This window comes from Anolis carolinensis, chromosome 4 (genome assembly GCF_035594765.1).
Source record: "Anolis carolinensis isolate JA03-04 chromosome 4, rAnoCar3.1.pri, whole genome shotgun sequence".
NCBI classification, from domain to species: Eukaryota; Metazoa; Chordata; class Lepidosauria; order Squamata; family Dactyloidae; genus Anolis; species Anolis carolinensis.
Window position 1 is genome coordinate 194,550,127 of NC_085844.1, and position 261,213 is coordinate 194,811,339.

The 261,213-nt window shown below is 40.7% G+C and overlaps 2 protein-coding genes and 1 long non-coding RNA gene across 7 annotated transcripts; all 3 read left to right on the forward strand.

Annotated features, from left to right (window-relative positions):
• Positions 1 to 18,629: 18,629 nt before the first annotated feature.
• Positions 18,630 to 172,240, forward strand: scube3 (signal peptide, CUB domain and EGF like domain containing 3). 4 transcript variants are annotated; one of them, XM_008109716.3, is made up of 23 exons: positions 18,630 to 19,338; positions 63,730 to 63,852; positions 65,372 to 65,497; positions 84,795 to 84,929; positions 103,232 to 103,354; positions 103,525 to 103,641; positions 117,560 to 117,607; positions 123,481 to 123,597; positions 132,146 to 132,268; positions 140,119 to 140,235; positions 150,835 to 150,957; positions 151,571 to 151,687; positions 154,671 to 154,763; positions 154,848 to 154,964; positions 156,038 to 156,199; positions 156,853 to 157,056; positions 157,317 to 157,478; positions 158,503 to 158,670; positions 161,427 to 161,588; positions 161,985 to 162,182; positions 167,965 to 168,117; positions 168,392 to 168,471; positions 169,532 to 172,240. In XM_008109716.3, exons 1-23 carry the CDS (start codon positions 19,257 to 19,259, stop codon positions 169,679 to 169,681), a joined length of 3,000 nt encoding a protein of 999 aa, XP_008107923.1. In that variant the 5' UTR covers positions 18,630 to 19,256; the 3' UTR covers positions 169,682 to 172,240. The 4 variants fall into 4 exon arrangements, with proteins under 4 accessions (XP_008107923.1, XP_008107922.1, XP_008107925.1 ...); XM_008109715.3 differs by having other exon boundaries at positions 18,631 to 19,338; positions 103,229 to 103,354; XM_008109718.3 differs by lacking the exon at positions 117,560 to 117,607 and having other exon boundaries at positions 18,631 to 19,338.
• Positions 33,998 to 39,185, forward strand: LOC134298410 (uncharacterized). Its single transcript, XR_010005473.1, has 2 exons — positions 33,998 to 34,465; positions 35,423 to 39,185. It is a non-coding gene; the product is annotated as an uncharacterized LOC134298410 (long non-coding RNA).
• Positions 172,241 to 182,876: 10,636 nt separating the features above from the next.
• Positions 182,877 to 257,019, forward strand: def6 (DEF6 guanine nucleotide exchange factor). 2 transcript variants are annotated; one of them, XR_506279.3, is made up of 12 exons: positions 182,877 to 183,065; positions 221,493 to 221,633; positions 229,266 to 229,451; positions 239,866 to 240,093; positions 241,388 to 241,534; positions 246,902 to 247,010; positions 247,414 to 247,712; positions 250,036 to 250,202; positions 252,465 to 252,663; positions 254,655 to 254,745; positions 255,233 to 255,847; positions 256,437 to 257,019. XR_506279.3 is itself a non-coding variant. In XM_003220383.4 (11 exons), the coding sequence occupies exons 1-11, from the start codon at positions 182,970 to 182,972 to the stop codon at positions 255,436 to 255,438; spliced, it is 1,869 nt and encodes a 622-aa protein (XP_003220431.1). In that variant the 5' UTR covers positions 182,877 to 182,969; the 3' UTR covers positions 255,439 to 257,019. The 2 variants fall into 2 exon arrangements, 1 of the variants encoding a protein (XP_003220431.1); XM_003220383.4 differs by having other exon boundaries at positions 255,233 to 257,019.
• Positions 257,020 to 261,213: the final 4,194 nt, after the last annotated feature.

A 261,213-nucleotide genomic window follows, 5' to 3' on the forward strand; every position in this document is an offset into this window, starting at 1 on the left:
ACTGGACCAAGCCAAGGAGGACTATAAACACCACGCTGACAAACACCGCCAGCCGGGCCCCGAAATCAAGGTAGGAGATCGGGTTTTTCTGTCCACTCGCTTTCTGCCCTCCCACCGCCCTTGCCGGAAGTTAGATGCCCATTTCATTGGCCCCTATCCAGTGGTGGCGCAATTAAACCCCGTGACTTTCAAACTCCAACTTCCGCGTTCAATGCGCATTCACCCAGTGTTTCACCGTTCCCTGCTCCTTCCGGCGGATGGTGTGCGTCCTGATACAGACCAACCGGCCCCCCCTCCTGTTTTGATGAATGGGGAGGAGGAGTTCGAGGTTGAGGACATTTTGGATTCTCGCTTTCACCGCCGCCGCCTACAATATCTCATTGACTGGGTGGGTTTTGGCCCTGAGGAACGCTCTTGGGAAGACGCCTCCACAGTCCATGCTCCTGAGCTAACCCGTCGCTTTCATCAGACCTATCCCGCCAAGCCGCGACCTCGCGCCTCGGGGAGAGGGCCCCAGTTTGGGAGGGGCCTTGAGGAGGGGGATAGTGTGATGACCCATGGGCCTTGTAGTCCTGCTCAGGACATTGTAATTCCTGATGAAGATGAAAACTTGGGTTTTTTACCTTCCCAGTCTGAACTGGATTCCTCTCAGCCAGATCTTTCCCAGGCAGATCTGGGAACCTTGCACCTGCAAGAAAGTTGTCTCCCAGAAGTATGTCAAACAAGCCCAGAGCCTACTTCTCCCGTGTTCTTGCGCCGGGAGTTTTGTAAACAACAGAGAAGTTTGGAATCAGCTTCGCGCAGGAGTGCGAGGATTGCAGCTAAGAATGTAGCCAATTAAGACTGCTTCTCGTGAGAATCTTTAAGGAGTTTAACATCTGGTCTCAGAGTTTAGCTTTCGTTTCTGATTCCCAGAGAACTGCTTCGGAGGGAAAGTTAAACTCTATATAGGCGTTTTACCCGCGTAGTAACTTCGCGGAGTCAATTCGTCAGCCTACGGAGCGAGTTGTGTCTGGACAGCGCGCTCCGATTCAAGCCTCGCTCCTGCTCAAGCCTTGCCTTGCTATCCAGCCTTCGCCTTGCTTCCCAGCCTTTGTTTATCTACGGACTTTGCCTTGTTTCCCAGGACCAATCCTTGCCTTGTTCCACGGATTTTACCAAGTTATTCCACGGACCTTGTTCTTGTTCCTATTTACCTTGTTCCACGTTTTAAGCCTTGTTTCAAGTATCAAGTTATTTCCTAGCCTTGCTCAAGTTTATGGACTAAAGGACCTTGTCATCTCCCCTCACTTTGCCTGGCAAAGTGAGTGTTTCGGTTATTGGATTACAACTTTGGACCTTAATATTTCATATTGGACATTGTTTCTTTGGACTAATTTTGACCTTTCCTGAAAGGTCTAATTCTGGACTATTTTCTACACTTGTTTTTATTAACTTTATATACTCCTTCAATAAAGATATTAGATAGATTCTGGCCTCTGTGTATGGTTATTGGTGCTCTGCAGCCTGGGTCTTGACACAGGGTGATCTTGATTCTGATGAGGAATTTGGGACACCTGATCCTAGGGCGTTGGCTGTTTGGAGTTCGGATTCTGATGAGGAACTTGGGACATCGGACCCTAGGGCATTGGAAGTTGGACGCCCAAGGGAACCTAAATAAATTGGGGATTTTTAGGCATTATTCTTTGCGCATGGCAAGGTGTTGCTGGGCACCATTGGGTTTCCTGTACATGATTCTGAAGACTGGCTTGGGACTTTGCAACCGATGTAAGTTTGATCCGGGTTATTCTACAACGGAGGGCTGGGACTGTGTGGGTTTTCTTGGACTGCCTTGTTATTACTATTTTGCATTAGCTTCTGTTCGCCTCCTTTGTCTTGGCTCTTTGTGCCATCCTGTGACGTGGACCTTGTTGTGACGACTTCACCCCTTGGACCTTGGACTGGAATTTGACTTGGCATATCTCTTCACTCCCAAACTCGGCTTGGTATCGTTCTCATCTCTGTGGCTGTCTACTGTTGCTGACTGCTGGCTTCGTCCCCGACTCTGCCGCTGTTTCCTTATCCTGACTTCGGACCAGCTTGACTTCGTTACAACGCTACGCTCCTTTAATTCCTGGCTTGGCTTTCGACTCCGCAGCAGCTTGCCGCTATCTCTTCAGCGTCTTCCTGCTTTGCTTGCTTGTGCCGTTTTCGGTGAAGAGCTTTAGCCCGGTTTGGGTTTTTGCTTTAGTTTTGGGATTTCTACTGTACTACTGGGTTTTGGGGAAGTTTTGGGTCTTTGGGACAATTTACCTTTGTGTGTTTTGCTGTTTTGAGCCTGTTTTGTGATTTTGAGCTGAGTTCAAGCGTTTTAGTTTTAATCCGGATTTTATCTCTGGATAATCCGGATTATACGCCAGTTTGTACTTTTGGCGTTTTCTCAGTTTGACTGCTTGATAACTCTGAAAATTAAGTGTTTAAAGCTTCTGGACAATTTACTGAACCGTTTTTGAGTTGTTAATTAAATAAACTATATTTTGCTCTCAGTTGGCGTCTGACCTTTGACAGATCCTTTTAAATTGTATGTCTTTGGCCAGTAGAAGGCATTTGATTGACAACTGGACTATTCCAGGTACTGTAACATCAGAAGAAAAATCTTTGTGTAAATTCAAACGTGTCAAATTTTTAAAGGACTCAAACTCAATTTATATATTTGGCAAGATTGAGTTTTGAATTAAAATGGTCAAAGAAATTAATTTAGATAATTATTAGAAATGTTGAAGGTACAACTCTAGAAAAGCTAAATCTATTAACTGATTAGGATTTGTATAAAGTATGAAATATATTGCTATCTGGTCATTCTCATACACCGGAAATAAAGTATTTACCAATTTTTACCAGCAGTTATGTTAAGATGGCCTGACACAAGACACCATGACCAATTATACTTTCATAATCATACACCAAAAACTATCTATTTCGTTAATATTTTGTCATAATTGTCTAAAAAGTGATAACTTTACCATTTCCAAAGATTTGGACCTTGAAGGGCACCTAAGCAGTCTTGTTCCACTTTGGAAAAAATATTTCAGAGGTCCTATTTCCTTTTAGTATTTATTGGATGGGATATAAATGCTTTACTAAATAATAAATAAATAAATATTATTTTTAAGGGAGCATCTACACTAGTAATTCAGCAGCTGTGAATTCAGTAACAGACTCTCCATAGCAGGATTCTTGGGAAGGGGACTGAAGGCAATTAAAGTGATATAAGCCCATTGTATGTCAATTCATCCACAAATACTGGCCTTTTTCTGAGTGCTTCTAAGAAATAAAGGTAGAGACGACTGAACAATTTGGATCTGATTTTTGCATTAAGAATGCCTTTTGATTTACACCCTGTGCAGTTCAGTTTTGTGGTAGAGCAACTCAGATCTAATATTTATTTCTTGAATCTTAAAATCCTCAGCAATAGATTTCATTGATTTTACTTGGTCTTATTATCAACTCATCGTATTTAGGATTACAGCCTTGGATAGGTCTCTCTGGTTCATAATTCAACTGTGAAATTGGGGAAATGACCTCTTCTTAACTCATTTCTTTTCCCCTGGCATGCGTGTTATTCGCTTTAATAACTGGCTCTGTGATCTGATTCATTCAAACATTTAGCAAGCTCAGTGCATCTGAGCTCAGCTGGATTCATGGGGTGACGCCATTGTGTGACTGCTTCATCTTGTACCAAGACTGCAATTCAACCTACATTTAAAACATTATTGCCAAACTACTTCTAGAGAGAGGCCTTTTGCCGTATCTGTACACTGTGTTTATACACATTAAGACAAGTGCAAATAAGATTAATATTGTGGAAGATACAAAGTGATATTTAAAAAGCCATTTATGTCATCTAGTTTAAAGAGTCATTACTATCCCCTCCACCTCATTGGGTGTTTCATATTATGTGAGATGATTCTTCAGGAGCTTACTTGTTTGCACAAAGAATCTCAAATTATCCTTTTTGGTAAAATTTTCAATTTAAGCTGCGATTCTGATACAGTGGGCTGATTTCTGAGTAAAGTTGGGTTACAGAACATGCCTCTGATCTTCCCTCTTAATTTTTCCCCAGAAAGCAAAAAATAAACCAGTATAATAAAAGACAAAGCGTACTTATTAGATCAGTCAGTGTTTCCTGTTGCATTCACACATGTTTTAAAACTAGTCTGATCTTTAGTAATTGATAGAGACCTGATATAAATGGTAAAAGAGACAACAGCTCTTAGAGAAAGTCAGCCGTTGTAGTGGTAACCAATGTAAAACTTTTTGATTGGGAGTGGAAGAGCAGACATTTCTCTCCCAATGTTGTTAAAATTAGAAATGCAATCGTATCAGCTGGAAGTAATGGTATTGGAGGACAATAACAGATTCCCCACCCCTGTTTTAGATAATGACATCATTAATGTTTATGGGGATTCTACACCTCTTTAAGATCCTATTATACATGGTAGCAGTTTGTTCTACAATTAAAATATGCACTGCATTAAAAGGTACATCTGACAATTATTTAGTGGTTGTATTGCTTATACAATTGCTTATACATTGCTTATATTAGTCAAGATCAAGGTCATCACTTCCCAAACCATTAGGTATCAATCTTCAGGTCTCAAAATGCTTTGGACCTCCACTATATAATCTGGCTAGTGTTCAGGGATGCTGGAAGTTAACTGGAAAATGTTTGGAGACTAAAAGTTGAGAAGTACTGACCTTGATCTTGACTAAATGTTATATAATCTTCCTAAACTGAAGATCCTTTAGCTTTTCCTTTCTTTGTGTGGAAGCCATTTCATATCTCAGATCATTTCAATAGCTTTCTCAATATTTTTTCAATTTTCCTGTATAGAATTTGACATCAGGTGATCAGAATTGAAAACAGGATGAAAATAAAGGGATCTTATTTTGTCAAATGTTACTGAATTGCCTACAGTGAATTGACAATGTTATAAATATGTTTTATAACATATAATATAATATAATACAAATATATTTTATTAAATTTTCAGATCACTAGTTCGTGTACATTTCCACTGACTATTCCGAGTGGTAGCAGTTCTACTATGTTTCAGATTGACTCCTACCCCCCACACCCTGACCCTGCTATCTGAGATTTGGATTGTCATCTGAAGCTCTTTTCATTGTTTCTTCATTGTCTTTTAGCTATAATATGATAATAAAAAGAAAATTATCTCAAATAGCCATAGATCCCAAATGATGGCACTTAAAAATATAGAAAGGAATATATACCTGGCTTTTTTTTTAAAGTCTGTATTCATTTTACATTATTTAAATATATCGATATAAATTTGAAGTCCACAATACAATGTTCAGTCCTTTGGTAGCAGACTTTCCTAATTAACCAGTGCATGGTCACTCCAGTTTGTGGGCAGAGGAGTACTTTGAAGGATAGAGTCATAGGGCTGCCTTCTTTCCCCAGCTGTAGTGGTGTAGAGTCATCATTGAAGTACAGACACTTCAATTCCAACACTTCAAACAGACAGGGGAGGATAATCATGTGTCCAGTTCTGAAAGCCATGTAATTTTGCTTGAGAATCAGAGAGCATGCTGACTTGCGATCTGTTGCTAGTTGCTTAAATGGTAAGAAAGTGATACCCTAAATGGCATCATTCTTGTTGGTAGAAGTACTGAAATATTCACAGCTGATAATGAAACTTTCTTTGAGTAGTAAAAGATAAACAGGTACATGCCACTCAACTGCACCATTATTTATTCAGCTAAATGTGCCCCTGTAAAGATCTATGAACAACTGAGGCTCTTTCAGGCAGGGGGGAATCTTTTGAAATCCCACCTCTGACACCAATTTGTAAAGATGTCAGGCACCGCCGCTGACACCGATTGCGGAGATGTGGAGATGGAGGTTGTTTTTAATTAATTTATTATATATTTTATTATTATTGTTATATCCACTGCCACCAGTTATTAAAGATGTTTTTATTTAAAAGCTGCCACCAAATTATAGAGGTTTTATAATGCTGCCCCCAAATTACAAAGGGGATCATCAATTCTTGCCACCACTATAGGAATATATAGCCACTAGCTACTTAGAGAGGAGACTTTTATTTTTCTTCTTTCTCCTTGTTTATTCTTGATGTGTGTGTGTATGACAGAGACTGAGATGTCTGAAGGAATAATAACACATTTATTTAGGCACAAGCTTGATGGTTACAATAACTTTTCTTCTTGTTTGAGGCACATTACTGAACAGTTGCAAAGTTATATTGAGGTGTTTCAAACTTTAAAATTCCACTTCAATCACAGAATATCTGTTCCTAGTCAGGAGACAGACTAACTTAAAATAAGTCACCAAACTTATTTTAGACTTGACTCAAAATCCAACCTTTGAGCCACCCTGATTCTCCAACTGAGAATCAGTTCTAACTGCAATTCCTTTAATTACAGACTACCTTAAAATAAGTCACCAAACTTATTTTATCCCTGATCCCCTAACTTAGGATCAGCCTTCCCTGAGCTTCAACAGAGCCCACACTGAGTTTCCCTCCAAATTCTGCTCTCTCTTCAGCTAACCCAGTTGGCTCCGCCCCCTTCTCCATGGCAACTAGCCTCTGAGTGCTGAGTAACTGAAATAGTAACCCTTTTTAAAACACAGTTAAACATGGCATCTGTAAATAAAAAATCACACTTCGTTACAGCCCCCAATATAGACAGCTGAGATCAGCTCCATTGCTTTGAGTATTTATCAAAAACAGCTGCGTTCTGATGAGGATGGGTTCAGAATGACTATCCCATTTAGAATCAATATTTAGAATCCTATTGATTTCATGGGAAGGGGAGCAGCTGGCTCTGCCAATACAGCTATTGATTATGAATTTGATTAGGGAACTCATTGCTAATACTTTGTGTTTCCTTGTTTCATATTATCTATGTAGCTGTTAAGTGCTTGGACATTTGTATGCACAGATTATGCTGTAGGTATAAGCCTGGTTTATGAGTGTTTACAGTTGTGTGTAAATGTGTAATTTATAACACACACACACACACACACACACACATCAAGATCATTACTCCCCCCCCCCTTGTACCTTGAAGTCTGTTTCCAGATTTAGAAGAAACCTTTTTCAAGAATGTTTAATCTCTCTCTATTTACAATTCATAAACCCTGTTTTTCTCACTGGAAAGGTACAATGAAGGTGTCATGGGTACCTAAAACTATCTGTATTAACCTTCTTATGTAGAGGTATCATCAGAAGAGAAAATTTCATAAGGAGGATCATCAGAAGGTGGTTCTGCGTTGTAGAGCCACGTTGATATCAATGGTTCCATGTAGATGTTGGAAGTGGAAGTTGTTAGAGATATGCTGGTGATATTGGATTGTTGGATCTCGATGTCAGGAGCAGATAATGCTGGATGTCAGGGACTCTGTTGGCAAATCTATTATGGGAAGTTGCCTCTTTCTTTTTAGAACATCAGTGTTATTGCAGTGGTTGTAATTCTAAGGTGATCATATGGATGACTTTATTGCTATGTTCCATCCAAGGATCATATTCCAAAATTTTGTTTTTCAATGTCTATGTAATTTGAAACACTATGGCAAACTTCTCTAATGCCTACATGACCGGTTCTGCTTCCATTTCTTCTTTGTCTTCTTCCTCTGAAAATGTCTCAACGACTTCCTCCAATCAATATATTCACCCACTTCCTCATCTAGCATGTCAGCAAACACTTTTTCACCAAGTTGTCTTTCTGCATCAATACCCCTAACTTCTCCATTGATTCCTGGGTCTGGGGGAGACAGGACATACAATTCCACATGACTTCATAAATTCTTCCAGCATGCATTGAGAGTTTTGAGTTTTAACTTGTCTGTATCAGCTTTGATTGATGTTATTACATCTGCAGTTGTGAAGGATTTCAAGCACTGCATTATGACCATATTAGGATCTACATCAATTGCTGCTATAATATGCCTAAATACCAGACAGATGTGCATGGCCTTGACAAAACGAATTACAACCCCAGTCAAAGAGATGAATCAGTACAATTGTATTAGGGGGTAATTTCTTATTTTTAAGCTGTGGTCATGAACATCCTTGCTGATTCTGGTGTTTTTGTTTGAGTTTGGTATGGTATTTGTAATAAAAGTTTTGGAATTATGATGATGTCACAAACACTAAAATATGGGGAAATCAAAACAAAGCTGACTTTTTCAGTATTTCTTTGCATGGGAGACTCTAAGTCAGGGGTCCCCAAACTAAGGCCCGGGGGCCGGATGCGGCCCTCCAAGGTCATTTACCTGGCCCCCGCCCTCAGTTTTATAATATAATATTTTTATATCAGTTTTAATAATATAATATATTGTATATACATATAATATTAATTATATTATGTTATACAATATAATACTAATAGTAATACCATATAATAATATTAATTATATGTTATATATTACATATTATATAATAGTATAGTGGTATAGTTCAATATAGTAATATATAATGCTAATATTGTGTTATGCTAATAATATAATATATTGTATGTACATACAGCTGCTCTGAGTCCCCTTCGGGATGAGAAGGGTGGGATATAAATGTAGTAAATAAATGCAGTAAATAAATAATTAATTTTAGACTTAGGCTCGGCCAAAGTCTGAAATGACTTTAAGGCACACAACAACAACAATCCTAATTAACTTGACTATCTCATTGGCCAGTAGCAGGCCCACACTTTCCATTGAAATCCTGATAGGTTGATGTTGGTTAAAATTGTTTTCATTTTTAAATATTGTATTGTTTTTTTTTGTTGTTGTTGTTGCACTACAAATAAGACATGTGCAGTATGCATAGGAATTTGTTTTGGTTTTTTTCAAATGATAATTCGGCCCCTCAACAGTCTGAAGGATTGTGGACCAGCCCTCTGCTTCAAAAGTTTGGGGACCCCTGATCTAGATGGTCTTTGAGGGTCCCTTTCCTTACCTATGGTCTTAGAAGATTGTCTAGATCAGGGGTCCCTAAACTAAGGCCCATGGGCCGGATGTGGCCCTCCAAGGTAACTGACCTGGCCTCTGTCCTAAACTTTAGACTTCAGGTTGACCTAAGTCTGAAATGACCTGAAGGCACACAACAACAACAATCTTAATTTTGGACTATTTCATCCTAGTCCGGCCCCCTAACAGTCTGAGGGACTGTGAATTGGCCCTCCACTTAAAAAGTTTGAGGACCCCTGCTCTAAGTAATTGAAAGGAAAAAGCTGTTTAAATAACCACACAAAACTGCTGAGTGGGATTGAGAAGATTTGAAGAGGGGTATCATGAGATGATATCTGAGTCTATCTCTCTTTTACATGTGATTCACGTGGCCGTGTCAGAATTAGAAACAGACTGCATGAGGGCCAGTAAATATAAGCTGAAACCTGACAATGTGATGGAACTAATGCTGGGGGCTTGCTTATTCAGGAAGATGACATTTTTCTTTTTCTTCAGATTCTTAAGTTCCCCAAAGGAATAATCTGGCATGCTCATAGGTCCAACTGCCTCACTGGAAGACCAAGTGACCATTGTGGCTTGCAGCACAATGGTAGCTTCAGTCCCATGTCAGAGGGGTAGCGGCATCACACCTTTTAGTTTGAATTTTAAGGAGCTATCCAAGGTGCTGAATCAAAACAGGTCTTAGCACCTTCCACATCTCCTTAAAGTCTGGACTTAAGCTCAGACCTGACAAGCCACCATCTGCCACTGATGGAACACTGCTCATCTTTTGAGAGCACTGTATGAAATACATTCTCTCCTGAGCAGAGTTAAACTAGGCATTATTACCTAAACTCTGATACCCACCTGAGTCATATAACATCTGTACATGGAGTTGCCTTTGAAGACTGCTTGGAAACTGCAGCTAGTCTAAAATGCAGCTGCTAGGGTAGTCTTATCACTAACAAAATATCTCAGCTGTGCTTAACAAGCTACATTGATTCCTAGATCGTTCTGAGTGCATTTGCTATGGAATCATGGAAGTTGTAGTTTAGTAAAGAATTGGCACTATTTGACAGCAAAGGGTAAAGATGTTGTAAAACTATAGCCCCAATGATTTCATAGCATTGAGCCATAGCTGTTAGAGTGCGGTCAAATTGCCTTGATTCTACACTGTAGATACACTCTAAATCTGGAATTTAACTCAATAAAAAAGATGTATACAAAATAAGAAATGCATGGGAAATTATAATGAACCAAATATGAAATTAAAACAAGTTGCTTCAGAGCAGGTGATAATCAGTGAATGATGAGAACTACTGAGTTTTGCTATAATTGACCAAAGTAGCATACCTTACTATAACAGATCCTACTTCTTTATTTTTGCATGAATCATGTATCAAATTAACTGTCACAAACAAGATATTGGTGCGTTCACTGGAACAGATCACTGTAGAGTTGCTTCTTTAGAGGTTACCACATACTTCCATCCACGATTATATCAAAATTGATGGGATTGTTCTGTGTGCTTTTCATCTATGAAAATTGGTATCAGTGAGGATGGCAAGAATATAGCCCTGCAGATGTTCCATAAAGGATCAGAATAAAGAATCTGGTCAAGATACTAGGAGCGACTGACTTTTTCAGCCAATTCAGTTGTTTCTCAACTGTTGCTGGAATCTCAACATTTTCTCAGCAGCCCATCTGCTGTGAGAAATGTTGCTTAATTTTTCCCAGCACCTAAACCACAGTAAATTGTTCCCAATTGTTTTGGCTGATTTAATTAAGTGGCAAAGTAGATGTTGCAAACAAAGAGCAGGTTGGACAAAGGCTTTAAAAATATTTTATATTGAGAAAAAACATGTTGCAGATGTCTTGTGGTGTTGTATGTTCTACTTTTTTACTTTAATGGGACACATCTACAGAAGATGTACTTAGCTGACAGTATTCATGTATGCAGAAACTTGAAGCAGTGCTAAGGCCTCAAAGCAGAACTTGAAAACCCTCCTTTCTCCAAAATAGCAAACAGGTAATGCCTCCCTATTTTATCAACAAGAAGTTTCTCTCCGCATACTCCAGCAAGGCCTTTTTCAACCATTGTGTTAGGATAAGGTCTTGCCCTGCTAATGTCAGGTGGAAATGTTACGTATTTATCATGTCAGAAGCAAATTGAGAATACAGCTATAATGTATAAAAACCACAAAGTTAAAAACTTGGCATTATGCTAAATTTCCTTTGATCAGGAACTGACATTTCAAGTGCCTTTGATGTCGCTGTAAGAAGGTCCTCCATTGTGCATGTGACAGGGCTGAGGTTGCATTGTAGTAAGCGGTCTGTAGTTTGCTCTTCTCCACACTCACATGTCATGGATTCCACTTCGTAGCCCCATTTCTTAAGATTGGCTCTGCATCTTGTAGTCCAGAGCGCAGTCTGTCCAGCACCTTCCAAGTTGCCCAGCCTTCTGTCTGCCCAGGAGTGAGTTTCTCATCTGGTATCAGCCACTGATTGAGATTCCAGGTTTTTACCTGCCACTTTTGGACTCTCGCTTGCTGAGGTGTTCCTGCAAGTATTTCTGTAGATCTTAGGAAGCTGTTTCTTGATTTAAGTCATTGGCATGCTGGCTGATATCCAAACAGGGGATGGGCTGGAGATGTCACTGCCATGGTCTTTTCATTACAGGGTGCTTCTTCCCGATGGACATCAGGTGGTGGAATACCTGCTAAACAGTATAATTTCTCCAACGGTGTTGATCATAGACATCCTGTGATAATGTGGAATGTCTCATTAAGAGCCACATCCACTGTTTTAACATGGTGAGATGTATTCCATACTGGGCATACATACTCAACAGCAGAGTAGCAAAGCACAAGGGCAGATGTCTTCACTGTATCTGGTTATGATCCCCAGATTGTGCCAGTCAGCTTTCGCATGATATTATTTCTAGCACCCACTTTTTGCTTGATAGTCAAGCAGTGCTTCTTGTAAGTCAGAGCACAGTCCAGAGTGACTCCCAGGTATTGTGGTGTGCTGCAGTGCTCCAATGGGATTCCTTCCCAGGTGATGCTCAGAGCTCGAGATGCTTGTCTGTTCTTAAGATGAAATTTTATTAAGATTGCTTTAAACAAATAACCTTGTTCTCTGGAAAGGTTCCATGTTGCCTATGCAAAAAATTATTTAATTCTTAGGCTTGTTTGGCTTTGATTCAAATACATGAATGCCTAGTCTCTGCAAGCCCAAATGCTGGCACTAAGAATCATCTGCAATTGATGTGATCCACCAATCTGGGCTAAATCCAATTGTTAGTTCCAACTCACTAGGAAAAGTGCTCAACAAATTGACACTAATAAGTTCTATTGACTGAATAAGTCCATTCTAGTTTGTACTGGCAATTGGTGTTAGCTCATCGATTTCTGCAGTTTGTTGCCTAATACAATTTTTAAAAAGTCTGTCTTTCCTGTACAGAGGTTGATTGCAGGGGCAGTTGAATCTTATTTAAGCACTGACAATGTGACATGATCTTCTACTGCATCTGTGTACAGCAGATGAGACAGGTTGCTTCCATATGTGATACAGGTATGTATAAAGAACTAAAGTTGGTTTGGAGCTAATGGCTGTTTCCTAGGTTATTCCTGCATCTACTTTATTAAATGTAGTCTTCTTTACTGTATCCTTGTGTCACCTAATTGCATCTCAAGATGACAAAAGTTCTGACTAAAGCTTTGTCAGTGGCCATTCAACTCAGTTTATAAGTGGCTGCCCACTAATGAGATTTTGTTTTCACATTGTGGAGATTATGGGTTAGGTGAGAACTTTACACAAAATGGAAATCAAGGAAAGCCATTTTAAAATAATGGAGGGGCATTAATATGGCACTAATTTAGGGGAAGAGAGCTCTTGTTTCTGCACATGTGTTCCCTCTGTTATATGGTGCATTAGTGTCCAGCCTTGTTGGATCATACATTGTACAGAGATTACTACAAGTTGTGAAGTCTGTACAACTGGCCAAGCTCTTGGTGTCTCTAGGGCAGTGAACCACTTCACACTTCAGGTGGAGGCTTAACATGGCAGAATAATCTTCCATGACAGGAAAAAATGAAAACCTTTGACAAAGCAAACTAAATGTCAGGTGAGACTAGATGTCTAGGCTTGGTTGAGAACCTACAATGGGATTACGTAGCATAATTCTCATATACAGAAGCACGCATTGCTTGTGCTAACAACCCTTGTGTTGAACAGCAACTTTATGCAATTGAATCAAGAGGGCAATATATTTATTAATTTATTTGTTTGACTTGCATCTCACTTTTCTCCAATATGGAGTCCAAAAGTACAAGCTTTGTGGAATGAAATACATCTGTAAATCCATGTACAATGACACCACATGGTTAATTCCACCTTCACAACCTTAAACTGAGTACAGAAGTTCTGCAATGGACAAAAATGATCAACTACTTCTGTAAGGGAATAGATTAATATATTAAATATCAACAGGATTTGACCCCCGATCTTTTCCCTGAGACAGTCATTTTCTACATGCAGAAGTATTGTTTTGTTTGGAGCTTTCAGTTCTGTGATCTTTTATCAACTTGCTCAAATAAGGAGCCATGGTGGCACAATGTGTTAGAATCTTGTATCGGCTGGACTGCTGACCTGAAGGTTGAGTTGCTAACCTGAAGGTTGCCAGTTGGAATCTGGGAGATGGGGTGAGCTCCCATCTGTCAGCCCTAGCTTGCGGGGACATGAGAGGCCAATTCTCTCACACCAGAAGTGACTTGCTGTATGTTATCAAGTCGCTTTTGACATGATAAAAAACTTGCTCAAATTATACAGCCCAAGTAGACTTTAGCAGCTAAGTGGGAAATGTACCATTTTTTCCTATGTGATTTCTTACGTATGATGTATGATTCTTGACATATATTGTTTTGCTGCTAGACAAAGTGATCTGAAAGCATGGTAGTGTACTGGGCAAGTACAAACAGGGTTGGCCCAAGATCTTATGCTGCCTGAGGTGGAACAGTGATGGCAGCCTTCCCTCCCTCCAATAATAAGGTTTAGCCAAATTATTTTGACACCTGGGGCAAGCCATTCCACACATTTCTCTCCTGGGAAGTAAAACTGCTGTAACATGTTTACTGACCTTTCAGGACACTCTTGATCAACTGCCTGGTGGAGCCATCTCACTCTGCCTTAACAATATGGTTGGCTCTGATAAAATACTTGGGTCATTCTGCTGCTAAACTCCTATACAGTCCTGTCCACAACACTTCTGATCTCATTCTTTGTGAATTCTCTAAATTCCATTTAGCATAGATACTGTCATATCTTTTGCATTTGTCATAGCAAAGGTGTCAAATTCAAATGTGTTAGAAAAATATATGCTGGTTCCCTTTGATTCTAGCACTAATTACCAATTCAGTAAAAAAAAGTTTATTCTTTTCCCCTCCCCATGCAGCTCTTAAATAAAATTGCCCAAATAATTGTTACAACATACATAAAAACTCTTTTTATGCCTACATAGCCTTTGTTGTGTTTTGGGAACTACAGGAACAACCTTTCCCAAACCTACAATTCCAGTATAGAAATGGGGATGCAAACACCTCCACTCCTTTTCCAAGAATCAGCATATTGCTGTTTTAGCTCTGAAAGAGTGCGATCAATTGTGGGAAACAGGTTCTGCAGGGAAAAACTAAAGGGTATGGTGCCGTCTAGTTTAGTGCATCTCTGATTTTGAGCGAAAAAGGAGAGAGCACGTTTAGTGTTTAGTGTTATTCATGTTAACTTTCCCCTTCCCTGAACTGCACTGACCTATTGCAGCAAAAGCAGCTGAAAGGGAGTTCAACATGTTTGAAGATGGTCAGGAAATCGACTTCTACTTTCTATGAGTGATGACAATGTCTCAAACCCAAGGCAAAAAGATCCTCTCTCCAGGCTTGTATTTTAAAATGATTGGATTTTAGTAAAGGTAAAGGTTTTCCCCTGACATTAAGTCTAGGTGTGTCCAACTCCAACTCTGGAGGTTGGTGCTCATCTCCATTTCTAAGCTGAAGAGCCGGCATTGTCCGTAGATGCTTGCCAAGGTGTAGCATCCTCAAGAAATGTTTCTTAAAAGGCACCTAAAGCACTTTTTCCTTTTGAAGTTCTCAATCTGTGAAGAAAACAGGGTGCTTTTAGCCATCCCTGAGTGCTGAGGCTAAGCATTCTGCACATGCTTAGAAGTCTTTCCCTCTAGACACATTTCAAAGTGAAAACCAGTTCCAGCCAGGCTCCTGGAACACATGCATCCCCCTAATGAAGTGCATTTCCAAAATGTCATGGTTCATCTGGCAACGAAGTGAGATGAAAAGATAAATAAAACAATTGCAGGGTTGCTGTGAGTTTTCCGGGCTGTATGGCCATGTTCCAGAAGCATTCTCTGCTGAAGTTTTGCCCACATGTATGGCAGGCATCCTCAGAGGTTGTGAAGTATTTTGGAAACTAAGCAAGTGAGGTTTATGTATCTGTGGAATGTTCAGGGTGGGAGAAAGAACTCTTGTCTGTTTGAGGCAAGTGTGAATATTGCAGTTGGCCACCTTGATTAGCATTGGATAGCCTTGCAGCTTCAAAGTCTGGCTACTTCAGGGCCAGCTAACATCTCCTAACAAAGGATTCCCCTAGGCAGGAAGCAGAGAGGCTTTAAAGCCACAAGACTTTTCAATGCTAATTGAGGTGATTAATTACAGCATTCACACTTGCCTCCAACAGACAAGACTTCTTCCTCCCACCCTGGACCTTCCATAGATATATAAACCTCCCTTGCCTAGTTTCCAATAGACCTCGCAGCCTCTGAGGATGCCTGCTATAGATGTGTGTGGAACGTCAGGAGAAAATTCTCCTGGAACATGGCTTACAACCTGGAAAACTCACAGCAACCCAGTGATTCTGGCCATGAAAGCCTTCAACAACACAAAAACCATACTGCTTTTTTAATCAAACAAACATATTTCAGACATATTAATTGTCTCCTTTACTACTTCAGATTTTCAGATCACAAACCAAGTGAGACCAAGACTGGAGACTGATCAGGTGGTGGGCAGATAAGAATGCTTCCGGCTGTGAATGCCTTCGACAACACAACAAATGAAACAATTCCACTTGATCAGGGAGGACGAAATTACACTAAACCCAAATTGGGATGGATGATGTGGTCTTTTCTTGAAAAGAGGTTGGTTTAGGCCTGACAAAGGGTGCAGATAATTGGCAAAGTATGTTTCTTCTTCTTGCCCTCTCCCTTGGCCCCTTCTGTGTCTGCCTCCCAGCCCCCTTGGCCTGAAGGAGAAGTGCTTTGATGTGGGTCTTCCATTGAGCCAGAGAGAGAGAGAGAGAGAGAGAGAGGGGGGGGAGAGGGAGAGGCAGGAAGTTGGTCAAAGAAAGTGGAGAGTGGGAAGGTAGGAGAGAGGGGGGCATTTTCCCTTCTCCTCCTTCAGGGCTGTAGCCAGAAATTTTGGGGGGAGGGTTGAAAATTTGGGGGGGGGGTTGAACCCCTCCCCCCCCCTACAGGCCTGTTAATATTTGCTTGTGATAGTGCTTGTAGTTCTGGAGGAACTCTTAATTTTTTTGCGTCTCATAAACTTAGCATGGGGAGTTTGTTATCCAGTTAAAATTCATGAGTAAACCAGGTTTTTTTTAACCTGAAAATTTTCGGGGGGGGGGGGTTGAACCCCTAAACCCTGCCCCCTGGCTACAGCCCTGTCCTCCTTAATGCTCTCCCCCCCCCCCTTCCAGTTTGAATTTAGGCTGGAGGAGTCAAGGCCTTGAGTTCTTTTTTACCTGGGGTCAAAAGGCTGAATGGATAGGATAGGAGATGGTCCAGGGCCTTTTCCCAAGTCTGCTCCCTGGTGCCCCTTTCTTTTACTCAAAGATTTGCATGTTGAAACATGTTTCTGTGCAAGTGTGACTTGCTGGATCAAGACTTGAAGATAAACCAGACATCAATTCAGTCCTTATTATTCTGCCTGAATTTTTAAATGAATGGGTCTCATGCAGTACCCTTACTTAATTTCTGTGCACCCAAATGAATTTATGGCCCTTTATGTAGGAATGTAGCATTATGCCTAGCTTTCATCCCTTCCTTTATCCTTATATCCTATATAAGTATTTATATGTTTTTAAGCTTTGTATAATGTTTTATTAAGTATTTAATTGAGTTAATTGTGTTGTCTGTTTTTATTGAATTCTGTTTTGGGCATTGAATTTTGCCAATTTTTGTAAGCTGCCTTGAGTCCCCTCGGGTGAGAAAGGCGGGGTAGAAATGTTGTAAATAAATAAATAAAATAACATCTAAACCTTCCTGTGAATTGGACTGAACTGTATGATCATGACTGACCCAGTGAGAAGTGCTTTGATGTGGGTCTTCCATTGAGCCCCAGAGAGAGCGCCTTCCTTCAGGAGCAGAAGTTGGTCAAAGAAAGTGGAGAGTGGGGAAGGTGGGAGCAGGGCTGGAGCCAAGCTGGGGGGGGGGGTTAGGGGTCCAACCCCCCTCAAACTTGTTCAGGTTTTTTTAAAACCTGCATTTTTTATTAATATTTATTTACATACATTTGAGAGTGTTTGTTGCATACAGTGCAATACTTTCCAGCTATTAGTCTTTCATAATCGTATCTTAGATACAGTAGAGTCTCACTTATCCAAGCTAAACGAGCCGGCAGAAGCTTGGATAAGCAAATATCTTGGATAATAAGGAGGGATTAAGGAAAAACCTATTAAACATCAAATTAGGTTATGATTTTACAAATTAAGCACCAAAACTTCATGTTATACAACAAATTTGACAGAAAAAGTAGTTAAATACGCAGTAATGTTATGTTGTAATGACTGTATTTACGAATTTAGCACCAAAATATCACGATATATTGAAAACATTGACTACAAAAATGGCTTGGATTATCCAGAGACTTGGATAAGCGAGGCTTGGATAAGTGAGACTCTACTGTAATATGGTTTCCATAAGGGGTCTTCTATTTGAATAGTACATCTAAGAGTATTACAGTAGAGTCTCACTTATCCAACACTTGCTTATCCAACATTCTGGATTATCCAACGCATTTTTGTAGTCAATGTTTCCAATATATCATGATATTTTGGTGCTAAATTCGTAAATGCAGTAATTACTACATAGCATTACTGCATATTGAACTACTTTTTCTGTCAAATTTGTTGTATAACATGATGTTTTGGTGCTTAATTTGTAAAATCATAACCTATTTTGATGTTTAATAGGCTTTTTCTTAATCCCTCCTTATTATCCAACATATTCCCTTATCCAACATTCTGCCGGCCCGTTTATGTTGGATAAGTGAGACTCTACTGTATATTGAAAAAACCTGAATTTTAAATGGTTAACCAAATCCCCATGAGTGTCCACTGAAGTTTACCTGTCTTGAGTGTCCACTGAAGTTTATCGACGGAACCTGATTTCTAAATTAGTTTGCGTTATGGAACTACTCTTCATGATTCGCTAAAAAGAAAAGTTTCAACCCCCCCCCCCTAGGTGGGAGGGAGGGTTTTTTCCCCCTTCTCCTCCTTAATGCCCCCCCACCCCAGTCTCCTGAGCCCGTTCCCCTTTCTCATGCCCCTCCCTGCTGCTTCTCCCGGGAAAGCCGGGCCCCCGGGCGGCGAGGGCGGCGAGGGTCTGCTCCTGGCTCTGGCTCTGGCTGCGCCTCTCTCTGCGGCGGGGCCCTGGCAGCATTGATCCATTGATTTGCCCGCGGGTCTCTGGCTCGCCTGACCTCCTGGCTCCCGGGGAAGCCGTCTCCATGGCGACTAGCCCGGCTCCCCCGGCGGCAGACTGTAAATTCCTGCAGCCAGAGCCGAGCGGCAGAGTCCGGGCGAGGGCGGTGGGAGGGAGGGGAGAAGAAGGAGGAGAAGGAGGCAACTAGGAGGAAGGAAAGAAAGAAAGGAAGAAAGGAAGAGAGGGAGGGAGAGAAAGGGCGTTGCTTGGGTGGACCCTTCCCAGGTCCCCAGCACGAGACCAAACTGGGACGGGCTGGGGTTGCTGCTTGGCCAAAGGGAGCCGCGGGAGGGAGGGAGGGAGGGAAGGATCAAGGCCACTCGGAGGAGCCCAGGGTCTCCCTCTTGCGTCTTGAGGAGCAGCCGAACAAAAGCCGCACCAACAAACCCGAACCTGAATCCTCTCCTCCAGGAGCGCACGCGGAGCGGACCTCTCTCTCTGTCTCTCTGTCTCTTGTGCGCCTTCGGAAGAGTTTGCTCCCCTGAGCCTCCGAGGAGACAGACCTTCCGCTCGAGCCTGGGAATGGGGACCTTGGAGGTGGCGGGGTGGTGCCTGCTCTCCTTTCTCTTCTGCTCCGGAGGCACCATGGCGAAAGCCAGTCAAGGTAAGAGCCTCAGAGGCAACCTCTCTCTTGCTTCCCCCTACTCGCAATCTCTCTCTCTCTCTCTCTCTCTCTCTCTCTCTCTCTCTCTCTCTCTCTCTCTCTCTCTCTCTCTCTCTCTCTCTCTCTCTCTCTGTGTGTGTGTGTGTGTGTCTGTATGTCTTTGGGACCATTCCTCTCGCCTTTCACCCTTAGGACAGGCTGTGAGATTCGCATCCCTCGGCCAGATCTCTAAGCCAAGTGCGGAATGCCTTACCTTCACCGTTTTTCCTCCTCGAGTCTGTTCGGAGCGCTTTGAGAATTGCTTTTCAGCCACCGGTGAATGGAGAAGTTAAGAGGGATGGAAAGTTTTTTTTTGTTTTGTTTCTTCTTCTCTCTTCCTAATTCGGTACAGCCCCCCCCCCCCCCGCCCATGATTCATCAATTGTGATATTAAATATAATGCTTTTTTTCCGTGTCAGAAGCGACTTGAGAAACTGCAAGTTGTTTCTGGTGTCAGAGAATTGGCCGTTACCCCAGGGGACGCCCGGGCGTTTGATGTTTTACTATCCTGATAGAGGGAGCTCATCCGCGCTCTCCCCTCGAAACCAACCCGGGGAAAGCGCGGATGAGTTCCCTCTATCAGCTCCAGCTCCAAGAGAAGCCTCCCACAAAGATGGCAAAAACATCAAAACATCCGGGCGTCCCCTGGGCAAGGTTCTTGCACACGGCCAATTCTCTCACACCAGAAGCGACTTGCAGTTTCTCAAGTCGCTCCTGACACGGGGAAAAAAAAAAAACATCTTGTGGGATGCTTCTCTTATTTCCCGGCACGAGAAGCTGTAGCTGACAGACTGGAGTTCACCCCGCTCCCCGGATTCGAACCGGCGTAGCCCTGCCGGCACAAAGGTTTAATCCACTGCGCCACCGGGGGCTCCTAATAGAATCCTCAAGGCGCGTGTGACAACCTTTAGGCAGCGCGGCGAAACTCAAGGGGAGAGGTGCGTTTGGATGCCCAAATATCTGGTTCCCTTGCTGTGCCTTCCCACTTCGCAACAACACCAGCCTGTACGCCCACACGCCGTCTCTTACTAGGTTGTCAGTCAAGAGGAAATGCAAGGAACCGCATGTGTTAGAAAGAGTAGCGAACAAGAGAGAGTTGCTGTGAGTTTTCCCAGCTGTATGGCCATGTTCCAGAAGCATTTTCTCCTGACGTTTCACCTGCATCCTCAGAGGTTGTGAGGTCTGTTGGAAACTAGGCAAGTGGGGTTTATATATCTGGAATGTCCAGGGTGGGAGAAAGAACTCTCTCTGTTGGAGGCAAGTGGGAATGTTGCATCCAAACACGAATCAAGGAACACCATAGACACTGTAAACTCACTCAGCCAGAGAAGTCAGCCATAGCAGAGCACCTGAGGAACCAACCTGGACACAGCATATGATTTGAGAACACAGAAATGCTCGACCACTCTCACAACCACCATGTTGGACTACACAGAGAAGCCACTGAAATCCACAAGCATGTGGACAATTTCAACAGAAAGGAGGAAAGCATAAAAATGAACAAAATCTGGCTACCAGTATTGAAAAAAAACCCTCTAAAATAAGGACAGTAAATAAATATCAACACTCAGAAAACAGAGGAATTCCAGACATGAATCAATCAGGGCCAGCTAACATCTCCCAAGAAAGGATTTCCCCAGGCAGTAAATAGCCAGATCTTGAAGCTGAAAAGCTATTCAATGCTAATCAAGGTGGCCAATTGCAACATTCACACCTGTCTCCAACAGACACGAGTTCTTTCTCCCACCCTGGACATTCCACAGATACGTAAACTCCACTTGCCTAGTTTCTAACAGACCTCACAACCGGTGAGGATGCCTGCCATAAATGCAGGCGAAATGTCAGAACAGAATGCTTCCGGAACATGGACATACAGCCTGGGAAACTCAGTAACCCAGTGATTCTGGCTATTCTGGCCTTTGACAACATATTGAACAAGAGAGGGTTTTAGTAAATCCATGCTTAAGGAACATTGGCAATATTTTCACCATGTGGATGTTACTTCCTCTTAGGCTTCTGTTTGAAGTTAGGGGAAGTTTCCAGGATATTATGTTCAGACTTTCAAAGTATGTTGTTCTTGCCTTTAGAGGATAGACTACTTGGAAACTAGGCTCAAAAACTACAAGGGTATTCTGGGGCTTTGTGTTGTTTCCCTTTGCAGGCTTTATAAAGAGAGGAGTTGTCTTCATGCAAAGTCTAGTGATTTTAGCTTGGAAGGGAATGCTTAGGGATTTCTCCCTCTTCCAATTATCTTCAGTGTGTGCATTGCTTTCATATTCTTATCATAATATTTATTTATTAAGGCCTTTGGGTTTCAAATTCCACCAAAGCCCTGGCCAGATTTATGCTAAAATAGCAAAGCAAAATTCCATCTTGTAGAGACTTGACGGGATACCTTCAGGGAAGGAAGGGGAGGGAGGAAGATGTGGATTTGGGCTAGTTCCTTAGTTGATGAGATTTAGCAGGTAAAAATGCCTTCCTCCTCTATGCTTGTTTCTTGTATGAGAAAAACCACACTGACATTTCAACAGGACCATTCTGATGCATGTCACTTGGACATCCTGATCTTGTATTCTTGTTTGAGCTCAGTGTCCATATATGTATCTTCAAACTGAGCAAGGAATACTTTTTAAATCGTGTCAGAAGCGACTTGAGAAGATACTGCAAGTCACTTCTGGTGTGAGAGAATTGGCCATCTACAGAAACGTTGCCCAGGGGATGCCCGGATGTGTTAGCAGGGAAGCAAGAGCTGACAGACGGGAGCTCAGCCCATCTCCAGGTTTCAAACCAGCAACCTTCAGGTCAGCAGTTCAGCTGACACAAGGGTTTAACCCAGTGGTTTTCAACCTGTGGTTCCCCAGGTGTTTTGGCCTACAACTCCTAGAAATTCCAGCCAGTTTACCAGCTGTTAGGATTTCTGGGAGTTGAAGGCCCAAAACATCTGGGGACCCACAGGTTGAGAACCACTGGTTTAACCAATTGTGCCACCGTGGCTCTGCAAGGAATACTCAACGATGGTTTGCCAGATCCTTCTTTTGAAATATAACCTACAGCACCTAATATTTGTTGGAAGTCCCCTCTCCAAGTACTAACCTGGTTATCTTCCAAGATCAGATGATGTCTGTCTGTTGACTTCAGAGTATTTTTGCCCTTGTAGTTAAATATATGGGAGCCATCATGGTCTAGTACTATGAGCATTCGACCGCAACTCTAGAGAACAAGGTTTGAATCCCTGCTTGACCGTGGACACCAACTGGGTAACCTTGGGCAAGTCACTTTCTGTCAGCCTCAGAAGAAGGTAAAATCCTCCCCCTCCCCATACAGATCTTGTCAAGGAACCCCCGTGATAGGGTTGCCTTAGGTTAAAAATAATTTAAAGACACATGACAGGAAAATGAAATACTGTGCCTGGAATATCAGTTTGTCATATAGATCACAGCAATAGTCCATCATGGAAATGATTTTTTTTTAAAAGTCACTGGATGGATGTGGAATGGAGCAGGGATGATACCCACACTCATAAAAGGTTTCGATTTGAGCTCTTTGCTCTTCTTGTTTTGTAAACTGCAGTGATGACCAAAAAAGCCTGACTGTAGAGCACAGCACACACTCATTTGTAGAACATGAAGTTTTCCAGAAACATAGCTGACCCTGGAAGAAATAAAGGGGGAGTTGAGTAAACTTCTCCAGGTCTGTGCCTTCCAAATGTGTCAGACAGTATCTCCCACCAAACCATACCCAGAATGGTCCAACACATCTGGAAGTTCCCAGGTTGAGGGGAGATTCATTAAAAATTCTTACTGAAATACAAAATTACAGGCAGTCCCTAAATTACAAACAATTCATAGTTAAGAACGGGACAGAGGGAAGTTCACTTCTGAAAGAGTTATCATGGGGAAAAGTTGTCTCCACTGAAGCTTCATCATCTGTCCCTGTTTCCATAACAAACCAAATGTTTCAAAATCCAATTATCACAAGGACAGAAAGTGAGGTGAAATTTTCAGGAAAAAAACTTATAAGAAAGCCTAGGATAGTGTTCCTGTAACTCAGTTGACTTGAAAGTCACATAACAACATTAGAGTAGGGACATCTATGTCATTTAGGGGTGTCATAGCCCAGCATTCCCTCACCTGGTATTCTCTAGACCAGGCATGGGCAAACATTTTTGCCCTGAGGCCGCATTATGGGCCTGGCTGGAAGAGCTGGGCCTGGAGGGAGAGGAACCATTCACACACTGGGTGGAATGGACCCGCGAGGGGCAGGGCCCAGGAGAGGGCAGGGCCAAGAGAGGACAGTGCAGGGCCTGGCTCATCCTCAGGTTGTCCTCCCACCATAAGGACAGGGCCGCTTGCCCCATCCTTATGCCAGGAGGAAGGTGGGATACTCAACAACTGCCTCGATCCTCTCCCCGGATCTTCCTCCCCCAATCCTCAGGCTGTCCTCTTAGCATTATGTCAGGAGGAGGGTGAGGCAGGCGATAGCTGAGAGTGCTGGAGAGGGCTCTCAGCTGCCATGTGCTTTCCTTGAGCTGTCCTCCCAGCATAAGTATGGAACTGCTTGCACTGTCCTTATGCTGGGCGGAGGGCAAGGCACGTGATGGCCGAGATCACCCCAGAGGGCTCTCGGCTGCTGCGTGCCTTCCTCCCTAGTCTTTTTGGCATAAGGACACAGCAAGCTGCCATGTCCTTATGCCAAGAGGACAGGAGGGCCTGATGTAAGCACCAAGGGGCCGCATCCAGCCCCCGGGCCTTAGTTTGCCCATGCCTGCTCTAGACATTTTGGGCCTTTGTCATCCCCTATTAGTATGACTGGGAATGTATTGTATCCCAACTTGTCTAAAGGATGCCAGGTGGAAGCGGGCTGGGGATACTGGATATGTTGTAGAAGACAAAATTGGACCATGCATAACATCAAGTTACGTTAATGCAAGCCAGAGCTTTTTGTAAGATGTACACAGAAATCCTGTCTGAGCTTTAAACAAACTCCCTTTCTCCCAAACTCTCAAATGTGGAAGGGATCAAGGGCAAACATGCTGTCCAAACACTGTCTCCATAGAGAACAGCAAGCAGATACTTGAGTTTGGCTGATAAAGTTAGAATTTAGGCTAGAGGAATCAAGGCCTTCAGTTCTCTTTTACCTGGGGTTAAAAGGCTGAATGGATAGGATAGGAGATGGCCCAGGGTCTTTCCCTGAATCTGCTCACTGGTGCCCCATTTGCATGTTGAGACATGTGTCTGTACAAGGGTGACTTGCTGGATCAAGAACTGAAGATAAACCAGACATCAATTCAGTCTTTATGTATTCTGCCTGAATTTTTTAATGAATGGGTTTCATGCAGTAAACTTAATTACTGTGCACCGAAATGAACTGCAGTCCTTTTTTTGTAGGAATGTAGCATTACTCCTAGCTTTCATCCCTTTCTTTATCCTTATAACATCTAGATCTTCCTGTGAATTTGACTGATCTGAGTGATCTTGACTGACCCAGTGAACTTCATGGCGAAGTTGGAATTTGAACTTAGATCTTCCCAATACAAGATCAGCACTATAAGCTCTACACCAGGCCCTTTCACCCTGCAGCCCTCCATGTGTCTGTTCCTCTAATTCCCAGAATCTCTAGCCAGCTTGTTCAGTGGTCAGGAATTTTGGGAGCCAAGTCCAAAATACCTGGAAGGACACAAGTTGGAGAGTCTTCTCTATACCATGCCTACTTGCCCAATTAGAACAGGGCTGAAGGTATTACAGGTACTCATGTTATCATGAATTATTTTTGTTAAATCAGAATGTCAGTCTTCTCCTTGATGACATTATTAATTATGAACCAAATCACCACTGGAAGCTCATTCTGAAATAACTAACTAACTAACTAACTAACTAAATAAATAATGATTGATTGAATGAATGTATTTCAATCATTCAACAGGCCTTAAAGATAATGTATTTATTTATTTACAGTATTTATATTCCACCCTTCTCATCCCAAAGGGGACTCAGAGTGGATCACAGAACACATATACGGCAAACATTCAATGCTGATTAGATGAAGACAGGACAGACAGACAGTTAGAGAAGCCAATAAATTCAAGAATGGTTGAACCATTGCTCAATTAGGTCAATTTTGGAATAGGAGGCAGAATTAATTAGATAAATCCATATAATATGGATATCATAAGGCAATAACAGAAGATTCTAACAAACAAAAAACCCTGCAAATGTTGAACTGCTGATATACTGTGTTTCTCCTTCATGAACTTGGGAGGTAAGCTGTTTGGAAGGTGGACTTTGCTTGATATTCAAAAGAAGAAGCCCTGGCAAAGATTAAGGAACGTCTTCTACCCACTGGCCAGAATAATCTGAATTGTGCCCTTAGCTTTCTGACATACTTTGGCCGCAGACCAAATTCCCCTCAGCATAGCATCAATATTCACACACATAGATATACTATGTGAGCACCATACAACCCCCATGTACCATAACAACATTGTGTAACACATGTCAATTATTATGAGCTCAATATGCAATGCAAAACTGTAATGCATAGTAGAACATGCTATCCGCACAATTCCTTTTCCACCTCTAAAAGTAGAATACATTGTGTAATGGTATCTTTTTGGCTCCACATGCATAGCATGATTTTGTTGTTGCTGTGTGCCTTCGCGTCATTTCTGACTTATGGCAGCCCTAAGATAACCCTATCTTTATTTTTGTTTTTTTGAGCAACATCTATTCAGAGTCCCCCTCTCCTCTATTTGCCTTCATCTGAGGCTTACAAAGTATGATTTGGCCAGGATAAGCCAATGGATTTCCATGGCTGAGTGGGGATTCAGACCCTAGCCTCCAAAGTCATAGTCCAATGCTCAAACCACCACACCACACTGATTCTCTATAGCAGGGGTCCCCAAACTAAGGCCCGGGGGCCGAATGCGGCCCTCTGAGGTCATTTACCTGGCCCCCGCCCTCAGTTTTATAATATAATATATTGTATATACATATAATATTGATAATAATATTATAATGTAATACAATATAACACTAATAATAATCTATATATATATAAAAGGGTAATGAAATTTCGGCCTAGGACAAAACAACAAAACTACACATCCCAGAAGCACTAAACTTGGCAACACAACCCCTCATCCATGCCTCTACGTTCATACAACAAAAAGAAAAATAAAGTCCTAATTAGAGGTAGAGGAATAATTGTTTTTATCCAATTGCTGCCAGTTAGAAGGCTAAACTCCGCCCACTTGGTCTCCTAGCAACCCACTCAGCCCAGGGGACAGGCAGAGTTAGGCCTCACTTAGGCCTCTTCCACAGATTATCTAATTTGCACTGGATTATATGGCAGTGTAGACTCAAGGCCCTTCCACACAGCTATATAACCCATTTATAATGGACTTAATGTTACCCTTTACCTTAACTACCCTAATGTTACCCTTTACCTTAATTACCCTTTACCTTAACTACCACCAATTCCTCAATACTTTATTTCCCATACCACCATACTTCGCCATAGCAATGCGTGGCCGGGCACAGCTAGTACCATATAATAATATTATATTCTGTATTACATATAATATTACTAATAATATTACAGTATAGTGGTATAGTTCAATATAGTAATATATAATGCTAATATTGTGCTATGCTAATAATATAATACATTGTATGTACATATAATTTGTAAGCCACTCTGAGTCCCCTTTGGGGTGAGAAGGGTGTGATACAAATGTAGTAAATAAATGCAGTAAATAAATAAATAATAAATAAATACATTTTAGACTTAGGCTTGCCCAAAGTCTGAAATGACTTGAAGGCACACAACAACAACAACAACAACAACAACCCTAATTAACTTGACTATCTCATTGGCCAGAAGCAGGACCACACTTCCCATTGAAATCCTGATAAATGTATGTTGGTTAAGATTGTTTTCATTTTTAAATATTGTATTGTTCTTTCATTGTTGTTGTTGTTGTTGTTTTTGCACTACAAATAAGACATATGCAGTGTGCATCAGAATTTGTTTGTATTTTTTTTTCAAATGATAATCTGGCCCCTCAACAGTCTGAAGGATTGTGGACCGGCCCTCGGCTTAAAAAGTTTGAGGACCCCTGCTCTATAGTGTGACTCATATACTTGTATTTTCCTGACTGGATGCCAGCCTTTGTGTATGTATTTTGGCAATTTAGTTGGATTGCATTTTTAAAGCAAAGCTACCCTGGTGTACTCATTGTAATGTTTGGGACTCCTCCAGGTAACAGACTTGAGGTAAATGACTTTGAGATTTTGGATTTGATCTGTCTGGATCTAAAGCCTTCTTTGGAAGATGGTGCTGTGACATTAAGTTCTTCAATAACATTGGAGCCAAGAGGCTTTGGCAAATACGGAGAGGGAAAATACATCACATCCAGGCTGTTCACTGTTGACCAATGAAACCTAGCAGAAGAGTGTTGGCTTTGTTTGGGTGCCTGTTCCTCTTTCGATCTAAAAGTGAAATTTCCTTAGCCACTTGTTCCTGCCACTTTGCTGGCAGATTTTTGATGCTCCAACAAGATTCCTGTTGTGTATTGACTAGTGTCAACTCACTTTCCAAGGATAATGAATTCTGATGCATAGAATCCTGTTTTTTCCTCTTGAATAAATTATTTTGTAAGCCATCTAGACATTTTCTGTTTATTGACTGGGTTTTGCCTAGATAAAAACAAGAGCTGGACTTGAGAGTCAAACCCCAGCAGGAAGGTTATTGCAAGTCCCTGCCTAAAGCAGTTGTGGTTGAGTTTATTCTTGTCTTGACCTGTTGTGTATCATGTGTATTTACTGGCAACAAAATGTTAAAGAGGCAAATGGGGGTGTATGATTCACTACCTAAAAATCTGGAGCCATCATTCATATCTGCCCACTACCTGATCAGTCTCCAGTCTTATTCTCACCTGGTTTGCGATCTCTAGATCTACAATGGTAAAGGAGATAATTAATATATCTGAAACATGTTTGTTTGATTAAATAAGCAGTTTCTTTGTTGTTTTGTCGAAGACTTTCATGGCCAGAATCACTGGGTTGCTGAGAGTTTTCTGGGCTGTATGGCCATGTTCCAGAAGCATTCTCTCCTGATATTTCACCCACATTTATGGCAGGCATTCTAAGAGGTTGTGAGGTCTGTTGGAAACTAGGCAAGTGGGGTTTATATATCTGTGGAATATCCAGAGGGGGGAGAAGGAACTCTTGTTTGCTTGAGGCAAGTGTGAATGTCGATTAGTATTGAATGGACTTGTAGCTTCAAAGCTTGATTGTTTCCTGCCTGGGGGAATCCTTTGCGTGATGTATTGCCCCAAACACTTGCCTCAAGCAAACAAGAGTTCCTTCTCCCACTCTGGATATTCCACAGGTATATAAACCCCACTTGCCTAGTTTCCAACAGACCTCACAACCTCTCAGAATGCCTGCCATAGATGAGGGTGAAACGTCAGGAGAGAATGCTTCTGGAACATGGCCATACAGCCCAGAAAATTCACAGCAATTCAGTTTCTTTTTTCCAGAGATCAAGAAACCCAGTCCCATGTGTTCAGAAACAGCTAACACTATGCTGTATTTATATGTTGATCCAGAATTCAGGGAGAAAATATTCTCCCAACTTTTTGTAAATCTGCCTCTTGCATATGTAAAGTCTATGCCAAATATGATGGGCTAAAATAAAGATTTAGAAGATCTAATGAATGTTATATGAGAATATGTAACTCAAACAACAGTTAAATTAAAAGTGTGAGCAATGCAATTCCATAAATGCCTATGCAGTGCAATTCTGTAAGTATCCACTTCTGAGTGGGAAAGTATTGCAGCCTAATCTGGCTGCGCTAAATTCTTAATACTTTGGAGGATCATATTTCAATGGAATCAAAAAGATTCAACCTCTCCCATTAAAATTTATGCATTCCCAGAGGCAATAGTGTAAAGCATGATTATGAGAAGGATGATGTAGATCACTGATGTGTTTGGGAGATAATGGGACGGTTCTTTTCAAGTAAGAATGCACCTGCAGGGTCCAACACCATAGGAATTTTGAACGAATATAATTCACTTGACTGCAGACGATACTCCCTTTCCTTCCATTATCTCCATCTTTTTCCCCACTCTTTCCTTTCTGCCTTTATCCCTTCCCTTTTTCTCACTTCCATTAAAAATTATAGAAGATGGTTGTTGCCCACACCTATGAGTATCAAACCACAAACATTTCAATGTGTAGTAGTTCAAAGGAGAATTGACTGAAGATAGCTAACATGCCTGTACTTATAAGTGTATTTTTCGGGTGCAGGAAAGAGAAAGAGTGAATTTTTTGTAATGGCAAAGCAAATTAAATGTTTTAGACACTTTGAATTATCCTCTCCTGGGGAGTTTTACTGTCTCTTGAGTGTAAGAGGTCATAGTGTTTTTACAAAAAGTCACACTGGTGTAATCTACATAGGAAAATATTCCAGAATAACTTTATCCCTCATTTTCAAGGTTATATGTCCCCAGAGAGTCTTAGGGGAAGCTTATGATGATGGTAAATAAAGTGTACTCTGTCTTTGCAATCTTAAACTAGCCTCAGTGTGCTGGCTGGTCTTCAGGTTACGCAGCCAGCATTATGGGTCCCATGCCACTCTTGCTTTCTTTAGCAGAATGTAAATGCTTTTAGGATAGTTTTAATTAGCCAAAAAACAACACCTAAAGAAATAAAGACTTCTGTTTTTACAAAGGAAAAGGAAGTTAGCCTGTTGCCCTTTACGAAGTGTGTGCTTTCCATTTATGTAGAAATTGGCTTATTGATGGAAGGTACTGCCTCAAACTGAACAAAGTCTTTGTACATTTTAGAAAATAGACAAACAAGGAGTATAATCAACATCTGTGCTAAAATTGGAGAACATACGAACAAAAACAAGCTCTCCTTCTTCTAGAGTAGACTGTATATAATAAAAAAACAGTTTGGAACATTACTTAAAACAACATTTAGCTCTTCTGTGGAGAACGACAAAAATCATGTTAAGAAATTTACAAATGAAGCATAATTTGCAGGGTAGCATTTGTCATTGCATAGCCCCCAAAGTGCGGTGTGACAGTCTGATTGTAAAAAAACAAAACAAACACACACACCCAATTAAATAACTGTTAAAACGCAGGGAGAAGACTGCATTCAACAGTTGTCAAATGCCTTATTTTCTTAATAAAGTATGTCGTTCTAGTGGACATCATAGTTTACACCAGTGCTACTCAAAGTGATGGTCCTTGGACCAGTGCTGGTTCGTAAGCCATTGGCTGCTAGTCTCAGGAAAATTTTCAGGAAAATAAGGAACAGTTTTAGCCTGTCATATATAATGGCCCAAATGGAGCCATGGTCCCTATTACATGGGGAGAAAACAACTGCTGATCCCCTACATGAGATAGCCTGAGAACAATGGTCTTGTGTGTTACTAGGGTGGTTGAACCAATTCTGTTTTATCAAATACAATAATTTCATTTGATAATTGGTTATATCAAGGTATAGAAACAAGAATGAAATTAATCCAATTAGTACTTTTAATGGGAGAAAAGCCTATACCACATTTTATGGGGTGGGGAAAGAACAACCTATGGGTAACCTATGGGTAACAATCCTTTTGGGGCAGCTACCAGATTTCCCCTTAATTTATTGATTTTTGAAGGAGACCAATGACCTCAGGTGCTGCCTAGAGCATTATGTGCCCTGAAATGACCACCACCTCACCCCTCAAAATGTGCACTAAACGAAGCCTACAGAAAATAGGCTGGAAAACTCCAAAATTACAAATGTGGGCTGACATCCAGTCATTTTCGAAAATGGGGTTTCAGCCAGAAATGCTTAACTGTGGCCTGCTACGGGGGGCAAATATTGCCTTTCCTTTGTTGTTCACCCATGTTTTACAGGACTTCAAAGACATGGCAACTATATAATGCTGTCTTATGATTGATGTCTCCAGTGTCTGCTATCTTGCTGTAATCACACAGGATAATTACTTTCTCTTACATATGTGCCTAACGAGGTACAAGGCATGTTCCAACAGAATTCTCTGAGAACAACCCTTTACTTAACAAAATCCTTCATGTGCAATTGAGGAATTCAGACCTTTCATGAGAAGCTGATGTTGGGGGATCATGTCATCCGTTTGGAATCTAAAATATTCTTGTATGAGCAATAGTCTTGTGTCTGTACCTTGATTTCAGTGCATGTAAAATGCAGTTGCCATCAATCCAGTGTGATGGACATGGAAAACGTGGTCTTAAGCACTCCCATCTCTCCTTCCTACCTACCTACCTACCTACCTACCTACCGGTTCCTAGTCTACTGAAGCCTTACTTTGCTTTTATAAAGTAGCAATCTATAGTTTGGTTCAGTTTTCCAAACCATGGATCTAGTCATAGTGGCAAAGTGTGGTTTGAATAGATCAGGATGTAATATATTGTGTGCATGCAAGGGGAGAAGAATAGCTTATTTGGATTCTGAATGGAGCTAATGTGCAAGCCTGTTTTGTGGATGATGTGGGTGGCCATGCTGACTTGCCACTGGGAACAGTCAGTAAATCTCAGTTGGATGACAGTCCATAAATCTCAGTTATCCAAATAAATCTGGATCCAACAAACAAGACAACATAGAAAGAACATATAACTGTCCATTGCTGTTGCCTGTCTGGTGGAAATGTGGTGCACTGAAGCTAGATCTGCTATATTTTACAAATTGATAGGGAATGGCAGGCAGAACCTGCCCACAGGTTGATAATCTCAAACAGGAATGTAGCACAAAAGGAAGGTACCTGGGAATTCGAAGGAGCAGGGATGCAAGTGATATGAGGAAGCCCTAACAAAATGCTTAAACCATTTTGGAAGTTATTGTTGAATGGTATAACTAAAATGCCCTCTTCCATCTCAAGCTAGTTATTTCCAACAACACTTTTTAAAGATCCAGCTGTAATCACAAACTGATTTTCACACTTACATGGATCTTCAGTGGCATCAAAATATCAGTTCATTATGTTTCTGATGAGTATCATGTCAGTAAGAATACATATCAGGGATATTTATGTGTTTAAGTCATCTTAAGCTCATTGATCTCTCTTCAGTCTTGTGCATAAAAGGGACATTTATTTTTGGCACTATATTTGTACCCGCTGCAATATTAGTTGGCTGGTGTCTTGTTTGTTTCCTTATGATGGCAAAGAAGAGGAAAGGTAGATTTAGTGTAGTGGGTAAACTTGCTGCTGGAGTATAGGCATACTGTTGTTTGCTTTGGGGGAAGGGGAATAATGAGGCTGGATTAAGTGCTTCAGTCCTGGCTTTGCATAGCAACAAGGGGTATACAGCCAGATGGCTATAATTAGTTTATGTTTAAAAATAATCAAATATTGGTTGCTGAAAGGGCTTGGGGATACTTTTCCCCAGGGCTGAATCTACAGCAGGGCTTTTGAGGGCTTTTCCAGCCTTCTCTTTTTCAGCTTTCATTGAAAATGAGAATACCTTTAACTTGTTTACTTTTGAAGACATTAACAGAAAGCATGTAGATTGCATTTTGTCTGTTGTACTTACTACAAAATATATGGTGAGAATCTCTTATGCAATCTGTTTGGGACCAGAAGTGTTTTGGATTTCAGATCCCCCCCCCCCAATTTTTGAAATATCTGTATTTGCATGTATGTACATGATGTAATATCTTGGAGATAGGGCCCAAGTCTAAATATGAAATCCAATTGTGCTTCTTATGCTTATAGCCTGAAGGTAATTTTATACAATATTCGCAGTAATGTTGTGCATAAAGCAAAGTTTGTGTATGTTGAACCATCAGAAAGCAAACGTTTCACTATCATAGCCAGCCATGTAGCTATGATCATGGTATCTTTGGATTTTGGAGTCCATGGAGTTTTAGAATTCCAGATAAGGATGCTCAACCTGTATTGTGAATGACCTGCATAAAATGTTATAGTGAAAAGTGATCCTGTTCAGTGTTCCAGTCAGCCTTTCGTCTAAAATATTCAATTTGCTGCTCTAGGTTTGTGCTATCTCAAGTATTGCTTGTCTTTATACCTATTTTCCTATACTTACAGTATTTACTATATAACAGACACCAGACTCCATCTAATCTTGGAAACTAAGCAAGGTCAGCCATGGTTAGTACTCGGATGGGGTGCCACCAATGAATACCAGGTGCTGTGACCTATATTTCAGAGGAGGGAACTGACAAAACCACTGAGTATTCCTTGCCTAAGAAAACCCTATGAAATTTACAGGGTTATTGTATTTTGAGAGGCAACTTGAAGCAACACACACAGGCACGTAAAGTTTAATGATCAGAGATAGAAAGGCTGGAGAGGAACAGCTCCTCCTTCCATTCTCCTCAATTGTCTTATAGCTTATTGGTTTACTTTGCCTTTTACAATTCAATAGGATCCACAGAATGCCAAAGCAGCTTCTGTTTCTATAGCTCTGACCTTGATGCTCTCTTCTGATAAGTTTAATATAACACTATGGCTGGATCTACACTGCCATATAATCCAATACTTGATCCCAGATTATCTGCTTTGAACTGGATTATATGAGCCTATACTGCCATATAATCCAGTTCAAAGCAAATAATTTGGGATCAAGTATTGGATTATATTATATGAGTCTGCCATATAATCCAGTTCAAAGCAAATATGGCAGTGTAGATGGGGCCTTTTATCAGGAAGGGACCTCATGGGCCATCAGTTACAGTTCCCCTGCTCAGTGCAAGGTTTTCAGCTAAAGCAGTGGTTCTCAACTTGTGGGTCCCCAGGTGTTTTGGCCTACAACTTGCAGAAATCCCAACTGTTAGAATTTCTGGGAGTTGAAGGTCAAAACATCTGAGACCCACAGGTTGAGAACCACTGAGTTAAAGCATTTTTAGCTGTCTAGCCCACCATCACTTTAAGTAACTGGTTCCATTGCGAAGCAACTCTCATTGTTAAGAAATTCCTACTAATGTTGAATCAAAATTTACTTTCCTGTAATTTAAAATCATTAAACCTAGATTCCCCCAGAGGTAGCAGAGATGAAGCCTTTACCACGTTGTGGTAGTTCTAGAGGTTGTTGTATGTCTTTCGGGCTGTGTGTCCATGTTCCAGAAGCATTCTCTCCTGACGTTTCGCCCACATCTATGGCAGGCATCCTCAGAGGTTATGAGGTATGGATAAACTAAGTAAGGAAAGGAAAGAATATATATCTGTGTCCAAGGTGTGGCAAGAGTCCTTTGTCACTGGGAGCCAGCATTAATGTTTCTGTTAATCACCCTAATTAGCATTGGAGATGTTTTGTCCCTTGCCTGGGGGCATCCTTTGTTCAGTCAAGCCTTCATTGTGTTGGTTCCCATCTACTGTTTTGATTTTGGAGTTTTGTAATACTGGTAGCCAGATTTTGTTCATTTTCATGGTTTCTTCCTTTCTGTTAAAGTTGTCCACATGCTTGTGGATTTCAATGGCTTCTCTGTGTAGTCTGACATGATAGTTGTTGGAATGGTCCAGCATTTTTGTGTTCTCAAATAGTATCCTGTGTCCAGGCTGGTTCATCAAATGCTCTGCTATGGCTGATTTCTCTGGTTGAATTAGTCTGCAGTGCCTTTCATGTTCTTTGACTCTTGTTTGGGCGCTGCGTTTGGTGGTCCCTATGTAGACTTGTCCACAGCTGCATGGTATCCGGTAGACTCCTGCAGAAGAGAGAGGATCCCTCTTGTCCTTCGCTTGACTGAACAAAGGATGCCCCCAGGCAAGGGACAAAACATCTCCAATGCTAATTAGGGTGATTAACAGAAACATTAATGCTGGCTCCCAGTGACAAAGGACTCTTGCCACACCTTGGACACAGATATATATTCTTTCCTTTCCTTACTTAGTTTATCCATACCTCATAACCTCTGAGGATGCCTGCCATAGATGTGGGCGAAACGTCAGGAGAGAATGCTTCTGGAACATGGACACACAGCCCGAAAGACATACAACAACCCTGTGATCCCGGCCATGAAAGCCTTCGACAACACAGTTCTAGAGGTGTTTAAAGAGTGTGATCATGTTACCCTTCAATCTTCTTTTCACCAAGCTGAACATGCCCAGATCCTTCAAACTTTCATCACATGTTTTGTTTTCCATATCTCTTATCATCTTCATTGCTCTTCTCTGAACGCAGTCCAACTTGTTCGTTCTTAGAATGAGGAACCCAGAACTGAACTTTGCTGCAGCATTGTACTGTTGGCTCATGTTCAATTTAGGATCAACATATCCAATTCAGAAATTATTTAAGGGGAAATACAAGACAGGTACAACTGAAAAACATATTGTCACCTGCCTAAAATTCTGACAACTAGGCAGAGCCAATGCACACTCAGTGACTTGTCCAGACACTCTAAGGGCACTTCTGCACAAGCATTTAATCAGAAGTATAAAGAGAGTTGGCAAATAGAGGGAGAAAACGTGGAGGCAGTGACAGACTTTATATTTCTAGGCGCGAAGATCACTGCAGATGCAGACTGCAGCCAGGAAATCAGAAGACATTTACTTCTTGGGAGGAGAGCAATGGCCAACCGTAGCAAAATAGTGAAGAGCAGAACCATCACACTGGCAACGAAGGTCCGCATAATCAAAGCAATGGTATTCCCCATAGTAACCTATGGATGCGAGAACTGGACCTTAAGGAAGGCTGAGCGAAGGAAGATAGACGCTTTTGAACTCTGGTGCTGGAGGAAAATCCTGAGAGTGCCTTGGACCGCAAGAAGATCCAACCAGTCCATCCTCCAGGAAATAATGCCGGCTGCTCACTGGAGGGAAGGATATTAGAGGCAAAGTTGAAGTATTTTGGCCACATCATGAGAAGGCAGGAAAGCTTGGAAAAGATCACGATGCTGGGGAAAATGGAAGGAAAAAGGAAGAGAGGCCGACCAAGGGCAAGATGGATGGACGGTATCTTTGAAGTGACTGGGTTTTACCTTGAAGGAACTGGGGGCGGTGACGGCCGACAGGGAGCTCTGGCGTGGACTGGTCCATGAGGTCACGAAGAGTCGGAGACAACTAAACGACTGAGCAGCAGCAGCATAAAGAGAGTTTTAAAAATCTGTTACCTTCCAGAGAGTTGTGCCTGGGATATAATGGGATTTGTTGTAGCACATTTTTCAGACTTTCTCTGGACTTTTTAAAGCATGGGTTTTCTCTGTTTAATGCATTTCTGCCGGATTATGTGTGTGCGTCGTTTGCCCCCTCCCGAATCCACTTCAATGTGGATTATAAGGTCTGTGTAGACCGAAGAAGCCCTTCAAACTGCAGAATTATAGTAGTTTGATATCAGTTTTAACCGCCATGGCTTCATCCTCTGGGATCTTGTAATTGATGTTTTTTTGTGTAATGGAAATCCGCTGATAGAGAGAGGTAAATATCTCACAAAACTACTGAGCTATAACAGTTAATGGTCACACCAAAAGTCCACCACAACAAGTCATGTTCTTAGGGGATGCTCCAAGAATGCTCCCTAAGTCCTTTATAAACCATGTCTCTTAAGTGGCAAAGAAAAGAAAAGGCAAATATCTCAGGATTTCTGCCCCCATGTTTCATCATCTTTCAGACAAAGCAACATGTTGTTTTGGAATCACACTCCCTAAGTGTAATACAAATTGCCTTAGCAAGCGCCTTCCTCTTCTCCCTTGCTGTGCTGTGAGCCAAACTGTACCGCAGTGTCTGAGGTGGTTATTAGTTCACTGGTTCAAAAAAGGGAGGGGGGCTACTGAAGTTATAAAGCTTTAATTTGGCATTAACTCAAGTGGAAACTCTGCAAGACTGCCAACATCTACACATACAGGCATTCACCCATATTTTTTTAAAACTGTTAATGGGTGTTATATTAAATTAAAAATAAAACCAACTTTTAAAAACTCATGAAACTCTTTGGGACTGAAGAAAATTATGGGTTGTTTTTGTTTAGTATTATATTTTTACTAGCTGCCCAGTTCCCATTTCCCCCACTCCACCTCTTTACAATAATTGAGTGGAGCTTTAAACTTGAAAACACAGGAATGTAATAGCCAGAGGGAAAGTCGCCCCTGCCCCTGCCTATGCAAATCTGGATGTGAGAATCCTAATTTAAAAAAGAGGCAAGATGCATTTTCCCACTGTATGTTATGACTGGGTTCTACAAGTAAAATACATATCCAAATGCAATTTGGGGTTTATAGATAGTTATGGAGGACATGACTTGAGAGTTTTCAGATCTACCCCAGGTAATGTATTTTGATATGTTTGCCGCTTGTTCTCTGGAAAGACTGCTTTTAAAGTGCATAAATTTACTCATTTGTGCTTGATTGGTCCCCATGTATTTTAATTCTGTTCTCGTTCTGTGATCCAGCGTAATGTAGTGGTTTCAGTGCTAAACTTGGGCCCCTTCTACACTGCCATATAAAATCCAGGATATCTGCTTTGAACTGGATTATATGGCAGTGTAGACTGAGATAATCCAGTTCAAAGCAGTTAATGTGGATTATCTGCTGACCTGAAGGTTGCCGGTTTGAATCCAACCCTGGGAGAGCGCGGATGAGCTTCCTCTATCAGCTCCAGCTCCATGTGGGGACATGAGAGAAGCCTCCCATAAGGATGGTAAAAACATCAAAATATCCGGGTGTCCCCTGGGCAACCTCCTTGCAGATGGCCAATTCTCTCACACCAGAAATGACTTGCAGTTTCTCAAGTTGCTTTTGACAAGAAAAAAAATCTGCTTTCATAATCTGGATTATATAGCAGTGTAAGGTAAAGGTAAAGGTTTTTCCCTGACATTAAGTCTAGTCATGTGTGACTCTGGGGGTTGGTGCTCATCTCCATTTCTAAGCTGAAAAGCAAGCATTGTCCATAGACACCTCCTAGGTCATGTGGCCAGCATGACTGCATAGAGTGCCGTTAGATGGGTCCTAAATTGCTGCTCAGCTATGGAAACCCACCGGGTAACTTATACTCTCTCAGCAATACGTTGCCTTGAATAAATCTTTATTTATTATTTATTTACGTCATTTCTATCCCACCTTTCTCACCCGAAGGGACTCAAGGCAGCTTACAGACCTGGCAAAAATTCAATGCCAATAAATCTTGCTAAGAAAATTCTGTGGTGGGATCATCAAAATGGATTAGAAGGCGTACAGCAGCAATGACAATTTTTTCCTGTGTGAGGTTGTAGGTAGCCAACACTTGAACTGAAAAGGCCAGAATCTGAGACCTTTAGTGGGGACCTAAACTGACAGAGGCTTCAGAGGCACTTATCTTTGTAGTAAGTTGAACTCACTGTTAATGTATGAGGATTTGTTTAATATAAAGATTTAATATATGAGAACAGTTGACATGCATTCAGGGATTTAGTTATATTGAGTGAGCAGCAAGGGAAATACCCCTCTTCCATTGTCTCTCTGTTACCACTCATAAAATAGAGTTTATATGGGATCAAATTTGCTTAGGCCCATCTCAGACACTAAACTCCAAAGTACAGACTTGTTCAGACAAATATAAAATGTCCTATATTTAGTGTTTCCTATCCCCCCCCCTTTTTAAAAAAAGCAAATGTCAGTCTTATAGGTATATAGGCCAAGTTACTGCTCTACTGTAAATTTATTTACTGTACTTGGTCTTAACATTTGTTTTCCTAGTTTTTAAATTCCCAGTTCTGTTCAAATTGGGATGTTTAAGGTACACAGAGTTCTAGAGAGCCTCTAGAGTTTGATTTTCCAAAGGCAGCCAAGGTAGGCTCAAGCATTTCTTTCACTTAGCTCACTTGCTCCACAAATGATCATCACATTGATATATGGTAAAAGTGGTCCTAGGTATGCATTATCTTCAATATCTTTATCCTATTTGAATTAAAAGTATATATTTCAGTTGGATAAACATTGCTACACCTAATGCGCCTCATATTAAGTGCTAGCACCCCAAAGGTCTGGCAAGGCTCACCAATGCCACAGCCTGCTTTATGCTCTTCCTTACCATGTCATTTGGGCTTATAAGGTGCCATTCTGATTTCTCATAATGCCTGGAGTAACTCTGTAGTTGTATTTGGGTATTTTTACCATGTTCATGAACATGTGAGTAGGGTCAAGGTCAAAACATGGAACATAGTTGCTGAGTTTTTGCATTATGTAAGCCTCCCATAGTGCTTATGTGCATAATATGAGCCTTTGTAGATGGGAGGCCTACATGCATATAGCTGTAGACCTTTAGTTGTCTATGTGATGGACATCTCTTCCTATTTAATTGTCCATGTGTAGCGGAACCTTTGTGCTACGGTCCTTGTTGAGCGCAGTGGAGGGATTGGAGACGGACAACTGGAGTCATTCCAAGAAAGCAGTTTTATTTGGCGAGTGGCCACTAGGGTTCCCCCTTGCACAAAATAAGTGCTTTCCCCGGAGGAACCCCCAGCGGCGGGCTGAGTAAATATTTATACACACTACAGGGTTCGGGTTATGCCCGCCCACAAGCAAATTTATTGGCTTAGAGTTGTGACGCTGCTTGACTTGGACCCAATCAGCGCTGACCAGCGGTCCGGCCGCACTCTTTCTGTGCCGTGTTCACAATCATTCAGAGCGCCTGCGTGCGCATGCGCTGTTTGTTTATCTTTAGCTTTCATTTCTTCAGAAACACATGATTTCCCAGAAATCACATGTTTCTGTGAGTTTATGCACCTGGGTCGCTAGCCGTCGCCATCTCTGCCCATATATGGTATTTCCTGGGGTTCTTTAACCTCCCGCCTCACTCCCCCATTTTCTTTTTGCGAAGCGCATGTACAAAAGCTGAAGCAAAGCATTATGGTTCCATCCAATCCCGCTTGGCTTGGAGTATGGCTATCTTTTCTCCAGGTAAAGATTGTGTGACACACCTAGTACACATTTGCATCATTATTGGAGTGCAGCACATAACTATGAGAACAATGAACAATCCTAAAATCCCTACCAACAATATGTCCTTCAACCATTCTACTGAGGGTAACCAGCTAGTCACCCAGGAGAAGGGAGACCAACCTTCTACCTCCTGGACATTATTGTAAATTAGCTTTTGCAATGACTCGATGTCATCTTCAATAGTACTATTCAAGTTATGAAATTTCACTACACAACGCCCTCTAACCATGGCGCATAACCCCCCCCCGGCCGCCAGTAGGTAGTCAAGAGCCAACTTATGCTGTAGGGCCATCTGGCTGATTTCTTCTACTTCAGACTGGATTTCCCGGAAAATTTTACCAGTGGCATTTATGGACTTTTCAAGGCGGCAAGTCAGGCCTAGAACACTTCTACGATTTGCTTGAGCTACAATCCCTGGGTAAGCACCCAGGGTCAACAAGCCTGTGATCAGGCCTCCTCCTACACGGGAGGCTACTGAACCTGACAGGGCCTTGTTAATAATGACCTCATCCGAGCATTCTGGTCCTAGAGGGCCTGTTTGCACAATGTCCCGTTTCAGGCGCTGATGCCTTTTGTGTAAGACCTGAACTGGGAATGTCAAATACCCCACACCGACACACTGGTAGTTGCTGGGGTGATAATTTGTGGCCCATTTATCAAAGAAAAACCATAGATTTGGATCCCTAATTTGCCATAACGGACAGAGGCTTTTACCTAGGCTCAGTTGGGTTAATTGTTGCAGTATGTTCATATAAGATTTTAGGCCCTCAATAGAATCATTCACACTAAATGTAGGATAATCTGGATACATGCTAGCCCACTCGGTTGCGGTTAGATTTAATCGTGAGACATAAGATGTATTAAATCGTCCATGTAGATAGAACCGGTCTCGACAATGGGAGTAATTGCCTAATCGGGAAAAGAACGCCTGCCTAGTTCCCCAGTGTCTCCACTCAGAATTCCATATTCCCGATCCTCCACAACAGAAGCACAAACCCCTGGTGGAGGTATGGTATCTAAACCGTCGAAACCGAGTTTGATTTATTTTTTGCGGTATGCTAGAAAACACGGTAGGTGGACCCTCCTGAGCCTTGGACAATCCCTCCAACACAATCTGTGGTTCATCAATTAAATCGGGAAGAAATGAAAAATCTCCTATGGTGAGGGGGTGTTCATATATTAATGCTACCTCTTTCCCGTGCTGCTCAAACATATAATTGGCATGTTCTTTTATCCAATTCCCATGTGCTCTTTTTCCAAAAGAGAGAATAAAACTCAGCACAAATAATATACCAAACACAGTGCGCTTTCCTCCCCTCCTCATAACTTGTCTCCCACTTTTTCCTCTCAAAATGTCTAGCCACCATCTCCCGGAGAGCGCCTTTGTTGGGCCATGCTGTGACATACTTGACCACCGACGCTCCGTTGCACCCGAAGGGATCAGCTTCATGGCCTTGTTGACCCCTTAGGGAGTTGCCGGATGATCCTGAGTCTCAGGTCCTCACCAGGAACTCGCTCCGTCCGCCACTCCTCAGGTGCTAGTTTTACACGGGTGTAATGTATCCACGGCTTAATCTCCTTCACCTTCACTGCAGTGGGGGTAGACAGGAGCACAACATAGGGTCCTCGCCACTTGGGTCCCAATGGCTCAATCTTCCAATCCTTGACCAGAACCTCGTCACCTGGTGAAAAACAATGTAGAGGTGTGGTAGGGAATGGTGGGTTCAATTCAGAAATGTATTTTTCTAACTGCTGCATTTGTCTGCCCAAAGCCTGAACCTGGGCCAATGTCTGTTTCTCTCCTATGAGGTGTTGCTCAGCTCCTGTCTCTAAGGCTCCCTTCAAGTTCAAAGGGGGTCGTCCATAGAGTCTTTCAAAAGGGGGGAGTCCTGTCCGTTTGTGTGGTGTACATCTGATTCCTAATAATGCCATGGGCAAAACCACCGTCCACGGCAATCCTGTCTCTTGGCAAAGTTTCCCAAGCTGAGCCTTTAATGTCCTATTCATTCTTTCCACTTTTCCAGAAGATTGGGGTCTATATGCACAATGTAACTTCCATTTTATGCCCAAAATTCTACATAATCCTTGCACGGCCTGTTGAATATATGCGGGGCCATTATCTGATCCAATTTCTAAGGGTATGCCAAATCTGGGAATAACATCTTTCATTAGAGCTCTTGAAACCTCCACAGCCTTCTCAGTCCTTGTAGGGTAAGCCTCCACCCATCCTGTGTATGTGTCCACGAACACCAGTAAATATTTGTATCCTTTGTATGGGGGCATTTCTGTAAAGTCAGTGACTAAAGCTTCAAAGGGTACCCCACCCACATGTTGGACTCCTGGTGGCTTGAGGGGTCCTTCTCTGGGGTTATTTTTGATACATGTCCAGCATCTTCGGGCTGCTGCTGCCGTTAGGCTATGTAATCCATCGATATACAACTGTCGTCCTAGCAGATTTGCCAATGCCATTTTTCCTAAATGTGTGTTTTGGTGCATGTGTTGGACTAAGTGCCATGCCAAGTCCTTAGGGACGTAGACACGGGCGTCTGGCATCACTATGAGTTCTCCTGACCACTGACCCTTCTCCTTTAAGGCCCATTCTTCTTCCTCTGGTGTATATGTAATGTTATGTTCAGTTAATTCTACCTGTAGGGCCATTACCTGATGTTCAATATAGGGCAGCCTAGCTGCCTCTTTGGCTGCCAGATCAGCCTGCCTATTTCCTTGCACTACGGGATCGTCTCCATGTTGGTGCCCTTTACAATGCATCACAGCCACCTGCCTTGGCTTCCAAACCGCCTCCAGGAGATCCACAATCTCTCCGGCATGTTTCACGCACTTTCCTCCAGACGTGAGGAGCCCGCGCTCCTTGTACAGTGCTCCGTGTGCGTGGAGGGTAGTGAAGGCATATTTTGAGTCTGTGTAGATGTTAACCCGCTTTCCGCTTGACAATTCCAACGCTCGGGTCAGGGCAATCAATTCGGCCTTCTGGGCAGAAGTCCCCGGGGGCAGTGACCCTGCTTCCAGCGTCTCTCCCCCCCACCGGACAACCGCATAACCTGAGTGTCTTTGATTATTTTCCATAAAGGAGCTTCCATCTGTGAACAGAGTGTCGTCCACCTTAGTCAGTGGCACATCCTTCAAATCCGGTCGACTGGAGAATACCTCATCCATCACCTGGGCACACTGATGGATTGTGGTGTCTCCTGGAGTCGGGAGCAGGGTGGCCGGATTCAGAGTGGAGCAAGTCTCCAGGGTCACCAGTGGGTTGTCACACAACAATCCCTCGTATTTCATTAACCTCTCACTTGTGAGCCAGCGCGGTCCCTTAGTGTCTAACAGTGCCTTAACGCTATGGGGCACCTTAACTGTCAGTGGCTGTCCTAGGGTCAATTTATTCGCTTCTTTGATTAAATCTACTGATGCTGCCACAGCCCTCAGGCAAGGTGGCAATCCATGAGCCACTGTGTCCAATTGCTTTGACAAGTAGGCAATCGGCCTTTGCCATGAACCTAGTGGTTGGGTCAATACTCCAACTGCTGTTCCTTCCCGCTCTGCAGCGAACAGAGTGAATGGTTTTTCCAAATCGGGCAGTCCTAATGCTGGAGATGACATCAATGCTTCTTTTAATGCCTTAAACGCCTGTTGACATTCTTCTGTCCACTCAAACGGATCTTCTCTTCCACCTCTCGTAGCCTGGTACAGTGGCTTAGCCAACACGGCGTAGTTGGGGATCCACTGTCTGCAATATCCTGCTGATCCCAAAAATTCCCGCACCTGTCGCCGGGTACTGGGAGTGGGGATGGCGCAAACAACTTCCTTTCTTTCAGCTCCTAACATCTTCTTTCCTTCGGTCAGATGGAACCCCAAATATTTCACCGTGGGACAGCACAACTGGGCCTTTTTCCTTGATACTTTGTAACCCTTCATTTCTAATTCCTTGAGTAGCCTCAAAGTATGCTCTCTACTGCCCTCTAGTTTCCGGCAAGCGACAAGCAGGTCATCTACATACTGAAGCCAAATTCCCTCTTCCTTAGGTATTACAAAATCCTGTAAGTCTTTGGCCAGGGCTTGACCAAAAATGGTCGGGCTGTCCCGGAACCCCTGAGGAAGGCGTGTCCAAACATACTGGGTCCTTTGCCCTGACTGCTGAGATTCCCATTGGAAAGCAAAGATCGGTTGGGATACAGGGGCCAATCGAATGCAAAAGAATGCATCCTTTAAATCCAATACAGTAAACCATTTGGCAAATGCTGGTACTAGACTCATCATGATGTATGGATTAGGCACTACTGGGGTTAGGGGAACGGTGACTTGATTTACAGCCCGCAAATCTTGAACTGGGCGATATTCTCCTTGTCCTCCAGGTTTCTTGACTGGGAGCAGGGGCGTGTTCCACGGGGAACTGCATGGTACCAATATCCCATGCTGCAGAAGTCGCTCTAGATGCTTTCTGATCCCCTGCACCGCCTCTCGACTGACGGGATACTGTGGCTTACATATGGGTCCCATTCCTCTTTTCACTTCCACCACCACCGGTGGAACATATTTAGCTAATCCTGGAGGATTATCTTCTGCCCACACTAAAGGAGTCTCATGCCATGGCCATTGTATTTCTTCAGTAAAAATCCTAACTTGAAACAGTCTCCATTCCTCTTCCATGGGAAATGATAGTTCCATTTGTCCATTCTTCATGAACTGGAGTTGTGCTTGTAATTTTGATAAAATGTCCCTTCCCAACAAAGGGACTGGGCAGTCTGGAAGATATAACATCTTATGCTTGACCTGATGTCCGGCCAGATTGCAGGTGCGTTCCTTGAGGAAGGGGCACTTCTGGGTCTTCCCAGACACCCCTATTACTTTCGTAGTTTCCCGAGTTGGTGGACTAATTTTTGTATTTACTACTGATTTTTCGGCACCTGTGTCCACTAAAAAGTCCAATTGTTGGTCCCCGATTTCAAGTGTGACCATCGGCTCCCCGGGGTCCAACAAAACAAGAGCCGGGCTTCCTCATTCCTCTCCTCCATCCATATCTTCCCATTCTTCTTCCATCACAGCTGCTGCAGCTATCACCTCTCTCGCAGGAAAAGGTACGTAGTTTCCACGTCCTCTTCCCCTTCCTGGGTTTCTTCCTCTCTCAGGCCTTCCTCTTTCTCTCAGTCCTTCCTGACTTCCTTCTCTTCCTTCTGGGCACTCACCTTTCCAGTGTCCAAACTTCTTACATTTAGCACATTGGTCTCGACCTAACCTCCGAGGGGGCCCTCTTCTTCCTCCTTGTCCCCCTCTGGCATATCCTCCTCTTCCTCTCTGTCCACTTGCACTCTGTTCCATCATGGTGACTAATGCTTGGTATTCCTGCTTCTTCTTCCTGTCCTTCTTCTCTTCTTCTACCTGGTCCCTTGCCATATAAACTTGATCTGCGAGTGCCAACAATTCATTCATAGTCTTTCCTAGAAATCCTGGTTGCTTTTGAATCTTTCTCCGGATGTCAGGAGCCGCTTGACTGATAAAAGACTGTTGAATCGCCCTCCTACCGTTTTCATCCTCCAAATTATACGGGCTATACTTTCTATATGCTGCCTCCAGCCTTTCCAAAAAGGCTGTTGGTGTCTCAGATTTTTCCTGTACCACTCCCTGAATTTTTATAATGTTGACGGGTCGCGGCGGGCCCCTCTTTACCGCTTCTACCAATATACGCTGGAATCCTTTCAGTCTCTGCAAATGTCCTTCTTCTGCGGTGTCCCATTGGGGATCTATTTCCACAGGAAACCTCTGTGCTCCCCACTCGGCTGCATCACCATCTTGTGGGGCCCCAACCTGGGCTATGGCTACCCCATTATTCAACACTGCTCTTCTCTCTTCTGATGTGAACAACATATTCAACAATTGTCTGCAATCTTGCCAGGTGGGATTATGGGTTGTCATAATCCCTTCCAATAGCCTAGCCATAGCTTGGGGTTCTTCACTATAAGGTGGAGTATTATTTTTCCAATTCAAAATGTCACTACTACTGAAAGGCACTACCTGGTATGCTTGAACTATCTCATTCCTGTTGTTTATCACAGGCACCGTTCTCAAGGGCATTTGGAGGGCCGGTCCGGTCGGTGAATCACCAGGCCACACCGGAGCTCCATGTCTCCGAGTTTGTGCCGGAGAAGCATCACTGGGCATCCGTTGTGACCTCTTCTTTTCCTTTGTTTCCTCCTGATATTTTTCTAGGCTAGGATAGTGTTTCTTGGCTGCTTCGGTTGACTCTGGAGAGTAGGGTGGGGGTCTCGTTCCTAGTGTAGGTGCACCGGGGGCTGTTCCCTGGGGTGGGGGCGGTGGCAAGGGTGGCGGCAATAATTCCTGTTGTCTAGCCTGTACACTCAACTGTAAATCTGGGTAGTCCTCCTCGTTGGATTGGAAAACTTCCTTCTTTTTCCCTTCCTTCTTCACCACCATACATTTGCCATTCCTGCACTGTCGAACCCAACCTGGATCTTCTCTAACTACCCGTTCCCAAGTAGCAATATAGACCCACTGGTTCGGATGATTCACAGCACAATATTCTTCCACTGTTTGGATCAGTTTCAGATCCCACGTCCCTTCTACTTGCCAACCTAACCCAAACTCTGGCCATTCTCCCTGACACAAATTCCTCAGTCTATAATCTCTCAGGTCCCTTGGATTGCCTGCTACGGCTCTGATAGCAAAAGAGCCAAAATTATCTAAGATGCATTGTAAGGGAGTGGAGCTCTTTGAATTTTTCCCTCCCATCCTGCCTAATAGAGGGGACTGCCTTGGCCTGGGCACCCGGACGCTCAACGGTATGCGTCAGGAAACACAAGACAGAGCCCCTTTCTACCTCCCTGGGAACTTTTTTGTGTCCCTCCCGGCGCCGGTGTTCCCTTAATGTCTCATGCAACCACTATACTTGCCAGATTTCTGTAGACGTCGGACCAACCTTCGCCCCTGGGCTTTTCCCTGGATCCTTTTCCCTCCTGGCTGGTTTCTATGGAACCTCGCTGGTGTTGCAGCTCCCACCGTCAGTCGGCGTTGGCATCAGAGGCAAGCACCGCAGCCGGTCTTGCAATATTCAGGGGCCCCTTCTCGTCTCACGGTAGTTGCCTCCGGCCCCCACCGCTGAGTTGGGGCCGTCCCGCCAACGGGATCCGTCTCCAACCTCCTGGCCTGTCTTATAGGAAATCACGTCGGGGTCACCAGAAAATGTAGCGGAACCTTTGTGCTACGGTCCTTGTTGAGCGCAGTGGAGGGATTGGAGACGGACAACTGGAGTCATTCCAAGAAAGCAGTTTTATTTGGCGAGTGGCCACTAGGGTTCCCCCTTGCACAAAATAAGTGCTTTCCCCGGAGGAACCCCCAGCGGCGGGCTGAGTAAATATTTATACACACTACAGGGTTCGGGTTATGCCCGCCCACAAGCAAATTCATTGGCTTAGAGTTGTGACGCTGCTTGACTTGGACCCAATCAGCGCTGACCAGCGGTCCGGCCGCACTCTTTCTGTGCCGTGTTCACAATCATTCAGAGCGCCTGTGTGCGCATGCGCTGTTTGTTTATCTTTAGCTTTCATTTCTTCAGAAACACATGATTTCCCAGAAATCACATGTTTCTGTGAGTTTATGCACCCGGGTCGCTAGCCGTCGCCATCTCTGCCCATATATGGTATTTCCTGGGGTTCTTTAACCTCCCGCCTCACATGAGCATGGTAAGAATAATATCAATATAGGGTTTATGTCTGGTACCTGAAACAATGTAAACTTTGGGAAATACTACGTATACTCAGTAAACTTTAAAAACTTTACACAGTTAGCTTAGGGAAAGATTGTGATTGTGATCCCATGGTCAGGAGAACCAAAGGACAAGCGTGTTCATGATGAATGAGAGTTTCTTAAAACATTGGAGGCACAAATTCAGACAGTTCCAATGAGGAGGAAAATTGGGAAGTGTGTAAAAATACCAGAATGGATATCTACAGAACTTTATATTGAGCTAGAATTTAAAAGGCACATGTGCAATAAATGGGGAAAGGGAGAAATCATCAAAGAAGAATTCAAATAGCCTGTGTATGTAGGGTGAAAGTCTATGAAGTCTTCCAACAAAGTTGTTGGAAGGCTATCTGTGTTTGCATTGTATTACAGTGGTCCACAGGGATAATATTTGGAAAACCCTGAAGTATAAACTAAAACTGAGTGCCAGAAGGTCTGCTGTGGATTGTATGAACCTTCAGACTCTGAGGTTACAGTCAAAGAATTGGAACTTTTCTTAGCCAATGCACTTAAAGCCAAAATCCTCATCTTTGTGTTTTGTTTCATATTTTTTTACACTAAAGCACCATATCCCAATCCAGACCTGGTCCTACGTAGTATGATGGACAATGGGGCTTTGCCATGCTGTTTGCTACCATAATAATGATCTAGATATCACTTGCATACTATAATTTATACTTCCCAAAGCTGCCAACAGCAATACCTCATTAAGTCATCTCTAAAGCATAAGCTACATTAGGCAAACTTTCAAAGCACCACTGGCTTCTTCATCCTGTAAAGGTGTTAATAATAACATGAGAGTAAAGGTGACCATCTTAGAGTCACATGCCTACATTCTGCCTTCTTGTCCGCTAAGATGGTATTGAGATTTCACTGCAGGAAGAGGATAATCTCCTTCTTGGGCATGTGAGAACTAGGGACAAAGCACAAGAAAAGGCAGGTAATAAAATTCCAACTCCATTAACAACAGGAACGTAGCTTCCATTGAGATTCAGTTCTTCAAAAAGTGATAAAGCAAACGGTTCCCTTCTTGATAGCCATGAACAAAGGGTTAATGTAGGTTTAGGGCACCTTTGGCCCTCCAGCTGTTTTGAATATGAATTCCCACAGTCCCACATTCTTGACCTTGCTGTGCAAGTCTGATTGAAGCTTCTGGAGACACAAAATTTCCCTCCCCCATTGCTCACCCCTGCTATAGTTTTAATGTATAACATGCAATTTGACCCATAGAGAGATTAGAATGTCAGCCAATAGTGAGGCTTGCTGCCTTAATGGTCCTTTGAAAGAGACGGAAAGGGTTTTCTTAAGTTAATTATTACTTTGTAGATGGATGTGGTACCAAATTATTGAGGCCTGTCGATTCCAGAACTTTGCTGAATTGCCCTTTGAAGAAGCAGCCATTCTAACAGGGCTCACCCTTCCTTCTGTGGGCTTCCATCTCTTGGCAAGCCTCACACTTCCCTCAGCAATGATACCTGTAGCTAGGATGTACTTAGTGCCAGTGGTGATTTTCCAAGGGACAAGATGCTATTGTCCACATTAAGACCTTTCTCAAAGTCTCCAGAAGCCCCAAATCTGCCTTGGGCCAGAAAGTGGAGCCTGCGGCTTCAGGTGGGCAGATGTAAACCCTTTGAAGCGGAAGGAAAAGGTTAGGGGGTGCCGCATATCCTGCTGTGAGCATTTAGTATTTAACTTATGAACCCTCAACCACAGCCTCGTTCGTGGGTTATTGGCCTAATATCTCCAAGGGTCTGGAGCCGCTCCCATTTCGTGGCAGGCTCTCTCTGAACCCCTAGCCTTATTTAGAAAAATGTGGTCGCAGGGTTTTCTGTATGGTCTTGTTCAGAAAGCCCGGTTCTATTCCCAAAGGGAAGAAAATATGACTCAAAGTAGCATTTACTTTCTTGCGGGCTGTTGCGTTTTTTTCCTCCTCCTTCATCTGTTTTATTTACAGACATTATAAATCCGAAAAATTATGTCAAGTTTATATATACACGTGGATTTGTTTCAGTTATGTGTGAAAGGTTGCACAGACAGGCTACTTATATCCCTTCAAAAGAATGCTTGGCTTAGACAAAGGTATTATTCCTTTCTTTTACAAGGCTATAATTTAAGTTGTCAGTATCCAGGATCTTTACATCTAAGCAGCAGATTTGGAATTTCATGCAAATTAAGAGCTGCAGATTCCTAATAGCTGTAATTTTCAGCAAGAAATTACCCCTTCTTCCTTGTCTGTTTATCATGAATAGGGATAGAAGAGGTTTTTCATAGTTTTTATTTGTTTGTTTATTTATTTATTTATTTGCTTGCTTACTTCATTTATACCCCACCTTTCTTACCCCATGGGGGACTCAAAGTGGCTTACAACTCCAGCAAAATTCAGTGTCACTTAAAACATAGTAATAAAACACAGCTCATCAATTAAAACTGATTAAAACAGTTGGTTTTAATTGTCCAGATAAAACATATCCTTTCCAATATTGCAACTCTTGCATGCTGGAGAATGGAGTGTGCTATGATGCCCTTTTGTAAATGTGTTTCAGAAGTGACCAAGTCCACCAAACTCTTCTTCTGAGTTAATATCTCAGTAAAAGCTAGATGGACTGAAGGAAGGCTCTTCTCTGCCTCTCAAGTTCAAACTTAAGGCATTACCTATAGATTGATGTTGTGTAATTCCCTGCCCCCATACTTCAACTGGCAGTCCATTCAGAGAGGGATAATTACACTTGGGGCCATGACATGTGAGAAAAGGAATTGCACCCTTTCTTCTTGTGTGATAATTTTGACAAAAAATGATCTAGCTTATTTGCTATTTGCAATTGAAAGTATTCCTTCCCCTCTGAATATTCACCCCATCAAGCCTCCAAATGATTGCTTTCTGTTTTGCAGTAAGGACTCAGGATAACAGTATCATGATTTTCTGTGGATGAGCAGATGAAGACTGGTACATGGCATATGTTCTGCCTCTCAAAAACTATAGCTGATAGAGGGAACCTGGTGCCATTTTTGGAATCAGTAGGTCAAACATACCCAGAAACAGGTCTAACATTTGAGGCACCAAAATGTGTGTTGGCCAGTGTAACGCTACATTTTTCAACCCAGATCTCTGAGGGTGTTTGTGTGTTGCAGAATTGGAGATAGCTCTGTGAAAATACCCAGCATTAGCCAGCAGAAGGACTGTAGTTAGAGGTAATTATGGTTTATTTTGTGAAGACCTCTAAAGTGTCTTAGTTACCTTTTGAATAAATCTCAAGGTTTGCAATGATAGTTGGTCCTCCACATTTGTGGGTTTGACTTTGGGGATTTGATTATTTGTTGATTTGAACAAAATGACTCTATGGACAACATTTGCCAGATGTTGACCATAGAGTCATGCAGGAGGACCTAGAGATTCCTAGCCTAGAGATTTCTAGAAAGAACACCTCTTTAAAAATCTTTAGGTCTTCCAGTGGTATTCTACAACAGATTGACCATAGAGTCATGCTGGAGGACCTGGGTCCCAGGTGCTTTTGTTGTACAGAAAACAAGTTGTTTTTATTTGTGTTTTTTCAGCTTTTATGGGGGCCCTGTGCTTATAGCCTCAATGAATGTGGAGGACTAGCTGTATCTCAAAGCCTGCATTAAAAAACTGGGAATCTGTTTCAAGTTACATTGTATGATTGGTCCATCTATATCAGTACTGACAGATAGCAGCTATGCTAGGTTTCAAGGAGTCTTTCCCATTTGAAACTGGAGATTCCATGGTTGAACTTGGTGGTGTTTTTACAGGTGCTCTGACACTGAGCTTTCCCCTTCCTCTATTAATTTGATTTTCAATTCTGTGGGGAATATGTATGCACTGTCCCTTGTTACTGCATTTAATATTTTTTTATTTTAAAGTATATTCCTCTTAACATTCTTTCTTATCAACACATTTGTGCATATTTTAGATACAGAAGGGAGAAGAATGTTAAAAAGCGGAATTGTTTATGAAGAGTAAGTGTAATTGTTTTTCTTAAGTTCAAAAGCGTGTAAATTTGCAGTGCTAAATTTATAAGATACTTAGAATAAGGAAGTGAGGAAAAGATATATATGTAATTTCTGATGGCTATAGATGTCTTTATTAATATAAGATATAGTGGTGTGTATATAATATCTTAATTGCTGGTACATATGCTCATAACCAGAGGCTGGAAAAGTTATTTTTTTTCCTCGACAACTCAAAAATTCCCCAGCCAATATGTCACTGGTCATGATGGCTGAGACTTCAAGAACTTGTACTTCAAAAAGTAATTTTCCCAAGCTCTGTCCGTAATTACGACTCTTGTTGGGAATGCCTGCCTGCAATCACATCTAAATAAAAATGTAATAATAATACATTGCATGTTTGTTTACTTCTCTCAACCCTTTTGTGTGCTCTTGTGAAGAATCTTTGTTAGTCAAAGAGGTCTAGGAAATTAACAGTCATTTGCTTGGAAATAAATATTTACTTCTTTTCCAAGTAGATTTGGGATTGCGTGAGGGGGAGAGTTTACAAGAGCACTTAAATATGCTTTTAAATCTGGAATAGATCACTTTTTAGTGTTGATAATTGTATTTTTTAGCCAGTGTAGTTTTACAACCTAAGTTACAGATCCAGTAAATGCAAAAGCATATTTAAGTATCACTTTGAAAATAACTGTGGTTGATTTACAATTCATGATAGTTTCCTATCTTTGGTGCACTTTTAGTTGTGGAATTTAACACAGATGTTGATCTACACAACATGGTCTCTCCATATTTCAACCACTTACCATTTATTGCTTGCTTGTTTTCTGAACAACAAATGCACTTGGGACTCTGTATGTGTCTGCCCAAACTGTTGTTATTTTGTGCGTTCAAGTTGTTTTCAACTTTTGATGAAAACATGGGGTTATCTTGGCAAGATTTGTTCAGAGGAGCTTTGGCTTTGCCTTTTCTGAGGCTGAGAGTGAGAGATTTGCTCAAGGTTACCCAGTGGTTTCCATGGCTGAGTGAGGATTTGAACCCTGATTGCCAGTGACTTTGTTCGAAACCCAAATCACTACACTATATTGTCTCTCACGTTTGCATAGATAGACATGCATATAGATTCAAATAATTGGGAAGGGGTTCCATGTACAGTATTAGTTTTCCCTCTCTTTTTTCAAGTCACTCTCTCACTCTCAAAAGGTAAAGGCTTTGAACAAAACTTGCAAGGAAAACCCTGTCTTAGCATCATAATAGATTGGAAGCAAATTGAATTCACACAACAGCAAGTATGCAATTAGATTTCAGCCAAAGTGTTCAGTGGCATTTTTCAAAGAAAAAAATCTTCCACGGATGTAGTCCAACGCGGGCTTTTTTGTTACATGCGTTTGTTGTGGGACAATGTACTACCCCAAAATCCATTGAAATAAGATCGGAAAAAGTGTGCTAGAAGCATTTGTGTAATTTTTTCTTCAAAGTTTTGCTTCATGCTAAAGCTGTAGACATTTTTACCCAGCAATTCATTTTGGCTTTGAAATATACTTAGTGTGGTTCTGAATCTTGGCCAAGTATCACCTCATGTCAGTTTAACAATCAAGTTATTAGGCCAAATGACGGTTGCACAATGCTGTTTTACCACCAGATTAGGAAGTGATTCTTTCAACAAAAAAAATGGACTCTATTTTCCTCTCGTTGCCATAAATCTATTCATGTCTCCAGTGGTTTGGGTCAGATTCTAATTCTTGACTGTTGACCCGGGGATGTGGCGGTTACCCTGGGTTGTGGTTAATATAAAATAACAAATAGGAATCCATTGTGTAAATGTTTGTACAATACATATGCATGTACTGCTTTGTTGCTACAAATTAAAGCTTTGTGGTAAAAATTTCTTGAAATATGAGAATAATAATAGATGGACCGCTCTACAACGTTTACTTGTTATGTGACCTTTTTCATAGTAGTTACATTTATGGGACCAATTTTACTGTTCCTTATAGTTGAAAACTATCAAGTCTTTAATTGTCCTATGGAGCACTCGTTTTGGACAATAAAGTTGGTTTGCACAGGAAGAAGATACTAAATCTGCAAAGATTTCCAAGGCACATCATTTCAGCGATTCACCTGTCAAAATTTCTTTCTGGCATGCGGTTTTTAAAAGCGTAGGAACCATGCAAGGGAGGAAAAGGATGGCGGTGGCAACCCACTGAAGTAAAGTGAATATATTTAATGGCTGAGGGAAGAATTATAATTTGAGGATTGTGTTTCTGCATATAATATGCCATGAAACCAAACCCACACAATTAGTGGTTATTGAATAAACAGACAATGGGACTGAACATGTCCCTAAACACAGGATCTGTGGGTGTCAGCCTTCATTGTAAAAGCACTTCCCTATATAAGCAGTTAGGTTGATTTTGGCAATCTCAGCATTAGTTTTAAAACCTAAATGGTCTTTTCTTCTTTGAGTTTTCATTCTTGTCTGTGGCACTTTTTTGTTGCTGTTCCTTGAGGATTATGACAATCAGTCTTGCATGTTCTTCTCTGCTTTGAAGAAGAGACCACTGTCTTTAAGACCAATCCCTTCTTTTTACCAATCCACTTTGAAATCTGATCTTTCCTTTTTGCTTTTCTTCTGGTTAGTTTTGTCTTCCTTGAGGTTTCCCGGTGGCTATTAAAGCAACATTTCCAAGTGCTGAAGCCGAGAGGCAGAACAAACAAAAACCTTTACAAGTCAGTTTTCTTCCAAGCTCAATGAAATCAGCTCTGCAAAACCTGAGTTTATAGATCAAAGCAGAAGAAAACGTTGAGAAATTTCACTTCTATAGAGTTTGCTAAACTAAAATGGTTTGTTTGGTGAGATGTGTATGCATTATTTTCAGATCCAGGTAGAAGGCAATTGTTGAGGAAATCTGGCTGAAACTAGATGAGGAAGCATTTAAGTTCTCTTTGCATTTCTCCAAGGCTTGATGTCATCCAAAAATTCTTAGATATCTTAAAATATTTGAGTAGTAAAATATAGTTCTGAGGAGTTTTGATGCTATTATACATAAGTAACATCAAAAATATTAATGCTGGATCTACCGTCTCCACATAACTTTAGCACGGATCTAAATATTTTCCTATTTTTTAAAACAGCTGGAAGCTAGTATGTATTTTTTAAACCCCTACCTTGTACTTGGGTTTCATTTAACTCCAGCCTATATTTTTGGATATACAACTTTACAATTCCCAATGATGATTTCATTACTGAGTTGTAAGTGTGGCAGTAATCACAGAGATGGACAGCTTGGGGATATCAAGTGGTATGAAATATGAATGTTTGACATCACCCTCATTTACTTCAGTTGTTTTTAAGGTGATCAGAGCTTCCCTGAAGTTCCATTTACAAGAACCAGAACTGTTCAACTTTAGCTAATATAACATAAATATAAGCATTGTCTAGGCTTTAAAGCTTCTGCTTACTACACACACAATGTCTAGATCAGGGGTCCCCAAACTTTTAAATTATAGGGCTGGTCCACAATCCTTCGGACTGTTGAGGGGCCGAATTATCATTTGGGGAAAAAAACCAAACAAATTCCTATGCACACTGCACATATTTTATTTGTAGTGCAAAACAACAACAATAACAATGAAAGAACAATACAATATTTAAAAATGAAAATAATTTTAACTAACATAAACCTATCAGGATTTCAGTAGGAAGTGTAGGCCTGCTTCTGGCCAATGAGATAGTCAGGTTAATTAGGATTGTTGTTGTTGTTGTGTGTCTTCAAGTCATTTCAGACTTTGGGTGAGCCTAAGTCCAGAATTATTTATTTAAGTCCAAAATCATTTACTACATTTATTTACTACATTTATATCCCACCCTTCTCACCCCGAAGGGAACTCAGAGCAGTTGTATGTACATACAATATATTATATTATTAGCATAGCACAATATTAGCATTATACTATATTGAACTATACCACTATACTGTAATATTATATGTAATATATAACATATAATTAATATTATTATATGATATTATTGTTAGTATTGTATTGTATAAAATGATAATATTATTATCAATATTATATGTATATACAATATATTATATTATTAAAACTGATATAAAAATATTATATTATAAATGAGGGCGAGGGCCAGGTAAATTACCTTGGAGGGCCGCATCCGGCCCCCGGGCCTTAGTTTGGGGACCCCTGGTCTAGATTATACCCAGTAGGGGAGAAAAACAGTCTGCAAGACCATCATTTACAGGGCTATGCTAAAGATCCAGGCATAACCCATATCTGATCACTTACCAAGCCAACCACATCCTGAACACAGCCAGTTGTTATTAATCATGGTTGTTTCCTAAACAACTCAAGATTAGTCACTTTATTGTTGTGGCTTCAAAGTACCAGGTGACAATCTTACTAAATCTTTAGTTTTTTTTTTAAAAAAAGCTGTGTACATAGAAGCAAAGTGTTAGTTGTTAAAAAGAAACCACATTTATTTATGTGCTCCACCAACTCTTGTTTCCTGCTTGCTTTACGAAATCACAGGACTGTAGTTCTGAAGGGGACACAACGATCATCTAGTTCATCCCCTCTGCAGTGGAGGACAAATGTCTATGCCAAATTATTTTAAAGCAGTTGGTGTCTTCTATATAACAGCAATTATAATGGAAATTGCTATAAGTACAAAGCAAAGAGGGAGCCGTTGGTGGCTCAGCGGGTTAAACCACTGAGCTGCTGAACTTGCTGACTGAAAGGTTGTCCAGCAGTTCGAATCTGGGGAGTGGAGTGAGCTCCCGCTGTTAGCTCCAGCTTCTGCCAACCTAGCAGTTCAAAAACATGCAAATGTGAGTAGATCAATAGGTACCACCCCTATGGAAAGGTAACGGTGCTCTATGCAGTCATGCCGGTCACATTACCTTGGAGGTGTCAACAGACAACGCCAGCTCTTCGGCTTAGAAATGGAGATGAGCACCAGACACGACTTATGTCAGGGGAAAACCTTTACCTTTACCTCCCTACAGAGCAAAGAGGACTACAGGGAACTATGCTAGTGCAGTACAAGGAAATATCTTTAACAAGCCAAAAACTGCATTTCTATTCCAGAAAATCTTGACACTAATCATTTTTTAAAACGTTCTTTCATATTTGTATCATGCACACGTACATGCACACACGTACAGAGGGTCCAGTCCTAAATGCAAAATGAACTATGCATAAGCCCCCTATACTGAATTAATTTAGATGTCCTTAATTTAAGCTAGGATCATGGTGAAAAGACTATCTTTGGGGGAGGGGAAGAAGAATCCATCTCATATTGTTGTAAACAGTCTCCCATTATCAGTGCTGAGGTTTAAACAAACAATAGGAGGATAGGCCAAAGACCAGAGTCTGTTAATAGAGAAACCCAAATTCTTGCATCCCTGAAAGTCCAGCCGAAATAAAGGACCTTGCATGGCAGGAAGATTTTTAAGAGCAACACCTCAGCCACAACAAATGAAGGAAACAATTACCCATGACATTATTTTGATGTCATCCAAGGTTAATTGTTTTGTTTAGCTGTAATCATTGCTGTTGGACCCACAGTTTCAAAATGCAGCCTCTTTAATGTTCTGAGACACAAGCTTCTTGATTTTTGCCCTCTCTAATTTGAGCACATCCCTAAGAATTTTAACCACACACTCTTCGTTCTGTATGGTTTTGTTGATCTTGTCCTAGTTCATGCAGTGAGCTGTTTAATAATTACTTGATTCATAGTTTTCAATCTACCTTCATCCTAAACTGTGGAAAAGAACCAGGATATACTTTTATTCTAAGCATTAATTTGGGGAACCACTTCTCACTTTATCTTTTACTTTACCATGTAATTGTATGATCATGGTGCTGTTGCTGTGATAAACCTATTGTCGGGTTGCAATTCAGTAGTCAAAGCAAATCAGGAGTCAAAGCTCCATGTGTGGATAGATTATAACTTGCTTTATTTGTTTGGAAAAGCCTAAAGGCTACTGGGCAATTCAGTAGTACATTTTAACCACCAGTTGAAGACTAATGAACTGCTACAGTTTTACTCTCCAGAAAAATGGAACTACAACCCTCATATTGTTGGAAGACAGCAAGAATTGTAGCACACCACGTCTGGAGATCGGTGGGGAAGGCTGGTTTGGGAATTGTTCTTTGAAGATCAGGTTGACAGTTGTAGAACACCTTTAGATCAGTTTCAAAACAGTAATGATGGCAGAGCTGTTGGTAGTCTTCTCCTGGTAGCAAATGACAAACATAGAGGAATACACAAGTAATGAAAGTAGGGAAAGCAGCTATATGACCTTTCGCCTGTTTTGAGAAGCATGGAAGGCAAAGAAAAAGCGGAGAAATGAAAACTGGATGCCTTTTGCTTGGAGAAGTTCTGGGACAGTAACCTCTGGTTGATCAGTTCAAACATTGTTCAAATTTAGGCAGAAAGTCAGGGAGAGAGTTTGTCATTGCAAATGTCTCTATGGTCCCTTCCACACTCCCCTATATCCCAGAATCTGACCCCATATTATCTGCTTTAAACTGGATTATATGAGTCTCCACTGTCAGATAACCTGGAATAAACAGATAATCTGGGATCAGGTCCTGGGATACTGTATAGGGGAAGTGTGGAAGGGGCCCAAAAATCTGCATGTTCACACACACACAGAGAGAGAGAGAGAGAGAGAAAGGAAGAAAGATAGGAATATCTACTTTTCCTCACAGTCACTAGATAAATACATATTACTGTGATGGCGTGAGCCCTCAGTGGTGCAGCAGGTTAAACCACTGAGCTGCTGAACTTGCTGACCAAAAGGTCAGCGGTTCGAATCCGGGGTCCGGGGCGAGCTCCTGCTGTTAGCCTGTCTGCCAACCTAGCAGTTCAGAAATATGCAGATGTGAGTAGATTCCCCTGCAGTGGGAGGGTAACGGCACTCCATGCCGTCATTCCGGACACATGAACTAGGAGGTGTCTATGGACAACGCCGGCTCTTTGGCTTAGAAATGGAGATGAGCACCAACCCCCAGAGTTGGGCATGACTAGATTTAATATCTTTACCCTAATGTGATGGAGTAGGATTGGAAGGGAGTGTACTAGGGTCAGATGCACTATTCTATATTGATTTGATTTTGCCATTGGTAATTCTGTAAAATGTATATCTAGTAATCTTGTTTAGCCTTGCTCCTGCAGCTACAAGCCCTCTTAGCCCCATATCCTTTTTAAATAGTTTTTATTAGTATTTGCATATATTAATATGCAAATATTAATATGCAACCCCCCCTTAACCCCCATATCTTATGATAACTCAATGCAGAACAGTTTTTAAACTCTGGGGGCTGAAATCTGGCAGACTGATCATTATAAATTTTACGTACATTTTACATATAATTGAAAATAGAATACATTAGTTTTGTAGTTGTGTTTTTACAAAACAATGAAAATAAGATACATTGATGAAAACAGTAAAAACAACCTTGAACAATCCTATCATTTGCAGAATTGCAAACAAAATGTTCCCAGAAGAAACTGCAAAACTCATATCTATCAAGGTTGAAATGCTCTCTTGATGCAAGACGTAGAGTTGGGGGGTGATTAGTTTGTTGTTTTCATTAAATTATTAAGGCTGGTGAGGACAATAATGGAGAATAATGGGTTGCCAAAATCGCCAAAAGGATAATTTAAAATTGCAAATATAGATTTAGTGTAAACAAGTGTAAAGTTATGCATAGCTAGGCCAAAAAATCTTAATTTAACACACACACACATGTACATTTGGAATCTGAGTGATCTAGAAAAATATCTTTGTATCTTAGTAGGTAGCTTGTTGAAAATTGTACAATGTAGAGTACATAAAGAATCTAAACATATGTGGAAAATCCAGTCTACCAAAGCCAAACATATAAAGGAAGCAGTTCTTCACACACTACAAAGGTAAATTGTGCAATTCACTTGGTTTAAAACATGCTGAAGGCTGTCAATTTAGATAGCTTCTTAGGTTGGTTTCCCCTGACGTTAAGTCCAGTCATGTCTGACTCTGGGGGTTGGTGCTCATCTCCATTTCTAAGCTGAAGAGCCGGCGTTGTCCGTAGACACCTCCAAGGTAATGTGGCTGGCATGACTGCATGGAGCATCATTACCTTCCCACCGGAGCGGTACCTATTGATCTACTCACATTTGCATGTTTTCGAACTGCTAGGTTGGCAGAAGCAGATAGCTTCTAACAGAGATTTTATGAATTAATGGAAGAATAAACTACCATTGGCAACCTAAATGTCTATATGTCCTCAGTTACATAAGTTGTTGGGGAATGTAAGACGGTGCAGTTGCACTCATGCCCTGCGGATGTGTGTGTGTCTGTGCATCTCTTTGAGGAGAAAATCTCATTTATGGGTGCAACTTGGATAGCATAGCTGGTGAGAAAAGCCAATGCTACAGCCCTGCAGGAACCTTAGCCCTCCTATATTCGTAGGGAGCCCAAATAGAAAGGCAAGGTCCATGCATTGTATACACCCTTCAAGGCCGAAATTTAGGAAGGAGAAATGCCAAAGATAATCTGGAAGACTATTTGGATCTCAAACTGGTTCCAGGGTTTCCTGTGTAATCATCTGCACATGGAAACCACTTTCTTCAATTCTTCATACTGTTGTCTGTCTGTTCCCTCAAAGCCTCTTAGAGTTACTGTAAAAGAATTGCTGGGTTGGAACCTCTCTGAAATCCAGCTCCAAAAAGTAAGGCATCAGGGACCTCATAATACATTTCTGCATACTCGTGTGAAATAGGTGCATAGTCCTCTCTTGTTGACCCTTCCTGCTTTTCCTCTGCCATCTGCCATCTTTCCCAAGGAGCCTAAATGATATAGAATCATAGAATCATAGAGTTGGAAGAGACCTCATGGACCATCCAGTCCAACCCCCTGCCAAGAAGCAGGAAATCGCATTCAAAGCACCCCGACAGATGGCCAACCAACCTCTACTTAAAAGCCTCCAAAGAAGGAGCCTCCACCACAGTCCAGGGGAGAGAGTTCCACTGCCAAACAGCTCTCACAATGAGGAAATTCTTCCTGATGTTCAGGTGGAATCTCCTTTCCTGTAGTTTAAAGCCATTGTTTTGCGTCCTAGTCTCCAGGGCAGCAAAAAACAAGCTTGCTCCCTCCCCCCCCCTCCCCCGTGACTTCCCCTCACATATTTATACATAGCTGTCATGTCTCCTTTCAGCCTTCTCTTCTGCAGGCTAAACATGCCCAGCTCTTTAAGCTGCTCCTCATAGGGCTTGTTCTCCAGACCCTTGATCATTTTAGTCCTCCTGCTCTGGACACATTCCAGCTTGTCAGCATCTCCCTTCAACTGGGAAAGGCCTAGTCTGTTTATGCTTTGAAAAACATCATACTTATTGGTGATGTTATATAGTCAGCCCTTCATATTCGCTGGGGACTTCCTGCAAAAGTAGAAACACCCACCAGAATTTTACCATAGAATCACACTGGAGAACTTATGGTAAAAATGCCCAGAAAAGTGTTCTCTGGCATGACTCTATGGTCAGCTTCTGGCTGCCCTTGACCCTCTGGAGAACTTAGAGATTCCTAGAGATAACATTAATCAAATCTGTGAATAAAATCTGCTAAAATTAAACCTGTAAATGTGAGGGCTGGCTATATGTCAAAATTGGTTTTGCTCAAAGGCCAAAATACTCTCAACCAGTATATGTTTACAGTCTTCCAGAGTTGGCTCATTATAAAGAAATCCTTGATGGGGGCACATTAACACTCAAGGCAGCAAAGAACTTGCTGGACCCATTTAAGATGTTTTTGCAATTCTTGGCTTTGGCATGAATTTACTTTTCCCATTCCCCTCTGGAACTTTAACCAAGACAACAAGTTTTTCTGGTTATATTTTTTTCAGGCTATGTGGCTATATATTTTCATTTACCTAGTCACACAATGGCATAGACCTTACTATTGGTCCCAACAAGAGTAGATGTATTGAATGGATGGTATCTTGGTAAGTCAAAGCTTATTTCAGTTTGGCCAATTAAGTGGATCTGCCTTTGTTGGGACTAAAAATAGGACTTAGACCTAAGAGTTGTATAACTGATAGCAATGACTGGTGAGTATGAAGTAAGAGTATGTGATGTCTGGCTATAAGATGCCTGATGTGTTTTTCTCATTTGATTACCTCTTCCCTGGAGCTCTATTTCTGAGTTTATTTGCATTTGATATTGATTGAGATTTCCCAGCCTTTGTTTATGATGCATGAAGATAGAATAGTTTTGGAACAAGCACTAATCAACTCCCTTCTTGTCTTATGGATGTAGTATCCAGAAGTACTCAGTCTCACTATGTTAGAAGCCAGGGTAAAATCACTTAGGTATTTTATGTATTGCTCTTAAAAACATGGAGGCTAGTTACAGCTTGTTTTCCTTTTTAATCATAGATGATGATTGCATTCCAATGATATAAGCAGGACTCTCATTTCAGGTTTCAGTATGGCCTTTTTACATAGTTGTTTAGATTGTACAGCTACTTTCAGAGCTTTCATGCCCCCCTTACTTTGGCACTCAAACATCCGACTTTCAAATGACTCATAGTTACAAACCGGTGTGAGACAACAGGAAGTGAGATAAATCTACCCCTCTGAAGGGAAATTCACCCCTGAAAGAGTTATCCTGGGGAAAAAATAAGGAAGCAGTTTGTGGATGATTTTAGCGGATAAAGTTTTAATTTACTCAGTTTATGAGCCATACCCACAGATTTTATAAGCATCATATATGAAGCCGTGTAGATTGACTCTTTATTATGGACTTTCTGTTTTTAGTGTTGTGAATTTCTGATCTTAATGGTAACACATTAAAAAAGCGTTGTTTTTAATGTTTTAAAGTCTTAAAAGTTTCACATTTCTGGTCTGTGACCGTAATAATAAAATTTATTCATTCGTCATGGGGAAAAGGTGTCTCCACGGAAGCTTTATCACCAATCTTTGTTTCCACAACAAGTCATTTTTTCCCCAAAATCCAGTATTCACAGGGGCAGAAAGTGAGGTGAAATATTCTGAACAGGGGCACAGACAGAAAAATGAACATCACAGGCCTTCCTTTTGTTATTCAAAGCCCCCCTTCTCTCTCTCTCTCTCTCTCTCTCTCTCTCTCTCTCTCTCTCTCTCTCTCTCTCTCTCTCTCTCTCTCTCTAAATATATATATATATACAGGCTGGTGTTCACTTTAAAAATGTACCTGTTCCAAATTATAAACAAATTCTGCTTAAGAACAAACCTACAGAACCTATCTTGTTCATAGGTTGGGTACTGCCTGTACAGGATTTGGCTTTCAGCAGATTTTGCCAAGCACAGGAAATGTGTTTGCCAGTGAAAGTCCTCTTTTGCATGTGGCCATTGAGGCATACAACACCTTCACCACTGTCTAGGAGCCACTATGTAATAGGCTGTTTGACTTGCTGCTTTTTTTTTTTTTGTCTTCCTCAAATCATTATGCCAGATTTTTTGGCTATTGAGCAAAGGTTTTCAAAAATCTTTAAAACTGACTTAACACTCAGCACACTTTTTAGAACACAACACTGATCCAAGTGGAGATCCCTTTGATATTGTGTTAGCTGTGCTGTTCTAGGATAAAAGTTGAATGATGTGTTTAATAAAAGTGTAAGAGTCCAGGCATTTATGATATCACTTTCCTCCTTTCCTTTGCAGATATTGATGAATGTGTTGATGGGACTGACAACTGCCACATTGACGCCATCTGCCAGAATACTCCCAAATCATACAAATGCATCTGCAAATCTGGTTACACTGGGGATGGGAAGCACTGCAAAGGTAGGGAGAGCAGGCCAGCTGGTAGTAGCAATGGCTGGGAAGATATCTTCCCATGTTTATAATTAGGCACGGCACATTACATTTTAATTAGGTTTTTATTAACTGTGCATTGGTTGCAGTGAACTTTCTGAGAATGTGTAGACAGTTCTTTTGCAATCCTAGACAATATGGTTTCAATAAAAAGGTTTTGCAGATGAGTTTTCATTTTATTTCACGCAATAAATGGATTATTTACTTCACTTCTTCCCCTCTGTTCTTCTGGGAAGTCCATTTTATATGTGTTCCAAATCTCTATTCTAGCACTTACTTGACAGAGCTTTTGTTATACTTAGTTTACAACTTAATTATACTTTGCTTAGTTTTAAACTATGTGTCCGCAGGTAATTCTCTGGGCTGTAGAAAATTTAGTGAATACTGTTTCAACATTCTTTATCCAATACCTAGGCTCCAATATTCAGATGACTTTAGTTTTCAACACTTCATAGGGTTGAAAGAAATTTCATGACGTTATGGTGGGCATTACAACTATATTGCTTGCTGCCTATATACATTACAGGGGTCTGCTGAGGATGGTGGTGGTGGTGATGGGGTGTCTTCCTTTTTGCAAAACTGTTGTATTTATATACCAATTTTCTCACCCCTGGGGGACTCAAAGCAGTTCACAACATAATCCATGGCAAAAATCAATGTCTTGCACATATAAAACATTACATATCAATTTAACCACATATAACAATAAATTAATAGGTTAAACAGCTAAGCTGCTGAACTTGCTGACCGAAAGTTGGTGGTTTGAATCCGGGGAGTGGGGTGAGCTCTCACTGTTAGCCCCAATTTCTGCCAACCCAGCAGTTCAAAAACATGCAAATGTGAGTAGATCAATAGGTACAGCTCCAGCGGGAAGGTAAACAGCATTCCATGAGCACAAACCTCCAGAGTCAGACTCAACTAGACTTAATGTCAGGGGAAAACCTTAAACCTAATAATCGATTAAAACAATTAAAACAATTAAAACTATAAATAACAATCACAAACACAACATAAAATATTTAAGTCTTGCATTAATTCTGAAGTTATCTTAACTACTTCCATATTTCATTACTCCTGTTATATGCCAAAACATGTAACCACTAGTGGAAGGCTCTGCTATTGTAACATGCAGCCAAGAATATTAGATAGCTTCCCCCCCCCCCCCCCATTTAATCTGGCATTTCCTTCTGGCCTTTTGGTGCTAAACATGAATGATAGTTTATGATTAAGGTATGCTTGGATTGGTTCAGCTTAAACCACATGAAATGTGTTGGGGATTTGTTGTATTTTTTGAAGCAGGATTTAATTGGTTAAAGAATCATTTTTAAAATTTTATTTATCTACGAGTAAATAAAATAAATGTTAGGAATATTGTTGAGTAATACATTTGAAAATTGTACTTAAGTGGATTTTGAAGACAAAAGTAAAGTTGGTAATTACTGCTTCCAAAGTCCTCCTAGATCACTCATCCTTTCTCTTCTGTGTGCAGATGTTGATGAATGTGAGCGTGATGATAATGCTGGCTGTGTCCATGAATGTGTCAACATCCCAGGGAATTATCGATGTACCTGCTATGATGGCTTCCGCCTGGCACATGATGGCCACAACTGCCTTGGTAAGACCTTTGTGCATTGCAATGCCTTTACATTCAAAAGATATAACGTTGTGAATGGATAGGAGATAGAACGGCATACATTGTGCTATAGAGATTAATTTTGAAACAACCTGAAATGATAGTTTTGAAAGGATTCTAATGTTGAGTTAATCCAATGGATTGTTGAGCGTGTTCTTTCTGATTCAGTGGTGTTGACTTCAAAAAAGAAGAAGTCTTCCACGACGTTAATGCAGCCAGTCTTAGCATTGTCTTGTCCAAAGCAGACTCAGGCTGTGGTCTCTGATCTTCTGAAGCATGCCTACTTACAATCAGACATTAATTGTCTCTTTTCAGTATCCTTTTGCTCTGTCTTTTGCATATCCAGTGGGAAGATTAAAAGCGTCTTGAAGTACTGCTGTTCTTTTTAGAAAAAGAGAGACAGTTTTCTGTTTTTGCTGACTCTCTTCCCTCACATGCCATTGCATAAATACTCCAGCTGTGAAGTAGTAATGAAGTGTTTATTGATTCTCTGTCCCACAGAGAAATGCAAACTTCTCACAAGTGGTTACGGCTGTCATACTGTCATACACTAATCTCCACCCTTTCTTGGGGGACAAAGTTAGGGCAAATGAATTTATTTGTCAGTTAACTTATGAAACAAAAAAAGGGCAAATGAATCTCCAGTTGTTCATCCCTGGGTGGAACTGGTTATTCTTTGGAAGAAAGATATCTATTGATATCTATTGTGCAGGTGCTTTTAGAAAAAGAATATAATTACCTGTTACAACTGTTTTCGCCTTTTTCTAGAAATACATTTTTTTCCTGAGGATGCAGAATATAATAGGTTTGGTTGATTGTACAAGCTAAGCCAGTTTCCTACAACAAGCAGTGGATCCATTTTTTTGATCAAGTGAGACATTTCTGTAGGTGCTTGCATATCTGCTGTATCTTTTGGGCCACCTTATTCTAGTTTAGTATAGTCTATGCTGGCTAACAACTCTGTGTAGGGATGCCAAGAATTCAACTTGAGCCCCTTTGTATGTATATCGAAATTTCTACAACTAAGCTACAAATACATCTGTTTAGCCAGTACTCTTTTAACTAGGGTTGCGCTGAATGAAGATAGTTTCATAGACACTTTTGGAAATAATTAAAAGGACATCTTAACCTGTTGCTTGTTCTGATACTATGGGGAAAGAGGCTGAAAATGTTCCAATATCGGGATCAAAGGCAATAAGTAATCTCATTAAGGGAATTACCTGTGTGACCATCTTGAAACAGGCTGAAGAGTCAACATGGAATGTGCATGCTCCAGAGATATCTAGAGAGGGACACTGCATACGTGTTTCTGTGCTAATGCCAGAAGCTTCTGCTGAATGAAAAGCAGTCACCTCTTTTAGGCCACGATAGGTCTGTCTTTTGAAAAATGATCTGTCATGGCCTAAAAGAGGTGACACATTTTCATGTCGCAAATTGCATTATAACAGTTTAGAAAACTGGGGATGGGGTGGTTCACCAGGGTCATGGAGGAAAGGTTGAGAAAACCTCCATTCTCGACAGTTGCCTATCTCTACGAAATTGTATCATATTTGGTAGCAATTGTTTTTCCATCAAGAAGAGCATCATGTCAAATAGGATGAGTTCTTATGAGTTGACAATACCAGGTCTTACAAGTAATTTAGTACTAGGAGCACCTATTGACTCCTTTGTCAAAAGGCTTAGAGTGATAATGGACAACTTTAACTGTCCCCACGTTGACTGGATAAATGTGTGTTCTGATCATAAGAAAAAAAAAATCATATACAGTTTTTAGACATTCCAAATAACAAGATGCTCGAAGAGTTGATCATGGAACAAACCAGATGGGAGGCAATAATTACACTAATCCTTAACAGTGCTACCCAAGGCTTAGTGTGAGATGTGAGTGCAGCTCAACAAATTGATCACAGTGTGATGAAACTTAATGTCTAAATGCTGGAGACATAGACTAAATAGGCATGCTCACACTGATGTTTCTGAGAGAGGAGACAGTAAAATGTAGACAAATAGGTAGTAGGAAGTACTAAAACTTATTGACAAACGAATCACCCAACCCAGATGAGACAGGTTGAAGGAGTCTTGAGGAACTCAGATAGGAGATTTTTAACGTTTTCTTGAATTGGGGGGAAATGTGTCCATGAAAGGCTGAAATTCCCATATAAACATGAATGCCTACAAAGTGCAGGGAAGTCTCGTGTTCACTTTTGTTGCCCTTTCCTACACCTCTTTAGAAGCTGTAATGTTCTTTTTCTCATGCCAGCATTGTACACAATGTTCCAGGTGTGGCCACAACATAGATTTGTAAGGACAGTATGAAGTTGTGGTTTTATTTTTGTTTCTGGTGCCATCTTCTCCTATCTACAGAGAGGTGTCAACTGGGATGCTGGTAAAGTGGGAGATGCCAAGCTATGTTTTTCACAAGAGCTCTTGAACATTTGTGAACATTGTATGCCTAAGGAGCTTTCTGACCTTTCTGGATCAAGATGAGCACTCACACAGAATTTTACTCTTTTGGGGCAAACAGCGGGAGCTCATGCATCTCTAATAGACACTCCCTACTTTCGACTCATGTTCCAGCAGGTAGACGAGTAGTGCAATTTCGGCTATGAGTTTCCCAAAATGTCCAGAGACAGCATTCCTAGAAACTTTGCCTGTCAGCAGCAAGTTGTGGCGAGCCCCTGGACACAGCCAGCTGGCAAATGGATTACTTGCTTGGCTGGCAGGGTGACTCTGAGTCAGTTGCACAGGGTTGAACAAAACTATTGGACTTGCAGCCAGAAATGATGATAATTATGACTTAATTATGGGCCATGAAGAAGGTGTTCTTTCTCTCCCTTTTGATTTTTATATTTGTTGTTGGTATGCGCCACTTCAGTATTTAAGCTTATGAAATCAGAAATCTATTTTAAAAGACAAGGAGGAGAGGAGGGGAGGACATTTTTGAATATATTCAACTGCTGTATACTGAGAGTATATCTGTACCGTAGAATTAATGCATTTTGATACCACTCTAACTGGCAAGGCTTAGTGCTATGGAATCATGGGGTTCATAATTTACAAGGTCTTTAGCCTTCTCTGCTGATGTTCCATAGCACTGAGCCATGGCAGTTGAAGTGGCCTCATATAACACATTAATTCTACAATGTAGATGTACCCTGAATCTGATTAGCCCATCTAATCCAACTGGTGGTGTCTCTTCAGTGAATCTACGATTTCCCTATTTCTAGTAAAGGCGAAGACACATTATTTCAGTGGAAATTGTATGCCAGACATGTGTAGTCCTCAGAAAATACTACCTATGGCCCTCAGGGTTGAAAAGATGATGTTCCGCTGTAGGAACAACTATCCTTTTTTACGAGCATTTTTTAAAGACTGGAATTATCGGAAATGCTCCCATTACTAGTTTGATAAAAAAAATTGTCCACCACAGGAAAGTTGAAGGGAACATTAATTTGGAAGAAAACAAGGATTCCCATGTATAAGGAAGAAAACTGAAGGGTGCAAGGTGGTGCTGCCAACAAATACCAGGTGTGTAGGCTATGTTTCAAAGGAAGGCCAAACCCCCTCTGGATATTCCTTAACTTGAAAAACCCTATAAAATTCATGGGGACATTGAAGATGCATGCATACACATAGACGGGGATAAAATGACAACAACCTCCAACCACAAGAGTTTAGCAGACTTTTGGGTGTGCTTTTAGTAACTTATTTTACTGTGAGTCATTAATTCTTAACATCAGCCTGCCATATCGCATCAAAAATATGTTGTAGACTACAGCCTTAGAAACCCTAAGCCGGAATGGCCAGTGATTTATGGTTGCTGTGGAACTGTGGGAGTTGTAAGCCAAAAAAGTAACATTTCTGAGCTTTATCCTCATCCCTAGAACCACATTACCAGGAACTCTATTTCCTTTTCTCAGACCTCTCATCCTGTAACTGCCCATTTTCTGCAATTATGTTGGAGCATTAGCTTCCGAGCTTCTGCTCATATTCAAGCTCAATGATGAACCTCTTTTGCAAACCATTGTAGATATATGTCAAGCTACACATTGGAAAGCATTGTGGTATAACTATCTTTTGTTGTGTCTGAACATACAAGTTTAAGTGAAAACAGCAGCAACAGCTGGGAGTCCTCAGAGTTATTTAAACAGTGACATCTCAAAAGTAAAATGCTGCTCCTCCCACCCTCTCACTGCCCCAGGGTCTTGTGCTGAAAGATTTTGATTTCCCAAGTTATACATTTCAAACACATTTTTAGGGGAAATTGCTGGCTAGAGAAGCAACTGAGAGCTGATTCTGGAATTTTAGTCTAATGTAGTAGACATTCAAATGCAGAGCTGGTATGGTGCTCAAGTGCCCTCAGCAGCTGTGTCTGAGTAAGGGAAGCAGGAGAATCCAGTCTTTCCATTGGAAGTGGTTATGTGGTAGGCAGCACAGCAGTAAATCCATGCCTGACGATGTAATATTCAGCTACAGAAGTTCTTCTTTTTGTGTTGAGACCATAAGAGCTTTCATTAAAGGGTTCCCCTGAGATGGAAAGAAAAACAAGGAAGTATTTGTCAAGTTAACAGAGTGAAATACATAGCAGTGGTGGAAGCCATAGATCACCATTGCATGTCCATGACTTTGAAATAAAAGGGAAGTCCAGTCTCAAGACAGCATGCTTGCTACTGAATTCATTCTGTTCTATTGGAAGGTATCTAGTAGTCTACCCATATTAGGTGGGCTGGCAGTCTTTGTGTTGAACTGGCAGGATATAGCTAGCTTTATCCCTTGATGTATCTGTGTGAATGCTGCTGAATTCAGTGTTTGGCCAACAGGATATATTTTTATTTCGCAACACTTCTGTCACCAAGTCATTCTAGGCACTACTTCTCAGGATAGACTCAAATGCTTATGGTTTAACCCACCTTAAATTGTGGGTTGGGCTCCCCTACATATACTGTGACTTGTTGGAGTGATAGAGACAACATGATAGTTCTTTAGGATTATTCTTTCAATACAAACATTGTTTATTCGGCACCATTAGTTTAATTTTTGATCCTGGTACAAAAACACATCAGTAAGTATGAACTTGTTGAGATTGGCTATATATCGATAATAAGATCATCCTTTCTCTATCCCAGTTAGAACAGAGCACCGACCCAATGGTGCTTACATAAACGTTGACTTAGCAAGTTTCTATTGCTTCAATAGATCTACTGTAGTTGAAACTCACAATAGACTTAGGCTACAATATCTAGTAGGACTTGAAAGTACATCTGCATGAGATTGCATCCTTATTGAAATGCAAGACAGAATAGCTGAAAGACAAACCTTCTCCCCATTTGACTTTACACAAATAAAGAAAAAAGATTAGACCTAAGATAAGTGAATAGAAGGACATTCACAGATGGAAAATTTCTTGAGCTCTCTGTTGGAAGCAAAGAGGCATCAATGCTTGTATAAAGTGATTAGTGGAAGAGGGGAGGCAGATAATTACTGCAGTTTATCTCCCTCTGTATCTTTCTTTGGTCTATGTACTCAGATCTTTTGTATCCTTCTTAACTGTTGAGGTCACTTCCCACTTTTTCAAGAAATTAGTTTGCTTTGTCTGGGGAAAAGAACTACCAGGGGGCTCCCACTCCAATATCTGCAGCGAGTATATACTATTTTCTCCACACATGAGAGCCAACCTTTGGGGGGCCTTGTGGTCAAATCTAGGCCACCATATTTGTCAGTCTCTTTGCCTAACCCAAGATGGATTTCTTGTTATAATAAGCACATGTTCTTTATACATTGCAAGAACATCCTCAGTAATTACTCCAATTTCTTCCATAAGCGTATATTGTTCAAGCCCTGCTTCATTCTGCTTAATATACCGATACAGAAATCTTCATAGACCTCCCTGAAATGCCTCTCTGGGATGTGGCCTTTATGGAAGAAAAGATTTTAGACTTGAGGTATAGGTGGTTATACAATAGCGGAAGATATTATTGTGAACCTCCTTCCATTCAGTTATGTTATGATCCAGTCTGCATTTGTTATGTTCTTATCTTTTTTGCATCACCTTTGTTCCTGCAATAAAGACTTTGTTCCTCTGCCTGTGGTCCTTATTTTCATTTTTGATAGGGAGGTTGACCATTGCCACCTTACCTTATCATCAGGGAGTAACCTCAATTACCAATAATATGTAACTTTAGAGCTGATGAACCAAGATGAGGACATGTTTTATATTACTTCATCTTTTTTCTTGATAACAAAGGACGTGGCTGTGACATCAAATACACCAATTGCCAAGAAATATTGGTAGGAAAGTTGTGATGTCATATTGGTTAAGGTGGGGAAAACATATGAAGGAGCAGGAAGAGTGTGCAAAAAGAAATTTATGAGTGTGGCATACTTAAGATGGCCCTTTATGTTTTGCCTTGCTTTTAGAATATGATTTTAAGAACATGATTTTAGAATGTAAGCATTTGAATGTCTCACGATTCTCTATTGTCATATGACTATGTTGATATGCTTTAACTACCTGTGTTTCAGTTTGATATATTTTGCAAATTATGCTAGATCAAATAATTACTAGAATTTTTAAAATGTAGTTATTGTCTTCTCACCATCAAGTACAATGTAAACAGAAACTTTGGTCAAAAAATAAGGATTTTAAGAAAACACTGGTCTTGGTTTTGGGTGTGGCCATGTGCGGTTCCTATTTGAGATCTTTGACCTCATTTTGTGACACTTTACAGGGGAGTCAATACTGAAATTCCTAGAGGTTTAAAGACATTGTTATAATCTGTACTGAAAGCAACTTCCCACAAGGATCATTTAACATGTTCAATATAAATGTCTGACACAAATTGCCTCTTTGGCCTTGCCATGTGTGGGCGTTAGTCCCCCTGGACCTTCTGGCCTAGCAATATTAATGGGAAAAACATAAAAGAGAGGAGAGAACAGCCCTTTTTCCTGATGCAGAAGCCCCAGGTTCCTGCTGTGCATACACTGAGGTGAGCCCCACATCTGCCCAAACAAATGAGTTAATAGCAAATACAGTGAGAACCATAATACATGGGGAAAGTGTGAAAATAAATCCCAGGCCAAAGCAAACTTTCAACTTCTCTTTGGAGAGCCTTTATGTCCCTGCTGTCTGATTATATGTATGAGCTACCCCGTTGTCACTAATTTATAAAAACAGAGGTAGCCGTCTTTTGGCTTCCTTGTACTTCTCCCCTGCCCCCTAGTCACATTAGCTTTCTTCACTTCTGCCTAATCCAGATGCATGACCACAGAGACTCAGTTGTGAAGAATGTATTCACATTAGTGATGTATTTTCAAGCATGACTGCTTTGTGAAGAAAAGGGGTCAGCTGAATATATGGTACAAAGGACTGAGATTCAGAGTCATCCTTTGATTTATTCTAGCTGTGGAAGCAAGTTTGCCATATCAGTGCAACTGGTAAATGTACATTCTATGTTAAGAAATAGGGAAATCCTTCCATGGAGCTTATTAAAAGTGGTAGAATATGACATTTGTAGTTACTGTGTGTCTTCAAGTCATTTCCAACTATGGTGACCTAAGGTGACACTATCACAGGGATTTCTCAGCAAGATTTCAAAAAGGGTTCAGAAAAGGTTTGCCATTGCCTTTCTCTGAGAGAGCATGATTTGCCCAAGGGGCCTGCTCAGTTTCCATAGCTGAGAAGGGATTCAAACCCTGATCCACAGTGTCGTAGGGCCTCATCCCATGAGGGGTGGAATGCTGTCTCCCTCATCAAATATGTTGCTCCTACTGTTTTAGCAGCAATCACACTCTCCATTTGTCTTCATAAAACACAACTGAGACATCCGACAACAGTTTCAATCACATCTTCAAGTACCTGTCTTTCTCCACTTCCACACAAATTGAAAGGTCTGGAGTCGATAGCTACCTGACTCCATAAATGCCAGTTTCTGGACACTTTAAAACCAGAGTCCCACGGCAAACCGTGGAAGTAGTCTTGCATCATTTGATGACTTCCATTGGGCTCCATTTTAAAGTGTCCTGAAATTGAGGGAAGCCTGTATGTTATTTAGTCCATAGTCTCATGCTCAAACTACCAAAAGATGCTGGTTCTTAATAGCTAAGTGTAAAATGTACTGGAAATATTCGCATTTCTACCACATTTGGTACTACAAGAGCCTTAACTGAAAGATCTCAAGTGGAACCCCCTTATTTCAATAATAATGAGAAAGTGCATTATTTCACTTCAAAATGAATTGGCCTGTTGGAGACCCTTCCTGTTCATGGTCCTCACTGAGCCCCTGAACATCTGTCTCAAAAACCCATCCCAATTGCCCAGATACCAGCTAGTACATGTTGCTGAAAATTGAGATGAAATCCAGCATCATCATAACCATCATCAGTAACACCAATAGCAACAAACTCCCCATATAAATTATTTTCCCCAGCATGCAGCCTCCTGTTCTCTTCTACCCTTTATGTTCTTTAGAGTTGCTTATATTTCAGATACAGTGGGCCTTCCAGATACAACGGGGTTGGCTTCTACGATTCTTTGCAAATGCTAAAAAGTGGGCAATCATGTTTCCTAGTAACATTTGGCAGGCTCTGACCCTCTTGAGCTTTAGGAAAAATGTAAAGACGTGGCTCTGTGCGCAAGCATTTAACGAATAAGCATTATGATCTGACATGGCCCAAACTAAGGTTTATGTATGAGGCATTTGGATGAATGGACTGAAGTATTTATGTGTTTTAAATTTTGTATAATGTTTTTATTAAGTATTTAATTGACGTAATTGCTTTTTGATTTTATTGAATTCTGTTTTTGGGCATTGAATTTTGCCAACCCTGTAAGCCACCTTGAGTCCCTACAGGTGAGAAAGGCGGGATAAAAATGTTGTAAATAAATAAATTATATTGTTAAATGATGGTGATATCCGTATGGGTGCTTCAGCTTCAATGTGTTTGCGTTCATGTTACCACCATTTCATAGTTGGTGAAATCCATGGATCCAGAGATCCCATTGGTTTGAACTATGGAAGTTTGCTATTTATGTCAAGTAAATATAGAAGAGCAGCAGAAGAGGAAATGCAGTTATGGAGCTATTCTCAGATCATCTTGAGGTGGGAAGAATAGATAGGACAAATTTCATTTCAGTTACTGGAAGCAGATGAATTATTAGTGAAGTTACTATAGGACTATTGTCATATAAGCTTTCCATTAAAAAAAAACAACAACAATCCCTTGCATATATAATTCAGTCTTTAGTTTATCCAGCTGGAGGCTACTATTCCTTTCTTTTTCATAATATGATAAGCTCAGGAAAGTAGGTAAGGAAAGAAAAAAAAGGGAGCCTCTCACAGCCTCTGAGGATGCCTGCCATAGATGTGGGTGAAACGTCAGGAGAGAATACTTCTGGAACATGGCCACACAGCCCGAAAGACATACAACAACCCTGTGATCCTGGCCATGAAAGCCTTCGACAACACATTAAAAGGAGGCTTAATTGAAGAGTATCTATTAAAATTAATTTAGATCCAGATTTTTAATATTAGCTTAGATCCATGTTGAAAGTACTTTTAGAAGAAGAGAAAATGAGGGCAATAATGCTAAATGTCAACCATATACTTAGATTACACCATTATCCCTTTTTGGTTCTATATGAAACATGCTTTTAAGATAAATGTGAAGAGATGAGTGGATGACATTGTTAGACTTAACTCCTTCTTGAGGACAACATTTCCCATTACAAACAGGGAGGAAATGTTAAATGTTCACTCTTCTTCTGTGGGCATCTATTGGAACAAAACACACATTTCTTCTGTCGTGGCACCCCCTGTACATGTTTGTATCTTACCATGAATTGCTTGTGCAATTTTGGTAAATTGTTTTGAAAGTATCTAAGCCCATCTATTTTAACTGTGTACGTGGCCCAGTATCTTGCCAGGTGAATGTCATGTAGCTACACACTCTTGATGGCTGTCTGGAGAGAAGGGGGATTCACATATGAGATACAACATAGTATCCCTTCCCCACTAAGTTGGAGTCAGGGAGGCACTGTTTTCCAAGTGACTAACATATGTCCCCATATAAATATTTGTTGACTTTTTCACATCTGTCACATAGAACATATATGTAATAGAAAGTTAGTGGGGTGCAGAAGTAGGAAAAAATTAATTTCCATTAATTTCTTTCTTGAATGATCAATTCTGTTTGCAAAATGAAGATTCCTTGGAACCTTATGTATCTGTGGGCACAGCTACTTTAAGCATGCCTTCTTGTTTGTCTTTTCTTGACTTTGAGCTCTTTGCCAGAATGAATGCTCTCCTCAAATGTGCTACAACCACATTTCACACAGCTGGTGACTTGAGAGACTGTTACCATTTTTGGGATGTTTTTTCCTGGTGAGTTACATGAACCATTTCCTATCAGCCTCTGTCTTTGGCTTAATGGCTTAATCACAGTTGATGACTGGGATGCTGAGTAACAACAGTGATATTTTCTTACCAAGACCATTAATTAATTGGTTGTAGATCAGGATATTATTCCAACTACAACTCGGGGAAGTGTTTGGCCCAGCGGCACTGCCTCATTTGAAGTGCTCCTGGTTAGAGCCTCCTCAGGTTTTGAGACACTATCCTCCTTGATTCTCTCTACACCTGTCACTTCTCCTTGTACATAAATGTGATTTTTTTAAATTAAAAAACCAAGCCATACATCATTTTAAGATGAACTATTTCACCATGTTTTAGTAGCAATGAACTGCAGCAATCATCCAATGCCTTTTGGAGTTTACAACCAATGCAGGAACCATAAACATGAAGAGTATATTTTTCATTCAGCTCTTTGGAAGGAGATATCTTCCTGTTTTTGGTCTGATGCCTTCATCGTCTGTAATATGGGAGACAGAAAGAATAAGCTTGATGACAGAGCAGGATATTAAGGACTTGCTTCTACTGAGATTTGTATATGCTTGGAACACAGTTATTACTAGACTGAGTTCCAGCACCATCACTCACTTTATCCCTCTTAAGATTTTGAGTGACCTTTTGAACCGCAGCTGGAATTTGAGCTGTACAAATCAAATATGGGGGCTTTAGTTTTTTCTTGTCTGTGTTGCCTTTAATAAAATAGGCATTAGGTGTATAGTCATTTTAGCCACTAGTTTTAACCAGTGTCTTGTCTTGTCTTGGGCTGAAATTAAGAAGTAATTGTTCCTTTATTAGTGAGAGTTTTACAAAGAGTTATTGGTGTGCAGGAGATTTGACCTGTGGAAGGCAGAGAGGATATCATCAAGAAAACACACATACACAATCACATACACACAATACTTCCCTGATTTGCTGGAGCTTTCTGACGTAACCTTGCTATAGATTAATCTGGCTAGAGATATATGCATGGAACTTCAAGGAAAGGACAAATTCCTGAGCAAAAAAACTCTATTTGAAACATGTTCCGGTATGTTTTCATTGGCCAATATCCTGTGTTCAACCTCATACTGTAGTTTGAGGTTCCCTTTTCTGAAGGACAGCACCAATCTCAACTGATACTGAAACCAGTTGCCTGAGACAGAAAATTATCTGCTCAGAGAACATTTTCTAGGTTGAAGTTGAACAGTGGGAGCTTCTATTGCCCAAAGACAAATACATTGATTTTTTTAAATTGGCCTTTACAGATATTTAGTTTATAGATGAGACTTTGCCTAGAATCTCACACTTGTAGCAGAGATGGGACCAAAATGTTAACCTTGCAACTATCTGGGACTGATCTAGGGAACAGTTTGGTAAAGAGAGACTTTTTCAGTTGCTATCCTCCTCAAAACTGTAATTGTCATTGTTGGCCCCATCTATTCTCTGACAGCCCTATCCCTTGATGTTTGTTGTTTGAAAAATATTTGCAATGAGTATCTGCTATGTGTGTGCTCTTAACCTCTTTTTGTGAATAGGAAAGGTTTTCATTGCTGTGTCTTAAAATGCTATTAAATAAAAAATAGGACTCCCATTCACTGTTTCCATCTCAGTGAAATATCTCTCATGTACCTGCTAGAGATTCTCATCTGTGACCATGAGTTGAAGCCCCTCTCCTTTCCACAAGATTGAGGATAGTAAAGAACTTTTTTGTATCCTTTGTGGACCCAGGAGCTTTGGTCTGAATGCACTCAGTGTGGTTGTACCTTCTCACAATCCATAGAAATCATGTCAAATGAAATTACGAACTTTCCTCAAGGCTACCAGAAGAAGTGTTAACTTTTAGAAGAGGCCTGGTTAGGATTAGAGGATTTCTAGTGAGTAAGAAGTCTTCATGAATGAAGTGAAGTTAAATCATACAGCTTCCATTTTAGTTCTGCCATGTTGCCGAGAACAATGTTTACAGCTTGATCTTGGCAATTCTTCCCTGTATTCCTTGCCTGTTTTGAAATTTGTGATTTAGTCTGCCCTTGGACTAGATTTGGCTTAGTACTTGGAATGCCCTAGCTATGGATGAAACTTTTTCATCCTTGCATGTAAAGACAAAAAATTATGTCTTTGAGTATCTCAAAACAAAGTCCCCCACGACCTTCTGGCAAACAAACTAATAAAATGTGGGCTAGACAAAACTACGGTTAGGTGGATCTGTAATAGGCTAAGCAAACGAACCCAAAGGGTGCTCACCAATGCGTCGTCTTCATCTTGGAAAGAACTCACAAGTGGAGTGCCGCAGGGCTCCATCCTGGGCCCGGTTCTGTTCAACATCTTTATTAACGACTTAGACGAAGGGTTAGAAGGCACGATCATCAAGTTTGCAGATGACACCAAACTGGGAGGGATAGCTAACACTCCAGAAGACAGGAGCAGAATTCAAAACGATCTTGACAGACTAGAGAGATGGGCCGAAACTAACAAAATGAAGTTCAACAGGGACAAATGCAAGATACTTCACTTCGGCAGAAAAAAATGGAAATCAAAGATACAGAATGGGGGACGCCTGGCTAGACAGCAGTACATGTGAAAAAGATCTTGGAGTCCTTGTGGACAACAAGTTAAACATGAGCCAACAATGTGATGCAGCTGCTAAGAAAGCCAATGGGATTTTGGCCTGCATCAATAGGGGAATAGCTTCTAGATCCAGGGAAGTCATGCTCCTCCTCTATTCTGCCTTGGTCAGACCACACCTGGAATACTGCGTCCAATTCTGGGCACCACAGTTGAAGGGAGATGTTGACAAGCTGGAATGCGTCCAGAGGAGGGCAACTAAAATGATCAAAGGTCTGGAGAACAAGCCCTATGAGGAGAGGCTTATAGAACTGGGCATGTTTAGCCTGCAGAAGAGAAGGCTGAGAGGAGACATGATAGCCATGTATAAATATGTGAGGGGAAGTCATAGGGAGGAGGGAGCAAACTTGTTTTCTGCTGCCCTGCAGACTAGGACACGGAACAATGGCTTCAAACTACAGGAAAGGAGATTCCACCTGAACATCAGGAAGAACTTCCTGACTGTGAGGTCTGTTCGGCAGTGGAACTCTCTCCCCCAGACTGTGGTGGAGGCTCCTTCTTTGGAGGCTTTTAAGCAGAGGCTGGATGGCTATCTGTCGGGGGTGCTTTGAATGCGATTTCCTGCTTCTTAGCGGGGGGTTGGACTAGATGGCCCATGAGGTCTCTTCCAACTCTACTATTCTATGATTCTATGATTCTATGAAAACCCTGCAGGGGGGATTTGCTGTGTGGAAAAACACTTTGATTGTTTTTTGTGTGTGAAAAGTTGTTTGATGTGCAGAAAAAAGTTTTCACATGTCAGAAACTATTTTCTGTGCAGAAAACAAAGATTTTGACCCACAAAAATGCATGTCTTTCTATGCAGAATAATTCCTTCAGAACACTTGAGTTTAGGGAGAAAACTGCTTGGGATTTTCATTGGTCTGCTGTTCTTCCTGATGGGGGCTCATGAATATCCAAATCTCATTTTTTTTTAAACTTGGGAATTTATATTTTTTTTTACATCCCTAATTCATGCTTGGTAGTTTTCATTAGTGAAGTTGACTAGTGTCAAATGCAGGACTGTTGTTCGACTTGGGCTTTGGACCCCCTCACTTAATTTGTCTGGATCCCTTATAGAATTCTATTTGATCAACACCATTGTTGTCTTCTGACTAGGTTTATGGGTGCCTCTTGCCTAGTAGATCTTCTAGTATGTGATCTCAACCTGTATTGAATTTGGACTGTTAGGCCTTGCTACCTTAGTTTGCTGTCAGAAAAGGGAAAGATAACTTTTCCCTATGTTCCATATTTCTGTGCATTTCTCCTCTCTTAGTTAGGTATATTCCCAGTTGTTCATTCATTATCATGATCTGAAATCCGAAATATCATGTGATGAGACTTCAAAATATCATGCTGCTATTTTAAAAAAATTGTTAGACAAATCAGTGAGGAACTTCTTCAGTTTACATTGTTTTGTGTCGAGACAGATCTTTCAGTCTTCTTTTGAAGCCAGAAGGCTTCTGGAACTGTTTAAACAACTGCTAAAATTGTTGTGTTTAAGAACAAAATTTTAACAATTGACTGTGGCAATATCTGTCTGCAAGAGACCAAGCATGGCATTACTTTGATTTTCACTTTGTTTTTTCTTAGTGCATATGCGTCAATGTGTGTGTTTTAATTAGCCCCTTAGATATTTGTTCAGGTATTTGGGCTTGATCTGGAATTCCTTCTCTCTGCATGCTGTCATTGACCTGCTATTCTGTCTTTTCCGGAGTCTACTCCACGGCCTCACCATTGATGTCTAAGGGGTTCAGCTTTCGATTTAGCTGTTGAGTTTGCAATGCTTGAGTTCACAGGAGGTTTTCTTTGGCACTGGGCCCCTTGCCTTCTCTTTCTGTATTGAGAAATTAGGTTGGTTGCCTTTCTCTTTTGCTTTCTGATGCAGAACATTAAAAAACTTGAGTGGAAGAACCTTCCTTCAGTTCAAGGCATCACCTCAGCACTCCAACCACTCATCCAGCCCATAATAACTCAGGGGAGAAACTGTGTATTCTGGCTACCAGTGTTCCAAAAGATCAGACATACAAAAGCCTTTTCCAGTAGGCTGAACTTCTGACCTAGTCATCAGCATGTTTCAACCAACATACTTGAAGTACTAAAAGTGGCTCCAGAGAGATACATTGGATTTAAATGCAGATAACTTTGCGAAAATGCATTTGTTTGATCCTTACAGAGTTTCTCAGACTGTGATCTTTCAGATGTTTTGGACTTCAGCCCCACAATTCCTAACAGCTGGTAAACTGGCTAGGATTGCTGGGAGCCAAAGTCCAAAACACCTGGAGAAGCACAGTTTGAGAAACACTGAATTAGAAAACAACACTGTAATCAGCAACAATAGTTATTAGGATACCAGAATGCTGAGCTAGAGAGGTTAGAACTGGCAGGTTAGAACAATTCCTAACAGCCTGTCAGCTGTTAGGAATTGTGGGAGTTGAAGTCCAAAACACCTGGAGAGCCGAAGTTTGCCCATGCCTGGGTTAGAACATATGCATAAGAATGTATTATCATGGAATATTAATCATCTATCAGGAGATATGAATAAACTACATGAAATCATAACCAGATTATTTCATTGTTTACTTTTTCATGTAATCCTTGAACAAAGTATGGGTGGCCCCAAAATCCTCTAGCATGAGGAGTAGCCAGAGTAATTATATCATTCTCCTTTCCGGAACAGCTTGACCCGAGATAATCCGCATGGCAAGTCTTCCTATGCAAAGGGAGAGGAGAACCCATAGAAAGTAGCCAAACCTCCAGGATGTCTGTTCCTTTCCTTCTGAGAGGGATATGGCAGAATATAAATGAAATAAACAATAAGAAAGGTCCCATGTATTGTTCAGAATACCTTTAGTTGAAATTGGTTGAGTTTCCCATTAACAACTGCATGGCAAAGAGGGTTTAATTCAGTGGTTCTCAACCTGTGGGTCCCCAGGTGTTTTGGCCTACAACTCCCAAAAATCCCAGCCAGTTTACCAGCTGTTAGGATTTCTGGGAGTTGAAGGCCAAAACATTTGAGGACCCACAGGTTGAGAACCTGATATTTTGTTGTAACCTTGCAGAACATCATTTTGCAAAACTGATCTCTTTTAATATATTTTGCTAAATGAAAGTAAGGAAGAATTAATTCATATAGGACACCTGTTTAGGAATTAGATGATTAGTTAATTGTACTAAGAAAGGGTATTGTATTTGAATTGTTCATATAGTTGATTATTTGTACTCTTACTTTTAGTTGCCCTATGTTAGGTTGATAGTTAATATGATAATTTTTCTTTGCCATGGATTATAATATACTCCTTTGTATTTTGTTGAAACAGGATTGTCTATAATTAAATTGCACTCTTAAGTATTTATGGGTTTATCATAATTGAATATCCCATCAACTACATAGTATGTTTTTAGGCTGCTGTTTGTGTTATCTACTGAAAACATTGAAGAGGCTTTGGCTGTCATTCTGCAGGTCTCAGTTTGAAGCCATTTTTTCCACGTCCTAATATCCAGGGCATCAGAAAATGATCACCAGAATGATCACCAAGATTCTTGTAGTTGCAATCCAAAAAGTAACTGTATTGGTCTACTTCACTCTCTTTTCCATTTAGGCTTATGTGTAATATGTCATGCTTATGGCTTTATTTTGTTAAACCAAAATGGAAAAAAGGACAAGAAAGCAGAAGAGCAGATGGGGCATTGGAGTTACCTTAGAGTTAATAAGTTCTGATTGCAAGTTTCTCTGCTCCAGGAAAAAGACATCTGTTGAGTTTTAAGTTATTTAAAAAGCCAGGAAGAATGGGAAAGCATCTGTGATGTAGATTTTGAAAACTGCCCAACTTAACGATTTGTTCATTCTCTCAAAAATAAACATCTCACCAAATCCAAAGCCCAGTGTTCACTTTTAAATACTCAGAGTATTGCATTCTAGGAAGCAAAACTGTATGCTGTGCTATACTTGTCTTGAATTTGCACCCAGTGATTCTTGTAGATCAAGGACTACTAAGGCATATCTGTCTGGAGATTGGCAATCAACACTAGAAAAAAGTGTGCATAGCAGGTTTGTTTTAAATCCTCTCTTTTTTAACCCACCAATCAAAGAAGTTACAAAGTTTATTTGAAAACAGCCTTACTGCTGTTGATCTTGGCACCGTTGCTTCCTACTGCTAAGTGTTGCTTTGTTCAAAGCAAATGCCCTTATTGAATTTTTGGCAGATAAGAAATACATGTGTCTGACTCAGCTGAGATTACTCAGTGGAAGTGTGAGAGAGGAGAATCAATTCATGCATATTGTCTTCTTGCATTTACTAAAAGGAGCTTCAAGTGTTTTCATTTTTCTGTAATAAAAAGCAACTAGGACTTCCCTTTTATAATATTTTTATGTGTAAATATGTCTTCTCTCTGTCTGACATTTTCTGTGAATGTTTATGTATGCACGTACATGTATACTTATACATAGACCAAAAGTGGGCAACTTCTGGTGTCATCCCAGATGTTGTTGCACTTCCTCATCCACCAGCCCTCAGTACTGGCCATGTTGGTTAAGGCTGGTGGGAGATGATGTCTCTTATATATGGTCTGCTGACAAATCAGTGCTAATTTGCTAAGATGAAGGGATTTGTGTTAAGACTGGAAATGGATAATCCTCTTTTGGAAATGTACCCTGGTACAATTTAAAGAGCTTCTTTATCTCCTTTCCAACAGGAGACAATGAAATAGACTGAACTGCCAAAGAGGATTGGTTTAATTTAGAAATAATACTTCACCTGCTTACTGCAACTGCAGTTTATCACCTTCCCGAACTATTGTTACTGCACAGTGTAGATACACTCCAGCTCTGATTACTCAAAAGACATTGAAACTTAAATGGACCAAGAATGGTGTAATGTAAATGATCTATAAAAATGAACGAACCAATAGATGCAGTGTGTATGGAAGGAGGGATTGTATCTTGAATGACATTAATGATGATAGGTAAAGGAAAAGGTTTCCCCCTGACATTAGGTCTAATTGTGTCCGACTCTGGGGGTTGGTGCTCATCTCCATTTCTAAGCCAAAGATCTGATGTTGTTTATAGACACCTCCTAGTTCATGTGGCTGGCATGACTGCATGGAGCACCGTTACCTTCCCATCAGAGTGGTACCTATTGATCTACGCACATTTGCATGTTTTCGAACTGCTAGATTGGCAGAAGCTGGGGCTAACAGTGGGAGGTCACCCTGCTCCCCGGATTCGAACTGCTGACCTTTTGGTCAGCAAGTTCAGCAGCTCAGCGGTTTAATCTGCTACATCACCAGGGCCTTAATGTTGATGGAAAGCAAAATCTCCAGTGTTAGATATAGCAAGTACAGATTTATTTTCTATTCCAGAGATCTCCAAATATGGCACTTTACTTTTCTCCAGATAATTTTTTTATCTGGAAATATATGAAGGAGTGTACTCAGTAATGCTGCTGGATTGGAGGCTAGGTCCTTGGCCCAGTGGTCTTTTTTAGTAGTAAGGGTACTGTTAGATTATCCGGGCGGAGGCCAAAAGGGGGTGCTAGGCAGAGAAAGAGAGTCCATTTTACTGAGGGTGGGGAGCGGGGTTTCAAGGAAGTAAAACCATTTCCCCCTGTTTTCTTGTTATTCCCCCCACCCATGTCACCATCGTGGAAACAACCCTTGTTTATGAAATGGGAGGTGGGAAGGGGGATAATGGAACAATATCGTATTAAAATCCAGTTTGTTCTTGTTTTCATAGTTCTACCCTCATGCTGGTATTTTTAATTTTTTTTTTTTTACATAGGGATGTTCTAAAACATTTAGGTAATATGCCTCTTCCAGTATTATGATGTTCTTGTGTTGTACAGAAAATGTGATGCAAAACAAAGTGACCATACTTTTGTATGGCATGAACTTTAGAGTCCATATGTCAATGACCTTGAATTGACTAGATGGGTTTCTAGTTTGCAGTAGAGTGTTTAGGTGGGTGGGTGGATGAATGAAATGGGGTCTTTTCTTTAGCTGCATTCCAGTGAAATTGTAGAGAAGTCAGATTGGCTCCATCCCTTCTGAAGTTTTAGACTGGTATCCAAATCTGCACTGCTTTTTTGCCAGGCATATGATGGATGTTAATATTATTGTGGCTTCTGTTGAATAATTTTTATTCCAATTTTTATTCTTTTGTGTTGCACTATTGCATTTGTTTTGGATTGTACATTGCTTTGATGTGGGTAGAAAAGCTATTTATAAATATTTTAAATAACAGCAACCAATAAGCATCAGATTGTTCTCATTCTCTCCTTTGCTTCCTGGACCAGATGTGGATGAGTGTGCAGAAGGGAACGGTGGCTGCCAGCAGACCTGTGTCAACATGATGGGAAGCTACGAGTGCCACTGCCGGGATGGCTTTTTCTTAAGTGACAACCAGCACACCTGTATCCAGCGCCCAGAAGGTTGGTCTTTATGGTTTAATATTTGCTGATCTCAGTATCATTCGCTTTCTTAATCAGTCTAGAGATAGAAAAAGAGATATATAAATATTTATCTGGGTGATATAGGACTTTAAGTTTATTGTATCTCATCATAGGGCGAGGCTACTTTCTGGTGTAATTTTAAACAGTGAGTGATATTTATGACTTGCAATAGAATGGAGTGATGTTGATTATCTGCCTGGCCTAACAGTGGTCATTTAGTGTAGACGTAGGTCAGTACTGGTTCCCATATGAATGACCGTTTTTAATATACTGATTCAGATCACCTGTCATCCACAAAGCCCTTTTTCTGGAAGCGCCTCAAGTTAACATCTGGTTGTAGTCCTGCTAACAGAGTACGGTTCTTTAGTTGGAACGGAATTCTGAATATTTTTTGCTTTTCATAGTCCACATGTTGCCTATTCTTTCTTGGCTACTGGTGTGAATATTACAACAAATATAATTGATTAAAGCTTAATTTGCAGACTCATGTTAGTCTGTTAACTGCTGCTAAATCATTCAAAGCTTTTTATGTAAAGTGTAAGCTCTTTTGTCTGGGGCAATAGGTGTTGGAAATCGATATGTAAATATTAGTACTGACTACATTGTTAGTTAGAGGTTGTTGACAAAAAAGCTGCCTATAAACGATTTAATAGATTAATAAACAACCATGTACCTGTTGTGGTATTCAACTTTCATATACCATACATTAGTCCACCCTCACTAAACACAGCTGTTAGTGCTTCTTTCCTGAACATGGTTAAATTGCAGCCTGGAGGCAGTGAAAAGCAGTTGCATGGTCAATTCTGCACATATTTACTCAACATTATCAACATAGCAAATCAGTGGCATGAAATCATCATTATTCTGTACCCATCACTGTGGTATCTAAATATGATTGTCTCTTCTATTTTATAAGAGATTTATAGTGCATTGCTTTCCCAATGCAGAAAAGGTAAGTCTGATGGATTTTGTTGTTGAATGAGAATTCTCCATGAACAGCATGTATCAAATACACTGTTCAAGTCTTGTAAACGTTTAAACTTGTAAGGTGTTGTGGCTTCATTCATTGAAACAACCCATCTGTAATGCAGTCTATCTCTTTTCCTACTGCCTTCCATTATACCAGATATTATTGTCTTTTCCATTGTTGTCTCCTAATATGTCCAAAGTGCAATAGCTTCACTTTAGTCAGTTTGGTTTCCTTTGAGACTTGATTTACTTTAGAACCCATTTGTTTATTGTTTAGGCAGTCCATAGTATTGGTAACATTGTCCTCGGCACAATGTTTCAAATGGGTTTGATTCTCTTTTCATTGTCCACCTTTCCATACATGCTTCCATAAACAAAAATTACAAAAAAATGTAATGTGGATTATTTTGACTTGGGTATTTAATGATAGATTTTTACCCTTGGATGTCTCACCTAGTTGCTTCATAATGTCTTTGCTAAGTCTTGATTTCTTGGCTCCAGTCTTACCTTTGGTTCATAACCGAACAAAAACATAGAAAATTGTTACCTGTTCCTATACAATTTAGAGTTAAATATGGTTTAACAAAGTTGTTCTATGTTGCATCTCAATTAAAATACTTCTTGATATTTAGCATGTTTGTTGAACTTCATACCATCATGTTTTTCACATTTAAAACAATCTTATAAGAAGGATCAGTGTTATTATCATTATTCCCATATTACTGGTGGTGAAGTTGAGACTGAAAGAAAGTGACTCTTTTAAGGCCATCTAGGGAATCCACGGCAAAAGTGTCAAACTAGGTGTTAAAGCTGTCAGTGTTAGACATGAGCCTGGGAACTAGGAGTTGAGCAAAGGGTCAAAGACAGGTGTCAAAGCTGGACATGAGAGTCAAGGAATGGAGAGAAAAACTCCAGGTCCAGAAAGACCTTGCATGTGTGCACCTCAGTTTGCCTTTCAACCTATGGTGACCCCATGCATTTTATAGGGTTTTCTTAAGCAACAAATACTTAGAGGTAGTCTTGCCAGTATTTAGCTCAGACTTGTAACCACTATGCTATGTAATTCCTATGCAAATGGGAAAGAAGACCAGTCTTGTGAGGAAGAGATCCATCTGTGTTTTATGTTAACTGTCAAGGAGACAAGCTGCTTAAAATTTTGCTGAAGATTATGATGTCATTTAAAGGAGCTGCAACAAAACCATGCAAGCTTTTTGATCCAGGCATCAAAGGACCTTGCGGGTTGCTTTCAAAAGCATCTGAAACACTAATGCCAAGTAGAGGCAGCTAACCCAAATGATTTACCAAAATAAAAGATAGAAGGAACAACATCTCACACGACTCGTCTTTTCTTGTCATTTCTTGTGTTGACTTGGTTTTGCCATTTCTTTCTTGGTGTTTGTTTTCTATTGCTTGGAATAAAGTTTCAGAAAAGGTAAAAAAAACAGCCAAGAAATAAGATCTTGTTTTCGCCACTATTTTTTGCTATCTGCAGCTGTCACAGGACTCTGTTTTGATTTGTTGTCTCTCTTTGTCGCAATCCATGCTCCCCTCCTCAAAAAAAGCCCAGTTTATTGTGTAGCTTTCTTCTTTTTGAGTTCCCTCATAATATTGATGCACCTGGCTACTGATACAATTCGAAGCAGTTTGAATTGATTGATCCCTGATTTCCTGCATTCCAGTTCCATATCCAGCCCATACTGTTTGATAATCAGAGAGTTCCCTTTCTTTCATTTTTATATTTAACTTTCTCAGTAACCATTGAAAAGTCTCTTTTGTTTTGTGCTAAGAATGCCGACACAGTCATTTTTTACCCCTTCAGCCTTTATAGAAGGATTGAAGGTCCTTTGCTTATGCTGGCCAATAGGTGTCTGTTTGAAGTCTCTTTGACTTTACTATTTGGTTCACCTTGACTCTCAAGATTGTACAACTCCTATCTCTGCTTGCTGGGGATATCTTTTTTCTTGGTAACACAGAGCTTAGGTAGGAGAGGGCTTTGGTATGTTCAGCAACTCGCTTCTTCTTCCAGCAACTGCACATTTGATCCAGTCAGTCAGATGGTGTGGCTGCTTCAGAGGATAGACCCACTGCATCATATATACATTGGACTCATATCTACTATCTGGCTATACAGATGAAGTGAGGCACGTCCTTGCCATAGTCCATTTTTGTCCTTCTATCGTGTCAATTATTACTTAGTTACCTAGTTAGATATCAATATATCGTAATAATAATAAATAATAATAAAACTTTATTTATATACCGCCTTATCTCCCGGATGGGACTCAGGGCGGTTTACAGTCATAAAAGCAACACAAACATTACATAACAACATAATAACACATTATTAAACAAAGTAAAAAATACAATTATAACAATAAATAACACTTACATGACCAGATCAAGGGGACGGGAACCATAATAATTAATAAATTAAAGGTGTCATGACTCTATATCTACTTCAAAAGAAAAAGCAAGGAAGAAACTGGCAGCAAGATATTACATGAGGGATCTGTTCCAGGACCTGAATATGATTTTTTTCATAATATAGAACTCTATTTTTCTTACCTGAAATTAACAAGGTCTTGGACTTCCAGTTGAAGCATACTATCGAATTGCTCTGAAAGATGTAGAAAATGTAGAGATATTTCTGTCTGGTCTCCATGCAAAGCCAAAATTGCAATAAAGCTGTAATCAATAAAGTGGTGCCCTTTCCATCCCAAGAAATTGTGTACTGTCTCTTTTGTTCCTTTCCTTTCTGTGGTGGGGTGGGGGAAGATGACAATGGCTCACATCATCATTAGGGGCGCAAAAACACAAAAACCTCAGGTTTTGGCGGTGGCCAGGTGAGCATTTGCACAATTAAAACTTATGCACCATTTGTGTCCATACCTTGGGAAGTCAAATTTGGCCATGGTAATTCACGTTCTTGTTACATCCCAAATAGACTACTGCAGCACACTCTATGTGGGTTTGCCTTTGAAGACTGTTCAGAAGCTTCAAGTGGTCCAATGGGCAGCAGCCAGGTTCCTCACTGGAGCGGCGTACAGGGAACATATAGCTCCCTGTTGCGTCAGCTCCACTAGCTGCCAGTCTGCTACTGAGCACAATTCAAAGGGCTGGCTTTAGCCTATTAAGCCCTAAATGGTTCCAGCCCAGCTTACCTGTTCGAACTTATCTCCCTCTATGAGCCATCACGAAGATTAAGATCTTCGGGGGAGGCCCTGCTCTCAGTTCCACCTCTTTCACAGGTGTGGTTGGTGGGGACGAGAGACAGGGCCTTCTTAGTGGTGGCCCCTCAGCTGTGCAACTCCCTCCCAAGGGATATACAATCATCTCCTTCCCTTCTAGTCTACAGAAAGAAAGTTAAAACGTGGCTATGGGACCAAGCTTTTGGAGAATAACGGCAGTGCAATAAATGAACGTAGAAGCTGTGCAATGACAATTGGAATGGCCCTAGATTACAATTTTGGATTATGTGATTTGATGTAACTATATTTAGATGTTTTAATTCTCTTGTTTTTAATGTAGAATCTTACCAATTGTATGTTATTTTAAGGCATTGAATTGTTGCCAATATGTGAGCTGCTTTGAGTCCCTCTTGGGGTTGAGAAGGGTGGGGTACAAATATGGTAAACAAATAAGTAAATAAATGTTATCTAGTAGGCATATTCCCATAATCAGCATTCCTCTTGAGAATATATTTTGCACTTTCAGTGAATTTATGTAATAGGATAACTTGTGGCTTTTGAATTATTTTGTATATTTATTAAGTATTATTTATTTATTATTATTTATTTTATTTTTATCTCACCTTTTTCCTGACATAGGAACTCTAGGTGGCTAATAATAAATATTAAACAATGGAAATGCACTAAAATATAAATATAAAAAATTTAAAACAATTAAACCAGTTCTGTCATTAAAACCATTAAACATCAAGATATAAAAATGCATTTAAACCCCATAAGAATCCCCAGATTCCAGTCACACCACAAATAATTAGCTTATGGAATTATACACTCCGTGTAGTGCTTCATCATATCATATAGACATTTTTAGGCTAGAAACATTGTTTTTCATAGAAATTGCATTAGTCTTATACTTACCATACTTATAAGTCACATGGTACTTGTAATACATGAACATAGTAGTTGTGGTATGTTTTAGAGGTGAAGGACATCAACCTACACAATATATTTAATATGTACATTTATATTTCATTTGTTGAAGAAATTTGCACTTCTCACGCAGATCATTTATATATTAGGTGATGTTTGAGTATTTGCAGTATATTTCATTAAACATTCCTAGTTAAAACAGTTATTTCAGAGAGTATTTTCAACTCTGTTTGCACAAAGACTATTTATAACTCTCTCTGACTGGTGTCATTTCAATCAAGGTACTGTAAACTCAAACATGGTCTATAGGTGGCAAACAGCAGTGTCTGTATCATTGGCACAGTTGTGGGCTGACCAGTCCCGAGCTGCTGTAGATTAACACCATTTATAGTTTTTATAGACATTTGTTTATCTGTTTCACATCCAATTGAAAAACACTCTACCAAAACAAAATTGTTTTGGGAGCTCCAAATTTCCCATCCTTTCTTCCCCTGTAGAACTTGAGGCTCTACCCTTAGACATTCATTTGGATAGTGAAGTTTTTGGCTTCAGGATCCAAAAAAATATGTTCTGCTCCTACATAAATCAGTATTTTATGTAAAGTTCAACATGGCTCCACCTTACTTATTCTCCCGACTTTACTCATTTTTAGTCTCTGAACAATCTGAGTTACTTGTCCATTTGTTGCAACGGGCTGACTTCTAACATCTATATTATATTAAGTGTTCATATGTGAAGTCTAATGCTCACTTGGACAGTTTTCTGGTCTTTTCTCCTTTATAATTATTGAGCTTTGTATACAATTAATAACTTCTTCTTAGTTCTTTGCATTGGATTTTGATGCTGTTATTCTTTTATTAGATTAAGTTAAACCCTTGTGCCAGCAGGACTGCTGATCAACGGCTTGGTAGTTCGAGGGAGAGCGGGTGAGCTCCCTCTGTCAGCTCCAGCTCCCCATGCAGGGACATGAGAGAAGCCTCCCACAAGAATGGTAAAAAATCAAACATCCGGGTGTCCCCTGGCCAATGTCCTTGCAGACAGCCAGTTCTCTCACACCAGAAATGCCTTGCAGTTTCTCAAGTCGCTCCTGACACAAAAAAACAAAAATAATAAAAATTTAAAAAAATATTTATACCCCGCCACCATCTCCCCGCGGGGACTGGGGATGGCTTACAATGAGAATATGACAACAACATAATATACAATACACACGATCCACTAAAATGAGATTTAAAAACAATGCAATACAAGATAAAAACAACATAATAGTTACTTTAAAAACCGGAACATCAAATTGTTTTGCACAGCAGAGAGTGACTAATACATCATTCCACCAGGTCCAAGAATAGAATCAAAATGAGTAAAGAAGGAATAAGGGAACAATTTCACTTAAAATGCTATAGCATGTAGAGTGAGGAGCAAGATAATTTATTTATTTATTTATTTACAGTATTTATATTCCACCCTTCTCACCCCGAAGGGGACTCAGGGCGGCTCACATTACACATATAAGGCAAACATTCAGTGCCTTAACATAGAACAAAGACAAGACAAACACGGGGCTCTGAGCTGGCCTCGAACTCATGACCTCTTGGTCAGAGTGATTTGTTGCAGCTGGTTGCTCAACAGCCTGTGCCACAGCCCGGCCATTAAGATAAAGTGCAATTAAGGTTGTAAACATAAAGTAGATACCAAGTCAGATGGCCTATTTATTCAAACGCGCTCCGGAACATCCATGTCTTCAGTTGACGGCGAAAGACAGAGCTAACCTGATCCCCCTGGGGAGAGAGTTCCAAAGCTGGGGGGCCACCACCGAGAAGGCTCTCTCCCTCGTCCCCACCAGCCGCCCCTGAGACAGGGACAGGAGCGAGAGAAGAGCCTCATCAGATGATCTTAAGGCCCGTGTAGGTTCATAGGGGAGGAGGCGATCGCGGAGATAGGCAGGTCCTGAACCATTTAAGGCTTTATAGGTGATAACCTGCACCTTGAATTTTGGCCCAGAAACTTATTGGTAGCCAGTGGAGCGGCTTAAGTAGGGGAGTGGACCGCTCCCTATAGCTTGCTCCCATTATTAACCTGGCCACTAATCTTTGTACCAACTGTAGTTTCCGTACCAACTGTAGTTTCCGAAAAACCCAATCTCATGAAACATTTCTGCCATTGAGTCTCCCTTGGTGAAAAAAGCAGTATATAAATGAAATAAGTAAATAAATTTCCATTTTTCTCAGTTTTTCTTTTCTTCTCGAATCTCTTAGGGCTCAGTTTGTTGACTCCGTCTTTGTTTCTTCTTTCTTTTGGCCCGAAGAGCCATTGATGGTATCTTAAGCTCTGCTTTTCAGGTTTCTTCAAGTTTTCCTCCGTTCTTTTTTTCTTAATATTTTCATTGGTCTCACAGCTATTTCTTTGTACTTACCAGTTCATTATCTCAAACCCAATCTGCAGAAGATAGTTGTTTTTACCTCCTCTGCACTTTCACTTCTCTCTTCTCTTTCTTATCCCAGAATTGACTTTGTCTCCACATTAGGACCTTAGGCATGATCTTGAATAAGTCACTCACAATGCCGTTCTTGCTAAATTTTCCAATGTTTTTCTTTGTAGCAGTTCTGTTGTTTGCCCTTTCCTATAGACAGATTCTGCTATAATCCTTATTCGGATTTTAGATTCATGCCTTGCTGACAACTGTTGATGATCAATGTCTGGCTTGCTGGTCTCCCTGTCTCTCAGCAAAAGTCTTCCCTCAATTTTTCTTTCTTTGGATTTAAGTAATACTATCCCCTTGCCTTCTTTAAATGGCTTCCTTTGCTGGTCCATATTAAGTTTAAACTTCTCATAACCTTTAGTTCTCTTCATGATCTTTTCTCATCTATTCTGGTCTCTTTCTCTGTTCTCCTTCCACGTCCTGCCATTTATCAATTAGTAATCCTCTTACTGAAATTTTACACACCCTTACGTTATTTCCTGCATCTTTCTTGTGGCCTCATGTGCATAACATTCCTTCTTTTTTGATATTCAAGTATTCTACTTTGTCCTGCTTTAATTTTTTTAAGTATATTATTTTCTCATGTTTCTTTTGGGAGGGGGTCTATAGGTTTCTTAACTTGCTTTTCATTATTGTTTAATTACTGAATATTTGTTTTTTTCTCAGTCTCTTTTTATCCTCTTTTAGTCTCAGGCTCAATGAGGGCAACGTTTCTCCCTCTCCCTCACATTGCATTTTTTCTGCTTTTGTCTCATGTGTTTTGGACTGAAAGCCTGTAGGCATGGCAGATCCATAAATCAAGGCACATGGCAAACTGTAACTTTCTGAGGATATGATAGATTCAGTCACTTTATGCAGGCAAGCCTGATTTTGTTCAACTTGCCTCTTCCCTGAAACTGAGGAATCAAAGAGAGAAACAGGGGATGAGAAACAGAAGCTGGCTGTAGTCTCAGTCAGGGGTGGTTAAGGAGCTAGGCTAGATGGCATTCATGCCCAATTTCTACCCATTCCCCTTGGGCAGTTTTTTTTTCCTTTGGCAAAAAGTACCAAATACAGAACTTGCGGTAGTTTATTTTGCAATCAAGCACATTTCAGCAAGGCGTGGAAAATTGTGTTTCATACTATTGTTCGCAGAATCCTCAGGCCTGTATAGGCAGGAGTATTCTAGGAATGATCAAATTCTCAAAATAAATGTTTCTAAATATTACATAGTGCCAGATGCAGTGACTGTACCTGCTCCATAGCTACAACAGAAGCTATAATTTCAGTCAGTCCTGTAGAAGAGCCTCAGTATGAAACCTTTGCTGACAAATGCAGAGGTCTGGTAGGCTACTTCTGAGCTGGGGATTCCTCATTATTGCTGTTGTCAACAAGAGAGACATAACACCAGGAGAACACAGCTTCCATACAAAGATGTGTGCCAATCTGCACCCATGTCAACAGAAACATGAGTACTTTATATAAGTAGAACTTTGAGGAAAGCACATTGCATACTTAACAAACTACCGTGACTCATGACAGAGTGAGAAGAGCAGATGATTGTTATTTTCAAGATCCTTTACAGGTTCTCTGCATTGGGACTTCAGAGATAAGCACCCACCAAGAAGCACTCACTTTTCTCCTGAGTCTGTAGCTGGAAGGACAAGATACCCAACATAGGTAAGGCGAGAAAGTGTTCTGGGAGGGGAAGGCTGTACCACAAAATATGAGTTTTGAACATCTTCCATAATTCCCAAGCACCCCAAGGTATGCAGCGCACCTAAGCAACATATTCACAACGTATCATCCTGTAATATAGAGAAACTGTGCACTGCTTAATAGTTCTTCTTTGAATAAACGCCATTAGCATTGGGGTTTTCCACACCAATTTTCCTTTCCTTCTTGATGTTACTTCTTGTGGTCTAGCCTCGCCGAGGATCATGATTTCCATAGATGTGGACCAGGAGTTTCTGAGAAATGTAATGGCTGGACATCAATGAACTTAGTTCAGAAACAGCTTTTTAAAATCCCAGCCTGTCTGGTGGCAAACATACTATGATCTCATAGAAACAATATCCTGCCCCAGAATGATTAATAGAGGGAAAATATCTAGTATTATAAACTAGATTTGATGAACCGTATTTGTTGCAAGCAATGTCAGTTTTCTGTTTTACTGTATCAGTGAAAAACATGGGTTTTGAGGCCCCTCTCCTCCCATAGAACCCATGACATTTCCTGAAAAGGATATTGATTTTTTTTCTCCCACTGGGATTCTTTTTGACCTCAAACCCAAGTAAGTAGTGGGAAAGTAGTGGGGAGTACAGACAGCTTATGGGTGAACATTCGGTTCCAGTTATTGCTGATGCTGATCAAACTTTTCCCCTTTGCAGGATCAGAGACAGAGTACTTGGGAACCAAGTGACAATTGATGAAGACAAGCGTTCTAGTACAATTTCTTGTACTAAACAGGATCACAACAACTGTGTTGACTCCCTCAACATGTTGCTCCCAGGTAGGTACACCATCCCTTTGAGTGCTGGGGATCTGGCTGAGGCATAACAAATGGGCAGAGTGCCAGGGTTTGACAAGCCTGATCGCTTACTAATTTTACATGCATCCCATCCCATGCCTTGGTGGTTATAGCAACTTCAGTAAGTCCTCATATCTGCTGGGGATATGAAACTGCAGATATGGATTCTATGGTTAAGGGGGATCTTATGGAACATGTTATATATCACTCTGTATTCCTCTTGTATCTCTGCAGGCAACTCAGCAGCATTCCAGCAGTTAAAATATTGAGGATATTCCAAGTGCTATGCAAGATCTGCATCACAAGATCTACAACAGTGATCGGCAGGAAACCAGCTCTCCTTATGTAGGGTTGTAACCTTGTTGTTGTCACAGGGTTCCTGTGTCATTGAATGGTGCTTGCAAGACATTTGTTTAGCAGATGCAATGAAGGATACAATTTAATCTTTCATTCCTCTGAATGTCACACTGCTTTCAAGGTCACAGAATGCCTTCCAAAACAAAAATTCTTTCCCTTGTCATATTACAGAAACATACTCCCGTTTGCTTCTTGGACCTGATAAAAAAGTGCCTAAATGTAACCCTACCTGGTAGGTGTGTGGGGAAGTGCTAAATGAAGCAAGAAGAGAGGAAGTGGATTAGTGGTAACTAAGTATGTATAATTGTTAACTATGATGTCCAGCCACATTTTTTAGCCTTTTGATATTGTCCTATTTTTTTTTTTACTTTATAAATACTTAATTTGTCACCCACATTTACCAGTCTCATGTATTCCTTATGTATTTATGCACAGCCATCGTAAGATTTATCTGTTTCGAATTATTAGCTAATTGATACAAATTCCCTAAAGGCATTTCTGATCCTGAAAACTATGCAGAGTAGGCCTGTTGAGTTTTTGGATGGGGATAGCCAATGAACACCAGGTACTGTTGGCTATGTTTAAGAAGAGGAAACTGGCAAAAACGCATTTGACTATTCCTTGGCTAAGAAATGTGAAATTCATGGGGTTGCTTGAAGGCATATACACACATAGAAATTTCTACCTCCTCATCACTGTCCCTTTCTGGATCCAGATATACCCTTATTTAAGCAGTTTTTCCAAGAGTCTGCCTAAAGTTTAGACAATTCCTATTTAGCAGGAAGTTGTATTTACTGCTCAGCTTTGCGATGATGGAGGTAGACAATAGCTTGCAGTCATTGCTTATACATTGTATGAATGTGGTTTTTGAAACAAGTTCTCTGGAATTCAACAATGGAATCTTTAATCTATAAACTCATTTGGGAAGAAGCTTCTTCCATTTCGTCATCCTCTCAGCCTGTCATGTTAGTAAATTTATATTATACATAAAATTATATTTATAGTAAATTTATTCATTGCTCTGTCTTCAGAGATTAGACCTCACAGTTTCCCAGATGGGACAGGACCCTTTTTACTTTTTGAGCACTGTGTTGTATGAGACCTGATAGAGAAAATGTAGGATAACAAAACAGTTAACATGAATCACTAAAAGCAGTTCTGTTTTGGCAGTGACCAACATGCCGTCACTGAGTGATCTTCTTTTCTGGGATGTAAGTTCTGAGGCAACTTAAGAAAAGGGCAAAATACTACTACTTATAAAAGTAAATCCACAGGGTGTACAAAAGTAAGCCAAACAAATAAAGGACATTATTGAAAACTGCGTTTTTCTTCTTTTCTTACAATGCGTCCAAAACCTGAAATACAAAGCTCCGCAGCTGAATTGAGGAAATTTGATCATAATGCATAGATTTCGTGTGAAACAGATCTTAGTCGATGAACATCTCTTCATGTCTGCTAAGTGTGTTTTATTCTCCAAAAGGTGGACTTTGGGGGCCCTACCTCACCCATATGCAATTCCAACAGGACCCTTCAGTGCTTTTTGTAACTGATCCAAGATGTGCTCTGAAATCTGATAGACTTTCAGATATGTTTTGACATTATGCTGACACATAATGTGAGCTTGAGACTACACTCTGGCAGGCTTCTAATTCCCTCTACACTGTGAAGCGGCATGAAAAAAAATAGGGGTTCCAATGTGGTCTTTCCCAGAGGAGGCAAATCAGCAGCTGCTCTCTGGATACTTGTGATAAAGGTTTTCCCTTGACATTAAGTCTAGTCATGTCCAACTCTAGAGGTTGGTGCTCATCTCTGTTTCTAAGCCAAAGAGCCAGCATTGTCCGTAGACACCTCCAAGGTCATGTGGCTGGCATGACTGCATGGAGCACTGTTGCCTTCCCGCCGGAGGGGTGCCTATTGATCAACTCACATTTGCATGTTTTTGAACTGCTAGGTTGGCAGAAGCTGGTGCTAACAGCGGGAATTCACCCCACTCCCAGAATTCGAACTGCCGACCGACCTTTCAGTCAGCAAGTTCAGCAGATTAGTGGTTTAATTCACTGCACCGCCGGGGGCTCAATTAACTCTCTTACTGGAAACAAAATGTGTGCGATTATAATAGCTGTATGTGTTTGCTTTTGTCTGCCTGTATATTTTGTCAAATATGTGAAATATGCTCAGTGTTCTGTTCATTACCAGCTTTAATAGCTGGGACTGAAGGTGATATTTCCTTGTCTTCCACAATAAGCTAAGCTATGGTATCATCAGCTTTCCATTTGATAGTAGTCCAGGAGGGAGAAAGGAGACATTCAGGAGATTGTCGACTGTCACAATACTGTAACAACAAACCGTAAAGTAATATAGTTTAGGAACATGAGAGAAGGAAAAAATATTGGGAAGAACAAACAAGATGGGGCAAAGAAGCAGCTATCATATCCGTGGAATCCTGTTAGTGATTTAGTGTACCCTGGAGCTATGAGTATCTTGTCTACTCCAAATCTTGCACACGGTGGTATCCCTTTGCATAGCGCTTTTCTCTAGCTATATAATAGTTATTGGATGGTGCTACAGCACAGATCCAGCCCACCTTACACATTCATGCATATTTCAGTTCACAAAACCTCTGATAAAGAAGCTCCTGAGACTGTGACTTGGAACCTAGGCCTTCATTAAACATACAAGCAAGGTAATGTGTTGCTCATTCTTCCTCAGATGCCACCACTGGCTTGAGCTTGAAGGAGCTGGAGGTGGTGACAGCCGACAGGTAGCTCTGGCTTGGGGTGGTCCATGAGGTCATGAAGAGTCGGAAGTGACTGAATGAATAAACAACAACAAAAGACATAGAGATTAAAACATGTTAACATAATGCATAGCAATAAAATGTAAATTTAAAATTAATAGTTTACAATTCAATAGTTAATTAATAATGAATGTTAATGAGTGTATTTCATATTATGTAATTTAATCTTTTGTGAGTAAATAATATTCAAAAACAAAAAACAGAAAAGGCATCTCTTGAGCATATAGCTAACCTGAAATGTGGTCCTTGTCTCCACATAGTTGCTTATTGTTGGTGTAAACATTCAGCTTCTATATCCCAGCTATGCATGTGGTGCTACAGGAGAGTAGCTAACGAGTGATCGATCCTGTTAAAGGGGCTTCTTTTGTTAACCGTTCTTTGTTGGTGGAGGGAATGGAAACACAGAACTGTGCCTTCTCCTGCTAGGAGAGGTACTAGTCTGCCAAAAATAATAGTCAGATTTGGAATGAAAGGGAACAAGGTTGCTACTGACATCCTTAGCAATCAGTGTGGGCTCTGAAATATCAGTGTTTTTTAAAAAAAAAAAAATAACCTTTTGGGCCATGTCATTGTGTGGAATAAAAAAGTAAGGCAGTTTGTTCAGCTGCTGTGTCTTCTGCTGTAGGTTATGAGTATAGGGAAACATTACATTGACATGCTTCACCTCAGATGAATGAATGTATTTGGTGGTGAAAGATGGGGAAATGGTAGTGGGATTGAAAAAGAATGGATAGAAAAGGAGGTTAAAGAGAGAGAGATACAGTGCATCCTTCTTTTGGGAATAATGTGCTTTGCAGTCTACTTCTGGAACGTATCAAGTTAGGAAATGTTGGTGTACTATATGAGGAATGGGTATGCCACTAATATGCGATTTATAAGATACAGGAAAGACTCTTGGCCCAGTTAGCAGCAAATATTGGCAAACCAGTTACTGCCTGAGTTGTGTAATTTTAGTAATCCTACCATTTCTATCACTAGCCTTTGTGCTGTTTCAGAGAAAGCAGCACAATCACCATTTATAAGTGTATAGTGATGACATTTGCCCACTAAAGGGATATACCATGTTTTCGTGAAAATAAGACAGTGTCTTATCTATTTTCTTCCCCCAAAGACACGCTAGGTCTTATTTTCAGGGGATGTCTTATTTTGCTCCCTCCTCCTCCACTGAGGAAGGAGTGTGTTGCGTGAAGGAGAAGGAGGGAAAAGTGCTCACCTTTCCTTCCTTGTCCTTCCCTTCCTGGGTGGAGGAGCAAGAAGGAGCCATTGCTGCTCGCCTTTCCCTCCTTGTCCTTCGCCTTCCTCGGCAGAGGAGGAAGAGGAAGCCGCTGCCACCAAGGAAGGCAAAGGACAAGGAGGAAAAAGCACTCGCCTTTCCCTCCTTCTTCGCTCTGCACGTGCCTTCCTTCGCAGCAGTGGCGGCAGCTCCCTCCTCCCTAGATTTTACTTTCAGGGGATGTCTTATATTTGGCAATTCCCCCAAACCTCTAGTAGCACTTATTTCAGGGGATTTCTTATTTTTGGGGAAACACGATGACTTTGATTAACTTTGATTAAACAGTTCATTAATTAATTTTGCCTCCTTCCAGCCACAATCCAATATTTGGCCCCTGCACTTTATCACTATTCTCTACCCTATAGATATAGTGTTCTAATGGACAGTGCCCTTCTAACCCTAACTATCATCTGGCTCTTGCATTTTTCCCACCTGCCCTGTCTTTATAACTACAGCTTTATTGAACAAGCCCCTGATCGCCCGAGTTTAGTATTTGATTGCTATGTCAGTCTATGGGTTGATTGATGTTGTTATTTTATGTTGTTGTTATGCTGTTTTATGATGCTGTTTTATAAATTTTACTGCACTATGTTTTATTCTCTGTTTGATCGGGCTTTTCCCCATGTAAGCCACCCTTGAGTCCCTTTGGGGAGATGGTGGTGGGATACAAAAATAAAGTTGTTGTTGTTGTTATATTATGTTATGTTATAGTGTACTAGATATTATTTTTAGCTGTCAGGTCAGTTTTTTATCTTGTGACTTTTCATCTCATGTACAGATCTACATGTACAGGTATATTTATGCATGCAAACATACAAACATCCTCCTTTTCTACCATCCAATTCAGGAATAGTAGATCTTAATGAGACACTCTCATTGGAGTTCAATATGTCCACATTTATGAGTTGTTAGGGAGCTCGACTTTCTTGTGTTTGTGACATAGGTATCAACTTTCCACTCTCTTATTTGGGATGTACAAAATCTTATGTTACAAGATAGTGGTTAATCTTTAGGATCCATGAGACTTTATGTTGTTTTGCACTACAGACAAACATAGTCACTACTTTGGAAAGTGTGTTTGATGAGCTTCACTCCCAAATAACTGTGCCTAACTCTGTAGCCTGAGATACTTAAGCTTGGGTTCAACATTCGATGGTAAGCTTGAGTTACTCACTAAAGTTGTTTCACCCATTCAATCCTTAACATCTGACTTGTGTAACAAGAATGACAAAGCAAATCCCTTGGCTCCTAACGTGCTTCAGCCCTCCTAGGTCATGATGCAGGAGGTCTGGCACTCTTGGCTTTAGTTGTGTATGGTGGGTGGCCAACGTGGAACGATGGCTAGGGATGCAGTCTCCTTTGTGCTAGAGGAAAGCACAGGCAATCCAGGAGCGTGAGTCAGCAGTACCCTGTTTTATGTGTTGTCGAAGGCTTTCATGGCCGGGATCACAGGGTTGTTGTATGTCTTTCGGGCTGTGTGGCCATGTTCCAGAAGCATTCTCTCCTGACGTTTCGCCCACATCTATGGCAGGCATCCTCAGAGGTTGTGAGGTATGGATAAACTAAGTAAGGAAAGGAAAGAATATATATCTGTGTCCAAGGTGTGGCAAGAGTCCTTTGTCACTGGGAGCCAGCATTAATGTTTCAGTTAATCACCCTAATTAGCATTGGAGATGTTTTGTCCCTTGCCTGGGGGCATCCTTTGTTCAGTCAAGCCTTCATTGTGTTGGTTCCCATCTACTGTTTTGATTTTGGAGTTTTGTAATACTGGTAGCCAGATTTTGTTCATTTTCATGGTTTCTTCCTTTCTGTTAAAGTTGTCCACATGCTTGTGGATTTCAATGGCTTCTCTGTGTAGTCTGACATGATAGTTGTTGGAATGGTCCAGCATTTTTGTGTTCTCAAATAGTATCCTGTATCCAGGCTGGTTCATCAAATGCTCTGCTATGGCTGATTTCTCTGGTTGAATTAGTCTGCAGTGCCTTTCATGTTCTTTGACTCTTGTTTGGGCGCTGCGTTTGGTGGTCCCTATGTAGACTTGTCCACAGCTGCATGGTATCCGGTAGACTCCTGCAGAAGAGAGAGGATCCCTCTTGTCCTTCGCTGACCGTAGCATTTGTTGGATTTTCTTCGTGGGTCTGTAGATAGTTTGTAGGTTGTGCTTCTTCATCAGCTTCCCTATGCGGTCAGTAGTTCCCTTGATGTATGGTAAGAACACCTTTCCTCTGGGTGGATCTTTGTCTTGACTCTCATGGCTTGTTCTTGCCCTTGCAGCTCTTCTGATGTCTGTGGTGGAGTATCCATTGGCCTGTAGAGCCCAGTTTAGGTGGTTGAGTTCACCTTGGAGGAGGTGAGGTTCGCAGATTCTTTGTGCACGGTCTGTCAGGGCTTTGATTGTGCTCCTTTTTTGACTTGGGTGATGGTTGGAGTTTTTATGAAGGTATCTATCTGTATGTGTAGGTTTTCTGTAAACTGTGTGGCCCAATTGTTGATTGGGTTTGCGGATGACCAGAACATCTAGAAATGGCAGTACCCTGTTTTGTTTGCAGCTTGGATGGGCCAGACATCCAAGTGTCTGTAGCTAATGCTGCCTCTGGCAGATTTACAGCACAGAGAAAGCCTGAGAGATGCTTGACCACTCCCAGCGAAATAGCTCTTGGGGCTTGGGTTAGCTGCCAGCAGCATCATTTGAGAGCAGAGCCAGAAATGTGGATGCGGAAGGATATTTGGATATTGGGTTCCTGATAGGAGGAATGGAGAGGATTGGCTAATAGGGATGATTGTGGGACTATAACTGAAGAGGTTCTGCTGTTCAGATGGGGGTAGAGAAGAAATGGAGTGGTGGCAGTGAAGTAAAGTGATACATATGTAGGCCTTAGTGTAGACAGCCCTGAACAAAATATAATAGTTTTGCCTGCTGAATATTTTATCTTTTTTTAAAGTTAAAATACTTACATCCTGTTCTATATTAGGATTTCAGGATGAAATACAGATAATATTAATTTAAAACAATTTAAATTTGAAAAAAGATAATTTAAACAGCCTAAACAGACTGCAGAAGCATTGATTAAAAGTCATATTTTGATCTGTTGCCAGAAAAAAGCCAGCATCAGTGTAATTTGGATTTCCACAACTAGGGCCCCACTAGAAAGCACTTTTCCACATCCTCACATTGAATTGCTATGACTGGTGTCATACAAAGAAAGACCACAGTCTTCCAGCAGTATTTGTAGGGAAAGGTACAGAGGTTGTAAGCCTTCAGATACAGAGGTTGCAAGCTCCTTAAGACATGAAATTACACCTCAAACATCTTGTATTTACATGAAAGTGCCTTGAGTTACATTTCTGGATTTTATTTTAAAATGGCACCATAGTTTTCATGAAATACTCTAATCAGCATTCTAGCTACTGCATTTGGCACTAGCTTTAGCTTCCACATTATCTTCAAGGATAGTTTCATATGGAGGAAATTGCAGTAATCTATCCAAGCAATTGCCAGCACTTAAATATTGTGCCTGTTCAGGAAACACTCTTGTTGGTAAGCCAATTGAATCTTTCCCCAGGCTTTTGACCAGGGAATTCAACTGGACCTTTATTGATAGAGATGGGTCTAAGGATACCAACAAAGTTGTGCATGTGCACTCAGGGAGAGTGTGATCCCTATGCAGGGTAGATTATGTACGGTATTAGATTTTCAGATCAGCCACTAAGCTATACCTTCTTTCCTCATTTTAGTGTCTTATGGGTATCTTTTATGTTGTTTCTTTCTCTTTTAGAAGGAATGAACTGCATGAACAAGAACCATGGTTGTGCTCACATCTGCCGGGAGACCCCAAAAGGTGGCATTGCCTGTGAATGCCGACCTGGCTTTGAGCTCACAAAGAATCAACGTGATTGCAAACGTAAGTAGCCATCAGGGCATCCTGTTCTGAGAGCATAAACCTTTTAGTTTTCTCCTTTTTCTCATTTCCAGTGCCTGAACAGCTTGGATGCCATATCTCTGGCACTGACTTTATGATTATACTATTTGGTAGCTGCCACTTACTGTTTGACTTTTTTGTGTCCCTTCCAGTGACCTGCAACTATGGTAATGGAGGATGCCAGCACACTTGTGATGATACAGACCAAGGGCCAAAGTGTGGTTGCCATGTGAAGTTTGTACTACACTCTGATGGGAAGACATGCATAGGTAGGTGAGCGTTTAGTGGAAGACTTGGTTGAAAATATTTTTATCTGTGGGAGTATGCACATGGGTGTGTGCCATTTCTTGATGTGGAATAGGAAGTGGTATTTTAAAAACTTTTCCTCTATGTAGCAGGAGCATTTATAAATTTTGGGAAATAGTATTTTGTCATCTGAGTGTAATCAATCCCAATTGCTGCTTGTAGTCAATATAAAAATATCTTATTGCCTCTAGCCCTACAAAATCCACTGTACAGAGATGATGGAGGAAAAATTAAAAAGTCAAAAGTGCTTCTGATTTTGGAAATTAAACAGAGTCAGTCCTGGTTAGTACTTGAATGGGATACCACCAGTAAGTGCCATCGTTTTGTAGGCCAAATTTGAGAGGAAGGAACTGGTAAAACTACCTCTTAAGTATTCCTTGCCTAAGAAAACCTTATGAAATGTATGGGTTACCATAAGTTAACAGGTGACTTGAAGACAAACACACATATGATTTTTTTTAAAACCCATACAGTTGCAACTAATAATGAAAAGGCAAATTTCTACTTTCATTCACCATTTGAATTGAAAACTAAATGCACAAAACTTTAGGAAGTTATTTGTTGTTTTCCAAGAGCCATATAGAAAGAGAGGTTTTCAGTGGTATTTTCCCACAGTAACATGTTATTTAGCATAAAAAACTTCACATGACCAAAGGTGTGTATCAGGTAAGTTAGAGGAAACCTGTTGCATCTATATACCAGTTCTGGAACATTTTGTTATGCAAAGGTTGGGGGTCATTTCTGATTGAGGAATTACGCATGAGATTCCATGGTTTCTTCCAACAAGTTGTTCCATTCAATTTAGTAAGGAGTTCTTTTTCATAAGGTCTTCTAGTTGCTGATCACTCATGCAAAAATGATTGCATTAAAAAAACAGACTTGGAGAGCCAGATAGGTTTTTGATAATATCTACAAAGCAGAATGTTTCTAATACAGATGCATATATACTTCAGAAAACCGTCTGGGTTGGCTCTAGATTTAGAGGGAACATGGACAAGATGCTCCCAGAACAGAGTTTGGCTAATTTCCTTTTTTTGATTCCAACTCCCAGAATCTTTTGGCTAGCATAGCATGTATGGCTCAGGGAATCTGGGAAATATACTTCAAAAAGTAATATATCCAAGCTTTGTCTCAGAGAAGTGTAACTCCTTTGCCATGAGTATTCAATTGTTCTCCCCATCAGTGTTGCTGACTCCAATTTGCTTGCCCTGTCCCTCTGGACTAAGCTTACAGTACTGCACAGAAGATGAGATCATGTTGAGGAGAAAAAGGATAAATAACAGGCTGCTGTACTATGAAAAGAACCAGGATTTTACAGCTTTAGGGATTGGAAGTGTCTCTCTCATTCCTCCCCCCAAGATATGGTCTCTAGGAGTTTCTGTGATGACCCATGAGTACCTTATTCTTTTGGCTCTTTCAATGCCATTTGCTTCCCCAATTCCTCTGACTATTTCCTTTCTTTCTTTTGAATAGTTTTAGACAGCTGGCATAGTTTCTTTGTGAGGAGAGGGAAATATATGATTTTCTAATAGCCATGTGCAAAGAAATCCATCCAAAAGCACATATTTCATTGCATATACAGTTGGCCTTCCATGTTCATGGGTTTGAACTTTTGCCAATTTGATGATCTGTGGATTTAATTAATATGGTCTTTTTAGGAATCCACTGGACATTAACCATAAAGTTGCGCTGAAGGACCTAGAGATTCATCGAGTGAACACCTTTAGGGATCTTGAGTCCCTCAATCACAACTCTGTGGTCAGTCTCAGTGGAAGTTGATTATGAAGTCCACCGAAGGACCCAGAGAGGTATTCTCTCAGATTAAAAGAAGAGAAAAAAAAATCATAATTTTCTCCCTTTCATGAGGGTTCTGTGCCTCTAAATGTGGAGGGCTGGCAGTACTTGCCTTGTCTAGTTGCATTAGGAAGATATCAGTGCGGTACGTGTGTAATATAATGTAGGAGCTTTGTGCACAGTAGCGTCTTCTGGAATCAAAATCCCTTCATATCACCTCAAGCCTTATTTGTTGGGTAACAAATAAATGCATTGGTGTTGTTGTTGTTATATCGTATCATATCATACATCATAGGCTATCACTCGTGGCCAAGTATGATTGTCTATATTATATTCCTTTGTCAGCTACATTAGCGTGGAGTTGGCATAATGTAGAGGAGATACTCGTACACCCCCCACCTTTTAGCCCAGCCAGAACAAACCAACATGATTTAACAGCAGAGCTCTGCTCCTTTTGGACCCCAGTTCTGATTGCTCTGTAAATTACAAAGGGAGAAACAGACTTCATGTTATGTGAGAGAAGAACCAATGCAAGCATGTATAGTCATTTCTGTAATCTCTCAATCATGTACTTGAACATTAATATACGTATGTGTGTAAAGGTATTCTTTTAACATGTATTATATTTTATATGAATATATCATATGATTTTAGTATAAATATTTTGGATCCATGATGGCACAGTGGGTTAAACCCTTGTGAACTGCTGACCTGAAGGTTGGGTTGCTAACCTGAAGGTTGCGGGTTTGAATCCGTGAGACGGGGACATTAGAGAAGTCTCCCAGTAACATATCCAGACGTCCCCCGGGCAAGTCTCCATAGACGGCCAATTCTCTTACACCAGAAGTGATTTGCAGTATCTCAAGTCGCTCCTGACATGAAAAAAATGCTTCTGACATGATTAAAAATATATATAAATGTTTAACTGAACATATGAATGTTTATATAAATGCAAAGATATCCTTGAAAATTTACCATATTCCTGTCTGTTTATCTCTTTTTAATTTACTAACTTCACATGCCTTGCACAATATTGGTTATATTTTCTGTTTTGCTCTTCCTCAAGCATATGCATTCTGTTGTTCTTATTCTCAACGGCAGAATTACAGAATTGTCATGTCATAAATGAAAGAATCTGATGCCTCCAAAAGGATGGCTGCTACCTTGGCTTGCCTTTACTATCTTATGATTTCCCGGGATGGGTTAGTGGTCAATTTTAGAACACATCAAGCTGGTCCAATTAGCTGCTTGGCATCATTTGCCCAGAGTGGATGTAAACCTAGTCTGTCTTATTGGTCTCTGTTTTGGAATAATAATATATTATGGTGGGAAAGCAGACAGAGTGGCAGGTGTTTATGAACTTTGACAATTGATTAATTCAAAAACTCTAACATAGAACATAATCAAGCCATATATTATTTTAAATATATATTTCATTTTTAAAAAGGAAATGGAATTCAAAACAGCTCAGACTTGAATGCATCAACTGAGTTTTTCTCTGGGTATTTTACACCCATTTTTCATATGTCAGTATCTCATTGGAAACTAGAAGTTGTCAAATCCATCTAGACCCCCGGCTTTATTGTGTGGAAGCCCTCTTTGATTTAATATTTCATGTAATAAGGCTCTCATTCCAAATGTTCCTTCCATTCTTCTTATTATCATAAATGTAATCTAAAAATATATCCTCAGCTGAGGCAATAAGTATCTTTACAATCAAATCATCCACTTTTTGCTGTTATTTTTATGCTATGTATGGAGGAGAACTGTGGTCCAGAAGCACTGGCGCCTGGATTCTAAGCAAATAAACTTGGAAATAATTCTCACTTATTTGAGTTGACCTTCCAAGTATTGCGCTTAAGAGCACAGCCTAAAAGCGTAATACTGAATATGAGCCAAGCCTCATCTTTAGTTTTGCCCATCTGGAATAATGATTAGCTTTTTTCTTTCCCCAAGAAGAATGCTCAATTGTAATTCTTTCATCTCCTTTTGTATGCCTTGTCTTTGAGCCACCTCTTCCTTTCTTGCCATGTAACATTGTGCCAGATCTTTATTTTATGCAAAGGGTCAAAGGGAAACTACACCCAACCCTCCACATTCACTGAAAGTGAAAACACACATTTAAAAAATGGCTATTATTTTAACCCGAGAAAACCCCTCTCTAGCAATTTTGAGGTCCACCAGTACTGTGGTTAACATCCACTGGAAGAGGACCATAGATTGCACTGGAAGACCTAGGGATTCCTATAGAAAACATTTTAAATCAAAATCTGTGAATAATTAAATTAGTAAAAGCCAAACCCACAAATGTGGAGAGCTGGCTGTAATGTAGATCTCTTCAAATGGAAGCTCCTGCTACTCTGGATATGGAATCTTCTTGGCTTTCTGTAAACATATTATGGGCCTATTTCTATTTGTCAGAAGACGCTATTGCATTTTTGCTGTACCTCTGACTGCTTTTCACAAGGTGAGGCTAACCTTGACAATGCATTTATTTAGAAGAGGTACTCCTTTACATGATGAAACATGTCTGTTTGTCATTGTACATGATGGCTTGTAGCCATGTACCTTGTAGTTAGCATGATTAATTTTGCGACTGGTCATTGGAAAGGAAACACAGATTTAATCTGCAATCTGCTGAAAACTTTTTCAGAAAGACCTATTGTGGAAGGGAAAACATATTAATCGTGGGGAATGTGCTTATCCCCAATTGTGTGTTTTGACCCTTCAGCTCTTTTCAAACGATTACTTTATTTGATATCAGATTGATCGAGATAATTTTTCTAGCAAAAAGGAACAATTTCTTATGTCAATCAAATTTCCCATTTTGAAATTCGTGTTTCCTGAATAGTCTACATTTTAAGTGGTGACTCGAATGATTAAAACATTTTGGGTTGCAGATACTGTTTTCAGTAATAGGATTTTTTAAATAGTCTAGTAGTAACATATTCTAAACTTTTGACCATGCAGCCCTCATTCTCATTGCCCTATAGAAATATGTCTAGGAGTGTTTTGGGTTGACTGGTTGTTTTTTTAGCAGCTCAGGCTTTCTCTGGTCACATTCAAATTTATTAGGCAATATCAATAATTTAAAGTGAAGGTTGTGAGCCTGGCTACACTTACTGGAACAAGGGGGACTAAACTTGTGGGAAAACACTGTACGCATTCAATTGTAGCTACAGATGTCTTTGAATTTTGTTCAGTTCCCATCAGATGCAAACTGACCTGATCTGTCTCCTCCAGGCTAATGGAAATGATTTGAATGCACTTGTGCTTCCTATTTTAGCACTTCTTTAAATTTATTAATACAACTTGTGGCTTTATATCATATCAAAATACATGTAAAATATTTATTTTATAATAAATTATATGTGTGTGTGCTTTGTAATAAAATGTCCATAAAATGCATGCATTTTTGAACAGAATTTTACACAGAGAGGGAGGGAGGAAAGAATAGAATGGAATTATGAATTAACATGTAAAACCTAAAAATAGATTGATTTTGTGCATTTTAGTTGAAACAAGTGTCCAGAATTTTCCAAAACTCAGTGATAGTTGTTACTGAGTTAAATATTACATTTTGCAATTGGTAGGGATAAGATATATCCTGTATGAGTGTTATAGTATATTCAGAAATAAAATTAAAAACATTGTACAACTCGGAGAATTGGAAGGTATCATTTATTGCGTCATTTTATAATGCTGAACTAGTGTATAGAAATTGATATGAGAGGGACATGCATGAGTCCAAGACTTGCAGCTCCTCCTTCAGATAGTGGGAATCTATGATTTTCTATTATGTCTGAGTAGGACCAGAAATAGATATTTTTGCAGATGACAGATTTATTTCTGTTTTCTAACTTTGCTGCTAGTAGTATGATACACAAGACAGGTAGTATGATACACAAGACAGGGCAGGAGAGATGCCCTTCAAAGGATATCCAGTGCAAGAAAGAATAAATAAGGAGTGCTTGCCTAGGGCAGACTTGGTTGTTCATTGAAATCTCTTCCTAGTCTAGTCTTTTAAAAATCCCAGTTTCAAGGCAGAAAATAACCAAGTACTATTTCAGGGGCTTGGTTTTGTTTACACACTTATTTTGGAACCGATAACGAGAGGTAGCACATCAAATAATCCATTGATGAGGCAGGAAATACATCCCCTGGGATGCCTCTCACCCATCCTGCCCACACTGCAAATGTGAAGCCGGTCTTGGAGAAGACATAGCCTGACCTCCATTTGTCCTTGCCAGGTATGTGAACAGGAAGGAGAGCAGTGAAGGCTGAAGCATCCCATTCATATGTACTACAGGGTACTCTCTACTCAGCCGCTCTGCTTGGAAAACACTGCAGGATTGTGCAGCCAAGCGTTATTACCAGCCATCTAATCCCATCCTCCCAGTGAGGGAAACCCAAGGGACAGATTTATAGCTAGGCGAAAGGGCAAGATACCTGCTTGGATATTTATAACTGCTCTTTTTTGTTTTATGACTGGGTCTTAGCAAACAGCCATCCCCACCCCCTTCTCATCATTCATTTCCGCTGAGATATTTCATCATTTCACAGGGAATAAAGTTTCCAGCAAGGCAAATGCAAACCCACTCCCTTGGCCTAGCACTTTGAAATTGAATGCGGTGTGTTTGAAGAGCTGCTCCAAACAGGTCGCCTAATACAGGTCCCTTCAGATCACACCATGGCAGGAAGTGCAATCAGCTTGCTTGAATGACAGTTTCATTAAGCTATGGGCAGTGTTTTTCATTTCCCTTGTCCTGCTTTTTAATGCTGTTTAATGTAGATAATGAGTAACATCCCTTTTATGGAGTTGAATGAGTTCTGATGAAGGTTGCCTTGTCCTCAGGATCAAAGGCTGGAGAAGAGAGGGCAGTTAACTTTTAAGTATCAGACTTTTAAGTATACATCACACACACACACACACACATATACATATACACATGTACACATGCAAACTAACTCTCTCTCTCTCTGTCTCTCTCTAGACACACACACACACACACACACACACACATATATATATACACATACATACATACATACATACATACACATGCTCATACAGATATATACAGAGAGACACACACATACATATATCTGTATACTTAGTAAATAAGATGGTTTTCACTGTCTTTGCAGTGTCTTCACAAAAAAAGGAAGGGCAATTAAATGAACATACGTCTGTACTGCATAGATTTGTTGTGATACTTTATAAATGCAGAATGTTGTGTCTTATGTGGAATTCAGCATTCTGAGAATGACTAAATCTTCTTTAAACATAAATATAAACGCAACTTTCTAGACTTCATGGCTGCAGAGGCAACCCTGAAATTTGTTTACACAAGGACTAATTAATTCTTAGAAGGTTGGACAGCCACAGCTTCCAGTCCCAGAGCAGAGACTAACTGGGCATTGTCATTACCCTACCTGGAGCCTGGTTAGTATATTTAAAGGGATTATGCCTTGCATTTAGCTGTGCTAGTCATCCACATTATATTCAGGCCACTTCCACTCAGAATATGTGAGTGTGTGTCATAGTTAGAAGATAGAAGTTCTCAGCTGCAGTCCTGGTGGCCTTCTGCTTCAACTAAAAATAGAGGTGGCAGGAAGGATTTCTGCAAAAATGCCAGAGTGACTCTTAATCAAAGTGGACAAGTCTGCTAAATGGGCTAAATTATTTTCATATGTTATGTACTAGTGATAAACACCCTTCCATCTATTTTTTCCATGTCCAACAGCAGTAGATTAATGCAAATATATGAAAATTTTCTTTATTTCCATGATTCATTTGAAACCCAACCACTTATACTGTGAGTGAACAGCATTGAAATAGTTGCTTAAGAAGCCTTGTAATGCCTTAAAATATTGGTGACCTAAAACACAGATTATTTACCAGGCTATAAAGATGGATTTTGTGGTATACAACATTTTGTATGCTACTAGGATTAATAGTGCAGCAGATGTTGAGATAGGACCTTGGTTGTGATAGGGCTCCAGGTAATGAGGTATCTAGGAGGTTCCCTCTACACTTCTCTAGAAGGCATTGTTTTACTGCTTTCTGAAGGAAACTCTATTATATTTCCCACAAGCAAGAATAGCACTATTTGCAAAGCAAATTTTATAGATTATTCTCAACTACAGAGTATATGTGGAAGATTATTTAATTCTTAGCCTTTTGAGATATGAAGAATTTACCATGTCTATCCATTGGGCACCAAATTGAAACTCATAGCAAAAGTAGCCTTACATTGTGTTGTCGAAGGCTTTCATGGCCGGAATCACTGGGTTGCTGTGCGTTTTCTGGGCTGTATGGCATTTTCCAGAAGCATTCTCTCCTAAGGAGAACTCATAGCAACCTAGGCTTACATTTCTTAGCTAGCCTGCTTTCCTCAAGGCATTGATTTAGCAATAAATAATGGCAGCCAGGCATGTAGCAAGGGGGGGGGGGCCTTGAGGGGCTTCAGCCCCCCCCCCCCGAGATTCTTAGGGTGGTCTGTGAGAAGGCCTTACTGGTACGTGGCATGGTGGTGTCCTTACTCATATCATGATCTGATCACCATGCTCAATATATCCCATATGCATGGGGGTATTGGGATAACGATACAAAAGGTTTGCTAGAGTAGATCCTCTCTCATTCAGACTCAGCCCTCCCCCCCCCCCAAAAAAAAAATCAAAATCCTGGCTATGGGCCTGATGGCAGCAATCACCATGGCTAGACCCAGGAATCTGTATTGAGTTTCAGAATGGAACTGTGATGGGCTGTGATGTCCTCCCAGAGTCTGTTGTCCTGTTGTCTGTGATGTCCCTGTTGTCCTTGATGTCCTCTGACAGGCATATAAAGATTTCTAGGCCAAATAGAGCCTTGGCCAAACTGAATTTGTCTGACTAGTGCTCTATTTCCTCACCCAGGTTATTGTTGGGCATTTTCCCAACCTTGAAATTTCTTTCTGAGTTTCTTAGGCTGAAACTCAGATGTCTTGTAGGAAATATGAGATCTGTGCAATCAACAGACGTCTCCCTATGAGGTGTCACTATTGCTTCACTAGAAGCATTACTCACTTCATCACAGCAAGAATGCTAATAGACAGCATGGTAGGGGGTTGGACTGGATGGCCCTTCCAACTCTGTCATTCTATGATTTTATGAGCAGAACAGCTGGGAACATTTGGATATGGTGTTGTATCTCAATGAAAAGGGAAACCTTTGCCTTCCTGGGGACTGTTGCTGCTAGAAAAAATATCTTCTCTTTTTTGTTGAGGAAAAAATTGAGAAGTTAAAAACACCCATACACTGGCTCATCAAGTTGAGAGGATGAAAAAGCTGATCTTAAATGAGATTTTTTAGAAACAGATAGAAGCTCATTACCATCAGTGGTTGCTCTTTGCAGCAGACGATGCCAAGAGCTGTGAGTTCAGGAGCATCAGGGAGTGATGTGTTACTGCCCATTGATTCCCTGTCTCATTTCAGGATACATCTGTCTTTTCTCCACACTCTTGCTTGACTCTGGGGTTTGGTTCTCATTAAGTCTCAGAAGCCAGCACTCAGACGCTGTGACTCTCTCTGGCCCCCTTTGGGATAATTTGTTCCACATGGTTGGTGCACACTGCCTGGTTGCATGGTTCTTTTGAGCTGCCAGCTTGTTGAGCTTTGGTTTAAGCATGTCTAATAAACTGCTTCTTTATGTTTTTTGCAAGTGCCAGACATTTGCAGGTCAGCCTTGAGATGTCTCAGAAGTGGCAGATGGTTTCATGAAAGTGTCCTCCGAATGTTGCTGCAGACCTCTCCAGTGTACATTTGGAACTGTAGGCCTATTGCAGTTCTTTTCATAGAAGGGTCCAGTGAATCCTGAATAACCCATAGCTCTGAAGTAGAACGTGTTGGGTCTTTGATGTTAAGTTTAACCATTCTTTTTTAAGTGAGTAGGATTTTACCTTACAATGCCCAGTATCCATCTCACCTTCTCTTTAATCACATGTTTCTTAGAGGTAATGTCAACCAGTGTTGAACCTTTACTTTATTGCCACTGAGCAAATTCATAATACCTCTGTTCCAGTCAAAGCCTTCCTGAAATAAAGTTTTAATTTAGTAAGCTTTTTGAGATTGACTGGTTGTTTGTCTTGTGTGTAAGTGTGGCAAAATGGCATAGCACTTTTCATTCACTTGCTTTCTTCAACAACGATTCTTTGTCCCAGATCGATAAATCATTTTATGTGATAGTACTTTAACAATGTTTTGCAATTTTGCAATGATCGTCAGGGCATCAAGAAGCAGGAGAAAATAATTGAATAGTTGCACAGCACTGTCCACTGTGGATCATAGCTTTGCATTCCCAAATCACAAGCCCCAAGTTTCAATTCCACTGTCTGATCCTCAAGAAAGATTAAAGTTCAATGATGCATTGCAAGAAGGGTTGAGAAGACTTCCATCTTCCCTGAGAGAAAGAGCATGTGTAATTTTCATGCACCTCAAGACCTAAAGTGTGCCCATTCAGTTCTTCAGATGAGTTATCAGATATCAAATTATGTTTAGACAGATAAAGCTCAAGAAATGATAACTGTCTTGAAGATTATATCCTGAATGTGAATGGATTTGTATTTTTATGTAAAACCATTTGGGAATAAAACTCATTGAACATAGTGGCATTTACTTCTGAGCAGCCATGTAGAGGATTGTGCAACCCTTTAATATACGATGTAGTAGAGTCTTTATATTTGGCTCCAGAAGATCAACTAAGCAATGACATCTCCATTTAAGTGATTGTTAGAAGAAGGGTATCAGCAAGAACAAGTACCTGAGTTTTTCCTTAACCTCCTTCATCTCTATTCATTTTTTGTGGTTATTATTTTAGAATTATAAACTTGGGAGTAGGCAGTGTCCCGTTATTGAGCTTTGTAAACTGATCTGGAAGCTTTTTAGACTGAAGATGGCAATCGAACTCCTTGAGAAAGAAACAACAGAGACCTGTGGTGCTTTAGAGACTAATATGCTTGTAATAATATCCAGAATTCTAGGCATATCAGCAGTGTATTTGGGGTGGAATGTAGACAGTGAGGTCAGAAGGAAATGAAACACAGCAAATATTGATGGTGACATGACATTCTTAATAGTGTATATTCACAAAGATTTCCTGTTACACAAACATCTTGGACCTAGGTAAAGCAGTGAATATATGTTGTAAGAGAGGTTAGAATCAATATAATGGTTTCTTATCACACTGTGACAATGAACCTACACCGAAGAGCTGAAGTATAGTTCTCTGCCCATGCAGTTCCTTGTTCACATTGTGTATGTCTTTTTTGCTTGAATTGGGTTTTCTGGAACCTTTGTGTCCTGTCCAAAACCTCCCACTCCTGCAGCTGTCAAGACGTGGGAGGATATACTATTACTCTCTACTAGTGGGGAGGAGGGAGAGTGGCCCAACCATTGAGACATTGAAGAAGTGGCTTGTCTCAGAATGGGGAAGAAAACCAGATTGTGCTAACAGAAACTGAATACTCTGTTACTCCTTCTTCTGGGAACTAAGAGTGCATTTACACTGTAGAATTAATGGGGCATAATACTGCTTTAACTGCCATGGGCCAATATTATGGAAACTTGGGAATTGTAGGTTGTTGTTTTTTGTGTGTGTCAGGAGCGACTTGAGAAACTGCAAGTTGCTTCTGGTGTGAGAGAATTGGCCGTCTGCAAGGACGTTGCCCAGGGGATGCCTGGATGTTTTGATGTTTTGACCATCCTTGTGGGAGGCTTCTCTCATGTCCCTACATGGAGCTGCAGCTGATAGAGGAAGCTCATCCATATTCTCCGGTGGATTCAAATCGGCAGCCTTCAGGTCAGCAACCCAACCTTCATGTCAGCAGTCCTGCTGGCACAAGGGTTTAACCCATTGCGCCACCGGTTTGGTGAGGCACCGGCACTCTAGCAGAAAAGGCTAAAAACCTTGCAATACCATAGCTTCCATGAGTCCATAGCATTGAGCCACAGCAGTGATGTCAAACAGCATTAATTCTACACCATATATCAACTAAATAATTGCTTGCTCTTTCTCATCCCAACCAGTAAATAATGGTAGCAGGGGCCATTCCCGGGACTTGACAGCTGCACAAGGGTAATTTTGCACAAAGGGCCACAGAATAGTACCTTACACTCTTTCTGAAATGAGTCATTCATACATTTAAACCACACTTGCATGTATGACACTAAGAAGATTCTGACCTACAAGTATTAATTGATGCATCAAAATATTCATGTTGTCAGCATCAATTTTGTGAATGGCTGGTGTTCATAACTGTAAGAATGTTATGAGTTAACAGAAATTATTAATATGATTGTATTTGTTTGTTAAAAAAAAGGAGTTATATATTAACGAAGGCAGGCCTCACATAGAAGCCAGCTGGAAACAGTATACAACAGGTTGCCATAGCAACATAGCCTCTCTTTGGAGGAGAAGGGGGCGTGGCTTAGTTGGCAGTTAAAGCTTAAACCCTTTTTAAAAAAGTTAGTTGCTGTTTGACTTTTGAGGAAGTTAGGGGCTGTTTGAATCAGCTGAAGAGAGGTTGCTCTTTGACAGCTTAGAAAAGCTGGGAAATTGAGGCTTGTTCACACAAGCAGACGGCAGCTTATTGTCATTCAGGGAAAGGCTGAGGATATAAGCTGACTGGGAGTTTAGTCTAGAGGGAATCGGTTTAAAAAAAAAAAAAGATCAATCCACGGCTTGATTGTTAAAGTGATAGTTAGATCACTGTTCTTTGAAGAGAAGTTGTTTAAGAAGTATTCATACAAATAAGACTGCACTGTAACTCAAGATCCTGAAACGTCTATATATTGCAACCACAAGCTTATGTACAAATAAACTTGAACTTCGTTGTTCACTCTGCGCCTGGGGGAAAGCCATTACCATTTATCATTTACGTTAAAAGACATTACCTCACGTTGGTGGCAGTTACCGTACCTTCTTATATAAGTTACCATATTTACTCATATAAATTCCTCAGTTCTGTTATCCTTCCTTATCCTCCAAATCCTCCTGATATATATACTCCCTCCAGACATATTTTCCCTCCATATTTTAAGAACTGTTCACAATAACCATACTTTTCAGTGTTGGGACTGTGAATGGATCATGCTGTAATAAAAAAGGAATCCTTCAGAAGCTTTCAAATTAACTCAGAAAAACTCATTTCTATCTGTAACCTTTTTGAATTCACTCCCACTTCATGGGCTGCACTGGACATAAATGTGTTAGTCTTCGTGATGTCACAAGACTACTCTCCTATTTTTGCTATAACTCTGGAAATGGCTTCAAATTAAGGAAGACATTTCCAGAAGAAATGAAAGAGGAGATCTTCTGAAGACTTGGTCTCCTTAAGGAACTATCTCTTGACATCAGCTGATGGTAGCTTGGCCTATGTGCATTCAGGCTTCACATTGATCTAGCTTTGGTCTTGCAAACAGCCAAGTTTGCTTTTTATGCATGCTTTCTTACTACCCAGTTTGTAGGTCAGATTTGCTTTGGTGTATGCCAGGGGTAGGCACAGTGCAGCTCAGGAGCTGCATGTGATCTTGTGAATATATTTCTGTGGGTCCTGAAAGTATAGTACTTTTTCACTTGCTTTTTTCAACAACACTTCTTTGTCCGAGATCAATAAATTGATCCTTAAATACACCATAGTTCCCCACCTTGTTCTTCATACTCAAGCAAGAGTTGTTTTGATGCTTGCAAGTACTAGCTAAGGTAGTATTTTATTAAGGGGATTAAATACTAATTTTATTTCTCTTTTTGTCTGTCCTTTTTTGTTCTCAGTGTATACACTCTGAAAAGGAAATTAGTTAATTACTAGTGAGGCCAGATCTTCCATAGTGGACTGAGAAGGGAGAGAGGGGTGGCAAATAGATAGGTAACTAATATACAGTTGGCCAATGGATTGGGTATTGATTTTAGTTAGAATGATGGCAGGGGGGAGAGGGGAGGGATCATTGAACATTTGTGACTCATCTATGCATTAAAATATTTACTTTTTGAAAAAGCCAAACTCCTTGCTGGATACTGTTTCTAAATAACTTTTTTATAATGTTAAACAGGGGAAAGGCACCTCCAGCAGCACGTTACCCCCCAGACGTTTTCTAATGGTAAATATTTTTGTTCTCTATCTCTACGAGGCATTTTAACTGTAGCCGCATTCTATATTTTTGAAAATAATAAATAACCGGGCACAGGGGGCTGAGCTGTTGTACTAACTGCATGCCTCATTTCGCGCTGTATTGAGTAGCGCAGAAGGGCTGCTTAAAGAGGATTTGGTGCTTACTAACTACCTAACCTATCCCACCCCTGACATTTCTAAACCCCCCTTTTTCCTTCATAGTCTGCATGAGCCCACTGATCTCAGGAGAGTGAGGAGGCCTGAAGCTGCCTGGATAGCGACAAAGGAGATGCACAGATGCCAATACAATTACCTTACAAACTACAGAGAGTGTATAGAACATGCAGCTTCAAGCGCTTGCCTGCTTTGCTTTTGCTTTATGACCTGTTCTTTTGCTAGAACTTGTAACCTGCAGCTTTTATGGATAAGAGGCAGCGTGTATTCTGTTACTTGCATCTACATTGCAAGGACGGTTGATGGATTTCATGTCAATGTGGTGTTGAATACACTCTGGGGAAGGAGTTAGCCAAGGTGCTGAACCTATTCTGGGGATAAGGATATTGAATATCTCCTGTAAAGTTCAGACTAAAAGCAGAGAAAACTAAAATCAGATTCACAACTCCACAAATTCAGAAGTTACCAACTGCTATTGCTGTATTGTGACATCACAAAAGCAGCTGTACAGATGTCTATGACTTCATCATAGTGCTTGATGAAATTTCACCTTAGTTCAAAATTTGTAACATGAAGATAAAAATTCTTGGAGGTGGGAAGAATGCAAAATATGCACAGTTCATCAAAGAACAATCTCTTGTGTGTAAAACAATGTGATGTATGCACAGGTAGAAGATAATGTAGGATCTGTTGAAACTGTAGATGGTACTTAAGGGGACAAGGACGAGGACCTCAATGTATATGAAATGACAAAAATGTTGTACTACAGCTAATGAGACTATTGCTCTTGGAGATGTTCTTAGATTCACAAAATTTGAACCCTAATACTGTAGCTGAAAATGAAAATATATCTGTTATAAACCAACACACTATGGATTTGTGTGTTTTCAGTGGGGGTTTTTTGCTTATGGAAAGCATGTTATTATCTGATCTCCCTAGTGTGGTCTCTGCGGTGGTACAACTACAAGATACCTCATTCACCACTTCTTTGAAAACTAGGCTCCATAGATGAAGGGCAGGAGCATAATGTTGAGAAATTTATTTTTGCGTGCATGAATCTTCAAGTTCGTTTGTAATTTGTTCTGATAGCGGCCTGGAGCAGCTGCTGTATGGCCATCAGGAAGCCAGGGGTTTTGCTTCCCCCCATCCTGTGATTCAAACACCAGTTGCAGACACCCTGTGTGGCTCAGTGAGTTGTGTTTATTCACTTAGAGCTGGAGAACCACATTTCCCTCAGACACTCAATCACCACAAAACAATAGAAACTAGTCATCTCTGTCATCTCTGAATCTTCCAAGGGGAACTGCAGTGGTCTGTAGCAGCACAATTAAAAAACAAAACAAAACGATGTTGCACCTAGAGACTCACTATATTATTGTGCTATGTTGTTTTGTAGGCAATAGTTAGATGACTGATTTATCTGAGGTCTCCTCTCGGCATGAATACTGTTGTTTGTCTTTATGGGTTGGTGAATGTTTTCTTATCCTGTGTGGCTCATTAGTTCATCTCACAAGAGATAAAGATGAACAGCAGGATGTGCTGTCTCTTAATCTGCAGCATTAATGTGAACCGGTGACATGTGGAAGCAATACAAAAATTACTACAAGTAATTAAACCCAACAGGGACTGTGGAGATTTATAGAATCATCATTTAAAACTGGACTGGGCCAGTCAAGTGCAAAATAAAATAAACTATTGATAGGTTTAAATAAAGACCTGTAACACAATCCTCTATGTATCTGCTCAGAAATATTGAGTTTGGTTATTCCCAGGGTGTAGAATTGTAGGTTCAACGTTTTAACATTATTATTTTTATGCATTATTTATCTATGTATTTGTTTTTCTGTTGTTTTAGTAATTTTTCATTAATGATAATTAACAATTATTACATATCTGATTACACTGTTATAAGTTGAACATCCCTTGTCAGGAAATCCAAAATACTCCCCAATCTGAAACTGTCCACATGAGTGACTGAGATAGCAGCACGTTTGTTTTCTGGTGGTGCAAAGTGCACAAACTTTTTCTCCTCCACAAAATGGCAGTGGTACCATTGCTAACACTTATTAGTACTGTGTAGAAGAAGGCACAGGGAAGCCTTTTTGCATGGTTTTTGTTACCATGAAAACCCTATGACAGACAATCCAAAATGGAACAAGAGACACTGACAGAAGAAACCATGGCCATGAGTCTGTAGGATCTGAGCAAGGCTGTTAACAATGATTACCTTGATCTCTCATTCTTTGTGCCACCTTAAGTTGAAGCCTACTTGATGGCACCTAATAACAACAAAAATAAAATGACTAGTTCATGTAAATATATGACACCCTAATTTAGAATTTTCTGTGTGTATTATAATTTTAGAGTTAAGACTGAGTCACCCAGGAAGGTCTTATGTCAAACTTCAGTGCAGGACAAACTTCCAGTGCTAAAAGTTCTCAGATCACAAAGTGCTAAGTTAGGGAATTTTTCTTCTTGTTGTTTTATTAAAACCACACAATCTCTTATTACACAGATTCAAGAGTTGGAAGAGAGGAGTTGCCACAGAATGTCAGGGAGGCAATTGCAGGTTGAGTGATGGAATGTTTAGGGAAGGCTGCAATTGAGTCAGATGCTTCTTTCAAGGTTAGGTCACTCTATGGTTGCCATGTATGTTGTAAACTGCCCTGAGTCCCCAAGGGGAGATGGGACTGGATAGAAATAAAGTTTGATGATGATGATGATGACGATGTGTTCTACAGAGCACTTTAGCACAACATTGAGGCTAATTAAACGTATAATTAAGATCCCATTGTCAATGATAGCAAAACGTGGACTGATTTTTATTGAATTGGACTGCACCCTTAAGTAAGCAATATCTTCAGAAACAGTAAATCAGGCTCATATACTGTATATTAAAACATAGATGCCCAGATAGTGTGTGCTGTTGGTGGGGTGTTTCGCTTAAAGTGAGGAAAATGTGTTTTTAACTACATTTGATTGTTCTAGAATAAGAAATTACATGTTGCTCTGAAATATAGATGTTTATAGGCATTGGTAGGCTGGAATTAATAACTGGAATGTATTGATCACTTCTCTGTCAGCCTTATAATAAACTAAAGTTGAGCCTTTTGCATGTAAGAGGCCCAGACCTCACTGATATTTTTCACAAGAGGAAAATATTTACCAAATGGGTTAACATACTACAGTATATTTGCTTTGATGAGTTACACACCATAAATTAAGAAAGGATGTTTTAGAGACATGGTGTGCTCCTTTGAGACCTAGATGAAAAGCACTCCACTTTCTCCCCTCATTAATACATAGCATATATTACATTCACCAAAACACAAGACACACAGCCACTAGTATTCATATTCATCTTCATTAACAAATTACTTGATTTCTAAGAAATCTCTCTTACATGCGAGAAGTACAGTAAATGAAGATGGATTCATGGACACACTGTCAACACGTAAAATATGTATTAAGTAGTCTCCTGCCTTGTGTGCCAAGTGTTAGAAGTAATCCAAAAATTAGATAAAAATAGAATTCCTTTTTAAAATGTCAGTATTTTCATTCTCCTTACTTCCTTTCTAAAGTTAATTAATTTTGTAATGTGTTTGGCTGATGATGTATAATTCTGTGAGACAAATTGTCTGCTTGGATGAGTCTCTTGGGTGTTCTTCTCTGTGTCCCTGTCTTTGTCACTGTGTCTCTTTCTGGCTATGTGCCTCTGTCTCTCTCCATCTCTCTGGCTTTGTCTCTATTTTTCAAATACTGGTGCTGTTGTTTTGTTTGTGCATTAGGAGAACTGGTGCTGTTGTTATGTTTATACATAAGGAGGAGTGGAAGCACCTTCAATATCTCAGTCTGGCGGGGCTCTTGGAAGTCTGTTGCCTTAGCACCCCTGGTCCTATCATTGCTTGGTTATCAGACTGCAATGATTAAAGAGTTAGAATAGTTCCTCGTTCATGCCAGGAGGTGAACTTGAGATGAGACATCCACATGTTGCTTAATGCCCAGCTTTGAATCTATACCCAGAACAATGCAAACACAAATTTAGCATTGCAGTCATTCACTAAAGAAAAAAAGAAGTGGGGGGAATATAAGATTGGCTCTTTGGAAGGGTTTGTTCATGCTGTTAGTTGCACCACAATCAGCAGAAGTGATATTACCTTTCTTTGCATGGAAAAGCAAGGAAAATAATCACTTTTTAACCATAATAGTGATATCTAATTCCTTTTTAATTTTTTTAATGTATGTTCTGGCTGCACTGTTTTAAAGTTATTGTAAGTCACCTCAAATCTCATTTTAATAATAATATCCCATTATTATATCATATAGCCCATGGGATATATAAAGAGGTGGCCAGAGCAGTGAACTTGCTTTCATTGTTGGTCTAGTTTGTTTGGGGTTTTTTGAGTAAATGAGTGGGATTTTTTTTTGTGAGAACAGGACTGAGTGACCCCCTTTCTGTTCCTGTTTGAGATTGCATCACCATCATATTGGTGGGGTTCCCTCCCTTCCTATGTGTGCATTCACATATTTAGATTTTATCCATCCTTAGGCGCTTGAGTTTGTCACTTTTACCTTTAGCTTCTGAGTCTTGAACAAAGTGTATGAACCTTCCCATGGATTTAAGTCTTCTCTTAGCAGAAGAGTGAGAGCGGAACTTTTTTTCTCAGCCAACACTTAATCCAACCATTCATATGTTAAGTTAATGATGTTGAAAGGATAGGATAGGCAAGATTGATTTGTGTAACTCTTCTGTGTCCTTCAGTCCCCTTCTTGCCCATACCTGTTTTTAATGAAGGTCTCCCTCTAATGTCTCAGCTGGGGGCAAAATACCTTTCAAGACACCAAGTGTTGACATTTGCATGGAAGATTTAGTAGGCGGGTGAAAGGACCAGCATTCTTCCTCTCACCCATCAGTTCTTCCTTGTAGATGCCATTTACCCCACACTTCTTGTGGAGGAAAGGGAAGACTAAAATTAATTTTAAAAACTTTAGTATAGTAGTTTTTACCTTGTAAGCTTTGGGTTGCTAAAATAATACTATAAAATGTTCAATGTACATTAAGATGTTTAAAAGGAACTATGTATCCTTGAAAATTGTTTTGTTGAACCTTCCACGACAGGGAGTGAATTAACTGCAGAACAGAGAACTGCACGACACAGATGCAATGATGGCACATATTATTGTGCATTCACTTTCCCTGGATTTTCCCTGGAAAGATCCAGGAGTGCTGAATAGGAGCTTAAGCTGTAGCAAATAGTCCTTGACATGGTGGCAAGTACCAGAAAGTTTCTTTTTTTTGATCACATAAAGAAAGGTCTTATGTAATTCTGATCAAAGTTTTGTAAATCTAAGTTGCCATGACTCTTTTGAATTGACAGTGAATGTGAATTTTCGGGTTTGCAAAATACACTTTTAAAAGTTCTTGAATGATCACTAAGCCAAATTGTGTCCTACTAAGATCTAAACCTTTAAAGGTTAAGAATTTGGAGTCCCACTGATTTGTTCAGATTTTATATTTGAACCAAATGTTAATAAATCTGAAATTGGGACCACTACTACTATAAATCAGCTTTTTAATATTTCCTATCTTGAATATCAGTGCTTTGATAGTTTTAAGGCTGTGTTTAGGACATCTTGATTTTGCTGCATGCTTTAAAATATTTTGAATATTTATTATTCTTGTTTCAGAGACCTGTGCCGTCAACAATGGAGGCTGTGACAGCAAGTGTCATGACGCTGCCACTGGTGTGCATTGCAGCTGCCCCATGGGATTCATGCTTCAGCCTGACAGAAAAACATGCAAAGGTGACTGGCAGCCAAATGTATATCCCTTGTAAAAAAGTGCACTTTCGACAGAGACTAGGGTTGTTTTTTGTTTAGTTTCTCCATTTTACAATTTTATGAGTAGGGTTTTTTAAACGTACATAGGTGGAATTTTGTAACTATGTGGCATAAGTAGAAGTATAGGAGAAATTTGGTTCACATTTTAATTTGCGGCATTGCCCATACTGAGGCATTTTTTCAAATTCAATGCATCAGAACACAATTATGCTTCAAATTCTTGGCATCACTTAATTTTGCAGCACAGTTGTCCAATCAAAATGTATACAAATAGGTTATATACACATAAAAATGCATACATAGATAAAATGTGTAGAGTAAAGGAAGTGCATGCAAAAGAGTACATGCATTTTCATATAGACTTAACAAAAAAATGCATATGGAAATTGGACTTCCATGTTTGTCAAAAAGTTCAAAAGTTTCAGAAATGTAAACACGGCCATGTATTCCTAGATATCTATGTTCCATTCAGTGAAATAGCAGATTGTTTCATTCAGCTGTAACTTCATGTACTCTTCAAGTGATATTACAGTGTTTTTAGACTCAGCAGCTAAATGTTCAGATGGTGGTTATAGCCAGAAATACAGTAATCCAATGTAGGATGATATACCTTCTGTATCTCTTCCCAATGAAGTCAGATCTTAAGTACCTCTAGATGGCTGCAGTTTGCTGTATACATATTTGAAGAGTCTTTGGAAACTTCAACTGGCCTTTATTAAGATTAATTCCAAGATCCAAAAGAGTGGTCCATCTCTACATTTTAACTGTGATAGAGGACTGACTTGCTGATGGGGACAAGAACAGAAGTGTTCTTAGCATTCATGTACAAATTATGAAATTATTTTCACATGAAACTTAATGGTGCACATGAACACAGACAAACTCTAATTCTGTAGGTAGTAAACCTGTTTTTATTTCTGTAGGCTGTTGTTTTCTCCAAGTACTAGTTTTCTACCTAGTTTTACTATTTTATCTGAAGAAGCTGTCTCTAATTATAGTACAGTAGAGTCTCACTTATCCAACATAAACGGGCCGGCAGAATGTTGGATAAGCGAATATGTTGGATAATAAGGAGGCATTAAGGAAAAGCCTATTAAACATCAAATCAGGTTATGATTTTACAAATGAAGCACCAAAACACCATGTTAGACAACAAATTTGGCTGAAAAAGTAGTTCAATACGCAGTAATGCTATGTAGTAATTACTGTATTTATGAATTTAGCACCAAAATATCACAACATATTGAAAACATTGACTACAAAAATGTGTTGGATAATCCAGAACGTTGGATAAGCGAGTGTTGGATAAGTGAGACTCTACTGTATTACTTGTACAGAATATTATTACAATTTATGATTTTTTAATAGTTGTAATCATTTCTGTGAGCATCAGCATCGTTTAGTGGTTTGAGTTTTGGACAAGGCTACTGGGAGAGCAGTATTCAAATATCTGCTTGTCCATGAAAACCACTCGGGCAAGTCACATGCTCTCTACTTCAGAGTAAGACAATCCAAGCCCCTTCTGAATAAGCCTTGCCAAGAAAACCCTGCCATAGGCTTCTTTTACAGTTTGCCATAAATTATAAAGGATTTGAAGGCACATAACAACCATCATAGCAGTGAAGTGAGTATATGTGGGTAGAACATATATATTTAAATTAATATAAATAAAAGATAACTTCATATCATATGCTTTGTAGTACACTAGGCCTTGTGATTTTGAGGACCACTCTCCAAACGTACGAGAAGATTATAGTCTTTTCACCAAAGACAATTGATAACAACACTCTTAACTCTTTTTCTTGATTTCCCAATTTCAAGATGGGGTCATGATGACCATCTCACGAATGCAAAGTGATTCAATAGAATGGTCAGATTCAGTTCATACTCCCTCTTTACACCTCTACTCCATTCTTTACAGACCTATCTACCATTTAATTATTCCTTTGCACAAGCAGAAGTTTTCTACTAACTTTGGGAGTATAGTTTCCATTTGTATCAATGGAAGCTTTGCCCCCTTGGATGTGCTTGCTCACCTCTTCATGGGGGAAAAGGACTGAAATCTCCTTGGCCCATTGGTCCATATGGCAGTGGTTCTCAACCTGTGGGTCCCCAGGTGTTTTGGTATACAATTCCCAGAAATCCCAGTCAGTTTACCAGCTGTTAGGATTTCTGGGAGTTGAAGGTCAAAACATCTGGGGTCTCACAGGTTGAGAACCACTGCCATAAGGCATACAAAAATGGAGGACAACTTTGAAAATACATAATGACATCATATTCTAAACTCTGGTGCTCTATCAAGATCACATTGAAAGCAGAGAGGGGACAAAGTGAAATTCTGAGGCACTTATAGAAAGAATGGGTCAAAACCAGTAATAAGAATACCACAAAATATCCAAAATAGAGATTCAAGAAATGAAAAAATAAGCTTTATACTGTCGTTTATAAAAACTTACTTTTTCTTTGATAGAGATGTGTTCAACACAGGTTAGGAATGTATCAATCCTTGTGCTACTTTTTTTTAAAGTATTTTTGTGGGATATAGAAATTGTACATGACAAAGTGGATAAAATACCAAAGATGCTTCCATTTGTTTTCGAATGTGGACTGAATTTATCAGAAGGTGCTTTACAATGAATGGCTTCTAGCACTACGAATCAAAAAACATCATGCAGCCATTATCTGTTTCTATTGATTGATTTTTTAATGGATTTTCTTTTGAAAGAAGAATAAGAAAAAAGTGGAAAAACATCAAAGGCATAAAAAAATTGAAGATATAAACATTTGTTCCTCTTGTAAAATGCCATTAATAAGGCAGACCAATTGTACAAGCAAAGCTTCAGCTGGAAGCATCTAGTCCACACTTGTGACAGGAGGCCTTTGTACATTTAGCAGTTAATGTGCTGTCCAAGGCATTGATGTCTTCTCAAAACCTCCAATAAGTGGAATCCCTATCTCCATTTTAGAGCAAAACCAATGTCCTGAACTACAGAAAAAGTTCCAGTGTTTGTGCTGTTTCATATGCCAAACTTCAATGTCTTGATTTTGATCTGTCTTTGTCATCAGATGGTGGTATAAAGTGCTTGATCAGCTTTGAAGAACGGTTGAAATTGCATTTTACAATGACTAACTTTAACATTTATATGTAAGACTGGCTATCTTTGTCAACTTAAAAGTAGCTCAGTCCTGCTCTCTCTCATCCAAGAAGGTTAATTCTCTTGTATTCGCCAAGTGGTGAAGTAACTTGAGTGCTGAACAAAGCTTTGGAGAGTAGATTCAAATGAACCATGAAACTCGCTAAGTGACCTTGGTCCAAGCACTTTCTCACAGCCTGAGCTACTTCAAAGGGCTGCTGGAAGTCGGAAAATGGGGAGGAGGAGAACCATGTCATCAGCCCTTAGCTCATTAGAGGAGAGGTGGGAGATAATTGATCTGTTTCTTTGTATTGGTGTTGTGAAACACAGAGCTTCCCCCCACCCACCCACCCACCCAGAGTCATCACTCAAAACAATATGAATCTATCAGTAAGCTTGATCCAGAAAAATCTTAAAATATTATATGTGTGGAGTTTTGTATCCTTTTGTTACAGTGTAATCAGGAATGTCATTGCACACACCTTATCAGACCTTTTTGAAGTGCTTGTCCAAATTAAACTTTTGCAACTGTGCTGTCTAGGGACATTCTGGCAGCTGCCATCTAAAATCATAACTTTTTCAAGCTTTTGTTATCATATACCACCTTTGGCATTACCATCTAAGAAACAACACCATTTTAAACATTGGAGGTTTTGTTGTTGTTGTTGTTGTTGGTTTTTTTTGCAAGTTTAGAGTCTGTACCATCCTGCTGCACAAACCTCCTCTGCTTATGCTACCCATAAAAAAATCAGCAAGACAAACCTTTCCCATAACAGCTGTGTCTCTCCATTTCATGAATCATGGCATTTTGTTTTGTTTAAATTACATTAACTCTTCAAAGGCTGTGCCTTTCAAAATCAGATTCTCTCTTCCTTCAATGTTTTTGTAAAGTGGTAAACAAGTGTATGGCTCCATTGCCCTCCCCCCCATTACATGAGGACAGGATGTCACACCATTGGTGTTGGATCAGCACTGCATGGGTTTTGCAGTAAGTGAAGTGTGTGAGCCTTTTTTAAAAAGTCATCTGGAAAGACTCGCAGAGAACAAGGTGAGACTCCACAAATGGAGGACGTCTGTGTTCTGTCTCTGGCAGCTCCAGGGAACGTGACCTTAGTTAAAAGGAAAAAATGCCCTTCTGCTGAAAGCTGTCTAACTGCCTTACTGATTCCAGACCCCATTTGCTGGGTTATTATTTTTCAGAGCTCACCGCCTCTAAGATGCTAGAGTTCCAGGAAATCATAATAACCCAGAGCTATATCCCATGTCTGGGATTTTATTATACTTTGGAGCTGTTTTGCTGCAAGTTCTCTTCACTCACAATAACAATAATAACAACAAAACAGCAATAATAATATTAAAAGCTCCAACCTTTTGCTATAACTGATGTAGTGGGGAGAGACAAGAAAAACAGCCTTGGATGAGGTCTGTCTGGGCTCTTTTTCTGGGGCTCATCAGCCCTGTCTCATTCTATTTTACAACCCATTTCCTAGCAGTAAATTTTCAGCCTTGAAAGTAAAAATATCTCTTAACAGGTAGTAGCAGCTTTTTCACAATTTAGGGAATTACTGGGAATTGAGAGTGGGAAAGGTTGCTGGTTTTGCCAATACAGCCAAATTTGTAAAGTTTAAAACAATGCACAGTGATTTCCAAAACTACTTCTATCTGAAGACCATTTCCTTACTCTAGTTTTGTTCTTTACAGTTCTTCTTGTTATTTGAGTATCTAAGATTGCTTAGCCATCCCATCACTCACAACCTTGGTCTTCATCTTTTTTTGGTAGGCAACTGAGAAGTAAAATCACTTTCTCCATCCCACTTCGCTCTGCCATTAGAAATAGTTGTCAAAATCCTAGGAGTTTTTGTTGCTATGTAATCCTAGGAGCATAAAATACTAATGCTGTACATATGGCTCCTTTCGATGCCTAAAACCATGGATAATACCAAACCCTATATTTTGACTCTTCTTCATTTGGAAGTATACCATAGAATCACACTGGAGAACCTAGAGAGACCCACAAACACTTCTGAAAGGAAATATTTTGGAGTATGGCTAAGTGAAACTGTGGATATTGAATCTATGGATATTCAGAGATCACAGTGAGATGTCTTAACCTGTCATTTCTTAATCACTGGTGGCTTCATGCTTCTGTTTCCTGTCCTTTAGAGCAATACTGCAGGAAACCAGTATACTGTTAAAATAGTCATCATCAGCCCAGCCAGCATAATTTGTCCATGAAGATATATTTTTAAGAATTTCTTCAGAAAAAGAGTTATTTACACTTGAGATACAATGCTTCTTCCTGTCAACAGGATCCCATCACCTTTTTTAAGATTCACTTTTTGTTGGCTTTAATCTTTCTAGTTCTCCCCTCTTTTTTCTCCCCTGATGGAATCAACAGTGGCAGCTTTTGGACACACAACCAGCCTTCAAAGATGCATCGGTAGTATTACTCTCTGAACAGAGACTTTAAGCTTGCTGCAAGATCAGGCTAGCTTTACTGATGTTCACTCACATGTGGTCAAAGTGTGTGTGCTTAAACTTTCTCCATATACTGTCTTGGCAATTATTTTGGCTGATGGTTGGAACCAACAGTTTGCTGGCTAACCATACTATTTCTGTGGGTACTCCTAAATCTGACTGATATTTATAATTCTTGAAACAGTCGTGGCCAAGTTGTGTTCTTTCAGCTTCAGTTGGTTTGGCAACTTGTGCCCTTTTCTGGAAGCAAAGAACTTGGCCACTGATTTGAATGCTCTTAACTTTACTACCATAATGAGCCATATGTGGGGTGGCCTCTGAAGATACTTCCAAAATTCCAGCTACTTTAGAAGATGCCAACTCTACTCCCATCTTAAGTTAACCATTATAATCATACAGTTCTGATTTTTCATGATTTTCACAACTATCAACAGACTGAGATGGCTAAGTGATTCTTGACACTAAAAAAATGAGGTGTGTTTTTTTAGACTTTAGAGCTCTAGGTAGTCTAGATCTAAGACATCTCAGAGGATGTATCTGTCCCTCCAATGTATTGCTCCCTTTCCAAATTAAAAACCACACATAATCATGTAACACTACTAATATGTGTGAGACTGTTATGTACCAGGTAGAGGTGTGCATTTTTTTTCGTTTGCCTCATAATTTGGATCAAATTCATTAAATTTTGTACTTACAAGGTGATACCCAACACGTGGGCCAAAATTTAAGAATCTAAACCTCTTAAGGCACTCCCAAAGTCAGTTTCCTTTTTAGTGCAAGAAAGCAAAGCAAAGCCAAAAAGGCTGCCTTAGTGCCTTGCTTTGCCTTTTCTCTAAATTAACGGAGTCTCAGTTTTAGGAGCGGGGAAAAGAGGGAGCAGTGTTTGCTGGGAACAGCCAGAACTCTGGGAAATGTAATTCAGGAAGGGAGGAGCTCTATGCCAGAGAATTCAAAAGGCTCTGTCCTAAACTACATTTCCCAGAATGCATTAGCATCAGCACAAGTCAGAGTGGCTGAGAGAGAGATTTGTCCCATCCCCCCCAACAGCAGCCAGCGAGAATTCCAATGAATGGTTGAATCTGCAAAGAAGAGGAGTGACGGATACTTCTAGTAAGTAAATCTCTGTGCTGGCTTGGGAAGAAATCCCTAAATGAATGCCACCCATACTATAGGGGAAGCATATTAATAGAGGCTGGATGACCATCTGTCAGTAGAGTTTTGATGGTTCCCTTCTGCCTGGAAAAAGGGGGTTGGCTCAGATGGCTCTTGGGAGTCACCTCCAACTCTAGAATTCTATGAAAATGTAGAATTGGTTAATATTGGTTTCTATTGGTTAATATGAGATACATTCAATGAGATAGCTGTTGTGGCTTTAAAAAACGTTTTTCTCAAAACATTTTTAAAATTCCCTAAAATCAGTAGATGTATGAATATTTCTGAAAGTTGGGAGAATGGTTCTCTGTTATCTCTTGTCATTGTATAGAAAATTCAAGGCATTAACTTTTGTCGTTTTTTTAAAGTTATTTATAAAAACTTTGAAAATTTCCCAAAACTTTGTGGATAAGTGAAACTTTCTGAAATTTGATGGACTAACAGTTGTAAATGTTTTCTACCATTGTAGCAAGTTTCACCCTAATAGCTTTAAAAATGAAGGAGAAAGAAGCCTCTGAATTTTCCCCAATTATAGTAATTTATGTGCAATTACTGTAATGAAATAGTAATGAAATTTCGTTACTCTTGTTATAGTTACAATTTTTTCACTAATTATACTTTAGAAACACTTTTGAAATGAAATGCCTGCGCCCCACAGTTTTGTAATGACTTTTGAACCATTTTTTATGGATTGCACATCCCTAGTACCAGGGCCAGAGTCTTTGTATTACAGGTACTTTTGCCATTGATTTCTCTCCTTCCTTCTGAAGTTTGATAGGCCTATTACTGAATGTTTTCACTTAGGCCCCATTCACACAGCTGTATAAAATCCAAATTGAACTGGATTATATGGCAGTGTGAACTCAAATAATCCAGTTCAAAGCAGATATTGTGGATTATCTGCCTTGATATTCCGGGTTATATGCTATGTGGAAGGGCACCTATTCACTGAAATCTTTTCATTGCTCTCAAGGTCTCTATGATTTTGGAATCTGTCTATTTGGGTTATGTTGCTTGTTTATGTGTATGTATATATATATATATATATATATATATATATATATATATATATATGTATTAATTTGAGAACTGAGGCATTTCATTAATTCAAGTATGATTTTGTATTTGCTCATTCTATTAAAATGTAAATAAATAACATATGTTTATGTTTATTGTCTATGCTTGTGTATATTGGTGTGTTTATTAACAAGGTGTTCTGTGGGAAGGTAGTACTGTATTAAGAGTTTCTATCAGACACCCATTTTGAAGAAATTCCCAGATGTATACATGAATCATAATTATTTGTGGGTTTGGAAAATCCCGTTAGGGAATTAAATATCTCTGAAGCCTTCAACCCATTCAAGATTCCATAAAAATGGAAGAGTCCCAGCATTACCAAGCAAAACAGTTACAGTTTTTATTTCATCTTTGTCTCCTGAATAAAAAGAAATGAAAAGAAGGTAGAAGAAGTGCTGATAAAACATAGGAAATTTACAAAAGGAAGACAACATTGTCTTAACCTTTGCGTATAATTCTGTGAATGAAGCATTTTGTTTAGAAACATATATATGTATTGCATCAAAATAAGCATATAGTTGAAACTGATTACAGGTATCCTATTCCCTATTACTTTTCATTGCCGAATTATTCTTGGTGAATTTTTGGGGACTCATTCAGCTATTTACATTTCCCCACACTTGGTTATCTAAGCTAAGTCTGTTTTGTTCTGTTATTTTTCTTGGTCATAGATATTGATGAATGTAGATTGAACAATGGCGGCTGTGACCACATCTGCAGGAACACAGTGGGCAGTTTTGAATGCAGTTGTAAGAAGGGATATAAGCTGTTGATCAATGAAAGGACCTGTCAAGGTAAAATCTTTTCAGTGTCTTTTTGAAAAGAATCATGTGACTCCCCTCCCCATATAAAGATCTAAGCATTTTGCTTAGAACTTGGAATGAATTCGTTAAAATAACATTGTTCTGCTAATGAATTTTTAAAAAATTAACAATGATTTTAAAGGCATTGATATAAATAATTAAATCACATCAATGGGTTCTGCAACACTTAATGTTATTTTGTTATCCTTTTTCATTGCAACATACAAATGGGATCATATCTGCCTGCAGAGTGCAACATTTGGGACCTTCTATAATTGTTACCTAAGCGTTATGGTGACAATTTTCTGCTCAGAGTATGATCCAGCTTCTCCTACTAATTTTTTTGTGTGTGTCAGAAGTGACTTGAGAAGCTGCAAGTCGCTTCTGATGTGAGAGAATTGGCCATCTGCAAGGATGTTGCCCAGGGGACACCTGGATATTTTTTACATTTTTACCATCCTTGTGGGTGGCTTTTCTTATGTCCCCACATGGGGAGCTGGAGCTGGAGCTGATAGAGGGAGCTCATCTGTGCTTTCCCCAAATTCAAACCACCAACCTTCAGGTCAGCAACCCAACCTTCAAGTTAGTAGTCCTGCCAGCACAAGGCTTTAAACCCATTGCGCCACCGGAGGCTCCTCTCCTATTGATGATATATAGCCTGTTGCTGACCAAATGCTGTTCATTAGGCTTGAGCGATCCACGTAAAAATTTATTCTAAACTCACTTCAAAAGTAGGGGGCGCTAGCGTTTCGTTTCTGATGTCATTTCCGAATTTTGCCCTCAAAATTTTTTGAAATTTAATGAAAATTCGTTAGTTTCAAAAGTAATTTGTTAATGGCGGACGCGCATGCGCTGTGGCCCAAAACAGCCCGGGGGGGGGGGGGGGGAGTAAGATACCCAGCCAATGTGCACTTACTGCACTAATGTGCAAGAAAATAAAAGGGAAAAATACAGCCTCCCTTTTGCCCAAGTTCTATTTGTGTGGATTATGGGAATTGCACCATTTGCCAGACTTTGCAAGCATTGATAGGAGTAAGATACCCAGCCAATGTGCACTTACTGCACTAATGTGCAAGAAAATAAAAGGGAAAAATACAGCCTCCCTTTTTCCCAAGTACTATTTGTGTGGATTATGGGAATTGCACCGTTTGCCAGACTTTGCAAGCATTGATAGGAGTAAGATACCCAGCCAATGTGCACTTACTGCACTAATGTGCAAGAAAATAAAAGGGAAAAATACAGCCTCCCTTTTGCCCAAGTTCTATTTGTGTGGATTATGGGAATTGCACCGTTTGCCAGGCTTTGCAAGCATTGATAGGAGTAAGATACCCAGCCAATGTGCACTTACTGCATTAATGTGCAAGAAAATAAAAGGGAAAAATACAGCCTCCCTTTTGCCTAAGTTCTATTTGTGTGGATTATGGGAATTGCACCGTTTGCCAGACTTTGCAAGCGTTGATAGGAGTAAGATACCCAGCCAATGTGCACTTACTGCACTAATGTGCAAGAGAATAAAAGGGAAAAATACAGCCTCCCTTTTGCCCAAGTTCTATTTGTGTGGATTATGGGAATTGCACCATTTGCCAGACTTTGCAAGCATTGATAGGAGTAAGATACCCAGCCAATGTGCACTTACTGCACTAATGTGCAAGAGAATAAAAGGGAAAAATACAGCCTCCCTTTTGCCCAAGTTCTATTTGTGTGGATTATGGGAATTGCACCATTTGCCAGACTTTGCAAGCGTTGATAAGCTTAAGAGAGCCAGCCATTTGTGCAGTGCAAGAAAATAAAAGGGCTACAGAAGTGATTTTTTACCTGTGGCTCTTGAAATTATCTCCAGTGTTGTATTCATGTTACTTGCTCTGTACTCATTACAAGTAGTTCTGCTGGTACTGAGGGATGAGCTAGTGAGAAAGAAACCCTCTCTCTCCAGATCCCCGGGCCGAATGAGCCACGAGGCTCCCTGCAGTTTTCATTCAGGACGTACAAGCCCCTCTCCTGAGTTAAACGTGCTCTCCGATTGGCCACAAGGTGGAAACAACATGCTAGGTTGCCCCAGTGCACTGAAACAAGTTTGGGTGATTTGCAAATGCTTGCTTACCTAACGAAAAAAAACGATGACATCAGAAAAATTGCCTATCGCGGTTCGAAACCGCGGGATCCACACGACGGGATAATGCGATTCGAATATCGCTTCAAAAGCGACAAAACAAACGAATTACTAACGATAAACGGGGAAAACGAATTTTTTGAGCAAGCCTGCTGTTTATGGCTAAGGCACTTGATTTGTCAAGCAAACAAGCAACAATGTCAGTTGGCAATCCAATTTTTCATAAGGAACAAAGCTAAGCACATGCTCCTGCTTTGCTCCTGTTGCTTCCTTATTTGCTGCAGGAAGCAATGAAGTCATGTCTGCACCTTCATCAGTCCCATCCATGTCTGAGAATCTATGTAAAGTTATTGAGACTTTTTCAGAATGGCTGAATAATGCTAATTCAGTAATAGTTGATGTGGCCAATCCAAGATGTCTCAAAAGCTTCATTCAACACTAGCTGATAAGGAAGGGAAGTAGCTTGACATCATAGGCAGAAAATTCTGCTCTACCGCCAGCTTCCTTATATCTAATTGTACAGCATATATTGGGGGGGGGGGGACATATCAACAGCTCCTAAGGGAGAAAATATTCCCATACCTGGACAAATTATCAGATGAAAATCATGAAACTACTTCTGTCTGTCTTACAGTCAGAGGCTTAAATCTGATTGGCCAATAAATAATCACTGTTCATAATTCAACCATATAGTTACACTTCCAATTTATTGAATCAAGTACAATCAAACATTTAATACCTTCTCTTTGATGAGGGAGGCCTTTTCAATCCTCAAAGATATGATAAATTGAATAAACATACACAATATGTGCAACACCAACAATAAGTTTGGGCTCCCATCTAACAATCAGACTGGTCACTTTAATTTTTCCTGGTCTTGCTATCACTAGTCTTCGGGGTATCAATATAGTCTTGGAGGAATCAGACAACTTCCTCATTCCTCTAAGAAAGGATTGCCTGGAGAGAAGTGCAAGCCACAACAATATTGTAAACTTCCCCAGGATTCTACCAAGTAATACCTTAGATATGTTTGTGAAAGACTGCTTTACCAATGACTTACTTTCTGTCACATCCATAGTCACCTCTTCCATGTCACTCTTAGCAAATTTCATCATGTTTGGTCTTGCAGCAATTTTCAAAGTGAGCAATTCATCTGGTTTATGAACTGGCTAGGAAAGCACACACAGATCTGTCCATGTATGTGGCCATTCTCCCAGGACTATGACTGCGTCCTTTGCCTTTCTAAAGGGTATGCCTTTGGAGGATGCTTGCAGGGTAGCCACACAATCACAGACCTTGACATTAATTGATCATTATAGAATAGATGCAAGATTCAGAGGGTTTTTTTCATGTCAGGAGCAACTTGAGAAACTGCAAGTTGCTTCTGGTGTGAGAGAATTGGATGTCTGCAAGGACGTTGCCCAAGGGATGCCCAGATGTTCGATGTTTTACCATCCTTGTGGGAGGCTTCTCTCATGTCCCCGCATGGAGCTGGAGCTGGAGCTGACGGGGAGCTCATCCGCACTCTCTCTGGGTTGGATTCGAACTGGCAACCTTGAGGTCAGCAACCTTCAAGTCAGCAGTCTGCCAGCATAAGGGTTTAATCCATTGAGCCATCAGGGGCTCCCACATTCAGGGTTGATGCTACCTTTTGGAGAGCTGTGCTGTTTTCTTGTGTTTCATAACACTCCCACTTCCTATGGTTAATAGCTAGTATCCCATTTGCTTGAGTCATAGAGACCACAAAGAAGAAAGACAGGTTGCTTACCTGAAATAGTGTTTCTTCAAGTGGTCATCTGTGAACACACACAAAGCTGCCCATCTCTCCATTGTTGTCTCCTTCTTTTCCTTTGGTCCTCAGGTGGTTGCATTAGCACCCAGGAAGATGAGGGTTTAGAAAGGAAACACTTTGGATATTTGCATGAAAGGTGGACGGGCCTACTTCCAAAATGCTTATGTAACAATTCTTGAAGATTCCAAATAATTTATTGTGTAGGTACAGATTTGTGTGAGTTTACAGATGACCACTTAAAGAGCAACCTGCCCTTTTCACTTGTTACTTAGGGGTGTAATTTTGGAGGAGTCACATGGAGCCATTTTTAATTATGTCAATTTTCAAAACTGAACTTCAATGTTTACTTTTAAGTTTGAAGGCCAGTGCCTCACCAATATGTCATTAATAACTAATGTAATAGATTAATGAAATTACTCTCACTAAAAATTTAATGCCAATTAATTAATTGCTGGATTGTTGGTTACAATTAGCATTGAGACTAATGTTTCCCAAGCTCTGATTAATCTAAAAGAGAAGTGGGGCAGACCTAAGCTTTCATGGGTAACATTGTTTTGTCAGATTTTGGATTTCAGTTTGTTCCCATAGTTTTGAATTTGCTGCATGTCTGTTTCTAATTTCATGTAGCAAATCTTTTGAGCCCCTTCACAGCAAGACAAACATATGCATCAAAGTCCAGAAGTTGTGAAGCAGCGTTTTCAAGGAAGTACAGCACCTTCCTTAAACGGGAAGTGCTTGATCAAAACAATCTTGGGATTGGGTTGGACAACTTGACTTAACCTAATGCAGAGCTGCTATTTTAAAAAAGGAGAAGTTGATGTTGCACATAATTAGAAAATGAAGTAAAAATAAATCCTTTCTACAAATCTAATTTTGTCAACTTTTGGAGTACTGTGTATAGGTCTAGTTATCTCATCTAGGAAAGCGTGTTAGAGATCTGTAAAAGATGCAGCAAAGGGCAACCGAAATGATAAAAAGATTGAATCGATTTGCTTATGAAAAAAGCTAACATTTGAGGTTATTTAGCTTTGAAAGGGGGTAATGAAGCTCCCCAGGCATGACAGAGTAATTTAAAATTAAGTATGATGCAGAAAAAGTTTTCTCCCTCTTTGATATATTACGCTAATGGTGTATAATGAGAGATTTGGGGCAGATAAAAGAAAATACGTCTTCATGCAAGTACTATATGCCCACACCAACATTTTTTTCAGCGTGTCCCCTGAACTCATCTTAAGGGACCTTGTGTTTATCTCACAACATGTAGTTCCAGACATTTTATAATTCAAGCACAAAATGAATGTGCTTGGCAAAAGCTGGGGCTAACAGCGGGAGCTCACCCCACTCCCCGGATTTGAACCACTGACCTTTCGGCTCAGCAGTTTAACCCACTGAACCACCGAGGGCTCCTTAAGGCCCTGACTTAATTTAAAATTCAAAGAGGTCTTTGTTACATCTGGAAGGTGAGGTTGGTGGCAGATGATACAGGTAGGGAATGTGGAGTGTTGTTATTCAAAACTTTCATAACTGTATACATTGAGAAAGGAAGCTTCTGTATTATCTGGGAGGTGGAAATGCAAAATTTGAGAAAGGTTTAAATTTTTAAAAATCTAAATGTCACGCGCAACCTTGTGATAAATGTGACATTTTTTTGCACATATGCTGTTAAAAGTCTTGCAGAAGGCAGGTATGAACATGACACTGGGTGACATATTTGATGTATTCTATTCTTCAAAAAGATTGTAGTTCAGACATAAAGTGTGCAGTGGGGGGTGGAGTCTGACAGGTTTCAAAACTGTCAGTGTAAAATAGTGCTGATGATAATAAAAGAAATTCCAAGATTGATGCCTATTTGTACTTAGAACACTGGTTATTTTGGCGAAGGTAAAAAAAAGAGAGAGAAAGAAAAGACCATTACCGTAACATTGGTCCTTTTCTCTGAACATGAAAAGAATTAGAAACCAGTTCTTCCATGCTGTAACACAACCATTCTGTTTTATTGATGTAAATTTAGATGCCTGCCTTTTCTCTGTGAAAGCCCTCAAGGTATCTTGCAGAAACACAATTAAGAACGGCCTCATAAAGAAGTATAACCTTAAGTAATTACAGCTCAAAACAAACATAATAAAACTTTAATAATAGCTGCACAAAAAGTAAATCCAATAAAATCAAAGACCACCAGAGGCCTGATGGGGAGCGAGGTCTCCTTCAACAGCCTGGAAATCTCAGTAGCATCTAATATCACTCTGCTCCAGTAATCCTATCTTCGTACCCTTTTTCTCTGCATATCCCAGAGTGAAAAGGGAATAGAATGTCTCTCCTTTGCAATATCTTGAAGACATTCTGAGTGTTCGCTAGCTCCCATGCACTTGACAGTCATGACACCAGTTCATGACCCTTAAAATGAGTGTTGGCTTGGGAGTGCAGCTGGATGCAGCGCCACCTCCTCCTTCTCTGATTGAATTTGCATCCGTCTCCTGTGCCGCCCCGCCTGCTGGTGGGGGCAGACGCCTGTTGACATGTGATCTAGTGCAGGTGTTTTCTTCTAACTTCTGAGAGCCTGGCCCAGGGGAAGTTGGGTGTGTGTTGGGGGTTGAAGCAGGGAGTGTTGCTGTAAGCTTAGACTGTGACTTCTTTCATCTCTATCCAGGTTCAGTCTTTGCGATTTTATTTCTTAATGAGATTGATGACCTTCAATTAATAAAACCAATGGGGTAAACATGAAGTTAGTAAGGATGAGTCTGCTTCTCATTCCCAGTGAAAATCCCTCAAATGAAAAGTAGAAGGCCCTTGGTGTCTCCCTTAATAAAAATTGTCAGGATGCCCTGTGTTTTACTCGTGCTGGTGGTAAAGCTCTTTTGACTGGACATGCAATATAGAAAACCTGAAGATGCTTTTCATATTTGTAGTCTTTCTGCTCCCCTTTCAGTTTTTTGGGAGAACCATTGGATTCAGATCCTAGCCTTGCCTATTAAGATGCTAAGTGTGGCATGTGTTGGTCTTTGGTCTTGTGACCTGTAACCAAGCTCATAATTTTACATACTACATTAATTAACTAGAAATAATTATCATTTTTCTTCCAGCTCCCCATTCTGTACTCACAATCACTATCATAAATTACCATCTTTATTTTACTTACAATATATTGAAAAGATAGGGGAAGCAGAGAAGCCTTTTTTTTTGTTCTTTGTTTCTTTCCATTTTTAATCCCACCCCTTCTCTAAGAAGTTAATAGCAACAGACATAATTCCCCCACTTTATCCACACACCAATCCTATGGAGTGAATTATGTTGAGATAGAAAGTGAGATCTTGAATATGGGTTCTTGGTTAGAATTACAGTTGTACAGTTTTGACTTTTGCAGATTTTCTTATTCACAGATTTAATTTAAAATGTTTACTTTAGGAATGCCTAATTTCTCCAGTGTGATTCTATGGTCAATTTCCTCCTATCATGCTGGAGGACTTTGGAATTTCTAGAGAGAACTCCTCTCCAGAAATCTCTAGGTCCTCCAGTGTAATCCTGTGGTCCCCTTCCAGCAGAAGTGGGCCATACAGTCATGCTGGAAGAACTAGACATTCCTAAACAGGTGTTTGCTCAGGTAAAAAATAGTGAGATCTTTATTTGAAGTTTTTCACTTTCATATGGATTGTGTGTCCCTAACCCCAATGAATGTGGAGGGCTGACGGTATTGTGAAGTCTAATTTGGAGTATGGATGATAGAGACAATATCGGTAGCTAGACATCTATCTGTCTGTTGATCGATTGATTAATCAATTGATTAATCTATTAGAATGACATTGACAAAAATAATGTTCTCTTGGCATTATATTATATAGCTTCATAATTTATGACTTGTAAGGTAGCAAAATAACCCAAGTCTCCAGGAGAAAGCTGCCTACTTGCTGAAATGTGGTTTATGCTCTCTTTTCCTGTCCCCAGATATCGATGAATGCTCCTTTGACAGAACCTGTGACCACATCTGTGTAAACACACCAGGGAGCTTCCAGTGCCTGTGTCACAAAGGCTACACGCTGTACGGACTCACCCACTGCGGAGGTATCAGTGCGACAACTGTGGATCTGTAGGCTTCAGACTTCTCTTTTTGAATTTTCACCCATCCATCTCTCCATGTTAGTACTGTCCCCTTTTTTGCTCTGAGTTGGAGTATTATGCCCCAGACTCTCAGAGGACCAATTCAGATTTCTTGGTCTCATGTCTCTCATCTTCAGTTATGGACAGAAATACTTTCAGAGAGTTTATGTTTTATCATCTTGAAACAGGAGGATCCACCATGTTATATTATTATGTAACCCTTAGTTGTCTGTTCATAAGGATCTGAGGAGAAAATGGGGGATGCTGAAAAGCTAGTGATCGAAATTGAAGCAAGAAATGGGCTACATATTTGGTACTCCCAGAATATTTGCTCCCAAAATATGGCTAAATAAGTTCTGCTGCAAAATAACATTGATATGTATAACATTTATTTTTTTTCCAAAAGGCATTCAGACATAGACATAGAGTGCACAGGCAGAAAAAATGTTGCTGTTGCTACTGTATTTGTTGCTGTAGTTTTCTTTTTAAAAGATATTTTATGGAACATTTTGTTATCATTTTTAGCACCAGCAACAATATTTCATTCCAACTGAGAAATATAGTTGCTGTTTCTTAATTCCAAAATAGATCACATTCAATAAACAAAACCCCAAGGGGTTGTATGGTTTAGTGGACTTTGGGTCAATTATTTGCTGCAGTATCATTCACCTAGAGCTCCAAATAGATGTAAAAGTAGTGTTAGAAATACTGACTGGTAATAATCAAGACTCTGTTGTGAGATGTCTAGTTTCTTTCCACTCATCTGGAAGAGTTGGACAATTTTAAAACTTTAAACCATCAGAATTTTAAAACATAGATTGTGAGAAGAAACACTGTAAAAACAAACTAGAGATAAGGATTAGTCACTGTTATTATAACCATCAACGTCTTGTTCCATGGCATGGAATAAAACTGTGGTAACAGCCAATTTAAAGCAAACATAGATTGAACCAATGCAACATCTTCATGGAAGATGTTTTCTGAAGCCAGAAGCTGCTACAGAAAAAATGTTTGTCCAATCTTTTATGCTGGGGCATTTAGCACATTGTCTCAAACACATCACAAAACAAAGGTGTGGTTTATATAGGAGTTTTGTTATTTCAATTATACGGACACCAACTGCGCTGGCCAGTTGTCACCTCACACTCTCCTATGGGCTGTGCCTTGTAAGTTGTTCGCAATATCACATTGCTTCCGCTTTTTCTTTCATCATTTTCAGACTTTGGGAGAGGTTTGGGTGAACCCTTTCTTTGGTAGCATTTTTGAAAATTTCTTGGTATTTGGAGTGAAAAAGTAATATTTTTTAAGGAGGAGATGCATACAAAAAGACTGGGTAGGCTACTTGTAGCTAATAGGGCACTGCCTTAAAATACTTCCAATCCTGGATTAGTTTATTACTGCCTAATTGTATTTCCATCCTATTAGCCCAACCCAGTTCATCATTGTATGTACTTTGACAAGCTTTGACATTAGCTGGAAAAAAAGAGAAATTGATATCTTCAAGATATTGATGAGACCAAAACCCCAGCCGACCTCTTCCAGTGGCTTCATGCGATGTTTCAAAGTATAGGGGACAAAATAGATGACTGATTAAACTCACTGATCAGTAGTAAAAGTGTTGAGCAATTGTTACTAGCATCAATCTGTGAGAGTATTCAGCTCAGTGGGACCAATACCTTTGTGAGGCAGTATCCTCAAGTCCTTTACTGGCAAAATTCTCCATGACTGATGTTGCTAAATAGCATTAAAAGGTCCCCAGAATTAATCGGGTTCACCTTCATTCTGTTTAAGTCCTGGAATTAGTCAGTGATAAAAGCATACTAAAGCTTGTATTGGAAAGTGTCTGAATGATCAGCTTCATCCAAGGAAGCTTGGAGTTAGATTGCCACCCATGCAGTGAAGCAGAGGATACACTCTGTATCTGCTCTAGAAGGTCTAGTGAAGTAAGGCAACTGATGTTATATAGCACACTACTGCACCAACCCAGCTTCCATGTGAAGACATCATTAGGATGATATGGTTTAGCAATGCAGGTCATACCAGCATGACTAGTGGTCATGCAGAAAGCAAAGTTATGAACATAGACCTGTAAAAATCTACAAGTCCAGATACGAAGAACCTTTCAGAACAGAGCTTGTTGGCTATGTAAGTACCATACTTATTGGGTGTCTGTATCCCAGGGTTGCTATCTGAGTGAGATTATTTTTAAACCAGAAAAAAACCAAATATGTTTCTTGTGAAGATGGACTTGCTAGATTCCTCTCACATCAACAATAGACATGAATGCATAAAGCTGTCTACTGAGCAATAACACTGGGCTATATAGTCTAGAAGTATTTGTTTTTACTTACAGTGCCTAGATTCTTGGACAGAAATCTGATGCAGTCTTATTGAGATCTTTTGAACTGAAAGCACTGGGGACTAAATCTGTGGCCTTCTTCTTGCATAGCCTGGTTGAGTCACAGAGCTCTCCCACAATACATTTTAGTGGTCCTGGCCAGACAGTCTCACAGTTTGGGCACATCACCTTTTTGGACTGCAGCTATCACAGTTTGCAATACAGTTCCCGGAACTGGCCACACCGCTTGGGGGATTCTGAGAACATGAGTCTAAAATGCTGCTTTTCCAAAATACAGATAGCCTTTACCCAGCAAATCCCTTAATGGGTGTGTCTGCTGTGGACTTTATTTGCCCTTCCTTGAGATGTGTGAAGAATTGTATTTAGAAATGTTGAGTGAAGTTTTTTGTATCTTCCACCTAATTTGTCAAATTAGGGAACATAAAGTGAATGATGTTCCCTAAAAGATGCCTGCTGTCCTTTACAGAGGGTGGCAGGGCTAGACATTTGTCTCTGCAGCTGTAAACAAGGCGACAGGAGCTATGTGTGTTTGTCCGATGGGATGGGAGTGTGGAAATCCTCACTGTGAGTTTTTGGCACTGCATTTGAGAGGAGAGGAGGAGAACTTCAGAAAGTTTTACAGTTCCTCTATGAAGGGGGAGGAAGGAGAGAGTCTGGGGTTGTGCCAGCAAGAAAAATGGAAAGGCAGATGGAAGGCGTAAAGGGGTTTGTTGGAGCGTGTTGCTACAGCAATGCAACTTGCCATGGTAAATCCAAGAGAGAGTTATGTCTCCCAAAATGCCCTAGATTACACAGATTAAGGCAGATGGATAAACAGACTGCAGCAATTATGCACATGCAAACATGCACGCGAAACAGCAAACAAATTCCAGTGGGCTCAATTCACCATCCCTATCAAATAAGTGCAGATTTGTAGACTTCTGGGTTTTGAAATGTAACCAGAAATAACATTTAGTTCATAGGCCAATGTTGACACACATACACAGAGCTTTTTAAACATTGTTTAGACTCTTATTTGAAGTCTATCCAGAGTGTGCTGAAGTTCTGTGGCTGTCAATTACAGATTATCTCTGTAGTTTCGAGACAAAGCTTTCGTGGGTTATGCAATTTTGTTCGGTCTCTCACATGATAATAGGTACAGCTTATCTATGGATCACAGGTGTGAGCACAGAATTCACATCACAAAGAGATGGATTGTCCTGGCATCACTAGAAGTGCAGCATATTTTGTAATATGGGGTAGATATATAATTTTAATTGTACAGCTAATAAAGGGTTATTGTATTGAAACGGCAGCTTGCCACAGAATACTTTTTAGCTATAGGTTAGGGTTACATATGTACAGGAGATTCTCACACTTTTAACGAAGTATTACTAAATCCAGAAACATAAGAAGCATTCTAGTAAAAGGGACTACAAACTCAAGAAGCCTTCTTTCTACGCTTAGTAGTTTTGGAGGAGGTAGGGTGAAAGCTGAATGAATCTGAGAGAGTGATTGCTCTAAGCTGCTCACTGCATTCCTACTATTTCAATTCCCCTGGAGGCCTTCAGTAGTGATGGGATTCAAGGTGTCCTTGGCTATGTTCTGGCAAGTAGGAGTTCAAGGGAATCCTGGCTTATTATGGATAATGTGTAATACCAGAACAAGCTGGTCAATCAGACTTTCTTGCTGCAGAAGTAGCTGAATCAACCAGAGCAGTTAGGTACATAGTCTGTTTATTGTGACATGTGAATATAGCAGGGACAGGCTGTCTGGTTTTTCTCTTCTTGGACAAATCAGAGAAATAACTCAGTGTTTGTTTTAGGGTTACATCTCTGGCTTATTTCCCTTAGATGTTCTCACATCATTATAAACAAATTATGAAGTTCCCAGGAGTCACCTTATCATCAGCTCAGGTCTTGCAGATTCAGGGTCCTGGCTTTGTTGTCTATCCATCTGTAATGTAGTCTTTCTTTTTTCCTAAAGTGAACTTATACATATACATAAATAATGTGATATCTTGGAGATGGGATCCAAACTTAAGCATGAAAATCATTTATATTTCATAGACACTTTATACACATAATCTGAAATTAATTTAATACAATATTTTAATAATTTTCTGCATGAAACAAAGTTTGTGTACATTAACACATCAGAAAGCAAAGGTTTCACTGTCTTATCACTCATGTGGGCAATTTTTGAGTATTTTGGATTTTGGACTTCTTGATAAAGGATCACAAACCTGTAATATTTTCTATATTTATTAAAGTAAAACAATTATCACAAGATTATTATCATAAGATTGTCATAGCACATTTATTGTTTAGGTGCATTCTCTTATCATAGAGTGTAGGCTTTTGTACTCTCGACTTATGTCTCTTATCATAGACTTTGCATAGTTTAAGCATTGTTTTCCTTGATGTTATATGATTTAAGAATCCTATGTATATCATTTCTTATAAGAACACATCTCAAAGTTATAGGACATATTTTACAGGTAGCATATTACACATGGTAGTTGTACATGAAGTGATAAGGAATATTGCTCCCACAAAATATTACTCCCACTGTTAGCCCCAGCTTCTGCCAACCTAGCAGTGTGAAAACATGCAAATATCAGTAGATCAATAGATACTGCTCTGGTGGGAAAGTAACGGCGCTCTATGCAGTCATGCTGACCACATGACCTTGGAGGTGTCTACAGACAACGTTGGCTCTTCAGCTTAGAAATGGAGATGAGCACCAACCCCCAGAGTCGGACAAGACTAGACTTAATGTCAGGGAAAGACCTTTACCTTTAAGATTTGCACAATCTACTTTGTTAAATACTAGAGCTTTAACATTTGCCAACCTGAATTTGGTGCAAAAGCATGCCTGGCTCCAACAAAACATTTCAGAATTTGATTTGGGTAAAGCAGATAGAGAGTATAACTGCGTTAAGCCACTGAGCGAACGCACTGCGTGAACAGAGATCTTCCAGTCTTATTGCGCAGGTTCGTTATCCTTTATGCTACATTAACTCTTGAGGAAATAAACTTGACAACTAATTATAGAAGTGTAGAGAGAGTAACTAGCTAGGTCATAGCACAGCAGAAAAAGAACTAGGTTGTATAATGCATCAAAAATAGGGGTGGGTGGAAAGAGTAATTGGAGTGCTGAAAAGCGGTGACCTCCTGTTGAAGAAAGCAGGCATCATTTTGAGAGTTTTATCAACAGGAATATTGTATGTGACACAAGACAGCAATACTGCTTTGCTTGGCACTGGCAGGGCCTGAGCTGTCATCAAATGCTATATTTGGGTAGGGGTGCTTGAAGAACGATATAGTCAAACAGAAATTGGTTTTTTTAAAAAGCAACAAAGACAGAGGAAGATTGCAAAACTCGTAAAGAAAAGATTGAAATACTGTGGTACACTTATGGCTTTTCTGCATTCCGCTTTTCTTGGCTCTGAGGAGTGGATAAGAACTGAGATTATAAAAGAGACATCTGCAGCCAAAGATTTTCCCAGTTACTTGGGAAAAAGTATGTTAATTTCTGCCCTCCTCACCTTTACACACCCTTTTACACAAACAATGGTTACTGTTCCAAGGTTGTATGAAATTTCCTGCAACTCTCTTCTGCTTCCTTATGTGCAGCACTCCTCACCTCTCAGTCCTCCTTATTTAGGGGAACATACCTTCCAGAAACCTGTCTGGGATTTTCCCTGTTTCTTTCTTTCTATCGCTCTCTTCCGTGATGACCCACCCTTTCAGCCATACTTCCTTATGAACCTTGACCCAAGGTATTTTCCTGACCTCCTTTTGCAGTTTTGCGTCCTCAACCACAAATCCTTTTCATGACCCTTATGACTTGACAAGCTGCAGTAAGCAATCCTGCAAGACCTTAAGCCCTATAAGATGTTTCTGAACTAGTCAATCCTTCCAGTTTCCTTAGAACAGTTGTTCTTATTTTAATTATTTTTATAAGATATCATATCTATATGATTATTGAGGCTAAGGAATTTAGATCAGTAACTAGATGAGGTTTTAGAAATTTAATTCTTGGCAATTATTTAAAAGGGAAAATAAGAATAGACAAGCACTGGCACTAGGTTATTTGTTTGTCATTGATCTTCTCTAGTAGAGAAGAGCCATTATTTTACAAGAGTAGGAGTGATGACACCTCCAAATGCAAAGGAAGTTCCCAACTTATGAACAAGACAGGTTTTGTAGGTTTGTTCTTAAGTTAAATTTGTATGTAAGTCAGAACAGGTACATTTTAAAAAATATAACTCTAGTCTAATATATATATATATATTCTAGCTTTATGTAGCACAGGGAAGGATTAACACCCCCGTGGTGTTTGTTTTGCTCTCTGTGCCACTGTTAAGAAGATTTCACCTCACTTTCTGTACCCGTGATAATTGGACTTTGAAAAATTTGGCTCGTTGTGGAAACAAGGATTGTGATGAAGCTTCAGTGGAGACACCTTTTTCCCATGATAGCTCTTTTAGGAGTGAATTCCTCTTCCTGAGGGTAGATTTCTCTCACTTCCTATTGTCTCACCCCTGTTCTTAACTATGAGTCATTTGTAAGTCAGATATTTTTGATTCAGTAACTGCTTGTAATTGGATTGCAGTTTCCACTACATCTCACTGTTGGTTGCTCTGGCTAGAGCTAATGGGAATAATAGTCCAATGCCACTTTCTCCCCACCTCAGGGCAATTGACTTTTATGGCCAGTTCACATGTCCTTGCTGTATCCTGTCCTCTCTTTAGGCCAATGGCCAAATGCTCTGTGTCACGAGGGCTGATACTTGCATGGCATGAGTGAACATGACAGTTACATAAGGCTTATCTCTGTTTTACCTTATGACTTTATTATTCAATTGCTGAGCATTTTTAAGAGTATGTCTGTAATTCTCTGATTCACACAGAAAACAGCATAGGAATCCTATCAAATATGACGTCAAACCACCAACCTGTATTTCAGTGCTTTTTTAGGACATTAATCTAAGATGCAGGAATTTTGTTTTCCCCCAGGGACTGAACTTAAGAGGGAAGCTGAGGAGTATGGCAAGCAGTACCACAATTAGGCTTAATGTTGGACAACATTAACTTAAATCTATTGAAGAGAGACTCCTAAAATTGATGAGCCAGTTTGTTTTCTAACATTTCTGTGACTCTTATAAAATGATTCCACTTCCACCCTCGAGGGAAGACTGTTACTTTATACTTAGAACAAGGCTTCTGTCCTTGAATTTTAAAGCAGGGTGACTTTATTCAGAAAATATACCAGAAAAGCAAGAAGCTGCCATCTTCTAAGAAGTTCAAGAACTAGTTTTCAAGGAGAGTGTGGCAATTCTTAGGAAAGGAGAAAATGAGTTATATAAAGGAACAAGATGGTATTGAGCCAAGCATGCCTTGGCAGTGCCATGTGAGTCAGCACCCAACCTACCCTCAAGAAGTTGGGAGCAAAGCTGTGACCTTAATGTGCCCCTTTGTGTGGGAGTGTGTTTCGGCAAATCTTGGAAGACTGAAGCATTTCTAAGTGGAGGTTTTGAAAACAATGCTGCGCTTTCATGGGTTGTTTTGATCCATCCTCTCTCATTGTTCGCTGGTTCCAAGCCAGACCTTTAGCATTGATTTCCATGATTTCTGTGGAATTTCCATGATTGTGGTTCTATATCCCATAAGATTGGGAGAATGTTGAAAGGAAGCAAAATTGGCAGGCTATCTGACACAGCTGCCTTTTGAACTTCAAGTACTAGGCTTTTCCATTTCTCCTCTGTTCTCCATTCAGCTCTTGATCCCTCAAATAACTTTCTAAAGGAGGGTCTGGCAAGTAATTTTGCTCTCATTGATTATCTATTCTTGTCTGTTGGCAGCAGCAGAGATGATGTGGCTTGATGCCTTTGTATACAATGGTGGTTATTCCATTTCCCCCTCACTGTGATGACCACTGTATAGATGAATGTAGAAATGTATTTACTAATTGTAGCTCAATTGTCATAGAATGGTGCTGCCCTTAACAAATGTCTTCAAAATATGCCTACCTCTCCTTTGGGTGTCAAATGCTTGAATTTCAACTTTTAATAGTTTGAGCAAAAGAGATAATTTCAGCAAGATGTCTTGAAAAAAAAACCCAGCTACCATTAACTGTAAAAGCCACAGATATTGGACCTGGGGAATGTGCATTTTTTCAGATTTATCAGTGTGAATGGTATTGGATATGAAGGTACAGCAGTGCTTAACAGCAGCTTATGTTCCTTGGATATCTAGATTAAACTCCCACACTGTTGTGACTCTTCCGTGATCCTTTCTGTATCAAGTGAAGGCAATAGGATTTTCTAAAAATATTTTTCTATCAAAGCCAAGATTGGGACGATAAAGTATCACAGTCCTTTTCTAAAGTGCTGTACAAATCCATTGCTTTGTATGATGGAAGGCAGAGACTTGCTAGGATTAGGTAAGGAGATTTACATGACCCAGGATGAAGGTAGAGTTATTAATAGAATAATTTGGAACCCCATGATCACAGTTAATCTAGATCAGTGGTTTTCAACCTGGGGACCCCAGATGTTTTTGGCCTACAACTCCCAGAAATTCCAACCAGTTTACTAGCTGTTAGGATTTCTGAGAGTTGAAGGCCAAAAATATCTGGGGACCCCAGGTTGAGAACCACTAATCTAGATACTATTTTGAAAATGCCTAAAATTGATGAGCTGGAGTGAAGAATTATACAAATGTGCATAGAACTCAGTAGTGGGCAGCAATGAATGGCTGCTGTTTGAAATGTTCTCAAGACACAATTATAGGAGTCTGGTCTCTAAAATGGCTTTGTGCATTCCAGTTTTTCATCTGAATGATGGTCAACTGAATGTAATGTATTAATTATAAAAACATGAAAAGATGGTCAATCCAGTTAAAGTACAGAGGTCTATAGGCAATATTTATAGTTGCACCACTGTTTGATTCACTAGTCATTTCAGTTGCAAACATCAGAGGAAAAAGATGGATATATCTTGAGTTTCTTATTGTATTTGTGTGTGTTCACCATGTAGTGTTGGTGGAAAAGAAGGACAGAGAGAAAGGGTTATATGAGAGCAGAATAGGAACAATAACCACAAACCTCTACCTCAGGGAGAGCAATATGGGGCCATCCAGATGTTGGACTACAGCTTCTGTCAAACCTCTCCATTAACTATACTGACAAGATATGACAGCACTTGGAGTCCAACATCTGGAGGGATACAAATTCACACTCTTGCTGTATATGCATGCTAAGGTCTGCAGCTCCACAGAAAACAAACCCATGTTCAAATGCTATATAACACATTGAAATAGAGCCCCACTGAGACCCATATGTCACCAAGATAACTAATGAAAAGGAATTATAGCATACGGGAAACAGTACTTTGAAAGGAGGGAAGCCCATAGGGCAAAACCGTGGCCACAAGCGAACTGTAGGATGCACATCTGTTCAACAGTTCAAATGCTACTGCATGAGGAATTCTTTCCTAGCCTTGTCTTAATTTCTTTTCATAATTCATTATCTGTACTTGTAGCCACATTTCTTCACATTCGTCCTGTACTTGCCTTGTCTTTTCCTGCCCTCTTCTTCATGACAAATATGTAAACACCTTGGAACAAAAACTTGTCTCTTCTGCTTATGATATAATATGTCACGTACATTGTGGGCAAAGCAAACATAGTAATTAATTAATTGAGATGATAATGCCTTGCTCAAATGGCAAGGGCAGCAGCAGGAATTCATTGTTTACAATTAATTCCCATATACTTTGATTTTTTAAAATCTTTCAACGTGTAATTCTCTTTGCTCCACGACACAGGCATGTGATGCAAAAACTTTTTTCAACTTTGTAACTGTTTCCAATATATATTTGGGTCCTGATTTCAAAAAAACAGAATAGAATGTTATAGCACACACAGTTCTTTCACAAATTTCAATACTAATTTTTTTCAGTCACATCTTGCAACATAGCAAGTTGTGAAAAAACTGTATGTGATGGAACAAAGCTGTGGTCATTTTTGGATTCAGAATGCCAAATTCCTTTAAAACCAGCATACATTTAAAAAAATAGTTTTTAGGACCCTCAATTTTGATGTATATCTGTTGAACTTATGGTTCTAGGTCCAGACACTGGAGAATAGATGGTTACTCCCAGTAATTTCCTTATGCGCAATTTGTCTGATTAATTGTTTGTTAATTACATTCCTGCAGATATTGATGAATGTAGCATCAACCGAGGAGGCTGCAAGTTTGGCTGTATAAACACTCCTGGCAGTTATGAGTGTACATGTCCTGCTGGGTGCAAACTCCATTGGAATAAAAAAGATTGTATAGGTGAGTGCAGAAAAGGGCTGGGGTCATGCTGCCCCCTAGAGGTAGAATGCATTTTAGGCAGCAGAAGATTTCTTGCAAAGGAAAGTGGGAATGGAGCAGGAAATCATCATAGGCTTGACTCTTTCATAGAAATATCTTGGAGATTTTCATTTTTTTTCTTTGACGGCACATGATAAAACATAGAACCATGCTCTTTTTTTAGCAGAAACATCTTGGATGTTTTTCTTTGGTAGCCACACTATAAAATTTAGAGCTATGCTCTTTTTTAAATATAGAAAGTGGAAATCTCAAGATGTTTGTGCCACAGGAATTCTACCCGAAAATTATACCGTTCTGATTTTTTAAACAGAAATGATTCTGCAAGTTGTGGCCCAGTAGTGACAATTTACGTTTATAGACTGAATGCCTTCTTGAATCAGCAGTAAGCCAATACACCCAGAGTAACACAAGCAGACAACTTGTTGCCACAACTCAGAGCTGAGGCAAGTGAAGACAACAATCTTATATTTTTTTCCCCTGCTGGAGAATGAGGTGTGGCTCTTCCTTGTGGTCATCTCAGTTGCAGAGTCTGCCTCCTGCATGTTAATTGATGCTTTTTCTCCTCCTCCTCCAGAGATGGTGATATGCTTGGCCAGTGCAATACCACCACGAGCCACATTGTCCTGCAACAAGAATGGAAAGAGGGATAGCTGCTCTCTCACCTGTGCCTCCAAGGCTCGCTTTCTTCCGGGTAAGGGCACAAATCTTTCTCCTTCAATTACTTCAGGTGATAAAAGCTCTTAAATTCTATTATGCTTTTGGCACTGAGTCATGATGCGACCCCCCAACACTTTCACCACCAACTTTTTAATTATTCACACATGCATACACTTGCTCTGGACCTTGCCCCAATTGCTCCCATTTTTCTGCTGTCATATGCAGCCTCACTTTCTTGTCCTGTAGCCATTTCCTTTTAATTCACCCCAGACTCTGACTTATTCCCACATCAGTTTCCAAAGCCACCATCTTTGGCTTGGTAGCCTTCAGTGCTTTGGACTACACCACTTAACATTCCTAACCCTTCTCCATGCTAGGTAGAGCTGACAAAAATAGAAATCACGTGAAGGGCACCGCATTATAAGGGAGCTGTTTCAGGGCCCTTCCAGACAGGCCCCCAAATGCAGGGCCTGTTGTGCTTTTACCGGAGGCGTCCAAATGACACAGCAAATTAATTTGGGACAAAGCAGGTAAACCCTTCTTTGTGCCGAATAAATTAGATACCTGATAAGACCCGAATCTTTGGTAAGACCCGGGCCTTACCAGGTATGGGTCCAGTGTCATGCGATCCCCAGGCCCAGTCTGCACAGCCCTCTTAGTTTTTTTGACTCCATGGGCCCAGAAAACCAAGAGGGTATCCCACCCCCCCACCCCCCGCAAGCCCTTAAAAGAAGAAATAACGTACTTGACCGCCATTAAGGTATTCCTGGAGTCTTCCTGGTGCTTAGAAATGATGTACCAGAAAGTGGGGGTATAAGTGCCAGGAGACCTCCCTGGTCTCCTGGCACTTCATTTACGTGCCAGGAGGATTCCAGGAATGGCAGCAGGTAAGTTATTTCTTCTTTTAAGGGCTTTTTTTTGGGGGGGGGGGGGTGGCTGGGTGACATCCTGGTACTCAGCCCGGTTTTGGGTGTGTGTCGACCCTAATCCTGCTTTGGCGTGGATTTGGGTGATGTCTGGAAGCACCCTCAAAGGTTTTCTAGGGTTTTTTTCTCTGTGGGCATTACAATTCAAGCAGGATATTGACAAGATGGAATGTGTCTAGAGCAGGGTGATTAAAATAGGAAAAGGTTTAGAAGCTAAGCCTTACAAGGAACAGTTTAAGGAACTAGATATGGTTAGCTTGGAGAAGAGCGTAAGAGAGGGCATGACAGCCATTTGAAAGGATGTCATACTGAAAAATGAGCCAGCTTATTTTCTGATGCTCTAGAGCAGTGGTTCTCAACCTGGGGTCCCCAGATGTTTTTGGCCTACAACTTCCAGAAATCCCAGCAAGTTTACCAGCTGTTAGGATTTCTGGGAGTTGAAAGCCAAAAACATCTGGGTACCCCAGGTTGAGAACCACTGCTCTAGAGCAGTGTTTCTCAAACTCTGCTCCTCCAGATGTTTTGGAATTCTGCTCCCAAAATTCCTAAGAGCTGGTAAACTGACTGGGGTTTCTGGGAGTTGAAGTCCAAAACACCTGGATGAACAGAGTTTGAGATACACTATTCTAGAGATTAGGACATGGATTCAAACTCAGTGAAAAGAGACACTATTCTGTAATGGCTAGCCATCAATGGCAAGAACATTAGACAGAAGACAGGTTCATGAACTGATGTTAGTCCTGCTGTGTTAGCAAAAGAGCATAAATAGCATAGAGGGCCAACACCATTATTTCTCTTCTTTTGGAAGCTGCCAGAGCCATAGCTGAGCCAACTGCTAATTGTAGGCAGCTGACATTGGCAGCTGCCCACCATTTTAATTTGCCCCAGAGTCATTTAGCAATGCTACACCCAAGGACATAGTGGGAAATTAAGATGGTGTGTAATTCCAGATGTACTCAGGAGATTGCAGCACTGCTGCTATTATAGCTGCTCAGTACAGCTGCTCCTACCACCACTAAGTAATTCTTTTGTTAGCACTTCATCAAAGCCATCCTTGAGGAGGACAGAGACTATTCTTAAGGAATAAGGGCTCAACATTGCGAGGCTGGTTGTTTGGATCTTTCTTAATATGAAGACCCCTACAAACATGAATAATGTTTACAGTGATGTGCCCTCCAAGCTCATTCCCAAGAAAGATAGGATAGATTGTAGGCAGCCTTGATTGATCTTGGGTTGCACAACTGTCTTAATATTTCTTAAAGTTTGTTCATGTAGTACACTTCTGGTTGCTCATACCTGAGAAATGTCAGCTACACAGAAGTCTTTGTGATCCAATTTAGCTAGCTGGATCACCACCCAATCTAATCTTGTGGGAGCTGAAGCCTCTCCTTGCCCCTCTTCTTTGTTGAACCTTCTTGTTCAATATTCTCCTGATCCCCAAGGTTTAATAGTATATAGGGTTTTATATGGTTTTATATTACATAGGCCAGATAATGCCTTCCTTATTCCACTCATGTTAACCCAGAAGGAAAGACCAGGAGTGTTTCACTGGCTTGCAGTACCCTTGCTCATGAAGTATTGAGTAAGTGTACTATTTCTGCAAGTCAGCATTGCTTTTCAGAGCTCGGAAAAGTTATCTTTGATCGCAGTTCCCAAAATCCCCCAGCCAGCATTCACCAAGGTGGCTGGAGAATTTTGGAAAATCTATTCCTGTAAATAGATGTTAATTGTACATCATACTTTTATATTTGGCTCACACTCTCAAACGGGCTTGTGTGATTTGACTCATATATGCCCTCCCCACTCCCCAGGCCTTGGGAATTTGTTCAAAGTATTCAGACTCTGGCATCAGCTAGGCTCCTTTGATGTGCTTTTACTGCATGGGGATTCTTTGGAGTATTGTTTATCCTTTCTTAATGCAAGTAATCAAAATAATATTGTAATGGGTTCCTGGTACTTTCTTCCATGTGATTAGCGGACATGATCAGGCCTGGACCAGTCTTTCAAGAGTTGCAAATGCATGCAGGTCCATGCAGGCAAACATTTAGAACTATTTGACCACAGATTCCCACTGATCTTTTCTCTTTACAGAGTCTGACAACAGCTATACAGTTAGCTGTGGGACCCCAATCTGGCGGCAGGGACCTCCACCCAGGTCCAGTAATGGCAGCTATCCCTGTGTTGGTAAGCTTGATCACCTTAATCCTCAGAGGTTCTCCCCAGACCTAGTTGTCTCCTTTGATGCTTAGCACCTGCCTTTTCTTTTAGAGACTGTCACTACTCCAATCAAACAAAAGGCTTCCTTCAAAATCAAGGATGCTAAGTGCCATTTGCATCCGCGCATGAAAGGCAAGCAGGAGGAGATGGTCAGGAATGCTGCTCTAGGTGAGATAGTCCCTTTTTGTATGCCATTTTGCAGATTTCCATTGGTATTTCCAACCTTAGATCATAACAAAAACAAGGAATCTTGTTGCACCTAAAATACTAGAATATTGTATTTGGCATGAGCTTTAATAATCTGTGGCCCTCATCATCATGTGCAAAGTGAACTGATGAAATGGGCCAAAATCCATAAAGTTTATTTGTTGTAAGATTTTGTGAACTATGGACAACTTCATGCGTTGTGTTCAATTATTCATTCCTGCAAGGAAAAACATATGACTTTATCAGTATTCTCCCCATTGCTTCAAGATGTCTTCAAAAACTGCAGATTTCAGTGAGGTCTCATGTGGGAAGAAAGTTTTTGGCAGTGGGCCGGCTGGGGGCGGGGGGGGGGGGAGGGGAGGGAGATCCTATAGCTGGTCCACTACATATCATCCAAGGTGTGGGACTAGCTAAGGATATGGAAGGCTGCAGTTTTCCAGGATCTTTTCCTGGCTGTCCCATGACCACTTCCTGTGTAACATTGGAAGTCTAAATGAGGACACAGGTAAGGACAGAGAAAAGGGCTTGAACGTGATCCTTCTTGTTGGGATGTATAGACAGTTGAAAACTCCCTTTCTCATTTTTTTCCCCTTGGACATTTGAATATTCTTTCCACCTCTCCTTCAGAGTGCCACTAGACTCATTGATAGCAGCAGTACTTTTTCTCTGACAACCTGACTTTCACTTTGGAAAATAGTTCTTGTGTGCATTCTCTCCATAGTGGTTTTGTGACTGGTAAATTCTGATTTTTTTTCCACATTGCCATAACAGCATATAATTATGCTGTATAATTTATGCTTTGAAAGCCAGGTTTGGGAAGAAGAGCTGGAGACTCTTAAGTCTAAACTTCAGTGTGGGAATGTATCACTTTGTAATCATGCCTTTGGAAGTGTCTTAACTGCTTAGCAAGTAAGAGTTGAATCAAAAGACTTGGGATAAAGGAGAAGAATCCTTGAAAAAACAAAGGAAAATACCTGGCAGATTTTCAGAGAGATGCTGTTGATAGAATATTGACCCTGTGCCATCTCTATCAGGTGGGCCAGCTTCTTGCTCCGATTGCCAGGTGACTTTTGTGAACCTAAAGTGTGACTCATCAAAGAAAGGCAAAGGGCGCAGGGCTCGAAACTCTCCCAACAAGGAGGTGACACGCATTACATTGGAGTTTGAAGCTGAAATCAAACCTGAAGAGATCACAGGTAAGGAAGGCAACTGAGAAGGATCGGCTTTCCCAAAAGGGATCAGGGTGATTCCACATTTGGTATTTAATATAAAATGCCCATTCTTTGTTCATTCACTGTTTATGAAACACTCACCTGACATCATAGTTTTTTAAACTACATTTCTATATTGCCCAATTATAAAAGCTACCAATGGTCACAAAAAGCATGAAAGTCATAAATGCAATGACACATTTAAATCTAAAATAAGGTAAACAGCTACAGATTGAAACCAACAAAAAGCAAGACAGTAACCAACATTATAACATTAGTGAGTTAAATATCTTTATTTGTAAAAGTATTGCAGTTGAAAAAAATGTATTGCTAAAGAAAACAGTTTTTAATGAAATAAAATGGCAACCACTAAAAAGAGTTATACTATTTGCTTAGTCTTAAATTACTCTACTGCAGTCATAGCAAGAAATGCAATAGTGTGTGGAATTTGCATTGTAGTCCCATTTGTAGCTATTCAAACCTCTTCATCTACTTGGTTTCTCTGGCTGAGTGAGCATTCAAACCCTGAGACCTAAATGTCATAATCCATGCTAACTCTCATGAATGGTGGTTGGAGAGGGCATACAAGCTACATCTCACACTAAGACTATTGCATGATCTTCTCCCCTTATCTCCAGCCAGCTGCAATCTGAATTGTGTGAGGCAGAAGGTGGAGAAAAAACTGAAATCAGCCATCAAAGCCCTGAAGAAATCCATAAACCAGGAACGGTTCCTGATCCGCTTTTCAGGAATGGAATACGAGGTGGCACGAAAGCTGAGCATGACTCCTGAAAGGCAGGAGAACTGTGGTCCAGGGCAACAGAGACTGGGACCCAAGTGTGGTAAGGAAGCAACCTGAATCCCTTGGGAGTGAGGAAAGGAAGGGGAAAATGACAATTTTCAGCTTAACTGCAAGCCTGTAGTGCTATGCTGATGCTCGATGCCCTTGTTGCCAATTCTAACATCTGTGGCAGCCGCATGTGCTTATAGACATAGCTACAGTTACTGCGGTCAAACTGGGCAAGTGGCAATCCAAAGGACCAGTGATGTCTTGAGCATTGTCTTTTTACTTGTGTCACTAGCACATTTGCCTCTCTCTTAGTTAGCTGCCTGCAAGGAACATATTACCATGGCCAGATGGAGCAGTGCGTCCCTTGTCCTCCAGGGACCTACCAGGAGAAAGAAGGCCAGCTCTCTTGTGATCTTTGCCCGGGAAGTGATGCTTATGGGCCAGCTGGAGCAACAAATATAAGCACCTGTGCAGGTACAGGGATAGGTTGCAAGGTACCTTAAGCCTATAGTCGGGATTCAGTATCCTAGTACACTTGCAAAATTGCCCCAGAGGAGGTAACAGTACGGCTAGGAGAAACTCAGCCCAGACACTAAGCAAATTATCCATTAGGGGAAATCTTCCTCTGTCATAAAGATAAATAGGCATAGCTAGCTAAATTTAATGGACTCTAGAACCTCATGTTACTGTTAACTTTAAAAACATTAACAATGTTTTTAAAAAACAATAGTGCTATGAATTGGGAGCCCCAGTAAAGGGAATAGAATTAATGGTATTCCAAAAGCAGTCCTTTAATACCAAAACAGGGCCACTAGTTTGAGAATAATGGCACTAAACTGAAATATTTCATTCGGTTATTAAAAGCCCAAGTTGCTGGTTTTGTATGTAAGCATATAGCACCTGCTGTAACTTTTGATTTACTACAATAATATCTTGGTGTTGTCTCGGGAAAAGAGCCCTGATTCCTGTGGGGCTACAGCTGTACACATATTCCAGGCTAAATCCTAATTCTCTGAAAAATGAGACTCTAATGGACTTTAATTGCACTCAGAAGAAGGGCAAAATGTGCAACAGAGATAGTATGCCAAGCAAATATACAGAAGATTTTCCCAGTTAATACTATTGCAGTCTTTGGTAGTCCTTCTGAAAGTCCAAATTTTACAACAATGCGGTAAGAAGTGAATCAATTTTCTGGTTTTATGAAGCCCCACCAGATAGTTCAGCTTTATGGCCCAGTTTATCCAAACCTTGTTCAGTACCAGGACTTGGATAAAATGGTTTTTCTACTTCACACCATGGCATGATTACATTCCAGTGCAGAGGCACAATTGTTGCCTGAGGCAACATCTGGGATGGTGAATGGATCCCATGGCCCTCTCCCATGGGTCCACAGCTTAGAATGCATGTTGCATGCAGCTGGTACTTTAGAAGCAACATCTGGGAGGAGAGTTATTTCATTTGGGCCAATAAGCATCTTTTTTCTTCTGGTGGCCAACAGGTCAGTGTCCCCCTGGCCAGTACTCTGTGGATGGTTTCAAACCCTGCCAGCCATGTCCACGTGGGACCTACCAGCCTGAAGCTGGCCGAGCCTTGTGTTTCCATTGCGGTGGAGGATTGAATACCAGGCATGATGGAGCCTTTTCCTTCCAAGACTGTGATACAAAAGGTATGCTTGGGGCAGCAGTTGGTCTGAAAGTGCAGTTGGTTCCTGTGCCAATCACCAAGGAGGAAGGTTGGAACAAAGGCTATCTCTACTCAGCTTCTCTTGGAGGGATTGAACACTCATATCTACACAGCAGAGTCCCTGATAGAATTATTGTATTCTCCAAAGTATGCCAGCAGATGAGATTTTTCAATAATCTGCCAGGATAATGGAGCTAGAGAGTAACAAAGAAGCTTAGCATACAAGTTAGGATGGCCAATAAAATGTTGCTTTTTGTAGATTATGGATTTTTAAAAATTTTTGGTACATGGCCACTTAATATGCCTCATGTTCGTTTACAGTATGATAGTATATGGGAAACACTTTGAATACTTGAAGGTGTCATACAAATATTTTGCTGTTGGACATTGTAATAATTAGGACATCTGTAATACAAAGTGATTTTTGTTTGTAGAATATTGATCCTATATGTAAAACTAGCTGTACCCGGCCATGCATTGCTGTGGCCCAGTCTGGTTAGACTGGGCAACATCCTTAGGGATGGCCAATTCTCTCACACTTGAAGCAACTTGCAGTTTCACAAGTCGCTCCTGACACTGGGTGAGAAAAAAATGTAATAATCAAATAGTAATGTAATAATATAATGTGGTGCACGATGTCTTGCAACAAAAAATGCAGTTTAATTAAACTTTTCCACAGTTTTTATTATGGCACTCTTGGAAATAATGGCATTTATAAACCTTGGAGGAAATATCATATAATAATAATGTAATACAGTTATAATAGTATAGTAAGTACTGGTATCTCGCCCTCTCCTCTCTGAAGCTCATGAAAAGTAAAGAGAAAGTGCTGGTTTGTAATATATGTTTTTTTATAATGCCTGTGGGTATAGAATATTTCTTGTGTTATATTTGTTTGTATAAGATTATTATTATTGTGTCCCATGGCATCTTTCCAGAAACCTTTTTAAAAAGAGGGGAAAACATTACTAACATGGTGATTATGAGATGCCACTTTGTCTCTTTAAGAGACTGAATGAGTAATGGAGGGAGAGAGTGTGGCCAAAAGACGAGAGAGGGAAAGGGGTGGGTACCAGGGTGCCTCTGGGCATGAGCAGAGCACTCTCTCTTTAACAGGCCTGGGCCAACTTGAGCCCTCCCTCCAGGTGTCTTGGACTCCCACCATTCCTAACAGCCTCAGGCCCCTTCCTATTCCTTCTTCCTTTCTTTTTCCACATAAGTGACAGAGGGGGAAAGGAAGGGGCCTGTGGCTGTTAGGAATGGTGTGAGGGGAGGCCCGAAGGAGGAGGAGGAGGAGGAGGAGGAGGAGGAGGAGGAGAACAATGTGCTGCCGGTGTCATTCCTCCTCCTCCTCTTCTTCTGACTGGAATCCCTCATTCCCCTCATACTGTTTGGCCCCGCCCACACGGGTTGCTAAAGGGTGGAGACTGCTTGGCCATTGCTTGCGCCATTGCTAAAGGGAGGGGGCGTCTGTTACGATGGTTGCTAAGGGAGCAGGAGAGTGCTTGGCCATTGCTAAGGAGAGGAGCCATATGTTAGGACAGTAGCTAAGGGTGGAGGTGACTGGCCATTCATTTGGAGTTTGTTTTTACCTTTCTCAGGTGGGTCAGGTTTGTGAGAGTAGGCTTAAAACACTCGTCAGTTCGAATGCTATGTTGTGCCCAAATTTCATAGCATTTAGTGGGATAGTTTGGGAGATATGCAGTCCCTAACAGACAGACATTACATTTTTATTTATATAGATGAGAAAAGTTATTATTTGGATCCATATTCAGACATGATGAATATCAAGTATAAAAGACAGTTCACAAGGAGAATTAATATGCAGCTATTATATTAATTTTTAACGCTAACTTTTCCGCAGAAAAGTTAAGACCTGGTTGTGGGACCAGGCCTTCGATCAATAACAGCATCAATTACTACCACATCCTTTAGAATTCAATGACAGACCCAGTTTTCAGACTTGAAATGCGCCAATTGTATATTTATATGTATATTTTATGAATGTTTAATGTATTTAATTTTAATTGGTTGAATGTTTTGTATTATTTTTATATATGTGTTTTATTGTAAGCCACCCTGAGTCCCCTATTGGGCAAGAAGGGCAGGATACAGGTACTGTAATAAATAAAAAAAATAAAAAAATCTGTAGATAACTAAGACAATAGAATTTGGAAACTGATCCTCTTAGAAAAAGTAACATACCTAATTGGACAAGTAAAATAACAAATCAGTGATGATTTCTCTGTGACTGTGTGCTTGAGCTTTATCAACCATCTAATTTGCAAAGAATAAGATCAGAGAGGCACACACATATTGTATTGTAATGTATGGACATAACATGTACAAGATAAGATCGACATTATGAGTACCCATGGGTGATGTAACTGGGAATATATTTCTGTTCCTGTAACCCCTATATCTGCAAGGCTGGTATCTGCAATTTCATTTACATTTCTGACATATTTCTGACAAAATATGTCCCTTCTAGGCATTTTGTAGGCCCTCCAGTACAACTTTATGATATTTCTGGGCCAGAAATAATTCATTTCTATAGGATTCTCTATCACCAGCCATTAGATCTATATAGAATTCTGACATAATTAGTGAGGCCATGTTATCACCACCGCTTCTATTACATTTAACACTTCAAGTGATTTTTGACTTACAGTAATGTTTCCTGGTTTTATTATTTTTAAAAAATGTCCTTGATATTTCTCTTTTCTTTCCAATATATAGTTCAATGTTCCCCGGGCCATTATTATAACACCACTGTCCATCGCTGCATCCGCTGTGCTATAGGCACCTACCAGCCAGACTTTCGTCAGAACTACTGCATCACATGTCCTGGAAATACCACCACAGATTTTGATGGCTCAACCTCTGTGTCACAATGCAAAAGTATGCTTTATTCTCTTTAAATGATGTAAAAATTGAGGGGAGGGAAGCATTGTTATATATGGATGTGACTTACTTGGAACTACCTCAATTTCCTTGCTTTTATTTTTCCTTATGAAAATAAACTTCTCTCCAGTTTCTCAGGAGACATGTCTATAGACCAGAGGTTTCCAAAGTGTGTGTAGGTGTGTCACACAAACCTAACTAGAAACCTAGAAACCTCTTACTCTTTGTGAAATAAGCAATAAATTACATGTTTTAATTTGGAAAGCTCTGCCATAGACAAATTCTTGTCACTGATCTTTGTTACATCTCAGCAACAGGATAGTTTACCTTTTACAACCAAATACAGTGTGTTCCCTATTCATGTCACAGTCATCTGTGTCTGTTTCCTTCCAGACCGTCAGTGTGGAGGGGAGCTGGGCGAGTACACTGGTTATATTGAGTCTCCAAATTACCCTGGAAACTATCCTGCAAATGTGGAATGCACTTGGAATATCAATCCTCCTCCAAAGCGCAAGATCCTTATTGTGGTGCCTGAAATTTTCCTGCCATCTGAGGATGAATGTGGGGATGTCCTAGTTATGCGGAAAAACTGTAGGTAACCAAATGCTGTGTTGAGGGTATGCAGAGGATAGTGGGGCAATGGGAACCAGTTTAGACTTTCTTCCAACATTCTGGACTGCAGCAACCTTGGGGATAAGAGGAGGCTTTGTCTCCTTATCCATTCCAGTGAGTGATTAAGCAAAGTGAACTATGTTTATCAAGATGATGTCTGAATAAGTAAATACCAAGTCAAGTCAGCAGCTTTATGCTATCAGTTGTCATATGATCCCTTCTACCTATAGAATCATTTATAGTGGTGCTGTTGCAGAATAGTAGTGAGAAAAGCAGGAACTCCTTCTTCCAGGAAATTGTCATGTTTAAAGAGTTCAATGCAAGCAAGCCTAGATTCTTCAGATCACCGCTAGTTGGACTATAGCTCTGAGAATTATCCAACTAGCCATGTTAGCTCTAGGATTCTGGGAGTTGCAGTCCACAAAAGTAACTCTAAAATTATTTTGAATAAAAGATATAGGGATTTTGTGCAAAAACATGATTTTGTGCAAAAAAAAAGTGCATTTTCTGTGAAAAATACATTGTTTCGTACACTGGGTTTTATGTGCAAACCCCCCCCCCCCATCATTTTTTCCACATATTATTTTTTCTCTAAACAGTTCCAAATTACCAAATATTGAAATCAGTACATCTCACAGTGTTGCCTATTTTCTCAGTGGGATGTCTTAGCTTGCCAAGATAAGGGTAATAATAATAATAATAATAATAATAATAAGAAGAAGAAGAAGAAGAAGAAGAAGAAGTATGGATTGTCGATGTTGCAATCCCAGGTGACAGCAGGATTGAAGAGAAATAACTAGAAAAGCTGGCACGATATGAGGATTTAAAGATCAAATTGCAAAGACTTTGGCACAAGCCAGTCAAGGTAGTCCCAGTGGTGATCGGCACACTGGGTGCAGTGCCTAAAGACCTTGGCCTGCATTTGAACACAAAATTACCATCTGCCAGCTGTAGAAGGCCACCTTACTGGGATCTGCATGCATTATTCGCCGATACATCACACAGCCCTAGACACTTGGAAAGTGTCCAGCGTGTGTTCCAGTACAACAGCCAGCAGAGTGTCTGCTGTGGACTCATCTTGTTGTGTTTCAAATAATAATAATAATAATAATAATAATAATAATAATAATAATAACCTAACCCATTAGCATTATGGAGAATCAAACCCAAACGAAGTCTATACTGGCTCGGTCGTCACCCAGGATAAAAAGGACCGCGGTGGATGCTGCTGATTCTGGACATCCATCGACAAGTGGGCTACGGAATCATCAAAACCCAAATGAACAGTCACAGAAGCGGCAAAAATATACAATGCCAGAAAACCGCACAATTATGAAATGCTACTACAAATCTGAACCTCAAAGGCGTGGCTACCAAAAAAGGATGCATCAGCTATGGAAACAAGAGTACCCTGACTCACAGATAACAGAACCCCGACTGGCTGACCAACGAAGATTCATAATCAGAAACAAAGTGTTCAGTGAAGTTGAACTCGAAGAAATCCAGAAAATTTGCAAAGTAGATTACCATCAGACCACAGCACAGACAGCAGCAGAGACTCCAGCAACACTTGGAATGGTGGAACAGATTGAACCAGAAGAAAGTGTGGCGCTTTTGCAAGAATTTGAGGAACCAGCACTTGAAACATCTGTTGAACCACCAGAAACCTTGACAGCAAGACAACAAGAGCTCAAGGATAAGATCATGGCTCATGCTGCAGCAAATGCAATAAGAAAGCGGCTCCCAACTCTAAAAACAGTGCCCAAGAGACACCTGGCGCCTCTCATGAAAGATGTGAATGCAGTACTCTCCACTGTCCAAATAACATCAATTGAACAAACAAATCAGTTTGCCTACAGTGCAGCAGTGATAGTAACAGAAGAACTTGGGCTCCTACAACCAAGGCAGCCCCAAAGAAAATCGACTGGAAAACCAAAGTGGAAGGTCAGGCTAGAGTTGAAAATCAAGAAACTTAGATCAGATGCAAGTAACCTGAAAAATATGAAAGAGAGGAAACTGAAGAATGACAAAATCAAGCAATACCTGATCCGAAAGTACTGGCTGAACACCAGAAAAATTGAAGAAGCTTTGGAAATCGTGAAAGAACAAATTACAGCAACAGCCAGAAAAACTGAAAGGTATGAAGCCAGAATCATCCAGTACAGACAAAATCAACTGTTTCAATCAGACCAAAGACGGTTCTACCAGAGTCTGAACCAAACAACAGACACAGTAACCATAAAGCCAGAGAAAACTGCAACAACAAAGTTCTGGAAAGAACTTTGGGAAAATAATAAAAACTACAACAAAAACGCTGGGTGGATAAAGGAGTTTGAAGAAAAATTCTCACAGAACAAAATGGAACTGATGGAAATAACAACTGAAATGATCAGCAAACGAGTGCAAAAAGTCAAGAACTGGACATCGCCTGGTAGTGATCAACTTCAAGGATTTTGGCTCAAACATCTGATTAGTTTACATGGAAAAATGGCCCAACAATTCAATGAGATGCTGCAGAAAGGAAGTATCAATGAATGGCTAACAACTGGAAGAACATACCTGATACAAAAGGATCCAGCAAAAGGAGCAGCAACAGGAAACTACAGGCCAATAACGTGTCTGCCCACTATGTTTAAACTACTGACTGGCATCATATCTGACAGAATTCAAGACTATCTTGAAGAAAAAAACATCTTGCCAGATGAACAGAAAGGCAACAAACGGAAAAGCAGGGGCACAAAAGACCAGTTATTGATTGACAAAATGATTCTGGAGAACTGTAAGAGCCGAAAAGCTAATCTTCACATGACGTGGATTGACTACAAAAAGGCCTTTGACTCACTCCCACACAGCTGGATCATCAAGTGCCTGGACGCCATCGGGATTTGTAAAACCGTTGGCACCTTCATTGAAAACATGATGGAGCACTGGAAAACTGAACTGTTTGTTGGAAATGAAAGCTATGGACTTGTCAACATCAGGAGAGGAATTTTCCAGGGAGATTCATTGTCCCCTCTGCTTTTCATTATTGCCATGATCCCTGTCAACAATCTTACAAAAAACAAATCTTGGCTATCAAACATCTAAGAATTCTCACAAAATTTCACATTTGATGTACATGGATGACCTGAAGCTATATGGGAAAACGGAAACTGAAATCCAGTCTCTGACCAACACTGTCCAAATTTTTAGCACTGATATCAATATGGAGTTTGGTTTGGACAAATGTTCGACAGTGGCATTGAAGAAGGGAAAAATCATTGAAAGCGAGGGCATAAATATGCCCAATGGCCAAACAATAAAGTGTCACCAGCCAGAGGCCTATAAATATCTGGGCATACTACAGCTGGACAACATCAAGCATGAACATGTGAAAACTGTGGTCAGCAAAGAATACACACAAAGGGTTAGAAAAATTCTCAAAAGCAAGCTCAATGGAGGCAACACCATCAAGGCCATAAACACCTGGGCCATACCTGTCATAAGATATACTGCTGGCATTATAAATTGGACACAGGTGGAACTGGACAATTTGGACAGAAAAACAAGCAAACTCATGACCATTCATCATTCCCTGCACCCTCGCAGTGATGTTGACCGGCTATATCTGCCTAGAAGATCAGGGGGCAGAGGACTCTTACAAGTAAAACAAGCAGTCAAAGAAGAAGAACATGCCCTGGCAGAATATGTCAAGCAAAGTGAAGAACCTGCTTTGATTGAAGTCAAAAATCAGAAACTCCTCAAAACACAGCAGACAAAAAACCAGTACAAGAAAACCGCACTACAAACTAGAGCTGACAGCTGGCACAACAAAACACTGCATGGAAAGTTCCTTGACAAAATTGAAGGAAAAGCTGATAAGGAGAAGACCTGGCTCTGGCTCACGAATGGGACCCTGAAGAAGGAGACAGAAGGCCTGATCCTTGCAGCCCAGGAGCAAGCCATCAGAACAAATGCAATTAAGGCCAAGATTGAAAAATCAGCTGATGACCCAAAATGCAGACTGTGCAAGGAAACCGACGAAACCATTGATCATATCCTCAGCTGCTGTAAGAAAATCGCACAGACAGACTACAAACAGAGGCACAACTATGTGGCCCAAATGATTCATTGGAACTTATGCCTCAAGTACCACCTCCCAGCAGCAAAGAACTGGTGGGATCACAAACCTGCAAAAGTATTGGAAAATGAGCACGCAAAGATACTGTGGGACTTCCGAATCCAGACTGACAAAGTTCTGGAACACAACACACCAGACATCACAGTTGTGGAAAAGAAAAAGGTTTGGATCATTGATGTTGCCATCCCAGGTGACAGTCGCATAGATGAAAAACAACAGGAAAAACTCAGCCGCTATCAGGACCTCAAGATTGAACTTCAAAGACTCTGGCAGAAACCAGTACAGGTAGTCCCGGTGGTGATGGGCACACTGGGTGCCGTGCCAAAAGATCTCAGCCGGCATTTGGAAACAATAGACATTGACAAAATCACCATCTGCCAACTGCAAAAGGCCACCCTACTGGGATCTGCACACATCATCAGAAAATACATCACACAGTCCTAGACACTTGGGAAGTGTTCGACTTGTGGTTTTGCGAAACGAAATCCAGCATATCTATCTTGTTTGTTGTGCCATACAATGTCGTTGTGTTGATAATAACAACAACAACAACAACAACAACAACAACAACAACAACATTATTTGTATCCCCGCCCCATCTCTCTGGGGGGGACTCAGGGTGGGCTATTCTTCATATATCTCTTCCTGATACCTCTTTAGGTTGACAGCTTGGCTGTTCTATATTGAGGAATATTTAGTTCTTTTGTACTAAATGACTTGCAGGTTAGGAGTGAACAAAGAAAGCTTTAAAAGTCCTTCTCAAAATTGGTAAATATCTTTGGGCGGTTCTTAAACTAATACCACAAAAATGTAGGCTGAATAGCCTGTGCTGATCACACAGTTGTCCCATTATGCTATATAGATGGACAAGGAATGCATGTACATTTTCCTTTCTGTAACCTTCAAAGGGGTTATTGTGGGTTCCTGAGGAAAATTTTCTAGATCAAGGTTGATCAATAACTCCTGTCATCCTTCAGCAGGATAGCTGAAGAATGACAGGAATAACTTCCAATAAAAATGCTTGACGTTGCAGTTTTGCAGCCTGGAAGATCACACTTTGTCAATTTACACTGCATTTCATAATGTTTTCAGTCAAGACTCTTACTGTGCAATCACGCACAGGATTTTACCAGGGATATAAGTGATTGATTTTTTAAAAAATTAACCCTACTGTATATTTCCATTGCTTCTTCTGTCTTTTCTTTCTCTGTAGAAAATTGGCCAGTAGTCATCCACACAATATATACTTTTTGCTAGTGGTAGACTAGAAGCACCTAGTTTAGTTTTCTTTCATAATGTGTTTTCTCCTTTTAGAAAGTGTAATCTTGTTGGGCCACAAATATGATATGCATGCCCGCATTCCTCAAATGTAGCCATTAAGCTATTGAATCTGAAATCTAAATAGCCCCTTTAGGTAGTCTGTCCTAAGTTTAGAAAGGACATAGCCTTGTCTTCAGTTAAGCTACCTTCTTTGGAAGGAAGACTCCAGAACAGAAAAAATGCACCTACTTTTATCTCAAGATGTTAGCAAAAAAGTAGAAAAGGTCCTGCTTAAACTACTAAGGTACCTTTCCTCCTCATCCTAGCTGTTTTAACGCAGTCATTCTGCAAACATTGGTTTTGTTGTGTTTTTCCCTGTAGCCTCTCCTTCCTCAATCACAACCTACGAGACGTGCCAAACCTATGAAAGGCCCATAGCCTTCACTGCCAGGTCCCGAAAGCTGTGGATCAACTTTAAAACTAGCGAAGCCAACAGTGCTAGAGGTTTCCAGATTCCATATGTTACTTATGATGGTAAGTTGGAGGAAGCTAGTGTTGCAGGTGAATACGCAACCTGCACTCTGGAAATGTTGCTTCATTCATGGGCAAAAACTCTGGACAATGGAGTCTGAAAACATCCCCTGGTCGAATGGCACTCTTATTATATGAATTTAGAAGTAATGACGAATGTGCTATTCCAAAAGATTAAAACAATTAACAAGTGTGTATATGTGTAAATATTGATGAATTTACTGATTGTATTTCTTTACTCACTGTCTACTTGACCTTTTTTCTCCTAACAATGCAGAAGATTATGAACAGCTGGTGGAGGACATTGTTCGAGATGGCAGGTTATATGCTTCTGAAAACCACCAAGAAATCCTCAAGGCAAGTCTGTTTCCTTGCATTATTGGGGTTAGACATCTTGCCTAAAACAAACCATGGTGAAGTATTGGTTTTGACCTTTAAAGCCCTATATGGTTTGCATCCAGGTTACCTACAGTATTGCCTTTTCCTGTACAATCCGCCCCTTAGGACACTGATGTCCTCTGAGGGATGCTTATTCCAACCAGCCAGAATCCAACTGGCGACCTCCACCCAGACAGAGGACCTTTTCATTGGTCATTTCACAACTGTGGAATGACCTACCAGAAGAGATCTGACAGCTAAAACAACTGTTAGAATTTAAGACACAACTTCAGATCTGTCTCTTCTGGTAGGTCTAACCAGTCCCAAGGGACTAGACAGGAGGAGCGTTCCTGTAATTCTGCTGAATCTCTCAGTGGCTTGTGATATCATCAACCATGGTATCTTTTTGGGTTGTCTCTCTGGGATGGGGCTTATAGATACTATTTTACAGAGGCTCCAGTCTTTCAGTCCGTTTAAAATGCTGCAGTATTTTGACCAGGGCTGCTTACAGGGATTTTGGAACTTCCCTGTTGGAACAACTTGACTACTGGTTTGTTTCTGGGCACATTCCTGGTGCTGCTTTTTTACCTTTAAAACCCTACATGCCTTGGATTCGGACTATCTGAAACACTATCTGTATATCTTTATGTAGACCAGTGCAAGCTGTAAGATCCTCAAGGGAGGGTTTTCTCTCAGTCCCACCACCTCCGTAGGCATAGTTGGTAACAGTTTTAATTATGAACCAGTAGAATGTATCTAAAGTGGTGCTCTGTATTTTCAATATTTTATTGAAACTATGATTTCAGTATTTTAAAGTCTTTAATAATATTGGCATTTAGTACCTTTTTGTGTTTGTAAATCACTTTTTTTCTGGATCCTTTTAGAATTATTGGATTCCATTTTGAGAGAAAGGTGGGATATAAGTGTAATAAATAAATAGTATTAGCACAGGGCTGCAATTTAGCAACATCTGGAAAGCACCCAATTCCTAGCCCTGCCTTGAAGGTTAATGCAGCTGTTCTATTTGTTTTTCCTGCAGGACAAGAAGCTGATCAAAGCATTCTTTGATGTGCTGGCTCACCCACAGAATTACTTCAAATACACAGAGAAACACAAGGAGATGCTGCCACGCTCCTTCATCAAACTCCTCCGCTCCAAAGTTTCCAGCTTTCTGAGACCTTACAAATAGCCCCTTGGCATTTGCACCAGCCTTCTAGGCCCCTCGACAGCCAAGAAAACTTATTTTCTAACACTTATTCTTGTTTTTCCAGTGACTTTTTCTACAAATACACTCCTGATCCTGTCTGTCAATATGCAGAAGTCTCTAACCATTGGTCTTTCCTTGGCTTTTCTTCAGCCCCAATTCACTGTTCACATTATCCACCGAAGGAGCAACTACCAGCCACGAGGAACTTAATCCCATCCCGTGTGCTTTCCCTACTGGAATCTCAGCCGATGGGGATCACACGTCCTAGTAAGTGAGGCTCTCTCACAGGTGGCCTTTACTGGGACCTGTCACTCCAGGCATATCTCAACCTTCTCCCATATACACAAAAAATGTGCAGCCCTTTGAGCTGCAGGACAGTTATCAAAGAGGCTGTCGAGGCACCTCTCTGTATGACTGTTTCTAGAAAGCAGAAACATCCCTGACATCATGACATGCCTCCGTTTCTGGGACACAGGTGAAATGAGGGACTTTGAGAAGCTGCTAAGCGATGGAGGTGGTCCAGCTGAACTCTCTTGTGAAGAACTGAGGACAAAGGATGTCCAGAATGCAGAAGGTTATGCCTTATTTAAGACTGTTGTGCTTTTAAAGAAGAAGAAATACATCAAGCACAGTCTTGCAGAGAGGATATAAATATATATAAAATTTTGGCAAGATCGTTCAGAAGGAAAAAGAGAGAGAGATGGCAAGTATGAAAGAAAATGGCCCATGTTTGTGTGACGGCAAGTTTAGTGACTACAAGGCCATCATTTCATGGTGGAGTCTGACTTTTGTGTTTGAAGAAAGCATGGCCTAGCCACGTTCTCTTACGGAATGATGTCTGGAAAAGGGGGAAGAAAAACTTGGTGAAAAGCAAGACTGTCCAATGTGATTTTTCCCCCATGGACACTTGTGACATGAGTTCAGACTTCTTGCAATCTCTGCCAAAGAGTAACTCGGTGATGACAAAAGAGTAAGCAGTGTGAAGGGCAGGAGTGAGTGAATGTTTGTGCACTAGGATATTCTCCTTTCTACCTTTTTCATATTATTAAGTGCAATCATTTTGAGTTGTCTTTATATTATTTAGAGGGATTTTTTTCTACTAGAAACTGCAATATTTATACCTGCCTGAGAAAAGAGAATGTGTGTGAGTGAGCGCGCATGTGTTATAATGAAACAGCAAAGAATACAGACAAGGAGTTGGTGAAATGATGACTAAATGTGACTTAAGTTTTCAGCTCTTGAAATCTTTTGATTTCTTCAACCACAGTAACTAAATCCCAGTTTAAACCCTAAAGAGCAAACTCAATCATCCTGTTAACTAGTCAAGGTTCAGGACATAAGCTGACTGGAAATGATGTTTTGGTCACAAGTAGCTTTCAAGAATTGGTCAAGAATCTGTTCTCATATCAAACCATCCCATCATGCTGAACAAATTTTCTTGATAGAGATAGGGAAGTTTTGATAGTATTCAGATTTGAGGTCCCTTTTTGAATGTTTCAGGAGTCTCTGATTTCTAAAATAAGAGATCTTGAGGCTCCGGTACCTTGGGAAATCCACCCAAAGGTTATTTTTCTTAAACCCTGATTGTCAGTGAAGAGGGAAAGGTTTTATGCACCTTCTCCAAGGCAAACTCATCTTTGCATGTTCTGTGGTGGACACCCACGAATGAATAGGGCTTTGAAGTCCTTGCTAATGTTAGCCCTGAACAACATGTCTTTGTATCAGTTTAAGATTTCCATGTAGGATCTTACCTGTCAGTCGCTTTATCCTTTCAAGTGCAAATACTAGTGGGGAATTTCAAACTTACACTGGTGTAATTGATGCCTTTTCTGAGCCATGACCTGAAACTAGGAATCCAAATTGTCACCAGACCCTCTTGGACAGGATAATCTCCATTTGCTGACACTGGTGCTTTTCTTCATTAATATTATTAGCTTGCTATTTCTCCCATCTAAACCTTGATCCATAGTATAACTAAAGATACTGGAATTGTTTCAGTAATAAAGTAGAATTGTTTCCAAAGTAAATAAAATGCAGCAGACTTCACCATAATAGCTAATACAACATTTGGCAACAATCTCATCAGATGGAGATTTCCCTCTTCAATATGTATTTATTATAGGATTTGAGAGATACCTATCTTTATTGAGAGGACAATAAAAAGGCAGAAGGTCAAACAGAAGCCAACCTTGAAAATAAAATGCAAGTTGAATTTGGCTCTAAAATTCTCCCAAAATTCTGGCTAGATCTCTTGTTCTCATTCTGTCATAATCAGATGTGGAAATTCCAAAAGGTTTAAAAAGCTGAAAATACTTTCTGAACATAGGAAATATAACAATGTTTAAACAGCAAAGCCAAAATATTTATAACTGCATTGGGAGGTGTACCACAGTCCATTATCTCCTGCCAAAAAAAAATGATGAAAAAGGTGTAGTCCATAACGTTATTTGCACTTGTTAAAAGAAATTGTATCTGAACTTGTAAAAAGAAAAGTTTGCATTTTGTATTGTCTTTTTTAATTATTAAATGGAATTTCTTGGTGTTGTGTTGATGTTTCAGATTTGTGTTTTCTACCCCTAGTTTGTACATTCCTAGAGTTTACTACTGCTTGGAGTTTTGTTCAGTTGTGCTCCTTTTGCTCTCTCTTTTTAATTTCTAACAGCTCTTTGGAAACTGGGTTGCTGTGAGGTTTCCAGGCATGTTCCAAAAGCATCCTCAGAGGTTGTGAGGCCTGTTAGAAACTAGGCAAGTTTATATATCTGTGGAATGTTCAGGGTGAGTGAAATGTCAGGAGATAATGTTTCTGGAACATGGCCATACAGCCCGGAAAACCCACAGCAACCCAGTGATTCCGACCATGAAAGCCTCCAACAACTATTTGGAAACTCATTCCACTTGTCATTATATGGCTTCCAGAAAGCAAGAGTTGAGTTTCAAAACTTAGTGGAAGTAATATTGGTATTGAAAGTCCAGAAAAAATCAAAAAGTTATCTTTACTCTTTCCACCCCCAGCAATAAACAGCAGAACAAAGAATGTGCACATGATAATAAATAGAAAAGCATATTATAATTGAAATGACCAAAACAACCCTAAAACATTTGCCAGCTAATAGGAGAACTTTCCATGCTTGCAGGTGTCATCTTCCCCTTTAATGGAAGCTACAATAATCTGTATAATGTGCCTCATGGAAGAACGTGTTACCAGTATTGCTTCTACATGTTGTCTCTCCCAATTGTTAGTGTGCTTCTGCCAGTATATCCTAGGTATACATTTATTTATCTGAAAACTAGAAGCAGCTGTACATGGATCACTTAACCCCAGAGGCGGTCCAACCACCAGGCAATCTAGGCATTTGCCTGTGGCGCCATCGTCCCAGGGGCGCTGTTGACGCCCCTGGGTGGGTGGCACTACCCCCTCCTTCACCTTTGGGACGGCCTGGGCCTTGTCACCATGCATCCTGCGCAGCCTGCCCCCACCATGTGGCCCATGCAGCCAGGCCACACCTCCTGGCCCGCGCAGCCTGGCCACGCCTCCCGGCCCGCGCGGCCTGGCCACATCTCCCACCGTGGCCTGGCCGCCTGGGCCTTGCTGCCATGCGGCGTGCCCCGGCCCACGCGGCCTGGCCATGCCTCCCATGCCACGCAGCCTGGCCACGCCTCCCACGTGGCCTGGTCCTTCCTGGCGCGGCCTGGGCCTTGCTGCCATGCAGCCCGTGCGACCTGGCCTCGCCACGAACCCCACGCCACGCGGCACCACCCCACGTGCTGCGGGGGTGGGCACAAAAATTACCTTTGCCTACTACATTAAAATACCTAAGGACGGCTCTGCTTATCCCTAGCCAATTTGGGTGAGTGCCATCTCATGTCCCAAGCCTAGGGAACATGAAATGGCCATGTAAACCATCCCTGCCAGTTTTTGAAGCTTTTTATCCTGTTAATAGCATTTTATTTCAGAAGGGAATTGTTTTCACAGTGTAACTACTTTAACTATATTTCAATAGTTACTTTCTGTATGTTTTTAATTGCATTGTTCTTTTAAATAGTAAGCAGTGTTGGGTCACAAGTTTATTATTATTTATTTACCATATTTATATCCCGCCTTATTTATATCCCGCCATATTTATACCCCTGGTGGAACTCAAGGCAGCTTGCAAACGGCACAACATCGTGCCTACAACATAAAACATAAAAAGTTACATTAAAATTAAAATAAGCATACATAAAAACATATTTAAATACAATCCAATGTTAAGCAAACTAGAAGCAACTGTACATTGATAACTTATCCCTAACCAATTTGGGTGAGTGCCATCTCATGTGCTTTGAGGGGAAAGCAGAATATAAATCAATATTATATAACACATGTATAAAGGCATACTCCAAGTTACAAACACCTGTTTCATAGTTAAGTATGGGGATGAGACAACAGGATGTAAGATAAATCTCCCTCTCAAAAGGGAAATTCACTTTTGAAAGAGTTTCATGTGGAAAAGGTATTTCCACTGAGGCTTTGTTTCCATAACAAGCCAAATTTTTCAAAATCACAGGGACAGAAAGTTAGCTGAAATCTTCTGAACAGGGGCACAGACAACAAAACAAACACCACAGGGGTATTAACCCTTCTCTATCTATATACATTTCTGATCTGTGACCATAATACTAACATTCATTCATTCATCATGGGGAAAAGGTGTCTCCACGGAAGCTTTATCGCCAATCTTTGTTTCCACAACAAGTCTTTTTTTTTCAAAATCCAATGGTCACAAGGGTAGAAAGTGAGGTGAAATCTTCTGAACAGGGGCACAGACAGCAAAACAAACACCACAGGTCTTCCCTTTGCTTTCCAAAGCTCTCTCTCTATATACACATACATACATACATACTGTACATACATATATGTTACATTTCAGAAATGTATCTATTCTGACTTACATACAAAGAACAAACCTACAGAACCTATCTTGTTTATAAGTTGTGGACTACCTGTAATGTAATAGAATAAATAAGCTCCAAAAAGCACATTCGGCAGTATAGGCAGTGGACGTGAATGTACAACACCAGTGACACCACTCCTATGACACTCTTCTTGAATGTAGGGCTCTTCCAGACAGGCCCTATATTCCAGGATCTGATCCCAGGTTTTCTGTTTTTCCCAGATTATCTGGCAGTGTGGATTCCTATAATCCAATTTGAGGCAGAAAACTTGGGATCAGATCCTGGGATATAGGGCCTGTCTGGAAGGGCTCTCAGTCCTCACACCTCTCTGTGGCAGAAAAAGTTGCAATTATAAGATTTTTTTCCCAACAAAAAATAATTTTCTTGGTTTGAAAGCTATCAATGTGTGACAGAGAACTTTAAATATGAGCTTGTAACATTAAGGAATGGTGTTTTGGACCTCTGGAATAACTGAGGTCCCGTTTATGCTGCCATATGGCAGTGTAGACTCATATAATCCAGTTCAAAGCAGATAATCTAGATTCAGAATTTGGATTATATGGCATTGTAGACCCAGCCTGAGACACTTTTAGCCATCCACAGTAAGACTCAATTTCAAACTCACTGGCGTCCACAACACATGAAGGAAGTGACGCTTCATTAATTTTATTTACACTATTTAATTCCTACAACAAATCCCATGGAGCAATGGAATATGTCTCATATGTCTATGGGACTAAAATTTATTTATTTATTTATTTATTTATTTATTACAACATTTATATCCCGCCCTTCTCACCCAACAGGGGACTCAGGGCGGCTTACAATAAAACAGACATATAAAAACAGTACAATACACTATAAATTAGTTAAAAAATTAACTTACATATAACATTCATAAAATGCATTTATAAAATATAGATAGGCGTGTACAAGTTTAAAAGACTGGGTCTGTCAATTGAGTTCCAGTATACATAATAGTAATTAATGCTGCTGATTCTTATTCGAAAGCCTGGCCCCACAACCAAGTTTTTACCTTCCTACGGAAGGATAGGAGGGAGGGAGCCTGCCTGACTTCAATGGGGAGGGCGTTCCATAGGCGGGGAGCCACTACTGAAAAGGCCCTGTCTCTCGTCCCCGCCAGCCGCACCTGTGAGGCTGACGGGACCGCGAGCAGGGCCTCATCCGACGATCTTAAGCTTCGAGGTGGGTCATAGCGGGAGACACGTTTGGATAGATAAGCTGGGCCGGAACCGTTTAGAGCTTTATAGGCTAAAGCCAGCACCTTGAATTGTGCTCGGTAGCTAATCGGCAGCCAGTGGAGCTGACGTAACAGAGGAGTAGTACGCTCCCTGAACGCCGCTCCAGTTATTAACCTGGCAGCTTCCCGTTGGACTAATTGAAGCTTCCGAACAGTCTTCAAAGGCAGCCCCACGTAGAGTGCGTTGCAGTAGTCTAAACGGGATGTAACAAGGGCGTGGACCACCGTGGCCAAGTCTGGCTTCCCAAGGTACGGTCGCAGCTGGCGCACAAGTTTTAATTGTGCGAAGGCTCCCCTAGCCACCGCTGAGACCTGGGGCTCCAGGCTCAACGATGAGTCCAGGATCACCCCCAGACTGCGCACCTGCGCCTTCAGGGGGAGTGTGACCCCATCCAGCACAGGCTGTAACCCTATACCCTGTTCGGCCTTCCGACTGACCAGGAGGACCTCTGTCTTGTCTGGATTCAATTTCAATTTGTTGGCCCTCATCCAGTCCGACACAGCGGCCAAGCACCGGTTCAGGACCTGAACAGCCTCCTTAGTGACAGGTGGGAAGGAGTGACAGAGCTGGACATCATCTGCGTACAGATGACACCGGACCCCGAAACTCCTGATGATCTCTCCCAGCGGCTTCATGTAGATGTTAAACAACATGGGAGACAGTACAGAACCCTGCGGGACCCCACAAGTCAACGGTTGTGGGGCCGAGCAGGCGTCCCCCAATGACACCATCTGGGACCGACCCTCCAGGAAGGACCGGAGCCACTGCAGGACAGTACCTCCAAGTCCCATTCCTGCGAGGCGTCCCAGAAGGATACCGTGATCGACGGTATCGAAGGCCGCTGAGAGGTCCAGCAGAACCAGCAGGGACACACTCCCCCTGTCCAGTTCCCGGCGTAGATCATCGACTAAGGCGACCAAGGCTGTCTCAGTACCATGCCCCGGCCTAAAGCCAGACTGTGCCGGATCCAGAAAATCAGTGTCAACCAAGAAACCCTGGAGCTGCGAAGCAACCACATGTTCCAAGACCTTGCCCAAATAGGGGAGATTGGAAATAGGCCGAAAGTTTCCGAATTGAGTGGGATCCAATGATGGCTTTTTCAACAGCGGCTTGATCACAGCCATTTTTAGGCTCGCTGGAAACTTGCCCTCCCGAAGGGAGGCATTTACCACCACCTTCACCCACTCGGCCAAACCCCCTCTGGCTTCTCTCACCAGCCAGGATGGGCAGGGGTCTAGGATGCATGTGGTCGGTCTCGCCTCTCCCAGGATCTTGTCCACATCCTCGAGCTCAACCAATTGAAATGAATCCAACAAAACTGGACAAGCAGGTGCACTCGTTACATCCTCAGAGACTGCCGTTAATATGGTGTCAAAGTCGGAACGGATCAGAGCGACTTTGTCCGCAAAGAACCGAGCAAATGCTTCACAGCGGGCTGCCGAGTTATCAGGGCTCCCACCTTGATTGGTGGGAGTTAACAACCCTCTGATGACACGGAACAGCGCCGCCGGACGGTTCTGTGCGGACGCAATGTTGGCCGCAAGGTGGGCTCTCCTTGCAGCTTTGATTGCCGCGGCATATGCCCTAAGATAGGAGCCTAGCCGTGTTCGGTCTGACTCGTTATACCCTGATCGCCACACGCACTCTAGTTCCCTCTTCTTTCGCTTCATCGCTGCCAGCTCCTCAGTAAACCAAGGAGCTGGTTTAGCTCGGTTACTCGAGAGGGGACGCTCCGGAGCAATCGTGTCTATTGCCCTAGTCATCTCTCCATTCCAGAGAGAGACCAGAGCATCAACAGGATCACCTGCCGAGGAGGCGGGAAATTCCCCAAGAGTCGTCAGGAATCCTTCTGGATCCATAAGTCTCCTGGGGCGGACCATTTTAGGTCCACCACCCCTGCAGAGGTTGGGGGGCGCAGTAAGTCTAAACCTGATCAGGTGATGGTCGGTCCATGGCAACGGAGCGATGGTGAGCTCCTCCACACCGCCACCTTCCTCCCATCCCTGACAGAAGACCAAGTCCAGTGTGTGTCCCGCACTGTGGGTGGGGCCTGTTACTAATTGGGACAGCCCCATGGTTGCCATGGCGGCCATGAAGTCCTGAGCTGCACCTGAGAGGTTGGTCTCGGCATGGACATTGAAGTCCCCCAGCACTATGAGCCGCCGGGACTCCAACGCCAGGCCCGAGACCACCTCAGCTAGCTCAGGCAGGGAGACTGTAGTGCAGCGGGGTGGTCGGTACACTAACAGAATCCCTAATCTGTCCCGGTCTCCCACCCTCAGGTGGACACATTCAAACATGGTCGACTGTGGGACGGGGCACCTGGTCAGGGGGATGGAATCCTTATAGACCACCGCGACCCCACCTCCCCTCCCTCCAGTTCTCGGCTGGTGCTGTACGGAATAACCTGGCGGGCAGAGCTGGGTGAGATTAACTCCTCCCATCTCGTCCAGCCAGGTCTCCGTAATACATGCCAGGTCTACATGCTCATCCAAGATGAGATCTTGGATGAAAGATGTTTTTCCGTTCACTGACCTGGCATTAAACAGCACCACCTTTAACCTGGAGGGACCGCCATCCTGGCTACCCAGATTAGCTATGTCAGGAGACCGTTTTGGAACTATTAATGTCCTACCAAAAACCCTAGGCCGAATTAAATGATTTGGTCTCCCTTTCCCGTATCTCCCCTCCCAGACACCACCTCTATAGGGGCTCCCCACCCATCAGAACACCCTCCTCCCCTATCACACTGTCCTTTCCCTTTCTCTTCCCCTGGTCCAAACGATGTTATTTGGTTTACTAGTTTTCTGTTATAGATTGGCATCCTTTCACACCCATTCCCTTCCCCCACCCTGCAGTCCCCATAACCCTCCAGCCTCCCCCACCCCCCTCCAACAATACAAAGTGCAAATGCAGTTGTAAAGTGCAGAGGGTGCATGAGCAGCATAGGTATAGGGGTCTGAGCTGACTAAAGTGCAAGGCAGGCAGTGGGGATTATGATGGTGAACTAATTCAATATGGTGCAATATGGTATTATAAGGTGCCAGGGCAGGACCAATTAGAGATGATAGACTAGTCAGGGGGACCAGGCTTCACAGTGCATAATAGTTATTATAACAGCATTTAAAGATTGTTATAGCAGCAATATATAAATAATGAGTGGACCTCAGTAAGACAGACTCTTAGTTCAATAGCCAATGCTAAAATTTAGCCTAATATAAAGGGTGTTTAGAACTGGACTGAAAAATTATAAACATTTTGTTCTACTGGGGAGCACAAGAGGCTATAATGCACAGCTTTCTACTTTGCAGGAGCTCTTCACACTACACTGTCATAGTGCCATGTCTCAACTTGAACTGGCATGGCAATAATCTATGGGATTCTGGGACTTGTACATAGGGTACATCTACATCAGGCATGGTCAAACTTGGGCCCTCCAGGTGTTTTGGACTGCAACTCCCACAATTCCTAACAGCCGGTAGGCTGTTAGGAATTGTAGGAGTTGCAGTCCAAAACACCTGGAGGGCTCAAGTTTGACCATGACTGATCTACACTGTATAATTAATGCAGTTTGACATCTCCTTAAAATGCCAAAGCTATGGAATTAGGGGAATTGTGGTTTGGCGAGGCAACAGCACTGTTTGGGACAGGACGTTAGAGGCTTTACAAAACCAATTACAACTCAAAATATATAACCAGGGCATTGAAAGCGGTGCCAACACTAAGAACCCAAACAAAGGGCTAGAGAGATGCCTCGCTGTCCTTTCTGCGCATGTCGGGACATGCAGCGTGCTCTCCAGGAGACCGCTGCGAGGGCCCCGAAACCTGGATGGGAAACGATAAGTGGGTAAGAAAACCTGGTGAAGAGTCCGCTATACAGTTTGCGGGGCAGGTCGGCGACGAAAGGGAGGCGGGAGGAAGAGGCGTTGGTTTCTGTCAGGCGCATCTACACCAGGTGTGGGCAAACTTGGGCCTTCCCTCCAGGTGTTTTGGACTTCAACTCCCATAATTCCCAACTCAGCTCAAATAGGGAGAACACTTTTGGAACAGCTTGCTTGGCGAACATTGGCATCCTGATCAATCTGAAAGTATTACTTCATTGATATGCTGTGAGTTTTTCGGGCAGTATGGCCATGATCCTGACGTTTCGCCCACATCTATGGCAAGCATCTTCAGAGGCTGTGAGGTCTGTTGGAAATATGGCCATACAGCCCAGAAAACTCACCGCAAGCCAGTGATTCTGGCCATGAAAGCCTTCGACAACACATTTCATACTTCATTGTTTATTTTGCACATTAGTTTTCTTTGCAACCCATGGTATATCATTTTATACTCTTCTATTTTTCTTTTGAAACTTCTAGTTTTGCACTAGTTGCCAGAAAAGGGCAAAAATGTTTATGCCTCACATATGTCTCTTTATCTATAGACCTCTCTTCTTGTATATATACGTTATTTTAACATGGTTGCCATGCATTCTTAAAGGTAAAGGTTTTCCCCTGACGTTAAGTCCAGTCATGTCCGTCTCTTGGGGTTGGTGCTCATCTCCATTTCTAAGCCGAAGAGCCGGCATTGTCCGTAGACACCTCCAAGGTCATGTGGCTGGCATGACTGCATGGAGTGCCGTTACCTTCCCGCCGGAGCAATACCTATTGATCTACTCACATTGACATGTTTTCGAACTGCTAGGTTGGCAGAAGCTGGAGCTAACCATGGGCGCTCACTCCGCTCCCGGGATTTGAACCTGGAACCTTTCGGTCTGCAAGTTCAGCAGCTCAGTGCTTTAACACACTTCGTGGGGCTCCTCCTCCTGCTGCATCCATACAGTTGTATTTATTGAGTTTTCTCATTTGTAACACAGTTGCTTCAGAACAAAATAAAACATACCCACATTCTGCCTTTTCAAGCATTTCTGGTATACACTTGCAAAATACAGCATCTCAGCCTCACTTTTGGTCTGAACACTTAACCCCAGAAAAAACAATCTTAGAAAGTATATAAACCCAAAATGTGTGACAACAACTTGATTTTAGAGAAAATATTGTGTGCCTTATAATAGATCCTTTTGACAAATGACATACATTTCAGAGTGAGGGTTTTTTTTAAAGTAAAGATTGGTTTAAGGGTAAATAAATAAATTATTGAATTTCTGACCTCTCCCTTCATATCCCTAGTCAAACATTTTGCTGATTTACAGAAGGTGCATCTACACTATAAATGTAGATATGATGTGGCTCAAGATACGGAATAATGAGAATGGTAGTTTTGTGATGCACCAGACTTATTTCTCAGGGAAGACTTAAGATATTGTAAAACTACCATGCCATTGAGCCATGGCAATTAAAGTGGTGCCAAACTACATTAATTCTACAGTGTAGAATGTAGATCAAACTTCATAATCAGAGTGATCAGTCGGAAATTTATTTTTATTTGTTTCCCTTACACTTCACACCTCCTGCAGTTCTTTCTCTTTCTTTCCCTGGAGGGGAAGGGAAGTGGCCTAAGATTTCCTGCCCTGTGGCCAAAAATAGATTTCTATGATTTGGAAGGGGGGAGGATGGCCCTGATCTTGAGTCTTTTCGAGAGGCCAAACATGTTTATTTTGCCAGATCAATATCCTCATAAACCAGTTCCCCTTTAAAGCAGCAATGCAGCTGGGGCAAAAAGCTGGAAAAATACTGTTAAGGAGACAAATTACTGGGTAAAGCTACATATGTAATTTAGAAATGCTATTTTATTGTTAGAGGCAAAATGCTGAAGTTGGTTAAGAAAACACCTGTAACCTAGACAGCTTTGTTTTGCAGGACGGAACACCACATTTAGGGGGGCGGGAAATATTTGCAATATGTATTTAAACCCAAAGACATATGAAGTTGAAGACTGTCTCCAATGTAAATATTTCAAAAAAGTTTTAAAAAAATTGCCCTCAGGTTGCACAGCTGAGTTGGCTCCCTCCCTCTGAGTTATATTTGATGGGAGTGAAGCTTCACATTCATTTTAAAGATACACTTATTTTACCAATTCCAAGATATTCTTAACACTTCTGTAACTTTTCTAGAGGCACCAGAGGAACCACAAACCTTGATCTACATACAACATATTCTGTCCATGCACAAATCGCTGTTGGAGACATTTCCAGAAAACATTTCTATTATTATTTCTTGAATCCACTGGTGTATAAAGCAAAAAAGCTTTTACTAGTGTAAAGAACTGACAACTGGCAGGCAATACAGAACTGAAATCCACAATTTTTGTCTAGAAATGTCTAGGATGGAGCTGTGTGTTATTGCTTGTGGTTTATACTGTTTTAATTGTTTTAATTTGCCTTTTGTTTGTATTGCTACATTGTGTGTTGAGGCCTTGGCCTTTGTAAGCCGCATCAAGTCCTTCGGGAGATGCTAGCGGGGTACAAATAAAGTTTAATAATAATAATAATAATACTCCAAAGAGTGCAGGTGCTTCACCAAACTACAACTCCTAGAATGCCTTAGTATTGAGTCATGGTAGTTAAAGCAGGATCAAACTGTATTAATTTCACAGATGCATCTGCAGTGGGCTGAGCGAGAATTTGAATCCTGCTCTCCAGAGCACACCGACTTTAGAACTACAGCCGTAGAATAAACTATTGATCCTAGGATGCTCTAGAGTGGAGTGGTGAAATGCATCTATACCAGGCATGGGCAAACTTGGTCCCTCCAGGTGTTTTGGACTTCAGCTCCCACCATTCCTAACAGCCTCAGGCCCTTTCCTTTTGCCCCTCAGCCGCTTAAGGGCCTGAGGCTGTTAGGAATAGTGGGAGCTGAAGTCCAAAACACCTGGAGGGCCCAAGTTTGCTCATGCCCGCTGTAGATGCACCCAGAAGCGTCGCTAGGTCAGCCCTAAGGTGGAGCAGCAGGGGAAAGTGCTGTTGCGTTTGCGAACAGCAGGTGGCGCTGCTGCACAAGCAGTTTCCCGCGGAGGGCTACGGCGCGCTTCCTGCGAGCGAAGGAGGGAAGGGCGGAGAAGGAGGCGCCTGGCTGCAAAGCCTGAGCGGCGGTCACGGCTTGTCAGCGGCTCTCTCTGTCTTTCCCGGCATCATGGAGCTGCGAGCCGAGCTCCTGAAGTCCATCTGGTACGCCTTCACCGCCTTGGACACCGAGAAGAGCGGCAAAGTCTCCAAGTCGCAACTCAAAGTAAGTTTGGAGAGGGGACACACCTGCAACTGGGATGAAGTTTGACCCCCACGTTCAACTGCCATGGCTCAATGCTATCGAATCATAGGAGTTGTAGTTTTGCAAAGTCTTTACCGTTCTCTGCCAAAAAGTTCTAGTGCCTCATCAAGCTTAAAAACCCCAGGGTTGAGTAGCATTCCGCCATAGCCATTAAAAGTGATGCCAAACTGCGTTAATGCCAGATAAGGGATGCTCGGTCTGCAAGTTCAGCCGCTCAGTGTGTTAAAGCACTGAGCTGCTGAACTACCAGACCGAAAGGTCGCAGGTTCAAATCCCAGGAGTGGATTGAGCGCCCGCTGTTAGCCCCAGCTTCTGCCAACCTAGCAGTTCGAAAACATGCAAATGTGAGTAGATCAATAGGTACCGCTCCGGCGGGAAGGTAACGGCGCTTCATGCAGTCATGCCGGCCACATGACCTTGGAGGTGTCTACAGACAAAGCCGGCTCTTCCGCTTAGCAATGGAGATGAGCACCAACCCCCAGAGTCAGACATGGCTGGCTTAACGTCACGGGAAAACCTTTACTTTTACTTTAAGGGATGCTCAACTTGTCATAGTACTAATATTTGATTAGTATTGAAAATCTTTGCAGCTTCAAGGCCTGGCTGATTCCTGCCAGAGGGAATCCTTTGTTGGGAGGTGTTAACTGGCCCTGATTGTTTCTTGTTTGGAATTTCCCTGTCTTTTGGTGTTGTTTTTTATTTACTATCTTGATTTTAGAGTTTTTAAAATACTGGTAGCTGGATTTTGTTCATTTTCATGGTTTCCTCCTTGCTGTTGAAATTGTCCACATGCTTGTGGATTTCATTGGCTTCTCTGTGTAGTCTGACATGGTGGTTGTTAGAGTGGCCCAACCTTTCTGCGTTTCAATGCTAATTTCAACAGGAAGGAGGAAACCACGAAAATGAACAAAATCTGAGTACCCCTTTTAAAAATCTCTAAAATCAGTACAGTGAATAAAGAACAACATTCTGAAAACGGGAATTACAGACATGAAACAATCAGGACCATTTGACATCTCTCAACAAAGGATTCCCCCAGGCAGGAATCAGCCAGGCCTTGAAGCAGCAAGGCTTTTCAGTACTAATCAGGGTGATTAATTGCAACATTCACAGTAGCCTCCAACAGACAAGAATTCTTTCTCCCACCCTGGACCTTCCACAGATATATAAACCTCCACTTGCCTAGTTTCCAACAGACCTCATAACCTCTGAGGATTCCTGCCATAGATGCTGGCAAAATTTCAGGAGAGAATGCTTCTGGAATATGGCCATACAACCCGGAAAACTCAGAGCAACCCAGTCACGAGGGTTTTATAAATGAAGGACAGGAGGGAATCAGAAGGATTTTTTTGACATTTGCCTCTTTCCAAGCAGTCAGCATTATGAATCTTATGGCGCATCTTTTTAAAAAGTGGGCAGGTCCTCTGTGTGTAATGTTGATAGTCTTTTCAAAGGGGCTTCTCGATCTCTCCCTGATCCTTTCCCCATCCTCAGCATATGAAAGTGAGCACAGTGTCCTAATTTGACTTTTTAACAAGAACTGCTTTCTTTCGTGAAGGGAGCAGGAAAGAAAGCTTTCCCCGCACTCGCTTTTTAATACGAAATGCTAATGCAAGTGGTGGCTTGAATTGGAGTTTAGTGCTTAATTGCAGAGGTGGGAAGGGAGATAAGATGCCAGTGTGTGTGTAAGGAAAGTAGGGCAGAAAACACTGGTTAATGTTTGATGCAAATAGTGGGCGACACCTTGGGAAATAAATCAACACAAGCTGATACATGCAAGAGATAATGTCGGAGACTGTCTTCTTTCAGTGTTTCATGTAGAGTGCATCCACACTGATGAATTAATACAGTTTGACATCACTTAAATGGCAGTGGGATCACGAGAGCTGTATTTTTGCAAGATCTTTAGCCTTCTCTGCCAAAGTATGGTGGTGCCTCACCAAAGTACAAATCCCAGGATTCCATAGCAGTTAAAGTGGTGTCAAACTGTATTAATTGGACAGTGTAGATGGACTCAGAGGATGCAAGATTTCTCTTTGGTTTATCTGGGCCGCCATCCATATCCTTTGGGCAGCGTTGAATGAATGCAGAAATTGGGCAGCTGTTTGGAACGGCCGACTCTTCAGAAAACTCCCACATTGACATACTTCTTGGGTTTTGTAAGATCTTCTTGGAAGAATGTTCTTATACCCTGGTGTATCAAGTGTGCTTTTCCTCATGCAAATATGCTGTTTAATCATTTCTGTTATTACCTTTTTGTCCTATATTAAGGGTTGTGATAAATGTGCACTTTTTTCTGAAAACACTATGTCCATTTCCTCCCCGATGGAATCATAATGTCCCAGGTTTGTAGTAATGTAACTCTAGAGTGAGTCCATTGGCATTATTGAATATGTTTCCAGCTGCTCCAGGCTACACTTTGGTGTAGGTGTGGGAACGCTTGTTCGTTCTGGCTTCTGAGAAAAGTGGATTTAAAACAGGCAGCCTAGGAAGGGAGTCCAGAAGAGAGCCAAATTATTTGTGTATACATGCTGCTTATACTTGCAGAGGCAGAGCAGCGCGTGAAGGGTAAAGAGCAAAACAAACAGCCATTGAGACATCACAGTCATTACATCATTGTTTCTTCATGGAATCTTGCTGACTGCAAAGAGACCAAAGGTTTTTATATGCTTGTGTTAGCAACTTCCGTTTCTCAGCCTCAAATAGTATTATAGCAGGGGAGGGGAGACAGTTGAGATGTTGGGGAGAATGCAGTATCACAACAGGTTTGCAGGCTTCCTTGTGGATAGATTCGAATTTGAATTGCAAAACAAACAAACAAATTAAAAACTCCTTGTCAAATTTTTAAAATACGTATTTTTAAAATAAGTATATTTCACAACCTGTAAATGTAATTTTGGGAGAGGTTTGCTGCACAATCTCCAAACCTGCATGGCCTTATCCCCAAGCTCTGTACACATCTACTTTCCCTCCACATACCATTCAAAGTGGCTTATGCAAGGAATTCCCAGGTAGTCTCCCATCCTGAGAATGGCAAGAAATAAAACCTGCTTAGTTCTAACAAGGGTGATTCTTGGAATTAATCAAGCTTTGTGTCTTGCCATTGTAAGGATGGGAAACTACCTGGGAATTCCCTGCATCATGGATGCTATTGGGGGAAGAATTTCCCTTGCATTGGCTAGTTGTCGCAGGCTTTATCTTTGCCTTCTTTCTTTCTTGTTTATGGTTTACCAGGGGTGTCTAACTCATTTTTATTGAGAGCCACATCAGCCTTATGGTTGCCTTCAGTGGGCCATTGAATCCATGGATATCCAGAGAGAAGGCCAACTATAATTTTACTGCATAGTGGTCTGTGCTGTTTAGTTTTTTACCCAGTTTGGGTCCTCAGATGTTACTGAACTCCCACCACTTTCGATTATCCTCCATGGGATCATGGGAATTGCAACCCAACTGCACTTGTAGCTCTGAGGCTGTGGAAAGGTTAAAGGACATCACATCCACAAGCCTTGTACCAAAATTCAAACACCACTCTCCTGACTTAACAGAACAAAGTGCAAACTTCCAAGTGTTACTGTATCACAGCTCCCATCAGCTAATCATGATGTCTAATGATGAGGAATACAGAAGTTGTAGACCAGCATCTGGGGGGTCACATAAAATGACATGATGGGCCAGATTGAGTTTGACACATGGGGTTTATAATAGTATATCGGGGCTTCTAAAACTTTTTCTATTCATGAATCACTTCTGCCTTTTTGTGATCCTCTTCCTCTTTTGAAATTTTTGTATGATTCTGAGTATGTAGATATGTAAAATAGATATACAAATAAAACATTTATTGATAACTCAGCATTTGCAAGGTTTGCTAAATAGGCTGATTTTCCTTTTTATGAAGTATGGCTGAAGCATTTTCTACAGAGCCCACTGCATGGTTTCACTAACAGGTTCATGTAAATGTTTAGGTGGCATTCTAAAACCTTTTACAGTTGCCAATTTTTTCGTGACGCCAACATTAAGTTTGGGGAGCCTCATTTGGAGTTGGGACCGACAGTTTAAGAATCAGCGTAGTACAGTATTGTCATACTGAGATCACTATACTTACTGACAGAGTTCCAGCTTACATCTGTCTGCGAGCAATGATTGTGTTTCTTGGATGGTCCTTGAGGTCTCTTCCAACTCTGTCATGAGTTTTCTACTTTTGGTTTGACTGTTTTTTTTAATGGAAATGCCTGTTGGATTATGAAATTTACTTTAGCAACCATTCAGTCAGAATGGCCTAGAAGGTTGGCAAGTATCCAGTAAAATGACTGGAAATTTCAGCTGTGGATACAAACATGCAAGATGTCATAGCCTGAGTTCTACTAGTTACTTCCAATTATATTAGACACATTTAATCAATTGTTGAATACTGAATCAACATGTAAATAAAGACCTTTGGTGTACTCCAGTTGAAATAAACAAGAGGACAAAAGACCATGAAAAATAATGGAGGTGTAAATGAGATATAATAATGACAACATTTATTTCTTACCCATCTTTCCCATGGATCTCAATATTTCTTAAGAGTCCTAAAGCCCTTTCACAATACATAATTTCAATGCTATCATTCTACTTTAACTTCTATGGTGCCATCCTATGGAACCCTAGTTTGCAATGTAGAGAAAGTACTTAGAATTCTCAGCCAGAGAGTTTTAGTGCTGCAAAATACTACAAATCCCAGGTTTTCAGTGAATGTAGCAGTTAAGGTAGAATCATAGTACTATAATTATGTAGTGTGAAAGAACCCCAGATCTAAACACCCTGCTTGATGTCTAAGCCTCACCAGTTAACAGATCTACAAGAAATAGTAGTACTCTCTTGCGCTACTTGGATTCATGTTTACTTTGTTCCCTTTTGGGGGAAAAATCCTGCCCACTGATGTTTCTACCGGTTATACTGATTCCTTTAACTATTACTATAGTTATTCTAACAGTTGAAGGAAAAATAATCTGATTAGCATCAAGAAAAAATACCTGTTTTACCAAAATCAGCACTCTGCCTTTCCCCAAGTTCTTTTACATTTTCTGTGTCATAGGCAAACATTAAATAGGTCAGTGGTTCTCAACATGTGGGTCCCCAGGTGTCTTGGCCTCCAACTCCCAGAAGTCCCAGGCAGCTTACCTGCTGTTAGGATTTCTGGGAGTTGAAAGCTAAAACATCTGGGGACCCAAAGGCTGAGAATCACTGAAATGGGCAATCACTTTTCCAATATTGGGGTGTAATATTCAAAACAGCATCACCTAGTCAACCTGCCATGAGGTGGTTAAAAAGCACAGAGATACTGTTACGAAGTAAAACATGGTAATTAGATAAGTTAGATCACATTTGTAGGGCCTTCATGATGTGTTAACATCATTATCAAATATGCAGAAATAGGTGGTTCTAGCATCCGCAGAAATTTTGTCTTCCTGTTTAGTTGTTCACATCACTCACTTCTCTAGAAATGTATTCTCTTACGGTTGAACATCTGCAGAACCTCGTGGTTTTGAAGTCACTGCCTGTAGGTAAAAGTTTTTGTAATTTGATGGTTTTGGAATGTAAGAGATGAAAATGGAGGAAGGAAGAATCTATCAGCACCTGATTTATTGTAGCAAGAGTTTTTATGAATGTCAGTCCCAGCCCCACAATTATGAAACTGTTAATATCCCAGTATTTTGATATTGACTTCATTAGTGTGACTGAAGAAGTGGACTGAAGCCCAAGAAAGCTCATGTTAGATTCTTCTCCCCATATTTTTTTTTCCTTTTTAGATCAGGGTGAAAATTATGTCACCCTTGAAATGTTGTTAAACTGCAATGTTCTTCACTATTGGCTGTTGTGACTAAGCCTGTTGAACATTTCAGTCCAACAGTATTTGGAGGGCTGCACATCTCCAACCCCTCGATTAGATGTTAGTAACAAACATGTAGTGGCTTCCTCTATTATATTGTGTTCAATATAAAGCAAGAATCTGTTTTCTGTTAGGTCAGACTTTTTCCATGTAGCTGAGTGCAAATTAAGTATCACTTATCCAGAAATCCAATGTTTTAGGATGTGCAATTTATTTTCAGTGCTTTACATTTTAAGATGTTTAAATGGTTTTTATTGCATGCTATCCTGCAATTCTTAGCTATAGGGTAAGATATAAGTATAGTTTCAGCATCCCCTATTTGGAAATCCAGAATGCTCCAAAATCCAAATTTGCCTACATGGATGGCTGAGATGGTGGAATCTTTGCTTTCTGATGGCTCAATGTACACATACTTTGTTTCATGCATAGAATTATTAAAATATTGGGTAACATTACTTCCAGACATTATATATCTCTAAAATATATAAGAAATTTTAATTACTTTTGTGTTTACACTTGTGTACCCTCTCCAAGATATCATATTATGTATTTGCAAATCTTCCAAAATCCCAAGCTCTTCTGGTCCCAATTGTTTTGGATAAGGGATACTCAGTCTGTATTGTCCGTTCCAACTGGGAGGAGCCCCTGGTGGTGCGATGGGTTAAACCCTTGTGCCGGCAGGACTGCTGACTGACAGGTTGGCAGTTTGTATCCGGGGAGAGAGGGTTGGGCTCCCTCTGTCAGCTCCAGGTCCCCATGCAGGGACATGAGAGAAGCCTCCCTCAAGGATGGTAAAAACATCAAACATCCAGGCATCCCCTGGGTAACATCTTTGCAGACGGCCAATTCTCTCACACTAGAAGCAACTTGCAGTTTCTCAAGTCACTCCTGACACACACAAAAATCCAATAAATTCCCAAGAGCTCAGACAACACTGTTTAACGTTCTACAAAATTATATTTCAATTGGAAATACAAATGATGGCTCTCTGTGTTCTGCATGCAAGGCACCACATGTCCAACTGCGATGAAATGGGCTGGAGCATTGCCTTTTGTGCAGACTCTGTATACATGCCTTTGCATACCAGCTGTGAACACATTCTTAATATCAGAGAATTAGTCCACTTCAGTGTAAGAATAAGAGTGGCCCTAAATGTAGCTGTGCAGAACGCCCTTTCCAACACGTGGACCTTTTCACAGTAGATAACTGTGATTCCACTTTAACTACCAAGGCAACGTTCTATGGAAGATTGGGATTTGCAGTTTTGAGAGAGGCATTTACATTTTTTTTAGCCACAGGTCTCTAATGTTTCACTATGCTACAAACCTTGGGATCTGGGGGATGTTGCTGTGGAAGTTAAAGTGGAATTATAGCAATGTATTTATCTGGTGTGAAAGGTGTTTGTGAGCAGGGATTCAGCAACAAATTCTTTCATGTTAAGAATATGGCATGCTTAAGCCTCCCCCAGCCTGCTTCTTCTAGAACCTTGTTCCTCCTGTCACTAATACAATCAAAGCCTTTAGCAATGCTCAATTTCAAGCCTCTAAAGCTGACATTACAGTAAAAAACATTGAGCGCAATGGCATTTGTGGCTTCCTGTGCTCTGTAGTCAAGGGGATTTTTGCAGGTGCAGAACACATTGCTGCTTGCTTTTCTTATGCTTTGCTTGTTGTAACAAGGTTTTTATTTTCTCTCTTGTTTTAAACCTGTGCACTTTTTAAGGGAAACAGGAGGACAAATTGTGAACTTAATATTTCAGTTTTAATCCAGCTGATAACACTAAAATATATTATTTTGTAGGAAATACATTACTTTGAAGAGTTCTATCTGTCTGGTCAAACAGGCAAAGCCTTTGATCAGCACTTGTTCTTAGATAGTTTGCATCTCCTTCTGTTTAACTAGAATGCTGCTAACACTATATTTTAAAAAATCTTTGCTGTAGTTGCAGTTGCAGTTATCTAAATTCAAACATGTGAAAAATACAAACAATTGGGCCTCCACATCTATGAGGATTAGAGGTGTATGACCTCCATGAAAACGAAAAAAACGCAGACATATGCCTGCTTTTTTTAACCTGAGAAAGCACCTCTCTAGGCATTTATAAGTCCTCCAGCATAATTCCATGGTTAGTTTTCAAGCTGACAATAGTCACAGTGAGGAGCCTACAAATATCTAGAGAGAACATATTTTTTCCGTTGCTTGTAGGGCAGCATTTTTCTGTTGCTTGTAGGGCGGCAGCAGAGACAGCAGCAAGTATAGCAATTCATGAATAATACTATGTAACATGATTTTTATTCCTGGGTTGTAAATGTAATTTCCTAATTGGTTCTATCATAAAAACGTGGGAAAAGTTTGTTAAATGGCAAAAAAATATTGTTGTGGGATGTCCTGCAGCACATTTTGCTATAGTTTTTCAATGAATGTCTCATTGCTTCTCAAGCAATTCAACGTTGTTTGTGGCAGCCACAAAAACAAAGTTTCTGGAGTCTAACAACTACTTTCAAAGTAAGTGTCACACAATTAAACAGGAATAACACTTTCCCAGGAACAGATTTTTTCCCCTAATTTTATTACATAGTGTCAAATCCATGAATACTTAACCCACAAATCTGGATGGCATTAGTTCTAAAGGAAGAGAACACACTGTCTTTATGTCCAGGTAGGGTTATCAATTGTATCATCATCTTAGGTATTATCCCCCGTTCCTTTGATTCTCTTAATGGGAAGGATTTCTCTTGAAAGATGCACTTAACACCTGTTATCTTGAGAAGTTTATTGTGGTGTGCCTTCAAGTTCACTTTGACCTTTGGCAACCTTATCATAGGGTTTTCTGGCCAGATTTATTCAGAGGATGTTTGCCATTGCTTTCTTCTTAGGCAGAGACAGTCTGAGTTGCCCAAGGTCACCTAGTGGGTTTCTGTGGCTAAGCAGGGATTCAAACCCTTGTCTCGTGGCCTTCTAATCCCACAATAAAAGCATGTTACCATGCTTTTAGTACTTCTGTTAAATACTTCTGTTCAGCCCTACTCACTGAGTACCTACTTCACCCAGTAGATTCAGCGTGGGTAGGAGTACATTCTGTAGATATTTGTCTTGATCCTGTTTACCATTCTGCTGCAGTATGAGATTGTATAGCATACACCTGTGCTTCTAAAATTGTCTGATTGTGTGTGTGTGGGGGCGGGGGGGATTGGTAATCCTCCCTCTGTTCTTTCGGAATCTATTTGTAGCCACTGGCTGTATTTATTTATTTCCTCAAAATGGCTGGCACTAGTCTGTGGATCTCCACTGACTTAGCACTGGCCTACATAACATTGCTTGTACCCTACTCAAGCAGGGTTTCTGTCCTTAGGTGAAATGAGATGTTGGCTTGTCAACTGTGTTGTAGTAGTACTGAGCGGCTAGTGCAGTTGGCTTCTTTATGTGGAATGGATGGCAGGGGAAGAACAATGTTGTTCTTTACCTCAGGAAACAAAATTTCATAGACTCATTTAGCAATCTTTCCTGCTTATGATAGTCTCATTCTAGGTAGCAGGCAGTCTGAGAAACTGTTAAGCCAGCTAGCCGTTCTGGCAGCACTGATAGTCATTGTAGTAGTAACATTTTCATACTTTCCATCAGTGGGTCACTGGATAATATTCTCCATTATCCTCTTTCAATCTTGTGTTTTTCTTGAAGAAAGGAACATTAAGCATCATTCATGCCAAAATCTATATAGTTACACATAACTTCCTCTGTAACTTCTCTCCAGACTCATTTTTAAAAGAAGACGCTCACAGAGGGATGTGCTACTCTATCTGTGTGCTAATCTTTTGGGTTATAGTATCAGCCAGAACGAGTTTGTATAGAAAAAAATCAGAATGATCTTTATTAGGAAGGAAAGTGTCTTAGGATGCATCCAGGCTGTAGAATTAATATAGTTCCATGCCACTTTAAGTGCCATGGGTCAATGCTATGGAAACACAGAGGTTGTAGTTTTATAACCTCTTTTGTCTTCTCTATGAAAAAGTGCAGATGTCTCACCAAACTCCAGATTTCAGCATTCCATAGGATTTAGCCATGACAATTAAAGTGGTGTCAAACTGCATTCATTCCATAGTGTGGATGGACTCTTAGCTTCAGACTAATCTACCTCACATGGCCTTTGTGATGACAAAATGGGAAGGGGAGCCATAGTTCTCAGTTTGAACTCTTTGGAAGAAGAATTGGACCAAATGGGGGGAAAATCATTAAATAAAATTCATAAATGAGGGCTTTGATCATTTGTCCATCTCCTCAAAATAGCAGCAACATTGTATTTCTTTAAATGTTTAGTGAGCAGTGTTGCTGGTTGCTGTCATGCTAAGTTTTTACATCTGATATTGTGAGAAAGGCTGTCTGTTGCATCTTGTTATATGGAATGGAAATCAAATCATATTGTGATTTTCACCCAAGCAATTAAACCACCATCTAAACTTGCTTTGTGGCTTCTGAGCAGAGGCAGTTATCACATGATCTGCTTAGAGATGTAGGCTTTGGAGGAAAGGAAGCTGCTTTGCTTAACTTTGTCGAGCTAAGTCTTTAACCTCAGGCCATGTTCCCTTTTGCTGTAAGATCACAAGCCCTTGTGCTTCTTTTCTTTTTCTTTTTTGAATACAATTACTATATAATTATAAAGTAAGAACCGAAGCAAGAAGATAGAAGTAGCATTGTTACTGATGGAGCTATCTTCCTACTTCTCGGAAAGTTATTTTAGTAGTGTTCTTCAACTGAAGAAGAGGCCAATTGATTTTTGGCTTGTCTTACTACTCTACTGTTACTTACATCCTCCATGGTCCCTTCCTCACTGTGTGCCTGAGAATTTAGGGGATGTAAGAAGCTTGTGAATTGTGCTTAGGCACTATCCCAATGTTTGTGTCCAAGGGGAACCACTCCACCCATCCTCATAATGAGAAAAAATTGGAATAACATGCTGAGCTTAAGAGCAGGAACTTCTCTGTGATCCAAAACTCAACACAGAAGACCTCCTCCCTGAATTTTTCTGCATTTTTGCTAAAAATATAAAGAAGTGGATCCATGTGCAGCAGTGCTCTTGTCTTACCAGAGGACAAAGGCATAGCTAAGATCTGGCAGGTTGTGTCTATAGACTGGGTAAAGATATGGTTGGGTGTGCCAAAGATGGCATGCCCATCTCTTAGGTTGCATCTATGCTTTAGAATAAAGCAATGTGACCCCACTTCAACTGCCATGACTCAGTGCTATGGAATCATGGGAGCTGTAGTTTACAAAGTCTTTAGCCTTCTCTTCCAAAGAGTTCTGGTGCCTCACCAAACTGCAACTCCTGATGTCAAACTGCAATAATTCCACAATATAGATACCTAATTGGTGCCAACGTTTATCTGTTACCAAGATAAAAATTGCCTTTTGTTCAAGCTTTTGGCATCCAGTTTCTACATTTGTATGGTTTTAATTGGTTTAAAATTGTTATATATCTCAGTATGTTTCAGAATGTGTAATTTATTTTCACTGCTTTCAATTTTAAGATATTTATGTTCTTTTTATTGCATGCTACCCCCGGAGTCTTAGATATAGAGCGGAATATAAGTACAAGCTGAGCATTCCTTATTCGGAAATCCAAAACACTCCAAAAACCAAAGTTATCAACATGGATGTCTTAAACAACAACACCTTTCCTTTCTGATGTTCAGTGTATACAAATTTTGTATCATGCACAGTATTAAAAATATTGTGTATGAAATTACTTTTAGCCTATATCTACAAGATGTACATTAAACATAAATGAATTTCATGTTTAGACTTGTATTTCATCTCTGAGGTATCTCATTATGTTTATGCCAAGATTCCAAAATCGGGGGGGGGGGGGGGGGGAATCCAAAGCACATCCAGTCCCAAGCATTTTGGATAGGGATACTTGAATTCTAATGAATAAAAATAATTTTAGGCCACTTGATCAAGAGACGACTTTGGAGATGTTAAGGTGTCCTACTTTGTACAGTACAGCTCTCTTTTTGAAAAACTAGTTCAGAACCATGAAACTGTGCATGGGATGAGGGCATCTTTCCTTCTTGTGTCCATTTGACAGTATGCACCGCCAGATTTCAATGCATCAAAAGTGATGTATTATGTCTTTATCAGTGACTTGGATGATGGAATAGAAGGCATGCTTTTCAAGTTTTGCAGCTGACACTAGCTGGAGTACTAGCTATTGTGAGGGATAGCTAGTACTCCAGAGGACAGGATCAGAATTCAAAATGACCTTAGCCGATTAGAGGGTTGGTCCAAAACTAACAAAATGAATTTCCACAGGGAGAAATGTACGTTAATACACCTACCCTGTTTCCCCTAAAATAAGACATCCTCAGAAAATAAGACCTAGTAGAGGTTTTGCTGAATTGCTAAATATAAGGCCTCCCCCGAAAGTAAGACCTAGCAAAGTTCTTGATTGGAAGCATGCCTGCCAAACAGAACACCAGAGCATACAGGATCGGTAAATGTACGTACCATAGAGTGTTGTACATGGAAATAATGGTAGTAATAATGGTAGTAACAAGAAATTCTTGATAGGATTTGCAGTTTGGCTGGTTATGTTGGTTTGTGATGACAACTACTGTACAATATATAATAAATGTTCATTTTTTTGTTGAACAATAAATGTGAATTCTTTCTCATGGAAAAATAAGACATCCCCTGAAAATAAGACCTAGAGCATCTTTGGGAGAAAAAATTAATATAAGACACTGTCTTATTTTCGGGGAAACACGGTAGGCAATAAAAATGATTACACTGATATAGGATGGGTGACACCTGGCTTCAAAATAATACTTGTGAAAGGGATATAGGAGTCTTAGTAGACCCCAAACTGAACATAAGTCAACAGTGTGATGCAAGAGCTAAAAAACAAACAAACAACGATTATAGGCTGCATCAACAGGAGTATAGTGTCAAGATTAAGGAAAGTCAAAGCACCTCTTTACTGCTGAGGTCTGTCTTCTGAGATGGCCAGTCATCCCATGTCCTTTCCCCATCTTTCCCTATTTTCCCCAGTTTGGAGTCAGGTTTTACCTGACTCCAAACTGAAGATGCATTCTAGACTCTGTTTTCAGTTGCTGTGGAAATGGAGTCCCACCAGAAGTGACATTACATCATGTGATGACCTCTATGGGATTCCGTTTCTGAAGCTCATGGAAACAGCACCCAGAATGCATGGGTTGAGGTCCTTAATCCCATTCTATTCTGCTTTGGTCAGACCTAACCTGGAGTAACAGTGTGTCTAGTTCTGGGCACCACAATTCAAGAGGGATATTGACAAGCTTTAATGTGTCCAGAGGAGGGCGACCAGAATGATCAAAGACCATGCCTTAGGAGAAGCAGTTGAGGGAGCTGGGGATGTTTCGCTTAGAGAAAAAAAGTCTGGGGGTGGGGGGTGATAGCCGTGATTAAATGTTTGAAAGGATGTCACATTAAGGAGGGGGCAAGCTTGTTTTCTACTGCTTTGGACAAGGAGCAATAGATTCAAATTGCAGGAAAAAGGATTCCATCTAAACATTAGGAAGAACTTCCTGGTAAGAGTTGTTCAGCAATGGAATATGTGTTCTGGGAGCATGATTGAGTCTCCTTTTCTGGAGGTTTTTAAGCATAGGCTGGATGGCCATCTGTCAGGGGTGCTTTGATTGTTTGTTCCTGCATGAAAGGCAGTTGGACTGGATGGACCTTGTGGTCTCTTCCAACTCTATGATTTTATGATTATGTCCAGCTGCTAGTTTGACTGATGTTTGGGTAGGTTTTAATCTTGTCCCAGTGTTTTGGAAAGGTTTGGGGTGGGGAGGGTTGGATTATTAAAAGAAGCAAACCACTTGTTTTGGCAAATTTTGTCTGCACTTTGCCTCTGCCTTGTCTAGTTCAAATCTAGCTCAAATCTAGCTCAAGGATCATGAATTATAGGGGGGGAAAGAAAGCAGGAAACTTGGTGTTTCCATCAACAGTGGTTATCTAGAAAGGAAATTTAGCAATATTCACAAACCCCCGGTTGTTGCTTGAAGTTAAAATAATTGTTTTTGCAATTTAAATATATGTAAGGAAATGCAAACTTTATGCAAGCCTGTAGACTTTCTTTTGTTCATCCTCTTTAGGCGTGGGGGATGATGTGTTTTCTCTTTTTTTGGCAGTGCATAAATGGCTGCACTCATTGGGGAGCTGGCAGCCTATGGATCTTATGCCAAGCTCAACCTAATTGCATGTGACGGGGCATAGAAGAAGAGAAAGGGGCAAAGCAGCTCTGCACCCTGGCTATTTTTGGCTTTGGCCACTATCAGCTGTAGTTTTCAATTAATTATGATTTTACCTGTGAGGGAATAGCCCTTCCGAGAAAAAGCTTTTAGTAGATGAAAAATCCTCTGTATTTACGTTCTAGTAGACATGTGATTTGCTATAACTACTAGGAGAACACAACAGGGGTAACAATTGTCATGCTTTTTAGTGCTCAAGTCCAACAATTAGAGCATCAACAGTATGCTTTTTAGGTAAAGTACAAGAACATTTGTAGTTTGAAGTGGGAATTGAATTACCTCGAAAGCACAAAAAGTATTGAAATAAGCATTTGGATGCCAGGGAACAGTTATGAAAAGAGAACTGAAAATACAAATAGGAACTGGATCTAGCTAGTTATAAGGGAAGAAAACAAGGTGATTAGGTATGGAAAAATGTTTTTAATTAGAAATTGATGTTTTCATCCTAAAGACAGGATATTAGAAGCTACCACATCTGATAAGCAATGGAACTGTCTGCACATTTGCTCAGAAGTGAATTCACTATTTCAATGGCACTTACTACCACATCATTTTGTCGTATGCTGGCTGCCAGGGGGGCCTTTTCACATCTTGCAAATGGCCTGAGATGATGTTCGTGTTATGCCCTGCAACACATGGGGAGAAGCAGGATTGCCTTCTGAGTTGTCAGTAAGCCCTGGGTAGTTTGTTAAGGTGCTTGCCACACTTGGATTCTCCTTTTGGAAGAGCTGTCATAGCAATTTCTGTTACAAATGTGCTTTCTGAGAAAATGTAGTTTCTGCATTTGCTGGAAATGCAAGGAGAACTGTGACAGACAAAGAAGCCACAGGCTCCAACTATGTGACTCAGTCACCTGAACCCCCCCCCCCCCCCGACAACTGATGGCTTGGTATTTCTAGGAAGCATGATTCCAAGAAATACAGAGGAAAAATGGGTAACCTCTGTGGATTTAAATAACTGTCAATATTTTTTGGGTTTCAGGATTTTGAAAACTGAGGTGCATATGAGATTTGATGGCACATTAGACTCTAGGAAATGTGTGTGTGTGTGTGTGTGTGTGTGTGTGTGTATGTATACACACATATGCACACATACTGATATGCACACACACTGATACAAACACACACACACATATATACAGGACCCACAATTCTCAGATGCATCCCATTTATTTATTTCATGTCAAAAGCATTGCATAAGTAACTAACTAAATAAATAAATATAAAACTGATAAAATAAAGGGATCACACGCCGCTAAATAATTTTAGTCCAAAAGCGGGCAATAGCAACAGCATTGTCTGTAGCTTTAAACAGTTCTTCCTTTTTGCATGAGGCAGGGCATTGTGGACAAGCATACAGATGCTGAGTTGTTTGTTCTCCTCCACAGTCGCACAAGGTGGAGGATTCTTTTAGGTAGCACCATTTTGCCAGGTTGTCCTTTGATCTCTCAACACCAATTCTGAATCTGTTCAGGGACCTCCACGTTGCCTATTCTTGGTTTGCTCCTGGAGGAAGACCCTCGTGGGGGCCATCCAGTTGGAATTGCTAGATTTTTCTGCCCAGAACTGATGGCTCGTCAGTTACTGGGACTGGAAGTAGAAAGGAAATATGAGTAAATAATAATGATTCAATCTTTTACTGTAGTGGGTGAGACCTCATCTGGAGCTCATTGCCAATGTTTGGCCACCACATTGTAGAAGGGTAGGAACACATAGGAATGGGTTTAGAGGAGGGCAGTAGTGATGGCTGCTGTCTTAGGAAACATGTCCTGTACAAAACGTTCCAAAGAAATGTGTATGTTTTTACTGTAGAAAAGAAGACCTAGGTGGGATACAGTGCAGTTCTTCCAATAAATTATTTTTTCCATGCAGAAGATGGATTTATTTGATGAATTTCCTGCATGGCATAGAACACCTATATGACCCAGCTGTTATCATATCTAGTGGTGTATTGTGCCTATTACTCAGAGTTTTCTTTAGATACTTCCAAATTCCTATTGCTGGCTTGGTGAAGAGCTATGCAGGATTGGGGGGATTCTGTGAGTTAAAATACAACTTGTGCCCAAACTTTTCCAATCTCTCTCTTTCTCTCTCTCTCTCTTCTCTCTCTCTTCTGTTGTGAAAGCAATAATAAACAGCCTTGTGTAGGACTCAGTTGATTAAGAAAATAGTCAGCCTTATATCAAGTCAGACGACAGTATTTCATCACATAATTGCCACATTTTTCATCCCTTTTTTTGGGTGAAAAAAGAGGGTTACGACTATTATACAGTGAAAAAAATTCCAGCTATGAAGCTTCACTCAGCTGGCACATCATTCAGCCAATTGTAGCCCCATAGTTGGAAAGATGGCAGACATGCAGGGAAGTGAAGCTTCACTTGCCCATGCACCTGGCCCTTCCAGCTATGCCACTTCACTTGGCTGAGCAAATGCTGGCTGAGAGGAGCCCCTTAGCTGAAAGAGGGCAGGCAAACAAATGGAGCAAATACTTCGGGGCGATGAATCAATTGTGACTATTACCTGAGGAAAGCAAAACAATACCAATTTGGGGGGCCAAAATTATGGGTGATTATTATGCGGTGATGACTATTTTGCGATGAAATACAGTATGTATTTGTCCACCCAGTCCAGTATTGTCTCTTCTAAATGGCAGCATTTCTTCAGGGTCTCTAAGAGAGATCTTTCACTTCATCTGTTATCCTCTCTTTTTATTTGGAGACACAACAAATTCAGCCTGGGATGTCTTACTTGCAAGAACTGTGCCCTTCCCTCATTCTACAATACCTCCACAATGATTTGGGCTTTGTCTGGTAGCAGGACTGGTAGCAGAAAAAGACTTCTGTTGGATTACAACTCCTTGGGTGCAGCACTAGTTTCCAACTAATCTTCCCCTCAAGAAGGTAATTCCTATGTATATGCAGTGTAATTATTCTATCTTTATGAAAACAGGTTCTTCCCACATTTCCCCTCTCTTCTTTTTTCACAAAAAATCTTATAAGTGATAACTCTTATTACTGTTTTCTCCATTTTGCTAATGGGAAACTCAAATGAGGAGAATGAGTTGCCCAAGACCACACACAGAGCCTATGGAAGAGATGAGAGATACTTTGATGCCCTATATCCACAAAACAAACAGACATGGATTTCATAATCTGAAAAAAACAGAGATGTAATATCTTAATCAGACAGACCTGCAGTGCATCTGGTTTTCTGTTTCCCACACTAAATTCAAGTTTTTTTTCTTTGCCCTTATTTCTAGGGTGCAGGAATCCTTTTTACACTAAAATAACTTCACAAAGATATAGAGTATCAGGAAACTGTTCTGAGACCCCCCCCCCCCCCCCCCACTTTGACCACTAACCATCACTTCTCCATTATAGTTCAACCTCTCGTTTCTGGTTCTTCTATAGAAACATGGTTTCATTACCTTTTAAAATTCAAGGCAAACACCTGCCTAAAGCCAGAACACTTGTTCCAGACCCCAGCACTTGTCTCAAAAGCATCCGAACCAGCAACGGGGAAAGAAGCTGTCATTCTCCTCCTGCATTAAACATTCCACGCCAGACTCGTGCTGGCGCCTGCTTCAGAGCACGGTTCTGTGCCACACAAAAGCTGATTATAATTCCACATTCAGCTGAGAGAAACAAGCCCACTGTATTGATGATAAGGGACATGGCATCATGCATCTCTCTACCACCTGCAGGAGCCATTTCAGGGCCAGATTAAGACAGAGAGAAACTCACAACCCGATCTTTGAAAGTTACTTTTTAAAACTATAACTCCCAGCTTCTGACCATGGAGATGTGGTCTGAAGGGATTTGGGGTTGTACTGGGTTTGGACCCATGTAAGCCGCCCCGAGTCCCTTCGGGGAGATGGGGCGGGGTATAAGAATAAAATTATTATTGTTGTTGTTATTATTATTATTATTATTATTATTATTATTATTATTATTATTATTATAGTGCAAAAACATAGTTTTTTCAAGGCTTGTGGTTGAAACCTTCAAGTTCCACTGTCAGAATAATGAACTCATCTCCAAGTAAGCATCTCATTTTGTTTTTGTACAGGTATATTTGTTCAGTTACTCCCTATATTTGCTGCATTTTGGTACTTCACCCTCTATCAGTCTCTCTTTCATTTTTACATTCCTCCTTTCATATTTGTGTGGCTGAGTGTGTTTTCTCAGAGTAATTACAAAACCTGGGGATTGTAATCAATAAGCTGAAGATTCCAGGTTGGGAAAGGGTGTTCTGTTCTGTGGATAAAATGTCTCAATTTGTGTAAAGTGTCCCAGTGGCTTGAAACATTGAAGCTTTTTAAAACAGAACACTTTGAAGCATCTAATACAATGAATGATAGTCTGATCAGATTTTAGGGGGGAATTCGACATGATCAAATCATGTTGTCATGATCAAATCATTTTCTTGTAAACTTTGTTTTGATGGCAACAGGTCTGACCTCTGTGGGTGAGGAACCTATTAAAAATGATCTACCCCCAGAGATGTATAGAATCTGAAGGATTTCTAAATGCTGGAGGATTTTCTGACTGATTAGGCTGGCAATTCTATCAAGACTTTCATTTCACTGTGGAATGGAGAGATGGAAAAGGCTATATATACATTTATCCAGGATTCACCTTTATTATAAGAGACCTGCAAGCAACGGTACATGATGGACAACAGACAGAGTACAGGTGGCGTAGGTCTGGAGTGTTGTAATTGGGAATCAGCAATCTACGTTTTGGGCATCAATAAGACAGCCCTCGGAGCCCTCAGTGGCGCAGCTGGTTAAAACTCTGAGCTGCTGTACTTGCTGACCGGAAGGTTGGCAGTTTGAATCCGGGGAGCGGGGGTAAGCTCCCACTGTTAGCTCCAGTTTCTGCCAACCTAGCAGTTCGAAAACATGCAAATGTGAGTAGATCAATAGGTACCACTCTGGCGGGAAGGTAACGGCACTCCATGCAGTCATGCTAGCCGCATGATCTTGGAGGACAACGCCGACTCTTCAGCTTGGAAATGGAGATGAGCACCAACCCCCACAGTTGGACATGACCAGACTTAATGTCAGGTAAAGCTTTACCTTTACCTAAGACAGCCCAAAAATCATACCGCTAGGACTATAATCTCGATTTCCCACCCAATAGAATCCTGCTGCTCTGGAGATTGGGACATGGAGCAATGGATTCAAATTTCAAGGGAAAAGATTCCACCTAAACAATAAGAAGAACTTCCTGACTCTAAGAATTGTTCAGCAGTGGAATATGCAGCCTCCTCTGAGTGGCCATCAGTCAGGGCTGCTTTGATTGTGTATTCCTGCATGGCAGGGAGTTGGACTGGATGGCTTCGAACTCTATGATTCTATGATTTCAAGTGGTGAGGAGTCTTTTGTGAATTGGCCCAGAGAGTTCAGATATGCAACCCAATGGCCAACTGGAGTAAAAATATTCAAAGTACTTCAAGGAAAAAAGATGCTTGTATTTTCTCAAAAGTTGAATCACACTTGTTATAAAGCACAGAGAGGTGTCTAGTGCACTGTTCATAGAATCAGTTTCAGTTATTGAGACATGATGATGTGAACAAGGCAATTGAAGTAGTTTGGCCTTCCATATGTAAGTTGACCTTTGCCCATCTTGGGAGATAAAATTTATCAGCATTGCTTTTGGCCTGGAGCATGAAGATCAGTATTGTCAGCAATTCTAGTTCCTACCTTTACTTCCTAGATCTACTCTGAGATGATGACAGCGAAGACTTCTGGGACATGCATTAAATTCATACACAAGTTTTCCTGTCCTTTACTGTAAATTGTCTTGTATTCTCCTAACAATGAGGGATAACAGGAATTTTATTCCAACACGTCTGAAGAGTAAACGTCAGAGAGAGCTGGTTTACAATCTGGGTTGTGGGTGGAGATTTATTTCAAATAGATTGTCTGGCTCAAAAAGAGGGCATGTTAAGACCAGTAATTGATGTCTATATTATGCTTAAAGTTACACCAGTAAGAATTAAATTACTGTCAGTTATGAAATGCTTCAAGCATCAAGCTGGCTACCTGCCCAAGTTAACATGCATGCTAGTGTGAACATTAGTGAAATCTGCAGCAGACACAGGTTGGATTGTGTTTCATTGCTTGGATCCCTGTCAGGGGCCCAGTCAAGTATTTGCAGGGGATGTTCTTGTTTTTGAGCCAGTGCTGGCACATGAATGGAAGAACAGCAGAAGAGGAATGAGCATTTGGATGTGCCTAATTATTAAGCTGGGCCAAGAATCCACAAGTCTCCTACCCAAGAGACTCTGGACGAACACAGCTGCTGCTATGAATTGGAACTAAGCATACTGTTCACTCCAGGCATTACGTGATCTCAGACAGAGGAGATGTTGTCACAGCCCAGTTCACAGCTCCCTGCCTAGAACTGGGAATGCCAGAAGAAACAGGGGAAAGTGTGTCTCCCTGTATTTTGCAGCAAACTTATAGCTCAAGACTTGGAATGGCATACATACCCCTTTGGAAACACCTGGCCTTCCTAAGCTAACACTAACATGGATGGGTGAACAGGAAGGAATCTATTGACTAATCAGCATGAAATCAACTCAAAATTGTAGTGAACTGCTTAGATCATATATCACTGTCTCTCCCAAACAATCCAGTATCTTACACTACAATTGTCCTTCCTTGTCATTGGTGAGATTGACCAGTGTTTATGGGAGCTGAGTTCCAAACAGTGTGAAGACCACCAGGTTGTAGAAATCTGACAAAGAAATCTCAAACAAATAAGCAGAAATACATCCAATAAGCCTTTCAGAACAAAGATTCAATATGTTAAATGTTGATCCTGAATGGAGGGGCTCTGAATGAGAGACTGTAGATGTAATGCATGCAAAATGCTCTTGCAGTTTTGTATGTTGGCACACTAAGGAGTAAGTACAGACGTTTACTCTTATTACTTAGTTGTTTAATTTGCAGGAGTATAAGTGAGATGTACACTTATACTCCTGCACAGGCACACCCACAGTTATTATTGACTATGGTGACAAGATTCCTGTACTCAGGGCCAGCCAGGAAGTAGGATTGTGCTCTTTGGCACTGATATGAAGGAGGCTCTGGATCTGGAACCCTGATGATATGAATATAGTGTTCTGCTCCTGGCCCTGAGTTGGAGTCTACAGGGCATTAGATATAACAAGATATTACAGAACCTTGGATAGCTCCAGATCAATAAACTGTGCTAACCTCAAGAATGGAATCAAGTCCTTTTAGTCTTCCAGGCTACCCCTTGCAGGCTCTACTCCTTTCATAAAGAGTAAAGACTTTAAATGGATGGTGTTTTGATTAAGAGTTCAGAGGTGAAGCCTAGAATAGACTCAAATGAAATCAATGGGTCTTAAGTTTGTTGTGACAAACAGGTTCAATTAATTTCAACAAGTGTGTTTTAGTTATGTCTAGCAATGTACTTAGCCCTAGTTCTTTCTTAGGTGTGTTACCACACTAGAGCTGAAAGAGTAGGCAAAAAGTATGCATCTCATCTAAAATCCTGCGACTGCCCCCTGCAGAATTCTGGGGCTTGTAGTTTAAGGGAGGAGCCCTTAAAATGCTCAGCAAGAGAGAGACTGAGTCTCACTAAACTACAAGCCCCAGAATTCTGCAGGAGGCAGCCACAGGATTTCAAATCAATGCCTACTCTTTAAGCCCTACTGTGATAGCAGCCTAGGTCCCTTCTGGTGTGTCCTTGTGCTGATAAGCAAGTACTCTAATGGGACAAGTTCCTTGTAGTAATCTAACTCAAACTGTATTTCCCCAGGGATCTTACTTTGGTGGGTATCTTGTCTTTTTTAAGAGGTTCCTGTGCAGTATAAAGCACTTAGTTGGGGTCAAGACTCAACAGCTTTATATCAATATGGCCTCTTTCATGGTACTATCTGGCGCAGAGAGGAGCAATTTTGGGAGCTAGAGGACTGAATTAGCCCCTGCCAGAGACCTTGAAGGGCTCTACCTCCTTGAAAAAAAAAAGTCCTTTTATAGCAACAAGAAGTTTTTTCCACTTTGCTTTCTGTTCAAATGAAATTCCTCTTCTGGATCAAAAAGGGCACAAGGGCAAAAATGGGGAAAAGCCATTCCAACTATGACAATGGTGGGACAATAAGAAAAGGCCCATGGAGATCTGCATCAAAAATCACATTTTACCACTCTGGTCTAATGTGCGGCTACTGAAGGAAATGGTCAGCCACTGAAATACCCCTTAACCTATTGCTTAGATGCTACTTCCATTTCCTTCAGAAGTCTCTCTTTGTCCCATATTGACCTCTGCTTTGTGCAAGTCATTGTTTCAATTTGCATGGACATCATAGCATCAGAAATGCAGACAATTCCAGGATCTGACTGATACTAAAGTGTTTGCATTTCATATCTTTATGTGTTGCTTGCTGTTATGAATAGATAGAGGAAGGAGGTGGGACATTGTCATTACTTTGGTTTTTCTTTGCACTTCCAAGGAATACTCATGTTACTCTGTTTCAGGGGAAAAAACACAACAAGTATTCAAAAGACTGACCCATTTATTGTGACAGAATTTAGTAGGTCAAAGGCATCTAACCAAATGAGTCTTGTCCTAGAAGAACTTATTCCACTAAGGCTCCTTCCACACAGCTGAATATTATCCCACATTATCTGATTTGAACTGGAACATAAGGCAGTGTGGACTCAAGTAACCCAGTTCAAAGCAGATATTGTGGGATTTTCTGCCTCGATATTCTGGGTTATATGACTGTGTGGACCCCTCCAACCACCTATATAACCCAGAATATCAAGGCAGATAAATCACAATATCTGCTTTGAACTGGATTATCTGAGTCCATGCTGCCATATAATCCAGTTCAATGTAAATTGTATACATCTGTGTGGAAGGGGCCTAAGACCATGTTGAATTTTAAAAGGAGTATTTTATTTTGCTTTCCAGTAAATGACCTCTTCAATAGCAGAGGTCATAATAAATCAACCAAATAAATACCTCATAGAACAAATACTTACCCAGCAGCTACGAGAATAGACCAAACATATAAAATTGTTTTTATAGGGCTAGAGAAGGGTTGGGAAGGACACATAAAGGCATGAAGAAATAAAAATGCTTACAAAAAGGACACCTTTAAAATGAGAAAAGATTCGACTAAAGAATGAATAAATGTGAGAAATTAGCTAAGACCACTGCCTCATGAATATTCATGGTCTGAAGTTCTTTTATCTCCCTACATTGCTGTAAAATACACTAGATTTTCTTAAATGCAACATAAAATACAAAACTAAAGAAAGCTTCCATGAAGCTCAGATTGTTGATGTCTCAGGAAGGGCCCATGTAGTTGACAGCTGTCTTAAGATTTCATGGGTGATGCTGAGGGCACAAACAAGATTCCAGATTTTCTTGAAAAATGGGCTAGTTCTGTATTTTAGCTTCATTTTTGTATTACATTGCTTTTTAAATGTTGTTTATTAAAGAGAACTTATTGAGGATGACTTTTAAAAATCACACTAAAACAAAAAATGTTTTTTCTGGATAGCTGTCCAAGTCATAGATGCTCAGACAAAGCTATTGAGAGAACCTCCCAGAAATGTTGAGATATTGACATTTTAGAACGTGTCTGTGTTTAGGAAAGGGCTTAGAATTAGAACTAATATTATAATGGTTTTATGAAAATCTATGATGCTTCTGTACTTAGAATATCATGCACTCTCCTTCTGAAAAATAATGTTATAGAGCTGTGAAGAAAGTCTGGAGTGTTTCTATTTAGATAAAAGTAGGAAGTAGTTGGGAAGGACATGACAAAAGATTATAGAATATGCACAAGATGGAGAAAAGTCACAGTTTACACAAAACTCTACAATAGCTCCCAAAGGATGTTCTAGGAAGCTCTTGGAAGCCAAAGATCTAAGGAACTATCTCAGCTTGCTGGAACAAGCTACAAGAAACCTTCATGTCCAAGTTATTACTGAAGCCAGTTTCCTTTACACATCTTGTCTAAACCCCCTCGTGTCCTATAATTGTAGGCAAAGCTATGTTCTGTACATTATTAGCACAAGAACCTTGTTGGATCAAGCCTAGCATTTTGTTTCTCTCAAATGCAAACAATGAAAGGGAATCTCTCACTCACTCACTCACTCACTCACAATATCTTTCTCACTCTCTTTCTCTGTTGCTGCTGCCCAGTTATTTGTACATACCCACTGGGATAAGTAGCCATTGATAACATGATGTTTCATGAATTTGCCTAATTCTATTTAAAACAATTTAAATTAGTGGTCATCGCTATGCCTTGCAATAGCAAATTTCATAGTTGGATTATGTGCCATTTGGCTTCTTTCTGTTTGCCTCACATTTAGGTTTATCATATAATGCCAGAACTGATATTTAATAAAATACAGAGAGATAAATATTCATCACACTACTTTCTCCCAATGTAGATGAAAAATCTATGAGATCTGGAAAGACATGTTGAAGGCAGACTGAAAAACGGAGACATCTTTTCAACTGCTGTGACAATGAAAAATGGGATAGTTGATTGGCTTGGCTCTGTCTCTAGGTCAAAATCTTTGTAGGGATGGTATCACACCAGATCATCCAAGTGCATTTACCTAGATAATGTCCAAATATGTTTCATTCTGTTAGTGAATTTACATTGTTTCCAAATAAAAATTAACAAAATACAAGAAAACAAACAATGGAACAAGTTACTATCTAGCAGCACCAGTAACAGTAATGAACCGCTTTCCTAACATTAAAATAAGTAACAAGAATGAATAACATTTAAAAACTGACTTTCAACCCTCTGGCTGCTCCCCAGTACAAGTAGCTTTCTCAACACCACTAACTTTTTCCTTTACAAAAGATAGTAATGATGTCAGGAGTGGCAGCATTGGCATCAGCCTCTAATTTGATAGTTCAGACAGGCTTGGGCAGAGCTTAACATAAACCACAGAGGCGATATTACTCATCTTCTCACCTCCTACCATTTAAACTCTGACTGACTGTCTTCTTTTCTCTCTCTCTGACTTACTCCTTCACTTTTTCTCACACTTGTACATTGACTAGGTTGATTGGGAGTATGTTTGTATCAAATTTCAGTTTTCTGTTACCTGACAATTGAATCCTATGCAAAGTTGTCTAATCTCATACAGCAAGTGTTTTCAGAAGTTATAAAACTAATAATTTTATTATGTCTTTCATAGCCAACAGTTCACTTAATCAAGTTGATTATAGATATACCACAATAAATTAGCTAGGTTTGAGTTCTTAATTCTTCCGTTATCAGTTTCAGACAGTTAGTAGCCCTCGGGTGTATCTTCATGCATTCATACAATAAATGGAATTAAAAAATATATATTCTGAATCCCCTAACTGAAAGCCAATGTGGCATAGTGGTTTGATCATTGGATTATGGAGACTGGGATTTGAATCCCTGCTTGGCCACCAAACCACTGTGTGACCTTCGGCAGATCACTCTCTCTCTCAGCCGCAGAGGAAAACTGAATATATCTTGCCAAGAAACCCTATGAAAGGTTCACCTTGGGGCTGCCATAGGTTAGAAATGACTTAAAGGCTCTCAACAATCCCCTAAATTTTTGCACATGCATGCTTTGCTCTTCCCAGTGCCTAGGGTAGAGCTGGCATTCCTACATTTGAGTTATCAAAGGGTTGTTTAGATGATACAGGAAGAAATTCCCATGTCCTAAAGATTCTAAAACTTTTTGAGTGTACTGACATACATTGTTCCTTGATTAAAATATGCCATTAAATATGTCTGTAGATTTTGTTTCTGTGTTCAGGAAAGAAGCTCTTTCAGGACATGAATGTTCAAGGATAGGGGAGATTTAGCACAGATCTTATGCCAGTGGAAATTTCTTCCCAGGGGCTAGACTGTTATTGCTTTGCTCAAGCATGGTCCAGTTAACATGCTAATCAAAACAAACAAAAACAGAAGCCAAGAATATTAATTACTCTGAGCAGAAGAGTGTCCTAGTAAACTACTTGCGGTGCAGCGTAAATGTGTCAAGTTGAGTTTCCCAGAAAATAAAGGTTTGTTGAAAGATTCTAATAAACAGCAACTTGGCATCCTCTTCAGTATTTGTTATGTGATAAGCCAGACATACAACTTTGTAAATATTGCAGGTTACATTATTGGTTGTGCTACCATTGAATTCTGTTTTGATTATTCTTTTCCTGCATGGCAGGGGGTTGGACTGGATGGCCCATGTAGTCTCTTCCAACTCTATGATAGCAACCACATCAACTGAAGATGTGTTTTACAGGATCAGGATATGTAGCTATGACATAGCGCTCTCTTGTCCTGGCTACGTCTGATGATGCAGGATCCCAGCCAGCAACTGAATGGTTGAATGTGAGAATTCTTGGGAATGGGATAAAACAAGGGAAGAGAGCTTTAAGCTTTAACAATACAGCTGGCCAATATCACTTTGACTTCAAAGGGGAAGGGAAGAGAAGAGAGAGGTGCAGCGAAATTAGGAATGGTCAGAGAAATAAGCTAGGGATGGGGAACATGTTGCCCTCCTCGTAACATGTGGCCCTTGCATGTCAGCCCTAGCCAGCATAGCCAGTGACAAGGAAGCATAAATTTTGGAACTCAACAAGCTCTTAAGGACCACACGTACCTCAGTGCTAACTTATGGAAAGAGGGAAAGGAAAATCATTACCTATCTTTCTACTAAACACAAGACAAAAGGAGTGGTATCTAAACACAGGGAAAGCAGGTAACAATCCAAGGTACAGAATATCTTCTACCAAGAGCTTGTAACACACTGAAAGAAATATTGTAGAATACTTAAATGCAGGAACAGTTGGGTATGCTTGTCACAGACAGAACGCCACCAGATAAGATTCAACACAGTTTATTAAAGTTACAGAACCAAAAACGCCCGTAAAAGACAAAGGGCTAGGCAAACACTTGCCTTTAGAGAAAAAGAAACTGAAAAAACGTTTCAAAAAATAAACCGGATTAAACTGGAGTTTAATCCGGGTTAAACCAAAAATGCTTACTTCAGCCTGGCACTATAAACAAACAAAAGCTGGTAAACAAGATTCAAAGAAACACAAATAACTGGCAGCAGATTCCTCTCTGCTACCCAACAGCTGTGATTGAGGAACAAAGATGTTACTCCTCCGAGCAGCGAGCGAACTCCGGGTTCAAACACATCAATCAGGGCAGCAGCGGTCAGCGGGGTCTCAATCCGGTCCGAGGTCGAAAGCCAGGTACAGAAGTCTTCAGATCACCAGTTCCACCGATAGCCACAGAAGGGATAGTCCGAGGTCGTAGTCAGTCAGTCAGTCAGTCAGTCAGTCCAGAGTAGGCAATTAGTGTCCGTCAAAAAGACGACGGAGGTCCAAGCTATTAAGATTAAGCACAAGTTGCACAGGAAAAGCCCACACAGTTCCTCCCGCCGTCTATGCCCAGTGTCCTTGGTAACTTACGTATTCAGCAAACGAATCACACCCGTCTTCAGGAAGTTCCCAACAAGAGCCCAAGCGTTCGTCCAGATTACCTTGCCCAACGCAATTAGCCCTGGATTCTAAATCCCATTTTATGCCAGTTACAACTCCTCATCGCTGTCAGCTGTTACCCTAATTCCAGGTGCCTCATCATCATCATCCTCAGCAGAGCTAAAACACCTTTGACTACGCCCCACAGCATCCCCAGCTGTGGATCCTGTTCCATCCCTCCAGCTTGTCCACGGGTCTAATCCTGAAACCTGCCAATCGCCTCCCATACTATCATTGCCAGTGGCACCCAAATCCTCTCTCACACGAGTCCATTCCATGTCATCCTCCTCTGAGCTAACCATCTCTTCCTCCATTCCCTCGGTAAAACCCTCAAAGGAGTCTTCGTCAGTTGGTTCTGCAAATAAGTCCCGCAGCCGTTTCCTTTCTCGCTCCTCAAGAGAGTCTGACTCCCGAGGAGTTTTACGACCACGTCTCCCAGTATCGGAGCCATAAGGCTCAACCATAACACTATCCCCTCTCACAAAGGCCTCCTCCTCCAAAGGTGGAGACACAGCAGTGATCTCTTCAGCTACAGTGTTACGGCGCCCAGAAGTATCTAACTTCAACAAAGAACGGTGAAAGACAGGATGAATCTTAAAAGAAGAAGGCAAACGCAATCTAAAAGCCACAGAAGAAATCTTTTTGGCAATGGGAAAAGGTCCCAAATACCGTGGCGCAAACTTTCCCCCAGCTTGTTTAATATATTTAGAAGATAACCAAACCATATCCCCTTCCTTCAACTCTTCCCCGGCTTGTCTATGACGGTCGGCTTGAGTCTTTTGCACTGCCTTAGCTTCTAATAACAACCGACGAGCAACATCATGTAAGGCAGCCATTTCAGAGGAACGGTACACCGGGTCCGAGGAAACCACATTGGTTGACGGCGCCACCCCTCCCCGCGGATGAAAGCCATAAGTTAACTCGAATGGGGTGTGTTGACTAGATGTATGTACAGCGTTGTTATAGGCAAATTCAGCCACCGACAGCCATTTTACCCAAGCACTAGGTTGTTCCAGACAGAAACAACGTAAATACTGCTCCAACAACCCATTAACTCTCTCAGATTGACCATCTGTTTGTGGATGAAAAGCAGAAGAGACATTCAATTTGGTTCCCAAACACTCATGGAAATGTCTCCAAAAACGCGACACAAATTGCGGAGCTCTGTCAGAAATAATAACCTCGGGAGCTCCATGTAAACGGAAAATATGTTTGGTAAATAATAAAGCCAATGTAGGAGCTGCTGGAATTGTCGAACATGGTATAAAATGAGCCATTTTAGAAAATAAATCCACCACCACCCAAATACATGTATAACCCCCAGACCTAGGCAAATCAGAAATGAAATCCATGGAAATAATCTGCCATGGTCTCTCAGGAACAGGCAAGGAAGATAATAAACCCCTAGGGCGCCCGACAGGCGTCTTACTTTGCTGACAAACGGCGCAGCTATCACAAAAACGGAGAATGTCCTGTCGCATTTTTGGCCACCAATAGTTTCTAGTAATGAGTTGTACGGTCTTAAACCTGCCAAAATGCCCAGCCATGGGTTCATCATGATGTGCCCTAATAATTTCCAACCTGAGTGCATCCGCCGGTACATAAACCTGTCCATTTCGTACCAATACCCCCTCTTGGTCTTGTAAATGAGGCAGCATAGTGCGATTCCCTACCGACAGTAGTATGATCTGCTCTTAAGTCCAGTTATCATCCTTCTGAGCCTCTAGGATTTGGGCATGTAACCCAGCCTCGTTCTCCACCACACATAAAGAGGTAGTAGGCAAAATTGTCTGGCACACTGTCTGTTCACAGGTTTTAAACTCAGGCTTGCGAGATAATGCATCTGCCCGCAAGTTTACCTTCCCTTCCACAAACTGAACTTTAAAATTGAACCTAGAGAAAAACAAAGCCCATCGAATCTGGCGTTGATTCAATTTTTTGGCAGTTTGTAAATGTTCCAAATTCTTGTGGTCAGATCTGACCACAATTTGATGCCGTGCGCCCTCTAACCAGTGCCGCCACACCTCAAAAGCCACCTTGATAGCTAACAATTCCTTTTCCCAGATGGTATAATTTTGTTCAAAAGGTGTTAGTTGCCGAGAGTAAAATCCACAGGGACGCAAAGTCCCTGATGAATCCCTTTGTGATAATACAGCCCCCAACGCATAACTAGAAGCATCTGCTTCTACTATGAACGGCTTGTCAATGTCTGGATGAATTAGTATATTGTCTGCCTGGAAGCTAGACTTCAACTGTAAAAACGCATCGTGAGCCTCCCGTCCCCACACAAATGGTTGTTTCTTACGCAAAAGTTGTGTTAAAGGTACAGTGAGTTTGGCAAAGTTTGGGATAAACTCTCGGTAATAGTTAGCAAATCCCAAGAACCGCTGTACATCTTTTTTAGTCTTGAGTTCTTGCCACGAGTTGACTGCGTCAACTTTGTGCGGGTCCATTTTGAGTTCCTTTCCCGAAACTACATGTCCCAGGAACTCAACTTCAGGCACGTGAAAAACACATTTGGAAGCCTTAGCGAAAAGCCCATTACCCCGTAGACGATGCAGTACCTGCTTAACATGCTGCTGGTGTTCCCTTTCATCTTTAGAGAAAATTAATATATCGTCCAAATAAAACCCTACAAATTGATCAATTAAGTCTCTAAATACATCATTTATGAATCTTTGAAAGACAGCAGGAGCATTACAAAGTCCGAAAGGCATTACACGGAACTCGTGACATCCGAAACACGTGTTAAATGCCGTCTTCCATTCGTCACCTTCCCGTATTCTAATCAAGTTATACGCCCCCCGTAAGTCAAGTTTGGTAAAGATCTTAGCCCCTTGCACTCTCGACAGTAATTCCGAAATCAAAGGTAGCGGATATCTATCACGAATGGTATGTTTGTTAAGAACCCGGTAGTCACATACTAATCTGAGCTCCCCTGTCTTTTTAGCTACAAAGAACACAGGTGCAGCAGTTGGAGAGCTAGATGGGCGAATAAACCCTTTAGCCAGGTTCTCGTCAAGAAATTCCCTCAGGGCTTGTCTTTCTGGTACCGTTAAAGCGTATAACCTTCCTGCTGGCAACTTAGCACCTTCAACTAGTCTAATGGCACAATCGTATGGTCTATGAGGCGGCAACTTATTCGCTTCCTTCTTACAAAACACGTCTTGAAATTCTCTATATTCAGCAGGCACTCCCTCCATGTCAAGCTGAGAAGGATTTAGAGCAAAACATTCCTGCCTCTTAAAAGCTATAGTACGCTTCACCCAATCCACTTGAGGATTTACTAAAGTTAACCAATCCATTCCCAGGATTACATTATATCTTGGTAACCGTGTAATGTCCCACACAAACTTTCCAGTTACTCCTTGTACCTCCCACGTTATTTCTGAGGTCTCACGGTTAACCACCACAGACTCCAGTAGTTTCCCATCCGCTCCTTCCACCCATATATCGCATGCTTTACGTACTGTAGGAAGCCCATGCTTCCTTGCAAACCCAACATCCACATATGAGACCGTAGCCCCTGAGTCCAGCAGTGCCAGAGTAGAAGCAAGTTCTTTTCCCCCAACAGATAAAGAAATGTGTACAAAGACATGTTTCTTCCCCTCAAGTGACTGCTTTAAAAGCCCTAATGCGTTGGACTCACGTCGCACTAGGGCTGGCCTTTTCCCGAAAGCTGAGAAGGCTTAACATTACAATTCCTGGCAAAATGCCCAGTATTCCCGCAATACAAACACAATCCCAATTGTCTCCTACGGTCTTTTTCTGCCATAGACAGTTTTCTAAACACCCCGAGTTCCATAGGTTCCTCCCCTTTTGTCACAGGTGCCCTAGGCGCAGATACAGATGGCGCATACATTGCCCTAGACTGTTTGCGAGATTCAAACCGGGCGTCCAAACGCAATACTTTAGCTACTAAAGCATCCCAGTCTCCTGCCGGCTCTAAACACGCCAATTCATCCTGGAGATAATCATTCAAGCCAGCAATAAACAGGAGCATAAACGCGTTCTCCCCCCAGTCCAGTTGATGACGATAAGAGTTAAACTTGTTTAAATAATCCAAAACAGACCCCTTTCCCTGTTTTAACCGATAAAGAGCCCAGCTAGCATTCTCCATACGGAGAGGATCACCAAAAGTGTCAGTTAATAATTTCTTGAAATCATTTAAATTGTCCTTGACTGGGTCATTTCCCAAAATCAAATTAGTGGCCCATTGTCCCGCAGGACCGGTCAATAAACTCAAAATAAATGCCACCTTACTGGTGTCCGTAGGAAAAGCCTGTGCGCTAATCTGGGAAAAATAAAGTTCAATTTGCGCCAAAAAAGTGGGCGGCTTGTTTCGAGACCCATCAAAACGTTCGGGAGTCATAACATGTCCTTTAGCCGGCTGTGCTGCTTGTGCAGCGTAAAATGCAGCCTGCAGCTGGTCAAACCGAGCCTTAAGCTCCTCCATCGTCTTCTTGACGTAATTACCTAACTAGAAAACTTTTTTCTGGCGTTGGGCAATCTGTCACAGACAGAACGCCACCAGATAAGATTCAACACAGTTTATTAAAGTTACAGAACCAAAAACGCCCGTAAAAGACAAAGGGCTAGGCAAACACTTGCCTTTAGAGAAAAAGAAACTGAAAAAACGTTTCAAAAAATAAACCGGATTAAACTGGAGTTTAATCCGGGTTAAACCAAAAATGCTTACTTCAGCCTGGCACTATAAACAAACAAAAGCTGGTAAACAAGATTCAAAGAAACACAAATAACTGGCAGCAGATTCCTCTCTGCTACCCAACAGCTGTGATTGAGTAACAAAGATGTTACTCCTCCGAGCAGCGAGCGAACTCCGGGTTCAAACACATCAATCAGGGCAGCAGCGGTCAGCGGGGTCTCAATCCGGTCCAAGGTCGAAAGCCAGGTACAGAAGTCTTCAGATCACCAGTTCCACCGATAGCCACAGAAGGGATAGTCCGAGGTCGTAGTCAGTCAGTCAGTCAGTCAGTCAGTCCAGAGTAGGCAATTAGTGTCCGTCAAAAAGACGACTGAGGTCCAAGCTATTAAGATTAAGCACAAGTTGCACAGGAAAAGCCCACACAGTTCCTCCCGCCGTCTATGCCCAGTGTCCTTGGTAACTTACGTATTCAGCAAACGAATCACACCCATCTTCAGGAAGTTCCCAACAAGAGCCCAAGCGTTCGTCCAGATTACCTTGCCCAACGCAATTAGCCCTGGATTCTAAACCCCATTTTATGCCAGTTACAACTCCTCATCGCTGTCAGCTGTTACCCTAATTCCAGGTGCCTCATCATCATCATCCTCATCAGAGCTAAAACACCTTTGACTACGCCCCACAGCATCCCCAGCTGTGGATCCTGTTCCATCCCTCCAGCTTGTCCACGGGTCTAATCCTGAAACCTGCCAATCGCCTCCCATACTATCATTGCCAGTGGTACCCAAATCCTCTCTCACACGAGTCCATTCCATGTCATCCTCCTCTGAGCTAACCATCTCTTCCTCCGTTCCCTCGGTAAAACCCTCAAAGGAGTCTTCGTCAGTTGGTTCTGCAAATAAGTCCCGCAGCCGTTTCCTTTCTCGCTCCTCAAGAGAGTCTGACTCCCGAGGAGTTTTACGACCACGTCTCCCAGTATCGGAGCCATAAGGCTCAACCATAACAATGCTAGCACAGTTTCTGAGAAAAAGAGACTTGGAGGTGCACAAAGGTGGTCCTGTAAGGATGCTTCCCAGCCATAAACAAAAGTGCAGTTGTCCTGGAATCGATTAACAACGTGTGGCAGGCTTTTTCCTTGAATTTTTACAGTGGATATAGTGTCTTTTACTTCTGAGGGCTCTGAATGGCCAATTCATCAAGTATACAGTGATGCTTGATTACATTAGGCATGGAGGAATGTTTATGTCCTGCAAGAACCTTTTGCTAACTGAGCTGCAAAAGGGGATTAATCGCTTGTACATGCCAATAGGAAATACTTAGCTGGGAATTTCAGTTTGATTTGCTTTGGTCACCCAAAACCCAGCTTGGCTTCCCTTCACCAAAGAAAAGAAGATGGAAAGCAGCTTGTGCCATGGTGTTGTATGAGAGAGAGAACAGAAAAAGAAAGTAGTGGTGAAATGTGCCATTTTGGCAACAACATCTGAGTAATGAGAAATCACCAGGAAACTTAGGAGTGATCAAGGATGAAGATTGCAACAGTCTGAAAAGTAATGGCAAACATGATGAGGCAGGAACTGTTTTATGGTATGCATACCAGTGAATCAAATGCAAACCTTCATCCCACTCCCTCCCACCTTTACCATAAACTGCTTGTTTTTGTATTTTTAAAAAGATTGCTCTGGAAATTGAATGGGAAATGGATTTTTGATTAGTTAATCAGCACTTTGCGCAGTTGTTTTTTACTCCAGGTGATTGTAAAAATGCCCCCTTCCCTCAAACAAACTCCTGGAGAAAAAATATGTGTTTGAACTGAATTCTTCAAAATTGCTTTCACAGCAGTTGCAGTGTGAAATGTTATGTCTGCCTTCACCCTAAGTAATTGTAGACGTTGCAGTCATTGGAAATGATATTATTTGCTCTCAAGTCAACTTTGACCCTATGAATAAGGCCCCTTTCACACATCCGTATAAAATCCACATTGAACTGGATTATATGGCAGCATGGACTCAGATAACCCAGTTCAAAACAGACATTGTGGGTTATCTGCTTTGATATTCTGTGTTATATGACTGTGGGGAAGGGCCCAGAGAGACCTCAGGTGTTTAAAAACTCAAGTCACTGGTTTTCTTGATTGAATCGGCTCACCATCTTCCTCTTTTTCTGCTTCCCAGAGATTTTTTTGTCTTTTCCAGATAGTCAGGTTATATCATCACATGTTCAAATTGTGAGAGCCATAGTTTAGCTGCCTTGGCCTGATTTCCCCTAGGACCCATTCATTTTACCTTTTAGACCGGTATCTGTAGAACTCTCTTCCAGCACCACTTGTTTTTCAATGTTCAGTTTTCACAACAAGTCGTGGTAATGAGAAATATTATGGCTTGGATGATTCTGACTTTAGTCAATCTGCCATTGATGCATGAAGGGTTGGATTAGCTGAGAGACAGGAGATGTGTTCTGCAAGAAAGCTATATTTCATTTTAAATGTCATGGCTCCATCTAGTTGCCCAATTCCAAACAATTCAAGTAAGAAAGCAATACGGAAAGCATCTAAAGAAGCCAGGTGAATGAATAAGGAGCTTTTTGATTAGTTGAGGTTGAAAATGAAGATATAAGCAATGGAAGGAGGGGCAAATCAACAGAGAACAGTACAGACAAGTAGAAAGTATTCATATGGAGAAGGCTTTAGTGCAGAATGAGGTAAGGCTTGCAAGAGAATTTAAAAATTAAAAAGGGGTTTCAGCTATGTTCATTGGAAGTGGAAAAGTGAAGAAAGGGTTAGTGTGCTGCATGAATAAGATGGCAAAATGCTGGTGATAGAGGGGCAATGGAATTGCTTAATAACTGCTTGCCTCTGGCTTCACCCAAAAAGTTGTATCTTATCTCTCTGTTTTAACTCTCCCTTGCCCCACCTCGAGCCACAAAGAGAGATGGGTAATTCATTATCATCATCATCATCATCATCATAAAATGAAAATAGTGATAGCAGCAAAGAGAGTTGTAGCCTAAAATAGGCAAAGACATCGTACAGAAATTCCAAAGTACTTGAAATGGGTTAACATCTCCAGTGCTGGATGAACTACATCAGGGAACTCAAGGAACTTGTGGATTTGGTTTCAGAGCCTTTGTTTATTATAAGCTTGGAGAATTTTTGGAGAAGAGGTAACATCCTTGCAGATTGGAGCAGAGTAAATATTGCTTCCATCTTCAGAATGGCAAAAAAAAAAAAAGAGTGAGCCTGGGCAACTACTAGTGGTCTGCTTGACATATATCCTAGAACAGTTAAGTAAATAATGTGTTTGTGATTATGAAGATCCAGCATGAGTGGGTCAAAAACAGGTAATAGCAGGCTTATCTTACCTCTCTCTGTGTTTTTGCCTCTTTCTGATATCAGCTTGACAGACTAAGGAAGGCTATGGGTGTAATCTATCTTGATTTCGGCAATGCCCTTGATAAAATACTCTATGATAGTCATGATGAAGAGCTGCTAAAATGTGAGCTAGACAATAGTACCAGTAGGTGGATTTGTTACTGGTTGACAGACTGAATCCAAAGGTTTCATCAGTGATTCATCATCATTCCAGAAAGGAGTGATAAATGGAATGCTACAGGATTTTGTCCTAACCCTGTTTTTTTTTCAATATTATTATAAATGTTTTGAATGTGCAAATTACACCAAACTAAAGCCCCTTCTACACTGCCATTATACCCCACATTATCTGTCTCAAAGGAGGGCCCTTCCACACAGCCATATAACCCAGAATATCAAGGCAGAAAATCCCACAATATTTGCTTTGAACTGGGTTATCTGAGTCCACACTGTCATATGTTCCAGTTCAAAGCAGAAAATGTTGGATTTTATTCAGCTGTGTGGAAGGGGCCTCAAAACAGCTATAGAGTGCTATAGTGTCCAAAGTAGGGGAAATTATAGTTGTGAGCCAATTTATTCTGCTTTGGTCATATCTTCCCTGCATTGTTATGTCCAGCTTTGGGTGCCACAGCATAAGAATTGACATGCTGAAACAGGTCCAAAAACAAGTTGATGAAGAGTTTAGAAGCCAATCCTATGACGACTGCTTAGGGATTTAAATACAGAGAAGAGAAAGGTAAGCGTGATATAATAGTCAACTTTGACTATACTTGCAGTCATATGGAAAATGTTTTGTACTGTTAGAAGATAGAACACAAGCCAATGGTTTCAAATTACAAGAAAGGGGATTCCAAATAAACTGCTTTCAATCTACAATACAGATGCAGGCTAGGCTCTTCCCACTAATTCCCTAACTAATTCCCTTAACCTTCTGGAAGATCCAGCTTGATCTTTGAGCAAACTTTTCCTATTATGCCAATTCAAGCTCAAGTTATTTGTGGCAGTTCATCCCTCTGCAACAAGCAGCACATCTATACAGTTGGGACAGATATCAATATTGGAACTGCTTCATTCCAGAACAAAGGACAGACTTTTGCATTGTTTGGAGTTTATTTACCCGCCATCAGCTGAGTACTCGACAATGGCATTGTTATGGTTTGGACGTGAAAGATGACAGATGATGCTAGTGAAACACAGCTTAATTTTGGAGGGGGAATCACTATTTTATTTTGTGTTTGCCCCCTTTTTATGTTATGGAGTATTACAGCAGAACTGGGACATTTAATGCAAGCAGGGTCACCTGTATCTCTTGCATTTACACTGAAGGAAATTCTCTTCCATTTTAGTATTGCTGATATGTAAATTTAAAAGATACAGCTGACCTTGTCCTGCACTGAATGTTTGAGTCCTTCATGCGAGCTTCATAGTAAGTCAACGTAGAACTGGTAGACCTTGCTTCCAAGTAAACATTTTTTATGATTTGGCTGCAAGTTTAGATAACTTAATACATTCTTTAGTCCATACTTTGTTTACAGAAGATAGTAATTTTTTGTGTTGAGGTGTGGAGACAAGAAGTAAGCTTGGGAGTACACTGGGATGCCTTTGCAGTATTGGATGTTATCTTTTTGCTGTGATATGAAATACTTGAAGCATCAAAATGCCACTTATCAAATTGGAAAGCATTACAATGTACCAGGTCTACTGTTTCTGAACTATTGAATGAGTTGTATTAGATGGTTATTGACAGCTATGCTTCTGATTTGTATGTCTGCAATGTTACCATATACATCAAACTAATCTTAACACAGGACTAATTTTAGCAAAAGGCTACTCTCACTTTCTCATCCGTATCAGTGCTAAAGTTAGTTCCTTCCTTTCTCAGGTAACTTTCCCTTTTCCCTGCTGGGTATTTGAACACCCAAAATACAGTACAACCCTTGTATCCACAGGAGATATGACCCTGAACTTAAAGTGGAAAGGGTAAACCAGGAATAAAAATCAACCCATTTAAAATGAACAATATCTGCCAAAAGTTACCATAGAGTTGGCATGGAGATTCTTAAAATGTTTTAGGTAGGCTGGGTTCTCCCAGGTGACTTTGTTGTGACTTCCAATTGAAGCATACCATAACATTTCTTGGAGAACCTAGAATATTCCTAGAAAGGACATAACACCTATTAAACACCTAAACTGCAAGTACAGGCAAAACAAAAACAATGACAATAGAAGAAACCATCAGAATCAGCAAAACATAATTTCCCACTCTTCTAGTTCTCCATAGTGCCAGAGATAATGCATTCATTTCAGTAAAAAAAAATCGAGAAAAAGAAACGAAGTTCCAAAATTGCAATGTTCTGTATATAGTTTCACATTATAGTCTTCATGTTGCATCCTGTATATAGTTTCACATTAAAGTCTTTATGTTGCATGATTTTTAGAAATAATTTTGCAGGAGTAAATGTATGAATAATTTTTCTTAAATATTTCATTCATCATTGTTAAAATTGTATTCTAGAGTCTCTTCTTTTCCAGGGGAAAAATGCTTCCAGGGGAAATGGGGAAAATGCTCCCCACCCCAAGTTTTCTTTCTTTTTTTCTCCTTTACATGGCCTTGACACTTCTTGTCCCATAATATCCTCAATGCCTGTTTTCCTTTAACTTTCCCAGGTGCTTTCTCACAACCTATACACTGTGCTTTGCATCCCCCATGATCCTGTGGCCCTGGAGGAACATTTCAAAGATGATGATGATGGTCCAGTATCAAGTCAAGGATACATGCCATATCTCAACAAATACATCTTGGACAAGGTAAATGTATCTTCCATAGTCTAGAAAATTAGCCTTTAAAGGTAATATACAAGTTATTCCAAGGTGTGACATAGATCACTCCAACCCCCCCCCCCCAATGTAAGCATTATTTCCATTCATTGTATTACTTTTGAAACATAATTTCATTATGTTGTTATCAAAAGAGGTTTAGTGAATTACAGGTGACTTTGTTACTTGTAACAACTTCCAGCCCTTGCTATTTTCCTTCATTGTCTGAATTTCCTCTTTCTCAGATGTTTCAAGTAAAGTAACCTCCCAAAATGCTGGCAGGGATGACACAAACATTGTTGTTCAGGTGCCAAGTGAAAAAAATGGTTTATGAAACCTTTTACAGCTAATTGATTTTACTGAAAGCCCAGCGTGTATGTGGCATTAAAATATTTAAAGTATTTAATTTTTAATATTTTCTTCTAACACATTAAAACACTTCTACAACTTTTTAAATCATTTAAATTGCCAACACTATTTTAAACTGTCAAATAGATTTTATTGTAGACTGCACTGAGATCCTTGGATAGTTGGCAGGATATAAATCTTTTGAGTAATTTTTTAATTAAAGCATTAAAGACCATTAAGTCCAAGTATTAAAATTATCCAATTTCATCTGTTTCCAAGTGAGGTTAGAATTTGCTTGGTGTCAAGATGATTTAATCATAGGGGCCTAAATACACTAAAAGAGTAGATCCTGTCTGATCTTGGATGCTAAACTGGGTTATCCCTTATTAATAATTGAATGGGAGGCCCCCCAAAAATACTAGCTGCTGTAGGCTATATTTCAGAGGAAGGAACTGGCAAAACCACTTCTGAGTATTCGTTGTATAAGAAAACGCTTCATGTGGTCACCATAAGTTGACTGGTGACTTGAAGGCACAGAAGTGCACAGCATCTCAACAACTTACCCCGTTTCAGGCTCTTCTTTTTATAGCGTTGTTTGGGCGAATGTGGAGTCATTAGGTTTACTCTGCAGATTCATGTCTGTTATGTGTAGAGCAGAGATTGGAAAAGTTGTCATGTCCTTTCTGGAAACTGTGACTTAAAAAAGTAAAATGTCTGTGATCTGCCTGAGTGTAACTGTGAAGGAACAAATATAACATTGAAAATGAAATACAGTAGACTCTCAGTGAACTGGAACTCAAGCTATCAGAACTCACAGGAAAGCAAAGAAAATGATGCTGAAATATTGTATTAAGTTTGTCTTTATTTGCTTCAATAATATTGATTATATTTCATTATTAATATCAAGTCAGTACAGAGATGGTGATGATGATAATTATAGTTATTTCTACCCTGTTTTTTCTCTCTACAAAAGAAACTCAAAGCCGTTCACCACAAAGCCAATGCAATACAATTAAAAATCTAAAAATATACAAACATTAAAATAGAAATAACCTCAGTGGCGGGAGGTTATAGATACCTTTAAATGGTGCTTGCTGTAAGTTTTAACTGTTTTATATGATATGTTAAATTGGGTTTTTATATTGATTTATAATGTTTTAGCTGATTATGTACTGTGTGTGGATGTATTTGTATTGTATTTTGTAAGTCGCTTTGAGTCCCAGAATAAATCATCATCATCATCGTCGTATTAAAAATAAACAGTTTAAAACCTTTCAGCTGATTAAAAACTTATTTGGAGCTAAAACCACAACACTCCTTATTTATGGTATGGTGTATAGTATTAATTAAGCCCATTTTAATAGCAACTCTCAAGCAACCAGAAACAAAATTTATCCAGCATATCCCAAACCCCATTGGTGTTGTTTAACTGACAGTCTACTGTACCTGGATGTGTCTGTTCAGAAATTTCAGTATGAATTAATCCTATTTAACATTGAAAAAAATGGGGCAGCTAGTTGTAGCAGATATGCCCTTTCCATGCCATGAGACCCCTGAGGAATGTGCAACACAAATATTTCAGATCTCTAAAGAAAACATTCAATGAAGAACTAAGAGGCTGCAGGCAAAAGTGTGTGTATGTGTGTGTGTGTGTGTGTGGGGGGGGTCTTTCCAATTCGTTAACTTATGTGGATGTTTGTAAGGAAGGGAAGAATTTGAAAAAGAAGAAGCTGTACTCATAAAGCCTGGTTTTCTTTCTGGTTCTCTGCATATAAAAGACGTCTTTGTTTTGTAAAGGGAATGTTGTGATCTGTCAGGCTTTTGGAAAAAGGAGACATCCAGGCCAGCTTTGTCCCCTTTGCTATAATCCAGGAGCAAGAAGCAGTTTTGGCTTTCAGTGGAACAGCCAGCCCAAGAAAATTTCTTGCGTTAAGCTTGGATTGGAGTAGAAGAGGGCTTTTTGTCAATCTGGCTATTTTCTATAATGACTCCCCATATCTGTTATCCAGAAAAACCTTACGAGGAGCAAGCCAAACACCTCAGGTGTGCAACAATAAAGAAAAGACATACACATGTAGAAAGTGTGGCTTTTGAAATTACTATGGAATGAGTTTGCCATCAGCAAAACATTTTCATATGGTGAGCCTACAGTGGTTGTAAAATCCAGGGCCAGACACATCTGGTTCAACCCACGGTGGTGCAGTGTTGGTATTCACAGGGCTCAACTGGACTGAGACTACAGTGGCCCCATTTGAGCACCTCACCATTGCAGATACCCCGTTCTGACACCAGCAGAGGTGCCTACAATCTCTTCTTTTTCTTCCTGGTCAGAAGGCTGCCTCTGCTGATGTCAGAACATGGTGCCCATGGTGGACAGGAGCTTAGATGGAGCTCTATTGCTTGCTGGGAGTAGTGAGGGCAGCAATAACACAGACACGATCCATCCTCGTGTAGTAAAACCCAACTCAATGTGGTTCATGCAGCAATTGCACTACCATCATACAAGGATATGGTAAAACAAATAGCAAATGGGGCCTCGGCTGCATATTTTGGCTAAAGTTTGGTTCAGGTTTGAAAGGAAGAGGACTTCCAAATACTGAGATAGATGTTCTGATGTTTTTCCTCTGTATAAGGGCGATTCTCTATCTTCCTAGATCTTCTAAAGGCTTGCATTCTTAAGCTGAAAAGAGATTCTGAGCTTTCACTGTAGTTTCTCTGTGTTTTGCTGTTACATTTTTGCCCTCTCTCTGGCACTTGCTTTCTCTTTCTTTGCCACCCATTTCTTACTCCAGCCTCTGCTAGTACATTCCAGAATTCTAAAAATTAAAATTCCAAATCTCACAATAAGGTTAAAGTATGAAGGCATTAAACAATTAACTCCAGTCTATAATGTAAACGAATAATCACATTTGATTTTAGCATACCAGAACAAAGCAAATTACTCCTGTCTTATGTTATACCATATTTTGTAGTGCCTTCTAAATGGTAGATCAGACTTGCAGTAGGACTAAGGCTCACTAAGCCACAAGATCAGGTCTGATACCATCAACAAATGCAGCTCCTTTGTAGTCAGAAAGGGGAATTTATTTTTCCAGCACCATTGTATTGTTGTGGGTCACCACTGTAGATATTTGGGAGTGGCTTGATCTTAAATGTGCAATTGAGAATAGTTGGCTTAAAAAAAACTCCTGCAGGAGATGAGCATCAACACCATGTGGATCAACACAGCTGCTTGTCTTTGTTGGGTTCATGGAAATGGCCTGCATGACATTGTTAGGATGAGGGCCTGTGTGAGAAAATTTACAGCTATACTGCTAGATACATTTCTGCAGAGTGTCTAATTTTCTGTAAGCCATATGCTCTGGTGCAGGCCTTCACAACCTGTGATCTTCCAGGTGTTTTGGCTTCAGCTCCCAGAGTTCCCAGTCATTGGACAAATTGGCTAGGGCTTTTAGGAGCTGGAGTCCCAAGCACCTAGAGGACCACAGGATGTGCTGGTCTAGTGGTTTCCGTGTTCTTTGTTCATCTGACAAGTCGGACTATTTACAGGAATTATTGGACATCCAACATAGAAGGTGCTGCTTTCATAAAGACTTTTAATTAATGTTGGATTTATATACTGAGCAAAAATACATTTTCCTTTGCTGAAGATTCAGTGTTGGTTTTATCAGGTCAAGGAATCCTTTCATCCGTTTTGCTGTGTTTGTCTGAGCAATGACTTTTTCTTGCCACTCTTCTATAAAGTCCAGGTTTGTGGAGCATCTCGGTGACAGGTATTTGAGATTTTACCAGAATTATGTGGTAAATGTGTAATGTGTTATGTTTATTTAATGTCTAATTTTTGGTTATTTTTTTGTTAGTTTTATAATTTTATATTGAGTTTATCTATTGTTGGATTTTTTATTTGTTTGTTCCTGGCACTGAATGTTTGTCATTTTGTTACTTTGTTGGAAACCACCCTTAGTCCCCTCAGGGATATAAGGTAGGTTATAAATAATAATAATAATAATAATAATAATAATAATAATCCCAAGATAGTATCTCCCATGGCATCTGCACATCTCTCTAGCTCATTCACAGTAATCACTTGCTTCTTGGTTGCTTCTCTGACTGATGCCCTCCTTCTGTGTGGATGTGCCTTCAAGTAATTTGTTGATGAATGGTGACCTTCTGTAATGAATAGGTTTTTCAAAGGCAAAGAATATGCAGATACTGTTTTACCAGTTCCTTTCCCTGAAATAAAGCCTGCAGCATCTTGTATTTGTAGGTGATCTTCCATCCATGTACTAACCAACCCTGACCTTGCTTCCAAGATCAGACAGGATCTGGTTACTCAGAAGCAAAGTTTTGATGGGCGGCCTTCTCTAGGCAGAGTTGTAATTGAACTATATTCTTTCAATTTTACAGTAATGGATTTAATAATATTCCAGAAAATACTCTGTTGTTTCTGCACAATTGTATACTGGACTTGTTTTATTAGCTTCTTGATCTTCATATTGCCATTTGTTTAAATATACACGCCAGAAAACTCTAGGGTTTTACACAAACAGGTATATTGAATCTGATATTTGAACAAGAACTGCACAGAGCTAGACTCTGTTGAACTACCTGTATGACTTTTGGCAGTTGTGGGTTGCACCAGAACCAACAAGTGCCAGTTTGTTTATTAACTTTTACATCACACTTAAAATATGTTATACATTCACAGAGTTGTGCATCTTGTGTACAGGTAGTAAAAATACCAATTTCAATTCCAGGTAACACAACATAATGTAGAAAAGTCAAAAGAAGTAAATATATTGGGGGAAATACTTTAGCTACAGGATATTGCTAAATAAAATTCATATCTTATACAACTGTTAAAAAGTGGACAAAACCTTAATAGAGTATTGCTCAGATTTAGTAGTCACGTTGAACTTAAGGCTTCAGGAGAAACGTGCTGTATTTTGCTTCCAGGACGTGGTACGTTCCAGTTATGCATTGTGCAGGGAGCTTTAGGCTCTTTCATGGCTTGGATAAAGCACAGGCCTGAGTCATAGGACATGAGCTAAATTCCCGGCTAGTTGCCAGTTGCTTCCCACTCCAAGCGATCTGAATGCCAATTATATTCAGACAGCAATGAAAGCAGCAACCAGCTACAATCACAAGAACAACTATGGCTGTTTGATTATTCTTATTACTCCTGTCAGCCAGTTGCAGAATGCAAACATATGTTCAGTGCCCTGGTGACACTTTAAATGTATAGCAGAATGAAATTATGGAACAGAAGCTCAAAGCCAGCTTTGCAAGATGCCCCAAGAAGAGATGGATAAACAAACAAATGAAAGCCTACTCTCCTCTATTAAAGAGCCAGGTGACAATTCAGGTCTAATTTTCCTTGCTGTAAAATATCTTTTGGTCTTTGTTCTATCACACCCAAAAAGCGTTTGTCCAAAGTGAGCCTCTCATACATTGCACAGTTACAATTTAGTTCAGTCTGCCGTTGACTTGTCCATGACATTGGCATATGGATGAGTATATACAGTAATTCATCGCTCACCTCTGTCTCTTAAATGTAGTTTCTCCTCCCAAATACTGGGATATTCTTAACACTTTCTTTGCTTACAATGTTGAATTCACAGTTCACGCTGCAATTGCCATATGTCCCCCAGAAGCCAAAATTTGTTTTGTAAAATCCTTTCTTAATCTCTCATTGAATGCATGTAATGTTCTTTTACCACTGGAAAACACTACACGAATGTCACTGTTCCTACAATTTGAATCAAACATGATTTCTATGGTTCTTCTCTGATTCAGAATGTAAAATAGATGTGTATGTAAATAAGTTATGTTTAGGCTGACAAGAGTTGCTTTTTAGACATATGCTCTGAAGTGTTTAAAGATTAGCCCCATACTCTTGATTAAACTTTCATTGATTACTATGAAGTAGGCTTGTGTACAGAATTTGTTTCTTTTGTTTCCTCAGTTTCCTTATTAATATTAATTATTAATAATAGTAAGAAAGAAAAGGCAGCCAGGGGAAAGGCGGGGGGGGGGGCTCATAAATTCCCCATTTCTTCCAATGGACTGAAAATAACCCCTTTTTTCAGATGAACAAAAACCCCATTCGGCAGTGCACCCGTTTTCGGGAGGCACTGGAAAACGGATATGGGAGGCTTCCAGTATCCAGCAAGCAGAAATTGATAGGGATTCACCCAAAATTTACAGGCCTATTATAAAGTACAGTATATGGCCAGATCACTCAACTGAGGTGTCTTTTTAAAATTGAATTTTCTTTTTCTTTTTTTCTAGTCAGGAGCGACTTGAGAAATTGCAAGTCACTTCTGGTGTGAGAGAATTGGCCGTCTGCAAGGACGTTGCTCAGGGGATGCCTAGATGTTTTGATGTTTTTACCATCCTTGTGGGAGGCTTGTCTTATGTCCCCACATGGGAAGCTGGAGTTGATAGAGGGACCTCATCCGCACTTTCCCCGGGTTAGATTCGAACTGACAACCTTCAGGTCAACAAACCAACCTTCAAGTCAGCACAAGGATTTAACCCACTGTGCCACCGGGGGCTCCATTATGGTATTTTTTGCATTTACTGGAATGAAGCGGATTCTTTGTAAAAAAAAAAATTCAGAACTTGTACATTCAGCAAAGGAGAACTTTTAAATGAAAAGCTAAGCAAATTATGCAAGAATGGAAGGCACTCCTCTGCTGAAGCCAGACTAAGTACAGACCATCTCTCTCATATATATATAGGCTTGGTCTTTACAAAATGCTATATCATGATTTTAAAGGAATTGCTAGTGTTTGATTCGGTGTGGGCTAGCTACTGCTTTGCAGTTAAATCTGAGATGTGTGGCCCTATAGATATTATTCGGCTGTATCTCCCATCATTTTTCATTATTGGCTATATGGCTAGAGATTATGAGAATTATACTCCAACAGCATCTGGAGGGTCAAACACTGTTGACTGCTGCCATACCACATAAGACAACTTGCACCCCTTGACTTTTCCTCTTTTAAACAATGGTTACAAGTAAAAGAGGGCTATTTCTATGTTGCATCTGCTCATACTTACCATCTTTTAGAATGTTAATCTGTCATGTAGGAATATAGATTATCATCTTTCTCATGCAGTTTGTTGTTGTTCTATGATAACAACACTAGAAAAATGCATAACACCCAGACTTTTTGCAGGTTGATTTTGAGGCATTGTAACAATACCAATAATAAAGCAGCAAGAGAAAAACACAGAAAGCAAACATGATCAGTGCTGTTTTGTTTGCAGGTAGAAGAAGGTGCCTTTTTGAAGGAGAGTTTTGATGAGCTTTGCTGGACGTTGACAGCAAAGAAGAATTACAAGACAGACCGGAATGGGAATAGTGTTGTATCCCATGAAGATGCCTTCAAGCTCTGGTGTCTCTTTAATTTCTTATCTGAAGACAAGTACCCTCTTGTTATGGTGCCAGATGAGGTATGATTGCTTTTAAGTTATTGTCTTCCTTGTTGTGGTTGCACTTACCCTAAGGGAGTAGTCACACTAGACATGTTTATATGATAATTGGCTTAGCAATGACTATAATAACTACATAGAGCCCAGTTAATGAGCATCATAAAAAATTGGAGCAGGATTTCATCCTACATCTAACTTATCCTAGCTTTTGGCAAATAGATTTGCAGGTCCATACTAGGCCATCTCTCTTAAATGGTGGCATTGTTGAAGTCTGGATTCTGGGATTCAAAAAATGGATTTTTAAAATAGAAACATCTCCTACATTTCACTCTCCTAGACATCCCCATGCAAGCAGTCATGAAGATTAGTTTCTGCAGCCCCGTTTTCTTTGTGGCATTTATGAATAGACTGTGCAAGATCTTTAAGAACGATTCAGTACAGTTTAGATCATAATTTCTTTCTTCATGTCCTGCTATTAACACAGTTAAGTCTAGTGCTCTTTCCTCTGTAGATAGCTCTGCCTTACACTTTTAAAATGCATCGTTTTGCGATGCATCCAAACTGCTACATTTGTCATAGGAATATAGGAAAGTGCTTTCTGTTTCATCTAGCTCAGCTTACCTCTCCGAACATATCTCCTCCTATGAACCACCAAGAACACTAAGATCATCTGGAGAGGTCCTGCTCTCAGTCCCACCAGCCTCGCAGGCGCAGCTTGTGGGAACGAGGGACAGGGCCTTCTCAGTGGTGGCTCCTCAGCTGTGGAACGCCCTCCCCAGTAACATCCGGCAGGTCCCAACTCTTCTGGGCTTCAGAAAGAACGTTAAGACATGGCTTTGTGTGCAAGCATTTAATGAATAAGTACTATATTGACATGGTCTGAACTTAGGTTTATGTGCACTGGTTCCTTGGAAGAATATGGTAATAAGTAACTATATGTTTTAAGCTTGACTATTGTATTTTATGGATTATTGTTAATGATTTTAGATGTGTTGCTGTTTTTATTGATTTGTTTGGCATTGAATTTTGCCAGTTGTTGTAAGCCGCCCTGAGTCCCCTTGGATGAGAAGGGTGGGGTAGAAATGTTGTAAATAAATAAATAAATATTGTCTGGGCTAACAGGTAGAGGTTCCTCCACTTGAAGCCATACATGGACGTTGCAGAAATTGAAGCTGAAACCTTCTGTTTTGTGAAGCATACATTTTGCTACTGAGCAACAACTACTTACTAAAAGAGAGCCATATGTCACTGAAATAGTAATCTTTGTATGCTTACATGTGTGCTGCTCCATCAAAAATCAGAGGCTTATTTGGTTCATGAATGCTGAATTTGCAGATTTGCACACATACATGCAAACATAATGAAACTTTTTGTGCTGTTTGCCAAAAAGGATAATGTAGGTTAAATAAACAGATTAGTCTATTTCTAGTGTGTATCAACTTCATTAGTGATTCAGTATGCAGGCAAGGTAGCGTTAAAAGAGTTTGAGATAAGATTGTGAGGTAGGTTCGATTCTAGCATCATGTGTATAGATCGGCTAAGTTTAGCTTCTGCTAAAACTGTAAACTGTAGAGGATGACTGTATAGGTAATAGGTGTGTGTTGCTGTTGCTGTTTTGTGTTTTAAAGTAATCCCCGACTTATGGCAACCCTATGATGCACCTGTGGTAGGGTTTGCTTGGCAGAGTATTTCCCTTGTCTTCCTCTGAGACAGACTTGTCCAAGGTCATCCAGTGGGTTTCCATGAACACATGAGGGATCGAACCCTGGGCTCTCAGTGTCCTAATCCAACACTGGATGGAGTATAGAAGAGGAATTTCATTAGGTGTTGCTTGTCATGATTAAAGGTACAGGAACCTTCTCCAATTTTCATCTGGTAAGCTTATTAGAAGAGAAATAGACCATGTGACTATGTGTCACGACCCAGGCTGCAGAGCACCAATAACCATACACAGAGGCCAGAATCTATCTAATATCTTTATTAAGGAAATATATAAAGTTAATAAAAGCAAGTGTAGGAAATAGTTCAGAAGTAGACCTTTCAGGGAAGGTCAAAATTAGTCCAAAGAAACAATGTCCAATATGAAATATTAAGGTCCAAAGTTGTAATCCGATAACCGAAACACTCACTTTGCCAAGCAAAGTGAGGGGAGATGACAAGGTCCTTAGTCCATGAAACTTGAGCGAGGCTAGGAAGTAACTTGATTCTTGGAACATAAGGCTTGAAACAAGGCAACAAGGAACGAGGAGCAAGAACAAGATCCGTGGTAATTTCTTGGCAAGGTCCGGGAAGCAAGGCAAGATCCGGGGAGTAAACAAGGCTGGGAGCGGAGGCTTGGAAACAGGAACAAGGCTTGGAAACAGGAACAAGGCTTGGAAGCGGGAGTAGCGCTGTCCACACACACTACTCTGGCAGCTGACGAATTGACTCCGCAAGATTCCTAAAGGGGCAAGGAACCTAAATAGGGTCTCGTTTTCCCACCAAAGAACACTTCTCTGGGGAACCAGAAACGAAAGTCAATCTCTGTGTCCAGATGTATGACTCCCTAAAATTTCTCATGGAAGCAGGCTTAATCATCTGAATGCTTTGCTGCGATTCTCAGGCTTCTGCGATTAGCCTGCTGAACTCCTTTTTGTTGTTGATAATAATTACGGCGAGAAAATGGGGGAGATTTTGACTCAGGGCTTGTTTGGCAGATTTCTGGAAGACAAACCTCCTGCAGGTGCAAGGGCTCCAATTCTGGCTGGGAAAGTTCCCTTTCTGGCTGAAATGGTGGAAAACCCAAGTTTTCCTCTTCATCTGTCACAACAGCACTAGGAACGGGACTACATGGCCCATGAGTCATCACACTATCCCCCTCCTCAAGCCCCCTCTCAAAATAGGGCTCTCTCCCCGAGGCGCGAGGCCGCGGCTTGGTGGGGTAGGTCTGATGGAAGCGGCGGGTTAAATCGGGGGCATGGACTGTGGAAGCGTCTTCCCATGAGCGTTCCTCGGGGCCAAAACCCACCCAGTCAATGAGATATTGCAGGCGGCGGCGGTGAAAGCGAGAATCCAAAATGTCCTGAACCTTGAACTCCTCCTCCCCATCCACCAAAACAGGAGGGGGGCCCGGCCGGTCTGCATCAGGGCGCACACCATCCGCCGGAAGGAGCAGGGAGCGATGGAACACTGGATGAATGCGCATAGAGCGCGGAAGTTGGAGTTTGAAAGTCACGGGGTTAAGTTGCGCCACCACCGGATAGGGACCAATGAAACGGGCATCTAACTTCCGGCAAGGGCGATGGGAGGGCAAAAAGCGAGTGGACAGAAGAACCCGGTCTCCTACCTTGATTTCGGGGCCCGGCTGGCGATGTTTGTCAGCGTGGCGTTTATAGTCCTCCTTGGCTTGGTCTAATTGCTGGAGCAAAAGTTGTTGCACTGCTGTGAGTTCCTGCAGCCAGTCCTCTGCTGCGGGAACTTCTGAGGTTTCAACAATAGAAGGAAAGAAACGTGGATGGAAGCCGTAGTTTGCAAAGAACGGGGTTTCTTTAGTTGAAGCCTGGACACCATTGTTATAGGCAAACTCCGACAGCGGTAACAGGGAAGCCCAATTGTCCTGCTGGTAGTTTACATAACAGCGAAGGTATTGTTCCAGAGTGGCATTGGTGCGCTCAGTTTGCCCATCCGTTTGGGGATGGTGAGCCGAAGATAAACGTGAGTCTATGCCCAATAGTTTTTGTAGTGCTTTCCAGAAACGAGAGGTGAATTGAGACCCACGGTCTGTGACCAAACTTTTGGGCAAACCATGCAATCTGAAAACATGCTGAAGGAATAAATCTGCAGTCTCCTTGGCCGTGGGGAGGCCATCGCAGGGAATGAAATGGGCTAGCTTGGTAAAAAGGTCCACCACCACTAGGATCGTGGTGAATCCACAGGAAGGTGGTAGATCAGTGATAAAATCCGCAGAGATTATTTCCCATGGGCGAGATGGGGTAGGAAGGGGTTGCAGAAGCCCTGAGGGCTTCTCTCTTCTTGTCTTGGAGCGCTGGCATACTGGGCAGGAATTGACATATTTTTCCACATCCTTGCGGATCTTGGGCCACCAGAAATCTCTTAGGATCGAATGCATGGTTTTAAATAGTCCGAAATGCCCTGCTGGCTTGCAGTCGTGACACAGACGAAGTGCCTTTTCCCTGCCCGGTCCTGGAGGAATGTAGACATGGTTTCTATAGCAAAGTAACCCATCCTTAAGCGAGAAGGGAAACTGTAGTCCTTGGCGAAGTTGGTCCTGAGCCCAAGCATCTGCTTGTTGACTGGCCCTGATTTCCTGAGCACAAAGGGGCCCTGGAGTAGAGGGAGCTGAGTCAATTGGAGTGGATTTGGTATTCCCCACAGTGAGCGTGGCAAAGTTCTCGGGCTGCAGCAGTTGGGATTCAAAGGTCTCTTTGCGCCCTGCAGCATATTCCGGTTTCCGTGACAGAGCATCTGCTTGCTTGGTCTGGGCTGGGGTTACATAGTGGATTTGGAAGTTGAAACGCTCAAAGAATAAAGCCCAGCGTTGTTGCCTCTGATTTAGCTTGCGGGCAGTTCTTAGATGCTCTAGATTCCGATGATCAGTATGGACCTCAATGGGAAATTTGGCCCCTTCTAACCAATGTCTCCAAGTTTCAAAGGCTGCCTTTATGGCCAAAAGTTCCTTTTCCCAAATAGTATAATTTCTCTCTGGTGCGGTCAGTTGACGGGAGTAAAAGGCACAAGGGTGAAGATGATCTCCCACTGGTTGTAAGAGTACAGCCCCAATTGCCACATCGGAGGCGTCCGCCTGTACGACAAAAGGGGTTTCAGGATCTGGGTGCTGAAGGATTGGCTGTGACGTGAATAATTTCTTTAGTTGTTGGAATCCTTTCTCAGCTTGCTCTGTCCAGCGGAAAGGCTGCTTCCCACGGATGCAGCTGGTGATTGGATCAGACCAGCGGGCAAAGTCTGGAATGAACTTGCGGTAGTAGTTCGCGAACCCCAAGAAGCGTTGCACCTCTTTCTTGTTGGTTGGCACCCGCCATTCCAATACTGCTGCAACCTTTGCCGGGTCCATGGTGAGCCCTAGTGGCGAGACACGATATCCCAGGAAATCTACCTCTTGTAGATCAAAAGCGCATTTTTCCAGCTTGGCATAAAGTCCATGATCCCGCAATCGTTGTAACACCATTCTAAGGTGGTTCTCATGTTCTGATTGTGATCTAGAAAACACCAAAAAATCGTCCAGGTAGATAATCAAGAACCGGTCTAGATAATCCTGAAAGATATCGTTGACAAAATGTTGAAACGTTGCGGGAGCTCCACATAAACCGAAATTCATGACCAGGGTTTCGAATAAACCGAATTTAGTCTGGAAGGCAGTCTTCCACTCGTCCCCTTCCCTGATGCGAACTAGATTATAAGCTCCTCGAAGATCCAGTTTGGTGTAAACCTTAGCCCCTCGAAGCCGGTCTAAGACATCCGAGATCAAGGGCAGGGGATACCGGTTTCGCTTAGTGATATTGTTCAATGCTCTATAGTCCACCACCAAGCGTAGGTCCCCTGACTTCTTTTTTACAAACATCACTGGGGAAGCGGCTGGGGATTGAGAGGGTCTAATAAACCCCTTGCGGAGGTTTGTCTCTAAAAACTCCCTGAGAGCTTCTTGCTCTGGTTCAGTCAGGGAGTAGAGGTGTCCTCGCGGGATCGGGGCCCCCTCCACCAAGTCAATGGCACAGTCATAAGGTCTATGTGGGGGTAGTCTCTCGGCTTCTTTTTCATTGAATACATCCCAATATTCCGAGTACTTCTTGGGCAAGGTGATGATGGGTTCAGCGTCTGTGGCTTGGCAGACCTTGGCTACAAGACAATGGTTTTGGCAATATTTTGAAGCAAACTGCAGTTCTCTGTTGGACCAGGAGATGTTTGGGTCGTGGAGTGTCAGCCATGGGATTCCCAAAATCACAGGGAAGTGGGGAACCTCGGTAACAAAGAAGGAAATCTCTTCCATGTGTTCCCTTATCCACATTCTGGTGGGTTCCGACCACTGGCTTACTGGACCTGTCTTGAGGGGGCGGCCATCGATGGCTTGCACCACACGGGCGTTCTTGAAGTCATGATATTGTAATCCCAGAGAGTCGGCATACTCTCTATCAATGAAATTGTTTGTGGCTCCTGAGTCTATTATGGCATGGACCATGACGGGTCCTTTTTTCACTGACCACAAGGTGACCACTAGAAGAAATAGGACCCCGGTTGGCGGCTCTTGAGTGGGGTTTTTGACCGGGTTGGCGAGCCTCTCTACGCCCGGTCGCTGGCTTCCCCCGCCGGCTGTGCGCCAGCCGCCTCAGACGTTTTCGTCTCCGTGGAGGACGCCGCCGCCAGACGAGCGGCGGGCTTCCCTTTGGCTGGACACTCTCTGGCAAAGTGGCCCCCGTTTCCGCAGTACCAACAGAGATTTAGGCGTTGGCGGCGGGCCTTCTCGGCGGCATCTAATCTGGGACGCACATTGCCCAACTGCATCGGCACCTCCTCGCTTCCTCTGGGGTATGGGGCTGGTGGCGGGGGTCTCCACACTGGACGCGGCTGGACGCCGGTGGGAGCGGGAGGTTTCGCTCCGGTCCTACCGCTCTGGCCTCGGATCCATTGCCTTCTGTTGGCAAGCATGACTTCAGCTCGTAAACATTGATCAATGAGGATCCACCTTGGAGATTTCCTCCAGCATCTCGATGTTGAGACCCTCCCGAAATTGTCCTCTGAGGGCTACATCGTTCCATCCGGTGTTATGGGCCAGTACTCGGAACTCGGCTATGTATTGGGACAAGGGTCTGTCCCCCTGGGAGAGGCGCCGGAGTTTGTGGCCGGCTGCCTCCAAATTGTCCTCGATCCCCCAGGTCGCCTTAAGGTGGTCCAAGAAGTGTTGCGCTGATCTTAGATGTGGGGAGACTTGGTCGAACAGTGCCGTCGCCCAGTTCGCCGCTGGCCCGTCTAGGAGACTGTAAATCCACGCCACCTTGATGTCTTCTTGGGGAAACTCGGCAGCACGGGCCTCTAGATAAGCCTGGCATTGGCGACGGAAAACATGAACCTTAGAAGCTTCTCCAGAAAACTTGGTTGGCAACGCCATGGCCGGGAGACGGATACCGCGCTCCTTCAAACCCCTTATTTCACCATCCTGCGCATTGAGCTTATCACGGATGCGGTCCACTTCGTCCTTGTCGATGGTGTAGCTGAGTGGCTGGCCCCCTGGTCCGGCTCCGGTAGACATTCTGGCCTAGGTTAATTGGTGCTTAGGGTGGCGGAGTCAAACTGTCACGACCCAGGCTGCAGAGCACCAATAACCATACACAGAGGCCAGAATCTATCTAATATCTTTATTAAGGAAATATATAAAGTTAATAAAAGCAAGTGTAGGAAATAGTTCAGAAGTAGACCTTTCAGGGAAGGTCAAAATTAGTCCAAAGAAACAATGTCCAATATGAAATATTAAGGTCCAAAGTTGTAATCCGATAACCGAAACACTCACTTTGCCAAGCAAAGTGAGGGGAGATGACAAGGTCCTTAGTCCATGAAACTTGAGCGAGGCTAGGAAGTAACTTGATTCTTGGAACACAAGGCTTGAAACAAGGCAACAAGGAACGAGGAGCAAGAACAAGATCCGTGGTAATTTCTTGGCAAGGTCCGGGAAGCAAGGCAAGATCCGGGGAGTAAACAAGGCTGGGAGCGGAGGCTTGGAAACAGGAACAAGGCTTGGAAACAGGAACAAGGCTTGGAAGCGGGAGTAGCGCTGTCCACACACACTACTCCGGTAGCTGACGAATTGACTCCGCAAGATTCCTAAAGGGGCAAGGAACCTAAATAGGGTCTCGTTTTCCCACCAAAGAACACTTCTCTGGGGAACCAGAAACGAAAGTCAATCTCTGTGTCCAGATGTATGACTCCCTAAAATTTCTCATGGAAGCAGGCTTAATCATCTGAATGCTTTGCTGCGATTCTCAGGCTTCTGCGATTAGCCTGCTGAACTCCTTTTTGTTGTTGATAATAATTACGGCGAGAAAATGGGGGAGATTTTGACTCAGGGCTTGTTTGGCAGATTTCTGGAAGACAAACCTCCTGCAGGTGCAAGGGCTCCAATTCTGGCTGGGAAAGTTCCCTTTCTGGCTGAAATGGTGGAAAACCCAAGTTTTCCTCTTCATCTGTCACAACAGCACTAGGAACGGGACTACATGGCCCATGAGTCATCACACTATGTTGCGGCAGGTAATTGCCAGGAATTGTGGGGACACGCTGGTTTGCATTCATGTCACATCTCTGAATCCTGTCCCCCAAATTTGGGACAGATGAAAAATAGTTTCCCCACAATATCTAGTAGCATTTTTAAACCTCTCAGGGAGGATGTACTACTAGCCATTTAAACACATTTTCAAGTGTTTTGCCTCCCCTTGGTGGGTTGAGGCCTCTGGACGTCTGCCCCAATCACTTCCACATTAGGTATGTGCAGATTTAAAAAGCCTATATATATCTAAGGAAAGTGATGGGTCCATCAATCCCACAATTGCCTAGCCTTTGGTCTGCATGCATGGATGAACATATGTTTACCATCTAGAAGCAAGTGAGCAAGTAAACCAGTCAGCTTGGAAAGGATGTGGAACAGTGTCTAGGACCTAGGAAGCAAGAGGCTTCCATCTATGCTAATTATGAAAAAACAAAACAAAACAATAAAGAAATAAACAAAAAGTCCCTGTTTTAGTATACTGCAGAGGCAGGGCAATTTGTAGCTCTTGATCTAATTTCAAAAGCTTTATTCTAATGATCAGTTCAGGACTCTTTAGGAACCCTTTCTTCCTTCCCCACCAGCTCTCATGGGTATGGGGTGGAGAAGAAGATGGGGGTGTAGGAGAGAGGGAGGGAGGGAAAGCAAAAGAGAGGTAGAAAACAAGGAGAAAAGGGGTGGGCTTGACTGAGTCTTGACTGGCAGTAGGCTTGGATCCCAAAAGATTCTCCCCAAAGTAGGATTGCCAGAGCGAAAACTGGAGAGACCTCCTGTATCTTTAAAAGTTATCTAAGAGAGGGAATTACACCAGTCGTTGCTTGTCATACAACCAAGTAATAAACAACATCTACTGAAATTATTTAGAGTTGCTGATATTGTTGTTATTGCTTATGCTACATTAAGAGTGTATGCTTGATATCTAGTTACTGAGCAATTTGATAAAGTTGTGTTTTTTGTTGAAAATTTTAAAAAGAAAATGGTCATCTGAAATGGATACAAAGGGTTAATTATAACCAAGGAATGCTACTAAGTCAAGCAAAATTGCTAATAACAAGAATAATCTCTAAAATCCGTAAGGCATGTTGGAAAGAGGGAGGTTTCCTTTGTTTCCTGGTAGATGAGAAATCCCAGTCAGGTGGTTTGTAAATTTTTAGATTGAGACTGAAGCCACATTCACATTGGTCCAAATGTCATTGAAGACCTAAACAGAAAGACGTACACTGTGCAGGTTTGGTCATACCCACGTCTCACACACATCAGCTAACACTTGAACGCTGTTCCTTGTATGCTGCCGTTAGCTGGTCTTGCTTAACGCTCCTCCCTTTCAGTTCAGAGAAAAAAGCATTGCATGCACATATACTCAACAGCTACACTTCCTCTTCCTCACCAAGACATTTCCTGTTCTTCAGAGCCTTGAAAAAAAATTGAGCAGCCTTTCTTACTAAACCACTGCTTGGAGTTCAGCATCAGTTTGCATTTAACTTTTGGCAGAAGGCCTTACTCCAGGACTAAGAAGGACCTGGGCAACATCATGTGGTGTTGTCACCACGCTGTTGCTGGATTCTTGGGGTCTCCCTCTCATCCCCGCTTTGCTGAGCAAACTGTCCTCCTCCCAGCCCTCCTTTGCATAGAATCATAGAGTTGGAAGAGACCACAAGGGCCATCCAGTCCAACCCCTTTCCATGCAGGAAAACACAATCAAAGCACTCCTGACAGATGGCCACTTTCAATGTGCAACACAATAGGCCAACAGATTTTGAGTGTCATAAAAGAATGTGAATTTCTCAGAATGTGAAAAAGTGCATGTGGTCTCAGATGCCAAAATTACTCAGCTGACTTTGAGTATTATGCACACATGACTCGAGTGGTGAGATGAAGAAGATGCTATTCATTATTCTGCTTCAGGCAACAAAATGTCTTGGGTCTTCCTGGCTGGCAGCAGTGGATCTCGGAGACATTGTGATGAGTATTAGATTTATTGTTGCTGCTGCAGTGTCTCCCTATATGTATTCCACCACAGCTGACTGATGAATCTGGGGGGGGGGGGGGGAATCTAAAGAGACCCAGTCCAGTGAAGGCATGCTTGGGCTTTAGAGCCTTGCAATTTGCTGAACCATGCCACCAGGCACATTTGATAGTCTATTTACTAGCTCCCTTTATTTCTTTCAGGTGGAATATCTCTTGAAAAAGATCTGCACAGCCATGAGTATTGAGTTCAACAGCGGAGAGCTGGATGACTACCTTTCTCAAGAGACCCAACAGCAAAGTGGTTTGACGGTTTGGCAATTCCTTGATCTGGTAAATTCAGGCCGGTTCCTACGGGGAATAGAGCGTGAGGCCATCAGTATGGCCATTGAAGAAGTCTACCAGGAGATCATTGGGGATGTGTTGAAACAGGTAAAAAAAACCAACCCTCTCCTACTGCTGGGAATGGAAATGCTTTGCTTAGTTATTTTGAAGGCTTCGTTTAGTGATTCTCAAATTATGTCCTGGGGAATCCAGGGGGAGTCTATTCACTTTTCAATGGGTTTTAGTCTTACGGCCCGTGTGAAAACATGTCAATGGATTGTTGTGTCTTCCGTTCTTTTCTTTCCACATGTCACTGACACACTCTCAGCTTGACTGAACTCACAGGGTTATTCTGGGGATACAGTAGGAAAAAGGAGACCCATGCATGCCACCTTGAGTTTATTAAAGGAAATGCAAGCTAGATGTGTAATAAATAAATGAAATGAATGCAAGGAAATGACTATAGCAAAGAATTCAACAATTTTTGAAGAGGGATGAGATATAAGTGTAAAATCATATCAGCAACTGGTATGTGGTAGTGACAAACTCCTGTTCCATCTGTCATCATTTTGTGATGGGGGAGGGCTGATTTCCATCTCTGACTTGAAGATAGAAATTTTTGATAATCACTGACCTAGAAAAACTGCAAATAATGCGTATTTTTGAAATAACTACAGAAGCAGCTTCCTTTGGGTGAAATCCTGATTAGTTTGATTGGGATTATGTCTGCTGCATTCTGCCTTTCAAAAAGAATGACACACTGTTGACTAATTCATGGCACCCAAGTCAGGGAAGAGCAGGCCAATAATAATAATAAAAAAAAAAACAGTAGCTAGGTTTGGCAATGCCAGAGTATCTATACTGATGTCTGGAATGGCAGCTACATGTGAAAAAGAGTCTGTGGCAATCACCTTTGAAGTTTGCATGCTTATTGCATTTCCTACTGAGTTCTGTGTACCAAGAGATAGTTGGTGGTCACTAACTACTTTGGATTTAACTTGATAAGCTTTGTTCTAGAATCTTGCTCATATTGCTTACTCTTGATAAGACCAGCAGGAATCACAGTGATCTTGTGGCTTGTAAGCATGCCAGATCAGCATGTCTGACAGCTACAACTTCCCTCACTTTCAGGGAAAAAATCCTGAACTTCAGTACATCATGAAAATAATACCACTGAGGAAATAGGCTTTTCTGCTTAACCGAATTACACAAAGAGGAAGAAAAACAAGTCAGCATCCCTGAGATTCACAAGCCACACAAGTTTTCTTATTCATGCTAATGCTGCTGGCACACTTAAGATTCTTTTGACATATAAATCTTTGTTAGGTGCTAAGGGCTTTGGTATTACTTTCCTTTCCTTTTCATTACTTTCTCCCTCACCTCCCTCATGGTTTGGGAGCAGGGCTATCTGTGGAAGAAAGGTCACCTGAGGAGGAACTGGTCAGAACGATGGTTCACCCTGAAGCCCAGTGATCTCTCTTACTACATGAGTGAGGAACGGAAGGAGAAGAAGGGGAGCATTTCTCTGGACAGAAATTCCTGTGTGGAGGTAATCTGACATACCGTGGTACAAAATAAGAACCTTAAGCTTAGTTTTACTGACTTTTTAAGTGTATTTAAGAACTGGTGAATATTTATACAGTATATGAATTGCTTGTTTTTACCCATAAGTAATGGATACTACTTGGATACTCAGCCAAATCAAGACAATGTGGATTTTCATTGGCCTTTTAATTTGTGAGATTTACCATACAACACATGAGGAGTGTCCCACTACTTTCATTGTCCCATCCATTTGTTACATTTTAAGTTGTGAGTAAAAAAACCCACATGCATATGATTTTGGATAACAGTAGGCAATATGATGAGTGGAAGTGATTTACTAATTTGTCATACTAAAAATGGGAGGAGAGAAGCTCAATGAATAAAAACATCCACCACCTGGAGAGAGAGAGACTAGAAAGCTTGTATTGACACCTGTCATTTTCTCTGGAGTGATTTTACATAAGTCAGTGGTAGGCTGTTTTTTGCAGTTCTTGACCTATCCACACTGTCCTTTTTCTGGATAGCCTCTCTTGGAAGCTCTCGAGACCAATGTTTAAATAAGTCATTGTCCATTCCCCCCTTCACCACTTAACATCAAAAGCTATCAATTTTCCCAAACCAAAATGGGATGTTCTGGCTAATTCTAGATTTTTGAAGGGGAATTGGCCCCCAGACCTTTCTGTTGTGATCAACTTCTAACATAAACAGAACAAGCTTATGACGATAACCCCTGAGGCTTGCATTTGTGTTGCATTTGCAATTGGTTCTGCATTGGAAGAGTCAGATTCTCTACTTACCAACTAACATGGGTTCTAGGCCCTATGAGGTAAAGATGCTGTGTGGGAGTGGGATAGGGAAGAGGAAAACTTGGGTTTCCAACCGTTTCAGCCAGAATTGGAGCCCTTGCACCTGCAAGATGTTTGTCCACAGGAAGTCAGCCAAACAAGCCTTGAGCAGAAATCTCCCCCATTTTCTCGCCGGGATTATTATAATCGAGATAGAGGCGCTCGGGAGGCGACTCGCAGGAGCGCCAGGATAGCTGCCAGACAATTAGCTGATTAAGTCTGTTTCCCTTGGGAAACTTTAAGGAGTCATGCATCTGGACACAGTATGGGTTTCGTTTCTTGTTCCCCAGAGAAAGTGTTCCTTGGCGGGAAAACAAGATCCTATATAGGTGTTTACCCGCAAAGAAATCCTTGCGGAGTCAATTCGTCACCTTGTGGAGTGAGATCGTGTGTGGACTATGCTACTCCAGTCCCTTGCCTCCAGGACCAAGTTCCAAGCCTTGTTTCACGGACCTTGTTCTAGCATCAAGCTTTCCTTGTTCCACGGACCTCGCCACGGACCCTGTTCTTGCTTCTTGTCTTTTGTAGCCACGTATCAAGCCTTGTTTGCCAAGAATCTAGTTTGCTTCCAGCCTTGTTGTCAAGCTCCATTGGACTTAAGGACCCTGTCATTTCCCCACACTTTGCTTGGCAAAGTGTGTGGTTCGGTTTTGGGATTACAACTTTGGACTCTAATATCACATATTGGACATTGTTTTCCTGGACTATTTTTGACCTTTCCTGAAAGGTCTACTTCTGAACTATATTCTTCACTTGTTTTTATTGACTTTATATATTCCTTTAATAAAGATATTAGATAGATTCTGGTCTCTGCGCATGGTTATTGGTGCTCTGCAGCCTGGGTCCTGACAGTTATTAAAAAGTGTTAAGTGTATTCGAGCCCTCGAGCCCTTACTTTTCGAGCCCTCGGAAGTAAGCTAAAACTGTGTACTGTACAGGTGATCTTTTCATCCCCCCTCCCCATTGTAGGACACGGCTCTACAAGGGCCGGAAAAATAGTACAGGTCAATAACTGGCTCAGAAAATGGTGTCAAGAGGAGCATTTTGGCTTCCTTGACCATGGTCTACTCTTCCAGGAGGATGGCCTACTGGCAAGTGATGGGGTGCATCTCACACAAGTAGGAAAACATCTTTTTGCACACAGACTCACAAACTTCATCAGGCGCACTTTAAACTAGATCCACTGGGGGAGGAGAACAACAGCCTGGCAAACACTATATTACCCACGACCACAGGGAACTGCCAAAAGGCTAAATGGGGGGCTGCACAAACACAGCAAGGACCAATTACCGAGAGCACAATAATCCCAAATAAACAGCTCAAGGGGAGGTCACAGGGGCTTACATGTCTTTACACTAATGCACAGAGCATGGGAAATAAGCAAGACGAACTCCAACTTTTAGCACAGCACCACACGTACGACGTCATAGGCATCACTGAAACCTGGTGGGATGACTCCCATCACTGGAATGTAGCCATTGAGGGCTATTACCTCTTTCACAGAAATAGAACAAAGGGGAGAGGAGGGGGAGTAGCTTTATATGTCAAAAACAGTTACGTTGCAGAAGAAATGCAAGACTGTAATCTGGGAAACCAGCTTGAAAGCATCTGGATAAGAACAAGGGAACCAGGACTCAAAAAGATCTCGTCGTGGGTGTCTACTACAGACCTCCGAACCAGGATATAGAAGTTGATTAAGCCTTTTGTCAACAGCTGACCAAACAGGCACAAAGAAGAGATGTAGTAGTCATGGGTGACTTCAACTATCCTGATATCTGCTGGAAAACAAACTCGGCCAAGAGCACTAAGTCCAACAAATTCCTCACTTGCCTTGCAGACAATTTTATGGTCCAGAAGGTAGAGGAGGCAACAAGGGGATCAGCAACTCTTGATCTAATCTTAACAAATGTGGAAGACCTGATCAATACAGTAGAAGTCGTCGGATCCTTAGGGGCAAGTGTCCATGTGCTCCTGCAGTTTGTGATACAATGGAAGGCTGAAACTAAGACAAGTCAAACACGCATTCTGGACTTTAAGAGAGCTGACTTCCAAAAAATGAAGGAAATACTGAGCGGCATTCCATGGACGCCAATATTAAAAGACAAGGGAGTTAACGATGGATGGGAGTTTTTTAAAAGTGAAATACTCAAGGCGCAAATGCAAACAGTGCCAACAAAGAAAAAAAATATGGCACGTGCGAAGAAGCCAGAATGGATGTCCAAAGAACTTCTAACTGAGCTAAAACTCAAAAGTGACATGCACAAGAAGTGGAAAAGGGGAGAAATCACCAAAGAAGAATTCAAACGTATAGCCAACTCCTGTAGGGAAAAGGTTCGCAAGGCTAAAGCACAAAATGAGCTCAGGCTTGCCAGGGACATAAAAAACAACAAAAAAGGCTTTTTTGCTTACGTTGGTAGAAAAAGGAAGAAAAAGGAGGCAATAGGGCCTCTGCGAGGAGAAGATGGGGTGATGGCGACAGGGGACAGGGAAAAGGCAGAACTGCTTAATGCCTTCTTTGCCTCGGTCTTCTCACAAAAAGAAAGCCATTTTCAACCTCAGCAACATGAAATGGACGAAGGATTTGGGGAAATCCAACCCCAAATAGGGAAACAAGTTGTCCAGGAACACCTGGCCGCTCTAAATGAATTCAAGTCGCCAGGGCCAGATCAACTACATCCAAGAGTACTGAAGGAACTAGCGGAAGTTATTTCAGAACCACTAGCAATTATCTTCGAGAGTTCTTGGAGAACGGGAGAAGTCCCAGCAGATTGGAGGAGGGCGAATGTGGTCCCTATCTTCAAGAAGGGAAAAAAGAACGACCCAAACAATTACCGTCCGGTCAGCCTCACATCGATACCAGGCAAGATTCTGGAAAAGATCATTAAGGAAGTGGTCTGCAAACACTTAGAAACAGATGCAGTCATTGCTAATAGTCAACACGGATTTACCAAAAACAAGTCATGCCAGACTAATCTGATCTCTTTTTTCAACAGAGTTACGAGTTGGGTCGATACAGGGAATGCTGTGGATGTTGCGTACCTGGATTTCAGTAAGGCCTTCGACAAAGTCCCCCACGACCTTCTGGCAAACAAACTAGTAAAATGTGGGCTAGACAAAACTACAGTTAGGTGGATCTGTAATTGGCTAAGCGAATGAACCCAAAGGGTGCTCACCAATGCGTCGTCCTCATCTTGGAAAGAAGTCACGAGTGGAGTGCCGCAGGGCTCCGTCCTGGGCCCGGTTCTGTTCAACATCTTTATTAACGACTTAGACGAAGGGTTAGAAGGCACGATCATCAAGTTTGTAGATGACACCAAACTGGGAGGCATAGCTAACACTCCAGAAGAAAGGAGCAGAATTCAAAATGATCTTGACAGACTAGAGAGATGGGCCGAAACTAACAAAATGAAGTTCAACAGGGACAAATGCAGGATACTTCACTTCGGCAGAAAAAATGGAATGCAAATATACAGAATGGGGGACACCTGGCTAGACAGCAGTACATGTGAAAAAGATCTTGGAGTCCTTGTGGACAACAAGTTAAACATGAGCCAGCAATGTGATGCGGCTGCTAAGAAAGCCAGCGGGATTCTGGCCTGCATCAATAGGGGAATAGCGTCTAGATCCAGGGAAGTCATGCTATCCCTCTATTCTGCCTTGGTCAGACCACACCTGGAATACTGTGTCCAATTCTGGGCACCACAGTTGAAGGGAGATGTTGACAAGCTGGAAAGCGTCCAGAGGAGGGCGACTAAAATGATCAAAGGTCTGGAGAACAAGCCCTATGAGGAGAGGCTTAAAGAACTGGGCATGTTTAGCCTGCAGAAGAGAAGGCTGAGAGGAGACATGATAGCCATGTACAAATATGTGAGGGGAACTCATAGGGAGGAGGGAGCAAGTTTGTTTTCTGCTGCCCTGCAGACTAGGACACGGAACAATGGCTTCAAACTACAGGAAAGGAGATTCCACCTGAACATTAGGAAGAACTTCCTCACAGTGAGGGCTGTTCGGCAGTGGAACTCTCTCCCCCGGACTGTGGTGGAGGCTCCTTCTTTGGAGGCTTTTAAACAGAGGCTGGATGGCCATCTGTCGGGGGTGCTCTGAATGTGATTTCCTGCTTCTTGGCAGGGGGTTGGACTGGATGGCCCATGAGGTCTCTTCCAACTCTACTATTCTATGATTCTATGATTCTATGTATTTATCTGTTATCCTCCACCTCATATTTCATTATTGTGATGAGCAGGCTTTTCCTATAAAAGCCCTTCTTCACATGTATCTGATCATTTTCAGTCATCTTCATGGTTATATGAACAATCCCTTAGTTGTCCCCTTGTAGAGTACATGCTACAAGTCAAGAGGCCTTATCCCTTATTACTTATAACCCCTATGGGAAAACTGTTAAAGATTGGGGAGCCTGTAGAGATTATCGTCATTTTAGGTTGGTGGCAATACATCTTGTATGTTACATTGCTTTGAGTTATAGCAGAGGGGGATTATAACCACATTTCTTCTTTCCTGACTTAAAGATTTTACCTGACAAAGATGGAAAACGGTGTATGTTCTGTGTGAAAACAGCTTTACGGACGTATGAAATGAGTGCCTCGGACACCAGGCAAAGGCAAGAATGGACGCTTGGTGAGTATTCTGGGATTACTGTAGTACCTTTGAATTGCTGATCTTTGAAAGACAAGTTTATTACCTACCATTTGGGAGATTGTGTGAAATAAAAGGTTAAATTGAAGACAGCAAAGTCAATAACAGAAGCCTCTCTGCTCTGTAATTGACTTTTATTTATGGACTGACTATGTGATTTGAATACTTTAATTTAGCATTGAGCAGGCCAAGAAAGCAATAGTCCCAAAAATCTGGACCACAAAGGTACTGAAATAGTGTATTTCAAATTTCATTTAGTATTCAGTGAATTACAATTTGAGTAAATTATTGTAGAAGTGAATTAGAAGTCTGAGTGAATTAGAATGGTTTTATTTGACATATGTACAGTCTTTTCAGACATTTATGTCGCTTTTTTCCTTGGTAGCCATTCAGATGGCAATTCGTCTTCAGGCTGAGGGCAAGAAGTCTCTGCACAAGGATTTAAAGCAGAAAAGACGAGAACAACGTGAGCAGCGAGAGCGCAAGAAGGCCGCTAAGGAGGAAGAATTGCAGCGCCTCAAGCAGCTGCAGGAAGAGAAGGAACGCAAGCTGCAGGAGCTGGAGCTGTTGAAGGAAGCTCAACGGCAAGCAGAGCTTTTGCTCCAGGAAGAAGAGCAGCGGCGCCAGCAGCAACATGAAGAAATGCAGAAGATGTTGGAGATACAATTGCGGGAAGCAGAACAGGTGCGTTCAAGCAAGACAGAAACTGAGAGTCCAGAATAAGAGAAAATGCGACAAATCCTAGGGATGTCAGACATTGGCATCCTGGTTTAGCCAAAATACATGTGCTTGAAATCCAAGGCAGGTCTACACAGACACTATAATGCAGTTCAAAGTAGGCTCGAGGGGGGGTGTCCACAAGAATCCGACCAGCAATGCATGCTTTAAAAAATCCCAAAAACAAGTTCTGTCAGAAATGTGTTGTAGCGGATACCTTTATATTCCAGCTCTGCAAAATGCAGAGTGCATTGTAGACTGGTTCCTATTGAAGCACAATAAAATATCCCAAAAGGGTGCTGCCAAAAACATTCCAAGAGCATGGCTGAGCAGTGAGGGGCTAATTGGCCCCTGGAAGGGGTAATTGAGTACCTCTGCTGCTAATTGTCGCTTCCTCTTTGTTCCACCTTGTATTCCTATGGTGCACAGATGCACATCTCCCTTGGAAATGGGCAAAAAGCAAGTTGAGGCCAGGTTCCATGTTCAATATAATCACCTTCCTGGTTTAAACCAGTTCTAGACCTGTCAGTCTAATTGCTCGGCAGCAAAACTGGTTCCTTTTAATCCAGCTTCATTCTGGATTAAAGTGTCTGTGTAGAACTGCCCCAGAAAGCAGGGTGTTGGGTATAACATGCAATACCCACATTCACTGTTCCTCCCACATGTTGCGATCAGCTACACCCCAATGCATGCAGCTGAAATTGTAATCCTTTCCCACTTTTTTTCCTTTCCTGTCACTTCAGAAATGGAAGAGGACATTTAGGCCTTCATCTTTCCAGTATGATATACCAGGGGTCCCAAACTACGGCCCCGGGGCCACATGCGGCCATTTATCTGGCCCCCGCAGCGGCGGCTCCCTCCTTCTCTGCCAAGGAAGGCGCATGCCGTGAGGAGGAGGAGAGAAAGGCACACACCTTTCCCTCCTCCTTCACCCCGCTTGCACCTTTCCCGCTGCCACTGAGGAAGGTGCTAATGGGCTGAAGGAGGAGGGAAAGGTGCGTGCCTTTCCCACCTCCTCTCTCTCCCAGTGCACGTCTTCCAAAACTTTGCTTGTTTATAATAGTATTTTAATTATTACTTAATTAATAATTAATTATTAAGGGATGCTTTGCTAGTGCTTTTGGTGCACAAAGGCAGAAGGGGTTTGGACTAAATGGCCCAAGGGGTCTCTTCCAACCCTCTTTATTATTTTTATTATGGTTATGATTATTTTTATAATTATGATTATTGAGGCTATATTTGTTCTCGTTTTGTTTTTTTACTTCAAAATAACATATGTGCAATATGCATAGGAATTTGTTCATAGGCTTTTTTTTTAAACTATAGCCTGGCCTTCCAACGGTCTGAGGGACTGTAAACTGGCCCCCTGTTTAAAAGGTTTGGGGACCCCTGTGATATACTTTCAACCATTGAATTGTTGCTTAATTTTGATGGTGGTAGTAAACAGTACCAGTGGAGAGGTGGGCCATCACGTTACTGTTGGCAGGTCATGTGGCCCACCCTTGAGATAAAGTGATGGACAGTATGTTTTCCCTCAACTTAAGAATAGTGCTTATACTGCTGAAGCAAAGCAGAGTTATTTCACTCCTACATCAAGGCAACAAAATCAGAAAGTTTGTTATGATGCAGTGTTGAGTCTCATGCTGTTGTAGTTCTATTCTTGCTATTGTTAGCACTTTTTTCTCAGCTTGACTATTTTTTAAACTTCTAGCTGTCTCACAGTTGTAAGCGCAGCCAGCTATTAGAGACTGCTATAAGTAGAGTTTTGAAAAACAGGATTCATGAACCTGTACAGGAAGGCTATTATCACATGTATGAATGTATGTAGGAAGGAAGGGGGTTTTCTGGGCAATTCAGGATACATTATGCTTGCATGCCTTTGCTTTAAAAAGAATTATGTGCAATTAAAACTCGGTTCAAAAGGAATGGCCTTATTTCAGGGCATATATTGTGCCATCTAACGCTCCATGGTAATGCACTTTGCAACATCATTTTAGGCACAGAAACAATCATAGTGAAACTTTTATAGTTAGAGATTGGAAACCCTCAGTTTAAAATGGTCCAATGTTTTTTGCCCCACTCCTCCCAAAAATTCAGAGTGTGAGTACCATATAGTGTACATTTTTCTTTGTCATAATAATAATCAGTTACTCTTTATTGAAAGTGACAATATTGAGCTAATGGCTCAGACAATTCTGAGATAGGCTTCATTTAACTAACTACCACTGCCCTCTGCTGTTGACTTCTGTGCACTCTGCATGCCAATGGCATTTTCTATTCTTGCCTGTAGGCTCGTGCTTCCATGCAGGCTGAGATGGTTTTGAAGGAGGCAGAAGCAGAACGTCAGCGTAAGCGCATTATAGAACTGGAAGAGATGCAACAGCAACTTCAAGATGCACTGCACCAGGAGGTTAGAGCTCGTCAGGATGAAGAAGCTCTAAGATATGCACAGGCCAGGTATGCAGAGTGCCCAACTTTCTTTTCCTCTTGAAACAATACCATATCACAACTGCTGTAGCTGAAAAGAAGGGCAGAGTGGGGCAGTTGTCAGATTCCTCATGATTTGTCAGATTCCTTACCATCTCTCTTGCTGGGAAGTGCTATAAACGCTCCAGTGGCCAAGACTTTGACATCGCTCTTTACAAAATTTGTGTTGACGGTGCCTGTGACTTTCTAGGTCATTATTATATATATTTGGATGACTATTTACAAGTGACATTTGTCCAAAAATAGCTCACCTTCCTTCAACTTGATTTCTTTGTTTAGATTAACATTTAGGAACCAGAACCTGTGCCAGAATTATCACAAACATCTTCCTTCCATTGCTTTTCCTACTCAGAGCTATTGCTTTTAGCCTGTTTCATATTATTGACATCAACATGGATGCACGTGTACCAAGTTCAAGAGGAAAGGTTCCTAGATCAAGAAGTTCTCAATCTAAATATAATTACTTAGAAAAAGTAGAAGAAGAAATTGAAATAGGGGCAGAGTTAGTGAAGGAATGTGAATACTTCAGTTACACTGAGGCTTAGTTAAAGTGGGGAAAGAAAACTTTAGGGATTGTGTCAAAGGTTTTATAGAAAAGGGGAATTTTCAGGAGATATTCATACACACCAAGGAATGGTAAGAAAAATCAAGGAATAATGTGAAAAATGCACAGTTGAGCATTGAGAAAACAAAAATATTGACCACACATGATTCATGCCACTTTCAGAAAGATTACAAAGACATTAAAATAGTTATAGTTTTTCTTTAACTTGGCTCAGAAATAAATCAGAAGGAGACTGTAGTCAAATCAGAAGATTTGGAATTAGTCAAGATTTGGAATGATAGCTATAAAGCAGTGGTCCCCAACCTTGCGGCCTCCAGGTGTTTTGGACTTCAAGTCCCAGAAATTCCAGACAGCTTACCAGCTTTTAGGAAGTGTGGGAGCTGAATTCCAAAACACCTGGAGGCCCAAAGGTTGGGAACCACTGTTGTAAAGGAACTAGACAAGATCCTCAAGTGGAAAGATATAATAAAGTACAGGTTGAAGATCCCTTATCCAAAATGCTTTGAACCAGAAGTATTCTGAATTTCTGAGTGGTTTTTTTAAAATACCTGTATATGCGCATACATATATAATGAGATATTAAGGAGACCCAAATCTAAACATGAAAATAAAGTATGATGTATATAACTTTGTACACATAGCCTGAATGTAAGTTTATACAATATATTTTTAATGTACATGAAACAAACTTTGTGTACATTGAACCATCAGAAAGCACTGTCACTATCGCAGTTACCCATGTGGATAATGGTGAAATACTTCATATTTTGGAATTCTGATATGGGATGCTCAATCTGTATTAAACTCAGGATCATCCTTGGTGTATTATTATCAATATAGAAGTGGAGAGTTAAGGTGCAAGTGGGACAGTTTTTGTGGGTCTTGGAAAACACAGGAAGTCAGCAGAGGTGTTAAGGAAGAACATTAAAAGTTAGAAGGTCAAGTGAGGTCTTTTTCTGTGTATCATTACCTTCTCAAGCACGTTTGGTGAGAACAAGAGGGCATTTGCAATGGCAGCTTCTAGGGAAGCTGTGGTGGCTCTCTTCTTATTCTCCTTGCATCAGGAAGTGAAGACTTTTCTATTAAGGCATTTAGAAATTGACCAACGGGCTTTTAATGGTATGCTATTTGGTTTTCCTTGGATGTAAAAACCCTGTGAAATTCATGAGGTTGCCATAGGTCAACAAGCAACTTGAAGGCACACACACAAATGAATGATATAATTGAAAGAAACTTTCATGGACAGAGGTGAAGGTAGCTAAAGTGAGAAAAACTAAAAATGAGAGTGAAGAGCATAGCCAAGATGAGAGATGACTAGGCCTTCTCCTGGAATAGGGTATAGAGAAGAACGAGCATACTTACCAACGTTACACAGGCAAAAGCAAACAAGATTTAGCAATGGATAAAAACTGGAAGTAAATGAGAAAGGGTTAGTAAAGTAATGGCTTTGCAGAGATTTAACCCATGATAAAATATTCATTCACAAACTCCCTCCTATCTCTGCAGAAAACAGATTTTTAGAATGGAGGCAATGGTCTGCTTTTATTACAAGTAGAGCCTATTATTTTTATTCATAGCAACAATGATTGTTTATATATCCTGGGATTGACCTGTAATAAAATGGCTCATGTTGCCAAGTGTCACTAACTCCAGTGAAATTTTGCTAGGCTGCTGGCTGAAGAGGAGGAAAAATTGAAGCAACTAATGAAGTTAAAGGAAGAGCAAGAGGAATACATCATCAAGACTCAGCATGAAAAGCTGGTCCTCAAGCAAGAGATGGAAAACAAGAGCAAATTTCTGGAAGATGCCCAACAGCAGTTAGAAGAAGTGAGATTTAACAGAGAGAGGATGGACCAGGATGTTATGGTGAGTGGTAGTGAAGGTGTCTCCTCTTCACGTTTTCTCAGGGAACAATTTACTCAAGGGCCATTGTCCCCATAGAAACCAGCCATTTATCCTCTGTTAGTTTTTCTTGCCCAATGCTGGATAAACAAAATTGAGGCGCATGCCTAAAAATAATTCTGGTCAATATCCCAGTTGCTAATCTTAGCATGCATGAATAGCAAGCTTTCAGATAACTTCTAGAAGACTTGGAATGCTTTTATTTACTTATGCAAGGTTTACCTGATTAGGCTGTTTCATTTCACATCCATATTGTTAGGTTTCGATAAAACATTGTTGGAACATATCAAAGTGCTCATATTTTTGTAGTGTAGGAATGCCTTCCTATTCATTCCATGGTATTTCTGCCACTGGTGGCAAATTTTCTGTTGAAGTAAAGCAGAGGAACTTTGTTAACTTTGTCATCTCACCAATCTTGCTCTTGTTGGTCTTTATCATGGTGTTAAAGGGGTCCAAAGGCCATCTCACGTAACCTTGTACCCAAAGCAAAATCCTCATTCTTCTGCTTAATGCATTCATCATCAGATTAACCAGGGCAATTCAAACCAAAGAAACCCACTAGCAGATAGTAATTATGCCATAGAGAGATGGGTCCATAGATATTGTTGCAATCTGAGCAGTGTCTCGGATGGTGCTACAAGGGGACATGATGTCTCGAATGCTGCTTCAGAAGCATTCCTGAAGCTATGATATCCTAGCAAACAGTGTAATTGCTTGTGTGGATGGTGCAATTCTGTCCACAAGTTTTTATTGAGGGCTCAAAGGAGCTTGAAGAAACTCGGTTCCTCACTGTTTCAGTCTAATGCAAATGCTCTACAAGAAGCTAACTTTTTAAAAATACTCCAAGTAAAGAAATCCACATCTGTAGTACCATCTTCAAAACTGCTCAAGTACCTTATTGTGGTATAATTCATGTTGAAATGTTAAGCAGTACAGTTAGTGATCTTTTACAAAAGATTATTGAAATGAGGTGTCATTCTGAAATTTTGTAACTTTGACACTAGTGTACATTTAAAGAGAGCTATCTGGAATTTTAGTCAGAAATCTGTGCCCAAAAAAATTAGGAGAGAGAGAGAGAGAGAGAGAGAATTCATTTATTTAATCAACTATACTTGGATCAGAGTAAAAAAAATCCCCACTTCCTTGATTTTTAGATGACGTACACTTGTCACATAGACATTTTCTTAAAATGATGCATTGTTTTATCTGCTGTCCACTCGCATTTCTATCTCTTGTGTTTAGCAATTCTTCAGTTTGCTGACTGATTAATCAAGATACATTTCTCACCAGTATTTTAAAACTGAGTACTTTTGTTACCATATATACTCATGCATAAGTTGACTTCATGTATAAGGCGAGGGCAGCTTTTGGGGAGGAAATTATAGATTTTGATATGACTTGTGGATAAGTTGAGGGTCATTGCGTGAAGAGGAGAAAGTGCCAGTGCTTCCTCAGGGGGCTAGAAGCCCATGGCAGTTACCACTGCCATTTTCCCACCCAGGTATTCAAAAAAGCTATAAGCAGCACCATTTCAGAGAGAGTAGAGGGAGTTGGTGCATTTAAGTTTTCTGAAAATGAACTAAACTCTCACCATTCACCACTCTTCTCAGTACTGTACCTTCACTCTACACTCCTTTTCATTGGGCGTTAAAGTATAGTATTCATATTGGCTCACAGTTTTTGGGTTATTTTTTTTGACTAAAAATAGTGTTTTTAGTAAACACTGCAGTCTTGCTATTGATTTTAAGATGCCTCCTAAACGGTACAGTACAGAAAATTAATCTCTGTTCAGTAGACACCATGACTATAGTTGGCAGTTGGTTCAGGGTTTATCGTCCATTGTTACTCATGTATTAAATGAATGTAATGCCTTTTAGATGCTTGAATGTGCTATTATACTTGTCAAGCAGAGTTATTATTTATTCGTATAGTACTCTTTTCCTGTTCTATTGCAGTTGGCCCAGCGGAAACTCCAACAAGCCAGTACCAATGTAAAGCACTGGAATGTGCAGATGAATCGACTAATGCATCCAATTACACCAGGAGGTAAATGGCAAATTTGAAATAAATATATACAGCTAAATATAAAATGATCATAGCTAGTTATTTGTTTCATGGTTTCAAACTTGCAAACTAAACACGTTGTATCTGGTAGCTATTTGCCTACTAGTGAATAATCTGATGTTATAGAAATAGTTATGGTTCTTTTGATCTTCTTGCTAAGTAAGCACAGAGTTCAGACCCCTCCAGGGTTTATGACCACCATTGTTTTTAAGATCTTTTGTCTTCTTATACAAATACAAATGTCCTTGTTGAATTGGACTGATTAAGACATTCCAACGTGATGGTTTGTGTTCTGTGCTATTATTACTAGGCAGAATATAATGGTAGAATATACATATGTGTACACATAGGGAAATAATAGTTGTAGTTATGGTAATTAGGGCATGCATCACAAAGGTGTTCCAAATATTTGTAAAGGACTTTCATTTTTAAAATAATTGTTCTGCTCTGTACTTTTATTTATTTCTAGAGAAGCGTACTACAGTGACCACTGGAGGGTTCTCTGGCTTTAGTCCTGCACTTCTTTCCAGGAGAGATTCCTCTCTCAAACTGAAACAGAATTTGGAAAAGAAATCTGATGCTATAAAAAATGAGGGGAAGGCAAATATAAATGGAGAGACTGAAAAACAGCTGCCAGTCCCTGAAGAGGAAAATCCCACCTCAGAAACCCTCTGATTAGCAACAGGACAGAGGAAAGCCTACTTGTTTAAATGTAGAGACCAAGTAGTAAACATCATAACAGCTTAGCAATAACTATAGTGCATACAGATTTGAAAACTGGACAGATGAAAAGACTACATAGGAAAGACAATACAGGGATTGCAGTGATGATTCTGCTCTTTCGAGTCAAGACCAACACGGACAACTTGCTTATAGTGTACTAGACGTACATCTGATATATATGGACAAAATGGAGCATTCCTTTTTAAAAAATCCATACCTCATTCATACAGAACGATTGGATTACAGCTCTCCTTTGGCATACTCAGTCTGGTTTGGCACATGGAGAAACGTCCTGATCACATTGACTGTACCACACTGTGCTATTATTTACATGAGGAATTCCTAACAGCTGCTGTTGCTGGTAACCACTGCTGCAATATGTCAAGATGCCTGTTTGTCTTTATAAATTGTAAAATATACCTATATATATATATATATATATATATATATATATATATATATATATATATATAGCTTTGAGATATAAAAAGACTGGATCCTGTCCTTTTGGGGTCAATATTGTGATTTTTCTGCCATAGAGCTTTAATTGATCTTTTTTTCCTTGAACAAAAGGAAAAAAGACTGCTGAATAGAAGATATCCAAGATTGAACGTTTATACCGGATTCAGAAAATATTTTGTGTCTGACATAAAATTTGAGGACATTGAAAAGTTACTTTTCTCAGCAATAAGTCCTCAAATTCCCAGCCAGTATCTTGGAATTGTTGTGACCAAAAATAACTTTTCCAAGCTCTGCAAACTTTTCTAAACTTTTTTGAGACTGGAAGCTTAAAATAAGAGGCTGTAGAAGGATGGATACTTAGTTGGCTGTACTAAGTGGCTAGGTAGCATATAATATGCATTTTAAATTGAACCTTTTTATTTTTCATTAGAAGACTTTGTGGATATGTCCTGTATATTACCATATGTGTATTTTTATTTTTATTTTAGGAGCCAAAATACTTAGAAGAGAGTGTGCTTAGAGGAGTCGGCATAACCTTTTGGAGATGGGCTATGAGCATTGTGACTTTGATGGGGTCAGAGGTGTACAAACATTACCCTAAGAAGAGTTTCATAGAAAAAACACTGTACGTGGAATCTCTTCAAAGACAGGAGCAGGAATGAAATTAAAACAACAAAGTGAACAAGGAGAAGGAAGGCATAATAGGCAAGAGCGTGTGAGGGAAGGAAAAAGGATTCCATATTATGATGCAAAATTACAGCAGCTTTAATTAAATTGCAAGGATCTGAGCATTGTAAGTGTGCTTATGACTGAAGTCTAAGGATGCTTCTTAGACAAGCCTTTTATCATGGAATCAGTGTGTCTCATTCATGGAATTTTAGTGTGGGTGGATCCACACATTGTTTTTTTTTGTTTGCAGTCCAAAATATTTGTGTAACAATAATCCACTGAAGAGAAAAGATGGAATAACTGCACATGTATTTTGACTGGTAGCACAAGAAGTTTTTCATTTAGAAAGTGTCCTAGGATTCTGGAAGATAAAAACAAAGTGATATCAGAGAGCTGTTGTTACTTGTGTGTAGGCTCATTCTTTTCTGACACTACTGTGAATATCAAACAGGCTTTACAGGGCTTTGAAGCACTAAAAAAGCCCAGAAAACCTGTTTGACCAGGAATTGTAGTGGGATTACATCCAAATTGTAAACAATTACAGATCTGACTGAGAGCACTTGGGAGAAATAAATCATTGGGAACAGATGGCATACCAATAGAGCAGCTTCAATCTGCAGATACAGAATCTAATTTAGTTGTAATTAAAACCTATCAACAAATATGGAAAACAAAACAATGAGCTACAGATTAGAAATTGTTCATATAAATTTCCGATGCCAGGAAAGGGCGTACCAGGGTTTGCAATAACCACATGACCTTTGCATTCATTAATGAAGAAAGAAACATTAGGGATCATATTGCAAATATATGTTGGATTGTGGAGCACACTAAGAATTTTAAAAGAAAATCAGCATGTGTTTTATAGATTGTTGCAAAGCTTTTGTGTGTATATAATGAAAAACTATGGATTGCTCTTAAAGAAATGGATGTGCCACAACATTTGTTTGTCCTGATGTGTAACCTGTATTCAGGACAAGAGGCTACGCTTAGGATAGAAATGGCTTCCAATTGAAAAGAGGGCCAGGCATTTAATCACCGTATCTGTTTAACTTGTTCTCTGAACATATCATATGTTCATATGGAAGATGGAGATGCGAAAACTGGAAGAAGGAAATCAACAATTTAAGATACGCAGATGACACCACACTATTAGCAGAAAATAGAAAATATTTGAAATTATTACTGGTGAAATCAAGGAAGGAAATGCATTAAGAAAACAATAATGACCATAGATTACTTAAATCACTTTAAAGTAGATGATGAAGACAATTAAATAGTTCAAGATTTTCCATACCTTGGCTCTATCATTAATCAGAATGGATATTGCATTCAAGAAGCCAGAAGAAGACTTGGAAAGGCAGTTTTGAAGGAACTAGATAAGACCTGAAGTGTAAAAATCATGGAATAGCAAAGTGAGGATTGCCCATGCCATAATTCCCATCTCTAGATACATTTGTAAAACGTAATAAGAAGATAATGCAACTCATTTGAAATGTGGTGCGGGAAAAGATTTCTATGGACATTGTGAACTACTAAAAAATACCGATAAGTGGGTCCTAGAATGAATCAAGCGAAGATGACTAAATTGAGACTGTTGTTTTTTGGACTGGGTGGCGCTTGAGGTTTCCTCTAACTCTATAATTCTATGACCATATCATGAAAAGAAACGACTCACTAGAAACAACAGTAATGCTTGTTAAGGCAGAAAGCAGTAGATAAAAAAGACTGCATTACTGATTGATAGAATCATGGAAGCTACATCCCAGAGTCTTCAAGACCTGAGTAAGGCTGATGATGATAGAGTGAATGAGGGGGTGGTGGTGGTGGCCTCTCATTTGTGGTGTCGCCATACATTGAAGTTGTATTGATGGCAGCTAACAACAAAGAGATCTGACGTGACATTCAGCTCCTGAAAAACAATCTCTGGTTCTAATAAAAATTCAGTTTAAAGAAGAGACAACTGTCCTAAATACCTCAAAGGAGCCAGATCCCATCTGATTTTGGAATCTAGGTAGAGTCAGAGATCACAGTGAATACCAATGAATACCACAAGCTACATTTCAGAAGCAAGAACTGGCAAAACTATTCCTTGCGTAAAAAAAACCCTACAAAATTCATGGGATCACCATAAGTCATGTGACTTTGAATTTTTTTCAGACTTTTTCCCTCCTCAGGAAATGAAGTTGAACATGTCTTCCTTTCTACTTTGTGTTCTCAGAGAAAGTGGAACTTCTAAAACCTCAGCTGAAATAACCCTAAGCAAAGCTGCATCCTTTCTCATAATTTCTGGTTCTACTAATGTTGATTGGAGAAGAAACTCCTTGCATCAGCACTAGCTACAGATTTCTGCTGATGACATTTTCTGCTGAAAAACCACAGAGCTACTTGTTCTATAACCATTTACCCAGTTGATTGCTGAAATGTTTTTTCAGCCATACCTATCCTTTTCAAAACTATCTTCAGAGATTCAAAATACTAAAGCAAATCAATACATATTAGATGGGAAATGGGACAATTACTCTAGTTTCCCTGCATTTTTGTTTTTAAACTCTCCAGGTCAAGGTGTGCTTCAGTCCTACAGAATGCAAAACATATTCTTCAAAACAAAATACATGGAAAAGGTATTGGAAGGGAAAGGTTTGCACAATGAAGCAATCAACTGGGTGTTTGGGAGAGAGAGCAATCAGATCCCCAATATGATGCAGTTATGAGAACGAATACTGGCTGAAATAGGGCAACTGAACTGCAGTATCAAAGGCAGACATCTTGTAACCTTTAGAGACTGATTTATTTCATTGTATGATTTTCAAGGTAACAGCCACTCCGAATTATGTAAAGTGCCTGTTCATTGTAGATGCATTGTGGAATGCAATAGATGAAATGAGTTCCAATCCAAGTCTGCCACAATCAATCTGTTAGTGTTTAAGGTACCCGTGAACCTTTTTTCTAGGTGTATGGTATATATTTATTATAACATCACCTGACCCAACTGGTGAGATGAGACCACTGATTATTCCGATTCCTTCCCTACAGAAAGGATAACTGGAAAAAATAGAGAGTGCTTTCTAAATTTGTTTCAACTTTTCTACAATCCACAATGCTTGTGCTCCCTCAGCAGGGAGGGGAAAGACAGACAATTATTGGAGTCAAATAATATAGAAGTCAAATTGTGCTAGGTTGGTAAGTCACAATGTAAAGCTGAGGTATTGGCCAACACTTTCCCACAAGTAAAATCAAATTTAATTTACTCTTTTAATGCCTAGAAGTTTTTAAAAGTATGCCTGGGTTGAAAAAAAAAAAGAGAATTGTGGATCCCGGGTAAGCTTTCCAGAGAGAGAATCATGGTTGTCACAAGTAACCAAGGTAAAATTCTTACTCGATACGTTTAGTTTCGAGAAAAGGCTGACAGTGGACATAATAGCCATGTTTAAATATTTGAAAGGAGATCCAATTGAGGAAAGTTTTCTGCTGCTACAGAAACTAGGACATGAAGACATGGATTCAAACTGCAAGGAGAACATTCTACTTAAACATGAAGAACTTGCTGACGGTAAGAGCTGTTCTGCAGTGGAATATGCTGCCTCGGAGTGTGGTGGACTCTCTTTCTGCAGCAGAGACTGGATGGCCATCTGTCAGGAGTGCTTCAATTGGGTGTTTCTGCACAGCAGTGGGTTGAACTGAGTGGCCCTTGTGGTCTCTTCAAACTGGATGACCCTTGTGGTCGATTCTATACTTTCCACCACCTGATTACAGAGGGTAGAGGCACCAGGCAGAGACTATGGTGATAAGGTGAATGAGCAGGGAGCATGATTCAGAGAGAGAATTTTAATTTGCTTATGTATTTCATTGAGTTTTCATCATTTTCTAGAACCAAAAGAAAATCCAAAAGATGCAATGACAATTTTAAATGTTGGATAGGACATGAATGTAAAATATTTTTGAAATATATGACTATTTACAAAAGCAGAGCTTTTTGAAACCAAATTTCTAATTCTGGTTCAGATTATTAAACAGTTGTATCCCTGGAGGACAGCCAACTCCAGTTCAAAATCTTTACATGTCTCAATCACACCCTCCTCCTGAGACTGCAAACTGTTTTAACATCTGTCTGCCCCACCTTTCTTGAGTTATATTTCAAAGTCTAGACTCATTAAGAAACACCTATATATTCTATTAGGTCCCTGAGCTCACCCATCAGGTGTTACTTCAGGCAAAGCCACAGTGTTAGGTCTGTTCACAATTAATGAGACAGCCAGACTCCTCTAACAATGCATGCCTGTTTCTCACTACTGCTCCTGAATCTGATGCAATAATCTCCAAAATTACATACAATTCAAAATCTTTTGTAGACATGTCAGTTGGATTATTAAGAGCTGAATTTTGTTTAGGCCATCCAATATCATTTGCCTCAATTAAGAACATGCAGCTAATTGGATCCCATTCCATATGTGAAGCTTTTCCCTTAAGCATAGGGTAGTATTTATTTATTTATTTATTTATTTATTTATTTACAGTATTTATATTCCGCTCTTCTCACCCCAAGGGGGCTCAGGGCGGATCACATTACACATATAAGGCAAACATTCAATGCCT

What these genes read in the sequence shown, in the direction of transcription:
- def6 (XM_003220383.4), top strand. Translation starts at nt 182,970, where the DNA reads ATGGAGCTGCGAGCCGAGCTCCTGAAGTCCATCTGGTACGCCTTCACC. An exon ending in TCTCCAAGTCGCAACTCAAA is followed by an intron (nt 183,066 to 221,492) that starts GTAAGTTTGGAG and finishes TAACTTTCCCAG; the next exon opens with GTGCTTTCTCACAACCTATA. An exon ending in AATTGCGGGAAGCAGAACAG is followed by an intron (nt 247,713 to 250,035) that starts GTGCGTTCAAGC and finishes TCTTGCCTGTAG; the next exon opens with GCTCGTGCTTCCATGCAGGC.
- scube3 (XM_008109715.3), top strand. Translation starts at nt 19,257, where the DNA reads ATGGGGACCTTGGAGGTGGCGGGGTGGTGCCTGCTCTCCTTTCTCTTC. An exon ending in GGATGGGAAGCACTGCAAAG is followed by an intron (nt 63,853 to 65,371) that starts GTAGGGAGAGCA and finishes TTCTGTGTGCAG; the next exon opens with ATGTTGATGAATGTGAGCGT. An exon ending in GGTCAGGAATGCTGCTCTAG is followed by an intron (nt 154,965 to 156,037) that starts GTGAGATAGTCC and finishes CATCTCTATCAG; the next exon opens with GTGGGCCAGCTTCTTGCTCC.